At 43.1% G+C, this 241,101-nt stretch overlaps 4 protein-coding genes across 5 annotated transcripts; 2 read left to right on the top strand and 2 right to left on the bottom strand.

Moving 5' to 3' along the window:
* Positions 1 to 5,004: 5,004 nt before the first annotated feature.
* Positions 5,005 to 56,784, top strand: LOC122552257 (protein GPR108-like). Its single transcript, XM_043694945.2, has 18 exons — positions 5,005 to 5,110; positions 13,170 to 13,286; positions 16,607 to 16,657; positions 17,096 to 17,187; positions 18,924 to 19,081; positions 23,849 to 23,931; positions 25,327 to 25,392; positions 25,476 to 25,586; positions 26,592 to 26,725; positions 28,449 to 28,524; positions 29,924 to 29,997; positions 30,598 to 30,715; positions 34,562 to 34,692; positions 36,260 to 36,303; positions 38,353 to 38,402; positions 40,715 to 40,798; positions 43,924 to 44,045; positions 53,784 to 56,784. Exons 1-18 carry the CDS (start codon positions 5,021 to 5,023, stop codon positions 53,869 to 53,871), a joined length of 1,689 nt encoding a protein of 562 aa, XP_043550880.1. The 5' UTR covers positions 5,005 to 5,020; the 3' UTR covers positions 53,872 to 56,784.
* Positions 56,785 to 60,762: 3,978 nt separating this feature from the next.
* On the bottom strand, positions 60,763 to 78,884 carry LOC122552259 (retinol dehydrogenase 8-like). 2 transcript variants are annotated; one of them, XM_087983456.1, is made up of 7 exons: positions 78,027 to 78,884; positions 73,200 to 73,317; positions 67,726 to 67,887; positions 66,209 to 66,388; positions 65,974 to 66,067; positions 63,790 to 63,973; positions 60,763 to 61,463 (listed from the first exon to the last, which is right to left on the bottom strand). In XM_087983456.1, exons 2-7 carry the CDS (start codon positions 73,294 to 73,296, stop codon positions 61,236 to 61,238), a joined length of 945 nt encoding a protein of 314 aa, XP_087839582.1. In that variant the 5' UTR covers positions 73,297 to 73,317; positions 78,027 to 78,884; the 3' UTR covers positions 60,763 to 61,235. The 2 variants fall into 2 exon arrangements, with proteins under 2 accessions (XP_087839582.1, XP_087839581.1); XM_087983455.1 differs by lacking the exon at positions 78,027 to 78,884 and adding an exon at positions 75,572 to 75,723.
* An 8,404-nt stretch (positions 78,885 to 87,288) lies between these two features.
* On the bottom strand, positions 87,289 to 110,977 carry LOC122552258 (retinol dehydrogenase 8-like). The gene is made up of 6 exons (XM_043694946.2): positions 110,851 to 110,977; positions 101,420 to 101,581; positions 95,212 to 95,391; positions 92,235 to 92,328; positions 91,403 to 91,586; positions 87,289 to 87,905 (listed from the first exon to the last, which is right to left on the bottom strand). The coding sequence occupies exons 1-6, from the start codon at positions 110,954 to 110,956 to the stop codon at positions 87,678 to 87,680; spliced, it is 954 nt and encodes a 317-aa protein (XP_043550881.2). The 5' UTR covers positions 110,957 to 110,977; the 3' UTR covers positions 87,289 to 87,677.
* Positions 110,978 to 125,573: 14,596 nt separating this feature from the next.
* On the top strand, positions 125,574 to 240,589 carry LOC122552261 (complement C3-like). The gene is made up of 41 exons (XM_043694948.2): positions 125,574 to 125,711; positions 126,110 to 126,299; positions 135,724 to 135,886; positions 137,644 to 137,714; positions 140,150 to 140,244; positions 143,706 to 143,788; positions 146,529 to 146,616; positions 146,700 to 146,802; positions 147,802 to 147,922; positions 149,391 to 149,506; positions 149,601 to 149,747; positions 152,299 to 152,511; positions 155,570 to 155,773; positions 157,382 to 157,546; positions 158,958 to 159,087; positions 160,464 to 160,535; positions 162,584 to 162,781; positions 163,583 to 163,691; positions 166,979 to 167,064; positions 170,139 to 170,278; positions 172,863 to 173,075; positions 173,737 to 173,791; positions 176,971 to 177,057; positions 180,758 to 180,961; positions 182,291 to 182,366; positions 184,774 to 184,933; positions 186,272 to 186,367; positions 189,953 to 190,103; positions 196,059 to 196,228; positions 200,061 to 200,219; positions 205,815 to 205,874; positions 208,092 to 208,182; positions 213,462 to 213,513; positions 215,445 to 215,532; positions 220,630 to 220,719; positions 223,159 to 223,264; positions 223,778 to 223,867; positions 231,013 to 231,099; positions 233,144 to 233,227; positions 237,562 to 237,697; positions 240,164 to 240,589. The coding sequence occupies exons 1-41, from the start codon at positions 125,647 to 125,649 to the stop codon at positions 240,303 to 240,305; spliced, it is 4,956 nt and encodes a 1,651-aa protein (XP_043550883.2). The 5' UTR covers positions 125,574 to 125,646; the 3' UTR covers positions 240,306 to 240,589.
* Positions 240,590 to 241,101: the final 512 nt, after the last annotated feature.

Below are 241,101 nucleotides of genomic sequence, written 5' to 3'. Positions count from 1 at the left end.
CGGGTGCGCGTGTGGGGGGAAGGTGCGCGTGTGGGGGGGAAGGGTGCGCGTGTGGGGGGGAAGGGTGTGGGGGGGAAGGTGCGCGTGTGGGGGGGAGGGGTGCGCGTGTGGGGGGAGGGGTGCGGTGTGGGGGGGAGGGGTGCGCGTGTGTGGGGGGGGAGGGGTGTGGTGTGGGGGGGCAGGGGTGCGCGTGTGGGGGGGGGAGGGGTGTGCGTGTGGGGGGAGGGGTGTGCGTGTGGGGGGGAGGGGTGTGCGTGGGGGGGGAGGGGTGTGCGTGTGTGGGGGGGAGGGGTATGCGTGTGGGATGGGGTGGGCTGTGTGTGGGGGGCCAGGGAGGGGTGTGTGTGTGGGAGGGGGGGTGGGGTGTGTGTGGGTGTGGGCGGGGTGTGTGTTTGTGTGTGGGGGGGTGTGTGTATGTGGGGGGGAGGGGTGTGTGTGGGGGGGAGGGGTGTGTGTGGTCGGCGGGTGGGGTGTGTGTGTGGTGGGGTGGAGGGGTGTGTGTGTGGTGGGGTGGAGGGGTGTGTGTGTGTGTGGGGGGGAAGGGTGTGTGTGTGTGGGGGGGGGGGAAGGGTGTGTGTGTGTGTGGGGGGGGAAGGGTGTGTGTGTGTGGGGGGAGGGGTGTGTGTGTGGGGGAGGGGTGTGTGTGTGGGGGGGAGGGGTGTGTGTGTGGGGGGGAGGGGTGTGTGTGTGGGGGGGGAGGGGTGTGTGTGTGGGGGGGGAGGGGTGTGTGTGTGGGGGGGAGGGGTGTGTGTGGGGGGGGAGGGGTGTGTGTGTGGGGGGGGAGGGGTGTGTGTGCGGGGGGGGAGGGGTGTGTGTGTGGGGGGGGAGGGGTGTGTGTGTGGGGGGGAGGGGTGTGTGTGTGGGGGGGGAAGGGTGTGTGTGGGGGGGAGGGGTGTGTGTGTGGGGGGGAGGGGTGTGTGTGTGGGGGGGAGGGGTGTGTGTGGGGGGGGGAGGGGTGTGTGTGGGGGGGAGGGGTGTGTGGGGGGGAGGGGTGTGTGTGTGGGGGGTGGAGGTGTGTGTGGGGGGGAGGTGTGTGTGGGGGGGGAGGTGTGTGTGTGGGGGGGAGGCGAGTGTGTGTCGGGGGGAGGGGTGCGTGTGTGTGGGGGAGGGGTGTGTGTGTGTGGGGGGGGTGTGGGAGGGGTGTGTGTGTGTGTGGGGGTGGGGTGTGGGGGGGAGGGGTGTGTGTGTGGTGGGGGGAGGGGGATGGGATGTGTGGTGGGGGTGGGGGATGGGTGTGTGTGTGTGGGGGAGGGGGGTATGTGTGTGTGGGGGGGGAGGGAGTTGTGTGTGGGGGGGGAGGGAGTGTGTGTGTGTGGGGGGGAGGGAGTGTGTGTGTGTGGGGGGGGAGGGGGGGTGTGGGGGGGGGAGGGGGGGTGTGGGGGGGGAGGGGGGGTGTGGGGGGGAGGGGTGTGTGTGGTGGGGGGGGTGGGGTGTGTGTGTGTGTGGTGGGGTGGAGGGTTGTGTGTGTGTGTGTGGGGGGGGGAGAAGGGTGTGTGTGTGTGGGGGGGGGAGGGGTGTGTGTGTGGGTGGGGTGGAGGGGTGTGTGTGTGGTGGGGTGGAGGGGTGTGTGTGTGGTGGGGGGGGAAGGGTGTGTGTGTGTGTGTGGGGGGGAGGGGTGCGTGTGTGTGGTCGGCGGGGTGGGGTGTGTGTGTGGTGGGGTGGAGGGGTGTGTGTGTGGTGGGGTGGAGGGGTGTGTGTGTGTGTGGGGGGGAAGGGTGTGTGTGTGGGGGGGGAAGGGTGTGTGTGTGTGAGGGGGGAAGGGTGTGTGTGTGTGGGGGGAGGGGTGTGTGTGTGTGGGGGGAGGGGTGTGTGTGTGTGGGGGGAGGGGTGTGTGTGTGTGGGGGGAGGGGTGTGTGTGTGTGGGGGGAGGGGTGTGTGTGTGTGGGGGGAGGGGGGGTGTGTGTGTGGTGGGGGGAGGGGTGTGTGTGGGGGGGGGGAGGGGTGTGTGTGGGGGGGGAGGGGTGTGTGTGGGGGGGAGGGGTGTGTGGGGAGGGTTGTGTGGGGGGGGTTGTGTGGGGGGGGTGTGTGGGGGGAGGGGTGAGTGTGGGGGGGGAGGGGTGTGTGGGGGGGAGGGGTGTGGTGTGGGGGGGAGGGGTGTGTGGGGAGGGAGGGGTGTGTGGGGGGGAGGAGTGTGTGTGGGGGGAGGAGTGTGTGGGGGGGAGGGGTGTGTGGGGGGGGGAGGGGTGTATGGGGGGTGTGTGTGTGGGGGGGAGGGGTGTGTGTGGGGGGTGTGTTGTGTGGTGGGGGGAGGGGTGTTTGTGTGTGGGGGGAGGGGTGTGTGTGTGGGGGGGTGGGGTGTGTGTGGGGGGGTGGGGTGTGTGTGTGAGGGGGAGGGGTGTGTGTGTGGTGGGGGTGTGTGTGTGGGTGGGGTGGTGTGGTGTGTGGGTGGGGAGGGGTGTGTGTGTGTGTGAGGGGTGTGTGTGTGTGAGGGGGGTGTGTGTGGGGGGGGAGGTGTGTGTGTGGGGGGGGGAGGTGTGTGTGTGGGGGGAGGGGTGTGTGTGGGGGGGGAGGGGTGTGTGTGGGGGGGGAGGGGTGTGTGTGGGGGGGGAGGGGTGTGTGTGTGTGTGTGTGGGGGGTGAGTTGAGGGGGGGGGTGTGTTGAGGGGGGAGGGGTGTGTGGGGGGAGGTGGTGGTGGGGGGGAGGGGTGTGTGTGTGGGGGGTGGTGGTGGTGGGGGGGAGGGGTGTGTGTGGGGGGGGGAGGGGTGTGTGTGTGTGTGGGGGGGGGTGTGTTGAGGGGGGGGTGTGTTGAGGGGGGGAGGTGTGTGTGTGGGGGGGAGGTGTGTGTGTGTGTGGGGGGGAGGTGTGTGTGTGTGAGGGGTGTGTGTGTGTGGCGGGGAGGGGTGTGTGTGTGTGGGGGGGAGGTGTGTGTGTGTGAGGGGGGTGTGTGTGTGTGGGGGGGGGTGTGTGTGTGTGAGGGTGTGTGTGTGTGTGGGGGGAGGGGTGTGTGTGTGGGGGGGAGGGGTGTGTGTGGGGGGAGGGGTGTGTGTGTGTGGGGGGGAGGTGTGTGTGTGTGAGGGGGGTGTGTGTGTGTGTGAGGGGGGGTGTGTGTGGGGGGAGGTGTGTGTGTGTGTGTGTGGGGGGGAGGGGTGTGTTAAGGGGGAGGGGGTGTGTGGGGGGAGGGGTGTGTGTGTGGGTGGGGGGGGAGGGGTGTGTGTGTGGGTGGGGGGGAGGGGTGAGTGGGGGGGAGGGGTGTGTGTGTGTGTGTGTGGGGGGGGGGTGTGTGTGTGGGGGTGGGGAGGGGTGTGTGTGTGGGGGGTGGTGGTGGGGGGGGGAGGGGTGTGTGTGTGTGGGGGGGGAGGGGTGTGGTGGGGTGGTGGTGGGGGGGAGGGGTGTGTGTGTGTGTGTGGGGGGGAGGGGTGTGTGTGGGGGGAGGGGTGTGTGTGTGGGGGGAGGTGTGTGTGTGTGAGGGGGGTGTGTGTGTGTGTGAGGGGGGGTGTGTGTGGGGGAGGTGTGTGTGTGTGGGGGGGGGGGAGGGGTGTGTTAAGGGGGGGAGGGGTGCGTGTGTGTGGGTGGGGGGAGGGGTGTGTGGGGGGAGGGGTGTGTGTGTGTGTGGGGGGGGGGAGGGGTGTGTGTGTGTGTGTGGGGGGGGAGGGGTGTGTGTCTGTGTGGGGGGGGGAGGGGTGTGTGTGGGGGGTGGTGGTGGGGGGGAGGGGTGTGTGTGTGGGGGGGGGGAGGGGTGTGTGTGTGTGGGGGGGGGGAGGGGTGTGCGTGTGGGGGGTGGTGGTGGTGGGGGGGAGGGGTGTGTGTGTGGGGGGTGGTGGTGGTGGGGGGGAGGGGTGTGTGGGGGGGGGGAGGGGTGTGTGTGTGGGGGGGGTGGTGGTGGTGGTGGGGGGGAGAAGTGAGACGGCGGTCATAAGAAAGAAGGAGATTGACCCGACACAGAGCTGCCTCCCACCACCTTTGCCCCGTCCCCCTGCCTGCCGCCACCTTTACCATCTTCACCTTCTCTCACTCCATAGACCCCCCGCCATCTCCACCGGAAGTCTCCGCCAGCACTGCTTCCGTTTCCCAGGGCAACCGGTTTAAAAAAAACGGACTTTTGCCTCTTTCAAGTTTAGATTCCTTTTTTTCTCCTCATTCGCTCCTTTTAGTAATCTACTGAATTTATTAAAAGTCACAAATATAGAAAACACCTTGTTACATGCTGCACGCTGGGAGTTGTAGTTTATCAGTGTTTAATCGGAGATAAAAATCAGAATGTTAAGAAGTACTTTGCTGAAAGGTCATCTTTTGTAACTGAAACTGGTTTGATTGTGTAATTGGAATTTTAAAAAGCTTCTTGCGGAATTGGCGAGCAAAGATGTCTGGGAATTGTAGTTTATCTCAATTTAATGTTATTTACTCCACTGTAAATTGGATTTCGCAAGTTAATATCTTTGTCTTTATATTTGTGTTGTAAAATATAATAAAATTAACTTTTGCTTATTTATTTACTATCTTCTTAAACCGTTTATTTTTTCTTCAAGGACGACTCGACCACAGGTCCCACCCTTTTAGGGCCGGTCCAGACTGAAATGCAGCCTTTCGGTTGGTTGCTGCCGTCGATTGTGTACAAAGTGTCAAGCCACGGTTGGTCAGTCCGTCAAGGAAAGGCGGAACATCAGTGACAAAAAGGGGCTTTTAATCACAGTGTCTGATCTGCGGTTGGTCGATCCGACTATCATTATGGCACTAGGGTATCGCCCATTGGTGCGCACAGCTGTCTATCATAGAGCCGAATCTGCGGTTGGTTGTTTGCCCTTTTAATCAAGGGATGTGGCATCCTCCATTGGTGCGCCCCGCTGCCTATCAAAAGCCGTGTCCTGCGGCTGGTCGACGTCCGTCAATAAAGAAGACGGCCCGCCGCCTATTGGTGCATCGAACCGTCAATCATGAAACGCGTGAGGTGGTGGGTTGATCGTGAGGGGAAGTGAAGCTGCTGATTGGCCCGTCCAGCCATCAGTTTTGCGCGGAGAGTGTGGGCGGTGCTTGTCTGATGGCGGACCCGCCTCCCCCCCTCACCACTGCTTCCGGTTGTGTGATGATGGCAGGGAGAGGTCCTCGGGCCGTGCCGCTGTTCGTCTTGTTCCTCGCCGGGGCGACCGCGCGGATCCACCACCTCACCCTCCGGGTAAGGGAGAGGTGCTCGTCGCGGGTGGCCGGGTTGTCAGTGCGGTTGGAAAACTCCCCTGTCTCTCTCCTCCTCCCCCCCCCTCCCCCTCCCCATGACACCTGGAGGCCTCCTCTCCTCCCTTGGTCCTCTGAGGTGTTCACCTTATCCCCGCCCCCGGCCCCAGTTCCCTGGTGAAAATGACCCCCTGTCTTCAGTGGTGGAGGGTTGTCTGTCTGTCTGTCTGTGTGTTTGTGTGGAGGGATGTGGGTGGGTGTGTGTTACTGTTGTTGTTGACCTGGCAGTATGGCCAGGCTGCAGGAAGGACCCTGGTCATGAGGGCAACCTTTTTTCACACAGGGTGGTATGGGTATGGAATGAGCTGCCAGGGGCAGTGGAGGAGGCTGGTACAATTGTAACATTTTAAGAGGCATCTGGATGGGTATATAAGTAGGGAAGGGTTTGGAGGGATTTGGGCCGGGTGCTGGCAGGTGGGACTAGATTGGGTTGGGATATTTGGTCGGCATGGATGGGTTGGACCGAAGGGTCTCGTTCCATGCTGTACATCTCTATGATGCCAACATCTTTGCCATACTCACGTCACACAATCCCTACAGTGTGGAAGCAGGCCCTTCGGCCCTACAAGTCCACACCGACCCTCCGAAGAGTAGCCCACCCAGACCCGTTTCCCCCTACACTACACTTACCCGAGAGTTTTGAGAAGATTTGTAGCTCGGGTAGAGGTTCTGGATGTAGGTTTGCCCGCTGAGCTGGAAGGTTCATTTCCAGACATTTTGTAGCCATACTAGGTAACGTCTTCAGTGAGCCTCAGGACAAAGCCATTTGATGAAGTGGAAAATCGTAAGGCCATTCGGTCCATCGAATCTGCTTCGCTGTTCAATGTTGGCTAATATGTTTCTCAACCCCATTTTCCTGCTGTCCCCCAGTAACTATTGATTTTCTTAATAATCAAGAACCTATCTATCTCTGTCTTAGACACCCAATGACTTAGACTCAACAGCCATCTGCAACAATGAGCTCCACAGGTAAACCTCCCTTTGGCTGAAGAAATTCCTAATCTCAGTTCTGAAGGGTCATCTCTTCACTCTGAGGCAGTGCCTCAGGTCCTGACTAATGCACCTCACCTACGTGTCCCTGAACAGACTCCTCCACACACACACACACACACACACACACACACACACACACACACACACACCCTCCATCAATGAAGACAGCTCAGGGGGTATTTTCACTGGGGAGTTGAAGATGGGGATGAGGCGAGCACCTCCGAGGCCAAAGGGAAAAGAGGAGGCCTCCAGAACCTGAAGATGTTGTGACTAATTCACCTGACGTACACATCTTTGGTTTGTGGGAGGAAACCGGTACACCTTGTGGAAATGCAGGCAGACGTGCAGGAGAATGTGCAAACTCCCTCAGACAGTCACCTGAGGCTGGAATTGAACCTGGGTCCCTGGTGCTTTGAGGTGACAGTGTGAACCACTGAGCCACCATGCTGTCCCAATTGATTGTCAGACCAGTGATGCATGAAGATCCCTCCTTTTCAGTCTCTTCCCCTCACCTGACACAATGGCCACTCTCTTTAATGAGAGTGTTGTTCCCTGTGACGTTGGTGACTTTTACCTATGTGTGATGACCAATGTTGTCATTCTAACCAGCATTTTGCAGACTGTAGCAGTTCTGGCAAAAGAAGGTCCTTTGCTCATCTTCAGGCCTATACTCTCTGGAATTTAGAAGAATGAAGGGAGATCAAATTGAGGTATTCAGGATGATATAAAATAGACGTGGAGTGGATGCTTCCTCTTGTGGGGCATTCTAGGACAAGAGGTCATCGTATTAGGATAAGGGGGTAGCAAATTACACAGATTCACAGCCCTTTGGGAAAAGTAGTTTCTCCTCAACTGTTTTAAATTTGACGAGAAAATACTTTTCACAAAGGATTGTGAATCTGTGGAATTTGCAACCCCAAACTGCAATGGAGGCTGGACAGTGAGCAAATTTGATGAGTTAGAAAGATTTTCTCTTTGGTAATGGGGTGAAGGGTTTTGGGAAGAAGGCAGGAAAACGGGGATGAGGAGCATATCAGCCATGATCGAATGATGGAGCAGACTCGATGGGCTGAATGGTCTAATTCTGCCTTTATATCTTATGAACCTTTCACTCGATCTGCGAGTTGCTCACGGGAGCCTCTCATTTTGAATTTCAGCATCATTGTTTTCTTTTTCCTTCCTGGTCTACATGTTCTAATAATCCTTTTGCCTATTTCAGTAAAGTCTTAGTACTGTATATGGCTGATTCAACCTTATTGCCTGTTCTCGTTGATACTCATTTCCTCTTAGGATAGTGAAGAAGGAAAGATTGTTAGACCGTACGATGTAGGATCAGAAGTGCGTCATTTTAAAAAATTCATTGACAGGACATGGATGTCACTGGCTTGCCAGAATTTATTGCCCATCCCTAATTACCCAAAGGACAGTTGAGTGTCAACCAACATTGCTGTGGATTTGGAATCACATGTAGGACAGACAGGGTAGGGAGGTCAGATTTACTTCCCAAAAGGGTATTAGTGAACCAGATTAGGACAGTCAACCATGGTTTCGTCATCATTAAACTCTGATTCCAGATTTCTTATTTATTGAATTCAATTTCCACCTTCTGCCATCGTGGGATGTGAACCTGGGTTCTCAGTACATTACCTTGGTCTTTAGATTAATAGTCAAGTGATGGTACCACAAGGCAATTGTCTCCTAATGTGACAGAGCAAACTCAATGGGCCAAATTGCACTCTTCCACTCCTTTATCTTATAGTCTTGTGGGCTAATGATCTTTCTTCCCTCCCCCTACTAAAGTGCTTAGTTGCTCATGTCCTTTCTCTGTGAGATGCTGTAGAACCACTTTCACAGTTTGTGTTTGAATATCTGTTTCTCTTTATGTCTGTGTTTAAACCCCATCCAATAACTATTGTTCTTAAATTTGTGATCGCTTGATGATATTAATCAAAGCAGTATAAGTGGGCACACAGATTGTAATTCAGCGTTGACTGTTTTTGTGTTTCTTGCTGAGCAACTAGTGCTGCAGCACCTGTAGTGTTCTGTTCATTCCAGCTAATACTATATGGCTTGCTTTTAAATAGTCTGTATAACATTATTTCAACATCCCTAAGCACTTGATGGGTGAGATTATAAAACATACTTTCATGCTGAGCCGCAGAAGGAATGATTTAAGGAAGGTGAACAAAAACTTGGTCAAAAAAGTGGATTCTGAGGAAGTAAAGTAAGGCAAGAGGTTCAAGAAAGGAATTTGAGTTTCGGGCTCAGGGCACAGTTGCCAGTGATGCAGTAGTTAGAAAAGGGAAGGAAGGGTGGCAGAACTGAATGAGTGCAACATCTTGGCAATCATGGGGCTGGAGGAGACTGCAGAGTAGTGCCATGGAGGGTTTGAAACAAGGAAGAGAATTTTAAAATCAATGCAGGAATTACTCCACAGGTTAGGCAATACCTGTGGAGAGAGAAACAGGCTTTGCATTTCGGCTGATTACATTTAATCAGTTTGATTACATGATAGTTTTACCATTTGATGAAGTGGAAAATCATAAAGCCATTTGACCCATTGAATCTGCTTCGCTGTTCAATCTTGGCTAATATGTTTCTCAAGGAGAAAGTGAGGGCTGCAGATGCTGGAGATCAGAGCTGAAAATGTGTTGCTGGAAAAGCGCAGCAGGTCAGGCAGCATCCAAGGAACAGGAGAATCGACGTTTCAGGCATAAGCCCTTCTTCAGGAATGAGGAAAGCGTTTCTCAACCCCATTTTCCTGCTGTCGCCGAGTAACACTTGATCGTCTTATTAATCAAGAGCCTATCTATCTATGTCTTAAAGATACCCAATGACTTGGACTCGACAGCCTTCTGTAGCAATGAATTGCACAGATGAATCTCCCTTAGGTTGAAGAAATTCCTGACCTCAGTTCCCAAGGGTCATCTCTTCACTCTGAGGCTGTGCTGTCAGGTCCTAAAGTCTCTGACTGACGGAAGCAGCATCTCACATTCACCTCTATCCAGCCCCCTCAATATTCTGGAATCTTCAAACTGGTTCCCATCATCCTTTAAAACTCTATCGAGTACAGACAGGGTCCTCAACTGCTTCTTCATCCTTGGGACCATTCTTGTAAACCTCCTCTGGACCCCCCCCCTCCAATGCCACATATTCTTCCTTCGATACAAGGCCCAAAACCTCCCTTAACATTTCAAATGCAGTCTGACCATAGCCTTATACAGCCTCAGCAATACATCTTTGCTCTCATATTCTAACCCTCTTGAAATTAATGCTAACATTGTATTTGCCTTCCTAACTGCTGGTTGGACCTGCATCTTAACCTTAGAGAATCCTAAACTAGGACTCCAGAGTTCATTTGTTCTTCAGATTTTCAAAGCCTTTCCCATTTAGAAAATCGTCTATGCCTCCCTCCTTCCTACCAAAGCATTATGTCACACTTTCCCACATTGTATTCGATCTCCCACTTCTTTGTCCACTCTCCTAGCCTGTCCAAGTGATAGAGATGTACAGCATGGAATCAGACCCTTTGGTCCAACTTGTCCATGCCAACCAGGTATCCTATCTAGTTCCATTGCGAGCACTTGGCCCATACCCCTCTAAAGGAGAAAGTGAGGACTGCAGATGCTGGAGATCAGAATCGGGAGTGTGGTGCTGGAAAAACACAGCAGATGAAGAGCTTGTGCCCGAAATGTCGATTCTCCTGCTCCTCAGATGCTGTGTGACTGCTGTGCTTTTCCAGCACCACACTCTCGACCCCCATATTCCTCTAAACCCTTCCTAGTTGTATATCCATGCAGATGCCTTTGAAATGCTGTAAATGTACCAGCCTCCACCACTTCCTCTGGCAACTCATTCCATACACTCACTACCCTCTGTGTGAACACATTGCCTCTTAGCTCCCTTTTATATCTTTCCCCTCTCATCCTAAGCCTATGCCTCTAGTTCCTGATTCCTCCACCCTAGGGGAAAGACCTTGGCTATTTACTGATCCATGCCACTCATGATTTTCTAAACCTCTACAACATCTTCCCTCAGTCTCCGACGTTCCAGGGAAAACAGCCTGGCCCCTCTCCCTATAGCTCACGCCCTCCAACCCCAGCAACATCCTTGTAAATCTTTTCTGAACCCTTTCAAGTTTCACAACATCCTTCATATAGCAGGGAGACCAGAATTGCACGCAATATTCCAAAAGAGGCCTAACCAATGTCCTGTACAGCCACAATATGACATCCCAACTGCTATACTGATGATCTGACCAATAAAGGCAAGCGCACCAAACGCTGCCTTCACTATCCGATCTACCTGCGACTCTTCATTCAAGGAACTATGAACTTGCACACCAACATCTTTGTTCAGCAGCACTCCCTTGGACCTTACCATTAAGTGTACCCCACAAACTGCTCCAAGAAAAACTTGTAGACATTCCATACGTTCCCGTTCTTGAGATCCACACTCAACCTGATTTTCCCAGTCTGTGTGCATATTGAGGTCCGTGTGATTATTCTATTCATGCTGTCTTACATTCTTTTCTATTTCCTGATTTATTTTCTTCCTCACATCCTGACTCGTGCTGTACACAACTCCCATCAGGGTCTTTTTCCCTTTACTGTTCCTCAACTCTACCCATGCAGCTTCTTTACCTTCCAACTCTATACCATTTCTTGCTATTGATTTAGTTTCTGTTCTTACTGATAAGGCAACACAGATACATCTGCCCATCTGCTTGTCCTTTTGAGAAGATTCTTGGATATTTAGTCACCAGCCTTGATCCCCTTGCAGCCATGTCTCTGTGATGCCCACAACATCATACCTGCCAATTTCCATCGGCGCTACAAACCCATTTAACTTGTTTTGCATATTATATGCAATTAAGTTCAGTAGTCCCCCTGTACCCATGGGGGATACGTTCCAGGACCTACCTCCGGAGCGGACCCATTCAATTAAATGGGAAACTGACCTTCCCAGTAGCCTCCTGGTTGCTGGTTCCAGAACGTTGCCGACAATATGTTTCTGGCGGTGGTAAACTGGGGGTAACTGAAACCGTGGAAAATGATTCTGTGGATACGTGTGTCACCCTGTACAAGGCCCTCGATCCTGTGTTGACTGCGCCTCTCCTCATAATTATCCCCTTATCTGCTGTGCTTAAAGTTAAGTTTCGTGACCCTTTCCGTCTTCTCTGTCCTATAGCTTTTCCTGGGAACTTTAATGACCTCTGCTGAGCACACCGCAACTTAACTGAACCCACCCCCTCAGTATTTTGTTTGAATCTCTCTCCTATATCGCACCTCATAAAAGGTCAATGCTAAACATTAACTGAGTTTGTATGCACTGACCTGCTCAGTTTTTTCTGTCTTTTATGTTACATTTCCACTAATTGCAGTGTTCTGCTCTTTGTTTGAAATCGAGCCTTTTCTGAACCAGCTGCTAATGTAGCATATGAAGCAGGGTTTACAGCACATTTTGACATGATTGTGTAATTTTGAAAACCTTAAGTTTGTAAAGAGTCAAACTAATCGATGTGAGTGTCTAGGAACAGTCAGGTCTTCAAACAGCAAGATGACATAAGATTTGTAGCAACAGTTGAGCTGCGGCAGTGTTGGTGTTGGGTGATGTTGTGGAAGTGGACTTGGGTGCTTTTCATGGTGATGCATGTTTACAGGAATTTTATTGTGGTAACGCCACAAGGCCATTCCTAAACCTAGATGATGTGACAGCAGAGTACGAGTCTGGGGATCTTGTCACCAAGTCGAGTCCTGCTCTTCCTTAAGATCTGAATGCAAACCAACAGCAGCAGTGGAAATCCCTTAGACTAGCCTGTTCTGGGGGGGTGAGTGAAACATTTCTACCAAATACCATTCTCTCTCTCTCTGTTCTGACTTCCCCATGTAAACTTGATCTCATCCGTATCTCACCTGCTAGTATCCTGACTGTGATCGAGTCCAGTTCACTTGTTACATCTGTCACTGTTGATTTCCATTAGCTCCTGATCTGATGCCTCTTCAATTTTAAAATTCTCATTTCGGTTTGGAAGCCTTGACCTTCTTCCCTCCCTCTCTTCAACCTGTCATTTCTTGTACACGTCCAATTTTAATTTCTCGACCAGTGCCTTCAGCAGCTTAGACCTGATGTTCTGGAATTCTCTCCTAACCTTGCCACTACTCTACCTTTCTCTCTCTTTCAAGACGCTCCTTAAATTTATCTAAAGTAAAGCAAAGAACTGCGATTGCTGGAGAGTTTCAGCAGGTTTGGCAGCATTTGTGGAGAAAAATCAGTCAACATTTTGAAGGGTCACCGGGCTTGGAAATGCTAACTGTTTTCTCAGCACAGAGCCTGCCAGACCGGCTGGATTTCTCCAGCAATTTGTTTTTGTGTGTTCCTTTAAAGTTGTCAGTGGATTTACTGTCTGCAAACTTGAGATCCTTCAAAATTAGACAGATCTGGCACCTGATCCAGTGTGGTGACCTTGAAGGGTGACTGAACGTGACAAGGAATAGCAAGGTACGAGACTCCATCTGATTTGACAATCCTCACTGAGACATGCGGAATCCTAACGAGGTAGCACAAAGGAATGAAAAATAAATCTGATTGAAAATGGTGCACTTAAAAGGAACCACAGAGGTAGAGGGAAACTGAAATTTTCCAGATCAATTTTTTTTGTTCTGAGTCATAACATGAATTTTTAAGGAACCAGAGAGATTGTTCAATGTTATTTATCAGTTAAAATTAAAAAAAAAAGTGGCTTTCTCCTGACTAGCTTTCTCAGCCGATCCCTCTTGGAAGTGGAATTGAGTTTCTCGATTCTGTGACTGTCTGACCCTTATAGGCAATGAAATCCAGGTTAAAATGCTATGATCTACAGAGTCATACAGCACAGAAGAGATGTTTCAGCCATTTGACTGAATTTCACCAATTCCACTTCTCGGCATTTGGCCAACAGACTCGAAATATCATGCAATTCAAGGCTATAGTATGTCTCCCTGGGCTAATCTCATTTTTGCTTGTTTCAGGATGACACCAGATCGAAAGTTCATTTGAACACCTTTGGCTTCAACACCAATGGGACTTTGGAGGTCAACCTCACGAATCTTCGATTAAAGACAGCTCTTGACTTGAGGAAGATCATAGTGAGTTGTTTTGGTGAAATGCAATGTAGTTTAGAAATCCATCTCAACACTGTGCCACAATAATAATGTCCTGACTTACTCGAATGTTCAAAGCTTAGTTTGAAATGACCTCCGTGCCCCTGCCCAAGTTTTCCTCTGCTGCTGGGCAGTCCTGTAAATGGCTAACAATCATCTTCTCCAGGGTTAATGGGGATTAGGCAACAACTGCTGATGCTGTACCCTCAAAGAATTAAAAAATAAAATGCCTGACTTGGTTCATCCTGTTCAGGAGAAGAATGTTATGCGCCTGTACTTTGCCTAAACTAACCATTTTGAATTTATAGCCATAAAAGTAATTTGAAATATTGGATTTCCCCACACTGTTCTCATACAACATGATATGTAAAAGTGTGCATGGAAGTCCCTAAACAGTTGGGTTGGCAAGGAGAAGTGTCATTTAATATTTCCCCATTAGTTGTTAGACGCTGGAGGAGTTCATAGCAGACTTGGAGCTAAATGTAGTCCATTTCTGATCACTGTACTCGGGTGTAACCAAGAGTTGATTCCCTATTTTAAGCTTGCAAAGCCGACTTGTTGAGGAAGTCGAGAGTGTGGTGCTGGAGAAGCACAGCAGGTCAGGCAGCATCCGAGGAGCAGGAGAATCGACGTTTCGGGCAAAAGCCCTTCGTCAGGAATTCCTGACAAAGGGCTTATGCCCGAAACATTGATTCTCCTACTCCTCAGGTGCTGCCCGACCTGCTGTCCTTCTCCAGCACCACACTCTCCACTCTGATCTCCAGCATCTGCTGTTCTCACTTCTTGATGTATTGAGTCAAACATTACCACGGATTGGAGTGGTTGGTCATCCCAATTCAGGCCCTGGCTGAGACATTGGTTCCAACTGGTTTCTGTGGTTGGTACTGGAAGCAATCAAACTTTAATTTGGTCTTGCAATGTTACCTAGTTGTATCCCTAGAGCCCCATGTGCCAGAGTTGCAATTGAAAATGAGCACGGAGGGTTGTATAAAAATAAAGCAATCTTTTCTATCTAATCCATACTCCCTCAAGCCACTGGAAGCTCGTGCTGTGTGAGAAAAGCGTATAGGCAATCCCTGGCTTGCGAATGGGCTCCATCCTGGACTCTGTTTGCAAGAGTACTTGTACCCAAGTTGTTGGGACATAATGCAGGATAATGAAAGACAGCTGTTTATAAGTACAGGAAATGTTCGGATGTAGGGTCTTTGAAATTGCACCTCTTACAAGGGGTTGAATTTGTAAGTACAAGTGTCCATAAGTCAAATGTTCATAAATTTGACATGCACCCCTTGTATACTGAAAGCATGTTTCCCTGCTGCCCTGCAGGCAAGCTGGCCAGTAATTGTGGGTTCAATATGTGCTCAGGGAAGACTTTGGCCACCATTCTGTTGGGTGGTTTATTCAGACAGAAAATAGAATTGCTTGTTGCTAGTTCTCCAGTTCCACTTTGTTTGGAGAATGTGTACTTTGTTACTTCAGTTTAAATGCAATCCCCAACGTTTGTGTGCATGCAAGCTTACCTGTTGGTCCATCTGAGCTGTATGGATACAGGATGCTATAGAGTGCCCTGCCTCCAAGTGGTGAGTGCAGGTATGGGGATAAAGTTGACCAAAGGCTATAATAGCAAATGGTAGAAGGAAGCTTGGAAATGTGTCAAATCTGAAATGTAGTCTGGAAGTGAGTAGTTGGAACAAAGGAAAATTTGCATTTTTGTAATATAGCAACTTTCAAAAATGTTCAAAGATCTTAACTAATTCAAGTGATTCCCTTCCAAAAGGTGCCATAGGAAGTGCAGCATCTATTTTGTGCACAGCAAACTCCCACAAACAACAATGTGAAAATAACTAGAGATTCTGTTTTTGGTCATCTTGATTCAGAGATGACTTTGCCAAGGCACCAAGGAGAATTTGCTTAATTTTCTTTGAATTGCTCGCTCCTCGTCCTTAGCCCATTGTGGACGTTTGCTCTGTGTAAATTGCATGCTGTTTCCTACGTTACAGCTGTGGCAACACTTCAGGGATTTCTTTATCGGAGAGATTGGGCTGTTCGGTTTCTTCAAGGCTGAGAGATTTTTTTTTTAACCATCAATTCCATGACTGATTATGGCGAAAAGCTAAGAAAGCAATGTTGAGACGGGGCCAAATGACCACCTTCTGCTTGTACATCTTAGTCATTTCCAACATAACTACAGTGAGGTTTCAGAGTAACTCCTTGTCTATAAAAACCTTTGAGATATCCGGTGAACATGAAAATCCCTATTTAAATGTAGGCTTTTAGAAATAGTACCATTTCAAAATGCAAACCCTCCGGGTGGCTGTGCAACCACTCGCCATGGGATCGTCAACATTCATCATCTGAGTGGGATGTGGCCTCTATATAGTATCTCCTCTGGAGAAGCAGCACACTCATCAGCACTATGCTGAGGTGTCAGCCTTTTCGTTTTTGATCAGTGTCAAGCATGGGACTTGGTCCCACAGCCATCCAACCTGGGAAGAAAGAGGTCAGATCATCGCATGATCTTTCACTAGACTTCAACCTGGCAGGTAGTTGGTTGGGAAGCAGAGTTTATGTGAATGTGTAACAAACTGCCCCAGAAGGAGAAGAGATTGTGTCAGTCTGGTCGTGACCTGGTAGCAGATGTTTCAGAAATTGTTGTTACAAAAGTGTGTTTTAGTACTCGAAAGTCAACAAGTCATTATGATGGAGCAGTAGGAGATGGTTGGGGATGCAAATGGTGAGGCACAAAACTAAAAAGATCCATGTTAGAAAGACAGAGGTAGGCCAGTCCGAATGGAAGGGCAAACATTCAAAGGTAATGCAAGTGAGAGAATCATGAAGGAAAGATCAGCAACAGCTCGGTTATAAAATTGCACAGCAGAATACAAAACCACTTGACCTATCAGGTCTGTCTTGACCGTCCTGGAGACAAACTTGCATAATTTTACTCCCTTTCATCACACCTCTGCATACTGCTTCTCAGGGTTTCTCTATCCCTGCCCACCAGGTGACTCCCACTCCTTCCTTGAGCTTCCCACCCTTCTGTTGTTTAAGTTGGTAAATTGCAAGGTTAGACCGTAGCCCCACAGCTCTTGTCTCTCTGCGTCCTGCCTCGAGTAATATTATTACATGATGCAAATTCATAGTTTGGGGAGGCTGGGTCTGCTTTGGTTCATGTGGAAAATGCAGCAGGACCTTTGTGCTAAATATGATTTCTCGACCACTAGCGAGATGATCTCGTATCTGTTTTTGATTTTTAAAAAAAAAATTATCTTGCTGATTGTTTTCTGACTCCTTTCATACACCAGATGGGGTTTAGCCTTTCAAAAACGAAGACTGATGGTGTGGCTGCCTATACAGTGAGTATTGTTAAAGGAAGTTCTTATACACCACATTCTTTGTGACTTAGGGCGGTGGGTTGTGTTCCAACCTCTGAGTGCAACTTGAGTTCGTAGGCTTCTGACTTTAAGTGGGAGCTACCCACTGAACGACAGCTGGCGCTCTCTAAATTGTTGGCATTGCTTCACTAAAACAAGCCTTCGTTAAAATTGATGCGACTGTCTCCTAAAGGGCAGTGAGGGTTTACAGAGTGCTGTACAACGTCATTTGTTGCTTCTGCCACTTCGTCCACTGCATGGGCTGCAGTTGTTTCAGGTGGACTCTCCGGACCGACAGTCCCACCTCCAACAGTAACCTTCCTTTCCGACAATGAAAAAATGCTTTGCAGGCCTGATGGCAATTTCAAATACTTTTCTAACATGTCTGCCTTAAATAACAAGGTTATGTTTCTGATACAGGTAGATGAGTCTGATGCATGTTTGCTCGAGAAATACAACAGTTCTTCAGGGGATTCCCTCACCCTCTTCAAGTTTGATCTAACACAGAAAAAGTAAGTTTTGCCTCCTGCGAAAATTCTGTATTCCATGTGGAAGGGATTACAGAGGAACCTTGATTATCCGGCATTCAAATTATCCGCACAAGGTCCCGATGCTTGGCTAAACTGTTATCCGAACGATCGGTTATCCAAACATAACACTCCCTGCCCGTGTCGTTCGGATAATTGAGGTTCCTCTGTATATTCTATACTCTGGACACTTTAGTCATGTCTTGTAAGTATTTTGACTTGATGTGGTGCTACATTTGACTTCTTGTGGAAAGAAGGCCTGTTCTCTGATTCCATCTTTTAAAACCTTGGGGCAACAAATAAGTCTGTTAGCCATACTAGAAAACCAAAGCAGCCTGCTTGATTGGCATCACTCCTTACACTTTTACCGTTCACTCCTTTTATCACTGACACACCGTGACAGCAATGTGTGCTAGCTACAAGATGCACTGCTGCAACACATCACTGCTCACTCAAGCACTGCTGAATCCATGATGTCTCCCTGCGCCATAGGGGCAGCAGATACATAAGAGCACAACCACCCCTCAAGTTTTCTGCCAAGCCACGTGCCATGCTAACTTGGTACAACGTCACCATTTTTCATGGTCACATGATCAAAATTCTGGAAACATCACCACCCTCCCAAAAACCTGCTCCTCTAGCAGCTTGTCCAGAGTAATTCACCATGCAGCTCCTTCCACACCTACAACAATGACCGTTTTCGAAGGATAAGGGCAGCAGATACATGGGAACACCACCCCCTGCAGGTTTGTCTCCCAAGCAGCTTACCATCCCAACTTGAAAATATATAACCATTCCTTCAGCGTGGCTGGTTCAAAATCCTGGCCATCCTTCCCTAATGGCATTGTGGGTCTACCTACAGCACATAGACTGCCGTGGTTCAAGAAGGCAGCTCACCACCACCTTCTCAGGGGCAACAGAGATGCTCACTAAACGTTGGCTGAGCCAGCGACACCAAAGTCTGCAGGTGAATAAATAAAGTTAAGGATGGGCAATTGATGCTGGACTAGCCAGTGAAGTGCTCAAGCCGTGGAGAATAAACAAGGGCAAAATAGTTCTTTCATCTTTAAACTATTCCAGCAACCTCTCTGGCAACCACACCTCATTCTCTCCATGATCTAGACTTTGCCAGCATTATATTTTCATCTCAGTCACGCCATACTTTAGTTATAATATGGAGACATAGAAAATAGGAGCAGGAATAGGCCATTAACCCCATGAACCTGCTCCACCAATTAATATGTCCAAGCCCAGTACCCCTAATCCCTTTAGCCACAAGAGCTATATCTACCTTATTCTTAAAAAAACAAAATATTTTGGCCTCGACTAGTCTGTGTGGTACTGAATTCCTCAGGCTCACCATTCTGGATGAAGAGATTTTTCCTCATCTTAGTCTTAACAGGTTTCCCCCCCCCCACCCCCATCCTTAAACTATTGTTTTTCTCCCCCCCCCCCCCCCCCCCCCCCCGCATCTTTACATTCCAAATTTATTAATTGAACTTAAATTCTGCCAGTTGCTTTAATTGGTTTTAAACCCTATTTTCAGAGCATTAGCTGGGTCTCTGGATTTCTGGATTCTCACTTCCATTGACATCACAACTGGATCACCATCTCCCTGAGTCTTATCCCCATGGCGAAAAAACATTGAAAGTCAGAAAGTGTTGTGTCAGAGTTGGTATTAATAATGCTGAAAGTCAAATATTGAAATCCTATGTCAACAGAGTTTTCATGAAGAAACAAGGTGGACAGAAAAAGCTGTGGATAGTGGGACCGGATTATCAACAGAACTCTGAAACGAAAAATACACCGGATGCGAAGAAAGATGATAAACAGGCAAAGAGCCAGGAGACAAAAGGAACAGACCAAAAAGACAAGAATGGTAAATCTGGTCATCAGACTTATGACTTGGATTTTCCAAGAAAGAAAGTATACAGACAGGCTGTAATTTTTTTATTCCCCTCTCTCAGTTGCTGATGTATGCAGCGGTTTGTCTGAAGCAGTATTGATATATTTGGAGGAAACTTGAAATGTTTACTTAGCTTTGATCTGGGGGTGGAGTTTCTAAATCATGGCTGCATTGCAATTAAATCGAACATTTTAAAAAAGAAATACAATGACCTTGTGTGAAAACCACCACCAGTTGCCTCTTGGATTCTGGCAGTCTCTCTATCGACAGTGAGGAATAGCATGCAGTATTGTAAGTTTCAGATACTGCAATCTCCCCCAATGCATGAGGTGTAGCGTGGTTTCTGCATCCTGCTCCAGTGCTGTAATCAAGCAAAGAAGTGCTGGGGAATTCCGCAAGACATTAAATTCAGAGAGGTGCTAACTCTCCTTTGACTGTGGTAGTCTTTTGCCATGACCCAGATTCACTACCAGTAATCCACTATTTTTGTCAATATTATAAAGAATGTCTAGCAGTTACTGCAGTCATGCAACTGTGTTAATGTGAATGGCTGATCCTAATTTATGAGCAGAAAATACTGTCATTGCTGTTGTCCTTCAACAATAGTTCACTGGATAACATTTATTTCATAATAAGTGCAAAAGGGAAAAGATAATTTGCATCTTTATTCATGCCTTTCATGTTCTCAGGATGTCTCGATATTTTCATAGGCAGTATGATACTTTTGACATGTGCGACTGCAGGGACATAGTGGCCAAATTGTACACTGGAAGTTCCTGCCTATAGCAAGGTGAATCAGTGACCACCTAATTCATTTTGGTAGTGTTGGCTAATATTTTGCCAAGATATCGAGAGACTGTCCCTTGTCCTCCTTGAACAGAGCGTGAATTCTCTCATGTTCCCCCATAGGTGGACCGCTTTTGAATGTTTTGTAGAAGATGGTATCCAGACTGTGTCCCACAAGACTCTACTGAGGCATTTACCGTGGCTGCAAGAACCTATATAGCAAATTTAACATACCGATAGGTCTGAAGGTGCTCACAGGAGCATTGTAAAACAAACCTTGTTAGGAGATAAAGCTTGAGTAAGCAGTTTTTTGAGGAATGTTTAAAAGGAGGCAAATAAGGTGGGGATGGAGACGCGAAGGAAGGGAATTCCAGGGCTTGGAGTCTAATCAGATGACATGACCACCAATGGTGGAACGATTTACATTCAGGGATGCACAACACCTCTGATTTAGAGGAATGATTATGTCGTGGAAGGTTATGGTGCTGGAGGAGATTAGGGAGGCACAAAACCACACAGGGATTTGAAAGCGAGGTTGAGAATTTTAAAATCAAGACTGGCACCCAGCAGCGATCGGGGACCAGGACTTAACTTGTACTAAGAAATAGGGGTCTCGACTCCAAAGGAATTGTTTTATCCGAAAGAACACAGTACACATGGCTATGGAGAGAAGGGAAGGGAGTGGTTCTAGGTATGGACAGGATGGACCGACTGGCCTGTTTCCACTCTTTTAGTAATTTTAGTAATTCTGAACACACAGATTGATACCTGAACCTAGCTAACACCTAACCTGAAGTACTGGAGGCCAGGGATGACCTCTATAGAGGTATATAAAATCATGAGGGGCATGGATAAGGTGAATAGTCAAGGTTGTTTTTGCAAGGCTGGGGAATCCAAAACTAGAGGGACAAGTTTTAAAGTGAGAGGAGAAAGAGTTAAAAGGGACTTAATGGCCAGCCTACTCCTACAGATGGTGGTGTGTGTATGGAATGAGCTGCCAGAGGAAGTGGTGGATACAATTACAACATTTAAAAGGCATCTGGATGGGTACATGGACAGGAAGGGTTGAGAGGGATATCGGCCAAATAGAACACGGAACATTACAGTGCAATACAGGCCCATCAGCCCTCAATGTTGTCAACTGTGGAACCAATCTGAAGCCCATCAAACCTACATTGTTCCATTATCATCTATATGTTTATCCAATGACCATTTAAATGCCCTTAAATTTGGTGAGGGAGAAAGTGAGGACTGCAGATCAGTCGAGTGTGTGGTGATGGAAAAGCCCAGCTGCTCAAGGAGGAGGAGAATCTGTTTCAAGCATCAGCTCTTCATCAGGAATGAGGAATTCCTGATGAAGAGCTTATGCTTGAAATGTCAATTCCCAAAGTTGTTACAGACCGGAGATTCCCTGCCCTTACTACTCTCTGAAGAACCTACCTCTGCCATCTGTCCTTTCTCTATCAGCCCTCCATTTAAAGCTATGTCCCCTCGTGATAGCCATCACCATCCAAGGAAAAAGGCACTTACTGTCCACCTGATCTAATCCTCTGATCACTTTCTGTGTCTCAATTAAGTCACCTCCAGTTCCTCAGCCTTTCCTCAAGATCTTCCCTCCATACCAGGCAACATCCTGGTAAATATCCTCTGCACCCTTACCAATGTTTCCGCATCCTTCCTATAATGAGGCGACCAGAACTGTATGCGATACTCCAAGTGCGGCCGTACCAGAGTTTTGTACAACTGCAACATGACCTCATGGCCCTGAAACTTAATCCCTCTACCAATAAAAGCTAACACACTGTACGCTTTCTTAACAATCTTATCAACCAGATTGGCACCTTTCAGGCATCTATGCACATGGACACAGATCTCTCTGCTCATCCACACTACCAAGAATCCTATCATTAGCCTAGGATTCTTTATTCCTGTTACTACTTCCAAAGAGAAACACCTCCCTTTTTGGCATTAAACTCCATTTGCCACCTCTCAGCCCAGCTGTGCAGCTTATCTATGTTTCTCTGTAACCTGTAACGTCCTTCCGCATTGTCCACCACTGCACCAATTTTGTCATCTGCAACGTACTAACCTATCTAAGTCCTCCTCTAGGTCATTTATAAACATGACAAATAGCAGTGGCCCCAAAACAGGTCCTTGCAGTACACAATGAGTAACTGAACTCCAGGGTGAACATTTCCTATCAACTACTACCCTCTGTATTCTTTCAGCTAGCCAATTTATGATCTTAACTGCGAAATTATCCTCAATCCCATGACTCTGTATTTTTTGCAATATCCTACTATGGAGAACCTTGTCAAACGCCTTACTGAAATCCATATACACCACATCAACCACTTTATCCTCATCCACCTGTTTGGTCACCATCTAAAAGAACTTGAGGCAAGATCTACCCTTCACAAAAGCATGTTGACTATCCCTAGTCAACTTATTCCTTTCTAGATGATGATAAATCCCCTCTCTCATAATCCTTTCCAACATTTTACCCACAACCGAAGTAAGGTTCACTGGTCTATAATTACCAGGGTTGTCTCTACTCCCCTTCTTAAACAAGGGACAACATTTGCTATTCTGCAGTCATCTGGTACCATTCCTGTAGTCAACCACAACATAAAGATCAAAGCCAAAGACTCTGCAATCTCCTCCCCAGCTTCCCAAAAAATCTTTTGATAAATCCTAGGGGACTGATCTAGTTTCATACTCTCCAGAATTGCTAACACCACCTCCTTATGAGCCTCAATTCTGTCTAATCTAGTAGCCTGTATCTCAGTATTCTCCTCGGCATCATTGTCTTTTTCCTGTGTGAATACGGCAAAAAATATTCATTTACCGCCTCTCCTATCTCTAAGGACTCCAAGCACAACTTCCCACTGCTGTCCTTGACTGGCCCTAATCTTAATCTAGTCATTCTTTTATTCCTGACATACCTATTCAAAGCTTTAGGATTTTCCATGATCTTACCTGCCAAAGATTTCTCATGTCCCCGTCTGGCTCCTCTTAGCACTCTCTCCTTTTCCTGGCTAACCTGTATCTTTCAAGTGGCCTAGCTGAGCCTTCACGCCTCTTTACATAAGCCGCCTCCTTCCTCCTGACAAGAGATTCAACTTCTTTAGTAAACCACAGCTCACTCGCTCGGCCTCTTCCTCTCTGTCTGACTTATCAAGGACACGCAGTAGCTGTTCCTTGAACAAGCTCCGCATTTCTTTTGTGCCCATCCCCTGGGTTTCCTTCCCCATCTTATGCATCCCAAATCTTGCCTAATTTGAACATAATTATCTTTCCCTGCGTTATGTACCTATCCCTTTCCATCACTAAAGTAAACATAACTGAATTGTAGTGACTATCACCAAAGTGCTCACCTACAACCAAATCTAACACCTGGCCTGGTTCGTTGGATTTGGTACTGGGTAATGTGGCTACACCTATTTTTGGCTTGTCTACATACTGAGTCAGGAAACCCTCCTGCACACCTTGGACAAAAACTGACCCATCTAAAGTACTTTAACGGTAGCATTTCCAGTCCATATTTGGAAAGTTGGTCTTCTGTAACAGCTACCCTGTTTCTTTTATTCTTAACCAGAATCCTCTCCTCTCCATTTCTGGAACTGTTCAGAGGCCTATAGAAAACTCCCAACAAGGGGACCTTTATTTTCCTGTTTCTTACCTCAGTCAACGAGTTCTCATCAAATGCTGGTAAATGGGGCGAGATTAATGTAGGATATTTGTTTGGCATGGGCAAGTTGGAGCCAAGGTCTGTTTCCATGCTGTCTCTGTGTACTTGGCGACCGAAGAAGCTGGAGGAGTTTGCTGGTTATCTTTTCTATCACTTGCTAGCGTCCAGTTTTAAAGTTGCTGGTTAGGCCTGGCCTAGCTATTCTCCTTGTCAACTTGCTCATGTTTGAGGTATGGCATCATGCTGAAATTGTGTTTCACTAGGTTCAAAGACAAGACGGAAAAGAGAAACCGATCAAAGCAAGACCAAAGAAGCGTCAAAAGGAAAAGTGCAGCCGATTAAAGAGGTTGGTCTCTGTAGTGTTATAATTCCATCAAATGTTTAGGTTCAAATTCCACTTCAGAGAAAATGGTTGCTCTGAGTATCAGCATTGGCATGGTTACCTTCTATCTAACCAGAGAATGCAGCTGGACTCCCAACTAGTGACACTGACACCTGCCAGATTAGGGAGATAGCTTTTCTTAACCAACTGTTCATTGTGTCTGAGAATCTACTGCTCTGTCCTGTTGTAATGTATAAAAAAGTTCTTGGGGTTCTGGATTTTGTGACTGAGTAAGTCAAATCAATGTTTCCATGAGGTCCTTGGTCAAATTTGATGGTTGTCTGCAGATTATAGATGGGTGCTGTAATTGGAAGGGGCTGCCTGGGAATGGTGGCACTGACCAGATATTTAAAGTTACCATTTGAGGAAAATATGGTGGTGGGTGAGGATGGGGGAGCAGGGTTGTTCTGATGTGTCAGAGAAAAGCAGGAGAGGGGAGTCACAGAGACACTGTGTGGAATCACTAGTCTCGTTTTACTGCCTCCAGACTTGGAAATGTTTTTGGTTGGTACGTCTCCTAGTCTGGCAGCGGAGCTGGGAATTGTCTCTGTGGATGAGTAGCTCCAAGCTGAAGGAAGTGAGCGGATCAGATTCATTTGCACAGGCATAGCTGTTACTAGGTCCTCTAGTTATAAAAATGTACGGCACTGGAGGAGGCCTTTTGACCCACAAAGTGACAATAATTGAGTTGAGTATGTATGCATTCATCTGGTTTGTGAAAGTGCTCCCTTGCTCTCTCCTTTACAATCTCATCCTCTCTCAGGATGTGGAGAGCTGGAGCCAGAGCAGAACAAGAAAGCTTTGAAGGGAGCAGCAGTGGAGCCTAATTAGCATTCTAATAGGGAGTACAGATTGAAATTGTCAGTGCAGTTTTTTTTTATTAATACCAGGTTGAGCTTTATTGGTGTGGTGTAGGCGTAATGCATAACTCCTTTTAATTAATGAACCTGGGGGATCCTGAGCTGTAGAAACAAACTCCCCTCTTTCTTAACGTCAGACTTTTTTGAAATCTATGAAGTTTACTATAGTTCAATAAAATACTGTATGTCTTGAAATGCAATTGCTTCATAAGGCATAAGGCAAGATCCCAAAGGCAGCGCTGAGGTAAACAGTAGATCATCAGTTTTCTTGTTGATGCATATTGAATGTTAGTCTCTAAAGCTGGTGAAGTGGGTGACCTTTCTGTTCGAAGGGCTTGGCTAGGTTCAAGTTGGGTGTGTGGCAGTTGTCCATAGTGCAGGCACCCATTTGCTCCCTGATTATGTGCTTCAGTAACAAAGTTATGATGGTGGTTCTGTCAGTTTCTCTGCTTGGCTAAGTGTTTTGCAGTATCTTATATCAAATTTGTTTCTTCTGCAGAGCAAAGCTGAAAAGAACGAGGAAGTTTTTGAATTGCTCTACACAAATGCAAGCTACACCTTCAATGTAAGAATCTTTTCTTCACAAAATCTAATTGCTTCCTGTGATATGTATCGATCTTAGTACCATTTTGTAATTCTTCCACACAGTTCTTTGTGAAGGTTCTAAGCCCAGCAGAGGAAGGTCTTTATACACTCAGCTTCCACAACTGTCATAAGATCCCTTCAGAGAAAAAACATGCTGTTGCATTTGACATGACAGTAAGTATGTTTGTTGAAGGACACTGGGAGGGGGAAACAGGAGATTGATTTCTCCTCAATTGCCTTTAAGTTTCTAGCTTTCCAACAAACTAATGAAGGTAGATAGAATTAAAATACGGATCAGTTCTGGTCAGGTTGAATGCAGGAGCAAGCTCAAGGGGGATTGAACAGCTGCCATCTGTACCTATGATCCCACCATCGCTTCCTGTGTTCCATAAAACCTTTTGCTCAATTCCTAGTTAGTGTCTTTGCAGTTCATGCAAATTGGAATGTGCATGTTAAATAAAACACGCTTAATTGGCTTCTCACTGCGACGGGTGCCAACATCGGGTAATCTTAGTTTTCCGAAGGTTGACTCTTAATTATTGGTGCCAGCTACGCAAGGTTGTGTGGATAAGTGGGTAGTGCCCTTGAGCTTGAACCTTTTGGAGCTCAAGTCCCAGCCCAGCCAAGGATGGGCCACATATAACGTGCCGAACATGTTGAGTATCAATCTGCAAATTCCTCCAACTCACCAACAGCAGGTGGTAAGACCAGAGAGATTCCTGGTTATCCACGTTCTGGGGGCGGGGGTGGGGGGTGAGATAAAGGAACATTTTTAGATCTCTCCATACCCCAGGCTACATAATACATGTCAAATACAACAACTCTGACTCCCTGGGTGATCTGTAATGAAACTACACTCTAACTCTGAATGACCTATATAATCTTGTTTGAACATAACTTGTTATTTGTAGTTGTAACAGAAATACATCGGAGGTATTGGGGCTGAAAAACTAGTGAGTTGAGATGAGATGAAGTACTGTTGTGAGGATAGTGTGTCAAAGTCCAGTTGGCATGCTAATCAAAGTAACTTCCTGAAAAGCTCAAACCTACTATATTGGGTACACACTGGGCAGCACATAAGTGGAGCTCAGATAGTTCTTATTATTTGCTATTGTCATTCCTTTTTTTTTTCTTAACGTCTACAGTCTGTACTTTAGCACTTCAGACTTTCCTTCACAGATTGACATAACGGCGAGAAATCCGAGGACCTACCTTTCGGCTGGCGAGTTCCCCCTGCCTCTGCTGTATCTAGTGATGTCTGGTTTTTTCTTTGTGGCAGCCTTATTCTGGGTTTCCCTGCTCCTAAAACACAGGTAATGCTCCTTCACTGTCCACTCTTCAAGCTATTTTTTCATTATGAAGTATGTGAGTGACTCGATACTTTGTAGAGTACCAGTGAGCTGTTTAACAACTGTTCTATGTTGATGAGGGTGAGCTGGGTAATCTATCTTATGGTGACAAACAATTTTAGTTTTATTCCTTTCAAAGATTTGACCTTTAAGCTGCCTAAGCTGTGAACCAACAAAAACGTAGGATTAGGGAAATTTGAGTTACCCTTAATCTAGCCAGTGTCTGCTGTTTTAGTCCTCTCAAACACTTTGTATATTTTAGAATAATTAATTTGCATGTTTTAATAATCGCATTCTAGCTTCTTTCTGTCTTTACCAATTACATTTGAAATATTTTCCGTTTATCCTGTTGTCACTGCACTAACCAAAACTGAAAGGAAGGGGTGGTGTGAATAGTTTGGAACGGGTGGCGTTGAGCTGTTAGGTGTGGTCTGCTGTTAGAATCCAAGAATCCCTATAGTGTGAAAGCAGGCCATTCAGCCCATAGATTCTATACCATTCCTCCACAAAGCATCTCACACCCCCCCCCCCCCCCCCCCCCAAAAAAAAGAACTCTCTCCCTGTAACCATACATACATTTCCCGTGGCTAATCCACCTAGCCAGCATATCCCTGAGCACGAGAGGGCAATTTAGCATGGCCAATCCACCTCACCTGCCTATCTTTGGACGATGGGAAGGAACCAGAACCCTGGAGAAAACCCGTACAGACACAGGGAGAACGTAAAACTCCACACAGACGGTTGCCCGAGGCCGGAATTGAATCCGGGTCCCTGGTGTTCTGAGGCAGCAATGCTAACCACTGAGCCACCATGTCGTCCCCAGATTTGTATGATTGCAGAAAGAGTTGAAAAATGTGGTGCTGGAAAAACGCAGCAGGCCAGGTAGCATCAGAGGAGCAGGAGAATCGACGTTTCGGGCATAAGCCCTTCTTCAGAAACATTGATTTTCCTGCTCCTCGGATGCTGCCTGGCCTGCTGTGTTTTTCCAGCACCACATTTTTCAACTCTGGTCTCCAGCATCTGCAGTCCTCACTTTCACCTGATTGCAGAAAGAGGCCACTTGGCCCAATGAATTGTCCCTCTGAAGGGCATCCTGTCCAGATTCAGCTTATTCCCATCACCTTATATTTAGCATTGGCTCATCCACCTAGCTTGCATGTTCTTGTTTATAATGGGGCAATTTGGCATGGGCAAACTACCTAACCTGGACCTCTTTGGGCTGTGCAAGGAAACCGAAGCACCCTGAGAAAAACCCATGCAGATACTGGAAGAATGTGCAAACCCTGCACAGTCACCCAAGACTGCAGTTGAACCTGGGTACCTGGCACTGAGGCAGCAGTGCTAGCCACTGTGCTGCCCCAATGAAGAAAGTTCACTCATCAAGATCAATCCTCAGTGTTTCAGTGTAATGAGATGCAGATTAATGAGGATGGGAATGGATTTTATTTATTACTGCACTCCAAATAAGAAAGGAAAACTGAAACTGCACACACTTATCAAAAGTAAGTTTTCTGAAGATTGTAGCAGACACTAAACAGGCTGGTGTAAGGAAATGAGGGCGGTATTCCGCTCTGCTAGACAATAAGAAAGTGTTTCTTTGTGCCAATGCTATCTGACCTCCATTTCCGTGTTTATTTGATTTTGTTATCAGTTCCTACCACACCCTAATCGTACTTGTTTCTCCCAGGAGCAGTGTGTTTAAAATCCATTGGTTGATGGCTGCATTGGCATTCACCAAATCCATCTCCATACTGTTCCACGCTGTAAGTATTATTCAACCACTGCAACTAGTGGCAAATCTTCAAAATCAGCAACTTGCTTTCAGTTCCCACTTTAAAGACAAAGCTGGTCTTTAAAGTTTCCTACTGCTCCCAGTCCCACCTTTTTTTTAAAAAAAGGGATGCAATAAGAGCAGAATAAAAATAACTGTGTTCCAAAATAATGCACTAGACTACTCTGGGCAGTATCCAGCCTTTTCAAAAATTCTTTCATGGTTGGAAAACCCAGTATTTATTGTCCATTGCTGATTACCCTTTAAATGAGTAACCTGCTCAGCTATGAGGGCAGTAGGTCAGACCAGGAAACCTTGGCAGATTTCCTCCCTAAAAGGTATTAGTGAACCAGATGTCTTTTATTTTGACATAATTTCAGGGTCACTGTTACTGAAACTAGCTTCTTACATTCTGGATTTATTAACCGAATTTAACTTCTGGCTGCTTTGGTGGGATTTGAACCATGTCTTCAGGCCAATAAAACAAAGAACTGTGGACACTGGAAATCCAAAAAAAATGAGAAATTGCTGGAGAAACGCAGCAGCATCTGTGGAGAGACAAAACAGAATTCATGTTTCGGGCTTTCTCTCCACAGATGGCCATTGAGAATGGAGTTGGGAGGTCATGATGCAGCTGCACAGGCCACTGATTAGGCAACTTTTGGAAAACAGCATTCAGTTCTCATCTCCTTGCTGCGGGGAAGATGTTGTGAAACTTGAAAGGGTGCAGAAAGATGTACAAGGATGTTACTGAGCTTGGAGGGTTTGATCTACAGGGAGAGGCTGAATAGGCTGCTGATATTTCCCTAGAGTGTCAGAGGCTGAGGGGTGACCTTAGAGATTTATAAAATTGTGATGGACACAGATAGGATGAATAGACAAAGTCTCTTCCCTACGATGGGGGAGCCCAAATCTAGGAGGCATAGGTTTAAGGTAAGAGGGGGAAGATTTAAAAGAAACCTAAGGGGCAACTTTTCCACGCAGAGGGTGGTGTGTGTATGGAATGAGCTGTCAGAGGAAGTGGTGGAGGCTGGCACAATTACCACATTTAGAAGGCATCTGGATGGGTATATGAATAGGAAGGGTTTAGAGGGATATGGGTGAAATGATGGCATTTGGGACTAGATTAGATTAGGATATCTGGTCGGCGTGGACTATTTGGACTGAGGGGTCTGTTTACATGCTGTACAGCTCATTGACTCTAGATGCTGCCAGACATAGGTTTCTCAGCAAATTCTGTCTTTGTCCCCAGAGCAACTTCCTTGGACTGAGTTACTGATCCAGTGACATTATCATTATGCCATGATGTACACTGGCTGTAACTGTTTGAATTAATGTTTGTCTAATGTTCCAGTTCTATTTCCAATTCTTATTCATTTATTCTTTTCCAGATAAACTACTATTTCATTGCTGTTAAAGGATCAGCGATTGAAGGTTGGGCTGTCATGTACTACATTACTCATCTGTAAGTACTTGGATGTTTAAAGGAGAGGGTGTGGTTTGAACTGCAGAGGACTTCTGGGCTCCCACTCCAAGCTTCAGCTGACCATTGAACACTAACTCCTTTTGGTCTCTGTTCCTACCATAGTCTTGGTGTTTGTTGTGGCTCTTTGAGTTGCATTCTCCTCTGAGTCAGCAAGTCACAAGTGTAGGTCCTAAGGGAGTGCCACACTGTTGGAAGTGCAGTCTTTTTAAAGAGATATTAAACCAAAGCCCTGTCCGCACAGGTGGGTAGACTTCAAAAATCCCAAGGCACTGTTTGGTGAAGGGCAGAGGAATTGTTGCCTTTACCAGTATTTACCATCTAAAGTATATGACCGAAATGCATTACCTGATCGTTGCTGTGCGAGCTCACTTGTGTGCAGAAATTCTGCAGTGTTCCTTAACATTGCAACAGGGTAGAGAGTGGCTTGAGAGCTCACGAGATTGTGGAAGATGTAATGTACAAATGGAAATATTTTCTTTGAATCAAGTTTAAAAGCCATGTGCAAAATATTTTTGGCAAGGATGCTTCTTTTCAAGTGATGGTAACAATTTGAACTTCATGTCCCACCTTATTCTGCAGATTGAAAGGTGCCTTGCTGTTTATTACTTTGGCTTTGATCGGCACAGGATGGGCTTTTATAAAATATATCCTGTCAGATAAAGACAAAAAAATCTTTATGATCGTGATTCCTCTTCAGGTAAAGAAGATTTCAAATACTCTGGACTGGAATTCATCTGTTTAATGTGTAAGGATTTGAGAACTGCAGGGAGTTTTGCAGTACTAAGTAGATGATTTTAAAAGTAATTATGTCAGCAAATATTTTGATGCTTTAGTTTTTACAGTTCACAAAGAAACTGGCTTCCAGTTCCATTGTGACTTTTCTGTTCCAACACTTCTTTTCTTCCCCTTATTTCCATTCTCCTGATTCCACAGTCACTGGGCTATCTTGGAAGTTGTCAATTTGGCCTTTTGCTTAAGTTCCAACAAAGTATCAGTAGGACATCTCCCTGTGCGGAGGAGGGTGAAGTCATCCAAGATGATACCAATCTTGTCCAGTCATCTTTTTTCAGAGGGGCTCATGGGTTAGACAGCAGCTGCAAGAGTTTAGGGTGCCTTATTTTTCCCCACCGCACAGTACTTCTGCTTCTCATCTCTTAACCTGCCAAGAAGTCAGAAAAATTTCCTCAGCGTCTTTAAACCATTACTCTTCCTGAATCTAGTAATTCATTACATGGAATTGAGCTGAGGCATTGCTGCTCTGTAACACTGTGTCCCATTATCTCAAGGTGCACTTCACCTTTTTAATGTCAACTATTAAACTTGATAGTGGTTTGAACAAATTACGCAAGTTACGTATCACTAAAGCCATTTCAGGAGAACAATCCACTGGTGTCCAGGACTAAAAATGTTGCAAAGCCCCTTGATCCCTCTCTTGTTCCAAGTATAGTTGTAAAATACTTTAATTAATCAATTTAATATGTTTATGTAAAACATGAAGACCCACAGCAGAGGCCTAGGACTATGGAAATCAAGGAGCAGCCAACAGTGTTAAAATATAATTATTTGGACTTTTCAGTTCTTTGACAAGATGACTCGGAGTAGGTGAGAGTAGTGCTGTGGATGTTGTATATTTGGACTTGCAGAAAGCATTTGATACAGTACCATGTACCAGGTTGGTGAGCAAATTGGAAATGTTTAGGATTGGTCCTAGGCAGCGTGGGTTAGGAAACACAGGGTAGGTATAGATGGGAAATTCTCAAACTGGAGACTACTTGAAAATGGTGTTCCCCTGGGACTGTTGTTGGAACCCTTGCCTTTTCTCATGTATACAAGTGATTTGGAGATAGGAGTTGAGGGCAAGATTTCTAAATTTGCAGATGATACTGAGGGTGATGCTGAGCAAATTCAGAGGGGCATCGACAAGTTGGCCAAACAAGCAGACACCTGGCAAATGAAATTCCAAGCCGTGAAATGTGAGGCAATGCATCTTGGTAGAAGAAACATGGAGAGCCAAAACAGACTCAATGGTACAACTTTGAGGGGAGTACAGAGCAAAGGGACCTTGGGTTTCACATATGATTTTCTGAAGATGGCCAGGCAAGTTGAAACAGTTAAGAAGACTTGTTGGATCCTTGGGTTTAAAAATAGAGGCATAGAATACAAAAGCAAGGAAGTAATGCTACACCTCTACAGATCATTGGTCAGACTACATTTGGTGCATTGTGTTCAGTTCTGGGCACTTATTTAAGGAAAGGATATTAAAGTCCTGGAGAATTCAAAGGAGATTTACTAGAATGATACCAGGAGTGAGGGATTTTAGATATAATACAAGACTATAGAGAGATTGGGCTTGTTCTCCTTGGAGCAGAGAAGACTAAGTGGTGACCTTACTGATGTGCTCAAAATTATGAACAATTTTGACAGGGTAGGGCAGCATATTCTATCCCCATTGGTTGGTGTGTCAGTAAATAGGGGTCACCATTTCAAGATTCAGTGAGAGAACTAGGAGTGGGATGAAGAGAAACTTCTTTACTCAGTTGTTAGGATTTGGAATGAGCAGCCTGGGAGGTGGTGAAAATGGATTCCATAAGAGGGCTTAAAAGAGAGCTGGATATATATTTGAAAGGGATGAAGTTAGAGGGCCACAGAGATAGGGATGGAGAGTGCAACTAGCTGGGTGGCTCTTTTGGGAGCTGGTACAGACACTATGGGTTGATTGGCCTCCTTCTGTACTGTAAAGTTATAATTTTGACGCTGTGCAGTATATGACACGCTGGCCTGTTGACTATGCAGCAACAATATTGTCTGCTAGTGCTCATCAGTTGGACAGTTTGTACTTTGGAGGCAGTGGTGCGTGGGAAGACAAGATTGTGGACATGACCAATTTGTGGGCAGTCCTTCATAACCAGATACTCTCCCCTCCTTATACAGTTCAAATCTAAAGTTAGACTCATAACAAGCATGGCTAATATTCATGGTGGAATGTTAGATAATTGAAAATGTCTCCCAGAGTTGAGAGGAATGTATTAAAATAGACAGGCAGGATGAGGGTTGCTCTACTTTCAGAGTGGTTAGCAATTTTCCTCAAATAACATGTTTGCCAGTTTTGAGAAGTTTTTGACATGTTTCAGAAAGTGTACTCTTTTTGAGGCCTCTTCTGGAGTACTGCCTCTAGTCTGGTCACTGCGTTAGAGGAAGGATATTATTGAGCTGGAAAGGATTCAGCAAAGGTTTTTCAGGATGTTACCAGAATGGAGGGTCTGAGTTAAAGGAGAGGTTGAATCGGCTGGGATGTTTTTCACTGGAGTATCAGAGGTTGAGGGGTGACATTAGAGGTTTATAAAATAATGAGTATAGGTTGGCAGGTGTCTTTCCCTCGGATGGGGGATTTCAAGACTAGGGGGCAGATTTTTAAGATGAGGAGGAAGATTTTAAAAAGACATGAGGGACAAGTTTTTTAGTGGGTGGTGTGTAGAATGAACTTCCAGAGCAACTGGTGGATATGGGGCTACAGTTCCAACATTTCAAAGACATTTAAGTAAGTACATGAATAAGTGTTCGGGGAGGATATGGGCCAAGCACGGGCAGGTGGGACTAGTTTAGTTTGGGATTCTGCTCGGCATGAAGTGGTTGAACTAAAGGGTTGTTTCCATGCTGTGTGAATCTGACTACCAGTCCTGACTATCTCCAGGGAGTGGTGTTGAACCCAGAGTTGCTTAACCTTTCAGGTGAACTTTGAGAACCCTATGATATGACCGCACCAAAGAAATTGGATGTATTTTTGTGTCCTGAACAATATTGTGACAGGTGTCCTCTGGTTCAGAATGATTGTCTAGCTTGCCTCCATAGTAACCATACGTGACAGCAATATATTGCCAAAATCAAACATTTTCACATTGGTTTCCACACTGCCTCGTCAATGGCAGACCAGACTTGAGGTAAATGTAAAAGTGGGTTGAAAGCATTTGATTAACAAAAAAGAAGCGAACAAATTGCTGGAGAAACTTGGCACATCAGGCAGAAGGATCGTTGAACTCAAGCATTAACTCAATTTGTCTGCAGATGCTACCAGACCTACAGAGTTTCTCCAGCAATTTCTGTTTTTCGTTGTTGTACATCACCAGCATCCACAAATTGTTTGTTTTATTTTAGAGATTTTAAACATTACATAAGGCCTGCAGGAAATGGAATTTTTCTTGGACAGTATAATATGTTAGAATCCTGGCTTTGCAGACTACATATGGCAGAGCACCATATTTGCTGATGATGGCAAAGGAAGTTGGGCAATTGAAGAAAAATTGCAATTATCTGGGAAGGATTTAATTCCTGAGTAACTGGGCCAGCAGATAGCGGGGGTAGCTCAATTCAGCAGTGCTTTGACTGCGTTTCTACAGTAATAGGATGAGGTAACAGGAAAGCCGACTGACTGTGTAAAGCCTATTTCAGACAAAGTGCTGTGCAACTATCAATTCTCTTTTTTTGTTAAATTAAAAATACTGTTGGGGGCAGAAAAGTTAAATTCCTTTTTCTGTTGTCTCTTAAGGTGTTAGCAAATACAGCCTTTATCATCATTGAATCGACTGAAGAGGGGACGAGTGAGTACGCTTTGTGGAAGGAGATTCTGTTCCTAGTGGATCTTATTTGCTGTGGAGCGATTCTGTTTCCTGTTGTTTGGTAAGTATTCTTTGCAAAGCTATGAAATGCATGTACGAAAAATGTCTTCTCCCTTATGTTTCTATTTTCATGTATTGCCATCCTTTGCTCTTTGCATGTTGAAGTGTTTCCTACTTTCAGTTCTGAAAGATCTGCCTTCACCTTATCGGTTATGTCATTTTACTGCTAGACTCCCCAACCAGCAAAAATAATTTCTCTCAATCTTTCCTATCAGATCCTTTTTAATATTGCAATAACTCTAGAGGCTGGTATCCTGTTACTGAGTCACCCTTTCTTTACAGTCCTTGACACTGATCCAGCTCAGTCAGAGGTAGCTCTCAAAACAGGAGTGTCAGGCGTCCTGTTTGCTATCTGTCAACCTGGGCTCCCTGATTGGGCCAGATTTAACAGCTCCAATCAGAGAACTCCTATTCTGTGACATTCACCTTGCTGACCTTGTTTTAATTACTGCGAATATCTTAAACTTTGACAAGAATTCCTTAGCCTTCTCTTTTCTAGCCACGAGACGCACCTGCCAATTAAAATTCCCACTCATTATTTGTAATATAAAAGCACTTCAGGAAATGTTATCGCCCAGACTGGGTGAAGTCCTGGTCTGGATGAAACATTACAAAACAGATCATTCGTGCAGCTGAAGTTGACTTTGATTTTCCCATCATGCTTACACTACACTTGTGGACTCAGAGCTTCAAGTTTATAAGCTTTGAACTTAACCAAAATTAGGTGCAATTAAATATCAGTGAAGGTTTGTCTCTTGCAAGAGACCGAGGTGCAACCTCCTGGATGTCCTCAAGATTGAGAAAAGTTTGTTTGTTGGTAGATGTTGGAGAAGCTGTATTCGTTTGTGGGGAGAGTGCAAAACTAGCAGCTGCAAGGTAAATTCATAAAGAAGGTCAGGGAAACTTCTTTACAGAGAGTTGTGAGAATATGACTTGGTGAAGAGTGAATAGGTTTCCCCTTAGATTCTAAGTCGAAACCAAAGTACATTCTGATGACCAGGAGCAGGCTCTGGTGGAAGTTAAACAGTGACATGGATGTCTTGGTGCTGGCTGGTCTGAATCAACTGTTTCTTCTGTGGTATGAGAAGGGTAGTCAGGGTTGAATGTTATCTTGTCCCCTTGCTCCACTTGGTGGTAGAACATGGATAATGCAACACTGCAGTTCTCTGATACATTTTCATTGGTTTCTTCAGAAACTTCATTTTGTTATTTTCTCTGTCTGCTCTCCAATTCAGACCGGGCATCTGGGAAGTGTTCAAGGAGTTGCTCAGTGTACTTTGTGATGGGCCCATAAGTTAAGTTGTGTGGATCTGATGCATGCGCACAGTGTACTGTTGTTTACTTCAGTTCTGAAGAAAGGTCACTGGACCTTAAATGTTGATTGTGCTTTCTCTCCACAGTTGCTGCCAGACCTACTGAGTTTCTCCAACAATTTTTGTTTTTGTTTCACATCTCCAGCATCCACAATTTTTTTTTGTTTTTGACTGATTCAGATTGTTGACTTATTTTAAAATGATAGGAGGGAACATCATTAATTCAATTTGATTTCGATCTTTTGTATTTTTCAGGTCAATTAGGCACTTGCAGGAGGCTTCAAGCACAGATGGTAAGGGTAAGTTTGATAGCCTAACAGCTACGTGGAAGGCGACAGTAAGTTATTATTGATCAGTTCAATTTGTTTTTAAAGCTCAATCGGAGTATACTCCATGAACTGTCAGATGCTGCAGTATTGTTAGCAACTTTCAGTTTGTCTGTAGGAGTAGGCCATTGTGCCCCTTGTGCCTGCTGTGTGTGGTGTTCATTACAATCCTGGCTGATCTTCTACATCAATTTTGGTCAATTGCTGCATCCCCATGTCTCTGGTTTGTTTGACATGAATGTATGCAACAGCTGAACATCCACATCTCTCTGGACTCAGACCTAAGATCATAATTCTCCAAAGAGAAAAATGTCACCGGTCTTAAGCGGCTGACGCTTTGTCCAAAGGCGCTGACCCCCAAGTACTAGACTCTCCATCCAAGGGTAAATACCTCTTGCTATCTACTTCTACTCTCAATCTCCTTCATGATAGTGACATTTTTGGTCCAATTATTTCTAACCCTAGCTAGAGGGCAGGGAAAAAAGCAGCCTGTGTTCTTGCTCTTGATTGAGATTTCTTAGCATGTTCCAAACAAACTCATCTCTAAACTCCAGAAGCTGAGACTCTTCTTTTCCCCCCGCGCAACTGGATCTTGACTTCCTGACCAGACTGCAGCCAGTAAGGATAGGCAACAGCACCTTCTCCATTATGATCCTCGACATTAGTACCCCGGAGGGCTGCGTACTCAACCCCCTACTAAAACATCTTCTACACTCTCTGCTGTCTGGCCAAATTCTGCACCACCTCCAGTTAAAAGTTTGCTGACAACACCATTGTTTGAGATTCGATCTACAATAATGGCAAGACGGCATATAAGGAGATCAAATGCATAACTGGTGTAAAGACAACGTTGTCTTCAACATCAGGAAAATGAAGGACCTGGTCATTGACTTCAGGAAGCAGAGTGGAGGGCACGCCCTTGACTGTATCGATGGTGCTGAGGTGGAAATGATCGAGAGCATCACATTCCTGGGAGTGACAATCACCAACAATCTGTCCGGGTCCACCCACATCAGTGCAACAGTCAAGAGATGATAGCAACATCTCTCCTTCCTCAGGAGGCTAATGAAATTTGGCATGTTCATAAGGCTCTCGAATTTTCATGGATGCACTGTAGAAACCATCTTGATGCATCACAGCATGGTGTGGCAATTTCTCTTCACAGGACAGTGAGAAACTACAGAGTTGTGAGTACAGCCCAGTCCATCTCCCGAACCAGCCTGCCATCCATTGACTCCAAGTATACTACCTGCTGCCTTGGAAAAGCACACAGACAGATCTTTGATTATGTTGGCTGTCGGTCTGTGTGTCGGTCTGTGTGTCGGTCTGTGTGTCGGTCTGTGTGTCGGTCTGTGTGTCGGTCTGTGTGTCGGTCTGTGTGTCGGTCTGTGTGTCGGTCTGTGTGTCGGTCTGTGTGTCGGTCTGTGTGTCGGTCTGTGTGTCGGTCTGTGTGTCGGTCTGTGTGTCGGTCTGTGTGTCGGTCTGTGTGTCGGTCTGTGTGTCGGTCTGTGTGTCGGTCTGTGTGTCGGTCTGTGTGTCGGTCTGTGTGTCGGTCTGTGTGTCGGTCTGTGTGTCGGTCTGTGTGTCGGTCTGTGTGTCGGTCTGTGTGTCGGTCTGTGTGTCGGTCTGTGTGTCGGTCTGTGTCACACTACCATGCAGTCTGTTCTGTCACCCTGATGCACTTTAATGATGTGCATGTAGAGCACATAGTACAACACTTCCCGTTGTACTTCTATATATGTGATAGTAGTAATAAATCAAAATCACTTATTCAAAGTGTGAGCTTGTTGGTTTTGGGGTGGTTTGTGATGCCGAATGTTTGAATATTGGGCTACTACCCATAATATACACTGTGTACTACTCATGACAACGACTCCGACTGCAGTTCCTTTGTCCTTGCAGGGAGAAACTGGTGAAAGGGAGAGAATATGGAATTTCGCGCAAATGAGAAAATGATCAAACTGGAAATTCATTCCTGATTTTCATCACTAATTCTACTTTCTTCCTGATTTTTATCTGCAGCTGCAATGAATCTGGCCAAATTGAAACTCTTCAGGCATTTTTATGTCATGGTGGGTATATGCGCACTGTTACTGTGTGAGGTGTAAATGTTTGTTTAACACGTGGCTTTTGTTTTTCTCCCCCCGGATCCCGCTTGGATCAGTGAGGAAGCTGCCTAAACATTGCTGTGCGTGACAGTAGTGTTCAAATCCCTCACGGGCAGACTTTGGTTTTATAAAAAGTTAGTGAAGGGTTAGGCCAAGAATTGCCACAAACGTCAATCCAGCCTTTTGGAAAACAGGTTTTGTGGTGCATTTTGAGATTGCTACAAATGGTGAGGCTAACCACATCAGGGATGGAGTGATCTACCTTACCAGTGAGAGGTTATAGAGTTAGTCATTCAGCACTGAAATTAACCCTGCAGTCCAACTCGTCTATGCCGAACATAATTCCAAGCTAAACTAGTCCCAGCTGTCTGTTCCTGGCCTATTTCCCTCCAAACCTTTAGGAACAAGACTTTTCCTGTTTTGTGGATGCTGTTCCGAGTGAAGTGTATAAAATTCTAAAGAGGGCTTGACAGGGTAGGTACCAAGAGCCTCTGTTCCATCACGAGGGAGCCTGAAACTAGGAATCTTGCAGTTTCAGGATGGGGAGTTTACCATTTTGAGACAGTTGAAAAAATTCTCCATTCTTTGAATCTTCGAAATCTGTACTTTCTTGGGTTGTTCAAGTCCGAGATTTATGGATTCCTGGATTTTAAAGCTATCATGGGATTGTGGCGATAGTGCAGGTTAGGTGATGAGGTGGGCGATCAACTATGATCCAGTTCAGTGGTGGAGTAGGCTCGATTGGATTAAGTGGCCTAAAGCTCCTATTTCCCATGGTCCCATGTATGTTTCATTAGAATGTATTCGAGTGAAATTGGCAGGTTTTGGACTGAGGAAATGTCAGGTTATGGAACTGGCAGAAAAGTGAAGATCAACCATAATTTTGTTCAGTGTTGGAGCAGAGCCCATGTTCTCGACACCTTTTCCTATTTCTGTTATGGTTTCCGAAGTAAATGGAATGTAACATTGGAGGACAGAGACCTGCTATGTTTATTACAAACTTAAATTTTATAAAAATCTAGAATCATATAGTGCAGAAGAGGCCCTTTTGGTCCATGGTGTCTGCACTGACAAAGTACCTTTAAATCTACACCAGTCCCACTTCCCAATATTTGGCCCATAGCCTTGAATGTTATGACATTTCCAGTGTTCACCAAGTACTTTTGAAAGGTGGTGAGGTTTCCCACCTCAACCACCCTCCCAGGCAGTGCATTCCAGATTCCCACAGCCCTCTGAGTGAAACAACATTCCTCAAAGCTTCCTGCCTTTTTCCCTTTAAGATTATACCTCCTCATTGGTGACCCTTTGACTAGGTTGAACATTTCCTTCTTATCCACCCTGTACATGTTCCTCATAATCTTATACACCTCAGTCAGGTTCTCTCTTGACCTTCTCTGCTCTGAAGAAAGTAACGTGAGCTTATCCAGTTCCCTTTATATCTAAAATGCTGCATGCCAGGTAACATTCTGGTGAATCTCCTCTACACACATTCATCCTATATTGTTGTGACCAGAACTGCACATGCTACTGCAGCTGTGGCCTACCCATAGTTCTGTATAACTCTAACATAACCTCCCTATAATCTTGTAATCTATGCCATGACTGATGACAGTAAGTGTCCCATATACCTACTCATATATAACTACTCTACTAACTTGTCTTGCCACCATCAGGATCGTTAGACGAGTATCCTAAGATCCCTTTGTTACTCTGAATTTCCTGCCATTCATTTGAGTACTTCCCTGTCTTGTTACTTTGAGTGAATCGTGTCTCACTTTTAAGAGTTAAATTCCATCTGCCATTGATCTGACTGATTCATTTATATCCTCCTGTAACCCAAGAGCTTTTTCATCCACTCAACCATCCAGACAAACTTCCACAAAATTACTCATCCAATCCTTCCGGCAATGTTTTCGTCGAGATCATTATATATAATCATCAAAAAGGGACCTTCCACTGATCCCTATACTATGCCACTGGACACTGGCTCCCAGTCACAGTTTTCTGCCACTATGCTAATTTTGGCTCCAACTTGCTAAGTTTTCCTGAATCCCATGTGCGTTTACCTTCTCCATCAGAGATGGCATATGAGATTTGTCAAAGGCTTTGCTGGAATCCATAAAATTCTTAAGCGGCCTTGGTAAGGCAGACAGAGTAGGTTTCCCTTCCCTGAGGAGCCTCGAGCTAGGGGAAATCATAGTCCCAGGGCAAGGAGTTGACAATTTTGGGATGAAGATAAAAATGTCTCTACTAATTGCTAATTTGTCTTTCCGCAGATTGTTTGTTATATATATTTCACCAGAATCATCGCTATTCTTCTTAAATTCACTGTCCCGTTTCAGTGGCAGTGGATGTACAACGTAAGTAAGGACCAATTATCTAACTGTTGTGATCAGCACAGATTTGTGGGTTTGTGATAAGCGAATTGTAACAGCAAAATGATGGGATGTGCCTGTTTAGTCTGACAGATGAAGGAAGATGGAGAAGGGCTTAAGCTAATGGAGATTGGAACAGCTAAAATCAAAAGTTCCGAATTTTGGCAACTATTGAAAAACAAGTTAATGCCATATGGATGTTTTCAGTATAGATCTGAAATGTAAGCGGTGCTTGTATTGTGTTATAAAATAATGGTGTACGTGGGAATTACTAGAAGGTTTAGATATTTTTGAACTTTTTGAATACTTCTGATTATTGAATAATGTACATAGAGCTGTGGTCACTTATTGGGGCTTTTTATTAAGGTAATCAACAATGTCTCTAATACAAAGGAAATACATTGGAAATTTGCATCAGAGAGAAAAGATGGTTAACAATAGCATGCAACTCCAGCGCCTTTTAACTTGGCAAAATATCCCAAAAAGAATGGATGAAACTGATGTTTAGAAGGTTTGAGAAGAATTGAATATTGAGTGTCCAAAAGATGGAGAAAGGAAACCGGTTCAGCAAGAGTAGCAAATCTGGGATCCAATTAGCTGAAGGGGTGTTGCCACGATTGCTGATAGAGATGTATGAAAAGCTAAAGTCAGGAACGGGTCTATGGTGTCATAGATTAGATTCTATACAGTGCGGAAACAGGCCCTTCGGCCCAACCAGTCCACACTGACCCTCTGAACAGTAACCCACCCAGACCCATTTCCCTCTGTCTAATGCACCTAGGACTATGGGCAATTGGCCAATTCACCTAACGTGCACATCTTTGGACTGTGGGAGGAAACCGGAGCACCCGGAGGAAACCCACACAGCCACTGGGAGAATGTGCAAACTCCACACGAGGCTGGAAACGAACCTGGGACCCTGATGCTGTGAGGCAGCAGTGCTAACCACTGAGCCACCGTGCCGCCCAGAACTAAAGAGTTTGTTAGAAATGGCAGGAGAAAGCTTAGCAAGATTTGAAGAGGTTTTCATGGGTGACCTTGTATTTTAAATATAGAGTCCTGCAGCATAGAGACAGGCTCATTGACCCCAGTTGGTCCATGCTGACCAAAATGTCCATCCATGCTCACCCCACTTCCCAGCACGTGGCCCATGTCCTTCTAATCCTCCCCTCTGTATTTGTCCAAATGCCTTTTAAATATTCAACCACTTCCACTGGTAGCTCATTCCAAATGTGTATCACCCTCTGTGTACAACAGTTGCCCCCTCAGGTTCCCTTTTATTCTTGCTCCTCGAACCTGAAACTGATGCCTTCTAGTCCTCGATTTCCCCAAACCTGGGATAAAGACTGAGTGCATTCACCCTATCCATGCCTCTCGTGATCTTATACACTTCTATAAGACGCCCCCACCCACGCCTCAGTATCCTACACTGTAAAGAAAAAAGTCCTAGCTTGTCCAACCTCTCCATTTAACTCCAACCATTGAGTCCTGGCAACATCCCTGTAAATTACTTCTCGTAACAAGGTGACCAAAACTCAACACCATACTCCCAAGTGCGGCCTTACTAACATTCTGTCCAACTGCAACAGAACTTAGTGCCCTGACTGATGAAGGCCAGTGTGCCAAAAAACCTGTCTACCTGTGACTCCACTTTCAGAGAACTGTGAACCTGAACTCCAAGATCTTTGTTCCAATATACTCCAGGCTCTACCATTCACTATGAAACTCCCACCTTGACTTGACTTTCCAAAATACAAGACCTCACACTTATCTATATTAAACTCCCATTTGTCAGCCCACTTCCCCACCTGATCAAGGTCCTGCTGCAATTTCTGATAACCTTCCTCACTATCCATGATACTGCCTATTTTAGTGTCATCAGCAAACTTACTAATCATGTCTTGTACACTCTCATCCAAATCATTTGATATGGATAACAAACAGTAATGGGCCCAGCACCAATCCCTGAGGCACTTTACTAGTCACAGGCTTCCAGTCTGACAAGCATCCTTCCACTATTACCCTCTGCTTCTGAACATCAAGCCAGTTTTGTCTCCAATTTGCCAGCTCATCCTGGATTCTATGCGATCTAACTTTCAAGAGCAACCACGTGGAACCTTATCAAAGGCCTTACTGAAGCGCAAATCTGAAATACGTTGAACCCAGAATATCACTTTAAAATTTGTGGGACTATAGCACTAGAAATTAAGCACATATGTGTCTGAGAAATGCATTTAAATCGGGTATTAGGAGCAACCCCTCTCTGTGCAAGGAATAAGCATTTTAATAAAATCTGTCAGATAGGGCAGTTGTTTGCGAGCATTGGGGTGTTGGAAAGACGAGCGTTTGTGGGGCAAATGTTCTTTTGCATTCCGCTTCAATGTTGGGAAAACACCGGTTTATTTATTGAAACACCTTGACAATTGGTTTGATTCCTAAATGCCCTACACTAAAAGCTAGGGATAGTTGGCAAACTGGTGTAAGTAGTTTCTGAAATAGCACCATTTCCCCAAAGTGAAATTAGTTCAAGTTTCTCTAATTCATTTCATTAGTGTAAATATCTTTTCTGAGCCACTGCAAGTGGGCATCGTAATAGAGGGTCATTATTTTTCTTCCTTGCGTTAATGATTTTTTTGATATTTGACTGGAAATCTGGTTCAGTTTTATTAGTACAGCTGGAGATAGTTAATCATGAGGCATTCTCATTGGCGTGTTTAATCCCAATTTCATACCACAGAAAACCATGCTGAACACCATACACATTTTCTGTGCAGTAGCCATTTTATTGGAGAACATTAAATGTTTGAGTGCACCTGCCCATGTACCTTTTTTTTTTAATTGAATAAAAAATCCCAGTTTTTCGTTTTGATAGTCTTCTGAAACAGTGCAGTCTGTGGACAATTGCTGTGCTCTTTTTTTCTAGTTTACTGCTATTGAACATGGAAGACAAATTCGATTCCCACCCGACATCTTGAATGTCTTCAATTTATTGTGCCAGTCAGAGATTTCAGCCAAATGTTACTGGTTACATAAGCAGGAGCTCTAACCTCGTTTGGCATTTTATGTCCTGTCCTTTATTTTCTGACTTTGTTTTATTTTCAACATTCCAGTTTCTAGTAGAGGCGTCAACACTGGTGTTCTTTGTGCTGACTGGGTACAAGTTTCGGCCAGCCTCCAACAACCCCTACTTACAGCTCCCTCAGGATGAGGAGGATGTCACGATGGATGAAGTGTAAGTAACTGGACGCATTCTCAGTAACAACTGATCTAACATCGTTTGCTGCATCAGTAGCAACAGCTGGGCATTCCAGTGGACCCTTTCAGGAGGACAAAAGAATTAACATTTCTTTTTACACAAATAGCATATGGACAAATTCTTTATTTATTCTGTCATCGGATGTTGCTGTCAAAGTCAGCATTTATTATCTATCTCGAATTGCCCTTGAGAGAAGTGTCATGTTGTGCCAGTTTAGAGTGAACCACATTGTGACTGTCCTGTGTAGGTCAGAGCAGGTGAAGGATGGCAGATATTGGATGTTGGTGACCAAACCGATCAGATGGTAAACCTGTTCCCAACATAGTCAATGCTGCTTGGAAAGTTTCTTACAAACTCCTTTATTCTACTTACTACCTCATCCTACTAAATAGATGATGGGCAAGTAAAGGATAGCAGATTTCCTTCCCTGAGGGACAAGATGGTTTTTGCAACTATTGATAATTTTGGTCACGTTATTGATCATAGACCAATACAGCGCAGAACGGGCCCTTTGGCCCTCAATGTTGCACCGACTCTGAGATTGGCTTTACATTCTAGATTTTATTAATTGAATTTAAGTAAATTCCATGCGCTGCCACAGTGAGATTTGAACCCATGTCCTCATAGCATTAGCCTGGGCTACTTGATTGCTACCTCAGTGACATTATCACTGTGACCATCTCTCCCAAACAAAAGCTGGCTGTCTTATGTATTAGTGTGATTCCTGTAATCAGTTTTAAATCAAGATACTCCAGTGACCCATGATGAGAACTGTTTCTTTTTCTCTCTACATCCAGCACTTAGCCCACATTTTAACATCCCTTTAGATAAATGGTTAATCCGAACTGAAATTTAAGAAAACTAAGATTCTGGAGTGCACATCCTGAAAGGGTAGTGGAAGCAGATTCCAAACTGAAAGATATTGCTGAATTTGGGAAATGCTTAAAGGGGAAATATTTGCAGGGTGAGATAGAAAGAGCAGGGAGGTGAGCTGAAGTTGGATAACATTTTCAAAGATATATTACATTCCTGATTGAATAGCCTACTTAGAGTCAGAGTCATAGAGATGTACAGCACGGAAACAGACCCTTTGGACCAACTTGTCCATGCTGACTAGATATCCCAACCTGATTTAGTCCCATTTGCCAGCTCTTGGCCCACATCCCTCTAAAGTTGAAACTTTATTGCTGGAACAGCACAGCAGGTCAGGCAGCATCCAGGGAACAGGAGATTCGACGTTTCGGGCACAGGCCCTTCTTCAGGAATGAGCAGAGAGTGTTCAGCAGGAGAAGATAAAAGGTAGGGAGGAGGGACTTGGAGGAGGGGCGTTGGAAATGTAATAGGTGGAAAGAGGTCAAGGTGAGGGTGATAGGTCGGAGTAGGATGGAGGCGGAGAGGTCAAGAAGAAGACTGCAGGTCAGGAAGGCGGTGCCGGGCTGGAGGGTTTCGGCTGAGACAAGGTGGGGGGAGGGGGGATGAAGAAACTGGTGAAGTCCAAGTTCATCCCCTGTGGTTGGAGGGTTCCCAGTCGGAAGATAAGACGCTCCTCCTCCGACCGTCGCGTTGTTGTGGTTTGGCGGTGGATGAGTCCAATGACCTGCCACCAATGACATCCACCGCCAAACCACAACCAGGTCATTGGACTCCTCCACCGCCAAACCACAACAACGCGACGGTCGGAGGAGGAGCGTCTTATCTTCCGACTGGGAACCCTCCAACCACAGGGGATGAACTTGGACTTCACCAGTTTCTTCATCCCCCCTCCCCCCACCTTGTCTCAGCCGAATCCCTCCAGCCCGGCACCGCCTTCCTGACCTGCAGTCTTCTTCTTGACCTCTCCGCCTCCATCCTACTCCGACCTATCACCCTCACCTTGACCTCTTTCCACCTATCACATTTCCAACTCCCCTCCTCCAAGTCCCTCCTCCCTACCTTTTATCTTCTCCTGCTGAACACTCTCTGCTCATTCCTGAAGAAGGGCCTGTGCTCGAAACGTCGAATCTCCTGTTCCCTGGATGCTGCCTGACCTGCTGTGCTGTTCCAGCAATAAAGTTTCAACTTTGATCTCCAGCATCTGCAGACCTCACTTTCCACATCCCTCTAAACCCTTGCTATTCGTATATCCATACAGATGCCTTTTAAATTTTACAATTGTACCAGTCTCCACCACTTCCTCTGGCAGCACATTCCATACACGCACCACCCTCTGCATGGAAAAAGTTGCCTCGAGGTCCCTTTTATATCTTTTCCCCTCTCACCCTAAATCTATACCCTCAAGTTCTGGATGCCCCCAACCCAGGGAAAAGATTTTGTCTATTTTACCCTATCCATGCCCCTCATGATTTTATAAACCTCTATAAGGTCACCCCTCAGCCTCCGATGCTCCAGGGAAAATAACTCCAGCCTCATCAGCCTCTCCCTATAGCTCAAATCCTCCAACCCTGGCAACATCCTTAAATCTTATCTGAATGTTTTCAAGTTTCACAACATCCTTCCGATAGGAAGAAGACCAGAATTACACGCAATATTCAAAAATGGCCTAACCAACATCTTGAACATCCACCACATGACCTCCCAACTCCTATACTCAATGCTCTGACCAATAAAGGAAAGCATACCAAAGGCTGTCTTCACTATCCTATCTACCTGTGACTCTACTTCCAAGGCGCTATGAACCTGTACTCCAAAGTCTTTGTTCAGCGACACTCCCTAGGACCTTACCATTAAATGTATAAATCCTGCTAAGATTTGCTTTCCCAAAATGCAGCACCTTGCATTTATTTGAATTAAATTCCATCTGCCACTCCTCAGCGCATTGGCCCATGTGATCAAGATCCTGTTGTAATCTGAGGTAATCTTCTTCATTGTTCACTACACCGCCAATTTTGGTGTCATCTGCAAACTTGCTTACTATACTTCCTATGTTCACATCCAAATCATTTATATAAATGACCAAAAGTAGAGGACCCAGCACCGATCCTTGTGGCATTTCACTGGTCATGGGCCTCCAGTCTGAAAAACAACCCTCCACTACTACCCTCTGTCTTCTACCTTTGGATACAGAGCTGACTCAAAATGACTAGTTCTCCCTGTATTCCATGAGATCTAACCAGTCTCCCATGGGGAACCTTGTCGAATGCCTTACTGAAGTCCATATAGATCACATCTACAGCTCTGCCCTTATCAATCCTCTGTTACTTTTTCAAAAAACTCAATCCAATTCATGAGACATGGTTTCCCACGCACAAAGCCATGTTGACTATCCTGAACCAGTCCTTGCCTTTTCAAATACATGTACATCCTGTCCCTCAGGATTCCCTCCAACAACTTGCCCACCACTAATGTCAGGCTCACTGGTCTATAGTTCCCTGGCTTGTCCTTACCACCTTTCTTAAATAATGGTATCACGTTAGCCAACCTCCAGTCTTCTGGCACCTCAACTGTAACTATCGATGATACAAATATCTTAGCAAGGGGCCAAGCAATCACTTTCCTAGCTTCCCACAGAGCTCTAGGGTACACCTGATCAGACCCTGGGGATTTATCCACCTTTATGCGTTTTAAGACATCCAGCACTTCCTCCTCTGTAATATGGACATTTTTCAAGATGTCACCATCTATTTCCCCACATTCTATATCTTCCATGTCCTTCTCCACAGTAAACACAGTAAACCAATGCAAGATATTCATTTAGTATCTCCTCTTTCTTCCCCCCAATCTCCTGCGGCTCCACACAAAGGCTGCCTTCCTGATCTTTGAGCAGACATATTCACTCCCTAGTTACCCTTTTATCATTAATGTATTTGTAAAAACCCTTTGGATTCTCCTTAACTCTATTTGCCAAAGCTATCTCTTGTCCCCTTTTTGCCCTCCTGATTTCCCTCTTAAGTACACTCCTACTGCCTTTATACTCTTCTAAGGATTCACTCGACCTATCCTGTCTATACCTGACATTCCTTCTTTTTCTTAACCAAACCTTCAATTTCTCCAGTCATCCAGCGTTCCCTACACCTACCAGCCTTTCCTTTCACCCTCACAGGAATGTACTGTCTCTGGACTCTCGTTATCTCATTTGTGAAGGCTTTCCATTTCCTTTACCTGTGAACATCTGCACCCAATTAGCTTTTGAAAGTTCTAGGAGAAAGTGAGGACTGCAGATGCTGGAGACCAGAGCTGAAAAATGTGGTGCTAGAAAAACATAGACCAGGCAGCATCCGAGGAGCAGGAGAATCGACGTTTCGGGCATAAGCCATTCTTCCGGGCTTGTGCCCGAAACGTCGATTCTCCTGCTCCTTGGATGCTGCCTGGCCTGCTGTGTTTTTCCAGCGCCACATTTTTCAACTTTTGAAAGTTCTAGCCTAATACTATTAAAATTAACCTTCCTCCAATTTGGAACTTCAACTTTTAGATCTGGTCTCTCCTTTTTCATCACTATTTTAAAAACGAATAGAATTAAGGTCGCTGGCCCCAAAGTGCTCCCTCACTGACACCTCCGTCACCTGCCCTGCCTTATTTCCCAAGAGTAGGTCAAGTTTTTGTATTTTCTCTAGTAGGTACATCCACACAGACTCAAAGTTTCTTGTGCACTCTGAACAAATTCCTCTCCATCTAAACCCTTAACAGTATGGCAGACCTAGTCTATGTTTGGAAAGTTAAAATCCCTTACCATAACCACCCTATTATCCTTACAGATAACAGATCTCCTTACAAATTTGTTTCTCAATTTCCCTCTGACTTTTAGGAGGGGGGGGGATCTTTAATACAATCCCAATAAGGTGATCATCCCTTTCTTATTTCTCTGTTCCACCCAAATAACTTCCTTGGATATATTTCCAGGAATATCCTCCCTAAGCACAGCTGTAATGCTATCCCTTATCAAAAATGCCACTTCCCCTCCTCTTTTGCCTCCCTTTCTATCCTTCCTGTAGCATTTGTATCCTGGAACATTAAGCTGCCAGTCCTGTCCATCCCTGAGCCATGTTTCTGTAATTGCTATGATATCCCAGTCCCATGTTCCTAACCATGCCCTAAGTTCATCTGTCATCCCTTTTGCAATGAAATAAATGTAGTTTAATTTATCGGCCCTACCTTGTTCTCTGCTTTGTTCCTGCTTGCCCTGGATGTTTGTCTAGCTTCTTTTCTCAACTGTTCCAGTCTCAGATTGATCTTTCCTCTGTACCTCCCTGGGTCCCAACTCTCCCCTCCTTACTAGTTTAAATCCTCCTGAGCAGCTCTAATAAATCTTCCTGCCAGTATATTAGTCCCCTTCCAATTCAGATGCAATCCATCCTTCTACCCCAGAAGAGATTTCAATGTTTCAAAAATGTGAATACTTTTCCCATACACAAGCTGTTCAGCCACACATTCATCTGCTCCAATCTTCTATTCTACCCTGACCAGCTCATAGTACCAGGTATAATCCAGATTATACTCCCCTTGAGGACCTCCTTTTAAAATTCCTGCCTAACTTTCAATGTTCTCCCTTCAGAATCTCATCTTTTCCCTTCCTATGTCATTGGTACCAATGTGTACAATGACCTCCTGCTGACCCATCTCCCCTTTGAGAACATCCTGCACCCTCTTTGAGACGTCCTTGACCATGGCACCAGGGAAGCAACAAACCATTCTGCTTTTTCGCTGCTGGACACAGAAGCGTCTGTCTGTACCTTGGAGTAGAGTCCCCTATCACAATTGATCACTTGGAACCTGATGTACCCCTCATTACATTAGAGCCAGTCTTGATACCAGAAACCTGGCTGTTCATGGTACATTCCCCTGAGAGTCCATCACGCCCTACATTTTTCAAAACAGCATACACGTTTCAAATGGGGATAGCCACAGAAGACTCCTATACCCTCCTACCTTTCTTGGAGTTAACCCATCTACCTGACTGTATCTGCGGCTGCTTTCCCTTCCTATAACTGCCATTCATCACACCCCCTAGCTCTTGTAAATTCCTCATTGTCTCTGTCTCTACCTGTCGTTCCAACCGATCCATCCGAAATGATAGGATTTGCAACCAATGACATTTATTAGATATAATACTCAATAACCTTTAAACTCTCCCGAAACTCCTACATCCGACAAGAAGAGTATATCACTCTACTAAAAGTCATTTTGCTCCTTCCGATCTACAGACCCAGAAAATAGCACCATCTTATTGCTCTACAAAACACTGCTCCAGGATCAGGAGACAGATCCCAATAAAAACATAAAATCAAGAAACCCCCCACTCTACTCACTATTGTAGATTTACAGCAAGGCTATACTTAAAACTATTTACTTATGTTTCTGTGTTGTGGCACCTCCCAAACAGGTTCTTCCAAGATCAGTTGTTGATCTCGCTGTTTAAGTTTTCTAGACACAGTCCAATGTCCATCGATACATGAATTCAAACAGCAAAGGCAGTAACTGCACAGATTCACTGCTGTGCTCAATTAGCGTATAGGTTTTTTTGTCTCTCTCTCTCCCCCTTACAAACCATGTGCTTACTGCCTTTGTCTATCTTTCTCCCTTTTAAAAGTGCTGTTGTTTTGACTTTTTTGAATTTCAAAGTTCTGAAACAATTGCAACAGCATATAAAACAATAATTGCTGCTCCTGGAATTTAAGGAAATCGCCTCCAGCATTTAAATTACTTCAGAAAAGGAGCAGCGTTTCACAGCCAAAAACTTTTCCTGTCCTCCATCTTGGATCACCCAGAATCTTTCTTGGCAATGTGATTGTAAGGCACTCTCCCTGATTTTCAAATGTGTACACAATGTCAAGTTATTGAAAGGATGTATGAGTCATAATAATTTGCATAGAGATATATATATATTTTTAATAGAATCCCTATGGTGTGGAAACAGGCCCTTCGGCCCAACAAGTCCACACTGACCCTCTGAAGAAGAACCCACACAGACCCATTCCCCGACTCAACACTGAACCCCTGACTAATGCACACATCCCTGAACATGATCGGGTGATTTAGCATGTCCAATTCACCTAACCTGCACATCTTTGGACTGTGGGAGGAAACTGGAACACCTGGAGGAAACCCACGTAGACATGGGGAAAACATGCAAACTCAACACAGTCGTCCAAGAATGGAATCAAACTCTGGTCCCTGGCTCTGTGAGGCAGCAGCACTAACCTCTGAGCCACTGTGCAGCCCTTGAACTTTGCTCATGCCTTGTATCCACTTCAAATTTAATCTTGCTTTACAACATGCTAAAAGTTGTTTTTGTCATGTAGTACAGAATTGAATTTTGCTGAAAAAAGACACACATTTTGAAGCTTTTTGTCTTGGACTAGTCGGGACGTTTGCAACAAACATCAAAGTAACAAGGAGCAGCATTTTTCATTCTTGTAAGAGGATGCAGACTGGTTGGCAAATGGACTGTTAGATCAGTAGATGATAACTGGCAGTTAACTGTCAAACCTTGTTTAAATTTTAACCAGGCATGTTGACTTATGATCGGTTGGGTCATTTCTCTAAGGAATGAGCGAGAGAATTGCTGTTGCCTATTTTGTCCAATTGAGATTGGTGCTATGCGTGTACATGTTCTCTGTCTGCCTAGAGCAGGCCTCTTATTATGTCACACTGCCTGACTGACGATCATAACTGTTACACTGACAGCCAATTTAACGTGCTCATGTGTATTCAGCAAATGTTATCCATTTGCCAAATCCTACCTAATATCGGGCAGTGTGGTTAGAGTTTTCTAAGCACAGCCTGTTTGGATATTGGAAAAGTAGCTTGCCTGTACAAGCAGCTAGTCTTTGGGATGTACCTGGCTTGACATGAGATGTGAAATACAAGAGCCCATTACGCATTTGTGATAGGCAGTACGTCTTTTTGGCGTGGTGGTGAATGCCACTTAGTCATGAGCTGTATAGCACAGAACCCAACCTTTCGATCCAACTCTTCCATGCTGACCAGATATCCTAAATTAATCTAGTCCCATTTGTGAGCATTTGGCCCATTTCCCTCTAAACTCTTATTCACATGCCCATCCAGATGCCTTTGAAATGTTATAATTGTACAGCCTCCACTACTTCATCTGGCAGCTCATTCCATACACACACCACCCTCTGCAAGAAAAGTTGCCCCTTGGGTCCCTTTTTAAATCTTTCCCCTCTTGCCCTAAACGTATACCCTCTAGTTTTGAACTTGCTACCCAGTGGAAAATACCTTGACTATTCACCCTATCCATGACCCTGATGATTTTATAAACTTCTCTAAGATCATCCCTTCACCTCCAGGGAAAACAGTCCCAGTCTATTTAGCCTGTCCTAACCCTGGCAACATCCTAAATCTTTTCTGAACCCTTTCAAGTTTCACAACATCCTTCCTAAAGCAGGGAGACCAGAATTGAATGCAGTATACCAAATGTTGTGTTGCTACCATGGAGTAGCAACATGAAACTGCTAGCTTCCCATGTTGCACGCCCTCCTGTCGAGTAATAATATCATTCCCCTTTACATTGGCATTCTTACTGAGGTCCTGATAAATTAATCTGTATTTTACAAAACTTAATTGGGTGTATGCATGTATTATATTAAACAAATGAGCATCAGTGAAAACTACAGAGTTGTAGAAAACGCTATTTTAAAATGATTACTGAACACTTTGTTTTTGCCTGTGGTTTTTCTGAAGGATAAGGGTAGTCCAAAACTAGTGAATTCTACTCCATGTATCCAAGTTCCATCTTAAAAAGATGGGTACAGCAAATTTGATCATCTTCTGCTTAAAATGCAAAAGTCACTACGCTTGTTGCTTCAGTGATTTATATGAACTCCCTGCTACTGCCTCTGTGGCTGCCTTGACCAATACTTGCATCAACTCTGTCAACAGAGAGCACTCCAGCTCAATCCCTGAACTGACCTGGGTATACCCAGCCTGAAGGAACACACACAGCTTGGAGTGTGCCACACCAAACAACAAATACCACAGCTGAAAGAGGGGGGTTCCCATTGGTGTGAATGATGCCAGCTGTGGGTCCACATTGCCTCTTGGTAGTCCCAGTACAGTATCTGATTATGATATATACCCACAGAGACTCCCAGGAGGTAAATTGGTGGTGGGGGTGGGGGTGGTGGGGGTGCCAGACGCTGCAACATTGGTCAGTATCATCCCTTCTGCATTACTATCAAACTAAACCGAAAATATCTTCAGGTATTTCCTAGCTTCTATCAATTCTGTTTTAATTGAATTTGAGTGGTTTTGAAAATTGCTTTTATCAGTCACAGTCCTTTGTGACTGTCACCATCACGCACTCTCTCTCCATGTCTCTCTGCAGCAGGCTTTAACACCATTGATGGTGCCGTTCTCTTCCGTTCCCCTGAACTCTGTGGGATCTCCTTAGCATGGTCTTAAGTTGCAGTTTGCCATGAGTTCTCTTCCGACACCATTGTCACCAGCAGCCCAAAGATCTATCCTTTGTCTCCTACTGTTTACATGCTGCCCATCATCTGGAGGCGTGGTGTTGGTCCATGCGCAGACTCTACTTTGCGACCTTTCCTTTCAGTGCTGCCTCGTATTATCGGAGTGACTTTGTGTTTTTAAACAGCTGCAGGTAGCTATATATTTATACTGCTTTGAAAATAAAAGTATGGTGTTTAAAAACAATATGTCAACGTTAATCTGCAAACCATGCTTAAGCCTTTCTAGTGGTAGGTCAACAAACTGGTTGGATGGTGTGTTCACTCATTGATATGTGCTTTCTTGAAGAGTGACTGAGTCGGGTTTGCTGGCAAGTGTGACCAGAGTGAAGAAAAGCAACTTTGAAAGGGAGCAAATCCGGGATTCCTCAGTATGAACATGTGCAATTTAGGATTGACTGTTACCAAGGAAAAGAGGCCCACTCTGATCTCCACACGGACATTGGGAGAAGGAACTAACGCAGGAATTCCAAACAGATCAGATGGATTGGCAAGCAAGTGGAAATTCCTGTTATAAAACTGTTAAGCAAAGTAATGTGACTGACTGATCTGTATATATGTCATACAAAAAGGTATATCTTTATATAATGTAGCAAACTGGAGTATATCTGCCTGAATCTTGAAAACCAAATTCCTGGTTTTGGTGGAAAGCAGCTTTGACTCTGATTAGGCAGATTCTTGGGGAACTAATTTTCCCTTTAAATTGTGGTTTGCTTTCCCATGCGACTGTCCTCCTGCTCGAATTACCTTGTAAATATGAACTGCTTGTGTGCCCACTCTACCTACAGTCAGTTTGCAGATACGCACAATATGCAGTGGTATAATCTTCCCCCGTGGCCTGTCCAGTCAGTCCTGTCCCCTTTTTCCAAGAGCAGATAATGTTACCAAGCTCTCTCGACTGGTTCAGAAGAACTGTGAACTGTGGCTTGTTGGTCTCCCAACCCAAATCTGCGGGCACGATTTCTGTGTGGAGAGCCCATGTTCTACTGAAACACAGCATTGCCTCATGTGAGAGTGCACATGATTTGTGACAACTCTCTATGGCTGGGAGTAGGGAAAACAAGCCAGAACACAGCAACCATTTTCCCTATTACTCTATTTTTGTTGGTATTTTTCATAAAATGTAATTCCTTTTTTTTGGGGGCGGCGGCAAAGAGATGGAGTGGTGTCTGTGCAAGAATTTCGACTTTCCAATGCGTTTGCTGGAGAAGGTATGCAAATCAGTTGGGTCGCTGCAATGGAGTAGAACCTTGTTTTTTTTTGTGTGAAATGCAGAAGATTTTGGTTTGGCAGTGACATTTTGCTGAGCCCTTGGATTGGTACGAACTCTGCTTCATTCCCAATTTTCCAGAGCGTGGTTTAAAGGTGGCCAGTTTTGTAGTGTGTTTACTGTTTCGATAATTTCAGTGCTGTATCGTGGAGAACTCCTGATTTGGGTTTCCTGTTTTAAAAGGGTTTGAGCCAACTTGATGAGGAAATAATAATAATTTGTATAAAAATTGATCTTTATAAAGAAATTGTGGGTATAGAGAGTTGTATAATTTTCTTACAAGCCTATGTACGATATATATTTAAAAAAGAGCTTTTATGCTTTTGAATTTGCATTCCCAGTGCTCAAATTATGGCACTCTTGAAGAATTCTTCAAATCAGCTATTTCATTTTGGTACTTTCTTTCTCTAGTTTCATTTTCTGTCTCTCCTCATTCTGCCTGTCTTTGTTTGAATGACACTGTCTCCCTCTCGAGCATTAGAAAAAATAGACAATTCAAGACCAGTTTTCCCCCTCTGTCTCCCCCTCTGTCTCCCCCTCTGTCTCCCCCTCTGTCTCCCCCTCTGTCTCCCCCTCTGTCTCCCCCTCTGTCTCCCCCTCTGTCTCCCCCTCTGTCTCCCCCTCTGTCTCCCCCTCTGTCTCCCCCTCTGTCTCCCCCTCTGTCTCCCCCTCTGTCTCCCCCTCTGTCTCCCCCTCTGTCTCCCCCTCTGTCTCCCCCTCTGTCTCCCCCTCTGTCTCCCCCTCTGTCTCCCCCTCTGTCTCTGTCTCATTCTCTCTTGTGTTCTATGGTTAATTGTTGGGCTCCTATCCCACAGGCTGAGCTGTCAGAGTGGTCAGTCTTGTCCAAAACAAGAGAATGACTGAGCAGCTTGTCTGACTGTGGGATGGACAGTGTTGAAGAGAGGTCATCGCCATCAAACTAGATCCTGTTCTCAACAAAATAACATCCCATGAGTGCCTTTTCCAGCAGTTTGGCTTAATGGTTACTTGCTGGCTAGGATCGTTATTGTCTATGGCAAGCATTGTTACACCTGTCTCATACCCATATGGAACAGTGATGACCTCGTGGTGCAATTTGCTTTATATAACAGCCAGTGCAGAATTGTAGAGACAACGTCAAAGCAATAATCAGTGCTGTGGTTATCTGCAGTTTCTAATCCGACATGCTTGTACATATTTGCTGTTGATCTTGGAAAATAATTATTCTTTTCGAAGCCCAAAATTGAGAGACACCAGCTGTATATTTATTTCCTTTTTTATAAATAAGTTCATGCTTTAAAATGGTTCACTGTTGCTGCAACCAGTTTTTATTTTTAAGCAAGATTAAACTCTGCTCTAAATCACCAGATTAAGACCCTGTGTCGTTGCTGCAACACTGGAAATTTCCAGAAGTCTGGAGTGAAGAAATGCATTTAAAGTTGTATCATGTTCCTTCATGAGCCAGGGCAAGACTTTACTTTATGGATTGGCTTATAGTTTCAGAGACCTGATTCATTCAATCCGTTGTATCCTATGGAAAGAAGTGATGTCCACTTTTGTGTAACGGCAAGTGGATTCAGAGTCCTGGGATCACTTCTGATCAAGTTGGAAAATCTACCCTCCCCCTGTCTGCCCAAATATACCTAAACAATAGGCTTCACTTTCAGAGACACCTGTACCTGGCTTTCCATAGCATCATACAGCATAGATACAGGCCCATCGTATCTATGCTGACCAGCAAACACTCAACTACACCAATCCATAGCTTGTTATACTGTGGCGTTTTAAGTACTGGTCTAGAAGTTGCTTGATTGTTTTTTAATATTTAATAAACTTATTTAATTCCAAAACCTGCACACCAGTTTATTTTCTAGACTCTCTCCAGTTTTGAAACGTAAAATTTTGTGTGATCTTACTTTTAAAAACACAAATTTTGATGTGGCAGTGGAATTTCTTTGTGTTAAGCATCCTGCTTCTGTAATTTAATCCTCTTTACCCCTGAAAATAAATCTTAAGGTTACAAATTACCAACTTTTTTAAACTTTGGCTGTGTGAATTGATTTTTACATATCTCATTATTAAAGAGCAATTCTTTCTGATCCATTGTCTCCTTCAAGTAGCCACAAATGTACTTTTTTTTTAGTTGTCTTTTTAACATTGTCTGAATGTCACTGCCCTAACCTTTTCTCACAGGAAAGATACGGTAACTGATTACTAGAGCTGCATCAAACAGCAGTTCAGAAGTGATGTATAGAAACATAGGAGCTGGAGGAGGCCATTGGCCTTTTTGAGCCTGCTCCACTATTCATCACAATCATTGTCTGATTGTCCAACCCAATAGCCAAGTCCTGCTTTCTCCCCATAACCTTAGGTCCCATTCGCCCCAAGTGCTATAACTAGCCACCTCTTGAATACATTCAGTTTTTTGGCACCAGTGACTTCCTGTGGTAATGGATTCCGCAGGCTTGCCACTGTTTGGGTGAAGAAATGTCTCCTTATCTCCGTCCTAAATGGTCCACCCCAAATCCTCAGTGTGACCCCTGGTTCTGGACGCACCCACCATCAGGAACATCCTCACTGCATCTACCCCACCTAGCCCTGTCCGAATTCTATAAGTCTCTGAGATCTCCCCTCTTCGTCTGAATTCCAGCAGCAACCATCTTAACCTCTTCAATCTCTCTTCATACGTCAGTCTCACCATTCCCGGAATTGGCCCGGTATGTGTAATCCCAGACCCGGTAAGTGCCATAGGGGTTCTTTCTCAAATAAGCCAGTTGGATTTTAATGATCAACAGCAAAGAGGCTACTCTCCTGTTCCTCTGTCTACCTCAGACAAGGTCTGACAGGCTTCTTACCCAGTCTGTAAAAGCCACATTCTGGAGCCCTGATGAACTATGGACAAGTCTGTACTAAACAGATGCTGGAAACACTGGAGCATTAGTATCTGTGAGAATGCAGGTAAGTCGATATGTGACGGATCCTTTATCAGCAAACCATGTGCTGTGTGAGTAACCTATTTTGTTCAAAGTTTTGAATCTTCTGCTGTGTTGCAGAGTACTAATTTATTTGAAGGACAGCCGGTCATTGATGATCACTTCCATTACAGGTGCCTGATCTGCTTTTGTAATGACGCATGGTTGCTAAGCAACAGGCTGAGTATTAAATCATCTGGAGCTTTGTTTGCATATCAAATCTGATTACTTTGTTGGACTTTTTAGTAGAGAGCAGTCTTATTTACTCTAGCTCTTTCAAGGTCTAGCTGTACTGTAGGCTCATTTTGAGAGTTGGATAAACCAAAGTTTTTAAAGTGTAATATAAAACCAGATTGTTCATGTTCACTATTGTCACCCGGGTGACCATCTGTTTGCCCCAAGGTTGGCTTTATCCCATTGCTTTCTCCAATAACATGCTATAGCCACGATTGGTTGAGGCAGATATAGGTGGTCTGTTCACAGCTTGATTGTACACTAGTCAGAAAATAATGCAGGACAATAAAAAATTGCTGTTTTGTAAGTAGAGGAAATGATTATATGTCATTCCTTCAAACTTGCACCCTTCTTCGGCATTGTGTTCATAAGTGCAAGTCTTCGTAAGCCCAATGTTCATAAATTGGGGGCCCCCTGTGGTACAAGTGTATTTAAAGGGTGGCTTGTTAAGCCCATGTGGGAGAAAGGCAAGCTGGAATTGGTTATAGGTTGAGATGAAGAGGGGTGATCAGAAGTTCATGTGGAATACAAGCCAGCATAGACTGAATGGGTTGTATTCTGTGCTGCCTTAACTCCTATAACCTCTTGTATACTGCCACCTCCGTCTGATTTGATTTGGAATACTCAGTTATGTTTTTGTTCATTAACCTTTCCACATCCAGCAACTTATGTTTTCAGTTGTGTTGTGTACTACAGTGGATGGGTTGTAATATCTTCACCTTGAACATGCTGTAGGACTGAAGTGAAGTGATGTTTGTAAACCTGCATTGATGTCCTTGATGTAGTTGGTGGGCCCCTTTTTTTAATTGTGTTATTGTCCAGTAATGTACTTCTATCTCTACAATCTTTTGCTTGGTTGTAGTTTCTTGGAGAGTTGTAGCTTTCAACAGCATGTTCTCTATCTCTCGAGAGAAAGTAACAGAATGTGGGAGTCTTCCACGCAGCACAGTGGTGCAGACTGGCTGTGAAAGGGAAGAGTCTATTTCCCTTTTTGATTATCTGCAGCTTTTGCCCGACCTTCATCTTGCCATTGGCTACTGTGCCTCCAAGTCCAAAGCACTGGGCATTCCACCCCAAACCTCTCCACTTTTTCTTTTTAAAAATCCTTCTGAAAACTTGCATCATTAATCAGGCTTTTGATTACCTGTTCCCAGGCTTCTGCCTTTGGCCCGATGTTAACTTCTGTCTGATTACACTGCTATGAAGCTGTGTGGTATCATTTTCACAAATTATTTGATTATTTGTAAAAACTTACATCAGTGCGATATTAAAGCATTGAGTGAAAATTTAAAGTACTTTGCCACATCTGGCATCCACTGTGCTGCAATGTTTAGACAATTTGAAGCTGCCTCCTTTTTCCCCATTCGAAAACAAACACGCCCAAGCTGTATTGGTACAGACAAATCCTTTCAACAAAGACTGGTTGACACCAGAAACCATGATTCAGTTTTTTTTTGCTATTGCAATTTTTTGTTTCCAAAAGCACCCAAGGCCGTTTTTCTTTTCACAGAAACATACAAACAAGGAACAGCAATAGGCCATTCAGCCCTTCCAGCCCACTGCATCATTCAGTACGTTCATGGCTGATCTGATTTTAACCTCAACTGTACATTCCTGCATTTCCCTGATGATCTTTCATCCTCTTGATCAGCAAGAGTCTATCTACATGTGTCTTGAAAAGAAGTTAAAGATTCGGCATCTTTTGCAGGGAATTCCAAAGACATTATTTCTCTGAGAGGAAAAAAATGTTTCCTCATCTGTTTTAAAAGGGCGCTCCCTTATTTTGACCCTTCGTTCTAGATTCTTCTGCAAGAGGAAGCCTCTTTTCTTCATCCACCTGTTCGAGTCCCCTCAATCTCACGTTACATTTAATTTACCTCTGACTCTGACTCTGCTAAACTCCAGAGGATACAGGCCTAGCCTGTCTAGCCTTTACTCATAAGGCAATCCACTCATTCCAGGTAATTAGTCTAGTAAACCTTCTCTGAACTGCTTCCAAAGCATTAACACCCTTCTGCACTGGACACAGTACTCCAGACGCTGTCTCACCACGAGAAGATTAGATTACTTAGTGCGGAAACAGGCCCTTCGGCCCAACAAGTCCACACCGCCCCACTGAAGCGCAACCCACCCATACCCCTACATTTACCCCTTACCTAACACTACGGGCAATTTAGCATGGCCAATTCACCTGACCTGCACATCTTTGGACTGTGGAGGGAAACCAGAGCACCCGGAGGAAACCCACGCAGACACGGGGAGAACGTGCAAACTCCACACAGTCAGTCGCCTGAGGCGGGAATTGAACCCAGGTCTCTGGCGCTGTGAGGCAGCAGTGCTAACCACTGAGCCACCGTGCCGCCCACTGTGAAATACATGCACACTAAATACATCTTTTATTCGGTGAGTGAGACAAGGTCCAAGTCTTCTGAAGGAAAGTGCTTCTAAAAGGAATAATGAAGTATGACTTGTTCCTACCACAGGGAGTAAGTTGTCTACCTTGACAGTTGCAATTTGTTAAAGTAAATGGAGAACAAGGATTTGCATTCACAATTTCCGAGGGCTGTTTTTATTTTAATTGACTTGTAATCTAAAACGTTAAGCTACCTTTCCCAAATACTTCCCACCTACTGAAGACTCCAGCTTCTATTTATCTTCTCCTTCACAGAAGTCATCAAAGTCTGGTTTGTTTCACTGCTTTCATTATGAGCACAGTTGGGACCACGGAAAAGGAAACCATTTAACCTGTCAGCTGTTGCCCCAAAAGTAGGACTTTTTAAAAATGGCCTCCTCTTAATTAAAGTAAATTGATAAAAGCTCTATATTTCTGTTTAATTCCTTTTTATAACTAGAATTACTTGAAGTTACGCATCTTTATTGCTCCTTATCTTAGAGACATTTAACAATCATTGTCTGGGCTCGTTTTAGAACAGTGAAAGAAAAGTTTTGAGTTTTTCACCCCCTTCGTGACTTCAGGACTCCCCAAAGCATTTTATAGCCAATGAACCACTTTGAAATTACAATCATTGTTGTAACCCAGGCAACCCAGAATCAACCAAGCGTTGGTAGTTACTTTGATTGTTATCCCTATTTCCCTGAATAAGGGTAAACTAAACAACTTTGTGACAAACACATATTATCTGAATCAGACTGTAGAAGGAATAGAGTCAAGATGAGAGTGGTGCTGGAAAAGCACAGCAGGTCAGGCAGCATCCGAGGGCCAGGAAAATTGACATTTCAGGCAAAAGCCCAGAGGAAATACTCAAATATTTGAGCTGGATTGAAATCAAGAGTGTTTTCTTCCCGGCTGGTTTCCACTTCTCCCTCTTAAGAATTTGATAAGGCTGAGGCTTGCATTGAATATCCTGTCATGTTGGAAGATCATTTTGTAGTAAGTGTCAAGGTGCAGCTTCCCAGTTGGGTCAGCAAACTTCAATGTCGTGAGTGGAGTGTACAGACTGTTGGTCTGGTAACGGAACGGAGGCTTTTCGGATGTAATCACCTTCACTGTGTGCTGTTAACAGGATCAGAAAAATGACATAAGCCGAGATTTTCATAATTCACAAGCACAAACCCAATTAATCTGCATTCCCACTGCCTTCCCCTGCCCCATTTCCCCACTGCACCCAGTTAACTTTACAAATGTGAACAGTCTTATTGAACTCAAACCCAACACTAGTTGGCACAGCTGAACATATGCTGAATTGATGCAAGACGGACTCCTTTTAATGAGATGAAGTGATATTTCTTCCATCAGAGGGTGGTCAATCTATGGCAGAAGGCTGTTGAGGCTAAGTCAATGAGTGTCTTTCAGAGAGAGATGGATAAGCATGATTAATAAGGGGGTCAAGGGATACTGGGAGAAGGCAGAAGAATGGGGTTAAGAAACAGATCAGATAAGCCCAAATGTAGTGCAGACTTAAAGGACCAAATAGCCTCATTCTGCTCCTATATTTTATGATTTCATAGTCTTTTTAGTCTTTATGGAATGAATGTGCAACAGTTGACAAAGTATCTGAGCCAAGGATTGCAGTGAGCAAATATGCTCATCTCTCCGAATGTTTTCATGTGAAATGGGCATGTCTTTGCTCCTGTGTTGTCAATCCTTGTCCCGTTTCCTCTTGGAGACATCGATAGAGCTCAGTGGACATTCAGCACTTTCCAGTGATTTGCCTCAGACTCCTCACCATGAGTGGATGGGCATCACAGCCAAAGAATCCCTTTCCTTTGGCAAGATCCATACCTGATCAGGAATACGGGACCACACTGCTAAATCTTTTAGTTTATCTGCTGCCTTTGAAAAAGGCCCATCTAGTTAAGGGTATGTGGTCATAGAACCCCCACCAGTGTGGAACCAGGCCTCTGGTCCAACAGGTTCACAATGACCTTCCGAAGAGTAACCCACCCAGACCCATTTCCCTCTCCTATATTTACCTAACCTATACATTCCTGAACACTATGGCCAGTCCGGCGAAAGTAGGTACTGCAGATGCTGGAGATTAGAGTCAAGATTAGAGTAGTGCTGGAAAAGCACAGCAGGTCAGGCAGCATCTGAGGAGCAGGAAAACATCGACTTTCCTGCTCCTTGAATGCTGCCTGACCTGCTGTGCTTTTCCAACACTAGTCTAATCTTGACTATGGCTAGTCCACTTAACCTGCACATCTTTGAACTGTGCAAATCTTTCTTCCCCTCAAAGAATTATCCAAGTCACGAATGCATCGATTCAATTGTCATTTCAGGCAATGCATTTCAGATTAAAACCGGTCTCTATATAAAGGAATTCACTTCTCCCCTGCTCAGGTCTTCACCCCCGCTAGTTTACAAAGTATTACGATATATTAACTCCACAGAAACAGGACATTTAGCTCCATAGATCCAAGCTTTAATCAATCCTCCTCCCAACTTCCTTGCTGTAACATCATTAATGAAGGTAAAGGTACCAGGATCCTGGAGGGCTGCTCTGTCATTAGGGAAGGATGACTGCTGGTGGTCCAAGGGTCACCGCATCTCTGGCGAGGGGAGAGGATGAGAAGGTGGGACGTACACGGTAACCTCAGTTGGTGTGGATATTGAACCTGTGCTGTTGGAATCGCTCTGCATCGCAAACCACCGGTCTTGCCAACTGAGAAAACCAAACCCCTCCCATCAATACATCTTTCCTATCTCACCCATAGCTACCTAACTTCCCAACTATGTCACTCATTTTAACTACTGAGGTAATGAATACTAGGTTCTCATCTCTGCGTATATAGAAGTTTTGCTATTCTTTTTCTGCCACCAGTAGAGTGGCACAGCCGGGTGGTTCATTGGTTAGCACTGCTGCCTCTCAGTATCAGGGACCCAGGTTCAATTCCTGCCTCAGGCAACTGTCTGTGTGGAATTTGCACATTCTCCCCGAGTCTGTGTGGGTTTTCATCCAGGTGCTCCGGTTTCCTCCCACAACCCAAAGATGTACGATTTGGCCGTGCTTAATTACCCGTAGTGTTCAGGGATGTGCGGGTTAGGTGCATTAGTCAGGGGTAAATGTAGGGTGGTAGGGGAATGGGTCTGGGTGGGCTACTCTGCGGAGGGTTAGTGTGGACTTGTTGGGCCAAAAGGCATGTTTTCACAGTGTAGGGATTCTCTGAAAACTGCAGTCCTCATATGGTCTCACTTCCATGTGACTCCAAACCCACAGCAATGTAGTTTATTCATAACTGGCCCCTGGGCATTTAGAGTTGGGCAATAAATGCTGGGCTGGCCAGCAATACCCACGTTCTATGCAGGAGAAAGAAACTATAACAAACCAATAAAAATTACAAGTACGATTTGCTCAAGGCCACTGGTTTTTTAAGAATACCTCAGCTACATCGTCTGCTGTTTGTCCAAGAGTATGGAAGACTTTCTTGGAATAGGGAAGGTAAAGTTGCCGAAACATTTTTGCTGTTTCTTCATCCGTACTGGAGAGGTCCATTTTAGCAGCATCCTCATACAATTTGGCTTCAAACTCAGTGATGACTGGTCCTGGCTCAATGAGACTGATGCTAAAGGAAAAGGCAAGAACAGTGCATCAGCATAGCCAACTATGGAGAAATAATGTAACTACAGGTTAGATGGACATAATGGAATAATGGAAGGGTATGTCAACAGAAATACTAAAGTATCCAACATACCTTTCATCATTGGCATACCGCTACAATACAAAGACACATTTTGTCCTGAAGTAGATTGATGGAATGAGCTGCCAGAGGAATTGGTGTAGGCTGGCATAATTACAACATTTAAAAGGCATCTGGATGGGTACACGAATAGGAAGGGTTTAGAGGGATATGAGCCAAGTGCTGGCAAATGGTAATAGATTATGATTTGGAGGAGCTAGTGTTGGACTGGGGTGGACAAAGTTTAAAAATCACACAACACCAGGTTATAGTCCAACAGGTTTAATTGGAAGCACTAGCTTTCGGAGCGCCGCTCCTTCACCAGCTGGTTGTCTCCGAAAGCTAGTGCTTCCAGTTAAACCTGTGGGACTATAACCTGGTGTTGGGTAATAGATTAATTGAAATATCTGGTCAGCATGGCCAAGTTGAACTGAAGGGTCTGCTTCCCTGCTGTACAGCTCTGACTTCTAAATACATTCCTTATGAATGACCAAGTACTGGCATGCCTGGATAGCTCCAAGACACTCCATCTTAAAATGGCCTCAAGTTATTATCTCAATACAACATGAACCAGTGGCAGTATAAGCATTGTAGCTCACCTGATTTCTTTGAAAAAATGTTTATTCAATCAACCTGAATGTGGAGCAGGTAGGATTTGAACCTGGGTCTCCTGGCTTGGAGGTAGAGACACTGCCACTGCATTGCAAGAGCCCTCAGAGCTGCACACTAATTTTTTTAAAAAGTGAATTGGAGAGAGAAACAATGCACTCCAACCCCTGTGGTGCTCACCTCTCTCTAAATGTAGCTTACCTGAATTTTCTCTTTGTATTTTTGAATAAACCTGTTCAGAGATGCTACTACACACCTTTGGAGCAGGTGGGGCTTGAACGCAGGTCTCCTGGATCAGAGATAGGGCCACTAGCACTGCTCCACAAGAACCCTTATAGCTCCCTAGATTCTTGTTCCTTACCCAACCTGTTCAAAGATATTATTACGTACCTCTGAAGGAGGTATGACTTAAATCCAGGTCTCTAGCTTCAGAGGTAAGGACACCATAAGAGCCCCTAAGAGGTCCCCTGATCTTTCTTTAGCAACTAATATTCAGAAATGTTCTTACACAAACCTGAATGTGTCATTAAATCACCCAAACACCTGGAGTATTGTTATTTCATCTATTAACCACCATCAGTAAATAGCACTGCTGCCTCACAGCGCCAGAGACCCGGGTTCAATTCCCGGACTCAGCTGACTGTCTGTGTGGAGTTTGCACATTCTCCCCGTGTCTGCGTGGATTTCCTCTGGGTGCTCCGGTTTCCTCCCACAGTCCAAAAGTGTGCAGGTTAGGTGAATTGGCCATGCTAAATTGCCCGTAGTGTTAGGTGAAGGGGTAAATGTAGGGGACTGGGTCTGGGTAGGTTGCTCTTTGACAGGTTGGTGTGGACTTGTTGGGCCGAAGGGCCTGTTTCCACACTGTAAGTAATCTAATCTAATCTAATCTAATCAGTAAATCAGGTGTATTTTCTAACTGAACCATTTGCATGCAGGTTGACTTGAACTCACCTCTCCTAGCTCAGGGATGGAAACATCACTCCTCAAACACAAGAATCTCAAAGTTCAACAAGTGTATAAACTACACCTATGATTTGTGACACTGAATTCTACAAGGCTAGCAAGCTTATGGGCTATTTTGAGATAAGGTGATCTTAGCTAAGCAAAGTGAGACGTGCATATGCTACATATCAGATCAGCGTCATGCAACTAGGGAGGTGAAGAAAATATAAGTTTATTGAACACATCAGATGTAAATGAAGCCTGAGCCTTTTAAAAGGATGGAATTCTGAATTTTTTTTTTAAACTTCTGGTTCAAAAATCTTCAATGCTCTTACTTTATATTGAATTTTAAGGCTTGAATTGCCAAACTTTCACAGAAACCCTCCACAGCAAATTTTGATGCTGAATAGACATCGTTGAAGAGAAGACCTGGAAATATGAAGAACAAATGATTTTATTCCCAGCCAAATGAAAGCGAAGTTTAAGTTTGACAATAAAATGTTATGCGTTCCATACTGCAGACACATTAAATGTCACTGAGCTGATGGGACATCAAAATCTTCAACCTACCGTGGATTCCCATAACGCTACTCATGACGACAATGTGGCCCTTCTGCCTTCTTTTCATGTCAGGTAAAATCTCCTTCACCAAACGAGTCAGACCAAAGAAGTTTGTGTCAAACACCATTTTCATGGTGTCTAAGCTTTGGCACTCAACTGGTCCGATGAGTCCCATTCCAGCATTACTCACTAAAACAAAGAGAACAATCAAGTGCAATTTAATGATTTTGCTCAAATAGATGTTATCATGAACCAGAAACAAATGTAAAATGTTATCCCCCAAAAGTGTGGAACTGATTAAGACTTAGAAGACTCAAAAAAAATCAAGTTTTCATAATGCTAACTACCTATGTGAACTTGTTCTTCCTAGTTACCTGTGAATGGAGGTGAACTAACGCTACCATGGAAACCCTGCAGTGTGGAAAGCAGCCATTCAGCCCATCGCATCTGCGCCAATCCTCCAAAAGCATCCCACCCTGATGCAGTACCCCCAATCTATCCCTGCAACCCTGTATTTTTACCATAGCGAATTCACCGCACCTAGACACGACAGGGCAATTTTAGCATGGCTAATCTATCTAACCTGCGCATTCTTGGACTGCGGGAGGAAACCGGAGCACCCAGAGGAAACTCAGGCAGATTCCGTACAGACAGTCACCCGAGGCTGGAATCAAACCTGGGTCTCTGGTGCCGTGAGGCAGCAGTGCTAACCACTGAGCCACCATGCAGCCCATAGCCCTGGTTATGATGTGTTTAGGAAACTTTAACAGAGCTATGAGACAAAGATCAGGTCAGTGGGAATAATTAGATAGCTTTTTGATTGAACCTGTAGAGGCACCATCCTCCTATGTTGTATTATGCTGTGGTTCTTTCTGAAAAAAAACCCTATGGAAAAGTAGCTGGCCTCCGCTGCCTTCCACAGCAGTGGAATTGAAGCAATATACTTGCTGCAGCGAATTCTGTGTCCTAATTTGCTTTGTTTCCACCTTGAGAATAATCTGTAGAATAGAATTGTGTTCAAGAATTTGAAGTCAAATTAGGGTTTGGCTGGGTTAAGAGCTAGAGGTGGGTTTCAAATTAGTCTGAATTGCTTGAGGTTCGGATGTAGTTATAGTTAGCTTTACCATGAAGCTGGGGCTTTAGGTTTAGAACTAGGGTTGGAGTTGTATTATGTCACCATTGTCTTACCAGACCATAGGGGCTGCTCTCTCATTAGAGAGAGAAGCAACTGGTGGTGATTTAACCTGAGGGCCACCAGACTTCAGGCAAGGGAAGAGAGATTGAGAAGGACTGTCCTTCATTGTAACCTCAAACCAGTGATGGGAATCGAACCCACGCTGTTGGCATCACACTGCTTTTAAACCAGCAACTGAGCTAAACTGATTTCCAGGATTGAAGTTAGGATACAGCTAATTATGTTCAAGGGTGACTTGATTCTATTCAATTGCTTTTTTTATTATTTCAATGAGGAAACTTTAAAAATGAATTCATCTTGTGTTTCTTTCTTTTTGTTTTATAAACCTCACCCAAGATGTCCACTTTTTGTCCTGGAATACTGTTCACACATTTGCAGATGGAATCTTCACTGCAAACATCAAGTTCTTTAATTTCCAGCATGTTGTCCAATGTCTCGCGTGCCGCGTCTTCCAGTTGTTTCTTCTTGCCTAAATCTCGCATTGTTGCAATAACTCCAACAAAATCAAGTTAAACTGTGGCATCTTATTTGTGGCGATTCTTTTTGATGTAACATAGAGCCACTTGGTATACACAGAACATATTTCATATTCTAAACATAAATAATGGTTTATATTGTTTTCATTTTATATCAATACAGAGTTGGAATGAGTATTGAGCTTAAAAAGTGATCAGTTGACCCAGTTTAATAGTGCAATAAAAGTCACCAATGCAATTTAACAGTAGAATCCATGTTGTAAAGCACATAGAGGGAGTTCAAGTCATATCCATTCACAAGATAAGGTTTAGATGAAGTTATAGAACACAGAACTATACAGTGCAGAACAGGCCCTTTGGCCCTCGATGTTGCGCCAATCTGTGAACTAATCTAAGTCCATCCCCCTATACTATCCCATCATCATCCAAGGATTGTTTAAATCTCCCTAATGTGGCTGTGTTAACAACATTGGCAGGCAGAGCATTCCATGCCCTTACCACTCTCTGAGTAACAAACCTGCCTCTGATATCTGTCTTAAAGCTACCACCCCTCAAATTGTAGCTATGCCCCCTCAGCATCCTAGGAAAAAGCATTTCACTGTCTACCCTATCTAATCGTCTGATCATCTTGTATGTCTCTATCAAATCCCCCCTTAGCCTTCTTTTTTCCAATGAGAACAGACCCAAGTCTCTCACTCTTTCCTCGTAAGACCTTCCCTTCAGACCAGGCAACATCCTGGAAAGTCTCCTCTGCACCTTTTCCAATGCTTCCACATCTTTCCTGTAATGGGGCGACCAGATTGTACAAAATATTCCAAGTGTGGCCGCACTAGCGTTTTGTATAGTTGCAGCATGAGCTATACTGTGAACTGTTCTGAATTCCTCTGAACTGTTTTGTCTCACCTTAGCTGAATATCAGTTTAATCCATGTTACCATTCCAGCTTATTTCTCAAATGTGTGTACTTTTCTCTGTGATCATCTTTCTTAGTAACTGAACACAAATGTAGTCAGTCCATCAAACCAGCTTTGCTTATTAAAGGCTCATTTTTCTATCTCACCTTTAGTAACCTCAGAATATTCCAAAGTGCCTTGTCACCAATGAAATCCTTTTTGAGGTACAGTCACTATTGTGGAAACAGGACAGTCAATTCATGCACAGCAAGCTCCCACAAACAGTAATGGAATAACACCAGATAATCTGCTTGACTGTTGTCAATTGACAGATAAATATTGGTCAAGGCGATGTTATGGTCTTTAAAAGAGTGTCATAAGATGTTTTCCAACCACCTGAGGCAAACAGTCAGAAATTCAGTTCAACACCCCGCCTTCAAAGCATCATGTGGGAAGTGATGGCCCAGTGGTATTATCGCGATATTATTAATCTGAAGAGGCAGGTAATGTTCTGGGTAAATAAAAATGAAGCTGTATGAAATGGATGCTGTAAATCAGAAACAAAAACTGAGATTGCTGGAAAAAGCTCAGCAAGTCTGGCAGCATCTGGGAAGAGAAGTCAAAGTTAAAGGTTTGGGTCCAATTACCCTTCCTCAGAATATCCTTCTTATAGCTGGGAGACCAGAATTGCATGCAATATTCCAACAGTGGCCTAACCAATGGCCTGTACAGCTGCAACATGACCTCCCAGCTCCTGTACTCAATACTCTGGCCAATAAAGGAAAGCATACCAAACACCTTCTTCACTATTCTATCTACCTGTGACTCCACTTTCAAGGAGCTATGAACCTCCACTCCAAGGTCTCTTTGTTCAGCAACACTCCCTGGGACGTTAGCATTAAGTCCCACCCTGATTTGCCTTTCCAAAGTGTAGCACTTCACTATTATTGAAATTAAACTCCGTGCAACTTTGACCTTCCTTCTATGGGAAGGATGCTGTGAAACTTGAAAGGGTTCAGAAAAGATTTACAAGGATGTTGGCAGGGTTGGAGGATTTGAGCTATAGGGAGAGGCTGAACAGGCTGGGGCTATTTTCCCTGGAGCGTCAGGAGGCTGAGGGGTGACCTTATAGAGGTTTATAAAATCATGAGGGGCATGGATAGGGTGAATAGTCTAAAACTAGAGGGCATAGGTTTAAGGTGAAAGGGGAAAGATTTAAAAGGGATCTTAAGGGCAACATTTCTCATGCAGAGGGTGATGCGTGTATGGATTGAGCTGCTGGAGGAAGTGGTGGAGGCTGGTACAATTACTACATTTAAAAGGCATCTGGTTGGGTATATGAATAGTAAGGGTTTAGAGGGATATGGGCCAAACACTGGCAAATGAGACTAGATTAATTTAGCATATCTTGACAGCATGGATGAGTTGGACTGAAGGGTCTGTTTCTGTGCTGTACATCTCTATGATTCTGACACTCGGTGCATATAATCTTTGCTTTGCTTTGCTTTAAATATAGCATGTGGGCAACTCAGAATTCTGTGCAGGAACAACACACAGTAAGCCATTTCCGATTGAGATAATTGGGATAAATTGCTTCAGTCAGGTGTTGAACCCGTGGAATTCTCTGCCACAGAAGGCTGTGGAGGCCAAGTCATTAAATCATACAGTACCGAAACAGACCCTGCGGTGCAACCAGTCCACATCGAATATAATCCCAAACTAAATGAGTCCCACCTACCTGCTCCAGGCCCATATCCCTCCAAACCTTTCCTATTTACGTATTCATCCAAATGTCTTTTAAACGTTGTAACTGTCCCTACATCCACCACTTCCTCAGGAAGGTCATTCCACACACCCTTTGTGTAAAACGTTTACCTCGTCTTTTTTAAATGTCTCTCCTCTCATCTTAAAAATGTGGCCCCTAGTCTTGAAATTCCCCATCTTGGGGAAAAGACAACTACCATTAGCCCTATCTGTACCTCTCATTACTTATAAACTCCTATCAGGCCACCTCTCAACCTTCTACGATTCAGTGAAAAATATCCCCCAGCCTATCCAGCTTTCTTTATAACTCAAGCTTTTCATACCCAGCAACATCGTGTCAAATCCCTTTTAAAGTCTCTCCAGCTTGATAATATCCTTCCTATAACAGAGTGACCAGAACTGGACAGTACTCCAGAACAGGCCTCACCAATGTCCTGTACAACCTCAATATAAGATCCAAACTCCTGTACTCAAAGGACTGAGCAATGAAGGCAAGTCTGCCAAATGCCTTTTTAGCTATCCTCGCTACATGTGATGGAAACTTTAAAGAATTATGTACGTGCACCCCCAGGTCCTTCTGTTCTACAACATTACCCAAGCCCCTACCATTGCTTATTGTACCAAAATGCAATATTTTGCATTTATCCAGACTGAACTCCATTAAGTAGTTGAATATATTTCAAGAGAGAGATTTTTAGAATCTATGGTTGTCAAGAGGTATGGTGGCAGGGGTTGGGAGGGAGTAGGACTTTTGAGGTAGAGGATCAGTGATGATCATGTCAAACATTGGAATGGGACATTGGGTTTACTCCTGCTTATATTTCCCATGTTTAGTGAGATATAGGCAGTTACATCCAGGATTGAACAACAATTTCATTTACATTATTACATCTCTCCCAATCTTCAGTCGTCCCTTTTATAAAACTTATCTCCTTGATCATCCAAACTCCCCCCGACTCCAAATCCCAACTTGGTTCTTTCACCCAAATTGTCAAACAGCTTTTGATGTTTTACTGTGTGAAGGCAAGTTCAATGTCAGTAATGAAGGACTGACACTCCTACTAATAGTAATGTGCACCAGAGCTCTAAAAGCAAGTTCTGCATTAACACCGGTTTTAACTGATCGTCGGTAAGGGCAAATCGTAGTATCTTAAAAATGTATAGTTCAATGAGGCCATTCAGCCCATTGTGTCCATGCTGACTGACAAATTGCTATTCAGCATAATCTCATGTTCAGCTCTTCTTCCATTGTTTTATAAATTATTCCATTTTGAATGCATGTCCATGTATGGGAGAAACCTGATTTACAAACATCTGACTTACGAACACGTACTAATGCATGCGATCTCATATAGGTTGCAGTTTTAAAAGTCAGACATAGGGGCTTTTCCGAATGGCTGCTTTACATTATCCTGCACTGTGTCCTGACCTTGAGAGTAAATCTGCACCCGTTCAGAACCCAGGGGTGGCCTCCTTTTCTTTTTAGAAGTTGTGGGGGTTCCTGTCTCTATCACACTTTCAGACTGAGAGTTTCAGAACTGCAATCCAACTGGGTCAAGAGATCTCCCTTCAAATTTTGTTTCACTTTGTGGGAGGACCATGAACAGCATTGATGTACAGAGAGATCTGGGGGTTCAAGTCCATAGCTCCCTGCAATGTGGCCACTCAAGTAGATAGGGTGGTAAAGAAGGCTTGCCTTTATTGGTCGGGGAATTAAATACAAGAGTCAGGATGTCATGTTGCAGCTTTATAAGATTTTGGTTACACAGCACTGACAGTATTGCATTCAATTCTAGTTGCCACATTACAGGAAGGATGTGGAGGCTTTGGAGAGGGCGCAGAAGAGGTTTACCAGGATGCTGCCTGGATTAGAGGGTAGGACAATAAGGAGAGACTAGAAGAATTTGGGTTGTTTACTCTGGAGTGGTGAAGGCTGAGAGGTGACTTGATGGAAATCTATAAAATTATGAGGTGCATAGATAGGGTTGATGGTCAAGATCTTTTTCCCGGAGTTGAAATGTCTAATACTGGCAGGCATGCATTTAAGGTGAGGGGGTGAAAGTTCAAAGGAGATGTGAGGGGCAAGTTTTTTTAGGAGGGCTGATGAAGGGCTTTTGCCCAAAACACCGATTTTCCTGCTCCTCGGATGCTGCCCTGACCTGCTGTGCTTTTCCAGCGCCCTCTAATCTTGACTCTAATTTCCAGCATCTGCAGTATCCACTTCTGCCAAGAATTTTTAGGAGTCTGGAATGTGCTGTCAGGTGGAGGCAGATATGGTAGGAGCGTTTCAGGGACTTTTAGCTAAGCACATGAATATGCAAGGAATGGAGGGATGTGGACCAAGGATAGGTGGAAGGGATTAGTTTAATATGGTGTCATGTTTGGCACAACATAGTGGGCTGAAGGGCCTGTTCCTGTGCAGTATCGTCCTACCTTGTTAACCCCCCTGCCTGGAGGTTATGGAACTGTCAGTCAAGGAGTATGGACATAGAAAGAGCTAGAAAATACAACTAAACTGGAACGCCCATCTCCTGGTACAGACATGGTGGTCACAATGATGTCTTTCTGTGCTGGAATTTTTTATGTACATTTTTATGTACATTTTCACAACATAACCTAAAGATCTTGCTTCAATATTAACTCTTGGTTAGAACACAGCAGAAGCTGTCTTACCTTTGAATCGTTTCAACTGATCTTTTGCTAGTTTGACTGCCAGCGCCAGGCCAATACCTGAGGAACAGCCTGTGATTACAACAGTTCTTGGAGACATGGTGGGTTTTCCTGTTGTGGACTATTTCAAACACAGAAAAAGATAACAGGGTGTGTAAGATTCTGCCTTTTGATTCTGAACTAAACAATCTGTACATAGATTTGTGTGTTAAACAGAAAAACTTGCATTTGGTCCTGAGAAATACAGGGCTCTTCACAAATCCATTTGCAAGCTTAATAATTGGTTATGGTGATTTATTTAACTTTTCTAAAAAAAAGCTCTCAGACTGGTTACTTGTGATGATGCTACTTCTTTAACAAGGTTTACTGTCCTTGGGCTTTTGTTTTCAGAGAGGTCATGAAGCAGTGATTCTGAAAAGTCTGGGTTTGAAGGGTTTTAGGGCCAATTTGAGTATAGCCAACAGATACTGCCTCAGTAAAAAAGGCTTTCAAGTTAAAAGAAAAACACTTGCACAATGAAAGGGGAGTGGCCAGTTCTCCCAGCTCAGCTTTTCTCTGGTTTGGTTTGGGTTAACAGTCTGGCTGTTGACTGAAAGCAGGCTGTCAGTTTTGAGGCTGCTGCTCTAAGGAGCAGCTACATGGAAGAAAGTGTTCCACGCTGAATCTCTCTGCCATCTCTCTCTCTCCTGTAAGGTACTGTGTTTGATTTTACCTTTTGTGCCAAGGGGTGTTTATGGGGATTGTTGTACATATTGGGAATGGCATCATTAAGTTGGGATAATCTGTTGGGTTGTTGGAAAGGTTAAGTTATCCCATATCCTATTCTCTTTTGTTTGTGCTTCATTCAGTAATCTCGTAAATAAATTGTGTTTTGTTTAAAACTAAATAGTTTGACCAACTGCATTACTCCTGGGATATTTGTGTTATACCTGCTTAAAACAACTCGCAGAGTTAGGGTCTGGGCTACTGTCTTGAAATGTTTTGAGGGGCTCTAGCCTGGTCTATAACATACTATAGCTGCCATGCCAGGGATAGATTGCATAGTAATAAGTTAAAAGGGCAAGTTGCCACATTCCATTAGAGAGAGACAACTAGTGATAGTTTAATCTGAGGGTCACTGCGCCTCAGGTGAGGGGAGGGGTTGAGAAGCAAAGTCCTTCATGGTAACCTCAGCCAGTGAGAGAATTGAACCCACATTGTTGACATTATTTTGCATCATAAACCAGACAACTGAGCTGTTTTGTTTTCCATGGTGATAAGAAGCTAAAAAAGAACAGATACAGTCCCTCTATGAATGTATCCATCTGTCTCTTCACTGACCTTAAGCCTGGGTGATCCACATGACAACGTCCTGCATTTATGTTGCACCTTTAAGTATATAAACATCTAACGAAATAATATAAAGCATATTTTGACACCAAGCTGCATAAGGAAATAGCTGAAAATGTGTTGCTGGAAAAGCGCAGCAGGTCAGGCAGCATCCAGGGAACAGGAGAATCGACGTTTCGGGCATAAGCCCTCCCTGGATGCTGCCTGACCTGCTGCGCTTTTCCAGCAACACATTTTCAGCTCTGATCTCCAGCATCTGCAGACCTCACTTTCTCCTGCATAAGGAAATATTCTGGTCGATGACCAAAAGCATAGTTAAAGTGTTCGATTTTAAAGTGCATGTCTTAAGAGCAAAAGCAAGCTGGAGCTGTTTCGGGGTGGAATTCTAATGCTCGGGACCCTGACAGCAGAAGGCAGGGTGGCTGATAGTGAAATCATGAAACTTAGAAAATTTTAAAAGGTCAGAATTGCAAAGGGTTGGAGAGTCAGAGACGATTACAGAAACAGGAAGGGGCGAGGCAATGACATAATTTTAGAATCAAAAGGTTGCTTCCCTGGAAGCTCATGCCTATCTGGAAGCACATATGTACTGTAATTAAATGCATGTCTAAGTCAACTTAAAGAATTCCCGTGTACCTGAGCATAATGCTTGATTTACAGGTAATTAGGTTATTTGCCTAAATTATAGATCTTTCCCTTTTGGAAATTCTCTTCAGTCACATGCTATTACCCAACCTCAGGCTCTGACATGGGGTTATTTTCGGAGGATGTACAGTAGCGCCTCGACTTACGAACTTAATCCGTTCCGGGACCCGGTTCGCGAACCGAAAAGTTTGTGAACTGAATCAATTTTTCCCATCGTTCGGATAGTGTAAGAATGCTTGGATGTAGCAACGAACACTGTTCACAGCGCACGCGCCAAAGACGAACTGAATAAGATCACGCGGGGCCCGAGAGCTTTTGTGTTCAACAAGTGCGTAGCAAAGCAGAACAATGAAACCACGTGGTCGCACACGGGCTTATTGCGTTTGTACCTTTGTTCGTACCTTGAATTTCATATGTATGTTGAAGCAAAATTTTACATACAATCCTGTTGGTAAACCAATTTGTTCGTGAATGGGGTCGTTCGTATGTCGAGGCGCTACTGTACTTATATACATCTTGGAAACCATACACGGACACTCTTTTGTTTGAAGCAGGTAATCCTTTGATGTTAGAACACAGAAGAAGGTTGTGCAGTTCGGTTCTAAAAAAGAATCAGACTGAACTCGAAACATGAACTCTGTTTCTCTCTCCACGCATGCTGCCAGACCTGCTGAATTTCTCCAGCACTTTCTGTTTTCATTCAGCCCATCATGCTTGTGATAGTTCACTGACAAAGATCAAAGGATAATACACCAAGAGGAGCAGGCTCTTCGGCCCTCTAGGCCTGCACCAACACATTCTGCCCTTCCATACTAAAACTGTCTTCCCTTACAGGATCCATATCCCTCTATTCCCCTTCCCATTCCTGTATTTGTCCAGGCGCTTCTTGAACACTGCTATAGTCTCTGCTTCCACCACCTCCTCTGGCAGCGTGTTCCAGGCACTTACCACCCTTTGTGTGAAAAACCTGCCTCGCACATCTCTTTTAAACTACCCCCCTGCCCCTTGAACCTTGAACTTGAGTAATTGCCCTCTTCACCCTGGGAAAACGCCTCATATTTCCCACTCTGTCCATGCCATTCACAATCTTATAAACGTCTATCAGGCTGCCCCTCAACCTCCTTAGTTCCAGTAATAACAAACCCAGTCTATCCAACCTTTCTTCATAGCTAAAATTCCCCCATGCCAGGCAACATCCTGGTAAACCTATTCTGTAACCGTTCCAAAGCATCCATATCCCTCTGCTAATCTGGAAACCAGAACAGTAGGTAACATTCCAAGTGTGGTCTAACTAAGGTTCTTATAAAGATGCAGCATAATGAGCCTGTCCTTATACTCAATGTCCTTTCCAATGAAGGCAAGCAGGCCTTGTTTACTCCCTTATCTACCTGCGCTGCCACCTTCAGTGATCTGTGGACCTGCACACCCAGATCCCTCTGCATATCAATACTCCGAAGGGTTCTGCCATTCACTGTATAATTTCCATGTGTAAATGACCTTGCAAAATGCATCACCTCACATTTAGAGTCAAAGAGTCCCACAGCACCGAGACAGGCCCTTTGGCCCAAACTGGTCCATGCCGACCAAAATATCCATCCACGCTAACCCCATTTCCCTGCACTTGGCCCATATCCTTCTAAACATTTCCTATCCATGTATTTGTCTAACTGCCTTTTAAATGCTGTTAATGTACCGGCCTGAACCACTTCCGCTGACAGCTCATTCCATATGTGTACCACCCTCTATGTAAAAAAGTTGCCCCTCAGGTTCCCTTTTATTCTTTCCTCTCTAACCTTAAACTGATTCCCTCTAGTCCTTGATTCCCCAAACCTGGCAAAAAGACTGAGTGCATTCACCCTCTCCAGGCCTCTTGTGATCTTATACACTTCTATAAGATCCCCCCTCAGTTTCCTACACGCTAAAGGAAAATGTCCTAGTTTGACCAACCTCTCCCTATAACTCAGTCCTGGCAACAGCCTTGTAAATTTCTCCTGCACTCTTTCCAGTTTAATAGCATCCTTCCAATAGCAAGGTGACCAAAACTGAACACAATATTCCAAGTGCAGCCTCCCCAACGTCTTGTAGAACTGCAACATAACTTCCCAACTTCTATACTCAATGCCCTGACTGATGAAGGCCAGTGGGCCAAGAGCCTTCCTCACTCCCCTGTCTACCTGTGACTCCACTTTCAGAGAACCCTGCACCTGAATATCAAGATCCCTCTGTTCCACTCCACTCGTTAAGGCCCTACCATTCACCATGAAACTCCTACCTTGATTTGACTTTACAAAATGCAAGACCTCACTCTTATCTATATTAAACTCCATTTGCCATTTCTCAGCCCACTTCCCCAGCTGATCAAGGTCCCTCTGCAATTTCTGATAACCTTCCTCACTATCCATGATACTGCCTATTTATTGTCATCTGCAAACCTACTAATCATGCCTTGTACATTCTTATCCAAATCATTGATATAGATAATAAATAATAATGGGCCCAGCACCATCTCATGAGGCACTCCACTAGTCACAGGCCTCCAGTTTGACAAGCATCCTTCCACTATTACCCTCTGCTTCCTACCATCAAGCCAATTTTGAATCCAGTTTGCCAGCTCCCCCTGGATTCTAACTTTCCAGAGCAGCCTACCATGTGAAACCATATTAAAGGCCTTACTGAAATCCATATAGACTACCGCCCTGCCCTCGTCAACCTTCCTGGTCACTTCATCAAAGAACTCTCACAAATGTCTGAGCCATGATCTCTCACTAACAAAGCCATGCTGACTACTCCTAATTAAACCCTGTCTTTCCAAATGCATGTATATCTTATCCCTCAGAATCTTCTCAATGAACTTACCTCCCACAGATGTTAAGTTTACTGGTCTACAGTTCCCAGGTTTTTCTTTGTAGTCCTTCTTGAATAAGGGCACAACACTTGCTACCCTCCAGTCTTCCGGGACCTCACCCATGGCTAACGATGATGCAAAAATATAAGCCAGGGCCCCCATAATTTCTTCTCGAGCCTCTTTGCAGTGTTCTTGAGTATATTTGGTCAGGACCAGGAGATTTATCCGCCTTCATACATTCTAATACACCCAACAGCACCTCTACTGTGATATAGACTGTTCCCAAGATATCACCACTAACTTCCCCAAGTTCCTAAGTCTTTATGTCTTTCTCCGCAGTGAACACAGAGGAGAAATATTCATTGAGAATCTTGCCCATCTCCTTAGGTTCAATACATACATGTCCACTTTAGCCCTTGAGGGGCCCTATTGTCTCTATAGTTATTTTTTTTCCTTTACTATACTTAAAGAATCTCTTTGGATTCACCCTCTTTTACTCAGCCAAGGCTATTTCGTGCCCCCTTTTCGCCCTCCTGATTTCCTTCTTCAGTAAACTCCTGTATCCCCTGTATACCTCCAGGGATTCCCTTGATCCCAGCTGCCTAAATCTGAGCCATACCTCCTTTTTTCTTGTCATCCAGCGTTCCCTATTCCTGCCAACCTTGCCTTTCACCCTCACAGGAACGCGTAGACCTTGAATTCTCGCTATCTCACTTATAAAGGCCTCCTACTTGCCAGAGGCTCCGTTGCCTGTAAACCAAATACTCCAATCAACCCCCGCACGCTCCTGTCTAATTCCATCAAAATTTGCCTTGCCCCAATTTAGAACTTGAACGTGTAGACTAATTTTGTCCCTCTCCATAACTATTTATAAATTGACAGAGTTATGGTCACTAGTGCTCCCCCGCTGTCACCTGTCCCACCCTATTTCCCAAGAGTAGGTCGGGTTTTGCCCCTTCCCAAGTGGGACCCTCTATATACTGCTTGAGGGCACTTTCCTGAGTGCACTTAACAAATTCCACTCCATCTAAGCCCTCAACAGTTTGGCAGACCCAGTCTATGTTAGGAGACTATGACAATCCTATTGCTCCTGCAAGTCTCCCCAATCTCCCTACATATTTGTTCTTTGAATTCCCGTTGACTATTTGGGGGCCTATAGTACAACCTCAATAATATCACTATCCCCTTATTTCTTAGCTCTATCCACAAAGCCTCACTGAATGACTCTTCAGCTATTTCATCTCACTAAAACTCTTATCTATGACGCGCTCAGCATCTCGGATGATCCTGAGTACATCCAGCTCCAATTTCACCTCCCTAAACACAGTCTCCCGAACACATTTGTCCAGATTAAGTTCCATTTGCTATTTTTCTGCCCATGCCCCCAACTGATCTATCTCTTGCAGTGCTATCTGACAGTCCTCCTCACTATCAGCAACTCCACCAATCTTTGTATTGTCCGCGAATTTACTAATTATACCAGCCCCACTTTCCTCCGAATCATTGATGTAGACCATTAGCAGCAGGGGTCCCAGCACTGATCCCTGTGGAATACCAATAGTCACAGTCCTCCATTCTGAAGATGCATTCCTCCACCGTTACCATCTGTCTCCTATGACTAAGCCAGCTCTGTATCCAAATTACCAACTCACTCCTGATACCATGTGACTTCATCTTTTGTACCAGTCTGCCATGAGGAACCTTGACAAAGTTGTCAATTAGTCCTGTTTCTCCACTCTTTGGCACTATTGCCTTGGAACTATTTTATTTTCTAAATATTATTCCAATTGCCTTTTTGAAAGTTACTGTGGAATCTTTTGTTAGACACTGCATTCCAGATCATAACCCGCTGAGTAAAAAAGATTTCACCTCACCTATCCCCCTTTATCTTTTGCTAGTTATTTCATGTCTGTTCTTTTAATCACCACTGGAAACAATTTCTCCCTACCTAATTTATTCAAAGCCAACATAATATTAAATGTTTTTAATAAATCCACCCTCAACCATTTTTCTGCTCCCAAGGAGCACAATCCCACCTTGTACAGTCTGTTAACATAAATTGCTGACAGATATTTTCCAGTCACCCTGTTAAAACCTTTTATTGTACACCTTTGGAGCAAGTGCAACTTGAACCTGGGTCTCCAGGAAGGGCATTACCACTTTGTCACAAGAGCCCTGTAGCTCGCTGGATATTTTCTAACCAACCCGTGTGTTATTGGAGCTCTGGAGCAGGTGAGACTTGAACCTGGGTCTCCTGGCCTAGAGCTATGTGTGTTGCCACTGTACCACAAGAACCCTGAAAATTGCTTATAGTTTGTAGCTGTTGATGTATAATGCCTGCAATCAGTAACAGCACAGGGCTGAAGTGTTCATGTTTTCTCCTCTGCACCGGACAAGTGACAGGGAAATGGTCATACTGATTTGCACGACTGCTCAATGCATTGCAACTCTTGCATGCATTAAAACTGTCACAATATATTTCCACTAGTTTCTACGGAGCAAATTAAGCAATTGGTGGACACAGCTGGACTGGAAACGTGACAATTTCTCAAGGCTAAATGGTGCTCAATTTCGGGTGACCCAGTTATTTTGCACTCTGTTTTAATAGCTGAAAGCTATTTCTAGTTTGGATTTGTTGCAACAGAGATCGCAGTGTTGAAAATAGTTTATGAGAATATGGAAATTTGGATGGCAATTAAGATAAAACAGAAATGAGTAACGTTGCAAACGCCTGCATTTTCAAAAGAAACATTGCCTTAATTTGAACAAGGATGAGTGAACATTTTTAATTACAGATAAGATGGTGCTTATTCAGAGTTTCACCAAAAAGCAGGCACACTATTTACACAGTTCCTTCCCTTTCTTCCTATTATATGCACCAATGTAATTTTTTTCAACAAATGTGATTTTTAGCATATTTGTAGAAATTATTAGATAATATAAATGCATACGCAAGGACTAATACAAAGGCAGCAATTTTAAATTATTGCGCAGGATAACAGCACATTACCTTTTAATTGAACGCAGTCTGACCATCAGCAACAGAGAACTAAACTCTGGTCAGAATAGATCTGCTTACTGTAATCCCTAGCAACAGCTTCCCACGGACACACGTAGGGGCTGTGCGTGTTCGGAGTTTTCATTAGTTTTTGTACCTCTTTTGTTTTTGTTGAATAACTTAAGCAATTATAAGTGTGATGTTGTCTGCCGAATGTAATTTTTAACCAGAACCTACCAAATGCAATTTGATTTATCTTGAACTGAATATTAAACAAAAAGACTCCACATTTTCATTTGGTCAGTCAAGTGTGTATTTCTGCCTCAGATGGACATGGTAGAATCCCTACAACGTGGAAGGAGGCTATTAGGCCAATCAAATCCACACAACTCTCTGAAGAGAATCCCACCTACTCTATCCCCCTGGCATTTCCCATGACTACTGTGGGCAATTTAGCACAGCCAATCCACCTAACCTGTGTGGAAACCCACACAGACACAGGAAGAATTTGCAAACTCCACACAGACAGTCACCCAAGGCTGGGATTGAGCCCAGGTCACTGACGCCGTGAGGCAGCAGTGTTAACCACTGAGCCGCTGATCCATTGACGTTCAATCAGCTCATGGCTAATCTGATTGCATTGATGTCCCTGCCTAATGCCAACAGTCTTTCACACCCTTTGCTGATCAAGAGTCTCTCTTCCTTTGCCTTAAAAATATTCAAGGACTTTGCTTCCAATGCCTTTGTTACAAATGTCAGACGACACCAGGTGTCTGTGCATTGTTTGGAGCTCTGCTCCTTCATCTGGTGCTTGTGAGCTCATGAAGGAGCAGCGCTCCGAAAGCTAGCGTTTTCAAATAAAAAAGTTGGACTATAACCTGGTGTCATGTGATTTTTGACCTTGTCCAACCCAGTCCAACGCTGACATCTCCAATGCCTTTCGAGGAAGTGTTTGCAAACCTTGTGAGAAAGTGTTCCCCTTATTTCTGCCTTCAATGGGCAATGCCTTATTTTGACCCCTCGTCCGAGGTTCATTCACAGGAGGAAACATCCTCTCTGCATCCACCCGGCCAAGACCTCTGAGGACTTTATGCTTGACTTAATTTGCCACTTACTCTCCTAATCTTGACCATATATAATTCTAGAGTGGGGTGCTAGAAAAACACAGCAGGTCAGGCAGCATCCAAGGAGCAGGAGAATCAACATTACAGGCAAGAGCCCTTCATCAAGAATGAGGCTTGTGTGACGAGGGGATGGAGAGATAAATAGGAGGGGGCTGGGACTGGGGGGGGGAAGGTAGCTGAGAGCGCAATAGGTGGATGGAGGTGGGGTAATGCTGATAGGTCAGAGGGGAGGGTGGAGTGGATAGGTGGGAAGGAAGACGGACAGGTAGGGCTGATGAAGGGCTTTTGCCCGAAACGTCGATTTTCCTGCTCCTCGGATGCTGCCTGAGCTGCTGTGCTTTACCAGCACCACTCTGATCATAAATTGAAGTTAGTAAGTTCTCTTTGCCTTGTGGATATCTTTTTCCCAGACCGAAATGAACTTGCGCTTTAAAAGGGAGTAAATTTAACCAGCTTTCTTCCCAACCAAGAGGGAAAATTTTTAATTATTAAAAGTGAGAAGCATTAGCCTTCTACCTACACAAAAATTACAAATGAAACAAGTTCAAAGTTCTAAACGCTCAAAGAGCACAGACAGGTAGATTTGCCTCTGTGTTGTTGACAAAGAATTAATCATTAAAGTTTGTTCTAATGGAGGTTACTGTTGGCAAAGAAGGTTTCATAATCCTTCATTTTGCAGATTGGTTGAGTTTTAATTCCTTCCGACTGCATTTGATTCCAGCAGTCAGGGTGAGAGAGTCCTTTTGTTGCCCTGTAGCCTGGTTTACAGCACTCGGAGTGACGGACAGTTAGTGTTTGTTAAACTGATTGAGGGGAGGAAATGAGTGGAACAGATGGTGAGGGTGTACAGAGCAAAACGCAAAAGGAGTGCTAATGAATAGTAAAGAAGGGATAGAGATGGAAACTAGATGCCAAATCACCAGCATTTTCCAGCTCCTTTCAGTTCTGAAGAAAAGTTATACTAGACACAAGACCAACTGTTTCTCTCGAGACATACTGCCAGCATTTTCTCTCTCTTTAATTTGGATTTCCGTCATCTGAAGTATTTTGTTTTTAATTTGAGCATCTGTTGTCAAGCTTGTTTCTTGTATTTTGTCCTGATGGGTGAAAGACAAAAAACTTCAACTTCATGTCCCCTTTTCGCGACACCGGTTCTATTTAACCAATTATTTATTGTTTATAAATTTCCTACAATGTGGAAACAGGCCATTCAACCCAACAAGTCCACGCTGACTCTCCAAAGAGCATCCCACCTATCCTATCCTGTAACCCTGCATTTCCAATGGCCAACCCACCTAATCTGCACGTCTTTGGACTGTAGAACAGCTGAAAGGCACATTCTTGATACTGTTTCTCTTGGTACGTCTTAATGTTAGCTCTTAATCTCCTGTGCACAAGGGAATACAAGCCCACCTTTAGACCAGGAAACATAGGAGCAGCAGTAGGCCTTTCAGCCCATCAAATCTACTTCATTATTCAATGAGATCATGGCGGGTATACGTTTAGGGTGAGGAGGAAAGATATAAAAGGGACCTAAGGGGCAACTTTTTCATGCAGAGGGTGGTGTGTGTATGGGATGAGCTACCAGAGGGAAGTGGTGGAGGCTGGTACAATTACAACATTTAAAAGGCATCTGGTTGGGTATATGAATAGGGAGGGTTTAGAGGGATAGGGCCAAGTGCTGGCCAATGGGATTAGATTAGGTTGGGATATCTGGTTGGCATGGACGAGTTGTGTTTCTGTGGTGCACATCTCTATGACTCTATGAACTGAGAATTCTCAACTCCACTTTCTGCTTTATCCCCATAATCTTTGATTCCCATGTTGATTAAAAAAATCTATCTCAGCTGAATTGAATGTACTTAATAACCCAGCCTTGACTGCCCTCTGTGGTACAGAATGCCTCAGAGAGCAGGAATTGGTTAGAAGCACAGAGTCCCTCAAGTGTGGAGACAGGCCCTTCAGCCCAGCAAGTCCACACTGACCCTCCGAAGGATATCCCACCCAGACCCATTCCCCTATTACTCTATATTTAGCCCTGACTAATGCACCTAACTCACATATGCCTGAACACTATGGGCAGTTTAGCATGGACAATCCATCCTAACCTGCACATCTCTGAATTATGGGAGGACACCCACGCAGACATGGGGAGAATGTGCAAGCTCCAAACAGACACTCGCCTAAGGCTGGAATCAGACACGGGTCCCTGGTACTCTGAGGCAATAGTGCTAACCTCTGAGCCACTCCATTTGTTGTCATTTTATTCCTTTTACTGGATGGCGCCTTTCTCTGAAGAAATTGATCTTTCCATTGGATCCTTTTAGCCTCAGGATTAGTTTGGTAAATCAGTGTTGTGCTTCCTCAGAAGCCTGCATGAACCTAAACACACAGCTGAAGGAGGTCATATCTGACTCAAAACATGAACTCTGTTTCTCTCACCACAGTCGCTGTCCGACTTGCTGGGCTCCTCTGGGCAGAAAGTGGAGTTAGTATTGTCCGATCAACAATGACCTGATTGAATGGCGGAGCAGTCTCGATGGGGTGAATGACCCACATCTGCACCTGTGCCTTAAGATCTAAAGGTAGGTGTGTTCCCTTGTGTTCAGGTGCTGCCCGACCTGCAAGGCCACTCAAGCAATTTCTGTTCTTAACTTATGGGTGGCATGGTGGATCAGTGGTTAACACTGCTGCCTCACAGCGCTAGGGATCCGTGTTTGATTCCAGCCTCAGGCGACTGTCAGTGTGGAGTTTGCACATTCTCCCCGTATCAGTGTGGGTTTCCTCTGGGTGCTCTGGTTTCCTCCCACAATCCAAAGATGTGCAGGTCAGGAGAACTGGCCATGCTAAATTACCCATAGTGTGTTAGGTGCATTAGTCAGTGGTATATATAGGGTAGGGGAATGGGTTTGGTGGGTTACTCTCTGGAGGGTTGGTGTGGACTTGTTGGGCCGAAGGGCTTGTTGGACTGTTTCCACACTGTAGGGAATCTAATCCAATAACTCAGATTACCAGTATCTACAATAGTTTGCTTTTATGTGAAAAATCTGATCAGTCTGAGTTGTCCTGTCCACTCTGGCCCACGCTTGCCAGCTGTTTGAGGAAGATAGTTTCACAATGCTGCAGGTATGTACATGAGGGAGTGCTTCCCAATAATCTTCCTGACAGTCTGGACTGGATCATTCTATGACTTTGGACAGAATTGGCCATTAGCAATTCAGCTTCGCCAAGGAATCAATGAAGCTGCTCTGGCCTTAGAAATCTCGATTGAAATATTAGGACCCTGAGAATTGGTCCTTTAAATGTAACTAATCGTAATCATAGAATCCCTACAGAGTGGCCCTTCAGCCCACACTGAGCCTCCAAAAAGTAACCCACCCAGACCCATTACTCTACATTTACCCCTAACCTACACATCCCTGAATACAATGGGCAATTTAATATAGCCAAATCACCCAACCTGCACGTCTTCGGATTGTGGGAAGAAACCAGAGGAATCCCACACAGTCACAGGGAGAACTTGCAAAGTCCACACAGAGAGTCGCCCGAGGCTGAAATCAAACCTGGGTCCCTGGCGCTGTGAGGCAGCAGTGCTAACCACTGAGCCACTGTGCCGCCCTGGTCTTCAATACCCGCAGATGCCCTTAAAGTGGGATCTCTGTGCCAGGCAGCAATGGCAGTACCAGAATGTGTCCTTGTCACGCAATGAAACCCAACCCTTATAATTGTCGGATGTTCCGCGAATTTCATTTATGGTGTCTGTAAATTCCAGGGGTCATAAGATTTTTTATGTGTTGGGATATAGTGGGGATGTGGGGTGCTGTGGTATGTGAGTTGGAAAGATCATGAGCCAGAAGACACATCTCGCAAGCATAAGAATTTCATTGTCCCACAAAAAGCACTTATGTCAAATGTTACAAATGATCAGTCTATCGCTTAAATAACATGACTAACAACAACATGTTTTCAGAATTTATTTGAAAGGCAAGTCTTATACAACATATATCAAGCAGTTACAACTACTTATCATTAGAATTTCTTCCATTTTCAAATGATTTTATTTCCCTGGAAGCTGATGAACATGAGGTGGGAGATAGAGTTAGTCATCCAGTTCCTCCGGGAGCTCAGTTGCTGTGAGTATTGAGAAATGGTTGTTATTTTCCTTTTAGTATTGTAAAGGTAAAGTCGCCTTAGTCTTACCAAACCATACGGCTGCTCTCTCATTCGAGGGAAGGTGGATGGTGGCGTTTTAACCTGAGGGTCACCACACTTCGGGGGAGTGGAGAGGTTGAGAATGAGAGTCCTTCATCGTGATCTCACTCAGTGTGGAAACTGAACCCAAGCTGTTGTTATCACTGGACATTGTACAGTACAATGGAACCTTATCGTCAATACTAATGTGTACCCAGCTGACAGGTAATTGATTGTCCTCATTACCTGCAGAGGCATTCAAGAGGATGTTGGATGAACATTTGGATAGAAATGGTGTTCAGAAATATGGGGAAAAGACTGGAGATTGGCACCAGGCAACAGAACCTGTGAAGGTACGATGGGTTGAATGGCCTCTACTGCAATGTAACAATTCCTGATTGACTCCTGAAACCTCCAACTTCTCCTTACCAGACTCCAGTATTTCCACAACTAACCACTTCTGGTCAATGATCTTGTGCTGGTTGTTTGATTATATCTTCTAATGAGCGTGGACACTGTTTCTGCTACTGAATCAATCCCCGCTGAACTATCTTTCAAGACACCCACTATTTCTGTCTTTTTAAAGCTCGTGTCCTTGATCTGATCAATGCTTCAGAGGCTAATAATAGGATTATAGGGGAGCATTTACATATTAGCTTTAGTACTCATCTCTGCGTTGGAACAGACATAAGACCCTGACCTGGCCATTGGTGGAATGCTTAGTCTAGATTGTAGGACTTGTTGGTTAAGGCTAGTACTTGTAAGAGTCACAAATTGAGTTACTTTTGCTTGTAGCTAATTGAAAGTGTAGGTAATGTTCCAGTCCCGTGCAACTGAAGTGTATCTCTAGTGGATCTAAACTCTTCTCTTTGAGTTATAGTTTTATAATTAATTCTTGTAGAATAGTTCAGCCAACTGTGATAACAAATCACAGGAAAAAAATGAAAATTAACAGTCGAATCAATGGATGTTTAGTGCTGTAATTGGATTGTTACAATAGCTAAGAAATGTAATTGTAAGTTTTAGAAAATGTGTATTAAAACAACATATGTTAATTAAAGTCCTTCAGGTTTTGCAGAAAACTGTTTAATGTCATAATCCATGACCGAAGGATCATGGTCCAGGACAACTTGAACATAATTGTAATGTCTTGTCTATTTTTATTATTTTATTACTTTCATTATCTATAATTGTCTATCTTGTCTTCTCTGCATATGTTTGATTTTCAGATTGTTTGCAAAGCAAATTTTGTTGCTTTGAGTACTTTTCTGATGGTTAGGTACTGAAAAGCAATGGATATTGCAAATAACATATTGGCGCTTAGAAAAGCCAATTCTTCATAATCCCAATCAGTTTGGTGAAACAGCTCCACTGCAGAACCAGCTGCATGTTACAATTCTGAGGCAGCCTAAGCTTATTTTAAAGCAAGTTCCATGATTAAAAAGTAAGTTGTAAAACGTTCGGATCGACATATTTCCTGTGTCGTCAGCGTACTTCATTGCCGTCAGTGGTGTGTAAAGTATGTTGGTTTGGTAACGAAATACTGGCCGTTCCATTTTCATCACTTTGATGGTTGCCTTGAGGTAAGTAAAAATTATAATTGGTGAACTGTAAACTGATGATCAATTATATCAAAAAATCACTTGTATCCTTGTTTGTGGGAATTTTCATATTGCAAACAGTTTTAATTTGTCTTGGCATCTGCTACACATTGAAATGCTATATTTATTAGTGAACAATAACATCTTGCATTTACGTAGCACCTTTAACATGATTTAAATAAAATCCAAGACAGTTCATAGGATAACTATCTAATTGGAGTCCACATTAGGCCAGATGACCAAAAGCTTTTGATCATAAGATATGGGTGTTAAAGTGTGTCTTAAAATAGGTTTATAGAGATTTAGTGAGGTTATTTAGTGATTATTCTGTCTGGTGGACAGTGTTAAGTGGGTCCCGCAGGGCTCTGTTCTTGGGCTTCTGCTCTTTGTAGTTTTTATAAATGACTTGGATGAGGAGTTTGAGGGGTGGGTTAGTAAATTTGCAGATGACACAAAGGTTGGAGGTGTCATCAATAGTATAGAGGGCTACTGCAGGCTGCAGTGTGACATAGACAGGATGCAGAGCTAGGCTGAGAAATGGCAGATGGAGTTCAACCTGGATAAATGCGAAGTGATGCATTTTGTAAGGTCGAACTCAAATGCTGAATAAAGGATTAAAGACAGGATACTTGGCAGTGTGGAGGAGCAGAGGGATTTGGGTGTGCAAGTACACAGATCCCTCAAAGTTACCATCCAAATGGGTAGGGTTGTTAAGAAAGCATATGGTGTTTTGGCTTTCATTAACAGAGGGATCGAGTTTAAGAGCCATGAGGTTTTGCTGCAGCTCTACAAGTCCCTGGTGAGACCACACTTGGAATATTGTGTCCAGTTCTGGTCGCCCTACTGTAGGAAAGATTCAGAGGCTTTGGAGAGGGTGCAAAGAAGGTTTACCAGGATGCTGCCTGGACTGGAGGGCTTGCCTTATGATGAAAGGTTAAATAAGCTTGGACTTTTCTCTCTGGAGAGAAGGAGGAAGAGAGGAGACCTGATCGAGGTGTACAAAATAATGAGAGGAATAGATAGAGTCAACAGCCAGAGACTTTTCCCCAGGGCAGGATCGACTGGTACGAGAAGTCATAGTTTGAAGATATTAGGAGGAAGGTATAAAGGAGACGTCAGAGGTAGGTTCTTTACGCAGAGAGCTGTGAATGCATGGAATGCGTTGCCAGCGGTGGTGGTGGAAGCAGAGTCATTGGGGACATTTAAGCGACTGCTGGACATGCACATGGACAGCAGTGAGTTGAGGAGTGGGTAGGTTAAGTTATTTTATTTTACATTCGGATTAAATCTCGGCACAACATCGTGGGCCAAAGGGCCTGTTCTGTGGTGTACTTTTCTATGTTCTATTCCAGAGAGTAGGTCTCGGGCCGGCTGAGAGAATAATGGTGAAGTGATTTAAAATCATGGCTGAAGAGTTTCGAATTGGAAGAATACCAATGCTTTTTGGGGGTGGGGTGGGTTTGCTCAAGGAAATGACAAAGGCAGGAGGCAAGATGAATCAAAGATGACCCTTTTTTCCCCTTGTTTGATACATCTTTTGTAAGTGTTTGCTTCAGTTTTAGTCAAGGTGCAGAATAGAGACCAGTTAACTCAGTTGCCTGGTATGTACTTCAGAGTAATGCAAGTTCAACTCTTGTTCTAGCTGAGTTAGACTTGGGACCTGCTTCCCCCTCCCACTCTGAGTGGTAAACATTGACAAACAACTCAGGCCGGATTCGAAATATTAACTCTGTTTTGTTTTCTCCACAGATGCTGCCAGATTTACTGAATTCCTCCAGCATTTTCTGTTTTTGCTCCACAAACAAAAAGCTGTCACTTAACCACATCAGGATGAAGCATTGGCAGGTAGTGAAGCAGTGAGGCAGAAAGCTCATGGGACGGAATGGACAGGTACAAAATGGATGCACGCTACTCCTTGTTCCTAATGACTGAAGGAAAAGCAAAAGTCATCCATTGATCATCACTTGCATATCAATGTGTTTATCCAGTTTCTCTGAGGCAGTAGGGATTTGCTGCCCAGACATTAAATGACACCTGCTTGGTCTTCCATCCCATGTGGGGTGGCATGGTGGCTCAGTGGTTAGCACCGCTACCTCACTGCGCCAGGGACCTGGGTTCGATTCCAGTCTCAGGTGACTGTCTGTGTGGGGTTTGCATGTTCTCCTTGTGTCTGTGTGGGTTTCCTCCCACAATCCAAAGATGTGCAGGTTAGGGTGAATTGGCCATGTTAAATTGCCCATAGTGTTCAGGAATGTGTAGGTTAAGTGCATTAGTCAGGGGTAAATCTAGGGTGGGGAATTGGTCTGGGTGGGTTACTCTTCAGACAGTCTGTGTCTGAGATGGTCCGAGGGTGACAGGGCCACTCAGCTCCAGACGTCATTACAGCCTTGGTTCAAATATGGTCAAAACTAAATTCCAGAGGGGAGTGGAGAAGGACAGCCCTTGACATGAAGGCTGCATTTGACTGAGTGTGGCAACAAAGAGCCCGAGCAAAACTGGAATCAATGGATATCAGGGAGCAAACTCTGCAGTGTTTGGAGTCATACATGACACAAAGGAAGATGGTTGTGGTTGTTGGAGGTCAATCCGCTCAGCTCCAGGATATCTCCGCAGGAGTTCCCCAGGGTGGTGTCCTTTGGCAAATCATCTTCAGCTGCTTCAGCAATGATCCTCCCTCCATCACAAGGACAGAATTGGGGAAGTTCACGGATGGTTTTGCAATGTCCAGCCCCATTCGCGCCAATTCAGATACTGAAACAGTCCATGTTCAAATACACCCTCAGGTAAAAGGAGAGTCTCTCACAGTATCCTCTGCCAGTGCAGGAAGTGAACCACAATGTTGGTGACACTCTGCATAGCAAACCAGCCATCCAACCAACTGAGCTAACCAACCTCCATGAAGGAATGTTTGCATAAAGTGGTTGCATAGTTTTCTTCTATTTGTGGTGAAAGTAGAGAACCATTTAATATAAATTAACAAATACCAATATTGAAATAGCCAGCAGAAGAGTGTCTCAAGAAAGCTTGAAGCTACCATTTGCTTATTATGTCTTTGGTAATTTTTATATTGTGTAATTTGAGTTTATGGTTTAAGGGGATGTGGGGGCAATAGTGGTATTTCCAATGGACTGGTATTCCAGAACCTTTTGCTGAGATGTTCTGGGACTAGGGTTCAAATCTCACCACAGTCTGAATTTGAATTCTATAATTATTTGGACTTAAAAGTCTATGGCAACTATGTGACTATTGTTCATTGTCATAAAAACCCAAGTGGTTCACTAATGCCTTGAAGGGAAGTAGATTTGGTGTCCTTCCATGTGACTCTGGACCTACCCATGTGACTACTCTCTGAAATGGTCTGGCAAGCCACTCAGTACAAGGGAAATTGGGGATGGATAATACAGGCTGGCCTTGACAATGATACCTACATTCCATGAATGACTAACTATTAAAAAAAATTCAAAACAGCTTACCTCAGCAATTGTATCCGGAGTCTGTCCCATTGTAGCAAAAATGTCACGTGAAGCAGGTAGGTAGACATTTTTAAAAAACTGGACTGTCTCTGAGTCTGTTCCTGGGAATGTAGAATGTGACACCTCATCCATGAGCTTCATTTCAAATTCGGTGTTTACTGGACCAGGTTCTATCATTGAAACACTATAGAGAGCAGTAAAATACATTTGATAATACAGAATTTGGGTGTTCTTTAACAGATCATATGTTTCCAGGGATTGGGGAAGGAGCTCTAGGGACTCTACTTCATACAGAGCTCTGTTGACAGTAGAGAAAGGAAACATCGATGTTGTGAGGAGATATACAGCATGATGGGGTCAAAATGCATTGCATGGTGGAATTTTGGAAATGCAGAGATGGGAAGAGGTTAGGGACTGGGCAAACTCTTCCCTAATAGGAGAATCCATGCCATTAACTCAATTAGGAAGTAGTTTATAGTTCATAGACTTATTCCGCTGATTGGACTGACTTAAAACTTTCATTCGTACGGTATTTAGATTTTTTTGTTCTTTAAGTTCCTTTTATCTGTTATATCTGGATTAATGTCTACAAATGGGAGATGTCCCAGGGTAACAGCAAACCTGTAAGCACCAAGAGATGGTGTAGGCTTAATTGTGCCTCTCTCTTATGTCTCAAATTTCAGAACTCACTGTCTGTCTGCAAGACTAATCTGCATCGAATTTTCTTTTGAAGATAAAAATGTGCATAACTATCCTTAACCTGGTCACTCCCTCATCTTGTTGCAAACCAGGCTGGGTTTGTCGGTGTACCCCTGTAAATATATTTACTTACTATATATTGAACTTAAGAAGCTGGACTGCAAGACTTTCACAAAATCCTTCCATGGCAAACTTAGAGGCCGCATAGACATCATTGAATATAACACCTGAGCAAAAGAAAGCATCATGTTTTGAGAATTAGATTCTTGTTTTTGTGTATATTCCAGCATCCACAATTAAAGTTTTCTGTTGCTCCTAAATGATTAGTCAAGTTCAGTTTCTGGTCAGTGGTAATCCCCAGGATGTTGATGGTGGGGGATTCAGCGATGCTAACGCTGTTGAACATCATGGGTAATGGATAGATTGTCTATTATTGGAGATGGTCATCTATTAGTGTCCTTTGCCATCTTTTATTCTATATATGTTGATTCCAATTTTGTCTTGTTAATAGCTAAGTCCTTTTCTCCTATTGCTGTTGTCACTCTGATAGTTAAAGGTAGTCTACCTCTCGTTAGATCCCACTGTTGTTTCTAATTTATACTGCAACATTAAATTCCCAGTCTAGAAGGGTCCACTTTTATTTTGCTTCATTAGAATTTGCTGACTAATTATTAGTAGTTTACATAGATCCTCAACCGAGCATATTGTTTCTATTCAGCCATAATTTACTTCAGCTGTATCAACAAGAAAAATGCTGATAATTCTACCGCATCCTTGTTTGACATTGATAATTCCCCAGGCTAATGTGAGACAGTCTTCTTTTCTAATCCTTTACTGATAAAGTCATACTGGGTTTAGCTCAGCTAATCATTTTATTGTTAGCTTTAAGTTGGCTCTAACTTAGGAGTGTCATGGTGGCTCAGTGGTTAGCATTGCTACCTCACCATGCGAGAGACCCAGGTTCAATTCCCATCTCGGGTGACTGTCTGTGTGGAGTTTGCACATTCTCCCCGTGTCTGTGTGGGTTTCCTTCAGATACTCTGGTTTCCTCCCACAGTCCAAAAATGATCCGGTTAGGTGAATTGGCCATGCTAAATTGCCCTGTAGTGTTAGGTGAAGGGGTAAATGTAGAGGAATGGGTCTGGGTGGGTTGTTCTTCGGAGGGTCAGGTTGGGATGAAGGGTCTGTTTCCACACTGTAAGTAATCTAATCTAAATGTAGGTTGAGGGAATGGGTCTGAGAGGGATACTCTTTGGAGGGTCAGGTTGGAATGAAGGGCCTGTTTCCACACTGTAGGAATTCTAATTCGAATTACTAGGATCGATGTGGGAGCTCCAAGAGGGCTTGTCCACCCTCAGTTGATCTATTTTGCGATGTATTCTGACTTTGGAAATAAAAGTGAGCAGAGGATGCGTTAACACGTTTAAAATTACAATTTCAAGGCATTGAAAGATTTGCAAGATAATCACAAGAATAAAATACAGTATTACAATTCTTCGATGACATGATAATGCTCAGATCGCACATGGAAAGGCAGAGATGTTGCAATTCTATAATATTGCCCCAAGATTCCCTGGTTTCCACAATATTGATGGCATACCTTTTTCTCCCCTCATCCCGGAAGCACGAAGATACAGGATTTGGGATTGGACCTTAATGATGCCTTCTCTGAATCTTCTCCGGGGAAATTTTGTTTAGGTAGTTACATGTATAGGTTGCAAACAGATTCGTGTAGATTTGAGAGCCACCTTGCCGAAAGGTCGCGGAGATCTAAACATTTTGATCTTTGAGTCTAATTAATTTTCTGGCTGATATTCCTAAATAAAACAATAACCCCACACACCATCCTGACTTAGACATGTATCACTGTTCCTTTAGTGTCACCGGCTTAAAATCCAGGAACTAACTGTGGGTGGCACGGTGGCACAGTGGTTAGCACTGCTGCCTCACAGCGCCAAAGACTCGGGTTCAATTCCCGCTTCAGGTGACTGACTGTGTGGAGTTTGCACATTCTCCCTGTGTCTGCGTAGGTTTCCTCCGGGTGCTCCGGTTTCCTCCCACAGTCCAAAAATGTGCAGGTTATGTGAATTGGCCATGTTAAATTGCCCATAGTGTTAGGTGAAGGGGTAAATGTAGGGGAATGGGTCTGGGTGGATTGCGCTTTGGCGGGTCGGTGTGGACTTGTTGGGCCGAAGGGCCTGTTTCCACACTGTAAGTAATCTAGCTAATCTAACTCCCTAAGGACATTGTGAGTGTACCCCACAGCACTTGGACCACAGTGGTTTAAAAAGGTAGTTCACTACCATCTGTGGGCGGCACGGTGGCACAGTGGTTAGCACTGCTGCCCCACAGCGCCAGAGACCCGGGTTCAATTCCTGCCTCAGGCGACTCTCTGTGTGGAGTTTGCACGTTCTCCCCGTGTCTGCGTGGGTTTCCGCCGGGTGCTCCGGTTTCCTCCCACAGTCCAAAAAATGTGCAGGTTAGGTGAATTGGCCATGCTGAATTGCCCGTAGTGTTAGGTGAAGGGGTAAATGTAGGAGAATGGGTCTGGGTGGGTTACGCTTCGGCAGGACGGTGTGGACTTGTTGAGCCGAAGGGCCTGTTTCCACACTGTAAGTAATCTAATCTAATCTAATCTAATCTAATCTTCGACAACTCTGACTCTTCTCACGGTCATCCAGGGATGAACAGTAAGTGCTGGCTGAGCCAGCGACACCCATGTCTCACAATTGAATTAAAAAAAAATTAGGGATTGGCCATTAATGCTGGCCTAGCCAGTGAAGCTCACATGCCATGGAGAATCAAAAAGGGACAAAATATTTATTCAGTTTTTACACTAATCTCTGGCAACTGCACCTCATTCATTTCCTAATGACCTTGACTTTGACCACCATTGTAAGTCTCACCAAAGTTTATTTCTAATATGGAAACATAGAAGGTAAGAGCACCTTGCGGAAAGCATGTTGTTTTGCTATAGCAGAAAGCAACGGAGTACAGCTATTTTAATTCTGAAACTAAAATCGGCATAGATAACCCATATTTTCTTCAGAATATTCAGTATACTATGTAATAAAAATTATTTAGGAATTGAACTGAAGGTGTTGTGGTACCTTGTAGTCCCATCACACTGCTCATCATAACAATATGCCCACTCCTTCTCCTCTTCATATCTGGCAGCACGGCCTTGATCATCCGAACAGCTCCAAAAAAGTTTGTGTCAAATATACTCTTCATTTCCTGGATGCTGAGACTTTCTATTGGGCCAATCTTTCCAATACCTGCATTATTTACTGGGCAAATTTATAAGACATAAAAAAAGGCTTTGAAATGGTCAGTATTATCATAAAGGGTAAATGCACATCCATTAGAGCAAACAGACGAATGGTTCCTCTGAATGATTTCAGATGATGTCACATGTGCACCACACAACTGCTAGGTAATGACCATTTCCAAGAATAGAGAACTTAATCACCATTCCTTGACATACAATGGCATTACCATCATTGAATCCCCCACTAAAGATATCCTGGGGGTGTATTATCTCAACTGGACTTGCCATGTAAACACAATGGTTACAAGAGTAGGTTAGACGTTAGGAATCCTGCAGTGAGTAACTTATCTCCTGACATCCCAAAGCCTGTCCACCATCCAGAAGGCACAAGTCAGGAGTTTGATGGAATATTCCCTGCTTGCCTGGACGGATGTAGCTCCAAAAACGCTCAAGATGCTCGAAACCAGCCAGGACAAAGCAGCTCTTTGGTTGACACTGCATCAACAAAAATCCAGTCCCTTCACCACTGACACTCAGTAGCAGCAGTATCTACCATCGACAAGATGCACTGCAGAAATTCACCATAGTTCAGTAACATCAAACACAACCACTTCTGTCTAGAAGAACAAGGGCAGCAGATACATGGGAACACCACTACTTGCAAGTTCTCCTCCAAGCCACTCACCATCCTGACTTGGCAATATATTGTCGTTCCTTAACTGTTGCTGGGTCAAAATCCTGGAACTCCCTTTCTAATAGGCAATGTTGGTATACCCACAGCGTATGGACTGCAGTGATTCAGGAAGGCAGCTCACAATTAGGGCCTGGCAATAAATGCTGGCCCAGCTAGGAACATCCATGTCCTACAAGTGACTTAAAAAACGTATAGCCCTTCTTCAATACTGCATAGGGAGGGTCAGTTTATATTGTGTTCAAGATCTCGATAATATCAAGGCAAATTCTGAGATTGGAATCCATGGTTTGCAATAAAAGGACATGCTTGTGATGGATTTGGCACAAATGGGTCTATGGCATTGGCGTGAGCCAATTGGCTGAAGGCAGTTGGGGTCTAGCTCAGCCACATACTGAAGCGAGCAGCGAGCAGGGCACAGAGGTTGGGTGTAGGAATGAAGATTTTTTAAAAATGTTGATTGTTACTGCTTTAGTTATTTTAAAAGAGTTGATCAATGGACTGGCACAACAGTAATACTAGGGTGTAGGTTTGCTCGCTGAGCTGTAGGTTTGATATCCAGACGTTTCATTACCTGGCTAGGTAACATCATCAGTGACGACCTCCAAGTGAAGCGAAGCTGTTTTCTTCTGCTTTCTATTTATATCTTTCTCCTGGATGGGGTTCCTGGGGTTTGTGGTGATGTCATTTCCTGTTCGTTTTCTGAGGGGTTGATAGACGGCATCTAGATCTATGTGCTTGTTTATGGTGTTGTGGTTGGAGTGCCAGGCCTCTAGGAATTCTCTGGCATGTCTTTGCTTAGCCTGTAATGCTAATGATTCAGATAAAAATGATTCTGAGAACATCCATGCCATCAAGACTCCATGAATGGAACTGATGGAATTTATATTAGTCAACATTTTTGGTGAAGACGATTCCCTTGAAACCTGGGTTGGGAGGGAGGGAGCTGCTGTCAGGTGAGAATGACTAATGAAGTGTTTGCATTTCTGACTGAGAAACGTTCAGAGCTTTTTCGGTTGAAATGAGTTCAATCTTTCCAAGTGACTGCCGAATCGATTCATGTGGAGAAAGTGAGGACTGCAGATGCTGGAGATCAGAGTCGAGACTGGAAAAGCACAGCCGGTCAGGCAGCGTCCGAGGAGCAGGAGAATCGAAACGTCAATTCATGTTATCAATCTTTGTTATATTTGTTGTTTTATGTGGAGGGTACAGTTTATATTGACTGTTAATTTGTGTTTGATTTGATTGTTTCTGCTCTGACTGTAACAAGATCAGCCAGCTGGACATCATAAGATCTGAGGTCCCTGATTGGAGCAGTTAATTTGGTCCAATTAGGGAGCCCTGGTTGACATATCGAAAGGGTGACACTTTCAAAGTTACTGACACTCTGGAGCCTGACTCTGAATGAGGCAATACTATAGTCAAGGACAATTATGTGTCAATAATGGGTGACTTGGTGATGGGATCCAACCTCTGTGGATTTATTTCACTTTCATTAAAATGTATTATACGTGAAACCTTGTCTCATTGCGTGAATTTGACCACTTTGCTTCCTTTTGTTCATTGATCTCCACACGGATCACACGAAATTGGAGTTTAGCCAAGAATGATCTGAGTTAGGCTTTGAAAAGAGTCTTTTGGAGCTTTCCAGAATTTGTATGAATGGTATTTTGCAGTTATTTCTGCTGTATTTATTGGGGAATTAACAGGAATATCTTTAATGGCTCAGTACTTTGTAAAGAGTGAAGATTTTCATCTTACAGAATCATAGAGGTGTACAGCACAGAAAAAAGGTCGTTCAGCCCATCAAGTCTGTGCAACCCAAAAGCAACCCAATAGAGTATTCTCATCCCATTTTCCAACAGTAGGCCCCAAGCCTTGTAGTCGCAAATACATGTCCAAATACTTCCTCAATGCTAAGTGGGTCTCTGCCTCTTACAGGCAGTGGGTTCCAGATTCCAAAAACCCTCTGAGTGAAAAGATATTTCCTCATATTCCCTGTAGCTTCCTGTCCCTTATCTTAGATACCTCTGAGGGGTTTGAATAACTAATCAAAGATAATTTTGCAGAGAAAATCAGGACCTAAGAAAGTAGGTTGTTAAAGAGTTGGCTGGGTATCTGAAGTTAAAGAAAGAAGCAGAATTTTCCATGCAGGCATTAACCTCTGGTGATGAATGTGTTGAATGGATTCATATCTGCCAACACATGGGGTGAGTTATCTCGCACTATCATTTGGTTTTCAGTGCATTATTTCGGGAGGTGCAATGTGTGTGAGTTACTTGGCATATTGTGTGGCAGGTCGGCTGGACATTTGTGCTTGCACCTCTGGGATTGTCTTTAGTTTGAAAGGCAGTGTATTTAAAGGAAATTAGGACATCACTTCAGATGCTGCAGGCTCAGAGCTTCTCCATCAGCCTGTGATGATAAATGTCATGAGAACAGAAATGCTTCCTCAAAGCATTTGGGGGTTGCTGCCTGGTTCACTGATTGTGTCCTCTACATCCTGCTGGACTGGGAAGAATGGGGACCAGGTCCATTACCTTCCAATCTGGCTGCATCTAAAGGACAGAGCCATCAGCCCAAGCATGGATAGTAGCCCAGCTCAGTGCTATTGGTCCCCCACTGAAGGGATGGCAAGCAGCGTCGCATCATGCCAATGATGTGCTGACATTTGCAAAGGTAAGTGGCACTATTTTCTCTTTGTGATCTCTCATTTAGTTGAACAGTGCCACTGCACGTGGAGCTCACTAAAGGTTGGTGGACTGTAAACTTCAGTATCACATCCCTGGTGCTAATTACCAGGCTTACAGCCACCTTATCCTCTCAAACTATGAACTACCTTCCTGCACTCTGCACTTCACACTCACTCACTGAGGATGCCTCACCTCTTTGTATGGCTGTGCAGTCTGTAAGGGGAGGCGATGGCACAGTGGTATTGTCGTTGGACCTAGTGATCCAGACCACACTGGTAGTGATCTGGGGACCCATATCTCACGATGATGGAATTTGACTTTTACAAAAAAAAAGTCTGAAATTGAGAACCTGAAAGTCTGAATTGATGATAAAACCAACATGATTCACTACATTAAGGAAAACTGCTGTCCTTCCCTGATCTTGCTGTTGTGTGACTCCAGCTATTATATGGTTGAGTCTTAATTGCCTTCTCAAATGGTCTGGTTATATCAAACTTTGAAAAGGTCTCAAAAAAAAGACAACAAATTCAGCCATGTTTACCCTGCAAAGTCCTTCTTACCAACATCTACGGAGCTATCTCATAGACTAATCGAGCAACAGCCTGACAGTCATACTCTCAGGATCATACTTTACAGTTCATGACATCTCACTGCTTGCAGGTGGGATAGACCTAGCAGCGGAGGTGGCACAGAGGTATACAATCCAGAAGGAGTTACCCAGGAATCTTCAATATTGACTCTGGACTCCATGATGTCTCATGGCATCAGGTCAAACATGAGCAAGGGAGCCTCTTGCTGATTAGCATGTACCACCCCAGCTGATGATGAAGGAGACCGCCTACTAGTATTATCACTTGACTCTTAATTCAGAGACTCAGGTAATGCTCTGAGGGCCTGGGTTTGAATCCCACCATAGCAGACATTGGAATTTAAATTCAATTAAAATCTGGTATTAACAGTCTAATGATGAGCACGAATCCATTGTTGATTGTTGGAAAAACCCATCTGGTTCCCTAATGTCCTTTTCACAAATGAAATTACCATTTTTACCAGGTTTGTGGGGTGGCATGATGGCTAGGTGGTTAGCACGGCTGCCTCACAGTGCCAGGGACCTGGGTTCAATTTAGCCTCGAGTGGCTGTCTGCATGGAGTTTGCACATTCTCCCCGTGTCTGCGTGGGTTTCCTCTGGGTGCTCTGGTTTCCTCCCACAATCCAAAGATGTGCAGGTTAGGTGAATTGGCCATGCTAAAATTGCCCATAGTGTTCAGGGATGTGTAGGTTAGGTGGATTAGGCAGGTGTAAATATAGGGGAAGAGGAAGGGGAATGGGTCTGGGTGGGTTACTCTTTGGAGGGTCAGTGTGGACTTGTTGGGTGAAAGGGCCTGTCCCTACACTGTAGGGATTCTATGATGTGACTCCAAACCCACGGCAATGCAGTTGACTCTTAACTGTCCTCTGTGCAATTAAGGACTGGCAATAAAAACCAGCCCAAAGTTCCTGTCCTGTAAATGAATAACAAAAAAAAAATTCTTCCATGATGAGTATAACTCGAAGGAATCACCAAGGATGGCAAGGGTTCTGAATCTGTTCAATATTGAGAATTGGACCAGGAGTAGCAGCTGCACTACTGACCAAATTGGGTTTCCTTTCTAAAGGACATTGTTGCTCAATTGAATCTATGGTAAGTGACGAAGGAACCAAAAAGAGGGAAAATATAATTGCCCTTGTATTTGCCAAACTCCCTGCAACAGGTGCATCTGTCCATGACCGTATTGGTTGGAATGACCACCTTCTTCCTAGTCCTTGTGGAGACATAGTCCCATCTTCACATTGTGTATTCCAAACACTGTCCCTGCCTACCCAGGGGTGCATGTAGCTAGAGACCACCCTGTACAAAAATTGTAATCCACCCCATCCTCTGCTATATGTGAACCTGGCTGCTTTTGTACCTTTAAAACATTGAAGTAACCCCTTGGCTTCTCCCCCTTCACTCTAGCCATGAGTGCGGCTCCTTTAATGAAGCTTGACACTATCCAGGACAAAGCTGATTGGCACCGCATGGTGGCTCAGTGTTTAGCACTGCTGCCTCACGGCACCAGGGTCCCAGGTTTGATTCCAGCCTCAGGCGGCTGTCTGTGTGGAGTTTACACATTCTCCCCGTGTCTGCGTGGGTTTCCTCCGGGTGCTCTGGTTTCCTCCCACTGTCCAAAGATGTGCAGATCAGGAGAATTGGCCATACTAAATTGCCCATAGTGTTAGGTGCATTAGTGAGAGGGGAATGGGTCTAGGTGAGTTACTCTTCGGAGGGTCGGTGTGGACCTGTTGGGCTGAAGGGCCTGTTTCCACTATAGGGAATCTAATCCATTCCCTCCACCACTGTGCTCAGCAGCAGTGGTACCAAGTATAAGATGCACTGCAGAAATTCACCAAAACTCAATAGACAAGCATTTTCCAAAACCCTGACCCTATGATAGAACATAGAACATTACAGCACAGTACAGGCCCTTCAGCCCTCGATGTTGCACCGACCTGTCATACCAATCTGAAGCCCATCTAACCTGCACTATTCCACGTACGTCCAGCTGATCTTATTAATGAAGCAATTGGAGAGTAAAGCATTTGGATATGTTACAATGTAGGATGCTATAATTGAATTTCTTACCCAGTATGTCAACTCTTTTATCTTGAATGCTGTTGAGGCATTCTGTCACTGACTCATCACTGCAGACATCAAGCTGCCTGATGTGTAATGTCTTGTTCAGAGTATCTCCAGCAGCTGCTTCCAGCTGTTCTTTCTTGTTTAAATTTCTCATGGTCGCAATAACTATTTTGAATAGAAAAATGAATAAAAGAAAAAGTAACCATGTATTTCACTATCATCTACCTTTTCACTTGCACTTCTTAACCAAACCTTGATTTCACCAGCAAATCAGAAAGAAAGGTTTGCATTTCTACAGTGTTTTTCATGTGCATCACTTGTCCTAAAACACTTTATAGCCAAGTGAGGTTAACATTTATGAGCGACACCATGAGGATTTCAAAGCCATTCTGCACCTCATTTGCAAGCTGCTCTTAAGACTATAAGAAACATAGACTATGAGTTGGCTGTTTGGCCCCTCCAGCCTGCTCTCCCATTTAATAGGATCATGGCTGAGCTCTTGATCTCTTCAATTCTACAGACAAGAATGGCATCCTTGAGTGGGCCAAATACAAAACTCATATCAAACCGGTCTAGGCAATCAAATATTCCATCACCCACAAACGTTGGAAGAAAGACTCTGAAATATGGTGAGCAGTTCCCACACCTTGGTAGCCACCTCATTTTTTGTTTGAAATGCTGAATCAATGAGGAGATCCAACTCCAGGTCAGCTGTGCCTGCTTACCCTTTGACAAACCATGGTAATGAATTCAGCACTAAAATAAAACCAAGAACTGTTGGATGCTGGTGATTTAAATATGCACAAAGCAGAAAATGCTGGAGAAACAACAGGTCTGACAGCATCTGTGGGGAAAGAACCAGAGTTAATGTTTTGAATTCAGTGACCCTCCTTCAGAACGTGATCACTGGACTTGAAACGTTAACTCTGTTCTCTCTCTGCAGATGCTGCCGGACTTGCTGAGTTTCTCCAGCAATTTCTGTTTTGTTTGTGATGTTAGCTGAGGGACAGTATTAATGGATGCTGTGGGGAACTTTCCTTTTCCCAGGACTGAAGAAGGGTTTCACCCGAAACGTTGATTTCTCCACCCCCCTGATGCTGCCTGGCTTGCCGTGTTCTCCCAGCCTCCTGCCTGTCTGTTTTCGATTCCATCATCTGCAGTTTTTTTTTGTCTCTAACCTTTTTGAATAGAACCATGGGAGCTTTCACACCCAACTGAGTGGCCACACAGGACGTTGGTTTGATAGCGTTATTCAATTAGTCCTGCAGTACAAGCGTTTATAATCCTGATCCAAATGTCAATTGTAGCTTTTATTCAATATTAATAACGACACACTATGGTGACAAGTCTAACTATGAAGCAGTACATGATCTAGCAGTCAGTTATAATTATCTTTGGAAAGAGATTTTGCCTGCAAGCCTACTGTGTGTAGTTTAATGTATATATTTAAGCAAGATTACAGAGCCTTCACAGCACAAAGGGGACATTCAGCCCAATTGGCATTGCTGGTGTTTCTGCTTCATGTGAGCCACCTCCTAATCTACTGCATCTCCCAATATCGGAGTATCCATCCATTCCTTTCTCCCTCACTTTTATCCAGCTGGCCTAGTCAACATGTGAGGAGTGTGGTCATTGGGAAGCAACAAGGAGTGAGCCAGTGTGAACACTCCCTTTCCAGATCCCCACCAAATCCACACACTCTGGTGATCTCGCCACAGGTCGCAGAGCTGTTCACCACTGGGCAAGATAACAGGATTAGCTTGGATTCCCTACAGTATGGGAATAGGCCCTTCAGCCCAAACTGACCCATCGAAGAGTTACCCACCCAGACCCATTATTTCCCCTACCCTATATTTAGCCCTGACTAATGCACCTAACACTATGGGCAATTTAGCATGGCCAATTCACCTGACTTGCACATCTTTGGATTGTTAGAGGAAGCCCACGCAGACACAGGGAGAACATGAAAACTCCACACAGTCGCCCGAGGCAGGGATTGAACCCTGGTCCCTGGCGCTGTGAGGCAGCCATGCTAGCCACTGTGCCACCCCACTTAAAGGAAGCCATAATTTGTCACTTAGGGTCTCAATTCGCCCAGAGGCTAGTGGGACGCCTGACATATCCACACATTCCCCACCCCTCTGCCTCCTGTCTTCTCTGCTGCTGAAACACCAAGGGAGGGGTGTAGACAACTAGCACCTTGCCCCTACCTTTGTGTCTGATGTCCCCCGTCATTTGCCCTGCTAGGCCACCCCTGGCATGGGGTATAAAAATTCAGCCCACAAATAGTACTAATCTCTTTTAAAAACACAGAATGAGGAGAAGAACTTTGGATTGAGCTGTTGTATGTTTTTCATTAAAATATGCTCAGTTATAGTATTGCATTTCTGTTTACAACAAGGGCCTTAAATGCTCATGTTCATGTTTACTTTAAAGTTACAAAATGTGAATTAAGAGTACATTAAGCTGGTCAGGCAGGAACGTTGATATTTCCCTCCATTTGTTGACAGTTTAAAGGTTACATTTACCTCAGTCACTGAAGGATTTCAATGAAACTTGGGAGTACAACCCAAGTAAGAATGGATTAGAATTATGCAAAGATATGCTTGTGAATCCCGAAATTCTTAAATAATCTACTAACTTAGGGAGATAGGATGAATTTAGTTTGTCTTCAATGTTTAATTTTGAATGTGGGCTTGTTTTAGAATGTTATGAATTGTTTAGCTGCTATATCCCATAGTGGTAAGAATATCATTAAGGTTGTATGAGAAATGAAATGTAAGGTCAGATCTTTTATCCCTGATGCAGGTGAACTGGATGGCTATTATCTCAAGTTTATGTTTATATGGTTCTCTGCAGCTCACCAGGAGAAAGCGAGGACTGCAGATGCTGGAGATCAGAGTCGAGAGTGTGATGCTAGAAAAGCCCAGCAGGTCAGGCAGCATCTGAGGAGCAGGAGAATCAACATTTCGGGCATAAGCCCTTCATCATAAACCTCATTCCTGATGAAGGACTTATGCTCAAAATGTCGATTTTCCTGTTCCTTGGATGCTGTCGGACTGGCTGTGCTTTTCCAGCATCACAGTCTGTGACTCTGCAACTCACCAGTCAGTCTTAATTCTAGGGTTGGGGGTTTCCTGTACATTAATCACAATCAAAAGATTTGCCTTCAGTGCAAGAGCAGCATATGCTTCTGTAAAAGATTAGATTAGATTAGTTTCCCTACAGTGTGGAAACAGGCCCTTCGGCCCAACCAGTACCCTTCGGCCCCTCCGAAGAGTAACCCACACAGACAAATCCTCTTGCGATAATTAGTTCTTAGTTTCATGTTTGCAATGACTATATTGTACATTTGAAATGAACGAGGCAGTTTGAATTACAGTAAAACTTTGCTAATTAACAAAGCAATAATTTTGCAGTTATGTGGAATGTTAACTGATAGATAAAGAAGGCAGAAATTTACGAGGTAGGTCCAGTAGAAATCAGTGTCATTACCAGATCACAACTTTTTTAGACAATGATATAAATGATGTTTTTTTAACAGTAAATGTATCTGTACCTGTCCAGAAACTTTATTGACATGAAAAAAGGTTCAAAAATAATGATAAAAAGTTTACTGAAAATATTAGGACCAGTGCAAGTTTGACCTCTTTTTAACCATCTTGGCTAGGTGTAGCAAACTTCTTTAAATTTGAGTTAGCAAGCAAGTATCTCACACCTCAGTGAAAATCTAGGATTCGTCAAAATTAAAAAAGCCAATGATAAAAGCACCTGGAGTGAAAGAAAGAGGAGTTTTATTACTCACTAGCCCAAGAAAAATGATGAAAAGTAACAACAAACATACAAAAGCAGCTATAACATTTTAAAAGAAGTGAGAGAGATTGTCTTGTACAGACTGGAAGAATAAAAGCTACACAGTTTGAGAGTCCTTAGAATTCTTAAAATGTTAGGTTATAAACTGAGACCACAATTGTTTTATGGTTAACTCCTATCCTCAGCATTAGTGCATTCTGCAGATATCTTTGAATTGTCAGTGAATGGTTGCTTCTTCAATTTGCTTTTTCACCAGGCCCTTTATAGAGCAACAAATTAGGCTATTCAGCCCATTCCGTCTGCTGCACCATTGAATCATGGCTGATATGTTTCACAGCTGAAACTTTATTGCTGGAACAGCACAGCAGGTCAGACAGCATCTAGGGAACAGGAGATTCGACGTTTCGGGCACATGCCCTTCTTCAGGAATGAGCAGAGAGTGATATGTTTCACAACCTTCTTCTCCTACTTTCTCCCTGTAACCCTTGATCCCCTTGATACTCAAGAACCTATCTATCTCAGTCTTAAATATACTCAGTGGCCTGGCTTCCACGGCCTTCTGTGGCAATGAATTCCATAGATTCATCACTCTCTGGCTGAAGAAGTTTCTCCTTATTTCTGTTCTAAAAGGTCTTCCCTTTACTGTGAGGTTGTGTCCTAGGGTTCTAGTTGCTCCTACCAATGGAAACATCGTCCCAATGTCCACTCTGTCCAGGCCATTCAGGGTTCTGTATGTTTCAATCAGATCCTCCCTCATCCCAAGTCCTCAAACGTTCCTGATGTGTTAAGCTTTACATTCCTGGGACCATTCTCGTGAACCTCCTCTGAACACGCTCCAATATATTGTTCCTGAGATACGGGGCCCAAAACTGCGCACAATACTCCAAATATGGCCTTATAGAGCCTCAGAAGTACATCCCTGCTTTTATAGTCAAGCCCTCTCAAACTAAATACCATCAGTGCATTTGCCTTCCTAACTACTGACTCAGCCTACAAGTTTATCTTGAGAGAATCCTGGACTAGAAACCCCAAGTCTCTTTGCACTTCAGACTTCTGAATTTTCTCCTCATTTAGAAAATAGTCCATGTCTCTATTCTTCCGACCAAAGTACATGACCTCATATTTTCCCACATTGTACTCCATCTGCCACTTCTTTGCCCACTCTCCTAACCTGTCCAAATCCTTCTGCAGCCTCTCTGCCTCCTTAATGCCACCTGTCCCTCTACCAATCTTTGTATCATTTGCAAACTTAGCCAGAACGCCCTCAAGTTCCTTCATCTAGATTGTTAATGTATAAAATGAAAAGTTGTGGTCCCAACACTGAGCCTTGCAGAACACCACTTGTCACTGGCTGCCATACTGAGAAGGACCCTTTTATCCCCACTCTCTGCTTTCTGCCAGACAGCCAAGCTTCTATCCAGGCTAGCACCTTGTCTCTAACACCATGGGCCCTTATCTTACTCAGTAGCCTCCTGTGCGGCCGCTTGTTAAAGGCCTTCTTGAAGTCCAGGTAGACAACATCCATTGGCTCTCCTTGGTCTAACCTGCTTGTTACTTCCTCAAAGAATTCTAGCAGATTTGTCAGGCATGACCTCCCCTTGATGAAACCATGCTGACTTTGCCCTATTTTGCCATACACCTCCAAGTATTCAGAAATCTCATCCTTCACAATGGATTCCAGGATCTTACCCACGACTGAGGTTAAGCTAATTAGTAATTTTCTGTCTTTTGCCTTACTCCCTTTTTAAACAGGTGTGTCACTTTAGCAATTTTCCAATCCTCTGGGACCCTTCCTGATTCTAGCGATTCCTGAAAGATCACCACTAACGCCGCCACTCTCTCTTCAGCTATCTCCCTTAGAACACTGGGATGTAGTCCATCTGATTTATCCACATTCACGCCATTCAGTCTTTCCAGCACCTTCTTCTTGTGATGGCCAATATACTCAGCTCTGCCCCCTTACTCTCTGAAGTTTCTGGGATATTACTTGTGCCTTCCATCGTGAAGACTGACACAAAGTAATTATTCAGGTCCTCAGCCATTTCCTTGTTCCCCACTGTTATCTCACCAACATCGTTTTCCAGCAGCTCAATGTCCACTTTTGCCCTCTGTCCCTATAATTGAACCCAGCCCCCATTTAGTTCAAAACCCTGTCTACAGCCCTAGTTTTGTGATTCGCGTGGACTCCAGTCCCAGCATGGTTCGAATGAAGACTGTCCCATTGGGACAGGCCCCTTCTTCCCCAGTACTGGTGCCAATGTTCTTTAGAATTAGAATCCCTGCAGTGTGGAAACCAGCCCTTTGGCCTAACAAATCCACACCGACCCTCTGAAAAGTAAACCACCCAGACCCATTCCCGTACCCTCTGTTTACCCCTGACTAATGCACCTAACCTACACGTCCCTGAACACTAAGGGCAATTTAGCACGGCCAATCCACCCTAACTTGCACATCTTTGGATTGTGGGAGGAAACTGGAGCACCCGGGGGAAACCCATGCAGACCCGGGGAGAACATGCAAACTCCACACAGTCACCCGAGGCTGGACTCGAACCCGGGTCCCTGCCACTGTGAGGCAGCAGTGCTAACCACTGAGCCATTCATGCTGCCCTGTGGATCACATCCAATGTCTGATGAATTCAAACTCATTCCTCCCACATCAATCTTTGAGCCACATATTTCCCTGCTTAATCTTACTGACCCTGTGCCAATTAGCTCATGGCTCAGGTAGTAATCCAGAGATAATTACCTTTTGGCTCTGCTTCTTAGTTTCACTTTAGCTGCTCATACTCGCTTAGCAGAACCTCTGCCGAGTTTTATCGATGTCATTGATACTTGCGTGGGCCATGACCACTGGATCTTTACCCTCTCACTCCAAGTTCCTCTGCAGCCCAGAAGAGATATCCTGAACCCAAGCACCAGGCAGGTCACTGGTCACAGAGAACAGTGTCTATGTCTTTACATGCAAGTTGGATAATCTGCAGGCAAACCTTCACATCCAATGTGTACCCGAGCGCATGCAAATTGAAATGGGAGGTGCCAGTTTGTTGAAGGTTGGGTTCAATATCTTTAGATAATGTAGTCATTTCAGTTCAGATGGGTTTGTTCATTCTTTGTTGGTTTCCTGAGTGTGCCTCAAACTGTAGTCAGGTGATTGTGACTGTCATTTTAGATCACTGTTTGTCCTTTTAAAACCATATTAATCTCTGGAAAGTCTGAAGAGTGTAAAGTCAGGTGTTGGATCTGGAGGTAGGTTTGCTCGCTGAGCTGGAAGGTTCATTTTCAGATGTTTCATCACCATAGTAGGTAACATCTTCAGTGAGCCTCTGGATGAAAAAATGAACCTTCCAGCTCATAGCGAGCACACCTACGTCCAGAACCTCAACCTGAGCTACAAATCTTCTTAAAAACTCACTATCAGGTGTTGGAAGTTGAAAATTATTTTCACGCTGTTCTGACTATATGCAGTTGTATACTTCAAAATCTAATTTACAGAATATATTCTTTTATGATAAAATCTTTGTGTCAGGTAATTGTCGTTGCTGATATATTCAAATGAATCAGAGTAGAATTTTAATTGCTTTAAGAGTTCAGCTCAATGGCAATGTGTACCTTTTTAAATTCCATATTATTTGAAGGTGTAATGTGTCTGTGTATTGCAATTTATCACTATGTGTAAAAATGCTTGTGATTGCCTGTCTGTTTCACAGAGATTACACAAATACTAGCCTTACAGAATGGAGTAGGTGAGCAGATAAGCATCACAGGCTCAGTTTTTGACTTAGGTAGGAATCATTTTACAAATTCCTGACAACAACAACAAAAAATGGAAGTCTTTTCACTGCTCAGGTTACTCATGAGCTGTATCATGGTCATCAGCAAGCATTGTAAATTTTTCAAATAAGTTCAGAAAATGAAATAGAAATGGAATATCAGTTTCAACTAAGAAACTGATAGCAATTAAAATGTAAAATTATAGTTTTATTCACAAAAGTGACCATTCAAATCCTTTGGCACTTTTTCATATAATAATGTTCTGAACATGAATGTGCAAAGACGTGTGCCTTTATGAAGAGAATAATAGATTAGATTCCCTACAGTGTGGAAACAGGCCCTTTGGCCCAACCAGTCCACACCGATCCTCCGAAGAGTAACCCACCCAGATCTAACTCCTTCTGACTAATGCACCTAACATTATGGACAATTTAGCATGGCCAATTCACCTGACTTGCACATCTTTGGCTTGTGGGAGGAAACTGGAGCACCCAGAGGACACCCATGCAGACACGGGGAGATGGTGCAAACTCCACACAGACAGTCACCTGAGGTTGGAATTGAACCCGGGTCCCTGTTGCTGTGAGGCAGCAGTGCTAACTACTGAGCCACTGTGCTGCCCTATTTACCTAGAAGTCTTTAGACGGCACCAATTAAGCAAAGAAGTTTAGATAGTACATTAAAACCAATATGCTATCCCAACATTCCTATATTTGTAACAATTTGCAATCTAATCTAGATTATGAATTGTTGCAATTAAATTCAGAATTAGCGAGTTTAGAGAAGATTTGTAGCTCAGGTTGAGGTTCTGGATGTAGGTTTGCTCGCTGAGCTGGAAGGTTCAGTTTCAGACATTTCACCACCATACTAGGTAATATCTTCAGTGAGCTTCCAGAGGCTCACTGATGATGTTACCTAGTATGGTGACAAAACGTCTGAAACCGAACCTTCTAGCTCAGTGAGCAAACCTACATTCAAATTCAGCATTAGATTTACCAGTGATACGAGGAGAAAATTTATTTAAGATGCTGCTTCTGAAAATATTGGTCACTTTTTATGATTCATTCCATGAGTGTGGGTGTCACTGGCAATTATTACACCTGAGAAGGGGATAATGAGCTTCCTTCTCGAGTACAATGGAATGTTATTCTAGGCTATTTGTTGTTGGGGCAAAACTGTGTGCTCCCTTCTAACAGCATTCCATACTCTGACGGATTAAGAAAGCAGCTCAGCACTACCTTATCAGAGGCAGTAAGGGATAGGAAATAAATGCTAGCCCAGATAGCAATGCTGATATCCTGTCAATGAGTAAAATGTGGTCAATTAAGAGTTAACTGCATTGCTGTGGGTCTAGAAATACATGCCAGCTAAACTAGGTAAGAACAATAGATCATTGTCATGAAAGGGACATGAGTGAACCATACGTGCTTCTATATAATAATCCTACAGTTTAAAAGTCACTAATTCTGTTCCTACACTCCTTCTTTTCAAATCCAAATACTTCCATTAAAATTCCTCATTATATTGTAGTAGGATTTGTACTTGCATTAGACCAGACATTTGTGATGAATCACAATTAATGCTTCAGGAACATCAGTATGGAACAAAGATGTCACAAAATATATTAAGGCAAACGGTTAAGACGTAATTCCTACACCTTTTCTGGTTTCAAAAAATGTCTGTTTGCTTAAGCAGCCATCTTACCAATGTTCTGTCCTTATTTGTCCCTGGGACATGAACAGTAAGGCTAACATTAGTTTCCCTTGCGAAGATTGACATGAGGCACCCGTATTCAGGCATTACTAAATCATTTCCTTTGAGTCAGCACCTAGTAAACAGAACACCTACCATAAAACTGTTCCTTGGTATCGTTTGCAAGATGAATAGCAAGCTTCAAACCAATTCCAGAGGAGCATCCTGTAATCAGGACCACCTTTTGCCTGTCGTTTGCCATGCTTTTTTTCCTTCTGATGGAGAGTCGGAGAGAGAATTTGAAGAGGATTAATACTTAGATAAAAGTAAATCAGTCACATGACTGGATCAGGTCTCTCTTGATAAACCTTGTGAAACCTTATGCTCCAGTGTTGTACATATATCCCAATAGTATGAGCTGGAGCATCATGAAGACATTTTTGTGTGATTCACAGAGTATGAGATAAAATTTGGAACTATAATGGACATCATAAGTATAAAATAGTGAAATATTCTTTTGTGTATGTAATTTCTAAAAATTAATGGTCAATAATTTTATTTTTCAAGTAAGTCTTTGTGTGCAGATGAATTTCTGTAAAACATCTCTTAATATATGTGTTTAAAACAGGCAAGTTCAAATGTGAATACGGATGTGAAAATTTGTAGTGGAATAGCAAAACAAAAGGATAAATGGCTTGAGTTTGAAGGAGAAACTCAATTACATCCATGCAGTTACCCAACGCTGATTATGTCCTGCACTGTAAGAAATACAATCACTGAATTGCTGCAGCACAGAAAGAGGCCATTTGGCCCATCGTGCCTGCACTGATTCTTCAATTGAACAATGTTAACCAATGCGTATCACTTGCTTTCTTCCCAAATCCCTGCATACCTTTCCGATTTAAATAATCATCCAATGCCCTCTTGAATGCCTCAACTGAACCTGTCTCAAATACATTTCCGAAGTAGACAGGCAGAGAGCTGGAAGAACACAGCAAGGCAGGCAGCATCAGGAGGGACAGGCAGGGAGCTGGGAGAACACGGCAAGACAGGCAGCATCAGGAGGGACAGGCAGGAGGCTAGGGGAACACGGCAAGGCAGGCAGCATCAGGAGGGACAGGCAGGGAGCTGGAGGAACACAGCAAGGCAGGTAGCATCAGGAGGGACAGGCAGGGAGCTGGAGAAACACAGCAAGGCAGGCAGCATCAGGAGGGACAGGCAGGGAGCTGGAAGAACACAGCAAGGCAGGCAGCATCAGGAGGGACAGGCAGGGAGCTGGAAGAACACAGCAAGCCAGGCAGCATCAGGAGGGACAGGCAGGGAGCTGGAAGAACACAGCAAGGCAGGCAGCATCAGGAGGGACAGGCAGGGAGCTGGGGGAACACGGCAAGGCAGGCAGCATCAGGAGGGACAGGCAGGAGGCTGGAGGAACACAGCAAGGCAGGCAGCATTAGGAGGGACAGGCAGGAGGCTGGAGGAACACAGCAAGGCAGGCAGCATCAGGAGGGACAGGCAGGAGGCTGGGGGAACACAGCAAGGCATGTAGCATCAGGAGGGACAGGCAGGGAGCTGGAGAAACACAGCAAGGCAGGCAACATCAGGAGGGACAGGCAGGGAGCTGGAAGAACACAGCAAGGCAGGCAGCATCAGGAGGAACAGGCAGGGAGCTGGAAGAACACAGCAAGCCAGGCAGCATCAGGAGGGACAGGCAGGAGGCTGGGGGAACACAGCAAGGCAGGCAGCATCAGGAGGGACAGGCAGGGAGCTGGAGAAACACAGCAAGGCAGGCAACATCAGGAGGGACAGGCAGGGAGCTGGAAGAACACAGCAAGCCAGGCAGCATCAGGAGGGACAGGCAGGGAGCTGGAAGAACACAGCAAGTCAGGCAGCATCAGGAGGGACAGGCAGGGAGCTGGAGGAACACAGCAAGGCAGGCAGCATCAGGAGGGATGGGGCAGGGAGCTGGAGGAACACAGCAAGGCAGGCAGCATCAGGAGGGATGGGGCAGGGAGCTGGAAGAACACAGCAAGCCAGGCAGCATCAGAAGGGATGGGGCAGGGAGCTGGAAGAACACAGCAAGCCAGGCAGCATCAGGAGGGATGGGGCAGGGAGCTGGAAGAACACAGCAAGGCAGGCAGCATCAGGAGGGACAGGCAGGGAGCTGGAAGAACACAGCAAGCCAGGCAGCATCAGGAGGTGGAGAAGTCGACATTTTGGGTGAAACCCTTCTTCTACCTGTGTTCACATAACCCCACCTCACCACCCTACACCCACCACCCTCTTTATCTGCAACTCTCCTTAACTCAGTCCCAGTCCTGAAGAAGGGTTACTCCCGAAACGTTGACTTCTCCACCTCCTGGCTTGCTGTGTTCTTCCAGCCTCCTGCCTCGCTATTTTGGATTCCAGCATCTGCAGTTTTTTTGTCACTATCCAATGCATTTCCAGCAGACCACTGCATTCCTTAATTACTTGCTGTTGGAAAACGTATCACTCTTGCTTCCTGGTTGGGCGATGCTGGAATCTGAACAGAAAACAGTAACTGCTGGAGATCACAATAGGTCAGCAACATCCATGGAGAGAAAGCAAGTTAATGTTTCGAGTCTAGATAACTCTGATGAAAACTTTGTTGCCAGACCTGCTGTGATCTGCACCAATTTTTGCTTTCACTTTTAATCTATGCCCTCTCGTTCTTGTTCCTTTCTCAAAAACCTTTTTATTGAAAAATAGATTTTTTAAATATTACAACAATACAATTCGAAACAATACAAAGAAAGAACACCAAAAAAAAAATGGAAAAAACCCAAACGGCCCTCATGTACAAATGTATAATTATGTATAGAAATATATATATAACAACTCTAACTAACTATTTAACTAAATAAATATAGCCAACATAAACTAATAAATAATAATAACTCAGCTCAGCCAAAGCAAACACTCACTCTCGAATGTCGAGAGTATTAGTTCTCACATGTTCATACATTTGCAGTTCCCCCTCTCTGGATATTGGGCTCGTAAAACACAATCGTTACAGCCATATAGAAGCCCTTGTTAGTGTGGCAGACAAATCTGTGCCCAGGTATTCCAAAAAGGGGCACCATGTCTTATAGAAATTCTCAGTCTTGTGTGTACTATACTTGTGAGAAAATCCAAAGAGATATGGTCCATAACAATCTTCTGTCAACCCAGCAGGCCCGGGGGATTTTCGGATACCCAACCTAACAAAATATTCTTTCTTGCGCAGAAAGTGTATAATGTTGAAAAGTTTTTTTCTAATGCGCATCTACAGGGAACACACTGGGCAGGTCAAGAAGAGAGATTGGGTCCTTCTCCACCCTTACACCCAAACTCTCCGCTATTGTACCTGCCACAGCGTTCCAGTACGTTCCAGCCTACCACAGGACCCGAGACAATGGGTAAGAGTGCCCATACCAACCTTACACTTGGGACATGTTGAAAATATCCCTGATTTAAATTTTGACATATGATCTGGAGCCAAGTGGACCCTGTGGAGAATCTTCAACTGTAAAGCATGGGTGCTATTGTAAATTGATATCTTTCTTGCGTTTTCCCAAGTATCTTTTTGAGACCTCAATGCCTAGCTCTCTCTCCCCTGCAGAGTTGATTGAACTCATCTGAAGGGGCGCCCCCCCCCCCAATTGATTGTATGAAGTGCTGACAGAAAGTGTACTCTTAGCACTGTGTGCCCTCCTCTCTATGTCGGATTTGTAGGGATCAGTCAAAAGTGTAGTCTTTTTTTTAAAACCCCTAACTTGAAAAAAACGAAAGAAGGTCCCTGTTAGTTGGATCATAACTGATTAAAGGACATCATTGTGTCTCCCCCAAATAAATCGCCCATGCAAGATACCCCTAGCTGTCCAATGTTTGAATCCTGAATCTATCATCCCCGGTTGAAAATCCGGCATACACGCCATAGGTGTAAGAGAAGATGTTTTGCCAATATTGCCTTCCCTCTGCTGAATTGCCTCCATGCTTTAACAGTATTGATAACTATTGGGTTATGGCAATATTCCCTAACTGTCCTCATTTTGTCAAAAGACAGCAAGCAAGTAAAGGGGCACCCTGCCTGAGAGATTTCGATATCTAACCATATTGAAAGAGGGTCCCCACAAGCCCAATCACTCATGTAAGATAAAAGCGAGCTTAGTTGATAGTTTTTAATGTCTGGGTGATCCACTCCCCCCCCAATCTGTGAGACAATTGCAGTTTAGCTAATTTAATAAGGGGCCGTTTACGATGCTAAATAAGAGAGCTGAACCAGCCGTTCAGTCTCCGGAATGTTTGCTTATCGAAAATCAGAGAGAGCTCCATATAGGGAACAACAAACGAGGGAGAACATTCACCTTAATAAATGCTTATCTGACCTAGCCGTGAGACCGGAAACACCTCCCATCTTTGATGGTCTTGTTTGCCTTGGGCCCACTGTAACGTTCTTAATATTAACCAACAAGTGCACTGGAGCATGATCGGAGATGGTAATATTACCAATCGTACAAGATGCCACCAAGTCCAAGGTTGCCACAGGAGTCAGAAAAAATCAATCCTGGTGTGACATCTGCGCAGATTGGAAAAGAATGTAAAATCCCTGCCTGTAGGGTGGAGACACCTCCAGACGTTTACCAACTCTAACTCCACACACAGATCCACTAATTGTTTAGTTTGTACAGAGGGTATCGATGGGCCTTTGGGCAACTGTCTACTGTAGAATCCTTGAGACAGTTAAAATATCCCCCTATAATGATTTGCCGGGACTCCCGACTGAACAATTTAGAGAATGCATCTATCAGAAATTTGAGGGGATGGGCCAGAGGGCAATAAACATTTAAAACACCATATTCTTCCCCGTTTATCAGGGCTTTGAGAATCACAAGCCTCCCGTGTATGTCTTTAACACACTCTAGTAACTGAAATGGGAGATTCCTCCTAATCAATATAGCCACACCCCTAATTCTGGTATTAAAAGGTGAAAAGTAAACCCGATCAAAGACATTCTGCTATAGTTTCAAATGCTCCCTATCATCCAAATGTGTCTCCTGTAACAAAGCAATATCCACCTTTTCCTTTCTAAGACTCAAAAGTACTTTCTTCCTTTTAATTGGTGAGTGACTCCCCTTGATGTTCCAGGTACACCATTTAATCAAGTCATTAGCCATAACCTTCTACAGTAACATTTAAATTCCGGAGAGGAGGAACTCGAATTACAAATCACTGAGCCTTAGTATCGCAAATCCATCAAACATAAAAAAATACATAAATTAAACCCACTACAGTTAACAAACCCCCAAAGCTATCAAAGACTATATAAAACAAAAAACAAACCAACATATAAAGTGCCAATGGCATTGAATAAGGGGCAACTACCCATCCCAAAACTCAACTTCTCATCCTGCTGCCAATACTGCAGTCCAGGCATTTAAATACCTGAAACGGGCTACACTGCCCGGAGATAGGCATCTGGCCAGCCCAACCATTTTCCCTTCTCCGAGCTAGAGCTGCACTGCAAACACAAGCAGAAAAGAAAGAAAGTACACTATGGAAAAACAATGTGAATAAAGAAATTTTGAAAAAACTGAGTAAGTACCCCACCCATCTTTTGGTATAACATACCTTAGAAATTGAAAGTACACATCCCAACCGCCGCCAGATTATTATCAACGATAAAGATAAGGAAAGAAATCCCCAACCTGACTTCCTCTTTTTTTTTTAAAAGATAAAACAACGACATACCCAAACAGCACTACGATTTTTACATATTAAATTGTTCAGATTACGTTAATTTGTCCACAAATTAACCTTGCCTTCTCCGACGTGTCTAAGAGATGTATGGATCCATCTAAGGTGATCCAAAGTTCTGCCGGATACCTCAGAGAGTACTGGATTCCGAGATCCCTCAGTCTTCTCTGGATCCCCGCTGCTGAGAAATCCTGGAAGAACATGATCTTAGAGCCCTCATAAACTAGGGCCTTAGGCTCCTTCCCATGGATTCTGGAAGCTTCCACGACTCTCTCTTTATCTCTGTGATGATGAAACCACACCAAGATAGGATGAGGACATTGATCTGGACCTGACCTCTGCGCCGTGACCCGGTGAGCCCACTCGATTTTCAAGCCTCTCATTCCGGCCTCCAAGTTAAGGACTATCAGCAACCAGTCCTCAATATGTTCTGCTGACCACTCATCTTCTTTACCCTCCAGCAAACCGACGATCCGAATATTTTTTCTCCTGCCCCTGTTCTTGAGGTCATCAACTTGGTCAAGCAAATTATGGACTTGCGTCCCCAGGGCTTGGATCCTATCCTTGGAGGAACCAATATCAGCTTCAACCACTGTGACATTGTGTTCCACCTCATCTGTCCTTTTTTCCAGGTCTCCCAGATGCTGTTCCTGCTTCTACAGCATGGTAGAGATCAGGGCCAGCTTCTCCTCTATCTACTTACCCAACGTCTCGCGAGATTTCACTAGCTCCTTCACCAGGGCCTGGTAAGTAATCAAGTTCGAGGATCCTGCAGGATGGGCCACAGGCCTGGCCTCAGATGCTCCTCCTCCATTCTTCAGCATCCCTGGATGGCGAAAACCAAGGAAAGCTGATTTTTAACAGTTTCCTGAGACTCCAGGACCTTTCCAGAGTCCCGGGATATCGCAGTGCTGTGGGTAGGGTGGGTTAAATGTTTGTCCCGCTTGCGCTGCAGTACGGAGCGCCGCAACATGATTATCCTAGATCGCCGCCATCTTGGAATCCTCTCATTCTTGTTCTTTTTAAAAGTGGGAATGGGTTCTCATCAGCTGCTCTGTCCCAGCCCACTCATAATTTTGCAAATCTCAATCAGAACTTCTCAGCCTTCTTCTCTTCAAGGAGGATAGTCCCAATGTCTTCAATCAGTCTTCATAACTGCAGATCCTCATCACTGGGACCATTCTTGTACACCACTTCTGTGCTTTCTGCAATGCATTTACATCTTTCTCATAATGTGGTGCTTAGACTGTATGCAGTACTCCAGCTGAGGTGTGTCAAGTATCTTGCTCAAGCTTAAAAGTCACACAACACCAGGTTATTGTCCAACAGGTTTATTTGGAAGCACTAGCTTTCGGAGTGCTGCTCCTGATAACTATCTGATGAAAGAGCAGTGCTCCAAAAGTTAGTGCTTCCAAATAAACCTGTTGGACTATAACCAGGTGTTGTGTGATTTTTAACTTTGTCCAAACCAGTCCAACACCGGTGTCTCCAAATCTTGTACAAGCCCAACATCATCATCCTCCTCTTGTACTCAATGCCCCTATTAATAAAACTGGGGACACATTATTAACTGCTCTCTCCAGCTGCCCTCCACCTTCACTGATCTGTGCACAAATACACCCAGGTCCCTCTGCTCCTGCAGCCCCTTTAGAATTCAACCCCAACTATTTCACATTATTTTTCAATGTTCTTCCAACCAAAGTGCATCACCTCACACTCGTCTGCATTGAATTTGATCTGCAACCTATCCACCCATCCATGTCCTTTTGTAGTTCCAAACTGTCCTCCTCAAGTTTGCTATTTCTCCAAGTTTCATATCATCTGAAAACTTTGAAATTGTCCCCTGCCCACCAAGATCCAAATCATTAATATATATCAGGAAAGCAAAGGTACCAATACCAAACTCTGGGGATGTCAATTACAACCCTTCCCCCAGCCTGGGAGAAAGAATAGATTAGATTCCCTACAGTATAGAAACAGGCCCTTCGGCCCAACAAGTTCATACCAACCCTCTGAAGAGTAACACACCCAGACCCATTTGCCTACCCTATATTTACCCCTGACTAATGCACCTATCACTATGAGCAATTTAGTATAGCCAATTCACCTGACCTGCACATCTTCGGATTGTGGGAAGGAACTCACGCAGACACGGGGAGAACGTGCAAACTCCACACAGGCAGCTGCCGGAGGCGGGGATCGAACCTGGGTCCCTGGCGCTGTGACACAGCGGTGCTAACCACCGAGTCACTGAAAGTGAGGTCTGCAGATGCTGGAGATCAGAGTCAAAATGTGTGTTGCTCTTCTTCCTGATGAAGAGCTTATGCTCGAAACGTCGACTCTCCTGTTCTGTGGATGCTGTCTGACCAGCTGCACTTTTCCAGCACCACACTTTTTGACCCTTTGCCTCAGCCTGAAAAATATCCATTGCCATTACTCTCTGTTCCCAATCACTCAGTCAATTTTGCTACTATCCCTTTTATACCATGACCAACAGGTTTCATCACAAGTCTGTTGTATGGAACTTTATCAGACACCATCTGAAGGTCCATGCTCAACATCAACAGCATTACCTTCATTGTTATCACATAGTCTGCCATTACACACTTTCTATTGTTAGCCACTAACAGTCTCCATTAACAGCTATTCACCCTCCAAGTCAGATCGTTATGAGATTACTTACAGTGTGGAAACAGGCCCTTCGGCCCAACAAGTCCATACAGACCCTCCAAAGAGCAACCCACCCAGATCCATTCCCCTACATTTACCCCTTCACGTAACACAACGGGCAATTTAGCATGGCCAATTCACCTAACCTGCACATTTTTGGACTGTGGGAGGAAACCCACGCAGACACGGGGAGAATGTGCAAACTCCACACAGACAGTTGCCTGAGGTGGGAATTGAACCCAGGTCTCTGGCGCTGTGAGGCAGCAGTGCTAACCACTGAGTCACCGTTATCCAATCCTTTGTCTGTCCAACTGTTCTTCTCTGTCTTTGGGCTCTATCCCCACGTCTCATTTCCTCCTTACCCCCTCCCTCTACCCTACCTTCTGCGTATAAGTCAACATTTTCCTTGCTACCATCACCACAGAGGAAGGGTCACTTGACCTGAAATTCTGATTTCTCTCCACAGATGCTGCCAAAGTTTCTGACCTTTTCCAGCAACTTCTGTTTTTTTTTCTGACTTACAGCATCCGCAAGTCTTTTGGCCTTTGCAAACTAGACAAGGCTGTGGGAGGGTTGGACAGAATGTAAGAGAAATGGGTTTTTATGCGATGTTGGAGGTGGTGAGTGGTCTGCGAATTGTTTCCCAGGGTATCCCCTGCTGGTCAAGGTAGAAAAGCTAGAAGTCTTTGTCTTGTCTCACTGTACTTAATGAAGCACCCACAATGGTATTTGAAGCAATCTGTCAATTCTGAATCCTGATGACAACAAACTGGAATGGCACAGCATGATGGGTAAAGCTCTGGATCTACCTTAACCTTTCGAAAATTACAGAATTCTACTAATTTAAAGTTGTTTAAGCTGAGGGGCGGCATGGTGGCTCAATGGTTAGCACTGCTGCCTCACAGCACCAGGGACCCGGGTTCGATTCCCACCTCGGGTGACTGTCTGTGTGGAGTTTGCACATTCTCCCTGTGTCTGCGTGGGTCCCCGCTGGGTGCTCCGGTTTCCTCCCACAATCCAAAGATGTGCAGGTCAGGTGAATTGGCCATGGGAAATTGCTCATAGTGTTCAGGCATGTGTAGGTTATTTGCATTAGTCTGGGGTAAATGTAGAGTAGTAGGGGAATGGGTCTGGGAAGGTTACTCTTTGGAGGGTCGGTGTGGAATTGTTGGACTGGAGGGCCTGTTTCCACACTGTAGGGATTCTGTGATGGAACTGGATATAATGTCAATCAGCTCACAGGTGGAATGTGTAGTTCATTACTGCTGAAGTACTGGGTGCAGTTCTGGTCACCACACTAAAGGAAAGGTGTGATTTCACTAGAGAGGGTGCAATGGATGTTCCCTGGGCTGGAACTATTCAGCTATGATCAGAAGCTAGATAGGCTGGGGTTGTCTTCCTTAGAACAGGGAATGCTGAGGGGGCAACCTACCTGCAATGTACAAACTTCTGTGGGCTATAGACAGGGTGGTTTGGGAGAAACCTTTCCCCTCATTACCAGGGGCACCAGGTAGGAAGTAGGAGGGTGAGAGGGGATTTGAGAAAAAAAAACATTTTCACTCTGAAGGTGGTGGATATTTGTAACTTACTGCTAAAAAAATGTTGGTGGAGGAGGCAACCTTCAAGATATTTAAAAAGTATTGAGATAAACACTTGAAATGCAATACTATGCAAGGATACTGACTATGCTGGAAAATGTCATCAAAAAAGATAGATGTTTGATTAGCAGATGGGCTGAAGGAACTGTGTTGTTAAAAGGTTTGTGAATATCACGTGCAGCAGGTCCTCTTTCTTTCGTAATCTGTTAGACCAGACTCAACTTGTCTTCATCACCGCCCAACTTCCTTTCACATATTAAGTCAGAAGTCACATGACACCAGGTTATGGTTCACTTGAAGTCAGAAGCGTTTGGAGTACTGCTTCTTCATCAACTGAAGTGTCTTGTCCAGCCCAGTCCAACACGGGCAGCTCCACCTCAGAGCTACCATTGGCACTGCATATTAAGTGGCACTGAAATCAGAAGCTCCAATAATTATACAGTGTGCCGTTGCCAAGGTGACTTACTGTTCCCTGCTTTTTCCTTCCCCATATGATTGATCCGAATATGGCTTGCCCATTCCTGACCCTCACCCTGGATGAACAGTTTCCCAGAAGGAGGAGAATTGTCACAATTAGAAGTATTGCTGAATGCTGTATTTTAGACCTGCACCAGTTAGTCAATTGATAAATCTAGCATTTGAACAGAAGCTCCCATGGCTCTGCTTTGTAAAAATTCCTCTTAATTATGCCTGAAACCAATGACCTTTTAATATTTAAGGGGGGAACATTCCTACAGTGTTTATATTGGAAGCAGCTGCTGATGAATTGCAAGGTCATTTTATCTCGTTCATGACAAGATAAACATGTTCTGTTGCGTATTTTTGATATAGTTTGTTTTATCAAACAGGATAGAGTTTATGATTTCATTCACTGTTTGCATACATTGTAGTAATGACTTACTGTTCATAAGACTGAGAACATTTCATAAGTTGTATTTAATTTCAAAGTTTATTGTTTTTTTGTCATTATGCTTCTTAATAAATGTCCTTTATAATAAGTCTTTGTTTTACTGTAACAGCAGATCTGGCTTTTGTACCAAGTAATGCCCACTCACCAACACTGTCCCTCTCCCCTCACCTACCTTAGTTAATGGATTACTGTTGGGGAATTACACATCATCCTATTCCTTTGGTTTCAAAATTAGTTGGACATTGTATTTTAACTTGCTTCATTCTGTTGCATTTGTACATTGTAGTCCATTACATATTAGGCCTCAACCTTAGTTTGTGTCTTTTGTATCTTGCCCAGCTAAGTGTCAACATTTGTTAACAATTTTGTGAACAACTTTCATCAACGTGTTTTGTCACACCTCAAATAATTCAATGAGGCTTGTGAGGCATGACCTGCCCCTCACAAAGCTATGCCGACTCCACTGGAGTAGTACCAGATGATTGGAGGGTGGCAAATGCTATTTCCATGTTCAAGAAAGGGAATAAGGATAATCCTGAGAATTACAGATCAGTCAGTCTTGCATTGATAAGGCTGGGCAAATTATTGGAGAGAATTATGAGAGACAGGATTTATGATTATTTGGAAAAGCAAAGTTTGATTAGAGACAGCCAGCATGGCTTTGTGAGGGGCAGGCTTCACTAGCCTTATTGATTTTTTTGAAGATGTGACAAAACACATTGATGAGGTAGAGCAGTGGATGCCATGTACGTGGATCTTAGCAAGGCGTTTGAAAAGATTCCCCATGGTAGGCTCATTTGGTCAGTAAGGAGGCATAGGATACAGTGAAACCTGTCTGTCTAGATACAGAATTGGCTGACCCATGGAAGACAGAGCAGATGGAAAGTATTCAGCCTGAAGCTTGTTGGCCAGTGGTCTCTGCAGGGAGCTCATCTGAGACCTCTTCTCTTTCTGATTTTCATAAATGACGTGGATGAGGAAGCGGAAGGGCAGGTTAGTAAGTTTACAGATGACATGAAGTTTGGTGGAGTTGTGGATAGTGTGGAGGGCTGTTGTAGGTTGCAACAGGACATTGACAGGATGCAGATCTAGGCTGAGAAATGGCAGATGGATTCAACCTGGAAAAGTGTGAAGTGATTCGTTTTGGAAGGTTGAATTTGAATGCAGAATACAGGGTTCAAGGCAGGATTCTTGGAAGTGTGGAGGAATGGAGGGATCTAGGGGTCTATATTGATAGGTCCCTCAAAGTTGCCACCCAAGTTGATAGGGTTGTTAAGAAGGCGTATGGCGCGTTGGCTTTCATTAGCAGACGGATTGAGTTTAAGAGTCGCAAGGTTATGCTGTAGTTCTATAAAGCCTTGGTTAGGCCACACTGGGAATATTGTGTTCAGTTCTGATCATTTCATCATAGGAAGGATGTGGAAGCTTTCGAGAGGGTCCAGGATGCTGCCTGGACTGGAGGGCATGTCTTAAGAAGAAAGGTTGAGGGACCTAGGGTTTTTTTCATTGGAGTGAAGAAGGATGAGAGGTGACTTGATAGAGGTGTACAAGATGTTGAGAGGCATAAATAGAGTGGATAGCCAGAGACTTTTTCCCAGGGTGGAAATGGCTATCATGAGTGGATATAATTTTAAGGTGATTGGAGGAAGGTTCAGGGGAGATATCAGAGGTAGGTTCTTTACACACAGAGTGTTGAGTGTGTGGAATGCACTGGCAGCGATGGAAGTAGAGTCAGATGTGTTAGGGACATTTAAGCGACTCTTGGATAGGCACATGGGTGATAATAAAATGGAGGGTGTGTGGGTTTGTTTGATCTTAGAGTAGGATAAAAGCTGGAGGGCCGAAAGACCTGTACTGTTCTATGTTATAAAAGCAAAATATTGCTGAAGCTGGAAACCTGAAACAAAGACAGAAAGGGTTGGAGAATCTCAACAGGCTGGCAGCATTTGTGGTGAGTGAAAAACAGAGTTAACATTTCAAATCTGATATGACTCTTCTTCAGCTGTGAAAGAGGCTGAAAAATGGTGGATTTTCTGCTAGTGACACAGGAGAGGAGGAGAAAGTGTCCACAGATAAAGACAAAAGGAGTGCTAAAGGCAAGGGGTGGCACGGTGGCTCAGTGGTTAGCACTGCTGCCTCACAGCGCCAGGGACCTGGGTTCACTTCCAGCTTTGGGTGGCTGTCTGTGTGGAGTTTGCACATTCTCCCTGTGACTGTGTGGGTTTCCTCTGGGTTCCTCCCACAATCCAAAGATGTGCAGGTCAGGTGAATTGCCAATAGTGTTCAGGGATGTGTAGGTTCAATGTATTAGTCAGGGGAAACATAGAGTAACAGGAAAATCTGGGTTGGATATTGTTGGGTTGAATGGTCTGCTTCCACACTGTAGGGATTCTAATGGTGGTGAAGGAGAAGTGGAGATTTAAAATAGGTGTTAATATCTTGATTTCTTAACCAATGAGATCTGATCTTCAAAGAAATAAAGGTCATGAGCAAATCTTGTGATATTGTTTTGCCTACCTTTTCAAGAGTTGAACAGAAAATCTAAGGCTGCACATTTAAGAATTTGCCATGGTAAATTTTTAATTCAATTTTTATCCTGTCATTTTGAACTAATCAGTTGGATAATGTTTTACTTTGGTTTGATTGAGATCCTGAGCACTATTTTTGTGACTGCATCGAACTCCAGCTCAGCATGTGTTCCTCCAATATTTCCCAATTTTGTGCAGGCATCAATTGGAGGTTCACTTGGTGCCTTCACTAATTATTGTCATCATCTTTGAACAAGACAATATACAGAGAGTAGATCTTGCATCCCAATCTAAAGCTGTTTTTTTTTTAATACCTCAATTTTTGAATTGCCCTTCTGTACAAATTACAGGCTACGATCGGGTCCTGACGAGGGGCTACATTCGAAATGTTGACTTCTCCACCTCTTGACCTGGCCTGCTGTGTTCTTCCAGCCTCCTGCCTGTCTATCAGGAACATTAGGCTTCAAACACGAGGTGAGTGTAGGTCACACAGCCACAATGACAAATCCAAACTTCACCCATGGTAGGTCTGCGATGAACTATGTGGAATAGCTGTTGTTACTGCTCATGTCACCGTTTACTTTATATCTTGTGAAGAGCTACAATCGCACCAACATGAGAATTGAGGCATGTTAAAACCATAACTGTGCTTCTGGGCCTCTTACCTAGCGAGAATGCAAATCTTGTCTGATTTTTTTTAACATATTTTCCCTCCACCTGTTAAAGCAGATTGTGTCCAATTAAACTCACTCATGACATCAGTACAGGTTGCAGTAGAGTAGGGCTGGTTCAATTCAGCTGTTCCGACTGAGACACTGAAGTTTTAAAAGCAATCCAGTGAGTTGTCTGTACTTTTTTTGCATTTGAATTTGTCATAGTTTGTGTTGCATGTCAATTTGCCTCATACCTGATACAAAATATGAATCTGGCCTGTCGGGACAGAGAAAGTGAAGACTGCAGATGCTGGAGCTCAGAGTCAAAGAGTGTTGTGCTGGAAAAGCACAGCCGGTCAGGCAGCATCTGAGGAGCAGGAGAATTGACGCTTTGGGCATAAGCTCTTCATCAGGAGTGAGATTGGGTTTCTTTGCAGTTAATCATGTGATGAATGCATCGTGGATACATTGAAATCTCCACATTGCATTGACACTAAGCAGTCAGAATAATGGTCATTGGCGCATACATTCTGCAGATTTGAGAACAGCTTTTCGGAAGGTGTGTTTGTTCTTCTTAGGTTGCTGAGGTCAAACTCTAAATCCTAGGCAGAAAGCCATCGAATGTCAGGAACTGTTTGCTATTCCCGGATTTTTACCAGACTATTGGGTTTTAATTAACCCTTAAACAAACAGCCTGGGCAACAAATGTTTGGACGTTTTAAGAGCAAACAGTGGTACAAATTTCCCAATTGTTAAAAATTAATCAGCCTCCGCTAGGATTTTATATAAGTCAGTAAAATTACTTGCGAAAGTTTGTCCTGGTGGAGCAGTTGGTCAACATGAGGACCTCACTGTTACTTGTTGTCTTAGTTGTTTTTCCTGCACTGTGTCAATGTTCCCCTCTGTAAGTATTATTTCTGCTTCATTTGATCCCAACCAGTTTTCTCCATATCTTAATTTATTATAATCCTCCTTCCTCTTCTTTTTTATATGCTTGTCCAACTTCCCCTTTAATGGACCTACACTATTCACTTCAATTATACCTGATATTCTACATCGATTATTGTCACAGTTTATAAGAGTGTTCCTTCTTGCAAATTTATTTATTTCGATCAGTTGAGGTAATGGTGCCTTCTGTTCAGTAATGGTTAGAAGATCGATTAGTTTTCAGTTTGCAAAATTGAACTATAACTACACCGGTCCACTTAAGCCATTTCTGAAATCAACGAGGTACATTGTTACGAGAGCATCCTAATAATTGCTGTTGAGGAAATGGTAATTGCTTTGTTTTTTTCCTGACAGATACATACTGACTGCCCCGAATGTTCTGCGAGTTGAAAGCGAGGAAAATGTAGTTGTGGAAGGCCACAATAGCAACAAAGACTTAGATGTTGAAATTCGTTTACAATTTTTCCCGAAAAATAATATCATAATATTTAGAGCTAATGCTGCTTTATCAAACAATAATAACCAAATCTCAGTGCCTGTTAAGGTAAGTGAACTGAAAAATTAAATGTTTAAAAGGGTTTGTGGCTTTAGCAGTCTTTACTTAGCAAACACTGGTCTGGGCTTTGTTCTCAACATTATGGTCTGGAGATGTTCCTTCTACAGCCTTCAAACTCATAATCCCTCAATCCCTTGTCCCCATTATCCTTGATTCCCTTAATGATTAATGCAATGTATCTCAGAGTGTCTTGCCTTCATAGTGCTTTGCTGTACTCTCTATCTCCAGCATCACCAAAGAAGAGGAGGAATTGCAGGAGTGATAGGAAACCTATGAGGAGGAAGGTGAGGGTGAAGATCATGAGATGGCACAAGATAGTCGTCAACCAGATGAACAGGGCAGGGCATGGTTTGGTTGAGCAGAGAAGTCAGAAACAGCCTTAGAGTTACCTGCTACCAAGATGACTGTTCTGCTCAGAGACATCTTCTGTGTATTGAGTCGGAAGAGATAGGAGAGGTCTTGAACAAGTACTTCTCTTCAGTATTTACGAACAAGAGGGACCGTATTGTAGAAGAGGAGAGTGTGAAATGGACTGGTAAGCTAGAAGAGATACCTGTTAGGAAGGAAGATGTGTTGGACATTTTGAACAACTTGAGGATAGACAAGTCCCCCGGGCCTGACGGGATATATCCTAGGATTATGTGGGAAGCAAGAGAGGAAATTGCAGTACCGTTGGCAATGATCTTCTCGTCTTCACTGGCAACGGGGGTGGTACCAGGGGACTGGAGAGTAGCGAATGTTGTGCCCCTGTTCAAAAAAGGGAATAGGGATAACCCCGGGAATTACAGGCCTGTTAGTCTTACTTCTGTGGTAGGCAAAGTAATGGAAAGGGTACTGAGGGATAGGATTTATGAGTATCTGGAAAGACACTGCTTGATTAGGGACAGCCAGCACGGATTTGTGAAGGGTAGGTCTTGCCTTACAAGTCTTATTGAATTCTTCGAGGAGGTGACCAAGCATGTGGATGAGGGAAGAGCAGTGGATGTAGTGTACATGGATTTTAGTAAGGCATTTGATAAGGTTCCCCATGGTAGGCTTATGCGGAAAGTCAGGAGGCATGGGATAGAGGGAAATTTGGCCAATTGGATAGAAAACTGGCTAACCGGTCGAAGGCAGAGAGTGGTGGTAGATGGTAAATACTCAGCCTGGAGCCCAGTTACAAGTGGAGTTCCGCAGGGATCAGTTCTGGGTCCTCTGCTGTTTGTAATTTTGATTAATGACTTAGATGAGGGAGTCGAAGGGTGGGTCAGTAAATTTGCAGATGATACGAAGATAGGTGGAGTTGTGGACAGTGAGGAGGGCTGTTGTCGGCTGCAGAGGGACTTAGATATGATGCAGAGCTGGGCTGAGGAGTGGCAGATGGAGTTCAACCCTGCCAAGTGTGAGGTTGTCCATTTTGGAAGAACAAATAAGAATGCGGAATACAGGGTTAATGGTAGGGTTCTTAGTCAGGTGGAGGAACAGAGGGATCTTGGGGTCTATGTACATAGATCTTTGAAGGTTGCCACTCAGGTGGATAGAGTTTGTAAGAAGGCCTATGGAGTATTATCGTTCATTAGCAGAGGGATTGAATTCAAGAGTCGTGAAGTGATGTTGCAGCTGTACAGGACTTTGGTTAGGCCACAGTTGGAGTACTGTGTGCAGTTCTGGTCGCCTCACTTTAGGAAAGATGTGGAAGCTTTGGAGAGGGTGCAGAGAAGATTTACCAGGATGTTGCCTGGAATGGAGAGGAAGTCGTACGAGGATAGGTTGAGAGTTCTCGGCCTTTTCTCGTTGGAACGGCGAAGGATGAGGGGTGACTTGATAGAGGTTTATAAGATGATCAGAGGAATAGATAGAGTAGACAATCAGAAACTTTTTCCCCGGGTACAACAGAGTGTTACAAGGGGACATAAATTTAAGGTGAAGGGTGGAAGGTATAGGGGAGATGTCAGGGGTGGGTTCTTTACCCAGAGAGTGGTGGGGGCATGGAATGCGCTGCCCGTGGGAGTGGTAGAGTCGGAATCATTGGCGACCTTTAAGCGGCATTTGGATAGGTACATGGATGGGTACTTAATCTAGGTTAGAAGTTCGGCACAACATCGTGGGCCGAAGGGCCTGTTCTGTGCTGTATTGTTCTATGTTCTATGTTCTATGTTCTATAAATGCAATGCTTTAATTTACACAGTCAGCTGTCAGGCCTTTGATCTCAACATTAGTCATTGCTTGGAATGGACATCAGGTTTCTTAGGTTATGCAATAAAATGGTGACTTCGTGTCTTCACTCTCCTTCTGATCTCATCTCTGTAAAAGCCTGAGATGGGCACACACCATGTCCCGGCGCAGCCTTAAGGTTACAACAGCTCTAATACAGTGAACTCATCTGTGGCTGCATGCTCTTAGAGTTTTGCATTACTTATATTAAAGTGGAACCCGCCCAATCAGAAAGTCTCCCTGGTCATAAACTTTGAGCACATTGACATGCTGAGACTGCTCTTCATATGACTTAGTCCACCACTATGCCTGAATCTCCACTGTACCCTTGCACTGCCTGACTCTACTTAGTGATGTACCCACTAGTGTAGGGTATAGAAGTTTCAGATGTTCTCTCCATTCAGTTGCACAATAAACAGAGATATCTGAGGTAGCCATTTTCAATCTCTTTACCTTAGTTTTCCAGCATGGCACACAATTGACCTTTGCTTCCTCGACGTCATTAATAGGGGCATCGAGTCCAAGAACGAGGAGGGGAAGTTGAACTTGTATGAAACACTGATTAGAGCTGGACATAGGCAGGGGAAGGGGGGCACACTGTAGAAGTGATGAACACAGTAGCTGGGGAGAAGCTGTTCTAGCTCGTACAAGGAAATGGGATGGGAGGGCACAGATTTATAGTGATGTGCAAAATAAAACAATGGTGATGCAGAAAATATGTATTGGTAGGATAGTCAATCGTGAAGAGAAGGTGAGAGCCTGCACAGAGGAGGATAGTTGAGATGGGAAATCTCACAACCTTTAAAAGGTACTTTGGATGAGCACTTGAAATGCCATAACGTTCAAGGCTCTAATTCGGAAAGTGAGACTGGTGTCAGTAGCAGTGTATTTTTGGTGGTAGAGATAGATGGGCCAAAGGGCCTCTTCTGTTTAATTCTATGATTCCTTACAGTATCGTTCAGTAAACAGGCGAAACATTGGCAGCTGGAGCATAATTTGGGAAAATGCGAACTCATCCACTCAGGCAGGAAGGATAGAAAAGCAGGATAGTGTTTTGGATAGTATTCTTAGAGAGAAGAAAGCTGAGCGAAAATCTGATTGAGGTTTCTGCGAGCTGTCTGGACAAAGTAGATAGGGAGCAGCTGTTCCCGCTTGTGAAAGATAAAGGAAGGACAGGTCATAGATTTGAAAGTGATGGGGGTGATGTGAGAAAAGATTTTTCACACAGCGAGAGCTAGGGTCTGGAAGGTACTGTCTGGAACTGTGGTGGGGGCAGATTCAGCTGAGGCATTCTAGAAGGCAGTGGATGATTATTTGGCTCATTATGGTGTGTAGGGGCATGGAGAAAAAGCAGGAGGTTGGCACAAGGCATCAGATCTAGTGTAGGCATGATTAGCTAAATGGCCTCCTCCTGAACTGTAATGATTCTATGATTCCTGGAGTCTTTAGGAACATGTCACGGACCCTGATTCCTCCCATAAATGTTACCATTCACCCCCACGTCCTCGAGTATAATCCAGACTGTAATGTCCAACTGATGTGCATGTGGTTACGCGAGAGCGTCATCCGTCAAAGATAATGTCACACCTGCTTTCAATGACATTATCAGTAATCAATGAGAGCTGACAGAGCAGGGATTACACCTCCGAAATTATGGAGTGCATCAATTCTACCAAACAGTTCATGGACGTTTTCATGCATTTATCGTAGACGGGCATTTTGATGCAAGAAGATTATTGGAAGTTCTTCACAGGACTGTCATTGCAGGAATTTTGAAACCGGCAAAGTCTCCGTCTGATAGAAGTCAAGCAATCTCATATTCATGGTTACCTTGGCTTACAGAAGATGATGTTTCTTTTAAACTGAGCTTTTGTTATGCTGGGAAAGAAATATGGAGTCGCACCAATATTTTAGCATGAAATCAAACATGACAGGATAGCACAGCATTGTTTATTGAGAAGATCTGGGAGTAGGTGATGCTTGGACACGGTTGTCAATGACGCAAGATATTGAAACACTTCTAAGAACAGTGTATGTAATGTTCAGCAGTCTGGAAAGGACAATTCGAGGAAAATGCCAAAATCATAGAGTGTGATGCTGTGGCATTTAGATCTCTGAATAAAGTGAGGAGACTGCCAAAACACTTCACAGTGAGTGCATTAATGCAAAGCTATAATGTCTTGAAGAAGGGCTCATGCCCGAAACGTTGATTCTCTTGCTCCTTGGATGCTGCCTGACCTGCTGCGCTTTTCCAGCAACGCATTTTCAGCTCTGATCTCCAGCATCTGCAGTCCTCACTTTCTCCTATAATGTCTTGATCAAGTACAGCACAGAGCAAGTGAATAAGTGCAATGATCCAATAAACTCGCAAAGCCACAATATCTTGTTGTATTGACAGCTCTGATTGATGCTGTCGGTGAACTGGCATCACTGTGTAACTTCTGTCGGAGAAGTTGTGAGATAATGATTGAACTGACGTAATTTGCAGAGACCAAGGTTAACAAACTGATGAGTCAATATTGAGGTGAATGAGTGATGAAGTTAAGAAGGTTCAGGAAGTTCCAAACAGTGAAGTGGACACTGCAGCATTCCCTTAACTTATTCAGCTCCTATGTGACCACCTGTATAGTAGATTTCCAAAACAGGAATAAGTGGAGTGACCTACATTTGATGAAGCTGTAATCTCCAAGACAACTGGTTATGAATTTGGAACAGAAAATATGGTGTTTTTGATATCCAAATATTTCATTCCTTAAACAAAAACTACAAAGAAATTATGGCCACAAAGAAATGTGAACAAATTGCGATTTCGCATTGGGTTTTTTTGTGGAAAACATCAAAATTATTTCAATTCAGGTGTTCAGAGATTGGATAAACTGTGCCCTAAAAGATGACTTGTTTCAAGAAATGTCCATTCTTCTGGACATTAATACAAACCTTTTCCAGCATCAAGTCTTGACTGCGAACACAAATTTAGCCTGATGAACTTGATTATGCGTAAATCTAGAAACCAATTCAAAATAGATCACTTGAACAATTTGATGCAACTTGAATTGTACATTTCATCAAGAGGATGGATCAGTCTGGATACAGTATACAATGATTGGGCAGAAAATCAACTGCGGTGCAGAAAGCCGCTAACAAAGGATTGAAGAAATTGTTCGTGTCATCTATGTTATACACATTATGCATAAAGCCACCACTGGGCTAGACCAAAGACTTCAGACCCAAACAAACATTTTTGATTATTTTAGTCAGTAGAATACTTGTCTCTGTAAAATAAGATTATCATAGAGTCATAGAGTTGTACAGCATGGAAACAGAGCCATGGGTCCAAATTGTCCATGCCGACCACATATCCTAAATTAATCTAGTCTCATTTGCCAGTATTTGGCCCATATCCCTCCAAACCCTTCCTATTCATACACCCATCCAGATGCCTTTTAAATGTTGTAATTGTACCAGCCTCCACCACTTCCTCTGGCAGCTCATTCCATACACGTACCACCCTCTGTGTGAAAATGTTGCCCCTTAGGTTCCTTTTAAATTTCTCCACTGTCGCCTTAAATCTATTCCCTCCAGTTCTGGACTCCCTCACCTTGGCTATTCACCCTTTCTGTGCCCCTCATGATTTTATAAACCTCTAGAAGGTCACCCCTCAGCCTCTGATGCTCCTGGGAAAATAGTCCCAGCCTATTCAGCCTCTCTCTGTAGCTCAAACCCTCCAACCCCTGGCAATATCCTTTTAAATCTTTTCTGAACCCTTTCAAGTTTCACAACATCCTTCTAATAGGAAGGAGACCAGAATTGCTTGCAATATTCCAAAGTGGCCTGATCAATATCCTGTACAGCTGCAACATGATGTCCCATCTTATTCACTCAATGCACTGACCAATAAAAGCAAGCATATCACATGCCTTCTTCACTATCTTGGGTATCTGACACTCCACTTTCAAGGAACTATGAACCTGCGCTCCAAGGTCTCTTTGTTCAGCAACACTCTCCAGGACCTTACCAGTAAGTGTCTAAATCCTGCCCTGATTTGCCTTTCCAAAATGCAGCACCTCACATTTATCTAAATTAAATTTTATCAGCCACTCCTTGGCCCATTGTCCCATCTGATCAAGTCCCATTGTACTCTGAGGTACGCTTCTTTGCTATCCATTACACCATCACTTTGACATCATCTGCAAACTTACTAACTATATCCCCTATGTTCACATCCAAATCATTTATATAAATGATGAAAAACAGTGGACCCAGCACCAATCCTTGTGGCACTCCACTGTTCACAGGCCTCCAGTCTGAAGAGCAACCCTTCTCCACCACTCTCTGTCTCTTAACTTTGAGCCAGTTCTGTATCCAAATGGCAATGCTTCCTGTATTCTATTTGATCTAACCTTACTAGCCAGTCAAACATGCAGAATCTTGTCAAATGCTTTACTGACTTCCACATAGGTCACGTCAACCACTCTGCCTTCATCAATCCTCTTTGTTACTTCTTCAAAAAAATTCAATCAAGTTAGTGAGACATGATTTCCCACACACAAAGCCATGTTGATTATCCCTAATCAGTCCTTGCCTTTCCAAATACATGTCCCTCAGGATCCCCTACAACAACTTGCCCATCACTGATGTCAGGCTCACCGGTCTATAGTTCCCTGGCTTGTCTTTACCACCTTTCTGAAATAGTGACACCACATTTGCCAACCTCCAGTCTTCTGGCACCTCACCTGTGGCTATTGATGATACAACTATCTCAGCAAGAGGACCAGCAATCATTTCCTTAGCCTCCCACAGAGTTCTAGGGTATGTCTGATCACGACTCAGGGAATTATCCATCTTTATGCATTTTGAGATGTCCAGCACCACCTTCTCTGTAGTATGGGCATTTTATTTCCCCAAATTCTCTCTCTTTCTTCTCCACAGTAAACACTGATGTAAAATACTAGTTTAGTATCCCCCCCATCTCCTGCAGTTCCACACATGGGCTGCCTTTGGTGATCTTTAAGGGGCCCTATTCTCTCTCTACTTATTCTTTTGTACTTAATGGAAAACCCCATTAGATTTCCTGATGTCCCTTTTAAGTATACTTCTAATGTATTTTTACTCTTCTAGTTATTCACATGATCCCTGCTGTCTATACCTGACATGTACTGTACTTTCTTCTTGTTCTTGACCAAAACCTCAGCATCTTGAGTCATCCAGCATTCCCTACACCTACCAGCAATTCCTTTCACCCTAACAGGAACATAACTGTCTTTATCTCATTTTTGAAGGCTTCCCATTTCTAGCCATCCCTTTATCTGGGAATATCCGCCCCAATCAACTTTAAAAGTCCTTGCCTAATACCTTCAAAATTAGCCTTCCTCCGATTTAGAACTTCAACGTTTAGATCCTGTCTATCCTTTTTCACCTTAGAGAATTATGGTCACTGGCCTCAGAGTGCTCCCCCACTGACACCTCAGTTACCTGCCCTGCCTTATTTCCCAAGAGTAGGTCAACTTTTGCACCTTCTCTGATAGTACATCCACATAGTGAATCAGAAAATTTTCTTGTGCACACTTAACAAATTCATCTCCATAACACTATGGCAGTCCCAGTCTATGCTTGGAAAGTTATCTCCCTTAGTATAACTGCCCTATTATTCTTGCAGATAACTGAGATCTCCTCACAAATTTGCTTCTCAATTTCCTGCTGACTATTGTGGGGTCCACAGTGCAATCCCGATAAGGTGATCATCCTTTTCTTATTTCTGAGTTCCACCAAATAACCTCCCTAGACATGCTCCCAGGAATATCCTCCTTAAGTACAGCCTTACTGTTATCCCCACACTCTCTCCTTTCTTGCCCCCTTTCTATCCTTCCTATAGCATCTATACCTTGGAACATTAAGCTGTCAGTTCTGTCTATCCCTGAGTCAAGTCTTTGTAATTGCGATGACATCCCAGTTCCATGTTTCCAACTGTGCCCTGAGTTCATTTGTGGAGCCTCTTGCATTGAAATAAGTGCAGTTTTATTTATCAGTCCTACGTCATTCTCTGCTTTGTTCCTGCCTGCCCTGACTCTTTGACTCACTCCTTTTCCCAAGTGCTTTAATGGACGCACAGCAAATAAAACATTACCATTCTGGAAAGTGGATACTCTGATTTAAATATTCTACTCAGACCACTCAGAAGGCTGCACAGGTACCACAGTAATTATTGATTGATTTATTGTCTCGTGTACCGAAGTACAGTGATAAGCTTTGGTTATGAGAGATACAGGCAAATCATAGGAAGCAAGCATGTACAGTTCAAAATGACTTAGACAGAGGTATGCAGGTTACATTGCACAGGGCGAGCACTAGGGGAGATCAATGTTAATAAGACCAACATTATTTAATGAGAAACAACATAGTATACCACCCATTCTATTGAAGCACCAAGTGCTGATGTACTGAAGCCAGCACAGCAGTGAGACCTTGGATAGACCCTTCCCCTTTTTGCTATTGGCCTTTGAGAGCCTTGGGTACAGCTGCCTGTCTTTTCCCTGCGAATCTCTGACCATGTGAGGAATGGCAGTGTCCAGAGGCAGGTCTTCTTCATTGGGCTTCGCAGTTACCTAAACATTTCATGTCAGCGCTGTATCGGTTTGTTCATTGCTGACCTGATTACTTGAAGCTGCAGCTCCTCTCACCATCCATACCTGAGCACACTGATTGACTCAGGGCCCCAACATGATGGGGCGTGACTGCTGTATGCAAAACAGTGTGTATTGGAAAAACTTAACAGGTTTGACAGCATCTGTAGAGAGGAAAAACAGAGTTTGACTCCACTGACCCTTCGTCAGAATGTCTGATTTCAGAAGTCCAACATCTGCACAGTCCTTCTTTGTTAACTTAAGTCACTACAGCACACCCTGTTTGACATGGCCTCCCTGCCTCACGGATCTCACAGACATATTGAATCCCACCATCCCATTTGATAAAAAGGACAGAAGTTGCAATGTCAGAGGACCACAACCAAGAAGCGTTGTGCAAGGAAAGACCCCTACACAGTACTGCAGTGGGATGCCAGAGCCATAACTCTGTAATTGGGCCTTATTATAATCAAAGCTATTCACTCAGTGCAGGTGAAACCCTAGGAAATATCTAGGCCAAAAATAAACTGCTGGGGGCAATAGTTACATAACAACTGTGTTTATTTTGATTGGAACTTCTCTCTATGTTTCTTTTGTAGATACCCAGTGAAAGAATTCCCAAAGATACAAAATTACCTGAATATGTGGTGTTGGAAGCAATATCAATAGCATTTCACTTGGAGCGAGTCATCCTTATTTCATATCAAACAGGACACATATTTATCCAGACTGATAAACCAATCTATACACCAACTCAGACTGGTAACTACGGCTGCATTATTTCTGATATCTCTTTAATATAGAAGTAAAGAACTATGTTGATGGGATTATTTTCAAAGAAATGGAGTGACGTGTCAAGTTGAGTGGTGTTGGGAGTGGAGAGTAGGATTCTTCTTTCAGGATTAAAGGTGTTTGCATTGAAGCCACACACAGATGCATTTGTTCTCTTGAAGGGTGGGAGATGTTTGCTATTCTTTTCCTTAAATGCAACAGATGCTGGATCAATTATTACATTTAAAACCGAGATTAGTAGAACTTTGTTAACCAAATTTATCAACACATGAATATAAGAGATAAGGGTAGGTGTAGGTAGCATTGCTTTCCAAGTCTGCTCCATTGCTCAAACTAATCATAGCTGATATTGTGCGAGACCTCCTAATTTTCACCCTGCTGCCACATCCATTGATTCACCGAGAGGCCAAAAAAAACCTACTTTCTCAACCTTTAACACACTCAGTGATGGAGGATCTGCAACCTTTTGCTAATGGGCTCAAGACAGATAGAAGGAGTAGGTCACAAGGTATCCATGATCCCCTTGGATGATGTAACAGGCTGGAGAGCCTAAATGACTTCCTCCTATTTCTATAGTACAGCCACATCCTCTGCCATCAGCATAAGGCAGCTCAACCTCAGAGCAGTGATCTCTGTTTCAGCACAGCCATGTTTCTTTCCATTAGGTTTTCTGAGTCAGATTGCAACTTTGAATTAAATTATAAACCTTTGATCAGCATGTGTGTGTGTGCGTCCTGCATTTGTACTTAATGGAGCCATTTTGTTATGAGTGAGGATAATTTTTTTGATATTCAGTCAGATGGAGACGTAAATTAATATTTTCCCAATGCTGTTGAGTTCTGTGGGATATGAAAAATTCTATGTTTCAAACATATAAGTGGAGCTCCAGGACAAGCATTTTAAAATTCAGTCCAATAACCATGAACAAAATGATGATGGATTTTTTGTTTGTAAAATAACATTGTTTCTGAATGTAATCTGTAATAGCTGTCCAACTTGGATAGATAGATCTTTCACTTGAGGTGGTGTTGTGGTATTTGTCGTGGGTCAGTTGTTAGTGCTCTTATCTCTAAGTTAGAAGCTTGTGACTTCAAATCCCACTTCAGGACTTGAGCACAGAAATGATGTCCTTCCTAGTATTTATCCCTGGATCAGCATCACTAAAAAATAGACAGCTGCATTGTTGAATTTTGAATTCGCTGTCAGGTTTATTGAATTACAACTATGGCTACATTGGGGAAATTCTTAATTGAGTGTGAAATGTTTTGGACTCATGTGGTCATAGAAATGCAGCATTTAACATGGGTGCTGGGGAATATAAACACTACTGCTTATTAGAATCTCCTATTAGAAAAAAAAGGAAAAAAGAAATAGAAATGCAACATCATTAGCTCCTTACATCCAAGGTCAGCTTTTGTGAGGACGACTCTGGTATATTTACTCTGTGTTTGGAGTTTGCACCCAGATCTCAAAAGTCAATGCTTAGCTCACTACAACATTCAATGTCCATCCTATATATTTCAAAAAACTTGCTTTCTTTTGCCTATCTAAAGTTGTCAATGGCAACATGCTTCGCTACTTTTATATACAATACTATAATTCATTGTGTGATTTTTATCTGCTTTTTAATATTATGTCTTTTATCGCACACAAAGCTTTATTTATTTATAGTTCACTGCAAAAACATACAATGAGAATTAATTGTTGTTTGTTTAATTTTTCCTCAGTTCTTTACCGTTTGCTTACTGTGAACAATGACATGAAGCCCATCAAAAAAACTGTTCTTGCTGATTTTGTGGTAATGTATATTCTTATATTTCATACAACTGCACAAGACCTTTTTGTCTCATTCATAGGACAGTGCAATTCAGAGCTTCTCAGTATCTCAGTTTGTAAAGGATGGAGCTGAACCAGACAGGTGTCTGGTTAAATCGCTGGACAGAGCTAGGCCACCTGATCTCAACCTCGATCACAGTATCTGAAGACCCCAAATTGCCCAAGAAAAACCACCCAGGGTGACAACCATTGAGAGACAAGCCGCCCCTATAAATAGATTGGAAAGAATTAGTGAGAAGCAGCTCAGAGACTGGTTCTCTCCCAATGCTTCTGCGAATAGGCTTGCGATCGGGTGAAGTCTTCAGCAGCTAACATGGGTGGGAAGCAACAAGCAGTGGTGCAGTGATAATGGCACTGGGTGAGCCAACCAGAGCCTCAGGCTAATGTTCTGGGCACGTGTCTTCAAATCCCACCAAGGCAGATAGTGAAACTTGAATTCAGTACAATTACAGTCCTTGTGTTATTTTTGTCAATAATCAGAAATACAGAAGATAATGATATGATCATTACAGTATTCATCCACTGAGTGATTCAGATCCCTTTGTACTACAGAGTTGTTGTGGTTCTGTTCGCCGAGCTGGAAGTTTTTGTTGCAAACGTTTCGTCCCCTGGCTAGGCGACATCATCAGTGCTTGGGAGCCTTCTGGTTGTCAGTTTCAGCTGTCCGCTGTAGTGGTTGGTATATTGGGTCCAGGTCGATGTGTTTGTTGATGGAGTTTGTGGATGAATGCCATGCCTCTAGGAATTACCTGGCTGTTCTCTGTCTGGCTTGCCCTATGATAATAGTGTTGTCCCAGTCGAATTCATGTTCTTGTTGTCTGCGTGCGTCAACCGGAAGCGGCAGGGACAGACCACTATAAACACCGGAGGAAACATCAAAGAAGCACTTCGCAGGAGGCTCCCAAGCACTGATGATGTCGCCTAGCCAGGGGACGAAACGTTTGCAACAAACACTTCCAGCTCGGCGAACAGAACCACAACAACGAGCACCCGAGCTACAAATCTTCGCACAAACTTTGAACTACAGAGTTCCTTTACCTCTTTTAATCCCAGAAGTATGGTGCAGAAGGAGACCATTTGGCCCATCATACCTGTGTTCACTAGTGCCAATCTCTTGCCTTTGTTCCAAATACCCGCACACCATTTTTTTTCAAAATAATATTTGAGTGCCACTCATGAATGTCTCAGTTGAACCAGTCTCCACCACATTTCCAGACAGTGCATACCAGACCCTAACTGCTCACTGGGTGGACCTATATATTTCATATGTCACTCTTGTTTTGTTTGCACATGACTTTAAATCCATTCCCTCTTGTTCTCTCTTCTTTTACAAATGGGGCCGGCTTCTTCCTATCTACTCTGTCCAACCAGCTCATGATTTTGAAAACCTTTATCAGATGGCCACTCAACCTTCTTCTCTCGAAGGATACTATCCTAAAATGCTATCTTGCTTTTCCATCCTTCCTGTCTAGGTGGACCAGTTCACATTTTCCCACATTATGCTCCAGTGGCCAATGCTTTGGTGCTTATTTAACCTAACTGTATAGGATCAATCAGCACAGAAGATGCCCTTCGGCCCATCAAGTCTCTACACCAAAAATATACTGCAATTGATACCAGTCTCACATTCCCTCACTCTACCCATAGTCTTGAATGTTATGACATTTCAAGTGCTTATCCAAGAACTTTATAAAGGTTGTGAGGTTTCCCACCTCAACTAACCTCCTCAGTACAGCCTTCTTCTATCCACTTCACAACCTACTCTCCCACCTATATTTGTGTTTTCAGCAGATTTAGCAACATACATTTTAGTCCCTTCATGTAGGTCATTAACATTGGTTCTGAATGGCGAAGATTTGAGCATTGATTCCTATCGCACCTCATTAATTACAGCTGGGCCTATCTGAAAATGACAAATTCATCTCTATTCTTTGCTTCTTGTTAACTACCAAATCCTCTGTCCATGCTATTCTGTTTCTCATTACAACACAAGCCCTTATTTGGTGCAGTAACTTTTGATTTGACATTTCATGGCAAAGGCCTTTTGGAAATCTCAGTACGCCACATCTACAGGTTCCCCTTTGTCTATGTTCCTCCATGAATTCTAAAGATGAACTCAAACATACTTTCTCTTGCAGGGATCCCCGTTTTTCTTAAGCACCAAAAACTTAGATTGGGATCAGCTGATAGTCTTGAGCCCCTTTGAGCAATTTTTGTGTCTTAAAGAAACAAAGTTACTGGTGATTCCCAAACTTTGGGTTCCAAAATCAATATTGGAACTCAGTTGATTGCCATAGTTATTGAGTATTTCATTTTGGTTAGGATGGAATATGTTGGTGAGATGTAGCAAACCTACATCCAGACAGAATATGTTCTCACTGCATATCTTTCTCTCAGAATCCACAAGGTGTTATTGTGAGGAGGGACGAGATATTTGCCAAAGATGCTAGTGGTATTACTGGAAGCACCTTTAAAGTACCCGAGATTGTGAAGTAAGTGGAAAAAGTGTAAAGTACAACCACAGCTCGGTGCCAAGGCATAGTGAATAAATGCTCTTAAATTGTTCATTGACTTGGCAAGTTCACAGTTTAATGTCTTTTCACAATCGTAACTAATACGGAAGCTATTAAATGATACCACAGCTTGTCAAACAGTAAACTAATTAAGCTATTAGCTAATTTTAATAAGATTATATATATATATTAATAAATGTTAATTGATCATCATGTGACACTCATGACTAATTCTTTCCAAAGGGCTGATGAAGGGCTTTTGCCCCAAATGTCAATTTTTCTGCTCCTTGGATGCTGCCTGAGCTGCTGTGCTTTTCCAGCTTCACTCTGATCTAATTCTTTGCAAAGACTAGTCACAGTAGGAATGTTACAGTCATAGGATTTAAACTTTAGATACTTGTGTTAAGTTCTCCTGGAGATTAACACAACGAAAGATTATTGTTCTTGAAGTGATTCTGATGCTTAAAATGTGAGAGCCTTCATTTTGTGCATAATGGACAGCAATACGAAACAATTTGATTTGTAGAAGAAAATAATTTGATTTACTCTGGAAAACCTCACTCAATCTACAACTTAATTGAAGTCATGCAAACAGCATCTTCAATTTGCACATCAACAACAAATATAATGTGGCAATGTGTGATTTGTATTTATATTTCATATCATTTGTAAAGTTTGAATTTTTGAATCTCGAAGCAGTGATATATGGAGTTTTCTGTGTGTCTGAAAAAGTTAGTTATTAACTTGTAAGTGTTTTTGTAACCATGGTAATTTTTAAAAACAGTTTTTAAGGACTTTTTTTAGGATTATGATGATTCTATGACTCCCTTTTTAGGGTTTTTTTTGCCGTAGGAACTTTTATAAGTGTTACAACAGGGCGGTGAACTCTCCTGCTAATTAAACCAAAAGGTCACCTTGCCTCGATCTGTTAAAGAGAACTCCCAAACTCCACTATTTAAAGAAATAAAATCAATTTATTCTTTAACTGTAAAAGTGAACATTAAATAGCAACAATTTACAAATCTAAGCCCCGTTTCTCTTAAATGCTTCTTATCTACCTCCAACTCTATAATGAGATTCTGTTCCAATAAAAGCCCATATTAAAATTGCATCAACTTAATTTCAAAATCACTGGCTGAAGATTTCCCTGGGTTGTCTTTGATCTTTTGTTACAAAGATGTTACCTTTGATAGAGAGTGCTGGCAGTTACACTGTTGATGGCAGTTACTATCTATCTGACTCTCAAAATGTCTGCTTCTTTATTCCCCAAAAATTGGATTGTCTCATTGCAGGGTTTGATATTGGCAAAAACAATAAATTCAAGCTCGACTGGGTTTTAGTATCCTGGGGCATAAGTTAAACGGATTGGCTAAATTTGAATGGTTGTCAAAACAGCAATCAAAACTCAGGTATTTGTCTCACAGCCAAATATTAGATATTTTCACTTCTACAGTATACATTAAGACTGCTAGCTAGTCACACAACAGATGCCTGTTAGCTCTCAATGCAAAACAGCTTTCACTCTCTCTTAAAGGTACAGTACACTCCTTCAACTGCATAACACAACTTAGCAAATATGCTGCAAAGTTTCTGTTAGAAATTTCTAGACCTTATGCACCTGTAAATATCAGTCTGAGAGGGAGCAGTGAGCACAGAGAGGCGGGACACGCTACCAGCGCTTCACTGGAGACTCTTAATGTTGATGTTACCTAGTCATGGTGACGAAATGTCTGAAAACAAACCTTCCTGCTCAGTGAGCTAACTTACATACTTAACACTGTGAGTAGGCGTAAAAACCAGCCATTAAAAAAAACAGTGATCACACTGTGAGTCGATATAAATATCAGTCTAAGAGGGAGCAGTGAGAAGTGCAAGTGGGTATATATACAAAATAAAACTGAAAGAACTGTGGATGCTGTAATTAGAAGCAAAAACTGAAATTTCTGGAAATGCTCTGCAGGTGTGGCAGCATCTGTGGAGAGAAATCAGAATTGACATTTCTGGCCGCTCACCACCTGGTGTTACTAATGGTGTTCTTGAGAAAATAAGAGCATGGTCTCCGAAGGGAAGAGTCAATTAATGCAGACTTAGGCCTTTTTTGTGACTCAACTAGACATTAGGAGTTTAGAAATTAAACATTTTCAATTGGGGTTAATTTAACAGTCAGTGAATTAAGAGGTTGAGAGTTATACATTAAAATGAATAGTTTTAGCAAGCACTACCTTGCAACACAGTTTTGTTTTTGACATAGTGGACTAGCATCTGAGGCCAATTCCTTGCATTACATGGTAACTCCAAATCAATTCACATTTTGCTCGAAGCCTTCCCAGCTGACCCTCTGGCTTTCGGAACATCAGATCTCCCAAAAACACACTCTGAGCTCGATTCCACTTGGAATTTTCCAACTACTAGGTAGTTACTTCATGCAGCTTCCACTGCCTGCTCATTTGGTCCAGAGCTTAAAACAAAATTGTACAGTATTCCTGCAGCTCAAGGAGGGGTTTCACAGAGTTGAAATCTCAGTCAATTTATCCCCACTTGGTTTATTGTCGTGTCACTGACTCAGTGCAATCTCTGATTATCATTTGGAACTGCTCACAGATGTTAAGGTACAAAAGGGAGGTGTGAAACCTCTTATTAAATACAGACCCTTCATTCCATTAGAATAGATTCCCCACTGTGTGGGAACAGGCCCTTCGGCCCAACCAGTCCACACTGACCATCCAAGGAGTAACTCACTCCCCTCAGACTAATGCACCTAGCGCATAGGACAATTTAGCATGGCCTATTCACCTGACCTGCAGGAGGAAACCAGAGCAAACCCATGCAGAGCAAACTCCACACAGACAGTCACCAAGAATCGAACCTGGGACCTTGGTTCTGTGAGGCAGCAGTGCTTAACTTATTTCTTTAGTTAATTATGGGCGGCACAGTGGCAAGCACTGCTGCCTCACAGAGCTAGAGAGTTGGTTCAATTCCCGCCTTAGGCAACTGTCTGTGTGGAGTTTGCACATTTTCCCCGTGTTTGCGTGGGTTTCCTCCGGGTGCTCCGGTTTCCTCCCACAGTCCAAAAATGTGCAGGTTAGGTGAATTGGCCATGCTACACTGCCCGTAGTATTAGGTGAAGGGGTAAATGTAGGGGAATGGGTCTGGGTGGGTTGCTCTTCGGTGGGTCGGTGTGGACTTGTTGGGCTGAAGGGCCTGTTTCCACACTGTAAGTAATCTAACCTAATAATTCAAAATGCTTTGTTGAATTTGAACTTTATTGTTCAGTGTGTTCTTTAAACAAAAGCTAACAAGAGCTAAGTTTGCTTTGGTATTTGGGGAATGTATTTTGATTAAATTAAATAGATTTTAAAATAGTAGAGACCCATAGATTTGCCATTCTTTATAATGAATAAAGCAAACATCTGAAATTTTTTAACTGATGTATTTTCCAGCATTGGAGTGTGGAAGATTGCTGCAAGCTATAAAGAGGCCAGCCATGTCAATTACACCACTGAGTTTGAAGTTAAGGAATATGGTGGGTAAATTGAACTAATGTCTACTTTCTTCTGTGCCCTGCCTTGTCTTATTAAAACAGATACTGAAAGGAAGACACCTCAAGGTATAGGTTTAATAAACCAGCATAAATGTTACAGTTTGGAAACCTAGCCTTTTGTTCTGCTACATTTGGCAAGGTGGTGGCAGGGTGGTGCTGTCACTTGATGAGTAATTCAGATTCCCCAGGCTGTTCTCCTGGGAGCATGGTGTCCCACCATGGCAGTTGGGGAGATCTGAACTCAACTAAAAGAAAAATCTGGAATTCAAAGCCAGTCCAATGATAACCACGCTAGCACTGCCAGATGTCATAAAAGAAAAACCCTACTGTGTCCTCCAGGGAAGGCCATCTGCTATTCTTACCTGGGTCTGGCTGACATGTGACTCCAGACCCGCAGCATTGTCAGTGATTCTCAACTGCCCTCTGGGCAACTAGAGATGGGCAATAATTGTTGGCCTGTGGGCAGTGGCACTTCCACCCCATCAACAACTAAAATAGAAATTGTACAAAACCTATGACAAAACATTTCAGTGCACAGGTTGTTCTGTTATTATGTGCGTTTTGTTAATGCAAACTCACTGTATCGTGATTGAGGAAGTGGGGCCGCTGTTTCTAAAGAACAATCTTTTAAAATGTGTGTTGGTTGTAACGTGACTACAGCAGCAACACTTTAAACATTGTTTGTAAAGTGCAATTTTTCTATAACACAGGGTTGCACAAGAATGCAACCATCGTGCTATTGAGGAGCTGACTGTGTTGTTGTGATTTTGCAATTAGATGCTAAGATCACTCTGTTGAGTTGTAGGATCTATTCTTCAGCTGCCAATGGATCCTCCCTTCTGCATAATTGGTTGGCACTGCTGCCTCAGCACCAGAGACCTGGGTTTGATTCCAGCGTGAGGTGACTGTCTGTGTGGAGGTTGCACATTCTCCGTGGATGTACTCTGGGTTCTCCAGTTTCCTTCCACAGTGCAAAGCTGTGCAGGTTAGGTTGATCGACCGTTCTTAAATGTCCTGTAGCGTTCAGGGTAGATGGGTTAGCCATCATAAATGCGAGGTTACGGGGATAGGGTGTGGGTGTGGGATGCTCTTCAGGGAGGCTGTGTATACTCGAATGGCCTATACCTATGCTCTAGGGGTTCTATGTTACTTGATACGCTCATAGCTGGTAGTGGTTGGTTGAATGGGCGCCCTGACAATTTGCCCTGATTAAGTCTGCAGCAGGCAGGTCTCTGGATGGTGCATTGATCATTGAGGCCTTTAATCGACACCAAATGAAGGTCCACATCCTGCAGCATACAGGATGCTTGAGTGTGGAAACCATGACGAGCAATCCTGTGAGAGATGCTGCAACATTTGGATCCTTTCTTCAAAAGCCATCTGATAGGTTAGAAACCAATCCTTGGAATGGACAAGGTGGGTGCAGGACTTGCTGAGAGCCATGCCTTGCTGTTTCTCATAGGGAAGGACTCAGTGGCATTTTCATAATAGATCCCAAAACTTTCAGTGATCTTAATATCTGGTCACAAAAACCAGTGCAATAGCACAACTTACACCGCCCATTCCCCCACTATCAGTTGCATCCATTGACCAACCCAACCTCGGCCATCACTTGTCTGTGACGTAGAATCCAGCAAGGATTTTACACCCTGGAAGAATTATTATATTATCTAACAATATTCATGACTGAATACCACTTGGCAAGTCTTCCACAACAGACGTGACCAGTGCCCTCCAAGGGCCATCCTTGCCTTCATTAACATCACCATCATGCCAGGTCAATAGCAAGCTTGTTGACACTGACAGATAACCTACTCAGCTCAAGATGGCACAGTTATATTACAAAAAATGTTCGTCTAAATGAAAACCAAAAGATTTAGTTTATTCCCATTCTAGTCCCATGATATTATTGTGCCAAGTGTGTAACATCAAATTTGGAACTTTAATCCCTGAAGATTTCCATTGATTAATGTATCCCTTGTGGCACAGTGGCTCAGTGGTTAGCACTGTTGCCTCACAGTGGCAGGAACCAGGGATTGATTCCACCCCCAGAGCACCATAAAAGTCGTTGTCTTGTGATTCATTTGACTGTGACTGTCTGTGTGGAGTTTGCACATTCTCCCCGTGTCTGCGTGGGTTTCCCTCAGGTGCTCTGGTTTCCCCAACAATCCAAAGATGTTTAGGTTCTGTGAGTTGGCCAGACTAAATTGCCCATAGTGTTCAGGGATGTGTAGGTTAGGTGCATTAGTGGGGGTAAGTGTAGAGCAATGGGGAGCTGGTCTGGGTGGGTTACTCTTCGGAGGGATCGGGTTGGGCTGCAGGACCTGTTCACACACTGTAGGGAGTCTATTCTCAAAAAAAATCTATTTCTGTTGGTAAGGGAGGTTAAACTCTTCACGCGACGTTTGCTTGATTCAATATTTATAAAGGAGCTGCGCTGTGAGGTGATGGATACAGCTTCCTCAATTCCACTCTATCATTCTGTTTCATGTGACCAACCTGTGATTTCATGCATTAGAACGAGTTGAAAAAGTTCATGAAACTATTTTTTGGTTTTCACTCTAGGATTTGTTTCTCAAAGAGCACCATAAAAGTCATTGTCTTGTGATTCATTTGACTGTGATACCTCAGTGTGTGTCTATGTTTGAATGTAAAACAACACGGGAATCAGTCAGTAATTGTAATATTTTAAATGCTGTTTTGACTTGGCTTGTTTTGATAGTGTTACCGAGTTTTGAAGTTACCCTTGAAGGAGAAAAGCATTTTTTCTATGTTGATGATAATAGACTGGATGTTTCAATCACTGCAAGGTTAGTATTCTCCCTTCAGAGACCAGCTTTCCTGCAAGCTTGCTCCAATGACCATTTTAACAGTTCTATTTTCTCATTTTTAGATTCACTTATGGAAAGCCTGTTGAGGGTCGTGCATTTGTTATGTTTGGAATAATGAAGGATGGTGAAAGGATAGGCATTCCATCATCACTTCAATCAGTAGGCGTAAGTACAAAAGCAAAAGATTACTGGAATATTACTGGATGGTTTTGGGATAGTGTAAGGGAACAAGCTGAGAATAGTTCACAAGTCGGCGCAACATTGAGGGCCAAAGGGCCTGTTCTGCGCTGTATTTTTCTATGTTCTACGCTGTATTTTTCTATGTTCTAAATGTGGGATTTACCCAACTGCCAGCATATTCATCTGGATTGGCATCACATTGACAAATAAGGCATGTTCATCTGATAAATACTGAAAGAACGTGGATGATGTAAATTGAAAACAAAAGTTGCTGGAAAAGCTCAGCAAGTCTGGTAGCATGTGCGGAGAAAAATCATTGTTAATGTTTCAGGTGCGATGACCTGAGGAAGGTCTGCTTTTGTATTGGCATGTTCGTTTGGATTCGCATCACAATGATAAGTGGAAAAGCTTAAGAGTTTGAAGAATTAACCAAGTAGGAAAATAACTGTTCTCTTGATGAGGAAACATTTTCACATTGAAAAATACTTATATTGTCGTACAAAACCGACAGCTATCAACAAAACAAAGTTATTTAATGTTCTTGGCCCTTGAAGTGATGTAGGATTTAAAATCAGGGATAGAAAATCAATCACACTGTCCAGTGCTTTCAGATTCTAAATATCCAGTGCCCAATGTGGACTGGACTTCATTACAGATACAGAGGACACACTGGGCGTAGGTTTGCTTGCTGAGCTGGAAGGTTCGTTTTCAGATGTTTCATCGCCATCATGATGATGTCACCTAGTATGGCTTCATTAGGAGGCTCACTCTTGATGTTACCCAGTATGGTGATGAAACGTCTGAAAATGAACCTTCCAGCTCAGCGAGCAAACCTACATCCAAGAACCTCAACCTGAGCTACAAACCTTCACAAAACTCACAGAGGATACACAGCAGAACGTTAGAAAATTATTGAATAATTTATTTGATAGGGTCCTGCAGTTATTGTAGGACTCTGGCCTGATCTAAAGTATTTAATTTCAGATTATAGATGGACGAGGGGATGCTTCTTTGACAAGTGAAGTTTTCAAAACCAGCTTTCCTGACATTTACGAACTTGTAGGATGCTCAATCTATATTACTGCCAGTGTCATAACACATACAGGTATGTATATTTCATTGTGCATAATATGGTTAAAGGGCAATCTTGTACGTGTGATAAAGATGTGAAAACAAGGATTGATTTCTGCCTTTAGTATTTATATTTACAAATAGTGAATCTCTATAAATGTGCCAGAACAGTGTTAATTTTGTGACAGCAGCACAAGCGCCAGCTGGAATAGGCCATTCCATAACAGCTTTATTGACCTTTCGCCTCGATTCCACCCTATCCTATCCCTACATGACTTTAGATCCAAAAATCTATTGATCTCTTTCTTGAATAGACTCATTGCTTGAAAAAGCCATGGCTGTCCATCTCTCAGCCCCTGACCCACAAGTCTCATTCCTGATGAAGGGCTTATGCCCGATTCTACTGTTCCTCGGATGCTGCCTGTGGGTCTGGAATCATATTTAGACCAAGCTAGCTAACGATGGTACTTCAGAAAGTAGTGAACCAGCAGGTGTTTTACAACAATTGATAGAGGCCGTATGTTCTCCCTTCGGCTATCATTTTTATTCCATATTTATTCACTGAATCCAAATTCCACCATCTGTTATGGTAGGATTTCAACCCAAGTCCCCAGAACATTGTCATTTACAATACTGCCTCATCCAAGAAAGTATGTCAGTAATGTTTAACTGACATAGATCAGTTTTGATACAAACCAGTTACTTCAGTCCAGAGGCTGAACACTGTTGTGTATCTGGTGTCATAGGTTGACCAGCCCAGCTAAGGGTGATAAATTATTTTCCCTGAAAGAACTAAATAAACTTGCAGAGTTTTTCATAACCATCTGACTTCTAAAAAAGTAAATTTTTTTAATCAACCTGGTCAAAGATGTTATGTCTGAAGTGGGTGGGATTTGAACCTGGATAACCTGTCTCTGAGGTAGGACACTACCATCGTGCCACAAGATCTCTCCAACACTCTGATCATATCGTGGTCAATCTTAAAGAGACTGTTTATTTTATATTCTTTGTAATGAGTATTTTTATTCCAGATTCATTAACTAATCAAACTTAAATTCCCCTCGATGATGGGATTTGAAATTGGGCCTTTGAAGCATTTGTTTGCGCCCCTAGGTTACTTAGGCGAAAGTGGGTACTGCAGATGCTGGAGATTAGAGTCAAGATTAGAGTGGTGCTGGAAAAGCACAGCAGGTCAGGCAGCATCCGAGGAGCAGGCGAATCGATGTTTGTGCATCGTTGTTGTGCAACTGTCCCTCAGTGAAAGTTAAAAGATTTATCATTTAAAAATGTAGTGAATTCACTGTGAAACCAATTAGTGAAAATCCAATGAATCGTTAATCTGGGTTTGGTTAATTGTGTTCTCTGTTTATTTTCTGTGAAAACAGCGCATCAGAGGCAGTGACAGTGTTTCATTTAATAAGCCTTTAGCAGAAATGTTTCACTTCTGGTATTTGCCAAAACACTGTACATTTAATCATATTTCTTTTTGCCTTATGATTTAGGCAGTGACATGGTTGAAGCAGAAAAATCAGGAATAAAAATAGTCACCTCCCCATACACCATATTATTTACCAAGACTTCCAAGTATTACAAGCCTGGAATGCCATTTGATTTAATGGTACAAACCTCTCCATTCACCTCATCCTTTCTTTCTACACCTTACGTACGTATCGTTGTCCCATGAGAAATTTTATCTTTCTTCTTTATCTGAGGTCTACGTAACAAACCCTGATGGTTCACCAGCCAATGGAATCCCTGTGATGGTCAATGGAGGACAAAGTCACTCAAAAACCCAACATGATGGTATTGCCAGGTTGACATTAAATACAGTTGGACAGCCACAAAATATACAAGTAAAAGTGAGTACACTAAATAGAGAGCTATAGACCAATGAGGCACAAAGGAGGCCTTGCTCGCTCAAACAGCCACCTAATTTGGTACAACCTTTCTGCATCTTTTTCCTAACCCTACATGTCACATCCTTTCACATATATATCCAATGTCCTTTCTGAATATTACTATTTGTCAAGGATCAGACCAAACCCCCTCAAAGTATATTTTAAAAAAAAAATAGCCTAGATCCTAATTTTTTCTTATTTTAAAAGTAATTGCCATGCGTTGTGTTCCGGATCGGTCAAACTACAGTCTTGAAGCAAAGCACACTTTATTCACACATTGCAGTTAAATGCAACAAAAGGAAGAATTGGAATGACTTAACTCTATTGGAAAACAGAACAGAATAATAGGTTATTTAACTACTCTCTGTCTTTTGCCAATAAGCCAATTATGTGGAGTACACTTAAGAGGGAGAACAGGAGATTGAAAAGGGGACATGAGACAGCCTTGGCAAATAGGATTGAGGAGAATCTGAAGTGATTCGTGTATGGAATGAGCTGCCAGAGGAAGTGGTGGAGGCTGGTACATTTGCAGCATTTAAAGGGCATTTGGGTGGGTATATGTATAGGAAGGGTTTGGAGGGATATGGGCCGGGTGCTGGCAGGTGGGACTAGATTGGGTTGGGATATCTGGTCGGCATGGACGGGTTGGACCGAAGGGTCTGTTTCCATGCTGTACATCTCTATGACTCTATGAATATTTTGCATCAGCGTTCACTGTGGAGGGGGATTTAGAAGATAGAGAATGTGGGGAAATAAATAGCAACATCTTGAAAAATGTCCATTTTTCAAAGGAGGAAATGTCGGATGTCTTAGGAAGGTGGATAAATCCCTAACATTTGATCCGGTGTATCCTAGAACTCTGTGGGAAGAGAGGGAATAAATTGCTGAGCCCTTTGCTGAGGTATTTGTATCATTGATAGCCACAAGTGAGATGCCAGAAGATTGGAGGTTGGCTAGCATAGTGCCAGTATTCATGACAGGTGGCAAGGAAAAGCCCAGGAACTATATATTGGTGTCCAGTTCTGGTTGCTCAGTTATAGGAAGGATGTTATTAAATTGGAGAGGGTTCAGAACAGATTTACCAGGATGTTGCCGGGTATGGAAGGTTTGGGTTATAGAGAAAGGCTGGATAGGCTGGGATTATTTTCATGGCATCATGTTTGGTACAACATCTTTGTTATATGAGAAGTAGGATAAAGATTGTTTTGTCCATTTCTTCTTTATCTGAGCTTTATGTCACAAACCCTGATGGCTCCCATAAACACACCCTTGGCAAAGGCAAATTCAGTAAAAGAGATTGTCTCACATGCGATTCTAGCAGCAGGCAGAGAACCCCAGTTTTTAGTGGTAACACAGATGAAAAACAACTTCCATATCCAACTCCAAGACCCCAGGAGCAACTGTTACTGAAAACCAAAGCTAAAAACCCTGGGTGCTTGACCCCCATCCATTCAGGCTGCTTCTATATTCCAGTTGGGAATCTGTTTAGCTCAGCTGGCTGGATTGTTTACAGAGTAGTATGATGCCAACAGGGTGGGTTCAATCCCCCTTACCGGTTTGAGTTTACCACAAATGACTCTCTTTCTCAACCTCTTGCCTTGCCTGAGGTCTGGTGGCCCTCAGGTTAAATCACAACCAGTTACTTCTCTCGAATGAGTGAGCAACCCCTATGGTCTGGTAAGATTATGGTGGCACAGCAACAACACATTCCAACCATTTAAAAAGAAACCCAAAGCCTCTCAAATTGTTTTGTTTATTGGCTCCGAGTGGACTGCTTAACTCCTCTGCCTTGACCTTTCTTCATAAACGAACCAGGAGAAAATACAGTCCTCAAAGTCATAGTAGTGTCACATATTGAATCTACTTCCACCATCTACTTTCAGGGAATTCATTTCGTATTGCACTCATTCACAAGATAGCGAACAGTCTCATTTCGTTTCTTTACAACTATTTTAAATTTACGTCCTCTAGACCCACAAATGGAAGCAATCTTTCATTTCTTACTCGATCACAACCCTTCATAATTTAAAATGCATCTATTAAATTCTCCCTTGACCTTTTTTGCCAACAAAGAGAATATTCTTTACTTTATGACGGTGAACAATTCAATGAACAATTGCAATGTGATTTCAATTGAAGATGACAGAATGTCAGATCTACTTTCTGTTTTATTGACCTTTAAAAACTAATGTTCCATATGCATTTGGGCTCCAGATTAATTTCCTGAACACAGAACTTCCCTTGTTTCAGGGAAGGAAGGAATTCCAGAGGGAGGGAATCCAGTCCCTCCTTTCGACCTAAGACATGCCCAGTAGTAGTGGTGTGATTAAAACTGGGATGATTGTCAGGCCAGCATTGGAGGAACATATATCTCAGTTGGTGTACCAACCTTCTTCCTGCTGATTTTATTCCTGATATGGAAGATTAATCTCACTTTAGTAAATGTTTGCCATTTGCACGTGACTAATTGACAGCAGTGTTGCTTCCGGATTGTTCATTTCCTTATTTACAGGTTGAAACTAATGTTCCCAACACTCCTAAAGCACGGCAGGCCTCTGCAAGTATGGTGGCACAGCCATATCAGACGCAGGCTGGCTCGATGAACTACCTGCACATTGGCATTCAGCCAGCAGAACTAAGTCCTGGAAGTAATTTGGTCGTTCATCTCAGTCTCCGAAATGACAATGCAGGAATCCAGAACCAGATAAAGTACTTTACCTATATGGTATGTTTTCTGTTTCACCGGCGGTTAGAGGGTCCTCGGTTTAAAAAGCAATCACTTGTGGAGGGAGGAGATATCACTGAGGCCATTCTGTCCATTGGGTTGTGTATCATTTTAACTCATGGATTATATATTTTTAAAATTCATTCAGAGGATGTGGGCATCACTGGCTAGTCCAGCATTTATTGCCCATCCCTAATTGCCCCAGAGGGCAGTTAAGAGTTTGCACTTGCACACACTATGCAAGTTCCTCCAATTTGTGAGATTCTTATGGTTTCCAGTTACTACTGTAGTTTCCACAAGCAAGCTTTCTTGTGGAATTAAAGGGATTAAAGGTTATGTAACTATAGGACAAGAGGTGGAAATCCATCAGCCTTGAATGAACTGATTTGTTTAATTTTATTTATTTATTGTAATGTGTATTTTGTCATAAAATACAGTCAAAAATGTTGTGTTGTACAGTGTCACCACACTCTGGCGCCATCTAATGAGTCAGAATTGGATGCTGGAACAAGGGCTGAATCCTTATTCTGCATGAGAGGAGTGAAGGAACTGAAATTCATGACATAGATTTGGGATGGTGTTCATCCCAGGCCTTGTCTGTTCATCATCCTGTGGGATGGAAGGTGCATCATCCTATAGTTAGAAGAAATCAGAAGTGATATGGATAACATTTATATCTCACTTAACATTGCAAAAGAACATTATCTGTTCAGATATTCACTGTCATGGCTATGGTCTTCATGTCTGCAAATCAGTAATAATATTCCTTCTGCATTACAACAGTGATTACAATACAAAGACTCTGCATTAATTCATTAGTTTAGGATGTCCTGGGTGCTTGATAAATGGTATTTAAATTCCAATACCGTCTCCTCTCTATATTACAACATAGGAAGTAGGGATCTTTTTGAGAAAGAATATTGCTTGGAAGATTATCTCAGGGTATAGATTAGATTAGATTAGATTACTTACAGTGTGGAAACAGGCCCTTCGGCCCAACAAGTCCACACCGACCCGCTCGAAGCGCAACCCACCCAGACTCATTCCCCTACATGTGTCACTTCACCTAACACAACGGGCAATTTAGCATGGCCAATTCACCTAACCTGCACATTTTTTTTGGACTGTGGGAGGAAACCGGAGCACCCGGAGGAAACCCACGCAGAACGGGGAGAATGTGCAAACACCACACAGTCAGTCGCCTGAGGCGGGAATTGAACCAATAGCAGTCAAAGTTGCTTTGTCTGGTTAAGTCTGATACAAAAACACAATGTTGGAAATGGTGAAAATCTGAAATAAAGAGAACACATTGGGAAACATTCAGCAGACTGGGCAGCGTCTGTGGAGAGAAACCAAGTTAATGTTTCAAGCTGTTGGCTCTTCATTAAGATCAGCCTCAAATCACAGAATTGTTACAATGTGGAAGGAGGCTATTCAGCTCATTGGGCCTGATCGGCACTCAGTAACCATCTCCTGCATTTTCCCTCATATCCTTACGCACCTTTGCAATCCCAATAATGCCCTCTGAAATGCCTCAGTTGATCCTGCCTCCACCATATTTCCATCAGACCGTTGCATTTCCTAACTACTCACTGTGTGAAAAAGTTCTTTTTCCTACTTCACCCTTGCTTTATTTACTTCAAACCACTCAAAACCCTTTCACTCTTGCTTCTTTTGCAAGTAGAACCAGCTTCACACTATCTGTTCTATCCCATCCACTCATTTTAAAAAAAAAATTCATTTGTGGGACTTGGGCGTCGCTGGCTGGCCATCCCTATTTGCCCTTGAGAAGGTGATGGTGAGCTGCCTTCTTGAATCACTGCAGTCCATTTGCTGTGACTTTCCAGCAATTGATACAACGGAGTGGCTTGCTAGGCCATTTCAGAGGGCAGTTGGGAGTCAACCACATTGCTGTGGCTCTGGAGTCACATGTAGGCCAGATCAGGTAAGGATGGAAGATTTACCTTCCCTAAAGGGCATTAGTGAACCAGATGGGCTTTTCTGATAATTGCTTCATGGTCATCATTAGACTCTTAATTCCAGATTTATTTTTATTGAATTCAAATTCCACCATCTGCCATGGCAGGATTCAAATCCAGGTCTGCAGAACATTATTCTGGGTTAATAGTCGAGCAATAATACCACTCGGCCGTTGCCTCCCCATTCCTGATTTTAAAAGCCTCAATCAGATCTCCTCTCATAGCCTTCCTGTCTCGAGGATATCTTAATGTTGTATCTCTCCACAATCGCTGCCTGACATCCTGAACATTTCCATCAGTTTGCTTTCATTTCTGGCTCAGCCTACGACAGTTACAAGGAAGGGTTTGATATCCTTGGTGGCTGGTTGGAGGATTAAGGCACGATCTTTTATGGGAAAATACATGTTAGCCGGGGATCAACAGCAGGTTATGGCATTCTGAGAGCAATAGTATAACACATTCAACCCGCTAAATAATTTCTGCTGTGCTTCTCAAAGTGCACAAAGCCTTCGGGCAGTTCAAAATTTGACCTGTTTCCACTATGCTAAGACAGGCATAGCTATTTATTAATATGCGTTTGGAATTGTAAGAATTCAATTGTTCAAAAATGTGTTTATAGCTTATATTAAGCTGTTTTACTTTCTCAATTACTTCATGTGGTGAGGTTTTCAAAATTGTCTCAAATAAAACAGAGAACTGTGGAGATCTGCAAACCAAAATGGAGAATTATGGAGAAACTCAGCACGTCTAGCAGGGTCTGTGGAGAGTGAAACAGGGTTAATCCAGTGGGCGAAAGTGAGAACTGCAGGTGCTGGAGATCAGAGTCGAGAGTGTGGTGCTGGAAAAGCACAGCAGGTCAGGCAGCATCCGAGGAGCAGGAGAATCGACGTTTCGGGCATAAGCTCTTCATCAGGAACATTTCAAATCCAGTGACCCATCAGATGTGAAATGTTATTTCTGTTCCTCTCTCCACAGATGTTGCATGATCTGCTGAGGTTTCTCCATAATTCTCTGTTTTAGTTTGTTTCAAAATGATCGATTGTATTTTAACCTACTTATTTTCACTTCCTTTTAATCAGTTGATAAACAAAGGAAAGATTGTGACCGTTGGACGACAGTCAAGGGAGATTGGCCAAATTGTGGTGAACATGCTCATTCCAATCACCTCTGACTTAATACCATCCTTCAGACTACTGGTCTATTACTACGTGACAAAGGGAGCAAATATAGAAATGGTTGCTGATTCTGTCTGGATTGATGTGAAAGACACATGCATGGGAACAGTAAGCATTCCTGTTTTCTATTTGATTTGTTTTGGTTAGGAATCTGCAATGTTTTCACACCCAGCCCCAGTGCTGAGAGATAAGGGAGAATGAAAGCACAAAACTGCACTAGTTAGCACATCATCTTTCAGTGTTAAAATGAAATGGGTTACTACAGCAATAGTAGCAGGACATTTTGACAATCATGATAATATCAGGTAGAGTTACTATGATGTCATTAAAGTTCTCTGAGGAGTTTTCAAGTGAGCTGGCTAAAGGAGACAGTCCAGGAGTAGTGTATTTGGATTTCCAAAAAGCATTTGATATGGTGCCACATAAAAGGTTACTCTGCAGTATGTTACAACATGAGACAGATGACCAGATCAAATCAACTAGGAGAAAGTGAGGATGGCAGATGCTGGAGATCAGAGTCAAGAATGTGGCACTGGAAAAGCACAGCAGGTCAGGCAGCTAATGCCCGAAACGTCAGTTCTCCTGCTCCTCGGATGCTGTCTGACCTGCTGTGCATTTCCAGCACCACACTCTCAATCAAATCAAATCGACCTTCCTACCTCTGTATTTGCAATACGATTAAAACCTTCAAAGGCCCTCAAAAATGATATTTAAACAGACTTTAAAATGACCAATTCCCGACTCTGTGACTTATCCTGATCCAGGACTTGTATCTTAAAGAAAAGATTTAATCATTTATTAACAATTGTTGTAACTTTAACAGAGCAAAATGAAACAACATAACAATTTAATTGACTTAAACCCTATAACCTTTGTTTTCAGCCTAGTTTACACAAAGTCAGAGAGAGAAACAAGTGGAGTTAAGGGATAAATAAACGTAACAAAACTGTTTGCATCACTTAAGCTGTTTTCATGATGCATTGTTCCACAGGCAATTATGATTGTTTCTTAATTCTGGAACTTCTTTTCCACTAATAGCAGTGGAGTTTGGCTCATTGATTATATTCAAGGCTCAGTTAGGTTTTTGATCCATCAGACAGTCAAAGATTATTGGAATGGAAACAGAGATTAGAAATGGAAGCCATAGTCAGTTTAGCTGTAGTGGTGTTAAATGGGAGAACTGGCTTGAGGGGCCAAATGGACTGAACTGCTTCGAATATTCCTCATAACTAATTGCAATTTATATTAAATCTGTGTCCTGCAGTTGCTGTCCCTCTTGCTGACACAAAACCTGTACTCAAAACCCCTCAGACTTTTGAACACCTGGAGTCCTTATTCCTACATATGCGAGTTGCATTTTAGCCAACTGTTTAGTAGTTGGTAGAGTTGCTATAAAAAAGTTTTAAAAAAACTCTTCCAAGTAAAATCTCTTAAAGGCAAAGCCTCTGATGGTGCAAGTCTCAAATTCAAAGAGAGAATTTGTGAATACTTGAAGGGGAAAGTTTACAGGGCTAGGGAGTAATAACAAGAGGAATTGGATGAATTGGATAATTCTTACAAATGAATAAAGCTGACTGATCTCTTTCTCTGCTGTTTCATTCTTTAATTCTATAACTTTAGTATTCTGATTCGCTAATTTCAGCAGTGATGAGTTGCACCAATCAAAAGTTATCGCGTTTTTGTGACGATTTCAGACTGACATACATTTCTTCACAGTTGGTAGTGTCTGCTGCAAACCAACACGATGAAAACAAGATTTACAAACCTGGAAAACAGTTTCAACTGAAAATCACAGGCGACTCTGGGGCAACAGTTGGTCTAGTTGCTGTGGATAAAGCCGTGTTTGTGTTGAATAAGAAAAATAAGATAACGCAGAGGAAGGCAAGTAATTCCTGACATTTTTCTAAGCTTTTAAGTTAAGGAAGTGCTGTTAGTGATTAATAAGGGGCGAACACTTAACTTGTGTGATGTTTCTTGGCCAACTGTTTTAAAGTTATTTTGTTTATTTGAAAGCAAAATGGTCAGAAGTTGTCAAGAGATGGACACAGATGCTTAGAAGAGCTGAAGGGATGTAGAGGGAGTTGCAGAAAGGAAATCAAAAGCAGACAGTACTTTGGGATGTCGGGTTTTAGGTGAAAATAGACTGGAAATGAAGTTTCTGGTCAGACCAACAGTTGGATGAAAAGGGGTGAAGGAAGAAGCCAATATTTAAAGCAATTCATTTTGATTTTCAATAGAGCTGATGAAAGTGGTGACTATGTTGCAGATGCATCCTTCAATAAGGTGCACTCTTTAATAAATCATTTTGAGCATCAAAAGAGAATGCAAGTTCTTTAATTTACTCCAGTCCCTCCACCACCAACGCTCAGTAGCAGCAGTGTGTACTATCTACAGGAAGCACTGCAAAAATTTGCCAAATATCTTTCGACAGCACCTTCCAAGACCACAACCACTTTTATCTAGAAGGACAAAGGCAGCAGATACATAGCAGCAAGACCACCTGCAAGTTCCCTCCAAGCCACTCGCCATCCTGACTTGAAAATATATTGCCATTCCTGTTCAAAATCCTGAAACTTCCTCCATAATTAAGTGGATTATGGTTTAATCTGTAGCACACAGACTGCAACAGTTCAAGAAGGCAGCTCACCACTAGGGACAGGCAATAAATATTGGTGCAACCAGCAATGCCTATGTCCCACAAGAGAATAAAAATAAAAATCACACCCACCCGCCCTTAAGAATGTGCACAGCTTAAATGAAGCAGTTTTCTGAAGCCCGTTCATTAAAAACCAGCAGAGGAACATGACTGAGTAAAGGATTATGGACCTTCCTTCTGTGTACTGGAGCTCACTGCCAATGAGACACTTTCTTAAGTCACACTCAGAAACCTGTTCCTCTGCTTTGCAATATTTCAGTACAGGTATTAGGATAGTATCTGAGGGCTCCACACTGGGCTTTGTACTAACAATCACACTTGGCAAAATGTTGAAAGAAAAGGGAACAGTGATCTTAATTCGCTAAGTTGTCTCCATCTGCCTGAAATATATCGTTAAGGTTATTGAACTGCTTTGAGGTGGTACATCTGTTAATCCATTCAGACACTGTGCTCAATGCTGACACAGTGTTTCCAGCTTTTTTCAGATTTCCAATATCTGTTGTGTTCTTTGCTCATTTTGGGAACATTTTCGCTGCACCACTGAAACTCTAGCCAGAGAGAAAGCGAGGCAGTAACAGCGTCACGTTGTCAATCCTTCTTTGATTCATGTAGCAGCTTTGTGTGTATTTCATACAGATCTGGGACGTTGTCGAGAAGAATGACATTGGATGCACGCCTGGAAGTGGCAGTGATGTTCTTGGCGTTTTCACAGATGCGGGACTGACAATTATAACAAGCAGTGACCTCAAGACACCTACAAGGACAGGTACTGGTTTCTAGAAGCACTCATTGAATTAACTTCTGCAACTTGTAAAGAGGATTCTGGAGAGGTTGAAATTCTATTTGCAGTGATAACTTGTATTTGAGAATGAATGAGATACTAGTTTAATGCACAGCGCTGGATCTGTGCTGAGGTCTAGTTCAGATTGTTGATAAGCATCTAAATTGCACTTATTCCAACTTAAACTCACCCCCCAAAATTGATATCCCTGACACTTAACATGCCAAAAACTATTGCTATCACCTTTTATGATCCAAGCTTGAGCCACTTACTGCCTCCTTTCCTGTCTTATGCGGTTTTTCTGCATCTGCAGTTTTTGCTCCTCAATAACTCTCCTGTTAACTCCCTTAGATAATCTGTACAGAGTCATAGATCTGGACTCCCCAACCCCAGGGAAAAGACTTTGTCTATTTATCCTATCAATGCACCTCATGATTTTATAAACCTCTATAAGGTTACCCTTCAACCTCCGACCCTCCAGGGAAAACAGCCCCAGCCTGTTCAGCCTCTCCCTATGGCTCAAATCTTCAAACCCGGGCAACACTCTTGTAAATCCTTTCTGAACCCTTTCAAGTTTCACAACATATTTCCGATAGGAAGGAGACCAGAATTGCACGCCATATTCCAACAGTGGCCTAACCAATGTCCTGTACAGCCGCAACATGACCTCCCAACCCCTCTACTCAATACTCTGACCATTAAAAGAAAGCATATCAAATGCCTTCTTCACTATCCTATCTACCTGCGACTCCACTTTCAAGGAGCTATGAACCTGCACTCCAAGGTCTCTTTGTTCAGCAACACTCCCTAGGACCTTACCATTAAGTGTATAAGTCCTGCTAAGATTTGCTTTCCCAAAATGCAGCACCTCGCATTTATCTGAATTAATCTCCATCTGCCAATTCTCAGCCCATTGGCCCATCAGGTTAAGATCCTGTTGTAATCTGAGGTAACCTTCTTCGCTGTCCACTACATCTCCAATTTTGGTGTCATCTGCAAACTTACTAACTGTACCTCTTATGCTCACATCCAAATCATTTATGTAAATGACAAAAAGTAGAGGGCCCAGCATTGATCCTTGTGGCACTCCACTGGCCACAGGCCTCCAGCCTGAAAAACAACCCTCCACCACCACCACCCTCTGTCTTCTACCTTCAAGCCAGTTCTGTATCCAAATGGCTAGTTCTCCCTGTATTCCATGAAATCTAACCTTGCTGACCAGTCTCCCATGTATGATGAAGGCATGAAGTGAATAAGGTGAAGGCAATTGTGTTGGTAAAATGCATACTGTGCATCAACTTGGTTTGAAACTGCTGGACTGTAACTCATGCTTTAACATCTGTCTCCAAACTTTATTACAGAGCTCAAATGCAAACAGCCAATGAAACGCAGACGTCGTGCAACGAGACTTATGGATGTTAAAATGGCTAACTGTATGTGTCTTTGATTGATTCGAGAATGCTTTGCGATTAATCGTCTATGTAAGGGTCATTCTGGTGGGGGATTTTTAACCTATAATATTAGCCCAACTAAAATTTGGTTTCAATGAGTTAGCAGTGCATGTTGTGGACACTGTTTTGGACACTTCATATTTTCTCTTTCCATGAGTCACATGTTAGAAAACGGGATTAGAGTTGATTGACGTTTGATAACTGGCTTGGACCACCTTATTAGCACAGTCACAAATGCAGGCAGCTTGGCTTGCTGGTCAGGAGTCCCAAGTCAAAGGGGCTGCACATCTTGTTGTGCTATATCAGTACCATACTGACACCAGGTGTTGGTGGAGATGTCGGCAGATTAGTCTTCCCATGGGCAGGGTGCAATGCAATTGTAAAGGATGGGACAGTGCAGCAGGATAGCAAAATGAGAAATATGCCTGGGAAGGGACTGCATGAAACACTATATAGGACAAACAGGCAGACCACTAGCGATCTGCTTACAATGAACATCAACTAAACACCATGACCAATCTTCCCGAGTATCTATACACACAGACAACAAGGACCACAAATTCAAATGGAACTGCACAACAATAATAGGGCAAACAGAGGACAGCCAGAGAATTTCTAGAAGCATGGCACTCATCCACGGACTCCACAACAAACACGTTGATCTAGACCCAATGTAGCGACCACAGCAATGAGCAACCAAACCGGCAACTGGATGCAGTGGGAAGATAACCAAATAAATTCCACTCAACACAGTACAGCAGCGCTTCACAGGAGACTCCATGATGTCACCGACACTGGGGATGAAATGAATGCCAGTTCGGTGAACATCCCCACAATAACTGTCAGGGTAGGGGCTAATAGAGGTGCTGCATGCAATAGTGAGAGTGGCAGCTCACAAGCCTAGGGGAGAAGCAGGTGCAGTAGCAGAGATAGAGTCAATGTGAGGCTGCAGAGGGAAGAGTGTGGCACTTAGCCCTAGCTGAGAATCTCACCACCTTCTTTCTGCATTTCTGCCCGCTCAGCTAAACCAAGACAGTGGCACCGACCTGGGTGGTGACCTCAGACTGGGTTGTCAGGGTCTGGTGGTATGGTTTCTCCTCTGGTAGCTCCCTATCTATCAGAACATGCAAGTTCCTGTCAGATGATCTATCGCTTCTTTGCCATGCTCAGACTCCATCCTTGACTGAGTAGGATGGCTTCAGAATGCCAGTGCCCATCCAGGTGCACAACATGCTTCTAAAGATGGCATGGATGGGAGGGACCCTGGTGTCTTTGCTGATAACCACCGGGTGATGAGTTATTGTAGGTGAAGGTAAAACTGCCATGGTTGCACTGGCACACTCTATCTCATTGGAGAGAAATGTAATGGTGGTGGGTGCCTCAATCTGAGGGTCACTACACCATCAGGTGAAGGGAAAGGATCAGGGTGAATTGGCATCACCCTGCATTGCAAACTAGCTATCCAGCCTACTGAGCTAACCAGCCTTCCTCAAGGGATTGGGGCATGGTAAGAGAGGGCAGAAACTGAAACAACAGACACCACAGGGCGGTGTAGTTAATGAAGCGAGAGCGTGGTGCTGGAAAAGCACAGCCGGTCAGGCAGCATCTGAGGAGCAGGAGGGTTGACGTTTCGGGCATAAGCTCTTCATTAAGAATGGGATTCTGGATCAGGAGTGTCATTCCTGATGAAGAGCAGCTCATGCTCAAAACGTCAATTCTCCTGCTCCTCGGATGCTGCCTGACCTGCTGTGCTTTTCCAGCACCACGCTCTCGACTCTGATCTCCAGCATCTGCAGTCCTCACTTTCTCCCGGTGTTGTCCGTGAGGCGAGTTTGGTAACATTTGACAAGTGAACGTTCCAGGCTTCCTGGTGAAACATTGTCCAGGAAACCAGTGCAATTCGGACTGAGCTTAAGATTTAGCTCTTAATTATTTCAATTGAAGTTGCGATTTTCAGGCTCTCAGTTACAACTTTGAGGATTTACCGTCTTTCCCTTTTCTAATTGAATCATTGTGTCTTTCCACTCTAGTGAATCGGTACAAGGCAAATAAATTTACAGAGAACTGTTGCAAAGGTGGAATGAAAACGAACCCGATGGGGCTATCATGTAACAGCAGGGCACGGAGAGTGCATGGGGAAGAATGTCGAGCTGCCTTCCTAGATTGTTGCAACAGCATCCAACAATTTAAAAATCTGCAGAGGTCAACTCAAATGACTTTAGCCAGAAGTAAGCGCCACCTATTTCTGGAAGTAGTAACCAAAATCGAAACAATTTTTTTTTCTTCTTGTGTAATATTCCAAATTAATATTTTAATCATCTTTGAAAATGTGAAGCTTTGAGCACGTTTTGAGGTGAAGAGAAACTGTTTCCTTTCTTGCAAAGGACAGGCGTCGGGGTGGGGGTTTTGTTTGTTTGCACTTTGGGAAGATAATCAAGCCGCTGACGTGTTCCCCTGCCTCATATTTGGCTTCAACAACTACAATAGGACTGAATGTGATGTGGCTAAGCCAGTACTGCCCATTCGGGACTCACGGTGAAGAAGAACTTTCAGCGTTTTGCATTAAATTTCAAATCTGGCAATTTGGAAAATGCAATCAGTTCTGCTATAACGTGTGTTCCTTCAACACAAATTGTCTTTAACGTGATTGAAGAACTTAGACTATTACTTATAGAAGGCGAACTTTCCCCAGCTGTATTGGCTATAACGCGTTTCTGGCCCTGTTGGTTTAAATGGCGCGGCTATTGCGCGATTTTCTAACAATGCGAGATTGCACAAGAATGGAGCTATCCCGCTATGTCAGAACCAACTGTAGGACCGGGAGTAGGCCTTTCAGCCATTTTGAGCCTGGTCCACCATTCAATATGTTCATGGTCAATCCTCTATCTCAATACCATGTTCCTGTGTTCCCCCTATGCCCTGTATCACTTTTCTGTTTGGAATGAAAAATGTAAACCAATATCTTTTAACTTAGCAACAATGAAATTCTGCATCAAAATCCTCAATTTACTATTTGCTCTTTTCTCTAGGTGACGATGATGACTACTATATTCCCTATGAGGATATAATGTCTAGGAGTGACTTCCCAGAGAGTTGGCTCTGGATACTGAAGACTCTGCCCACAAATGACAGACAAGGGTATTAATTATTGCTATGTATCTGTGAGAAGTTTTTGCAATGTTTCTGAAGTGCTTCAATGTCTGAAACTGTACTCAGTAGGACTTTTTTTCCCCCCAGTCTGAAGGTTTGTGGAAGAGAAAGACTTTCAGCAACACCTTTCTTGACCTATGAATGTTCCAGGCATCTTTACAGACAATGAATTTTGAATGTGAAGGGGGGAGGGGGTCCTTTAGCTCGGATGGCTGATCTGCAATGCAAAGAAACACCAACAGGTGGCATCAGTTCTGGCACCAAGCTGCAAAGTTTGCTTTCTCAACCTCTCCTCTTGCCTGACGTACCATGACCTTTAGGTTAAACCATCACCTGAAAGAACAGCGCTACGTCCAGTAGGACGGTGGCAATTTTACCTTTTACACTCAATTAAGCACTTCCTTTTCTCACAGGGTTTTGCAGAGTGTAACTTGAAGGGTGACATCTGTGATTTAGGAAACACAGCAGTCAATTTGCCCATAGCAATCTCCCACAGACAGTTAATATGCAGAACACTGCATCTAGATTCACTGTGAAGTGCTGGAAATACTCGACAGGTTAGGTAGCATCTGCGGAGAGAGATTCAGAGGCGACGTTTCAGGACTGTGACATTTTGTCAGAACTGGGATAAGTTGGAAATGTAATGGAGTTTAATGGTGCGAAAGGGGAAGAAATGAACAAAAGGTGAGGGGGTCTTTGATAAGGTGGAGGAAGGAGCGATTAAATGACTGAAGGTATGTTGAGGGAATGGCAATGGAACAAATGAAAAAGCAAAATGCGTGTTCCATAGGAGCTGTAAATGGCAGGGATAACTGCTGTCCAAAATTCAAAGTCATTATAGGAAATGAAAAAGAGAAAGAAAACATCAGAGGTTATGATCTAAAATTGTTGAACGCTGGTTCTCTGTAGAGTTCCCAGGTGAAGGTTGAGGTTTTGTTCCTCGAGTTCATGTTAAGCTTCACTGAAACACGATCGCTGGCCAAGGTCAGGCAGGTCAAAGTCAGAGCAAAGTGAAGCATTGAATTGACAGGGCCACGCTCGCAAATTGAAAGTTGAAATCACTCAGTTTGTGTTTGGCCTCCCCAGTACAGCGAAGGCTTCATTCTGAGCAGCGACTACACAGCGCTGAATTTAAAGAAAGCAGGAGGTTATGAAGACATGAGTTGGATCTCCTGTTCTTGCATGGAAAGGTGTTGCAGGAAAGGGAGAGGTTGTTGGGAGTGAGAGAGGAGTTGTCATGAATGGAAAACTCCCTTTGGGATACTGAAAGGGGAGACAGTGAAAGGGCTGTTTGCTGGTCCCACCATGTTGGAAATAACTGAGAATTATCTGTTGCTTATCGTACCATAACTCTGGGATGGGGTGACAGCACAGATAACTGACATAGAATAAACACAGTTGAAGTCCCTATCAACCCCACAGTTTAAAGAAAGGACAAATACTGGCTAAAGGTTACATTATCCAAGCAGATATGACCTCGGTGCAGAAGCTAACATTGCACAAAGCAGGATGTGAAGTGGTATAGTCGAGGTAGTTGTGGGAATGGATTGGCTTGTAACATATATCGGCTGGTATCCTAATCTCAGAAACGGAGAGATGAAAACCAGGGAAGGGGAGGGAAGAGGTAGAGGTGAACCATGTACGGGTGATGAAAGGGAAGAACTTGGAAACAAAGCCACTGAGATTTTCCAGTTTAGGGTGAGAGCACGATATAGCTTAGACACCCATCAGAATGTGAAAGTGACATGTTAATTATATTGTTTTGTAATGTTTGCAGAGGAGTTACAATAGGCCAGGACAACCAAAGAAATCCCCAGCTTCTTAGAAATAGTGGCTGTGAGATTTTTTTGCATCCAGCTGAGAGGACAGGTAACTTAGCTTAATGTGTCGCTCGAAAGATGACATCTCTGACATAGCAGCACTCCTTCAGTACCCTTGATTGGAAATTCTGCCTTGATTTCTGTGACCAAGTACCAAAGAGGGAGCTATTTCTCTTTATCATAGGTGGTTTGGCATTGCTTTCTTACAGTCAAGGAGGTCTGTCTGAAGTATACCTCAGCAGGAACAGGTACTGAACATGCGTTGTAGGTGTTATTCTGATCCACACTTCAGACCAGAAATGGGCATTTACTTGGTAGAATCATTTGATAAGTATCTCAGGGGTAGTGGTCCGGTTGGTAGCTGTATGACCTCTGAGTCAGAAAGTGGTAGGCACAACTTATCAAATGATTCTACCAAGCAAATGCCCATTTCTGGTCTGAAGTGTGGATCAGAATTACACCAACAGCGCAGATTCAGTACCTGTTCCTGCTGAGGTACATTTCAGACAGACCTCCTCATTCTGCCCTTGAGTGTAAAAAAGCAATGGCAAACCACCTGTGATAAAGAGAAATAGCTCAGGGTGAAGCATCAGTAACCAACAGCCTTCAGCAGAGCACACATGGAATGCTTTGGGTTACTCATAGATGATGCGCGTGGTCTTAAACATCCAGCACTGTTTCTGTCCTTCATGGCAAAGGGTCAAACAAAGAGTAGCAGCTTACAGAACATTATGGAAAGGCCGGGCCCTCTCAAAACATTTCAAGAAGGTAGCCCAGACCCTAAACTTTCTAGTTTTGTAAAGCAGGTGTCAGTGGAAATTCCAGGAATGGTACAGCTGGTCCAACCACTCAGTTTTAAAAAAACAGAATTTGTGTACAAACTACTGAATAATACATGAACAAACGAGAACTGAATTTAGAATAACAACTTACCTGAAAACCGAATCTACTTTCGTGCAACTTAACAATGCTGTTCCAAATACTTGCAACATCCTCATAAACACCCCCTTGATTAGAAAAAAGGTAAAAATCAAACACAGGGTCAGAGAGAGAGAGAGTCAGCCTGGAAGTGTTTCTTTGGGTCCAGCAGCTTCTCTGGGATCCCAGTTAAAATGTGACCAGCAGCCACAAACAAAACATCTTGCTAAAGACCAACCAAACTAACCCTGAACTGGAAGAACTGGGCACTCCCCTTTCATTGTATGGGTGTTTATTAAGAAAAAAAACACTTAAGGTGATATTGCCAGACATATCAGAACCTCTGCCTTTACAACCCCTCTGAAAAAAAAACAAGGGCAGAATAACCTTGTTAAAGGAGCAGCATCATCACAATAAGAAAAAGATATTTGTCTAGAAGTTGATTTTGGAAACAAAACATAGATTTGATCTGAAAGCTATCTAAGTGTTAATAATATGAGTCAACATGTGTTCATTGTTTTTATTTTCCTTCATCAGAGTTGTGACAAAGGATATATCTGGTTACCTTAAAGACTCAATTACTACTTGGGAAATACAAGCTGTTAGTGTGTCTCCACAGAAAGGTAAATCATTTTTGATTTAGTGGGTAGAATCATAGACCTCAACTTACATACCTCTATCCATGCTAATGTAGATGGACAAAGTTAAAAATCACACAACATCAGGTTATAGTCCAACAGGCTTATTTGAAAATACGAACTTTTGGAGGGCTGCTCCTTCATCAGCTAGCTCGTGGAGGAGGAGGAATTTAAAAATGTCAGATCAGATTCCAGCATTTTAATCTCACTTCCATTGATTGGGATTTTTTCATAGCCCTTGCATTAAAGTGGACCAAATCTCCACTGAGCAATTCCACCCTTGTCATCACCACTGCTGCATTTTAGACCCTCTATTATATTCATGAAGTGTTTGGGAGTTGTGATTTACAGCATCTCAAGATGAGTCATTATCCATGCAGAGACCCCAATCCCAAGTGCAGTATCCAATTAAAAGCCACATGTTCCAGGAGTTTTTCTCTTGTCAGATTTAGAATACAGAAAAGAAAACTATGCTTTCAATTTCAATAATTACATTTTGTATTATAAGTTAAATGTATTTTTACTGCATTGTTAATTATTGCGCTCCTTTTATAAAGGTACATTGATCTTCATTAAGTACTAAGATATGTTTTGACACAGTGGTGAACCCTTCTGTTAATTAAACCAAATATGCAGAAAATCTCACCACACATTATAATCTGTTAGAATAAGAGTGACAGAGACTTCGCAAATTCCAAGATTCAATGAAAATAATATCAATTTATTCTTTAACGCTGAAAGTGAACATTAAACAACAACTATTCACAACACTAAGCACCCCCCTCCCAATTTCACTTAACTGCTTATTACCTGCCTCCAACTCTATAACAAGATGCTGTTCCAATAACACACCTATTAAAATTATATCAACTTAATTTCAAAAGCATGCAGCCGCTGTCATCCTCAGTGTCTTACTTCTTTGTCTGTAGATCTCCCTGGGTCGTCTTCTTTCTTTTATTGCTAACGTGTTTCATATGAAAAGAGAGTGTTTGATAGAGACTGTTTCCTAATATCCTGGATTTGTGTTGATGGCAGTTGCTCTGTCTGCAATTTTCAAACTGCCTGCATTTTTATATCCCAAATATCAGATCAAGATTGGTTCAATCTTGGCAAAACAATAAAATCAAACGTGATTGGATTTTAGTATCCGGGGCATAATTTAAACTTGAGAGTGTGCTGCTAGAAAAGCACAGCAGGACAGGCAACATCCAAGAATCAATGATGCAGGCATAAACCCTTCATCAAATTCCTGAAGAAGGGCTTATGGATGATGTTGTAGATGGGTTGTGATCGTGAGAGAATATTAGAAGAGTGAGGAGATCAGTGATTATCGGAAACACCCACTAACCTATACATCCTTGAACACTATGAGCAATTTAGCACAGCCAATTCGCCTATCCTTGGTCTGTGGGAGGAAACCACGCAGACACGGGGAGAATGTGCAAACTCCACACAGACAGACGCCCGAGGCCAGAATTGAACCTGGGTCCCTGGCACTGTGAGGCAGCAGTGCTAACCACTGAGCCACTGTACCATCCATGGGAGGTGCTTAGAGCAGGAGGGTTTCCAGGTCAACTGGAACCAGCTACAGTGCATCAGTTTTCCCACGATAAAGGACCTAACTCTTAGATTCTTGATAGTGTTATCCACATCTGCTGTTTGAGGGACAACTGCACAGACATGGGCATGTCATAATCTTTTAAACCTTTATCAAATAACACCTGAATTGTCATTTCTCCAGGAAACCATTCCAGTTGCTCCAAGTGTAGTCCCCCCATGCTGGAACCATTCTGTTAAATCTCCAGTGTACCCTTTGAAGGGCCCTAGATCTAGGCGCTGTACTCTACTTGTAGTTTAACCACAGCTTTAGAGAGATTCAGCATAACTTCCTGATTTTGCACTCAACATTTCTATTCATGAAGCCCAAGAACTAATTGACCACTCTCATGATACATACTGCCACCTTCGAAGATCTATAGCATGAACTCTCAGCCACCTCAGTCCTAGTATGTTCCTCAGAACTGTTCTAATTAATCTCTATTGCTTGCGCCTATTCTTTCTGTAGACTAAATCAGTTCCTACTTCTCTGCATAAAATTAACCATGCATTAAGGTTTTCCATTCTTAAGACACTGACTTTCCTACTCCCTGAGCCGTGATTTTGTTCACCAGCCTTTTATGTGGCACACTGTCAAAGATTTTCTTAAAATCCACAGAAGCAACATTAATTTCTGTTCTCGCATCAAATTTCTGGTACTTCATCAGGAAAAACCAATTAGGTTTGTCAAACATAATTAGCCTTATGCCAGTTTATGCCAGCTGTCATTATTTCCTTGTAACTCTCCCAGTGCCTTTTGATTATTTTACCCCTAATTATTGTTTCGTATCCAGCACCAATGTCAACTGACTGTCATAGTTTCGAAGAAGCCTTAGAAACGCTTTTGATTCAGGGCGTGAATTTCTACTCTCCAATCCTCTGAGACTTCCCGCCCAGCTTTTCCAGGACACACTTCTTATCAAATAGCTCACCATTCCTTACCTCCAGATCTTTGGTAGTTTGTCAGCATTTGCATTTCTTTAGGAAACTACAAACAAAGTACAAATTGAGAAAATCTAACCTTGACCTGTGTTTTGGAGGGGAACTTACAAGTGGTGAGGTTCCTATGTATCTGCCTTTCTTTCTATGTGATAGAGACCCATGTTTATGTAAAGTGCTGCTCAACCCTCTTTGGCTGTTGCAACGTGCCTTGTGGATGATGTAGTATTGTGAGAAAATAGTAGTAGAATGAGGAGATCAGTGATTATTGGAAACATCCTTTGAAGTGATGGGCCACATGTGTAAACATACAATTCCAAATGCATGGTTATGATGATAGGGTCCATTCAATGTTAATCATGGCGACAATGGTAATGAAATTAAAAGTAACAGTAGGGGTTGTCATTACCTGTTCACTATTTTCAGCTTTAGGTTTACCTACAATACAAAGTGAACACTGTTTTTAAAATGAAAATTGCACCACCTTTCCTGAAATTTTATTAAAATTTATTTCTTTTGTCTAGGAATATGTATTGCTCAACCTTATGAGCTGACAGTGCAGAAAGATTTTTTCATTGATCTTCGACTTCCATATTCTGTCATCCGCAATGAACAAGTGGAAATTAGAGCAATCCTGTACAATTATGATGACGATGAGATTAAAGTAAGTTTTGTAACGCATTCATCTTCCTGGTGGTGGTGTTGGTTCACTGAATTGGTGGACAACTGGTTTGCAATGCAGCTTAATGCCAATGGCATGCATTCAATTGCCACACCAGCTGAGGTTAGCATGAATTTCTCCAAGTGAGAGATTGATGGTGGGGTGTGGGAAGGCTGGGGTGAATGAGGTGGGACATGAAGTGGTCAAAGGAGTAAGGAGATGGCCAATGAAGGGAGAAGAGATGAGGGTTGAAGGGGTGAAGGACACTGTATATGAGCAATAAAAGAAAGAAAATGGGGATTGACGGAGGGGAAGACAGGGAGGAATGAAGGAAGTAGATATGAGGATTGAAGGACAGTAAGATGAAAGAATCTGTATATCACCAATGAAAGAAGGGTAACTGGGGTAAAGGAGAAGGGAAAAATTAAGGAAGTGGTGAAAGAGAGAGAAATTTGAGTCCAAAGGACAGGCAAATTGGTGAAGGTGGGAGGAAATGGGAGATAGGAGATATGGTTAAAGGGACGGTATTTAGGTGGGTGAGAAGGAGACATGCCAAACTATCTATGAGGGATGAGTTATCTACCAGGGGTTAAAGAAGGTGTTAATGAGTCTGAGAGAGGAAGCAAAAGAAGGGGAGATAAGGAGACGTGGGATGTGTGAAAGAAAGGAAAATTGGGGGTGATTTGGATGTGGTAGTTGTGGAGATGCAGGTTTAAGAAGGGAGAGATAGGAGTGCAAAAAAGGAAGATTGGGCATGAACAAGGTGGAGGATGAGATTGAAGAATGGGTGGATGGGGGAGGTGGTAAAGAAAGGTAAGATTGAAGTGAAGGGGGAAGTGGGAATGATGAGGGATGAAGGAAAGAGAATGTGTTGGGTATGCTCAACTCCTTTCAGACCTGTCTGTGCAACAGAAGCCCCTCCTGGTCTGCCCATGAAACTCTTCACTTCCAAATTTCCACCTGGGATTACATGAAGCCCAAGGCATTGAAACGGGTTCTCATCAGGAGAGTTTGGGAATTGCTGCAGTGAAAGAGGATGATATGATGGATTGTAATAAAAGGAATGTTAGAGATTGATGAAACAGCAAGGGTGAATGTGCCATCTGTAAAGTCACAGGGAATATTAGGCTTACTTCCAATTGGGATTTCCAATCTATGGTAGAGAAATATAGCTGGTCGGAAAGATTCAATTATGATATTGTGTGAGAAAAACAAATATGGATTTTGGGAGATAATATTTTTAAGGGCTTTAGAGAGTCAAGGGATATCAGGATTCAGAAGAAAAGTCACTGAACTTGAAACGTTTATTCCACTTTCTCTCCACAGAGACTGCCAGATCTGCTAAATTGCCCTAAAACTTTCTGTTTTTGTTGGAGTTGGATGATAGTTTAGTGTTAGGGTTGTTGTTGGAGGTTATGATCTGACATCAGTACTGGATCACAGGATATTAGTGTCAATGTGTAGTTTTTTTTATCCATTGCAATAACGTTACACCAAAAATAACCTAACACTTTGAATCTTACAGCTGGGTTAAGTGCAAGAACAGTGAGAAATGAAAATGATAAATGCTATCATCAATATCAAATCCCTTGTAGCACCGATAACAATATCAACTGTTGACCATGGAAGCTAATGAGGGTTCAGAAGAGATTTACCAGGATATTGCTGGGTATGGAAGGTTTGAGTTATAAAGAAAGACTGGATAGGCTGGGACATTTTTCACTGGAGCGTAGGAGGTTGAGAAGCGTCCTGATAGAAGTTTATAAAATAATGTAGGGTATAGATGCAGTTGATGGAAGGTGTTTTTATTCCTGAAGATGTGGGATTTCAAGATAAGGGGGCATATTTTTAAGGGTGAGAGGAGAGAGATTTAAAAAAAGGCATGAGGGGGAAATGTTTTACACAGAAGGTAGTTCACATGTGGAATGAACTTCCTGAGCAAGTGTTGGATGTGGGTAGAGTTACAATGTTGAAAATATAAATACTTGAATAGGAAAGGTTTGGAGGGATATGGACCAGGAGCAGGCAGCTGGGACTAGATTAGTTTGGGATTATGTTCGGTGTGGACTGGTGGGACCGAAGGGTCTGTTTCTGTTTATTTGAAAATGTTTGACAGGGAGGGGAGAATCACTGCCCCTGCTGCCTCAAATGTGGAACTGCAAGTGTTTTTCCAGCTCTCTGGTGTTAGTTGCTTGTGTTTGTTTTAAGTTGTCGCTGGAAAACCCAGCCAGACATGGTGCATGCTTTTCGAGCAGCTCAGAAACCTTTTCATTTCAAAGCTGCAGGTCTCAGGGACCATTGCAATTAGTCTTTGGCCCTTGATCTGAAACTGAGATACTTCCTGTGCACAATGCATGAATCTTGCTGATGAGATGTTGCTATTTGAATATAAACCATTGAATGTACACACGGACAGTGCAATCAGTCACAGTTTGATTGTATGATTCCAATTGGACAATCATTTTTTCCATCACAGGCGGCAGATCTGGTGCAAATGAGTCAGGAGCATAATGTTGCGGTTTTGATGTAACTCCTTTGCGATTGTTTCATGATTTAAAAAAAAAATTCATTGCATTTTAAATTCTAGGTGCGTGTAGAGATACCATACAATGAAAATATCTGCAGTGGTGCAAAACCGACAGAGCGATTTAAAAAAATAGTTATTATCCCTGGGAAAGGGTCCATTGCTGTGCCTTATGTCATAGTTCCACTAATAATTGGACAAATTGATATCGAAGTTAAAGCTTCAGTCTTTGACAAACTCGTGGCTGATGCTGTGAGAAAATCCCTTCGTGTGGTGGTAGGTACAAAACCTTTAGATGTTTTTGTAGCATTTGTAATCACGCACTAATTAATGGATTGGAGTCATTGAATGCTTACAATACAAGAAGAAGCTGTTCAGACCCACAGGCCTGTGTTGACTCTTTGAGAAAGTCCGACCTCCTGCCTTTTCTCTGTGCTCCTGCATTTATACCCCCTTGAGGTGGTATATCCAATTCCCTTTTGAAAGTCATGCTTGAATCTGCCCTCACCACACCCTCACGCAGTGGAAACTGCAATTGGAATTGAATATTTATGCAGTATCTTTGATTATAAAGAACCTAAAAGATTTTGGTGGTGGACATCTGATATCACTCTGATGTCAGTTGGATAACACAGTGAACACACTTTTATTTTGGACAAATGGGAGTTGTAAGGTTAGGTTGGGAAATATGCTCGCTGCTGCTGGTCATGTCAATTTCAGGGATTCTATCAGTAGAATAGACAAAAAGGTGTATGTGTTTCCTGATTGGGGGGGGGATGGCATTATTCAAAGTGGATGATAATGACACTGATGCACAGAATGTTGGGGCAGGTGGAGGGATTGTCTTGTGAAATGCTTTAAACTAATGAAGTATGATAGTTTAAACTTAAACTAAAAAGCAGACTAACGCATTTCATTTTGTTTTTCTTTCCTGTAGCCAGAGGGAAAGAAAGTTGACTGTCCTGTGCAAACCTTTGAATTGGATCCCAAAGGTTAGATTCTTCTCCATTGCTTATGTCTTAATGACAAGCAGTTGTCAAAACAATAGCAGCTGTCTGGCAGAAGGCAGAGAGTGGTGATAAAAGAGTCCTTCTCAGGATGGAAGCCAGTGAATAGTGGTTTAGATTAGATTAGATTACTTACAGTGTGGAAACAGGTCCTTCGGCCCAACAAGTCCACACCAACCCGCAACCTATTCAGACCCATTCCCCTACACCTAACACTACAGGCAATTTAGCATGGCCAACTCACCTAACCTGCACATCTTTGGACTGTGGGAGGAAACCGGAGCACCCGGAGGAAACCTACGCAAACACGGGCAGAACGTGCAAACTCCACACAGAGAGTCGCCTGAGGTGGAAATTGAACCCTGGTCTCTGGCACTGTGAGGCAGCAGTGCTAACCACTGCGCCACCATGCCACCCACTTGGTGTGGTGTTCTTCAAGGATCAGTGTTGGGACCACAACTTTTCACTTTATACATTAATGACCGGGATGAAGGAACTGAGGGCATTCTGGCTAAGTTTACAGATGATACAAAGATAGGTAGAGGGACAGGTAGCATTGAGGAGGCAGGGAAGCTGCAGAAAGATTTGGACAGGTTGTGATAAGAAGTGGAGGTGAAATACAATATGGGCAAGTGTGAGATCATGCACTTTGATAGGAAGAATAGAGGCATGGACTATTTTCTAAATGGAGAGAAAATTCAGAAATCTGGAATACAAAGGGACTTGGGAATCCTAGTCCAGGATTCTCTGAAGGGGAACTTGCAGGTTGAATCGGTAATTAGAAAGGCAAATACAATGTTGTCATTCATCACTAGAGGACAAGCATGTCAAAGCAGGAATGTACTTCTGAGACTTTAGAAAGCTCTGGTCAGACTACATTTGGAGTATTGTGAGCAGTTTTGGGCCCCATATCTCAGGAAGGATGTACTGGTGCTGGAGTGTGTTCAGAGGAGATTCACAAGAATGGTCCCAGGAATGGAAGGCTTGAGATAGAAAGAACATTTGAGGACACTGGGACTATATTCAATGAGTTTAGAAGGATGGCGGGTTATAATTGAAATTTACAGAATACTGAATGGCCTGGACAGAGTGGACGTTGGGAAGATGTTGCGATTGGGAGGAGAGACTCGGACCCGAGGGCACAGCCTTAGAGTAAAGGGAAGACCTTTTAGAATGGAAGTAAGGAGGAATTCTTTTTAGCCAGAGAGTGGGGAATCTGTGGAATACATTGCCACAGAAGGTTGTGGAGGTCAGGTCATTGAGTATATATCAGACAGAGACAGATAGGTTCTTGATTGTTAAGGGGATCCAAGGTTACAGGGAGAAAGCAGGAGAATGGGATTGAGAAACCTATCAGCCATGATTGAATGGTGGAGCAGACTCGATCGGCTGAATGGCCTAATTTCTGTTCCTATGGTCTAGTGTTATTTCTAAAAACACATTTCACTCCGCACTCATTTGGACAAACCCAGGGAGGTCTCAGGACTGGAGAAAATTACAAGGATAAGGAGCATCGAAGCTGTAGTGACTTGAAGTGTTGACAGTTGAGGAGTTCATGTCAGCGACTCTTTGGTGAATGTAACTTTTGTGTGTGTTCAGATATGGACAGCAGAATTTTGGATGAATTTAATGATATGGAGGGTACAAAATGGGAGGCTGGCCTATGTACCATTCCAACAGTTGTAGTCTAGATGCATGGATGGATGAGGGGTTCAGCAGCAGATGAGTTGAAGACAAGACAGAGATAGACATGTATTATAGAGTGACTTTGGTGTTAGAGAGGGTGCAGTGTTGGATGCACAACTAAGAGCTAAAAGAGCATGCCAAGGCTATGAGTAGCCTGCGGCAGTCTCAGGCATTAAGGGAAGGAATTCAATGCAGTTATGCTGAAACATAGCTTTTTACCCTGCAAAGGATCTATAGAATCCCTACAGTGTGGAAACAGAGCCTTCAGCCCAACAAGTCCACACTGACCCTCCGAAAAGGAGTAGCCCACCCAGACCCATTCCCTTACATTTTCCCCTGTCTAATGCATCTAACCTACATATTCCTGAACACTATGAGCAATTTAGCATGGCCAATTCACCTGACCTGCACATCTTTGGACTGTGGGAGGAAACTTACGCAGCCACGGGGAGAATGTGCAAACTCCACACAGCCAGTTGCCCCAAGGTGGGATTTGAACCCAGCTCCCTGGGGCTGTAACGTAGTAATGCTAACCACTGAGCCACTGGCAAATGTCATGAATTAACTTGAGATAACACACACAGTTCCTTAAAACAAAGGGACAAGCATAACCTGCTAAGCAGCATTCTCAAATGGGGAGAGGAGAGGGATTATAAATTAGCATTTGGAAACATGTCATAGATGCAAAGAAAATTCTGAAACATTACACAGATGGCATACCTGTTTATGCATCTGTGGTAAGGTTCACAACTGAGTGTGCAAAATCAGAAAATGATTCTTCATGTTGTCACATTGAGGATAGTTGCTTTCAGAAATAGAGGGCCAGATGCTCACTATTGAGGTGGATAGCACAAGTGCCTCTGAGATCAGTAGAGGTGAAAAAAAAGTATGATTCTGAACAACAACATCTTGCACCTTGAGTAGAAATAATTTAGTGAAGTAATGAATTGGAAGATGAGTATTTTTAGTATTAATTTAACCAATAGTGCACAATCCAGTGGTACCTTGTATCAAATAAGGGAGCAAAAGAAGTGAAGGTTTACAAGTCAAAAGTCTTGCGGCAGCAGGGTGAGATAACAGAAACTGGACACCCAGCCGAACTGGTCCATACAAGTATTTATTCTCCATGTGATCGGGTCCTGTCTTTCTTCATTTCATTCTGTCAGCCCAATGTTCTGCACCTTTCTTTCTCATAAACCCAGCCAGTTTTTCCTTAAATCTCCTAAGGTAGTTGCCTCAAGTTTGCCTATGGCAGTGGATCCACATACTTCCAAATTCCTATTTTGGTTTACTGGTTGAGCTTGCACGAATTTTAGACTTCCACTCTTAGAATTGCAGCAACTCCTTTTGGTCTCAACCTCCCTTACTCACAAGCCCCGATAGGAAACAAATGCAAAAACCAATGGTTGCAGAGAAAAACAGGGATTTAACTGAAAGGTTTGCTTTTGATAACTCAATATATTCTTCCTTCAATTTAGGTAGGCAACAAACAATTGATATCGACATCAAAGTCCCAGATGATGTTGTTCCAAATACGGAACCACTGTCGTTCATCAGTGTTCAAGGTACGTTGATTGCGATTATGGTTATATCATGTCAAACAATCCAAGGCAGTTTTTGTTGGTGCTTAAAGGGCAAGCACATTACTTGAATTTACCTGGCACATGAATATTTGGAATATTAAAATGGCAGAACATGAGTTTTCCATCTTTACAATAATTATTCAGTTTGGTTTTTGATGTATTGAGCAGACGTTGAAAGTGATGGAAATTCATGAAGACTAGAACCTTGTACAGCACTCTTTAGTATGGCCTAGACAATGTTCTACGTGAGTATGATAACTTTTCTGCTCATCAATTTATCTTTGTAACAAAATTTAAGCAAAACATTGCCAAGTGTCGAATGTAGTTAATTATTTCCCACTCCTAACCACGGACTTTTTAAATTGGACCAAACTGTGGAAATGAGACTTGGATAGAAAGTTAAATTTATTTGATTTAACCTTTGTAGGGCTATCTCAAGATCTTAGAGCTCCTTCTTATCATGTAAAAACATGATATTTCTTACATACATAGTGCAAAAGTTTGACAGTATTTCATTCCTTTTACTTTTAACTCTGGGTAACATGGTTTAGTGATATTTTATGGCACTCTTCTCATTGATAAAACATATGTTCCAATGTCAGAAGATAATGTGTGATTTTGATTTTGGGTCCCACCACATCTAAGTCATAATCATGGACAGTTTCAGTGCAGAAGCAGGTCATTTTCTTCCTGTATTTTTTTTTATTGCCTTCAATTGCAAGGCGGGACTCCTTTTTGAGATTAAAAATTTGTGAACCTACTCAGGACAAAACTCATGAGATCGAAACAGTTGGCAAAAGAAAAATGTTTCCTGAAGGAAATTGTGTGAAATCTGCCATATGTTATGAATTTGTGAAAATCCATTTTAATTTGTAAACATTATGATTCTTCTTATAATTTCTGACTAATGTTTCTAGCTGTTGTATAAAAAAATAAAATTTTGACAGTATCATGAAGGAGTAACTGTTTCCTTTCCCCGATTGAGAAGCCAGTAACTGAAGGACATGGATTTAAGATAATTATTGAGTACAGAAAAGGCCCTGCAGTCCATCAAGTTTGTATTGCCAAAAATATACCACTTATACCCATCTCACTTCCCCACTCTACACCCGCAACCCTTAATATCATTTGTTCTTCCAAGTACTTTTTAAAGGTTGTGAAGTTTCTTGCCTCAACTACTCTCCCAGGCAACACATTCCAGACTCCCACAGAAAAGCCAAGAAGATAAATTTTTCACGCAACAAGTTGGTGTGAGCTGGATTTATTTGCATGTCAGAATGGTAGAAGCAGATGCACTTAGCAACAGTAGAAGAGATTAAGATGACAGGACAGAGAGATAATGAAAGGGGCAATGAGCAAAGAGGGACATAAGACCTTGTAGATCAAGGTATCCCCTGCTTTTTGAATGTTCACTTTATGCCATTTCGCTTTTACGAAGGACCCCCATTAGCACTTTTTTTTCCGCTAATCCAAAGAGGATTTCACTTTTACAAAAAATGGCAATACTTATTCCTATATAAATCATGCTCCTTCGCTTTACCCTATTTTCAGCTTACAAGAGGTTTCCTGGGAACGCTGTACTTTCAGTTAATGGGGGATACCTGTACCTCTACCTAAGAGTTGACAGCGGCTCAGCTGGATGGATGCTCTTATCTAGTTCTGTTAGATTTTATAAATCCTGTGCAAGTAAGGTGAAAAGTCATCTGTTTAAAAATAGGGTTTATGAGTTTACCATCTTACTGGGGTTAGATTTTGCAAATAACCATTTGCAATTTTATACTTTTCATTTTTTTACAAGCTATAGGAATTATTTTCAAAGTGCATTTTGGCAATACAGGCAGTCACTGAACGTTCAACGCAATCTCATACAGAGGTATATTAATATTAGTTTGAAAGATTCAACATGGGAACATTTGCTTGATGTCCCATTTTTATGTTGTAATATATTGTGTTCTGACTTGCGTACAATTTGCAGATATACTCAGACACAGAACCTGTTTGTAACCTGGGCACTGCCTGTAGATTTCTTCCAAGAGAGCCATAGAGTCATAGAGATGTACAGCACAGAAACAGATCCTTTGGTCCAACTGTCCATGCTGACCAGATATCCCAAACCAATCTAGTCCCATTTGCCAGTGTCCGGCCCATATTCCTCCAAACCTCCCCCATTCATACACCTAACCAGATGCCCTTCAAATGTTGCAATCGTACCAGTTTCCACCACCTCCTCTGGCAACTCACCCCATACACGGATCACCCTCTGTGCGAAAAAGTGAAAGAAATCAAAGATTTGTGGATGTAAATGAGGAGAATTATTTTCTGATATTTAATGCAACAGTTTTATGACTGTAACATGATTTTGGTTATGTTTATATTTGATATAAATCTAAACGCAGAAAATGTTCAGAAATTTTCAGCAGGTCAGGCAGCATGTATGGAGATGAAAACAGCGTTAACATTGCAGGTTAATTGTCTTTCATCAGACCTGGGAAAGGTTTAAGATGTTACTGGTTTTTAAGAAGGTGTAATGGAGTGGGGATAGGGGATGAACCAAAAAGAAAGTCTGTGATAGATGGGTAACAATGAATGATAATACACCCAAAGGAATAGATTACTTAATAGTTAAAGAAAAGATGTGTCAGAGAATCATCCAATTACAAATAGAGGCCACACAGAGATTTTGTGAAATTGACAAATACTGGTTTATTTCTCATGACATCATGGGGAAGAGAAATTGTCAGGACTGGTACAGAACGGACGCTGTGCACAGTTAATTCATGGATTCTCTTCCCTGCACTGCAGATAGACAGTTTTTATCATGTTACAGTAGTGTTACAGTAGTGTAGCTTTAATTATAAGACAATATGAACTAAATTACATTCAATGGAAAACAATTGGTTGTCCAATAGTAGCAATCAGGTAATAATTGTAACAGGAGGTTCCATTCCTCTGCTAGAGCAGGTGCTAATGTCCAGTATCCTGGTTCCAATGGGTCTGTTGGGTGGTGTGCATTCGTGTCAGAGATCTGGGCGCTAGTCAGTCTAGGTAGGCTTTGGGGGGCTTCAGTACCTGAGGACACTGAGGATGCCCTCGGAGCTGCAGGAGCGGTGATGCTATTGTGATGTAGGAAGTCTGTTATCAGATCACCTAAGGAGTGTATCCCTTCAGTCTGGAAGCTGGTTAGATCATGTCTTGTTTTGGTGTTTAGTTCCTGAGCTGGTTGTGGTCATGTTGAGGTATTATGGGTAGGCTCTGTTTTGCCAAGAACAGGCATGGCTTCTGTGACTAAGTAGTGGGCAGGCAGAGTGGTTTATTTTTTCCCCCACAAGTTGTCACCATGAGGAATAATAAACAGAAGCAAAAACAGGAGAGGAACAAGTTAGAAATGCATTAAAAGATGGAAATAATGTGGGGGTGGAACTACAATCCTTGGCCTAATTATTGAAAGGATACGACATATTGAATCAAAAGATGAATTGCTTTAATTTGATTTCCCTTTTGACAGGTCTTCCCTAATGTTATTTTTTTACTGATCTTTTCACGTACATAAAAACAAGCAGACTGATTTCTGATGCAAAATCAAAATGATTTTCTCACCCACATATTTTGCCTGACTTGCTGAATATTTCTAGCAGTTTTTGTTTTTATTTCAGAATTCTGAATATATTTTCTTCCAAAACAGGAGATGTTTTAGCCCAAACAATTGAAAATTCCATTGATGGAGCGAAGCTGAAACATCTAATTCGAGTTCCCACTGGCTGTGGAGAGCAGAATATGGCATCGATAACCCCAGGAGTGATTGTCACCAACTTTCTGGACAAAACGATGCAATGGGAAAGAGTGGGTATGGATAATCGAGACACTTCAGTGCGCAACATTCAAAGAGGTAAGTCTCACTCTTTTTAATTTCAAGTTTGTTAAGGTAAGGAGTGTCATGTTTTGGAAATTGAATTTTACAAGTTGTTGCATGTCGAGATTATCAGTATTGCTCCAGCAGATATCAAATGCAAAATGGACTATGGGGGAAAACCCATCTTGGTGAGAAAATTGGGGCAGTTGAGTGACAATTGCACCATTTAAAAGGCATCTGGATGTGTATATGAATAGGAAGGGTTGGGAGGGATATAGGTCGGGTGCTTGCAAGTGGGACTAGATAAGTTGGGATATCTGGTTGGCATTGACGAGTTGGACTGAAGGGTCTGTTTCAGTGCTGTACATCTCTTTGGCTCTGTGAATGAGCAGTCGAACAAAGCCTTTCTCGATCTCAAGACCAACAAGTCATATTTTCTGGTGAAATTTCTGCTGGAGAATGGGGAGATGTCCATTAACTGGGCTTACTGCTCATTGTTACCCTCATTACAGTCTAATCACACTTCATTCAATGTTGCAGATTCAAATATTAACATGTGCCAGATGGACTTCGAGAATTCCTGATGTGGGAGTTGGAGATGGGTAGATGGGTATAGGTTGACCTGGGATTTGTGAGGGACTATGGGGAAGTTGTTTGACACAAGTGTATGAGGCGAGAGCATGAACATTGACCAACACTGGGTTATGAGGGACAATGGGATGGCTATAGTGGCATGGATGGGACATCAAGAATGAGGGGTGGTGGGGGAGGGGTGTAGAACAAACGGGATGTTTTCTGTCTTTTGCACACATTGCTGGAATCCCATGGAAACCTTTATTACTAACCTATTTTAGGATTAGGTAGCCTCTTAGGATCTTAGAAGAAGTGGATGAAGAAACAAACATTGAACTTGCTGGAGAAACTCAGCAGGTCTGCAGAGAAATAGAGTTAATATGTTGTGTCCAGTGACCCTTCTTCAGAGTTCCTTCTTCAGCACTGCAGAACAGTCATATCAAACCCGAAACACTAATCCTGTTTCTCTCTCCACTGATGCTGCTAGACCTGCTGAGTTTCTCTCGCAATTTCTGTGTTTGTTTCAGATTATCGGTATCCACAGTAGTTTGCTTTTATTTGATGGATTAAGGAGCCTTTTGAGGGACTTGATAAAGTTCTTCATTTTCTGCTTGGAATTGGCTTTAATTGGTCTGTTTTTTTTTTCTAGAGGCGTGCTGTCTTCCAATATTTTCTGGTTTCTGTGATTCTGTACTGGATTACTCTTTTTCCCCAACATATTGTGTTTTCATATTTCATATTTCCAGTGTTGGTAGAGTTTAATTTCTTCTTACATTTTTTGTATTCCATTAGGTTATGCTCAGCAATTGGCTTATCGCCAATCGAGTGGCGCCTATGCCGCATTTACAGGTCGAGTCCCTAGCACATGGTATGTTATAGTTAAATTAATAAATTAAATGTTACCTTTCTCTTTCTGGTAATCCTGTAGTGTTATCCTTGACAATGACAATACCCTAGATACTCCTCAGAAATGCTGTGGGATTTTAAGGCACTGGACAAAAAATGTTTGGAAACTGCTTCTAAAACAACAAAGAAAAAGACTCTTCTGGAAGGAGGGTCACCGCCTCACAGCACCAGGGTGCCATTCCAGCTTTGGATGACGGTCTATGTGGAGCTTGTATTTTTTCACTGTGTCTGCGCGGGTTTCCTCCAGTTCCTCAGGTATCCTCCCACAGTCCAAAGATATACAGGTTAGGTGGATTGGCCATGGTAAATGTGGGATACAGGGATCTGACGGAATGCTCTTCAAAGGGTTGCTGCAGATTTGATGGGCCAAATGGCCTCTATCTGCACTGTAGGGATTCTGTGATCTATGACCCGAAACATCAGCTCTATTTCTGTGCCCACAGTTATTGCCAGACTTGCAGAGTGTAGCAATTTCTGTTTTTGTTTCTGATCTCTAGCATCTGCAGTTATTGAGTCATAGAGTCAGACAGCACAGGAACAGATCCTTGTCGACACTGGCCAAGTTTACCAAACTAAGTATTCCCATTTGCCTGTGTTTGGCTCATATCCCTCTAAACCTGTCACCTTCATGCACTTGTCCAAATACCTTTTAAATGTTGCAACTGTACCTGCATCTACCACTTCCTCTGGCAGCTCATTCCAGATATGAACTCTTTGGTTTAATTTCATGTTCCTGCTTCTCTCTACCAGCTAATAATACTGCTGTGAAAAAAAACTGCAATGCATTACCAGCCGTATAGGATATACACATTCTTTTTCAATCTCCCATGCAATCTTTTTTGATTTGTTCATGAGATGAGGGTGTCACTGGCTGGGCCAGCATTTATTGCCCATCCCTAATTGCCCAGGGGGCAGTTAAGAGTCAACCACATTGCTGTGGGTCTGGAGTCACATGCATGCCAGACTGGGTAAGTATGGGAGAAAATGAGGGCTGCAGGTGCTGGAGATCAGAGTCGAGAGTGTGGTGCTGGAAAGCACTGCAGGTCAGGCAGCATCGGGGAGCAGTAGAGCCGACGTTTCGGACGTAAGCCCTTCATCAGGAAGTTTGGCACATTTCCCTTCCCTAAAGAATATTCGTGAACTAGATGGGTTTCTCCAGCAGTTGCATTAGCTGAGAGTTTTATTGAATTCAGGCTGAGTGACCAAAATCTTAGCTAATGTTTCAAGTCTAGAACTGAGAAGGTGAAGAGCCCTGGTGAAGGTTCATCCAGACTCAAAATGTTAGCTTGCTTTCTGATTAGATTCCTTACAGTGTGGAAACAGGCCCTTAGCCCAACAAGTCCACACCAACCCTCCGAAGAGCAACCCACTCAGACTCATTCCCCTACATTTACCCCTTCACCTAATACTACCGGCAATTTAGCATGGCCAATTCGCCCTGACCTGCACATTTTTGGACTGTGGGAGGAAAACAAAGCACCCGGAAGAAACCCACGCAGACACGGGGGGAATGGGCAAACTCCACACAGACAGTTGCCTGAGGCGGGGATTGAATCCGGGTATCTGATGCTGTGAGGCAGCAGTGCTAACCACTGAGCCACTGTGTCACCTATTGATATTTTAGATTAGATTCCCTACAGTGTGGGGACAGGCCCAACAAGTCCACACTGACCCTCTGAACAGTAACTCACCAAGACCCATTTCCCTCTGACTAATCCACCTAACACTATGGGCAATTTAGCATGACCAATTCAGCCTAACCTCCTCATCGAACCTGGGTTCCTGGTGCTTTGAGGCAGCAGTGCTAGCCACTGAACCACTGAGCCACCCTATCTCTTCACGGATACTGTGTCCTCAAGCCTTTTCATTTTCAATACAGATTCCAGCATTTGTAGTAATTTGCTCCCAAGCAAAATGTTAGTCAGAGAGTTTTGAGAAGATTTGTAGCTCAGGTTGAGGTACTGGATATAGGTTTGCTCGCTGAGTTGGACGGTTCATTTTCACTTGGCCAGGTTGATGTTGGTGGATGTGAACAGGGCTGTTACATCAAATGAACCTATGTTTGAAAATGAACCTTCCAGCTCAGCGAGCAAACCTACATCCAGAATCTTAGTCAGACTTAGCGTTTCGAGAGTGCTGGAGAGGAAAGAGAGGAAGGCTTCTGGGAAAGTGTTCTGCAAGTATTCTATTCTCATTAAAAAGCTGATTTCCATGAAAGAATACAGATTTGGATTAAATAATATTTATTCAGTATCTATTCCCTGGATCATGATTACTGTGGCAATGATAATTGTTCAATGTGAAACGATTCTTCAGTTCAATTTACAAATTTGTTTCTTCCTTTAAATGTTGCCTTTCTTTCTCTGTAGGTTGACTGCTTATGTGGTGAAAGTATTTGCAATGTCGTATAATTTGATCATGGTTCAGCCTGATATTTTATGTGGAGCTGCAAAGTGGCTGATATTAAATAAACAGAAGCCTGACGGTTCCTTCAGAGAAGATAGTCCTGTAATTCATGGAGAGATGATTGTACGCAATTGTTTCTTTTCATTCTTCATCATTCTATGTGGTTACATTGAAGAAACTAAGTCATTAAGTCATGGAATCATAAAGCAAGACAGGACTGAATGAGGCCATTTGGTGCATCATACCAATGCTTGCACACTAAAAGAACTATATAGTTCGTTCTAGTCCATAGCTCTTTCCCACATTTATCTCCTTCAACTATTCCTCCAATCCTCTTTTGGTTATTACAGTTTAATCCAATTCCATGAGTAGAGCATTCCATGATCATGAAATCTCATTACGTTAACAAAATTCCTGTTTAATGCTGGTTCTTATTTCAAATACTCTGCTGTGGGCCTTCTTGGCACTGGAAATATCTTCTCTTTATTGACTCTATCAAAACTTTTAAAGATTTTGGGCACCTTTATTAAAACTTCTCTTAATCCTTTCCTTTACCCTTTTCCACCTCGTGAATGCCTCCTTGGACATATCTCACTCTAACTCCTATGTTTTGTTGCCACCCCTTTATCATTTGCCCTTCACCATCGAACAATGTTCTCTAAACATTCAGGTCAACCATGATCACACTGAATGGTCGAATAGGATTGAGGGGCTGAAAGACCTACTACTGTTCCTAAGGCCATAAGGCATAGGAGTGGAAGTAAGGCCATTCAACCCATCGAGTTCTCTCTGCCATTCAATCATGGCTGATGGGCATTTCAATGCCACTTACCTGCACTTCCCCCGTATCCCTTAATTCCTTCCTTGTTCCTACATTCCTATGAGCTTCTGCCTCCTGGACCTATGCAACCTTGAGGAATAACATTCCTTTTCCCACTTTAAATTCCATCATTACATTCTTTGCTCTTCCTTGATATCTGTTCCATTCCCCTCTATGTTGCAAATCCTCCAACAATATTTTTCAAATGTGAAGGTTTCTGTGTTTATAAATACAAGTTTTTAGGAAGGCATTTAACTTGTAGCCTTTTAACGGCTTGTTCTAAACCAAGATAAATGCCAAGGCGACAATTTTCTTCCAGAGTTTTTGTTTTAAATTGTTCAATTCTTGGATTCATACAGCATGTCTGATATTCTAAAATGGGCATGTTGTTCCATGAGACAAATTTGAGGCATTGAAGTATTATGAAGATCTTGGTTACAGATACTTTGGTGTCAATATCTTCCTTGTGTAGCCTTTAAATCTTTGCTAAACCTCTTTTCCAACCTTTGCTAAATCATGAACTCCAGAAATAAATTAATGATTGCTTTTGGTCTTACTTGAGCTATTTTCTTCAAGTCATTATGTGGAGAAGTGCCAGATTGAGATGCCTAATTGTTGTTTTGCATATTGATTTCCTTTAGGGAGGAGTCAAGGGATCAGAAAGTGATTCTTCACTGACTGCATTTGTTCTCATCGCCCTTGATGAAGCTAAGACTGTTTGTTCACCTTACATAGAGGTAAAGAGATCCTTTTTTAATGTAAGATAGCATTCAAGGTGAGAGTTGGTTGGCTCAGTTGGCTGGATGGCTGGTGCTGCCAACACAATTCCCACAGTGGCACGGTGAACCTCAGGTTAAACCATCACCAGTCATTACTTTCTCTAATCAGGCAGCAGCCCTATAATCTGGTAAGCTATGACGATTTTACCTTTTAGTACATAAGGTGTCAAGGCAGTATTTTGATTCAGAGAATTTGGGTTGAGAGATTGGTGTTAATTTTGGCAAGTTTCATGGAAGGTTTCTCTGTGTTCCCCAGTGTTTTTCTCTGAAGCTCATCTCATTACCAAAGCACAGCATCACCAAGGTGTTTTTGCTAATCCTACCATCCCACTTGGGTAGAAGATAGTGTGGGGACCTCCCAGAACTCCCAGCACTTGTACCATTTTTGAAGACCAGCTGAACACCAGGCCAAGTGCTCTCAGACAGTACAGCACGGAAACAGACCCTTTGGTCCAACTCATCCATGCTGACCAGATATCCCAACCTAATCTAGTCCCATTTGCCAGCATTTGGCCCAGATCCCTCTAAACCCTTCCTATTCATATATCCATCGAGATGCCATTTACATGTTGTAATTGTACCAGTCTCCACCACTTCCTCTGGCAGCTCATTCCATACATGCACCACCCTCTGCATGAAAAAGTTACCCTTTACATCCTTTTTAAATCTTTCCTCTATCACCTTAAACCTGTGCTCCCTAGTTTTGGACTCCTGGTAATCCTGGGAATAAGATATTGGCTATTCACCCTATCTCTGCCCCTCATGATTTTATACACTTCTTTTAGATCACCCCTCAGCCTCCGATGCTCCAGGAAAAACAGCCCTAGCCTATTCAGCCTTTCCCCAGAGTTCAAACCTTCCAACCCTGGCAACATCTGTTGTGGAGAAAATATAGAGAATCACCAGGAGATGCAGAGAATTCTTCAAGAAGTAGGTCTTTTATTGGAAACAAAAAACTGTCACACTGAGAAAGCAGATTCTTCAATGCCCATGAACCTAAGGGTCCGTAGTTTTGTATATCTTTTTTTATCATGTTCCTGTTAGCTTATCAGCATGTCCAACTATATTAATCAAAGTACCTCACTCTAGCTACACAATAAACCAGTGATGTTAGTTCCCATTATCTCTTTAGTTGTACATTCTACTTAATGTTATTCTAATGTCACGGTTAGATATTTATTATCACCTTTGCTACAGTGATCTTCCATTCCAGACTAACCTGTCTTGATTAGATATTTAGCTATTCCATCTATTACAATAGTCTCCTGTCTCAAGCTGACTCTACTAACTATTAATTAGATATTTAATATCATGTCCCAAATACTTATGGACCCAGACAGGGAGACTTTACTAACTGTTATCTCATCTCGCCATAGTGACCTTTCAGCCTTAACCTTACTCTGCTCATTGGTGTAAGAGAATTCCACTATTCTTATCCCATCCTGCCTTCCACAGACCACAGGTCACCAGTGGTCTTCATGCTTTAACCCTTCCCATGCTTTCATGCTGTTTATTTTCCATACATCCTTATAAATCTTTTCTGAACCCTTTCAAGTTTCACAACATTCTTCCGATAGGAAGGAGACCAGAATTGAACACAGTATTCCAAAAGTGGCCTCACCAATGTCCAGTAAAGTTGCATTATGATCTCCCAACTCCTATACTCAATGCACTGACCAATAAAGGAAAGCATACCAAACGCCTTCCTCACTATCCTATCTACCTGTGACTCTACTGTCAAGGAGCTATGAATCTACGCTCCAAGGTCTCTATGTTCAGCAACACTCTCCAGGACTTACCATTAAGCGTATAACTCCTGCCCTGATTTGCCTTTCCAAACGCAGCACCTCACATTCATCTAAATTAAACTTCATTTGCTGTCCCCTCATTGCAAATACTAAAGCCCATTTGTAAATGCATTGATGTATCAGAACCAAACTGCACAGGCTACACGTCCTTGGCATCATTCCATCTCAGAGGTCTATCTGACAGAGTGTCACTGTTCCCCCAATTGCCCAGTGTAGGCTATAACTAAGTCATGCTAACCATCATGTTGCACTGTCTCACCGACAAAGCCAGGTGGTTGTGACTGTCAATGAGCAACCTGCTCTATGCCTTCCAATGCATTACCATCCCCACTCCATTACCGCCTTTATATCTTGTGTTCTCTCACCCCTGCACTGTGCCTGCAGGACTCATTGGGGCTCAATCCCTGAACTATATAAGGCACTGACCCCTTGACTCTCAGCACCCCAAGCAGACTCCTATACCCAATGCTCTGACCAATAAAGGAAAGCATACCAAATGCCTTCTTCACTCTCCTGTCTACCTGTGACTCTACTTTGAAGGAGCTATGAACTGACACTCCAAGGTCTCTTTGTTCAGCAACAGTCCCCAGGACCTTACCATCAAGTGTATAAGTCCTGCCCTGATTTGCCTTTCCAAAATGCAGCACCTCACATTCATCTAAATTAAACTTCAAGCCCTGGTCCCAATAGCAGATCCTCCCCTTGACTAACTCCGCTAGGCCCCCCTTACTAAAGGCTGTCTCTCGTGGTCTGACTGAGGAGTAATCCCGTTCGACTCTGAGAAATAGCCATTTTGGTTGAAGCACTTGCGGTGGATTTGCTGCAAACACTGCTGGCGCATGGAGCTGGGGTGAGATTGATGTAGCTCAATGCCACACAAGATGCCTGGCTGGAGAAATCAGCAGCTGGAGTGATTTGAGGGCTGGCAGCAAGTCCAAAGATTGGCAGTCAGGAGGAAGGAAATCAGAGAAAGGACTGCGATTAGTCGCAGTGGATAGATTGTGCGATGCTGGCAAAACTGAAAGGATGGATCATTTGGATTGGCAGCAGTCAAATAGGAAAGAACATCATCCATGGTGGGACAATGCAGCCTTGCAAAACATGAACTGAAGTTTTGGCAATCCTACACTGTCCAATGTATATGATTCGTACAGTACTGCTGAAAAACTATATATTATTTGCCTTCTATGCTACAGCCACATGAACCCAAAGGCAAGAGATTATTTTGAAGTTGTACTCCCAAAAAACGATCGTGCTGTCCAACTTCAATTGACATATTTTTCATCCTTGCCTGGTGTCTGAAATAACTCCATAGAGGCTGTTATGTCATCACCAAGTCAACCTTTATTGACACATGGAGAGTCCTTGACACTGATCCAACTCCCTCAGAGCCAGCTCTCAGAGTGAACAGAACCTCTGATTTCTATCTGTCAGCCAGGGCTCCCTAATTGGACTAGGTTAACAGCCCCAATCAGGGAATGTGGTTTCTATGAGGTCCCCTTTGGCTGACCTCGTTATAATCACCGCAGTGTCCATTTTAAAACACTTTTCAGAGATGAAGAACTCTACTATTGGGAGAAAATTGATGCTTTTGAGATTTTAACCTGGATAAAAGATGGCACTGATTTTACATATTTAATAAGTATTGCATTATGCTCAGTATGTGGCAGCAGGTGACACTTGATGAAACACCATTTGAAAACTTGCTGGTTTAATTTTGATGTATTAATTTCAGGGTTATGAAGACAGCATCCAAAAAGCAGGAGACTACCTGAACGGACACTTTGATAATCTGAAGAGGGCATATTCTGTGGCAATAACAGCCTATGCACTCTCATTATTGAAAATCAACAAACTGAACACCCTGATGGAATTTGCTTCAGGAGGTAAGCCTGATTGGTAGCTGCTTGCATATTTCTTCTCCCTGTCTGAAGATCCTTCCTTTTGTTATTCTGTCCATCTCTGCACATCAGGAGGAAGTGAAATATTTGCGGAAATAAAGGTAATTTGAAAATTCTGCCTTGATTGCACCTCTGAAGCAATGATAATTTCCCTTATATATAAAACCATGAATTAAAGGTTGGGGAGCGTTTTTAGATTAGATTCGATTCCCTCCAGTGTGGAAAACAGGCCCTTCGGCCCTACAAGTCCACACCGACCCTCCGAAGAGTAAACCACCCAGACCCATTTCTCCCTGACTAATGCACCTAGCCCTATGGGCAATTTAGCACGGCCAATCCATCCTAACCTGCACATCTTTGGACTGTGGGAGGAAACCGGAGCACGCGAAGGAAACCCACACAGACATGGGGAGAATGTGCAAATGCCACACAGTCACCCAAGGGTTTTGTGAGTCACCATGCCACCACAGTGAAGTTGTTTTAATTAGCAATACAAAATGGGAGGACAGTGTAAGAAATTATTAGTTTATTTTATCCAAATTCCATCCCATTGAGTGACACTGGCATAAATAGGACCACAGGTGAAATTCAGGTCCAGTCCTTTCTGTTTCATTTTCATATTGCATTGTTTATTAGACCGTCACACTATAACTAATAGGTGCAGGAGTCGACCATTCAACCCATCAAGCCTGCTCCACTATTCAATAGGATCATGGCTGATCGGTCGTTCCTCATGTCCCCTTTCCAGCCCTTTATCTATAACACTTGATTACCCGGTTGATCATGTATCTGTCCCTCTGTCTGTCTCTCAAATATACAGAAGAACTCTGTCCACACAGCTCTCTGTCAAGGAGTTCCATAGACTCTCAACCCACTATGAGAAGAAATTCCTCCTCATTTCAGTCTTAAGGTGGCACCTCTTTGTTCTGAGACTATGCCCCCTATCCCAGACTCTCCCATAAGGAGAAACATCCTCTCAGAATTTATCCTGTCAAGCTTCTGATGAATCCTAGATGTTTCAATGAGATCACCTGTCATTCTTCTAAACTCCAGTGAGTCAAATTCAAATCTGTTTAACCTTTGCTCATAATACATTCCCTCCACACCAGGGATCATACTGGTGAATCTTCTCAGAACTGCCTTCAATGAAATGGTATCTTTCCTGAAATAAAGGGACCAAGCCACTGACAGAACTCCAGATGTGGTCTCCCCAGCTCCTTGTTCAGTTGCAGTAAGACTTCCCTATTCTTATACTCCATTATATGCGAGGTACCCAGCCCTGGGCATCCCACTAGGTCAGTCTGTAACTAGGGACACCCAGCTATCAGGCTAGAGGGCAGTACTTGAGAGAAATAAGTTGATGTTAGAATGGCAAGTCTCTTAAAGAGCCTCTCCTGGATCCTAGAAACCTCAGAGTTCTTGCTGTTGTAGGACTAATGTTGTATGTAACATTCTTCCCGATGACAGGGAGGAGATGGAGAGGGATGATGTTCCTGGGCTTTATTAGTGACAAGGAATATGACATTTTAACTTTGTGGAACCAGTCAGGAAGCACTTTGGTGTGTTAGTAGCAGGATAATGGTTTATAATTATTCATTGTTTTGGAATGCAGCTGAGTAGGAATCTTGAGCATGGTCTATCTGTTGCTTTTGTGTCCAAGGGAGTTGGTTAGAGGAGAGCAAAAACAAATTTCATTTTTAAGTCAGTATTCCTTGTTCACTGAAATCCTTCTTCCTAATTTTTAAAAAGTCCAAACCAGGAGGCTAATGATTTGTTTTTCCAGAATCTTTAACTCTTGTGCAAAAGGAGAATTCAGCAGCAGCATTTTTCTGATGGAATTCTAATAGTGATTTTTACATTCTCTAATAGTGATTTTTACAATCTCTTTAACAATGCATTTGAATGTTGCTAATGTACATTTTTCTAAAAATGATGTGGAGGTGCCGATGTTGGACTGTGGTGGACAAAGTTAAAAATCACACAACACCAGGTTATTGTCCAATGGTTTAGTTGGAAGCACTAGCTTTCAGAGTACTGCCCCTGATGTAGAAGGAGGGCTGCGAAAGCTAGTGCTTCCAAATAAATCTGTTGGACAATAACCTGGTGTTGTGTGATTTTTAACTTTTTCTATAAAGTTATGTTTCAAGGGGCTTTTTCTCATGAGAAAACTATAAAAACCTAGTTTGTTTGAAATGGATGACTCAATCACATTTTCTATGAATGTGCTTTCATTATTAAAATTTCTTAAGGGCTTGTGTCCAAATGATTATTAAAATTGGTTCATTTGACATACTGAGATGAAACCAGACCTTTTTATTAAAGGGATGCAGTGGAGGTTCATTATATTCTGGAGTTGAGGGGGTTGGCTTATGAGGAATGACTGAGTAGACTGGGATTATATTTATTGGAATTTGGAAGAATGAGGGGAGATCATGTAGAAACATATAAAATTATGAAGGGAATAGAGAGATTGTTTTCACTGGCGGGTGAAGCTAGGACAAGAGGGCATAGCCTTAAAACTAAGGGGAGCAGGTTTAGGACTGAATTGAGGAGGAAGTTCTTCACCCAGAGGGTTGGGAATCTGTGGAATTCCCTGCCCAAGGAAGCAGCTGAGGCTTCCTCAGTGAACGTATTTAAAGCTAGGAAAGATCATTTTTTGATCAGTAAAGGAATTAAGGGTTATGGTGAGAGGGCGTGTAAGTGGATCCTAGTCTACGAAAAGATCAACCATGATCTTATTGAATGGTGGAGCAGGCTCGAGGGGCCAGACAGCCTACTCCTGCTCCTCGTTCTTATATTCTTATATGAAGTTCATTGAAAGGGCACTATTGGAAAGTTGTCTTTCAAAACCACTTTTTGGAAATGATATGTTATGAGCTAAGTGAACTGTCCAAGTTGAAAGATTATCCATATAATCCCTACAGTGTGGAAACAGGCCCTTCGGCCAAACAAGTCCACACTGACCCTCCAAAGAGTAACCCAGCCAGACCCATTCCCCTACATTTACCCCTGACTAATGCATCTAACTCTACATATCCCTGAACACTATGGTCAATCCGCCTACCCAGCACATCTTTGGATTGTGGGAGGAAACTGGAGCACCCAGAGGAACCCACACAGACACAGGGAGAATGTGCACACTCCACACAGACAATCACAATTACATCATCTACAAACCAAGCCAGAATGTCTCCAGTTCCTTCATCTAGATTGTTAATGTATGAAGTGAAAAGTTGTGGTTCCAACACTGAGCCTTGTAGAACACCACTTGTCACTGGCTGCCACACTGAGAAGGACCCTTTTATCCCCACTCTCTGCTTTCTGCCAGACAGCTAAGCTTCTATCCAGGCTAGCACCTTGCCTCTAACACCATGGGCCCTTAACTTACTCAGTAGCCTCTTTTGCGTCATCCTGTCAAAGTCCTTCTTGAAATCCAGGTAGACAACATCCATTGGCTCTCCTTGGTCTAACTTGCTCATTAATTCCGAAAAGAATTCTAGCAGATTTGTCAGGCATGACCTCCCCTTGATGAAACCATGCTGAGTTTGCCCTATTTTACCATACACTTCCAAGTATTCAGAAATCTCATCTTTCACAATGGATTCCAGGATCTTACCCATGACCGAGGTTGGGCTAATCAGTCTCTAATTTTCTGTCTTTTACCTTCGTCACTTTTTAAACAGGGGTGTCATGTTAGCGATTTTCCAGTCCTCTGAGACCCTTCCTGATTCTAGCGATTCCTGAAAGATGACCACTAACGCCTCCACTATCTCTTCAGCTATCTCCCTTAGAACTCTGGGGTGTAGTCCATCTGGTGCAGGTGATTTCTCCACCTTCAGGCCATTCAGTTTTTCTAGCATCTTCTCCTTGGTGATGACCACCATACTCAGCTCTGCACCCTCACCCTCTTGAGTTTTTGGGCTATTACTCCTGTCTTCCACCATGAAGGTTGATGCAAAGTAATTATTCAGTTCCTTAGCCATTTCCTTGCTCCCCACTATCTCTCCAGCATCATTTCCAAGCAGCCCAATATCCGTTTTTGCCTCTCTTTTGCTCTTTGCTATCTAAAGAAACTCTTACAATCTTCCTTTATATTACTGGCAAGCTTACCCTCATATTTAATCTTCTCCCTCCATAATTCTTTTTTTGTTGCCCTCTGTTAGTCTTTGTAAGCTTCCCAATCCTCTGGTTTCCCATTGCTCTTCGCCACATTATATGCTTTCTCTTTGGCTTTATGCTATCCCTGACTTCCCTAGGCAGCCATGGCTGTCTCATCCTCCCTGCATCATGCTTCTCTTTTCTCGGGATGAATCTCTGCTGTGTCTCCTGAATTACTCCCAGAAACTCCTGTCATTGCTGTTCCACTGTCTTTCCTGCTGGGCTCCTCTCCCAGTCAATTCTACCCAGCTCCTCCCTCATGCCTCTGCAGTTGCCTTTATTCAGCTGTAATACCTTTACCTCTGATTCTACCATGTCCCTCTCAAATTGCAGACAAAATTCGATCATATTATGATCGCTTACTTCTGAGCCATCCTTCACCTTAAGCTCCCTTATCAAGTCTGCCTCAGTGCATAACACTAAATCCAGTATTGCCTGTTCCCTCGTGGGCTCCACCACAAGCTGCTCCAAAAAGCCATCTTGGAGACATTCCACAAATTCCTTTTCTCGCAATCCTCTTCCATACTGATTTTCCCAGTCTCCATATTGAAATCCCCCATGATCACTGTAACTTTGCCTTTCCCACACATCCCTTCTATCTCCTGGTGTATCTTGTGCCCTAGCTCCTGACTACTGTTTAGAGGCTTGTACAGGACTCCAACTCCATTTTTATTTTAACCTTTGTTCTACCCATACAGATTCTACACCATCTGACCCTGCTTTATTTCTTTCTATTGATTTAATTTCATTTCTTACTGAAAAGGCAACCCCACCCCTCTGCCCACCTGCTTACCTTTTCGATAGAATGTAAATCCTTGAATATTCAGCTCCCAATCCTGATCCCCTTGCAACCATGTCTTTGTGATACCCACTACATCATACCTGCCGATTTTGATCTGTGGTGGGGTGATAGTGTCCCTACCTCTGAGCCAGGAAGCCTCTTTTCAAGTCCCATTTTCTGCAGATTGTGCAATCACATCTCTGGAAATTATGTATAATTGTTAATATTGACAACTGTGGGTAAAGAATTTAAAGACTCATTGTTACCAGTGGGATGACAGAAGAAAAGTACAGACCTCTCTACTTGGTGGTGGTCATAATCATAGAGCCATAGAGATGTACAGCACGGAAACAGACCCTCCGGTCCAACTCGTCCATGCCGGTCAGATATCCCAACCCAAACTAGTCCCACCTGCCAGCACCCGGCCCATATCCCTCCAAACCGTTCCTATTCATATACCCATCCAAATGCCCTTTAAATGCTGCAAATGTGCCAGCCTCCACCACTTCCCTCTGGCAGCTCATTCCATGCACATACCACTCTCTGCGTGAAAAGGTTGCCCCTTAGGAATCTTTTATATCTTTCTCCTCTCACCGTAAACCTATGCCATCTAGTTCTGGACTCCCCCACCCCAGAGAAAAGACTTGGTCTATTTATCCTATCCATGCCCCTCGTGATTTTATAAACCTCTATCAGGTCACCCCTCAGCCTCCGACGCTCCAGGGAAAACAGCCCCAGCCTGTTCAACCTCTCCCTATAGCTCAAATCCTCCAACCCTGGCAACATCCTTTTAAATCTTTTCTGAACCCTTTCAAGTTTTACAACATCTTTCCAATAGGATGGAGACCAGAATTGCACGCAGTCTTCCAACAGTGGCCTAACCAATGTCCTGTACAGCTGCAACATGACCTCCCAACTCCTGTACTCAATACTCTGACCAATAAAGGAAAGGATACCAAAAGATCACCATTTTAACTACTTCTTTCTCTTACACCTTCTAGACCAATCATACTGGGCCGACGCTGACGGTGCTAACTCATTGTACACGATTGAGGCCACAGGATATTCCCTTCTCACTCTTGTGCAGTTGAAGGAATTCGACAAAGCCGGCAAATTAGTGAAATGGTTGTCTCGAAGGAGTGAATATGGAGGCGGCTTTAGCACTACACAGGTTGCCCAATACAGCTTTACGTTTGTAACAAACTCTTTGGAAAATTAGCAACGTCTAGCAAGAATCTTGGAGAACAGAGTTTTCAAACTATTGTGGCACATATGACCCACCAGATCTGATGAACTTGAACAAAATCACAATTTGGTGTTTGTTTTTGTTGATGTTGGTTGTGGGGCAGGGTTAACCAGAACGCCCAGAGAATCCCAAAGTGTGGTGAAGGGGGACAGTTTCACACTGCTGTGGATGGATGCATGGGCTTGCCCTCATCTCGAAGACATGTCCACGATCTGGGAGGTTTACAATAATTCTGTCACCTGGAGAAAGCGTGGTCATTACCTAACAGCAGTAGAGCCTGTGGACAGCAATGAATGCCCAGCCAGTGTTTTCTGAGCCAGTCATTAAAAGAAATTACGTATTGACCTGCACAATCACTTACTCTTGACACACTCCACCCACCTCTGCAATGTTGTCAGTTAGCCCTTTTCTCCACAGTTGCTGTGGTACAAGTGATAGCGATAGTAGTGAGTAACATATTTCCACCATTTGCAAAGGGTTGGAGCACCTCTGCCCAGATTTGAGATGGTATAATTCTACACCCCAAACATGTTGTTGGGAATTGCAAAGTTGAATTGAGAGTTAGCAGAAATGCCTACACTCAGCTCATCTCCATCATTGAATTCCAATGGAAACTTTACAATTAAACCAGTGCACGTGGTCGCAATCATATTCTATTTCAAAAAGAATGGATTTTCTGATGCTGCAGCAGCTCCTCAATGCTGTCAGATCAGCAATCTAACTCCAAATGTGCAAAGTGCATGCATCTGATTTTGGAAAATTGATATAGGATTCAGTAAGGAGAAAGTGAGGACACCTTCACTTCCTATTGCACTCTCAGCTACCTACCCCCCCAGGCCCACCCCCCCTTCCCATTTATCTCTCCACCCCCTCAGCTCACAAACCTCATTCCTGATGAAGGGCTTATGGCCAAAATGTCGATTCTCCTGCTCCTCGGATGCTGCCTGACCCGCTGTGCTTTTCCAGCACCACACTCTCAACTTGGATTCAATAACCATCACCATTTCATGTTGCTGATATACTGTACTGAACAAGTAAGAATTTGATCTGCTTATACTGAATGATGAAACTCAGTTTTACTTGTTAGGAGCTTTTTTTTGTTTATTACTACCAGGTTTTATTAAATAAGCAAAAAAAAACAGTTGGTGCTGGAGGGTCGCTTTTCAGACTGAAGGCCTGTTACCAGCAGTCTGTTACAAGCATCAGTGCTGGGCCCACTGCTTTTGGTCATTTATATAAGTGATTTGGATGTGAACATCGGAGGGATAGTTCATAACTTTGCAGATGACACCAAAATTGGAGGTGTAGTGAGCAGTCAAGAAGGTTACCTCAGAGAACAATGTGACCTTGATAAGATAGGCCAGTGGGCTGAGGTTTGGCAGATGGAGTTTAATTTAGATAAATGTGAGGTGCTGCATTTTGGAAAGGCAAATCAGAGCAGGAATAATACACTTAATGGTAAGGACTAGGGAGTGTTGCTGAACAAAGAGACCTTGGAGTGCAGGTTCATAGCTCCTTAAATGTGGGTAGATAGGAAGTGAAGAAGATGTTTGGTGTGCTTGCTTTTGTTGGTCAGTGCATTGACTACAGGAGTTGGGAAGTCATGTTGCAGCTGTACAGGACATTGGTTCAGCCACTTTTGGAATACTGCGTTCAATTCTGGTCTCCCTGCTTTGGGAAGGATGTTGTGAAACTTGATAAGATTCAGAAAAGATTTACAAGGATGTTGCGAAGGTTGCAGGGTTTGAGCTATTGGGACAGGTTGAATAGGCTGGGGCTATTTCCCCTGGAGCGTTGGAGGCTGAGGGGTGACCTTATAGAGGTTTATAAAATCAGGAGGTGCATGGATAGGGTGAGTAACCAGGGTCAAAATGTGTGGTGCTGGAAAAGCACAGCTGGTCAGGCAGAATCTGAGGAGCAGGAGAGTCAACCTTTCTAGCATAAGCTCTTCATCAGGAGTGTGGGAGCCAGGGTCTTTTCCCCAGGACTGGGGAGTCCAGAATGCGAGGCATAGGTTTAGGGTGCGAGGGGAAAAATTTAAAAGGGCAACCTTTTCATGCAGAGGGTTGTGCGTGTATGGAATGAGTTAATAGAGGAAGTGCTAGAGTCTGGTACAATTGCAACTTTTAAAAGGCATCTGGATAGGTACACGATTAGGAAGGGCTGAGAAGGATATTGACCAACTGCTGGCAAATGGGACTAGATTAATTTAGGATATCTGGTCAGCATGGACAAGTTGGACTGAGGGGACCATTTCCTTGCTGTACATGTGTCTGTAACTCTATCATGCTGTGTTAGCTGATGAGTGTCCCTTTGAGCAAGTTCATGGCATCCTTATGATGAAGAAATGATTTAGTTCTGAGCTTTTCCAAAGTGTGAAGTTGTTTAAAACGACTTTAAGTCGTCACTGCATTGCTTATTTAAAACCTGCGACCTTCAGTACCTCCGAGAACAAAGTCAGGAACTGCAAAGGAGCACCACATTTGTAAATTCTTTACCCAGTGGTACACCCTAACGTACTCAGAAATATATCCACCATTGTGGCTGTGTCAAAATCCTGGGGCTCCCTTTCTGACATCTTTGTGGATCTCCCTCCATCACCTGGTTCAAGAAGGTGGTTTACCACAGATTCTGAAGCCTAGCTGTCTTTTGGTAACAAATCTATGTGTTTGTTGATGGAGTTTGTGGATGAGTGCCATGCTTCTAGGAATTCCATGGCTGTTCTTTGTTTCGCTTGCCCTATAATGGTAGTGTTGTCCCAGTCAAATTCATGTTGCTTGTCATCTGCGTGTGTGGCTACTAGGGATAGCTGGTCGTGTCGTTTCGTGGCTAGTTGATGTTCATGGATGCGGATCGTTAGCTGTCTTCCTGTTTGTCCTATATAGTGTTTTGTGCAGTCCTTGCATGGGATTTTGTACAAAACGACAAGCAACGTGAATTTGACTGGGACAACACTACCATTATAGGGCAAGCCAAACAAAGAACAGCCAGGGAATTCCTAGAAGCATGGCACTCATCCACAAACTCCATCAACAAACACATAGACCTGGACCCAATATACCGGCCACTACAGCGGACAGCTGAAACTGACAACTGGAAGCGGCAGGGACAGGCCACTATAAATGTTGGAGGAAACACCACAGAAGCGCTTCACCGGAGGCTCCCAAGCACTGAGGATGTCACCTAGACAGGGGACGAAACGTTTGCAACATAAACTTCCAGCTCGGCGAACAGAACCACAGCAATGAGCACCCGAGCTACAAATCTTCTCACAAATTTTGGTAACAAAGACTGACTTTGCCAGTGATGCCTCCAGCCCATTAAGGAATAACAGAAAGCTACTGGATGGAGCTCTTAGAGATAGTGGAATCAAGGGTTATGGGCATATGGCAGGAACAGGATACTGATTGTGGATGATCAGCCATGACCATAATGAATGGAGGTGCTGGCTCGAAGGGCTGAATGGCCTAATCCTGCACCTATTGTTTATTGCTATTGTCTATTGTTTGTAATGTGCAGACTTATCCATTGATTTTGGATTAATGTGATTCTATGAGATTTTAAGATTTAATGCCTTTATCCCCTGCACTCCCAAATTAGAACTGGAACACTGCTTACTTTGTCTGTTCTGAAATTTCTTGATTATTCTTGGAGAGGTTAAATTGAACCCAAGCGATAAAATATTTCTTAAGCAAGCAATTTAAAATTTTTACTTCTCAATTTCCTCTAACATTTTTTTCTTTCCACCCTGCCTTAGGCGACAATGGTTGCTTTACAAGCTCTTGCCAAGTATCAGATGGATATTCCCGAAGTGAAAGAAATTGACTTGGATGTCAAGGTACTCATTCCCGGCAGGAACAGACCAGTTAGTTGGCATTTTGACTCAACAAGTAAATATGTGGCAAAATCAGAAAGGGTGAGTTATCACATAAATCCTATTTTAAAGCAATTCTTTTTGATGCACCCTAACTGGGGATTTGTGCTTGTTGTTGGTTTGAGCATAAGTATTGTAATTTTGCTTTTGCGTCTGTTTCTCAGTATAGTATTTTTGCTTCCAAACTATAGAAGTGTATTTACTAACTTTGCGTTACATTGCATTGAGTGGGCAGTAACGATATGGGTCATTCATTCCTCCTGGTCTGCGCCTGCATTTAGGCTTCACAGCATCTTCATTCATCCCACTTCACGAAAGCAACATGAATTTGACTGGGACAACACTACCATTATAGGGCAAGCGAAACAAAGAACAGCCAGGGAATTCCTAGAAGCATGGCACTCATATTGCATATATGTTTTCAGAAGCTATGATGTTTAAAACCTGTTTTGCTCAATAATTTTGTGTTGACTGGCTCAGGAGTTGACAGTTTTATTGTGTACAAAAAAGGAATTCTTGTCAAATTCCGATGGCATGTAACGGATGTACAATTTTCAGCCAGCCAACTGCATGGTGAGGTACCAGGTTTGTCACTGTAGGGGAGTGGAAACCTTCACAAAGCATCTCATATATTTCCTACAGCAAGAAATGAACTCATCTCTCGAGGTCATTTGGCCAGGCCTCTAGATTCCTACAACAGTACCTTCAAAAACCCCATTCTGAAAATGTTGGATTTTTGAAATAAAAACCGTGAAATGTGAGTTCTCAGTAGGTCTGATAAGACTGGAGAAAGTAATTATTTATGTTTCACAGAAGCAGGAATGGGCCATTCAGCTCCTTGAGTGTGTTTCAGGTCTGTGGTCTTAGGATAATATAATGTTTCAACTTTTAACTTTGTCAGGTGACTCAGTCTCTTTACTGCTGACCAACCAACGGAATGTCATATTTCTGCAATGAATAATGTCCAAAGATGTGTTGGTTAGGTGGATTGGCCATGGTAAATTGCCCTATTGTGTCCAGGAATGTGCAGGCTGGGTGGATTAGCCATGGGAAATGCAGGGGTAAGGGCTGGGTCTGGGTGGGATGCTCTTTGGAGGATCAGTGCAGACTTAATGAGCCAACTGGCCTCTTTTACACTGCATGGTTTCTATGATGCTATGAATACTTAGCAATGACTACCTCTAACAAGAAAATTCCCAGTAATTCCTCCTTGGCAGAATAAGGGCAGGCAATTAATGAGGTGGAATTCCTTCATTCAGAGGTGATGGAGCTTCCAAATGTCCTGTCCCAGAGATTCGACTGAGTCAGCAAGACTGAGATGGCAGATCCCTCCCTGTTAAATACATTGAGAGAAACAGGGAGAATGCAGGAAAATGGTACTGAAGAGATGATCAGCTGTGATCTCAGTGACTTAATCCTGCTCCCGTTTCTTATGATCTCATGTTGACCTTCTGTGATACTGCTATTGCTGATTTGACACCATGAAGCCTTAATTTGTTAGAATTGGCCTGAATCTTATAACAAGACCAGAACTAGATTATCACTTTGGCTGCAATGTCAGAGCTAAGACTGGATAAGACCCTGCCTGACTTAATTCACCTGCTACCTCATCCAAGGCCTCTCCAGCATTCATGAGGTTCAAGTGGTATGCCAGCACATGCGTACACCTTAACTGTGCATCACTTAAGTGCTGAGTGCCAGAGACAAAGCAGCTTGCTTGTTTGGCACTCAGACTTTAGGCTCAGTATCAATCCTAGCAAATCAACATTGCAACCAGATCTCAGAGCCTTTGCTCACCCCAGTTGGTGTGCTGATGCATTTTGACAGGTTCTGGAAGTCACTGCCATGCATAGACTTCAGAGGTCTGTGCAGGGGGAAAGTAAAAAGAGAGGGAAATTTGTCCACAACCGCGATTGCACTGAGAATGAATTGTGCATTATCTGCAAGACACATTTCATTACAGTTAATTTGACTGTGATTCCCAATATTGTAACAGTTACCAATGAGATGGACAAGAGCAGTAAGAACTCCATTCTCTCCAATGCTTCACCTTAATCAGGGGTGGCACAGTGGTTAGCACTGCTGCCTTGCAGTGCCAGGGGCCTGGGTTCAATTCTAGTCTTGGGCAACTGTCTGTGTAGAGTTTGCATGTTCTGCCTGAGTCTGTGTGGGTTTCCTCCTACAACCCAAAGATGGCTGAGGGGTGACCTTATAGAGGTTTACAAAATTATGAGGGGCATGGATAGGGTAAATAGGCAAATTTTCCTGGGGTCAGGGAGTCCAGAACTAGAGGGGCATAGGTTTAGGTGAGAGGGGAAAGATATAAAAGAGACCTAAGGGGCAACCTTTTCACACAGAGGATGGTACAGGTAGGAATGAGCTGCCAGAGGAAGTGGTGGAGGCTGGTCCAATTGCAACATTTAAGAGGCATTTGGATGGGTATATGAATAGGAAGGTTTTGGAGGGATATAGGCCAGGTGCTGGCAGGTGGAACTAGATTGGGTTGGGATATCTGGTCGGCATGGACGGGTTAGACTGAAGGGTCTGTTTCCATGCTGTACATCTCTATGGCTCTATGACTCTATGTGCGGGTTAGGGTAAATTTGCAATGCTAAACTGTTCATAGCATTCAGGGATGTATCGGTTAGGTGCATTAGTCAAGTAGGGGAATGGGTCTGGCTGGGTTACTGTTAGGAAGGTCAGTTTGGACTTGTTGGGCCGAAGGACCTGTTTCCACACTGCACTGATTCTATGATTCTTAACTTGCAATCTGGATTCTTGGACACACATGTTCACCACCACTTCAGGTCATGAAAAGGACCCCCTCACCACCTCCATTTTTCAGCCCTTACCATTCAGTCACATTCTGAGGACAAAGAACAAAAGGGCACTAGGCAGCTTTTCTATAATTTTCTTTTCATTTCTAATTTGTCCAATCATAGATTGAATTAAAGTGTTATGTCACTTTATCGTATAGTTTCTTCCTTCAATTTTATTATGTTAACCCTTTTGGAATGTCTCTTCTGTCAGAGAGTGATGAGCCTCTAGAATTGTTGTGGTTCTGTTCGCCGAGCTGGAAGTTTTTGTTGCAGACGTTTCGTCCCCTGGCTAGGCGACATCATCAGTGCTTGGGAGCCTCCTGCGAAGCGCTTCTTTGATGTTTCCTCCGGTGTTTATAGTGGTCTGTCCCTGCCGCTTCCGGTTGTCAGTTTCAGCTGTCCGCTGTAGTGGTTGGTATATTGGGTCCAGGTCGATGTGTTTGTTGATGGAGTTTGTGGATGAGTGCCATGCTTCTAGGAATTCCCTGGCTGTTCTCTGTCTGGCTTGCCCTATGATAGTAGTGTTGTCCCAGTCGAATTCATGTTGCTTGTTGTCTGCGTGTGTGGCTACTAAGGATAGCTGGTCGTGTCGTTTCGTGGCTAGTTGATGTTCATGTATGCGGATTGTTAGCTGTCTTCCTGTTTGTCCTATATAGTGTTTAGTGCAGTCCTTGCATGGTATTTTGTACACTACATTCGTCTTGCTCATGTTGGGTATCGGGTCCTTTGTTCTGGTGAGTTGTTGTCTGAGCGTGGCTGTTGGTTTGTGTGCCGTTATGAGTCCTAGGGGTCTCAGTAGTCTGGCAGTCAGTTCAGAGATGTTCCTGATGTATGGTAGTGTGGCTAGTCCTTTTGGTTGTGGTATGTCCTCGTTCCGTGGTCTTTCTCTTAGGCATCTGCTGATGAAGTTGCGCGGGTATCCGTTTTTGGCGAATACCTTGTATAGGTGTTCCTCTTCTTCTTTTTGCAGTTCTGGTGTACTGCAGTGTGTTGTGGCCCTTTTGAATAGTGTCCTGATGCAGCTTCGTTTGTGTGTGTTGGGGTGGTGACTTTCATAGTTTAGGACTTGGTCTGTGTGTGTGGCTTTCCAGTATACCCTTGTAGTGAATTCTCCGTCTGGTGTTCTCTGTACCATCACGTCTAGGAATGGGAGTTGGCTATCCTTTTCTTCTTCTCTCGTGAATCGGATTCCTGTGAGTGTGGCGTGGATGGTCCAGTGTGTTTTTTCTATTTCCGTGTTTTTAATGATTACGAACGTGTCATCGACATATCTGACCCAGAGTTTGGGTTGAATTTGTGGTAGGACTGTTTGTTCTAACCTTTGCATAACTGCCTCTGCTATGAGTCCCGAGATTGGTGATCCCATGGGTGTTCCGTTGATTCGTTCGTAAATCTGGTTGTTGAATGTGAAGTGTGTTGTGAGGCACAAGTCCAGTAGTTTAAGTATGCCGTCTTTGTTGATAGGTTCAGCGTCCCGTTTTCTGTTCAACCCAAACTCTGGGTCAGATATGTTGATGACACGTTCGTAATCATGAAAAACACGGAAATAGAAAAAACACACCGGACCATCAACGCCACACTTACAGGAATCCGATTCACGAGAGAAGAAGAAAAGGATAGCCAACTCCCATTCCTAGATATGACGGTACAGAGAACACCAGACGGAGAATTCACTACCAGGGTATACTGGAAAGCCACACACACAGACCAAGTCCTAAACTATGAAAGTAACCACCCCAACACACACAAACGAAGCTGCATCAGGACACTATTCAAAAGGGCCACAACACACTGCAGTACACCAGAACTGCAAAAAGAAGAAGAGGAACACCTATACAAGGTATTCGCCAAAAACGGATACTCGCGCAACTTCATCAGCAGATGCCTAAGAGAAAGACCACGGAACGAGGACATACCACAACCAAAAGGACTAGCCACACTACCATACATTAGGAGCATCTCTGAACTGACTGCCAGACTACTGAGACCCCTAGGACTCATAACGGCACACAAACCAACAGCCACGCTCAGACAACAACTCACCAGAACAAAGGACCCGATACCCAACATGAGCAAGACGAATGTAGTGTACAAAATACCATGCAAGGACTGCACAAAACACTATATAGGACAAACAGGAAGACAGCTAACAATCCACATACATGAACATCAACTAGCCACGAAATGACACGACCAGCTATCCTTAGTAGCCACACACGCAGACAACAAGCAACATGAATTCGACTGGGACAACACTACTATCATAGGGCAAGCCAGACAGAGAACAGCCAGGGAATTCCTAGAAGCATGGCATTCATCCACAAACTCCATCAACAAACACATCGACCTGGACCCAATATACCAACCACTACAGCGGACAGCTGAAACTGACAACCGGAAGCGGCAGGGACAGACCACTATAAACACCGGAGGAAACATCAAAGAAGCGCTTCGCAGGAGGCTCCCAAGCACTGATGATGTCGCCTAGCCAGGGGACGAAACACTTGCAACAAAAACTTCCAGCTCGGCGAACAGAACCACAACAACGAGCACCCGAGCTACAAATCTTCGCACAAACTTTGAGCCTCTAGAATTCTTTACCACAGAACATATTGGACACCAAGATATTGAATATTTGTGATACAGTACTTAGGGCTATAACACAGGTAACAGAGGACTGAGTTGGATAAATGGCCATGATCATATTGAATGCTGAAGCAGGCTCAAAGGGCTGAGTGGCCTCCTCCTGCTCCTTTTTTAAATGTTAAATAAGTGCAATGTCAGGTTGAATGGCTAATCTACACTCTTCATATTTCAGATGAGTGCCCTTGAAAAATTTACAATACAAGCAAATGGAAAAGGACAAGGAACAGTGAAAGTAAGTATGTCTCATTTTTGTAAATGCAGTGCCATTAATACAGTAGTCCATCATGCAGGTATCATTCAGGTCACCCCCACCCTGCCTTTTTGAGGGAAAAGGTTTACCATCTTTTTTGACAAGCTCATTTTCTCAGTCATGAATCCTTTTTACACATTCACCCTGTTGCCTTTTTACAGCATTGAGACCAGAGCTCTTGTATCATCACTTTCTACAAAGAACAATTGTATTACTAAACAGACTGACACCAAAAACCCCACCGCCCTGTGGCCAACCACTGCAACTCCCCCTCCCACACCCCCAAGGACATGGAAGTCCTGGATCTCTTCCACCGCCAAATCGAAACCACCCCGTCAACTGGAGGAAGAATGCTTCATCTTCTGCCTTGGGTCCCTACAACCCATACATACAGCATCAGCATCCACTTCAAATCTCCCCTTCTCCCACCTTATCTCACACCCAACCCTCCAACTCAGCACAACCTTCTTGACCTGTCCTACCTGTCCATCTTCTTTCCCACTCCATCTTCCCCACGACCTAGCACCATCACCTCCCAATTGCGTCCACTTATTGCCCTCCCACCCACCTCCCTCTCAGCCCCATCCGTACCCCCCTTCCCCCCCATTTATCTCTCAGGCCCTTTCCCCCTCCACATTTCTGATGAAGGACTTATGCTTGAAATGTTGATTCTCCTGCACCTGGGATGCTGCCTGACCCTCTGTGTTTTTTCAGTGCCATGCTTTTCAGCTCTGAACGTGCAGCATCTGCCGTCCTCACCTTCCCTTGGTTTATCCATAAGGCTAAACATGGTCACCGGTACATGCAGACAAAACCTCTGTCATGGCAGGCGGCAGGAAGTATCTGTGGATGCATCAATGATGCCACTGCTTCCTCTGCACATTGTCAACGTAGCTCAGGGGAGTGATGGTGACTGGTTTATGGTACTCACTTCAGTTGTAGCGGCTCATCTCTGATTTAAATGAGGCATTATCCAGCATAACATTTCTTGGTAAGTATTTGGATAATAATATTTGGCCCCTTCAGTCTCCTATGCTTAGCTTAGAGTCAGAGAGAGAGAGAGAGAATGGCCCAGTGGTATTATCACTGGACTGTTAATCCAGAGACCCAGGTAATGTCCTGGCAATCCAGGTTCACATTCGGCAGGTGATGGAATTTGAATTCAATAAAAATCTGGAGTTAAAGAATCTATTGACGGCTATGACAATTGTTGGGAAAATCCCAGCCGGTTCACTAATGTCCTTTAAGGAAGGAAACTGCCATCCTTACCTGGTCTGGCCTACATGTGACTCCAGACTCACAGCAATGTGGTTGGTTCTTAATTACCATGCGGACAATTAGGGATGGGCAATAAATGATGGCCTAATCAGCGACGCCCACGCCCCCGAATGCATAAAAAAAGTTGTAGCGAGATTCAGGAAATGCCAATCAATCCATCAGAAGGTTAAGCTTCATGGACAATTGCAGGGCATATGCACAGCAACTGACTTTAACCATACCCTGATGGACAACACATAGGAAAGATGATTTGTAGAATCAGCCAAGTGAGTCAATGCTGTCACTCTGAAGAGCATCCCACCCCATCCACGTAACCCTGGATTTCCCATAGCCAATCCAGCCACCTAACCTAAACATTCCTGGACACTATGGGGCAATTTCCCATGGCCAGTCCACCTGACCTGCACATCTTTGGACTGTGGGAGGAAGCCAGAGCAAACCCACATGGAGAGTCACCCAGGGCTAGAATCGAACCCAGGTCCCTGGCGCTGTGAGGTAGTAGTGCTAACCATTGAGCCACCGTGCTGTCCATGGATTGATTTTATTATTTCACATGTCAAGATGGAAAGGAAAAATTCCCCTTGGTGGAGGGATCAATAATCAAGAGGCAACAGGTTGAAAGGACATGTGAATAAAAAGCATTTTCACCCAGAGGTTGGTGGGAATCCGGAACCCACTGCTTGTAAGGGTTGGCAAAGAAACCCTCATCACATTTACGAAGTATCTAGATTTGCTCTTGAAATACCAAGACATACAAAGCTATGGGATACATGCTGAAAAATGGGATTACAATAGTGAAGTGCGTACTATTGACTGGTACGGATGTGATGGGCCGAAGGGCTTTTTCTGTACAATAGACCTCTGTGATTCAATGACTTTACTGCTTTATGAATGGCCATTGTTTCTGCTTTTACTCTGCAGGTTCTAACTAGCTATCACGCTCTGTTGTCCAAACAAGTAAAAGAATGCAAGAAATTCGATGTGAGAGTAAGTGTGGAAGAGATACCTCAAGGTGAGCTGTGTGCTGACTATCTTAAGATCATTACTTCCCACAATTAACTGCAACGGAACCAAATGAGCAATAGAGCAATGGTAAAAGTCATTCTTACATCTGTTGAGAAATACGTGAAATTTTTGCTTGCTTAATAGTTAAAATAGATTGGATCCTGGTCTCAGGGATACGACCCTGTCAATTAATTGATATGTAATAGCTATAATTGAGGGCCCGTGTGTGCATCGTGGTAACGTCCCTATCTCTGAGCCAGAAGATCCAGGTTTAAGTCCCACCTGTTCCAGAATAACATCTCTGAATGGGTTGATACAGAAAATATCTATATTTGTTATGTTCTGGGACAATAATCTGAACAGAGTGGAGAGTTAAGCTCAATTCATGAAATGAATTTGAATTGAAAAGCTAGAGTAAATGATAGTGACCTTGAGACCACCATATCTAAAAGCCATCTGGTACATTAATGTGGGAAAAATCTGGTGTTGCTTACATGCACACAGTATTATATTTATCCTCTGAGACACCAGCGGGTTTAGCTGAAGCACAATTCAGCGTGGGTGATAAATACTGGCTCCTCTACATCCCATAAAGGAATTGGAAAAACGAGCGGTGTTATTGCCTGGGTTTGTCTCACAGTTGGGCCTTTGCAAAACAAAGTGATGTTGAAATAATTTCAGGGTAAGAGATAAACAGTGAATGTCCCAGAAGGATTTAGCCATCAATTCTGCCCAGTTTTCACTAGAATGAGGCAGTTGAAGATCTCCTCAATGAAGTACAATAATTCCAGGAATGGTAAACATTTTCAGAGAAGCAAAGGAACCTCATGGCCAGAGAAAGGTTTGACTGTGGACAAATGGAAAAGAGGGGGACATAATGGTTTGAGACATTCAGTAAAGAATTGCTTGTCTCTGGGAATAACTTTCGAAGCTGAATGATAAATGTAATCAATTATAAAACCTTTGAGAGACCAATGTCCCTCCAAGGAAGAGTAGATTTCATCTTGTATAATGCTTTGACAGACAGTTATTAAAGCGTAAGGGTCACTGAGGCATAGAGGGAGCCAGTCTGTTGCAGTTGTCTAAGGAGCAGTTCTGTCCATTTCATTGCCCCTCTCTATCCAACTCTGTCTCCACAAATGCCAGCACTGCTTTGATTTGACAAGTGGGTAGATGGGTGGCACAGTGGCTCAGTGGTTAGCACTGCTGCCTTACAGCACCAGGGACCCAGGTTCGATTCCAGCGACTGTCTGTGTGAAGTGTGCACGTTTTCCCCATTTCTGTGTGGGTTTCTTCCTACAGTCCAAAGATGTGAAGGTTAGGTGAATTGGACATGCTAAATTGTCCCATACTTTTGTCCAGGTTAGGTGCATTCGGGGAAATGTAGAGTAATAGGGTAGGGGGATGGGTCTGGATGGGATGCACTTCGGAGGGTTGGTGTGGACTTGTTGGGCTGAAGGGCCTGTTTCCACACTGTAGAGATTTTATGATTCAAATGGAGTACCACAGAAGTTTGTGCTAGGACCTCAGCTTCAACACAGTGACTGAGATGAAGAGATCTAAGGCACAGTAGCTAAAGTTGTAGATGACACAAAGAAACGTAGGAAAGTCTGTGCTGTAGAGGACTTTAAAGAACAAAATTCATTGATGATTAGATTCCCTACAGTGTGGAAACAGGCCCTTTGGCCCAACAAGTCCACACCGACCCTCTGAAGAGTAACCCACCCAGTTCCATTTCCCTCTGACTAATGCACCGAACACTACGGGCAATTTAGCGTGGTCAATTCACCTGACCTGCACATGTTTGGACTGTGGGAGGAAACCGGAGCACCTGGAGGAAACCCACGCAGACACTGGGAGAATGTGCAAACTCCACACAGACAGTCGCCCGAGGCTAGGAACCTGGCGCCGTGAGGCAGCAGGGCTAATCACTGAGCCACCATGCCACCCTCAATGTGTTGGCTGACCCTACATTTATTGTCTTGTGGCCCTTAAGAAGTTGACAGTGAGCTGCCTTCTTGAACCACAGCAGTCTGTGTAGTATCCAGGCACACTGTTAGGAAGAGAATTCTAGGATGTTGACCCAGTGACACTGAAGGAATAATAACATATTTCCAAGGCAGGATGGTGAGTGGCTTGTAGGGGAACTTGCAGAAGGTGGGGTTTCCAACTATCTGCTGCCCTTATCCATCTGTATGGAAGTGGTTTTGGGTTTGGAAGGTGCGGCCTAAGGGGCTTAGGTGAATTTCCGCAGTCTATCTTGTAGATAGTGCACACTGCTGCTACAGAGCATCAGTGATGGAGACAGTGGGATGTTGGTGGTTTAGACTTGAGGTTGCAGATGGGTACAGATAGCGTAAATGAGCTGGCCAGTTGTTCACTTTAGCAGGAAGAAAGCAAATAATACAATGAATGGAAAATTCTGAAATGTAGCGTGATCTAGGTTTTTCATGCATGAGTCACTAAAAGTTCGAATGCAAGTGCAGTAAGTAATGAAGAAGGGTAATGAAATGCTCTCATTTGTTACGAAAAGGTTTGAACTAAGCATGTTACATTTCAGATATATGGGGCAATGTAGAGACTCTCAAATACCGTGTCTCCTTATTTCATTAAGGATGTAAGTGTGTGGAGGGCAGTTCAGGTGAGGTTTAGATTGATACCTGGAATGAGTGGGTTGTTTTTTGAGGAAAGCTTGGAGAGAGTAGGCTTGCTTTCATTTCGAAAAGAGAGAGGTGACTTGATAGATGTTTAAAATATCCTGAATAGCCTTCACAACATGGACATGGAAAGAACGAAGGAACACTGTTTAAAAATTAGGGACTGACCTGGATGTAAGTTTGCTCACTGAGCTGGAAGATTCGTTTTCAGACATTTCGCCACCATACTAGCTAACATAATCAGTAAGCCTCTGGATGAAGCACTGGTGGGTATGGCCTGATCTCTATTTATGTATTTAGGTTTCCTTGGGTTGGTGATGTCATTTCCTAGGGTGATGTCTTTTCCTGTTCTTTTTCTCGGGGGTGGTAAATGGGGTCCAGGTCAATGTGTTTGTTGATAGAGTTCCGCTTGAAATGCCATGCTTCTAGGAATTATCGCGCATGTCTCTGTTTGGCTTGTCCTAGGATAGATTTGTTGTCCCAGTCGAAGTGGTATCCTTCCTCATCTGTGTGTAAAGATACTAATGAGAATGGGTCATATCTTTTTGTGGCTAGTTATGTTCATGTATCCTGGTGGCTAGTTTTCTGCCTGTTTGTCCAATGTAGTGTTTGTTACAGTTCTTGCAAGGTTTTTTTTTGGAAGGGATTGCAAGGCATTGACCTTTTAAGACAGAAATGAAGATATTTTTTTCTATGACTGTTTAATTTTGGGACTCTGTGGCTCAGAAGGTGTTTGAGTCACAACCGTTGAATACTTTTAAGGTAGAGATGGATAGATTCTTGTCAGGCAAAGGAATCAAACCTTATTGGGAGCAGATGAGAACATGGATTCCGAAACTCACGCAGATCAGCTGGGGTCTTGCTGATTGTTAAAATAATCTCAAAAGGACTGAATGGCCTAATTCTGCTGCCTGTTTGTACGCTGTGAAGAAAATGTTCTTCCTCAAGCAACTTTTCAGCAATTCTGTCCAGCCCCTTGATTTGGATTCAATGTCAGTTTCCTCACTTCCCCTCCCCCCACCTTGTCCCAGATCCAGCCTTCCAACTCAGCACTGCACTCTTGAACGATCCTACCTGTCTATTTTCCTTCCCATGTATCCACTCCACCCTGCTCTCTGACCTATAACCATCAATCCCCGCCTTCACCTACCTATTGCATTCCCAGCTACGTTTCTCCCAGCCTCACGCCCGTCCTCCCATTTATCTCTCAGCCCCCTTGGGCCACCCCCTTATTCCTAATGAAGAGCTTACGCCCAAAACGTCGACTCTTTCCTGCTCCTCAGATGCTGCCTGACCGGCTGTGCTTTTCCAGTGCCACACTTTTTGACTCTGGAGTTTCAAATACCAATGTGGTCATGATTTCAAAATCATGGCCCCAAGATTGCCTTGGGATTCTGAGATTTCTGGGACAGTATGAGATTTTCAAAATTTTTTGGGGGTTTAGGAATAGGGGACCTCTTCAATACCAATAAATGGTCCATTGAGCCCTGTTAGGAGCTTGTTATTTGGCTGGGAAGAATTGAACTTTCAATATGCAATTTGGCAAATCCCCAAAGATTCATTATAAGAACATCAAAAAACTTCTTGGGATTTGTTGAAAATCGAGCCATATTGATTGATGAGCTTTTATTTTGTCTGTTTAGCCATTTGTACCAGCATGTAGACTGCACGCGTTCTGAGGAGCTGTGTGTTTTGTTTGGTAAGGTAGTGCAGTTCCCAGTCTCCCCACTGGAGCCTAGCAGCCAGTTCTTGACCCTGAAGGAACTCAGCACCACTAATGAAGTGAAGCATTTGAGGATTTGGCCCCTTTAATCTGTGCCCTCAAGGCCTTGTACCATTAGCTACACTGTAAAGGCTTTCTCTGTCTGATTTATCTAAACCTATCATTACCGCTCATTGTCCCCAAGGCCAACAACGTCTCCAACTGAGACTTTGTAGTTAATGTCCCTCAACCCTACAGTCCTTGTTTCTTCTCAATGACCTTTAAGTCTGATCACGAGTGTGTGCAAATTCTTTATTCCATTAGACTTCCATTGCATTAATGACAACCTGTATTCTATTGTAGCGTTTTTTTTACATGACCAGTCATACATTCCTTGGTCTTTAGAAGGGTGAGAATTGATTTCTTTTTAAGAGGCTTGACAGGATAGATGTGGGAGAATCTTTACCCATACCAGGAAGCCGACAGCTTTATTATTTTAAGTCTCTTCTGGGATATAACCTTGATGATGATGCTACAGTCCATTGCCTACTTGTAATTGCTGTTGAGAAAATGATGGTGATCTGCTTTTCTTAACTGCTGCAGTTGAAATACTATTTGGGGAGGGAGTTACAGGAATTCGGCCCAGTGACACTGGTTTTCTGGTGAATATTATTCCCAAATCATTACTGAGATCTGCTGATCTGACATTTATGTCTTTGATGTTTGCTAATTGGGTTTCACTGGTGACTATGTTTATTACAATAGTGGCTAATCCTTATAATTACTGGATTGGCTGTCAGAATGACCTTAGATCAGGAAAAGAATAACATAAGTACAATTTAATTGATCCTTTATCCACATTTGAGTACATAATTGTGAATTGAAGTGTTCTTAATTGCAATAACTTTTTCTTTTGCATTGGTACAGCACATCGACCCCAAGATGCTCTGAATTCTCTGCTGATAACCGTCTGTGCTCAGTAAGAAACGCTGATTTCAATAAATTGATTACATTTGAGACCTGATATTGTCAAAGAAATTAGTTGGGCAAGTTTCTGGATGGAAAATAATCAATACACATATTTAAAACCTTGTATTAACATTGGTTCAGTCTTGCATTGTCAATTGAACTACTCCTCATAAAATCAACAATCTTTGCACATGAAGTCAAAGAATATCTAATTACGATCAAACTCTCTGCTCCTGCTCCATCACTCAATTATGTATGAGGAGCTCATAGACTACTGTCACTAACAGTGAAGCCATCCACTGACCTGGCTGTGCTCATCTCCTTCCTTGGTGCTCATCAAAGCAAACCTTCTATTGACCGACCTCTGAACTTTTATCTTAGTTTCTCTTCTTTCTCTTTTCACTGATGATTCAAATATAATTTGTCCACTGGACCCATCTTCTGTGACCCATCACGCCATTCTCATACATCTGCTGACCAGACAAGTTGCTTTCCTGGTTTCCACGCTAGATGACGTTGTAAAATGTTCACTGTCCTTGGGTGTTTCGTCAACTTGTTTAATACAATTGCAATTGAGCCCCTCTATCCTTACACACTTACACCTCATCTCCAAAACCTGCTTTTAGTCAGGGTGCTGTCTCGATTCCATGTTTCAATTTCTCCAGTCAGGATTCCACTCCTCCATAACAATGAAACTGTTCTAACTTAAGATACAGATGGCATCCTTAGTACCTAGCCCTCATATTAGCTGCTTTCTTGAACTGCTGCATTCAGATTGGTGTAATTGTAATGTAATCATTGTGCTGTTGGGGAGAGAGTTCAGGATTTTGATGCACTGGCAATATTGGAACTGCAATATAGTCATGTGTCTGGATGGTGTTTACCTTGGAGGGAAGCCTGTAGCTAATTGTGTACCCCTGTCCCTGTTGCCCTTTCTCTTGAGCCTTTAGTGGTTTTGGAGTTAGAAGATGAGGTCAAAAGAGCCTTGGTGATTTGCTCTTGTCGATTTACAGTTGGTGCGCATTGTTTCCACTTGGGCCGATGGTGGAATGAGTGAGCATTGAAGGTGGTGGATGGAGTGCCATCAAGCACATTGCTTTCTCTCAGGGGCGATGAACTTCTTCAGTCTTGCTGGAGAGGCATTCATCCAAGCAAGTGGACAGTATTCCAGCACACCTCTGACTTGTGCCTTGTAGATAGTGGGCAGACTTTCAGGAGTCATCAGGCCATCAACAGAATTCTCAATCTCTGCCCTGCTCTTGTAACCAGATAAGACTGCATCTGGGGTCCTCACTTTCTCCTAATAAATGCTGGCTAGCCAATGATGCCCTAATGCTGCGAATGAATAAATAAAAATGGTGTATTAATTACAATCTACATTTATGGTCGTTGATAAGACTTGTGTGATAATGATGGTGTTGATTCACTGATGGTAATGCCATTGACAATGAGGTGGAGATAGTTAGCTCTCCCTTGTCCTCAAGCTAGTCTAACTGAAACCTACATTTCCCCATGGACTTAGATTCCACATATATGATACCTCATCTTGACAAGTCACCATCTCTCTTGACTCCTCTAGAGTTTTAAGCTACTTGTCTGGTTAACAGATATAGTGGGGAAGACTGCCTGGGTTGACCTCCTGCCTTCGATGAAATCAATTTCTTATTTCTTGGTATTCTTTTATCTTCAAATAGAAGCCTTTTTTTTTACAATATTTTTCTTTAAAATTAAAATGTAATATCTAATTTTGTAGCATTTACAATTCTGAAAAACAATGTCTTTACGGATAAATTATTGCCAAAAGGAATGTTTTTAAAATCAGAAAAAAGAATGTTCGACAATCTTCAAACCCTCTTGATAAAAGTTGCTGATTTCTGACAATTGTCACTTTTTAAAAATGCTAATCTTGTAAATAAAATTGTAATAATGTGCTCTTGCAAGGTATCGTGGTGATGCAGATTCCTCAATGGCCATTGCAGACATCTCCATGCTGACAGGATTTTCTCCAGATTTGGCAGACCTTGATTTGGTAAAAAAAATGTTTATTATTTAACAGGAAAAGCTTATGTTATATCATAACCAACATTAATGTTGCTTTATCTGAATGCTGGGGAGGTGATGTCCGAGTGGTATTATCACTGGACTGTTAAACCAGAGAGGTGACAGTGAGGTCTGCAGATGCTGGAGATCAGAGTTGAGAGTGTGTTGCTGGAAAAGCACAACAGGTCAGGCAGCATCCGAGGAGCAGGAAAAATCGATGTTTCGGGCCTGAGCCCTTCAACAGGAATTCCTGATGAAGGGATCCGGCCCGAAACGTCGATTTTGCCAGCTCCTCGGATGCTGCCTGACCTGCTGTGCTTTTCCAGCAACGCATGCTCAACACTGTTAAACCAGAGACCCAGATAACATTCTGGTGACCCAGGTTTGAGTCTAGCCGCGGCAGAAGGCAGAATTTTATTTCAATTCAAATCTGGAATTAAGAATCTAATGATGAACATAAGTCGATTGTTGGAAAAACCCATCTGGTTCACTAATGTCCTTTAGGGAAGGAAACTGCTGTCCTTACCCGGTCTGGCCTACACATGACTTCAGACCCACAGCAATGTGGTTGACTCTTAACTTCCCTCTGGGCAATTAGGGATGGGCAATAAATGCTAGCTGAGTCAAGAGTGTGGTGCTGGAAAAGCACAACAGGTCAGGCAGCATCTGAGGAGTAGGCCTCATTTCTGATGAAGGGCTTTTTCCCGAAATGTCGATTCTCCTGCTCCTCAGATGCTGCCTGACTTGCATGCTTTTCCAGCACCACACACTCTCAAATCTGATCTCCAGCATCTCCTCAGAGATGCTAGCTAGCCCGCGATGCCCTAATTCTGTGAATGAGTAAAAAAGAGTGCATTAATTACAAAAATAGAGATAAAATGTTTTGACCCAGTAGCTATTACTGACATGTGATTGCAGAGTAACTAAGACTGGGGATGAAAGCAATAATACAATGTTGAAAGGCATATGGAATAACCGTGGTGATAAAGCATGAGACCAAGACAGTAGGTTAGAGAGGATCTTAATCTGGAAAATTGACATAAGACCACAAGACATAGGAATTAGGCCATTCAGCCCATCGGGTCTGCTTCACCATTCAATCATGGCTGATGAGTTTCTCAACCCTATGCTCCCACTTTCTCCCCATATCCTTTGATTCCCTTGACAATCAGGAACCAATCTATCTCAGTCTTAAATACATTCAATGACCTGGCCTCCACAGCCTTCTGTGACAATTCATTCCATAGATTCACCACTCTCTGGCTGAAGAAGTTTCTCTTTATCTCAGTTCTAAAAGGTCTTCCCTTTACTCTAAGGCTGTGCCCTCAGGTTCTAGTCTCTTCTACCAATGGAAACATCTTCCCAACATCCACTCTGTCCAGGCCATTCAGTACTCTGTCTGTTTCAATTAGATCCCCCCCCCCCCCTCATCTTTCTAAACCTTAGTGAGTTGAGACCTAGAGTCCTCAACATTCCTCATATGTTAAGCTTTTCATTCCTGGGACAATTCTTGTGAATCTCCTCTGAACACGCTCCAGGGCTGGTGCATCCTTCCTGAGATATGGGGCCCAAAACTGTGCACAATACTCCACATATGGTCTGACCAGAGCCTTATAGATCCTCAGAAGTACATCCCGCTTTTATATTCAAATCCTCTCAAAATAAATGCCATCATTGCATTTGCTTTCCTAACTACTGACTCAACCTGCAAGTTTACCTTGAAAGAATCCTGGACTAGAAACCTCAAGTCCTTTGCACTTCAGACTTCTGAATTTTCTTCCTATTTAGAAAGTAGTCCATGCCTCTATTTTTCCGACCAAAGTGCAGGACCTCAAACTTTCACACATTGTACTCCATCTGCCACTTCTTTGCCCAATCTCCTAACCTGTCCAAATCTTTCTGCAGCCTCCCTGCCTCCTCAATGCTACCTGTCCCTCTCCAATCTTTGTATCATCTGCAAACTTAGCCAGAATGCCCTCAGTTCCTTCATCTAGATCATAAATGTATAAAGCGAAAAGTTGTGGTTCCAAAACTGAGCCTTGCAGAACACCACTTGTCACCGGCTGCCATCCTGAGAAGGACCCTTTTATCCCCACTCTCTGCTTTCTGCCAGACAGCCAAGCTTTTATCCAGGCTAGCACCTTGCCTCTAACACCATGGGCCCTTATCTTACTCAGTAACCTCCTGTGCAGCACCGTGTCAAAGTCCTTCTTGAAGTCCAGGTAGATTACATCCACTGGCTCTCCTTGGTCTAACCTGCTTATTACTTCGTCAAAGAATTCCAGAAGATTTGTCAGACAGGACCTCCCCTTGATGAAACCATGCTGACTTTGCCCTATTTTACATATACTTCCAAGTATTCAGAAATCTCATCCTTCACAATGGATTCCAGGATCTTACCTATGATCGATGTTGGGTAATCGGTCTATAATTTTTCATCTTTTGCCTTACTCCCTTTTTAAACAGGGGTATCATGTTAGCAATTTTCCAGTCCTCTGGGACCCTTCCTGATTCTAGCGAATCCTGAAAGATGACCACTAAAGCCTCCACTATCTCTTCAGCTATCTCCCTTAGAACTCTGGGGTGTAGTACATCTGGTGCAAGTGACCTATCCATCTTCATGCCATTCAGTTTTTCTAGCACCTTCTCCTTGGTGATGACCACCATACTTTGCTTTGCCCACCTACTCTCTGAACTTTTTGGGATATTACTCCTGTCTTCCACTGTGAAGACTGACCCGAAGTAATGAATCAGTTCTTCAGCCATTTCCTTGTTTCCCACTACTATTTCACCAGCATCATTATGCAGCAGCACAATGTCCACCTTTGCGTCTCTTTTGCCCCTTGTATAGCTAAAGAAACTCTTACAGTCTTCCTTTATATCACTGACTAGCTTACCCTCATACTTAATCTTCGCCCTCCTTATTTCTTTTTTTGTTGCCCTGTGTTGGTTTTTGTAAGCTTCCCAATCCTCTGGTTTCCCATTGCCCTTCACCTCATTATATGCTTTCTGTTTTGCTTTATGCTATCCCTGACTTCCCTGGTTAGCCAGGGTTGCCTCATCCTCCCTGTACCATGCCTCTTTTTCCTCGGGATGAATCCCTGCCATGTCTCCTGAATTATTTCCAGAAACTCCTGCCATTGCTGTTCCACTGTCTTTCCTGCTGGGCTCCTCTCCCAGTCAATTCTACCCAACTCTTCCCTCGTGCCTCTGCAGTTGCCTGTATTCAACTGTAATGCTGTTACCTCTGATTCTATCTTCTCCCTCTCAACTTGCAGAGTAAATTCAACCATATTATGATCACCCCGCCTCCATGCTGAATCAGTATGGGTGGAGCTGAGAAATAATGTAGAACAACAAATCTAGGTGTAGTTATAAAAACAAACCACTGCTGATGCTGGAAGTCTGAAACAAATACAGAGAATGCTGAAGAAACTCATCTGCTCTGGCAGCATCTATGAAGAGATTTTAAAAAAATACAGTTGACATTTCGAGTCTGTCATGAAAAAAGGTCATATGGGACTTGAGGCATTGAATGTTTCTCTCTCCACAGATGATACCTGACCTGCTGAGTTTCTCCAGCATTCTCTGTAGCAATTGTAAGAATAGTTATGGTCTCCCTAACAATAATCAGAGCGTAAAACACAAAATGGGGGCACCTTGTGTCAAAGGTATGGAGTTACTATTGGGATTCCAATTTTCGTATAATCTGGAAGAACAAAAAGAAACTTGGGGAAACTGTTCATTGAATATATTTTGGAAGTGAATGGGTAAGCGTGGATTAACCACACTGATAGGAAGAAAGGAAACCAGAATACATTTTTTTTTTAAAAAAGATGACAAGCTAGTAAATGTTGATATTTGAGGAGATTCGGTTCTCCTCGTGCACAAAGTTGTGAATGGCGATGCAGCGAAAAAGTTATAAAGGGAACTAATAACTTGGCATTTATTACAAAGAGTTTAAACTATGAGAGAAAGGATGTTTTGTGGCTCATGTTCTGAGCTTTGGTGAGTCTGCGCCCTGGTGTACAATTCTGTAGACTTCCAGTGTCCTCGTTAACAAAGCCATAATGGGTAATGTTCATTGATTCCTGGGATGACAGGGCTATCCTGTGATGAGAGATTGAGTAGAATGGCCTATAGCTTTGGAAGTGTGAGAGATGATCTCATTATAGTGGGTCACCTTGTTTGAGTCGCTGGTGGGGTAAATGTGGAGAGGCTGTCTCCCTGAATGAAGAGCATTGTCTTCAGATAAGTGGTCAGCCATTCAGATGCCTGAGTTGGGGAGAAATTTCTTTACTCGAGAGTTGTGAATTTTTGGAGGTGTCCTCGCAAACAGCTGTGGATGGCCATTTATTTGGGAGGGATTCAAGAGTGCAATTTAGGCATTGAGGGAATTATAAGAAGACAGTGAGGGAAGGTACAGTTTAAATAGATATTCATGATTATGTTGTCTGACAGAATAGGCCATAGGGTCTTTTCATCCTATTCAAGCTCCTAATTCTTAGTTTTGCAACCTCGTGACCTTTGAGAAATATCTCAAAGTGTTTCACTTAACTGCATCGCTTCAAACAATAGAAAGCTATTACATAACTCGTTCACAGCAGGATCTCTTGCAACCAGCCCAACAAATGACCAATTTGTCTTTGACGAACTTAAGAAGTGGGGGCTGGTGTCAGCCATTTGAAATGTCAACGTTGTGCTGCCACTCAATAAGGTCACGGCTGACCTTGACTTGATCTCCTCTTGTGATCTCCATGTCCCTTAATTTCCTGAGTGGGCACACAAGTTGAAGAAGATATAAATGCTGTTGGTTGAGGTAGGAATGTATCTGATGGTGGCAGCCATGACTGGGACAATATTTTCATTTATGACTGAACTCAGTTTGAATATTCTCTTGGAGATCATTGATCTTAAGAATTTTTATGTCCTCTGCAGAGACAGGAGCTGTCTACCTGATTACATATAAAAATGGAGCAAGTGATCTGACAACCACGTCATCCCTTGAACATTCAAATCTAGTTCTATATCCTTAACATTGTTGCAATATGTTTCTATCCAATAATTTATTAACCTTTATTTCCAGCTTCAAAATGGAGTCGATACCTATATATCAAGATTTGAACTAGACAAGGCGTTATCAGCTCAAGGATCATTGATTATTTATTTGGATTCGGTAAGAAACTACTTACATTTCCACAAAAAAAGAAAGATGTTGGCACTTGGTCCCAAAATGTTTGTAGCTGTGTTGGTCATTTTGAATTTTTCTAAGCTGGTGTACTCCCGGTAAGGAAACCCACACAGCCCCATTTAGTTGTTTACCAGCTTAGTTGCTCCCAGATTGGGAAAGCTTAAAAAATTAACCCTAATCTGATCCGTGCTCTAACTTTGGGACATCATCCAACAGACTATGTATTTTGCATTGAAGTGAGCAACATCATTTTAACAACAATGATATGCAAGCATTGTTCATTTCTATTAACCTGTTTGGTACAAAAGACTCCACTGTTTGTCAGTAAGATACTTTGAGTGTCTGTGACAAATGATCCATGAACAACCTGCTCCAGCAACGCAAGAAAAATGCTCTGGTTCTACTTCCTTTGCACATCTTACTAAGGAAGAGTATTTATTTCACCAAATTCTGACTGTATGCTCACCATCCCTCAGGTAAAGGGAGAGATTGAGAAGGTAAGTCCTTCATGGTACCCTCAGCTAGTGTGGGAAATAACCTACACTGTTGGCATCACTCTGCGTTCTGAACCAACCATCCATCCAGCTGAGCTAACCACACCACTCCCTTACTGATGTCATCTCTTGTACAGCGTAGTCAGCCCCTTCTCTTAAGTATCTGCTAAATTTAAGTTGAAACTTTATTGCTGGAACAGCACAGCAGGTCAGGCAGCATCTAGGGAACAGGAGATTCGACGTTTCGGGCACAGGCCCTGTGCCCGAAACGTCGAATCTCCTGTTCCCTGGATGCTGCCTGACCTGCTGTGCTGTTCCAGCAATAAAGTTTCAACTTTGATCTCCAGCGTCTGCAGACCTCACTTTCTCCTCTGCTAAATTTAAACTGAAGCTCAAAATGAAAAATTTGAGAACTTTACCATCTACCATGCTAATGAGTTGGATTTTAATTTTTTTTTGTCACTAGGTTTCAGAAGTTAGAAGCTATTCTGATCAAATTAGAATTTAATTCGGATTGTGTTAACAATTGAGTTTTAATGGTGTTGAACATTTCAACCATGCATGCATAGTATAAGGTTTTGTCAACGTTTTGTCTATCTTTAACACTTCTGAAACACTCTTCAGGTGAATTGCATTTCCAATATTGCTGCACCATTTCCTTCATTTCACATATTTGAACTAATCCATTTAGCTAAATTTTATTAACTGTAGGTTGGTTAGCTCTGTTGGCTGGATGTCTGATTTGAGATGCAACATTGATACCAACAATGTAGGTCCAGTTCCCTCACTGGCTGAGATTATCATGCAGGATACTCTTTCTCAACAATATATATTAATTACTTGGATGAGGGAACAAAGTGTAACATCTTAGAGTTTGCAGATGATACCAAGTTGGGTGGGAGGGTGAACTGTAATGAAGATGCAGAAGTCCTTCAGCATGATCTGGATAGGTTGGGTGAGTGGGCCAATCAATGGCAGATGGAGTATAATTTGGATAAATGCGAGGTTTTGGAAACAAAAATGAGAAGGCAGATTACTACCTGAATGGGTATAAATTGGGAGAGGGGAGTGTACAGTGGGACCTGGGTGTCCTTGTACACCTGTTGCTGAAGGTATGTATTCAGGTGCAGCAGGCAGTAAAGAGGGAAATGGTATGTTGGCCTTCATTGCAAGAGATTTCGAGTCCAGGAGCAGGGATGTGTTGTTGCAGTTGTACAGGACCCTGGTGAGGCCACCCCTAGAATATTGTGTGAAGTTTTGGTCTTCTTTTCTAAGGAAGGATGCTCTCGCTCTCAAGGGAGTGGAGCTAAACTTTACTGAGTTGATTCCGGGGATGGTGGGACTGACGTATGAGGAGGGATTGACTAGTTTAGGATTGTTTTCACTGGAGCGCAGAAATGTGAGGGAAGATCTCACAGAGACTTATAAAATTCTAACAGGACTAGACAGGGTAGATACAGGGAGGATATTCCTGATGGTAGGTGCATCCAGAACCAGGGGTCACACTCTGAGGATTCGGGGTGGACCATTTAGGACGGAGATGAGGAGGCATTTCTTCACCCAAAGAGTGGGGAGCCTGTGGAATCCATTACCACAGGAAGGAGTTGATGCCAAAACATTGAATGTGTTCAAGAGGTGGATAGATATAGCACTTGGGAGGAATGGGATCAAAGGTTATGGGGAGAAAGCAGGATTTGGCTGTTGGGTTGGACATCAACCAATTATGGTGATGAATGGCAGAGCAGGTTCAAAGGGCCAAATGGCCTCCTTCTGCTCCTATCCTCTATGTTTCTGTGTTCAACTTTGCCTCTTGCCTGAGTTATGGTGACCCTCGGGTTAAACTGCTACCAGTCCAATGAGAGAGCAGCTTTTTGGGACTTTATTTAATTGATCAATTGTGTTCTGATTTTCTCTTCCAAATCACAAACAGGTTTCACACTTAGAAGAAACTTGTTTCGGATTTAAAGTACATCAATTCTTCAAAGTCGGACTTATACAACCAGCTTCTGTTAAGATTTACGAATATTATGACACAGGTAAGTATTTGCAAGACTACATTACTGATTTCCACCCAAGGGAAACCAAGTTAACATAAGAAAGAAAGAAAATGTAAAGTTGCTTGAAAAATTGTATGTCAAAGGAAAAGTAGGACAATGAACACAGGACAGCTATATAAAAAACAATTAAAGGTTTTTGAAATAGACTCAATTGTGGAGATTAAAATATTTGTTGACTTGACAAAATGATAAAATTCAGTTCACTTCTCAAAAAAGGAGGTATGCTAAAGTTAGGAATCTCTAAGTATTAATTGTGAAATGAATTTATCTAAATTTGATAATTGTTTTCTATCTCAGGACAAAGAAACTTTACATGATTATTCTTGCACACAGTAAATTTTGGGTTCATAATCAAGGTGTTCCATTCATGATTTTCAGAGAGGCTTTATTAGGAAGTCAGTTTTCGTACTTTACGTTGAGGGTGAGTAGTTCATATTGCTTGTCTTAATACAGCTACGCTATATTTATGTCAATTTCATTACCTTCATGCAGAGAACAGTTGCACTAAATTCTACAATGTCAATGAAAGGAGTTCCATGCTGAGCAAAATCTGTCAAGGTGATGTTTGCAGATGTGCAGAAGGTAAGATTCAGTTTTATTAGATTTATATGGGTATATTTTTTCATTTAATTATGTTCAGGCTGTAATCTACGTTAAAAGTTTCATGTGGTGCTATTATTCCCGGGAATGCAATTGTTGTTGGATGATATTTTCTTTCATGTTAACATCAATTGATGTAGATATACCATTTGTGATGCCTTGGTTTCTAGTGCAAACTTGACTTACATCAGTTTTAATACCCCAGAGAATGCAGAGCATTTTAGTAATTGTGTACATGGGTCGTAGCCAATCTACTTAGATCCTGTTCTTATGCTGGATTCCACTTCCAGTGATGGAGATGGAATTTAACATTGTTGTTAAATTTCTTTAACCTGCACTGCCTGTGAGTATAGCTCCTTCCTTTGAGCATTGTCACTGTGTAATGGAAAGCCATTGACCCCAGCCTGCATTCTGTCCACCACCTGACACTCCTGTGTTAGACATGGTCGTCACTCATGTATGTATGGCTATACTTCATCTTCATAAAACAGGAGCATGACCAGGGTAGAAGTGTCTCCTTATTTAAGTCCTAAATTACCAGCCTTTCATTCTCAGGTCATGCTCTCCAGCCAGCAGAGAAAAACCTGTCAGCATCAAGCTTAGAGTCATAGAGATGTACAGCATGGAAACAGACCCTTCGGTCCAACTTGTTCATGCTGACCAGATATCCCAACCCAATCTAGTCCCATTTGCCAGCACTTGGCCCATATCCCTCCAAACATTTCCTATTCATATACCCATCCAGATGCCTTTTAAATGTTGCATTTATACCAGCCTCCACCACTTCCTCTGGCAGCTCATTCCATCCACCTACCACCCTCTGTGAGAAAAAGTTGCCCCTTAGGACCCTTTTATATCTTTCCCTTCTCACAGTAAACCTTTCCCCTCTAGTTCCGGACTGCTCTATCACAGGGAAAAGGTTTTGTCTCTTTATCCGATCCACGCCCCTCATGATTTTTAAAATCTCAATAAGGTCACCCCTCAGCCTCCGACGCTCCTGGGAAAATAGCCCCAGCCTGTTTTATGAATATGAAGTATAGCCATACATACATGAGTGACAACAATGTCCAACACAGGAGTATTAGTTGATGGGCAGAATTCATACTGGAGTCCATGGCTTTCTCTTCCAGCGAGCTCAAACGCTCCAACCCTGGCAACATCCCTGCGAATCTTTCCTGAACCCTTTCAAGTTTCACAACATCCTTCCAATAGGAAGGGGACCAGAATTGCACGCAATGTTCCAAATTGTCAAGCCCTGTAAGAATTCTGTTTCAGTAAGGTCATCTCTAAGAGTTCAAACTCTGGTGATTGTTGGTCACCCGAAAGCTATAAAAAGCCACATTTTCTCTTTGCATATATCATTCTTTGACATGTTTTAAAATGCATTTAATGAAATAGTTTGGAAAAGTAGCTATTCTTCCATCCTGGGTATTGTGAAGCAGATGATAGCTCATGAAGGTGACTCTCCAGTGCTGGGGTCAGTTTGGGGTGTATATAGTAGATGATCCAGAGTGTGCTACACAATCCTTTCATGTTGTGGTCTGCATAACTGGAGCAGATATGGAGGGGATGTGACCGATACTGCAGGGCTGAGAGAACAGGTGCCGTCTTCTGAGGAAGAAGATCAAGACCTTCCAAGTGAAGACGTAATTCAACTTGAAGGGCTGAATGGCCCACTTTGCTGCTGTCCCTGTGCTCTAATTGCATCAAGAACAACTTCTTCCAGAATTAAGGCAAGGTTGCAAAAGTCTACTTTATATCAAAAAGGAGATTTTGAAGAAGGATTTTAATTTATTATTGCCATGTACCGTGATACAGGGAAGAGTTTTGCATGCTTTCCAGACAAATCATACCTCCCATAAGTACATCAGGGTAGTAGAACAGAATGCAGAATAGTGTGTTACAGCGACAGAGAAGGTGCAGAGGATGATCAACTCTAATATATGAGAGGCCTGTTCAAAAGTCTGCTAGCAACAGAGAGGAAGCTGTTCTTGAATCTGTTGCTGTGTGTTTTCAAATTATTTCATCTTCCTCCCAACAGAAGAGGGTGGAAGAGACAATAACTGGGGTGGGAGGGGTCTTTGATGATATCGGCTGCTTTCCCGAGGAAGTGGTAAGTGTAGATGGAGTCAATGGATGGAAGGCTGGTTTGTGTGATGGACAGGGCTGTGTTCACAACTCTCTGTAGTTTCTCGCTGTCTTGGGCAGAGCAGTTGCCACACCAAACTGTGATGCATCCAGATAGGATACTTTCTGTGGTGCGTCTATGAAAATTGGTAAGAGTCCTTTTGGACATGCTAGATTTCCTTAGCCTCCTGGGGGAGGAGAGGCATTGGTGTGCTTTCTTAACCATTGCGCCAGCATGGATGTACCAGGACAGATTGTTGGAGATTGTTGGTGATCGTCCCCCCTGGGAACTTGAAAGCTGTTGACCATCTTCACCTCAGCTCCATTGATACAGACAGGGGGGTGCCCTCTACACCACTTCCTGAAGTCAATGACCAGCTCCTCCATTTTGCTGACATTGAGGGAGAGATAGTTCTCTTTGCACATGCCCTTAAGCTCTCTGTCTCTTTTCTGTACTCTGTCTCATCATTGTTTAAGATCTGACCCACTACAGTGGTCAGCAAACTCGTAAACAGAGTTAGAGCAGAATTTGGCCACAAGGTTGTGAGTGTGTAAGGAGTGAGGGATTGAGTACATAAGCATCTAGGGCACCAGTTTTAAGGGGGAGTTTTTGTCGCCTGTCCTTATTGATTGCAGTCTGTGGGTCTGGAAGTCAAGGGTACAATTGCAGAGAGGGGAATACAGTTCCTTAGTCTCAGAGTTAGGAGATGAGCTTGGTTGGAATTATGGTGTTGAAAGCAGAGCAAAAATCACTCAATAGGAGTCTGACATAGGTCTTCTTGTTATCCAGATGATCCAGGGAGGATTCTAGGGCCTGGGAGATGGCTCTACCATGGACCTGTTGCAATTTTAGGCAAATTGTAATTGAAGGATAAGAGGAATGGTAAAATACTTTGATCAGCATAATAAATCTTTCCCAGAAGAAAATATTGCTGCAATCTTTTTGAGATGATTTGGATATGAAAAAAAAATTGGATATTGTAACTTATGATGTCTTTATATTTAACAATTTCTGTTCACTTAGTTTGAAGGATTATGGATTTTTAAGGGAAAGTGAAACTCTTGAAAACAATTGAAAATTATAAATGGAACCTAATAGGGCTTTGAGCAATGTAGGCTTTGGCGAGATGGATGGCAGAATCGGGCATGACATCTAGACCATCACGCACCATTTTTTCTGCTTGTCAGAATAGCATGGCGAGATTCTGACTCAAGATGCCAGTTGACTGGAATTAACGCTTGTGAAACACACTGTTAATGCCTCAGTGCGGCTCATTGTTGTTCACACTCCCTTCTTAGCAAACTTGCCAAACAAACTCGATGATGGGGAAAACCCAAAAAGGAAAACCAGATTGTGTACCTGGCAAATTCAGCTTGCTGTTTTCTCTGAGCCACCCCCATGATGGACACTGGACAACATCTCAGGGCATTATCCCATGGGCACTAATCACACACACATGTCCATTGACATTGGCATCAAGTATCTGCCAAATCATCACAACGGTCATGACATTTTTTCAAAATTCAGTCATGGGATGAGGATATCACTGGCTGAGGCAGCTTTAATATCCATCCCAGAGGGCAGTTAAGAGTCATAGAGTCATAGAGATGTACAGCACGGAAACAGACTCTTCGGTCCAACCCGTCCATGCTGACCAGATATCCCAACCCAATATAGTCCCACCTGTCAGCACCCGGCCCACATCCCTCCAAACCCTTCCTATTCATATACCCATCCAAATGCCTTTTAAGTGTTGCAATTGTTCCAGCCTCCACCACTTCCTCTGGCAGCTCATTCCATACACGTACCACCATCTGCATGAAAAAGTCGTCCCTTAGGTCTCTTTTATATCTTTCCCCTCTTCCCCTCTAGTTCTAGATTCCCCTCACCCCAGGGAAAAGACCTTGTCTATTTATCCTATCCATGCACTCATAATTTTGTCTACCTCTATATGGTCACAGGCCAGACCAGGTAAGGAAGGCAGTTTCCTTCCCTAAAAAAACATCAAAGAACAAGATGGGCTTTCCCTGACCTTCAACAATGTCTTTATTAGATTCTTAATTCCAGATTTTTGTTGAGTTCAATCTCCAGTGTGTGTTCTGGTGGGATTTGAAGCTGTAACATTGCCTGGGTCTCTGGATTAACAGTCAAGTGAAAATATATTAGGCCATCACCTCCCCAGTGGATCTCTAATAAGCTGTCTGGAAATAAAAGCTCAATTTTGTATTTGAAAGTATACGATTGATTAGCTGTATGTGATGTTCTCTGACTGGACAATAATACGATATGGATCTACAATGGATATTGGATACAGGATTGTGCTGATCAAGGGGCTATTTTACACAAAATGTAGCCATAGGAAGGTGAGGTATCTGCAATGGTGATTAAACAGCAATTTGTGTGAGAGAATGACAATGTGCGTGCACGGGAGCATCAGCCACAGTACAATGTGCCAAGGGTAGCATGGTCTTTTGGCTGTTGTGCCATGACTATTGGAAGGATGTTGTAAAACTTGAAAGGGTTCAGAAAAGATGTACAAGAATGTTGGTTTGAGCTGTAGGGAGAGGCTGAACAGGCTGGGGCTGTTTTTCTTGGAGTGTCAGAGGCTGAGGGGTGACCTTATAGAGGTTTATAAAATCATGAGGTGCATGGATAGGGTGAATGGTGAAGGTCTTTTCCCCAGGTATTGGAGTCAAAACTAGAGGGCATAGGTTTATGGTGAGAGGGGAAAAACTTAAAAACAATCTAAAGGGGGACTTTTTCACACACAGGGTGGTGCGTGTAAGGAAGGAACTTCCATAGGAAGTGGTGGAGGTGGGTACAATTGTAAGATTTAAAAGGCATCTGGATGGGTTTGTGAATAAGAAGGGTTTAGAGGAATATGGGCCATGTGCTGGCAAATGGGACTAGATTTATTCAGGATATCTGATCGGCATGGACGAGTTGGACCTAAGGGTCTGTTTCCGTGTTGTACCTCTCTCTGACTCTATGATTTTGCCAGGGACGAGCAGCGTCAATTTGTTAACATTTGTCCATATGCTCAGTTGCCTTTCTGACATGGGGCAGGCACAAGAGGTATCCACTGAGTACTGAATCATTCTGGGGATGGTGTGTGATAAGATGGGGTAGAAATCAGACATGAGAGACAGCATGCGATGTGGGTAGATAATTAACGTAGCAAGTTTTGTACAATAAGGTGTGAAGACCTGCTATGCTTCACTACAAAAATTCCTCCAAAAACTCAATGTAGTTTGGACTTAGCCAAAAGAAAACGGGATTCAGCCCCACATAATTCCAGATAATAGTGTATCTTGGTTACTTGAGCTCATTGCAGGGAGAACATCTAGCTGTTTTTATGACTGAGTTTTATAGCTGTTTTTCAGTAAAGTACTTTGTTTGGATTTTCAGTGGTGACCAGCCTGGTGAAGGTAAATGCTTCCAATTCAGTTTCTGAAAAATGATCTGTCATTGGGAACTCAGTTTGTCCTCTTGAAGGGGAAGTGGAAGATTTTTGAGCAAACTGCATCTGCCCAGATCCCAGAGATGGCTGTCAGTGTTTGTTGATACCTGTCTATACATGGCAGAATGTCAAAACAACGGCTATCTGACCATCTCAATCTCAACCTTTTTCACTTCAAGAACTAAGATTTATTGGCCAAAGTATTTTCCTCTCCATGGTGAATTCCTTCAGAGAGAAATCCACTTTATTTACTCTTACCCTCTTTATGTGTTATGCCTGAATGTGCTTATGTTGAGTTATTTCGAATAAACATTTATTTTTTCATTAATATAGATTTATATTTCTATATATTTATGATATCATTTGTTATAGATTTATATTTGTTATTGAATAAGTCTTGAAATAAATTTTGAATGTATTCAAGAAGCTTCATTAGTGGATCTTTCTATTTTAAGTTTGATCTGGGGAAAGCATACAACTGACCATATGAGGAACCAAGTAAAATATTTATTATCCCATTGTGGACTAATGGGATTGAATAGGAAGTACACTCTTCCCATCTCAGCCCTAACAAATGAAAACAATAATCAACTAAACCTAAGTATTACTATAAAATAAAAAAAAGAGAACCCTGAGTGTTAGAAATCTGAAACAAAAACAGAAATAGCTAGAGAAACTCAGCAGGTCTGGCAGCATCTATGGTGAAAAAAAAACAAAGTTAATGTTTGGAGTCCAAATGAAACATTAACTGTGCTTTCTGTCTTCATGTATGCTGTAGACTTTCTCCAGCAATTTCGGCTTTTGTTTTAAACCTAAGAATTATTTATGTAACAGTTATGAATACCTGCCTGTTAATGAAAGCTCTTTAAGAGTGAAGACAGCTAACTATTCAAAGCTTTGCACTTTCATTTTAATGCATTATCCGAAACAACTGAACTGGAACACAGAAATTATGCAAATGTTACTTTCTGTTTATTTTGTAGACCGTTGGGTAACAGTTACATTCTTTTTTTCAGGCAGTTGTATATCAGTTAAATTCTGGGTTTTTTTGTAGGCTGTTGTATATCAGTTAAATTCTGTTTTTTATTTGTAGACAGTTGTATATCAGTTAAATTCTGTGTATTTTTGTAGTTAGTTGTATATCAGTTAAATTCTTTTTTTTTCAGGCAGTTGTATATCAGTTAAATTCTGTTTTTTTTGCAGATAGTTGTATATCAATTAAATTCTGTTTTTTTTGCAGGCAGTTGTATATCAGTTAAATTCTTTTTTTGTAGACAGTTGTATATCAATTAAATTCTGTGTTTTTTGTAGACAACTGTATATCAGCTAAATTCTGTTTTATTTTTGCAGACAGTTGTATATATGTTAAATTCTGTGTTTTTTTGTAGACAGCTGTATATCAGTTAAATTCTGTTTTTTTTTGGAGGCTGTTGTATATCAATTAAATTCTGGTTTTTTTTGTAGATTGTTGTACATAAGTTAAATTCTGTTTTCTTTCAGGCAATTGTATGTCAGTTAAATTCTGGTTTTGTTTTGCAGGCAGTTGTATAACAGCTAAATTGCCTGAACAACGTATCTCTCCAGGTGTTCGTGAAGATAAAGCATGTGAACATGGAACGGATTATGGTAAATTCAACACACTGCATTAAAAATGCTTGTGTCTAATCTCTAAATGGCTTGTTATAAACCATGCATATTTAATTGAAAACCAAAGAACAACAGATGCTGGAGATCTGAAACAAACACAAAGTGCTGGAGAAACTCAGCAGGTCCTGCAGCATCTCTAGAGAGAAAACAGTTAACATTTTGAATCCAGTGACCCTTCATCAGAATTGTTCTGAAGAAGGGTCTGTGGAATCAAACATTGAATATGCAGTTGATCATTGCGACTGTAATGGTTATGGTTCATGCGTATTATATAGACAAATTTAATGAGATGTTAAATCAATAGAAACAAGTTTATGCTTAGAATATGAATGATCAAAAAAAGCCCTCTTGATTCTTGTCAAATAGTCTCTTAAGAATGCAAAGGTTTTGTTCCAGTTCCTTCCCTTTCACCATCTCAGGGTACCAAACTCAACCAAAGAGCACTAAATCTACCCAATTGCTAAATATTTGAAATTGCCATTTTTTGTTTGCTTCACAAGAAATATGCTTTCCCTGTCAGGAAATAAGTGACACTTCATCAGTGTCCATCACAGGATGACGTTGGGGGCCACTGTATTGGAGGGTAGCCATAGTGCTGGCTAGCTTTTGTTACCCTGATCCAGGCTCATGTTATTGTGATATGACTGCTCCCTCCCGGCCACCATCACTATCCTGATTGTCTGGGAGTCTCCCATAACTGAGGATCAAACTCCTGGACACAGCAATGAGTAACATAGGAAGAAAACTTGCGAAGTTAATGACAGAGAAGCTGTTTGTGCCAAGTTTGTTGTATGTGTTCAGCATTGAAACGTATCTCTCCAAACTCATGTGTCACACATTCTGTGCTCGGCAAAGTCTCAGTCTAACTTCTCCCAGAATGCATTTGGAGCAATCTGCTTCTTACTTGAGGTAGCCAAAACAATTGAAATCGATCCCTGACTGTCCAGATTGAAGCTTGCAGATTTCGGGCAGGGTTTGGGGGACACATACCCGATTACAGGTATCCCCTGCTTTTCGGAAGTTCACTTTAAGCCACTTCATTTTTATGAAAGACCTACATTAGTACCTTTTCTCGCTAACTGAAAGAAATCCGAAGAGGATTTCCACCTTCACGAGAAAAGGTGAATTTTTTCCCATTTTAAGTTAGTGCTTCTTTGCTTTGTGCCATTGCCTTACAAAAGGTTTCATAGGAACACTCTACTTTCGGATAGCGGGGGAATACCTGTAATAGGTCAGCCAGTGCTTCTCTAACACTCTTCTGTTGTGACCACATTTTAATGTTTCAGACTTATGTGAAATAGGCTGCTAAAGTGTTGATGGGTCGGAGGAGGCGGGGAATGGGAGCCTTGAGTTGTTAAGCAGGGCACCTTCAACCAAACCTACCTCTTTACAGGTGTTTTTTTTTGCTATCGGAGTCAGAGATTGGGGAACAATTGATGAGGTCATATGTCCACCAACACAAATACAAGCTTTGAAGATGTCTAGCTACCAGCTGGGCAGTTGAAGCTGCATGCTCATGACCCCAAAACTCTTGTTCCGTAACTCCCAACAGTGGGGTCATCCCCACTGTTTGGACATTTCTAAACTAAAGAGGCATGTTGCCTCAGTGGATGGCACTACTGCCTCACAGCACCAGGAAGCTGGGTTCAATTCTAGCCTTGGGTGACTGTCCGTGTGGAGTTTGTGTGTTCTCCCAGTGTCAACGTGGGTTTCCTCCCATTGTCCAAGATGGATTAGCCATGCTAAATTGTCCATTGCGTCCAGGGCTGTTTGGAAAGGTTGGTTAGCCTTGGCAAACCCATAGCTGTGGCAATAAGGTAGGTGTCTGGGTCTGGGTGGGATATCTTCAGAGGGTCAGTGCTGACTCAATGGGCTGAAAAGCCTCTTTCTCCACTGTAGGGATTCTATGATTCTAGCCATCAATAGCATGCTCTCCAGTTATTTCTGATGTCTCAGCTTGGCTATGATAAAAAAAAAGCAACCTTTAACATCTTTCTTTTTAAATCTGTTTCATCCCTTTTAGTATACAAAATAGCATTTAAAAAGAAGGAAAAGAGAGACAATTACATCTATTATGAAATGGAAGTTAAGTCTGTCATAAAACAAGGTGAGTTATTTTCATGTTCATGAGAATGGAGAGAAAATCGCGTTTTTGGTTTAGGACGTGATGACAGCTCTGGAAAAACTTGTCCCACAGGGTTCAGCAACCAGCAAGTTTAGACAGTACATTTGGATTGGCTCAGGCCTGGAGGGCCGAAGAGCCTGTTCCTGGGCTGTAAAGTTTCTTTGTTTCTTTGGAACCAAATTGGCTAATGAACCAAGGTGATGCAATTATATTGTCTGGTATAATCTGTAGACCACTCACTGGTGGGAACGAAGTCGAGACACAAATCTTCAAGGAACTTACTGATAGTTGTGAGAAATGGAGCAGCTCTTATTAATTACCGGTGGAATAATGGTAGTGTCAAGAACAGTGGAGGGGAGGCATTCCTAGAGTGTGGCAACGGTGGCTCAGTGGTTAGCACTGCTGCCTCACAGCGCCAGAGACCTGGGTTCAATTCCCGCCTCAGGCAACTGTGTAGAGTTTGCACGTTCTCCCCGTGTCTGCGGGGGTTTCCTCCGGGTGCTCCGGTTTCCTCACACAGTCCAAAGATGTGTAGGTCAGGTGAATTGGCCACACTAAATTGCCTGTAGTGTCAGGTGAAGGGGTAAATGTAGGGGAATGGGTCTGGGTGGTTTGCTCTTCGGAGGGTCGGTGTGGACCTGTTGGGCCGAAGGGCCGGTTCCACACTGTAAGTGATCTATCTATCTAAAAGTGAGGACTGGAGATCAGAGTCGAGAGCATGGTGCTGGAAAAGCACAGCAGGTTAGGCAGCATCCGAGGAGCAGGAGAGTCGACGTTTCGGGCAACAGCCCTTCATCGGGAATGCCGATTTTCCTGCTCCTCGGATGCTGCCTGCCCTACTGTGCTTTTCCAGCGCTAAGCTCTTGATTCTGAGATTGTGCTCGGGAGAATTTCCTACGGCAGTATTTGTAAATCCAGAAAGAAAGGAGACGCTGCCAGACCGGAATCTTGGAAATGAGGTGGGCCAAGTAGAGTAATTGTCCATGAGTGATCACTTAGGGCACAGTATGCATCGCTTTATAAGTTTGAGGACCATGGTGGAAGATGCTAATGAGCAATCCAGGCTCAGAGTAATTGACTGACAGAGAGAGGACTTCAATGGCGCAAGAATGGAACCAAGTTGGATAAATAGGAAGAAAGGTTGGCAGGACAAACTGTGGCTGAGTAATGGGTTTCCTTCTAAGAGGAGATGCATAAGATCCATTACATGGATATTCTCTCAAAAGAGAAAGGAAGGGCAAACAAATTCAGAGCTCTGTTGGTGATGGAGAAGCTAAAAATTCGGTTAAAAGGAGAAAACTGTGTTGTAGGAAATAAAATTGGGAATGAAGTTAACTATTGGCAGGGTCAGAAGTGAGGTGGGGAAGCAAATAGGAGAAGCAAAGAGGAATTAGATTAAAAAAAGGTGAGCCACTGACTTCCAGGAAAATTCCAAGGCCTTCTATAGGTATGTAAATGGTAAAAAAAAAAGTACGGCTGATTAGTGGCAAAGCAGGAGATTTACGCAAAGAGGTAACGGGCATGACAGAATTATTAAATAGAGGCAGATGCAGCCTGGGCCATGACCAAGGAGACAATTCAATCACTAGAAGGATTTAAGATCGGCTCAGGCGGAGTTTTGGATAAGTTGTCAATAATCAAAGTTGATCGGGCATTGGGACCGGATGAGATGCATCCGAGGATATTGAAAGAAGTGAGAATGGGAACTGCAAGAGACGTTGGCAGTGACTTCCCTGCGGCTCTGGGATGCGGCCAGAGGCCATTAGAATTTGCAAACTTTACAGCCTTGTCTGAAAAAGATTGTAAAGATAACCAGATCAAATACAGACAGGTCAGTTTAATGTTGGTCACAGGGTAACTTCTAGAAACCATTATTCGGATCGTATTAATAGTGGGATGTAAAAATTTGTTTAAATTTCTAAGAGCCAATGGGGATTTATCAAAGGAAGATCATGTCTAACTGTCCTGCTGTAGTTTTATGAAGAGGTTGCAATTGATGAGGGTAGTGATGTTGAGTTGGTGTACATGGACTTCAAAAAGACACCTCAAAACAGTATCCCAGTAGACTTGTGAGAAAGGCTATAGCTTTTTGTTTTGAATATTAAATAAGAAAAGTCATAAATATAGATTTGACTACACATAACACTGGAAATTGTACACTATCCAAAGGAATTACCAATCCATCCTTTTCCACATGGGTATGTGGTTGTAATAACGCAGGGAATGTATTATCAACAATACTGTACCATACAATGAAGTGGAGATGCCAGAGTTGGACTGGGGTGGATAAGGTCAAAAATCAAACAACATCAGGTTATAATCCAGCACATTTATTTGAAGTTGCAAGCTTTCAGAGGTCTGCTCCTTCCTCAGGCATGGTATGATAGGTAGGTATAAGGCACAGTACAGAATAACCTCGATTATCCAAAAGAGACGGGCGGGGGGGAGTATTTTGTTCGGATAACTGATTGTTTGGGTAATGGATAGTGTTTCTCCAGGACCTTGAGATCTTGTTCGGATAGTCCGAAATTCGGATAATTGATGTTTGGATAACCGAGGTTGTTCTACATTTATAGGCAAAACGTTAACAACTTTAAAACTAGCTGCCCTTGATGAATCCAGCTGTCCTTGATCTGCATTAAGTCAGTGGTAGTATAAACACACTCTTTAAGAAGACAGGAAATCCTTACACTGCTTTCCTGGAGGTTTTAATGCTATTAGGTTTGAAACAAGTAGTCGAGGGATATGAGTGTCACTGGCTGGGTCAGCATTTATTGTCCATCTCTAATTAGATGGAGAGGAGGTGGTGGAGAGTTGCCTTCCTGAACCACTGCAGTATTGTGCTGTAGGAATACCCACAATGTCAGTTCATGGATAAAAAGGAGAGAACATGGGCATCAAAATTAGCTGAGGGATAGGAAACACAGTGAGGCTTTTAATGGGTCATTTTTGAGCAGGAGAGAGATTTGTAGCAGAGATCCCCAGGAGTCAGTATTGGAAGCGTTATCTTTTATAAATATATATAATCTAGGTTTTGTTGTGCAGGGGACACAAAGCTATCTTGGAAGAGTTGCAAACTGGGACTCTGTATAGAACTTTGAAAGGACATTGACAAGTTGCTGGAGTAGGTGCATAGGTGGCAAATGAAGTTCAATGTGGAGAAGAATTTGATAATACATTAGTACAAAGCAGACAGATAGAACAAAAGAAAGGGATCTATTCTCAAGGAGCAGGAGCAGAGAAACCTGGGCAGATATGTTTAACAGTGATTACTAGCCACAGGACAGAACAAGAGTGCAATTAATAAAACGTACTGTATTCCAGACGTTATTAATAGAGGCACAGAGTAAAGGGCAGGGAGGTTGCAATGTGATTATATCAGATAGTTCTGAGCACTGCACTTTAAGAAGGATATGAATTAATTAGTGCGAGTGTAGGAGTGGTTTAGAACAGTTGCAGGGATGAGAAACTGCAGTTCTAAGGATAGACTGGTAATTTTGGGACTGTTTTCCTTGAGAGATGAAGGCTAAGAGGACAACTAATAGGTGTTTCCAAAATTATGAGAGGCCTGGACAACAGAGATTGTGAGAAACTGTTTGCACTCCGAAGAGGATTAAAAACTACAGCACACCAGTTTAAAGTGTTTTGCAAATGGGAGGTGAGAAAATATTTTTCCACACAAAGAGCAACTAGGGTCCAAAAGTGCCTGGAAGGGTGATGGAGCCAAGGTCAAGCGTGCATTAGGTGATTATTTAAATTGAAATAAAACGCAGGGTTAAGGAGAAATAGCAGGAGGTTGACGCAATGTCAAAATGTTTAGAGAGCTGGTGAAAACACAATGGGCTGAATGGTCTCCTTCTTCACTGTCCATAATTCTGTGATTCTATTCTCGGCAAAGGGCTGACACAGATATGACAGACTGAATGGCCTCCTTCTACACTGTAAGCAGTCTGTGATGGTACATGTCCTCAATTGCAAATGCCGAGTGTGTCATTTAGTAAAGGATTTGTTATCTCAGTTGGCTGGGTGGCTACTTTATAATAGAATGACAATGACACTGCAACTTCAATTTCCATACCAAGAGTTCACACCTTCTCAACCTCACCTGATGTGTAGTGACTCTGAGGTTACACCACCAGTCAGCTCCCTCTTATGATGGGGTGGGATTGTGTTGACTTAACCTTGAAATGGTAGTTTAATTGACACTTAATAATCACACATGGCTCTAGCCACCTGTAGCTAACAGCTAATGTGTTGGGAAATGTTGAACTGTGGTCAGAATAATCTTCCATCTGGATCATGCATTCTGTATTTAGGAAGCGATGATGTAATTGAAGGACAAGTCAGAGAACTCATCACTCATGCCAGCTGTGAAGAAACATTTAACGTGGACCTGGAAAATGATTACCTACTGATGGGGCAGGGATCAGACTTGTGGAGTGATGGTAAAAGGTAAATTGCAAATTCTGAAGCAAATTTGCTCTTTTGTATAATTTGCTATATGCTCCCACATTTAGCATTTAATTGATAGTCTATATGAAATAATGTGTCACAGCAGCAATCATGCCTACATCCATAATCATCTGAAAACACCCAATATCATCCAATCAGGGATGTTAATCAGACTCAGGCCTTGACGAGACTTGGGTGAGAGTCTGTCTGGGAATACTGGGTGCAGTAGGCTAGTGTTGTAGCCAAGTTGTAAAGGTGATGGGTTCAATTCTACTGGTTCAGGCCCTGAGGATTCTTTTCCTCATCGTTGCCTGATCCTAGCCAAGTGTCTGATCAATTCTCTTTTCATGGGTGGCATGGTGGCTCAGTGATTAACACTGCTGCCTCACAGTGTCAGGGACTCAGGTTCAAGTCCAGGTAACCGTCTGTGTACAGTTTGCATGTCTCCCTGAGTGTGCATGGGTTTCCTATGGGTGCTGTGGTTATCTCCCACAGTCCAAGGATGTGCAGGTTAGGTGGATTGGCCATGCTAAATAGCCGACAGTGTCCAGGGGTGTGTAGTCTAGGTGGAATAACCACGGGAAATGTGGTGTCACAGGGATAGTGTGGGTGTTGGAAGGGGGTAGCGGCTGGGTCTTGATAGGATGCTGTTCTGAGGGTCGGTGCATTGGCCGAATGGCTTCTTCCCCTCCTGATGATTCTGCGGCCCTGCTGGGGCTATTGTGGTACAATATAGTGTCCGTAGCTTTGAGCCAGGAGGTCTGTGTATCAAGTTCCACTTGTTTCAGAGGTGCGTCATAACATCTCTGTACAGGTTGATTGAAAAATGAATAAGCTCTGTTTAAAAGTATTCTGACATTGTACTGTCACAAAACCGCCTTTCAAATTCTTGACACAAAGAAGAATCGACAATCTGAACTTCAGGGTAGAACATTCCCGACCACACTCTTCTCTGAGCTTGCAAGGACAGTACTAAAGTGCTGAACTCTATTATGCTTTACTCTGGGATATGCTGCCATGATGATTAGATTAGATTAGATTCCCTACAGTGTGGGAACAGGCCCTTCGGACCAACAAGTCCACACCGACCGTCCGAAGAGTAACCCTCCCAGACCCATTTCCCTCTGATTAATGTACCTAACGCTACAGGTAATTTGGCATGGCCAATTCACCTGACCTGCACATCTTTGGACTGTGGGAGGAAACCGGAGCACCCGGAGGAAACCCACACAGACACAGGGAGAATGTGCAAACTCCACACAGACAGTCGCCTGAGGCTGGAATCGAACCTGGGGCCCTGGTGCTGTGATGCAGCAGTGCTAACCACTGAGCCACTGTGTAGCCCCAATGTGGTGAGGCTGGTGTTTTGTTAATGCCAAATTTCATGAGTGGAGGGGTGCAGGCAGTCACTGTAAATAAGCCTTTTGGGAATACTGGCTAAGTGGAGGGCCCAGAGAAGCACTGTTAGCTTTACCACTGACTTTCAAGTTGGGAAGTCGAGCTATCTACTTTCTCTTTTGTACCCAGAAAAACGGTGACCTACGCAGAGATGAGGTGAGGTCAGATAGCAAAGAGGTGTGAGTGTCTGCAATTATTCCCCTCACCACTCAGGAGTGAGATTCTCGTCGAAATTTTCTCTTCTATTTGCTAAAACCTAAAGTGCAAAATTAGATTTGGTTTGTTTGGAATGGAGAATCTCATTTGTTTTTATGCTTATCAAGTTTTCCAAACTGATCCACCTCAGCAGTTTATACAGGTCAACTCTGAGGTCACCATTGCAAGTAAATAATGTGAATAGTGTAAACCCCCTCAGAATATATTAAGAAGATAGTCTAGACAGAATCTTTTCTTATTTTAAAGGTAAAAATCACACTTCATTCACACATTATAATTAAAGTACAGACAATATAATAAAAGAAAAGAATTGACTTAACTGTAACTCTATTTCAATACTTAACAAAATAGTATGTATATTAATTACTACTAGTTAACTGTTTGAATATCGTAACATCCCGTAAGCACACTTTTGGCAAAGCTAAATTCAATAAAATAGATTGTCTCACACACAATTCTAGCAATTGGAAAAACAACTCCAGCTTTCAACTGGAACAGAGAGAGAGGAATAAAAACTTCCACATACAACTTCAAGAGTCTAGCAACTGAAAGCTAAAACTAAACAAAAACTGGTTCTGTGGGAACTTGACCCCACCCATTCAGGCTGCTTCTATTGTTTCAACTTTAAAGAAAACATCCCAAGGCCTCACAAGCTGTTTACTCTGTTGGCTTTGGACCAGACTGCTTTGCACCTCTGTACCCCTTTCTTCTTTAAAAAAAAGTCCACAACAAAATACACCTCTTAAAGTCATAGTAACCACCAGTTATGGCAAGGTATTGTTCATTTCAGAAGTGTTCATTATCAATGTGCAACATTTTTCTTCCTCATAATCAGTACCTTTTTGGTTTCAGGATCAGCTATCTGATTGGAGACACAACCTGGTTGGAAATGTGGCCAACAGAAGAGCAGTGCCAAAATAATCGATATCGGAGCCTCTGTCAGAGCCTGGCAGAGTTTTCTGAAATCTTAATGATTAATGGCTGCCCCACTTAGTATTTTTGTTTCATAAATAATCAGTATTATTTGCATCTAATAATCCAAAATAAATAATGGTTTTGTATCAAATAACGTGGAAACTGATTTGTCTTACATGTATAAAGTGTTACGGGGTAAGGTCCTGCGTGTGACATTGGATGAGTGAAAGACATAAAAGTTGAATTTCAACAACAGTTCTTAGAAATGTGTTTATTGACCAATATGTGTGGTTATTTACTTTATGTTGGCTTTATGTTAATATCATGGTGAGATTACCAACAATAAAAACGTATTGAAAACTATTTAATTACTTGTATGAAATTTGTAGTATAGTCAGTTGTCATTCAGATTGAATGATATTTTTCTGACATGTTTGTGGTCAACAAATCACAAAGGGTTGAATCCCGTGATTTGTATGGCTAATATCGGGGTTAGTGGAGTTTCTTGGTACTCTCTACGAAGCCTAACAAATTCTCTCACCCTAACTTACTGGAATCATGTCACTTTAATCATCTGTCACATCCCTCTATTGTCCTTCAAGTCTGATTCCAGCTCAGTCTTGCAGCAGAAACTTGCAACTTGCCAGCATCCCCAAATTCACTGGCATCCCTTCTACCTGCTCCATCTTGGAAAGTGCATTGTGCATCCAGGCAAGCCCTTTCTATACAAAGCTGCCCTGCACTGTTCCTGAGATTTGCCCCGGATATGAGAGGGGAAATCAATGCCCCTCTATGTGAATTCTGGAGGCAATATGTCCTTTTCTCCCAGGACTGGCAGAAGAGGCCTTGCCTACTCTGATCTGGGGTTGCCACCC

This window comes from Chiloscyllium plagiosum, unplaced genomic scaffold (assembly GCF_037043375.1).
Source record: "Chiloscyllium plagiosum isolate Xiang-an unplaced genomic scaffold, Cpla_swu_hap1 HiC_scaffold_45, whole genome shotgun sequence".
Lineage (NCBI taxonomy): Eukaryota > Metazoa > Chordata > Chondrichthyes > Orectolobiformes > Hemiscylliidae > Chiloscyllium > Chiloscyllium plagiosum.
Note: the sequence above shows the minus strand (reverse complement) of the source record. Positions and strands in the feature narration are given on the sequence as shown.

Coding starts and splice junctions, on each gene's coding strand:
- LOC122552259 (XM_087983455.1), bottom strand. CDS start 75,697: ATGGTTTCCAAGATGTATATAAGTACAGTAGCGCCTCGACATACGAAC. Junction 73,318..75,571: donor ACATACATATGAAATTCAAG/GTACGAACAAAG, acceptor TGTTTGAAATAG/TCCACAACAGGAAAACCCAC. Junction 66,389..67,725: donor ACAAAAAGTGGACATCTTGG/GTGAGGTTTATA, acceptor TCTTTGTTTTAG/TGAGTAATGCTGGAATGGGA.
- LOC122552257 (XM_043694945.2), top strand. CDS start 5,021: ATGATGGCAGGGAGAGGTCCTCGGGCCGTGCCGCTGTTCGTCTTGTTC. Junction 17,188..18,923: donor TTTGATCTAACACAGAAAAA/GTAAGTTTTGCC, acceptor CTATGTCAACAG/AGTTTTCATGAAGAAACAAG. Junction 30,716..34,561: donor TGATCGTGATTCCTCTTCAG/GTAAAGAAGATT, acceptor TTGTCTCTTAAG/GTGTTAGCAAATACAGCCTT.
- LOC122552258 (XM_043694946.2), bottom strand. CDS start 110,956: ATGGCAAACGACAGGCAAAAGGTGGTCCTGATTACAGGATGCTCCTCT. Junction 91,587..92,234: donor CTTCTTAAGTTCAATATATA/GTAAGTAAATAT, acceptor TGCTCTCTATAG/TGTTTCAATGATAGAACCTG. Junction 87,906..91,402: donor CTCCGGATACAATTGCTGAG/GTAAGCTGTTTT, acceptor ACTTACCTCAAG/GCAACCATCAAAGTGATGAA.
- LOC122552261 (XM_043694948.2), top strand. CDS start 125,647: ATGAGGACCTCACTGTTACTTGTTGTCTTAGTTGTTTTTCCTGCACTG. Junction 155,774..157,381: donor AAGACACATGCATGGGAACA/GTAAGCATTCCT, acceptor ATTTCTTCACAG/TTGGTAGTGTCTGCTGCAAA. Junction 215,533..220,629: donor ATTTGGCAGACCTTGATTTG/GTAAAAAAAATG, acceptor CTTTATTTCCAG/CTTCAAAATGGAGTCGATAC.